The 288,358-nt window shown below is 36.2% G+C and overlaps 13 protein-coding genes and 3 long non-coding RNA genes across 55 annotated transcripts in view; 6 read left to right on the forward strand and 10 right to left on the reverse strand.

Moving 5' to 3' along the window:
• Positions 1 to 53,117, reverse strand: part of usp54b (ubiquitin specific peptidase 54b) — a 189,845-nt gene extending 136,728 nt beyond the window's left edge. For all 19 annotated transcript variants that reach the window (XR_015504186.1, XR_015504185.1, XR_015504181.1 and 16 more), the window contains exon 1: positions 53,025 to 53,117. The gene's annotated coding sequence lies outside the window, so the exon portion shown is untranslated. The remainder of the gene's footprint in view (positions 1 to 53,024) is intronic.
• LOC147834485 (uncharacterized) lies at positions 19,063 to 24,934 on the forward strand. The gene is made up of 2 exons (XR_015504193.1): positions 19,063 to 19,877; positions 21,562 to 24,934. It is a non-coding gene; the product is annotated as an uncharacterized LOC147834485 (long non-coding RNA).
• Positions 53,118 to 55,138: 2,021 nt separating the features above from the next.
• On the reverse strand, positions 55,139 to 79,279 carry myoz1b (myozenin 1b). 5 transcript variants are annotated; one of them, XM_087274896.1, is made up of 7 exons: positions 79,037 to 79,279; positions 78,684 to 78,741; positions 73,373 to 73,469; positions 59,524 to 59,696; positions 57,588 to 57,672; positions 57,309 to 57,483; positions 55,139 to 55,731 (listed from the first exon to the last, which is right to left on the reverse strand). In XM_087274896.1, exons 3-7 carry the CDS (start codon positions 73,458 to 73,460, stop codon positions 55,497 to 55,499), a joined length of 756 nt encoding a protein of 251 aa, XP_087131022.1. In that variant the 5' UTR covers positions 73,461 to 73,469; positions 78,684 to 78,741; positions 79,037 to 79,279; the 3' UTR covers positions 55,139 to 55,496.
• Positions 79,280 to 79,312: 33 nt separating this feature from the next.
• Positions 79,313 to 100,328, reverse strand: synpo2lb (synaptopodin 2-like b). 3 transcript variants are annotated; one of them, XM_087276411.1, is made up of 4 exons: positions 100,112 to 100,328; positions 93,180 to 93,331; positions 92,393 to 93,108; positions 79,313 to 83,617 (listed from the first exon to the last, which is right to left on the reverse strand). In XM_087276411.1, the coding sequence occupies exons 1-4, from the start codon at positions 100,211 to 100,213 to the stop codon at positions 81,033 to 81,035; spliced, it is 3,555 nt and encodes a 1,184-aa protein (XP_087132537.1). In that variant the 5' UTR covers positions 100,214 to 100,328; the 3' UTR covers positions 79,313 to 81,032. The 3 variants fall into 3 exon arrangements, with proteins under 3 accessions (XP_087132537.1, XP_087132538.1, XP_087132539.1); XM_087276412.1 differs by lacking the exons at positions 92,393 to 93,108; positions 93,180 to 93,331; positions 100,112 to 100,328 and adding an exon at positions 84,798 to 84,973; XM_087276413.1 differs by lacking the exons at positions 92,393 to 93,108; positions 93,180 to 93,331; positions 100,112 to 100,328 and adding an exon at positions 84,374 to 84,973 and having other exon boundaries at positions 79,313 to 84,319.
• A 5,715-nt stretch (positions 100,329 to 106,043) lies between these two features.
• itgb3b (integrin beta 3b) lies at positions 106,044 to 131,725 on the forward strand. Its single transcript, NM_001082948.1, is given in 15 exon segments — positions 106,044 to 106,196; positions 107,145 to 107,230; positions 109,361 to 109,565; positions 109,646 to 109,898; positions 112,155 to 112,317; positions 112,409 to 112,570; positions 112,639 to 112,734; positions 112,834 to 112,923; positions 115,042 to 115,176; positions 118,947 to 119,373; positions 127,512 to 127,734; positions 128,798 to 128,898; positions 129,080 to 129,199; positions 130,446 to 130,612; positions 131,336 to 131,725. Coding segments are annotated over 15 exon segments (2,373 nt in total). The 5' UTR covers positions 106,044 to 106,120; the 3' UTR covers positions 131,405 to 131,725.
• Positions 131,726 to 137,820: 6,095 nt separating this feature from the next.
• On the forward strand, positions 137,821 to 157,342 carry ndel1a (nudE neurodevelopment protein 1-like 1a). 7 transcript variants are annotated; one of them, XM_087274837.1, is made up of 10 exons: positions 137,821 to 137,923; positions 141,695 to 141,791; positions 146,032 to 146,185; positions 146,289 to 146,437; positions 147,963 to 148,099; positions 148,329 to 148,502; positions 148,581 to 148,672; positions 150,158 to 150,306; positions 151,709 to 151,746; positions 156,368 to 157,342. In XM_087274837.1, exons 2-10 carry the CDS (start codon positions 141,706 to 141,708, stop codon positions 156,376 to 156,378), a joined length of 990 nt encoding a protein of 329 aa, XP_087130963.1. In that variant the 5' UTR covers positions 137,821 to 137,923; positions 141,695 to 141,705; the 3' UTR covers positions 156,379 to 157,342.
• Positions 157,343 to 159,462: 2,120 nt separating this feature from the next.
• si:dkey-287g12.6 lies at positions 159,463 to 161,383 on the reverse strand. The gene is made up of 2 exons (XR_015504194.1): positions 161,217 to 161,383; positions 159,463 to 159,988 (listed from the first exon to the last, which is right to left on the reverse strand). It is a non-coding gene; the product is annotated as a si:dkey-287g12.6 (long non-coding RNA).
• Positions 161,384 to 161,642: 259 nt separating this feature from the next.
• On the forward strand, positions 161,643 to 164,828 carry armc7 (armadillo repeat containing 7). Of its 3 annotated transcripts, XM_087275395.1 has the most exons (5): positions 161,643 to 161,763; positions 161,970 to 162,091; positions 162,197 to 162,260; positions 162,896 to 163,039; positions 163,665 to 164,087. In XM_087275395.1, the coding sequence occupies exons 4-5, from the start codon at positions 162,952 to 162,954 to the stop codon at positions 164,009 to 164,011; spliced, it is 435 nt and encodes a 144-aa protein (XP_087131521.1). In that variant the 5' UTR covers positions 161,643 to 161,763; positions 161,970 to 162,091; positions 162,197 to 162,260; positions 162,896 to 162,951; the 3' UTR covers positions 164,012 to 164,087.
• A 2,314-nt stretch (positions 164,829 to 167,142) lies between these two features.
• Positions 167,143 to 208,112, reverse strand: acsf2 (acyl-CoA synthetase family member 2). Of its 3 annotated transcripts, NM_001045419.2 has the most exons (17): positions 207,998 to 208,112; positions 206,740 to 206,931; positions 205,333 to 205,528; positions 202,735 to 202,863; positions 202,602 to 202,655; positions 200,409 to 200,527; positions 200,152 to 200,314; positions 199,365 to 199,460; positions 198,439 to 198,590; positions 196,737 to 196,828; positions 196,522 to 196,598; positions 172,591 to 172,698; positions 172,360 to 172,511; positions 172,130 to 172,271; positions 170,794 to 170,904; positions 168,185 to 168,253; positions 167,143 to 167,801 (listed from the first exon to the last, which is right to left on the reverse strand). In NM_001045419.2, the coding sequence occupies exons 2-17, from the start codon at positions 206,847 to 206,849 to the stop codon at positions 167,751 to 167,753; spliced, it is 1,821 nt and encodes a 606-aa protein (NP_001038884.2). In that variant the 5' UTR covers positions 206,850 to 206,931; positions 207,998 to 208,112; the 3' UTR covers positions 167,143 to 167,750. The 3 variants fall into 3 exon arrangements, 2 of the variants coding, with proteins under 2 accessions (NP_001038884.2, NP_001132910.1); NM_001139438.1 differs by lacking the exon at positions 207,998 to 208,112 and having other exon boundaries at positions 206,740 to 207,206; XR_015503586.1 differs by lacking the exons at positions 167,143 to 167,801; positions 168,185 to 168,253; positions 207,998 to 208,112 and adding an exon at positions 170,023 to 170,094 and having other exon boundaries at positions 170,312 to 170,904; positions 206,740 to 207,182.
• Positions 182,608 to 195,738, forward strand: chad (chondroadherin). The gene is given in 4 exon segments (NM_201063.1): positions 182,608 to 183,466; positions 187,282 to 187,445; positions 189,949 to 190,094; positions 194,308 to 195,738. Coding segments are annotated over 3 exon segments (1,092 nt in total). The 5' UTR covers positions 182,608 to 182,680; the 3' UTR covers positions 190,091 to 190,094; positions 194,308 to 195,738.
• Positions 188,764 to 193,791, reverse strand: LOC147834486 (uncharacterized). Its single transcript, XR_015504195.1, has 2 exons — positions 192,286 to 193,791; positions 188,764 to 192,233 (listed from the first exon to the last, which is right to left on the reverse strand). It is a non-coding gene; the product is annotated as an uncharacterized LOC147834486 (long non-coding RNA).
• Positions 208,113 to 208,989: 877 nt separating the features above from the next.
• Positions 208,990 to 217,364, forward strand: faap100 (FA core complex associated protein 100). 2 transcript variants are annotated; one of them, XM_087276415.1, is made up of 9 exons: positions 208,990 to 209,290; positions 209,378 to 209,496; positions 211,730 to 212,379; positions 213,216 to 213,434; positions 213,527 to 213,683; positions 214,694 to 215,552; positions 215,632 to 215,748; positions 216,588 to 216,674; positions 216,974 to 217,364. In XM_087276415.1, exons 1-9 carry the CDS (start codon positions 209,138 to 209,140, stop codon positions 217,103 to 217,105), a joined length of 2,493 nt encoding a protein of 830 aa, XP_087132541.1. In that variant the 5' UTR covers positions 208,990 to 209,137; the 3' UTR covers positions 217,106 to 217,364. The 2 variants fall into 2 exon arrangements, with proteins under 2 accessions (XP_087132541.1, XP_087132540.1); XM_087276414.1 differs by lacking the exon at positions 216,974 to 217,364 and having other exon boundaries at positions 216,588 to 216,935.
• On the reverse strand, positions 212,671 to 229,780 carry tap2t (transporter associated with antigen processing, subunit type t, teleost specific). Of its 4 annotated transcripts, none has more exons than XM_087276417.1 (13): positions 229,583 to 229,780; positions 227,617 to 228,161; positions 225,803 to 225,917; positions 225,568 to 225,698; positions 223,412 to 223,617; positions 223,115 to 223,312; positions 221,301 to 221,429; positions 221,024 to 221,212; positions 219,716 to 219,889; positions 219,467 to 219,626; positions 217,699 to 217,835; positions 217,404 to 217,613; positions 212,671 to 213,702 (listed from the first exon to the last, which is right to left on the reverse strand). In XM_087276417.1, the coding sequence occupies exons 2-12, from the start codon at positions 228,152 to 228,154 to the stop codon at positions 217,404 to 217,406; spliced, it is 2,187 nt and encodes a 728-aa protein (XP_087132543.1). In that variant the 5' UTR covers positions 228,155 to 228,161; positions 229,583 to 229,780; the 3' UTR covers positions 212,671 to 213,702. The 4 variants fall into 4 exon arrangements, with proteins under 4 accessions (XP_087132543.1, XP_087132545.1, XP_087132544.1 ...); XM_087276419.1 differs by having other exon boundaries at positions 213,185 to 213,702; positions 227,617 to 228,198; XM_087276418.1 differs by having other exon boundaries at positions 213,557 to 213,694.
• A 1,446-nt stretch (positions 229,781 to 231,226) lies between these two features.
• Positions 231,227 to 257,465, reverse strand: slc16a5a (solute carrier family 16 member 5a). 2 transcript variants are annotated; one of them, XR_015504199.1, is made up of 6 exons: positions 257,010 to 257,465; positions 252,278 to 252,721; positions 245,614 to 245,757; positions 242,109 to 242,930; positions 235,089 to 236,948; positions 233,200 to 234,762 (listed from the first exon to the last, which is right to left on the reverse strand). XR_015504199.1 is itself a non-coding variant. In XM_087276470.1 (5 exons), exons 2-5 carry the CDS (start codon positions 252,582 to 252,584, stop codon positions 236,701 to 236,703), a joined length of 1,521 nt encoding a protein of 506 aa, XP_087132596.1. In that variant the 5' UTR covers positions 252,585 to 252,721; positions 257,010 to 257,465; the 3' UTR covers positions 231,227 to 236,700. The 2 variants fall into 2 exon arrangements, 1 of the variants encoding a protein (XP_087132596.1); XM_087276470.1 differs by having other exon boundaries at positions 231,227 to 236,948.
• A 6,730-nt stretch (positions 257,466 to 264,195) lies between these two features.
• Positions 264,196 to 286,067, reverse strand: kctd2 (potassium channel tetramerization domain containing 2). The gene is given in 6 exon segments (NM_001045434.1): positions 264,196 to 264,435; positions 266,877 to 267,002; positions 272,945 to 273,040; positions 275,172 to 275,263; positions 278,911 to 279,019; positions 285,464 to 286,067. Coding segments are annotated over 6 exon segments (804 nt in total). The 5' UTR covers positions 285,815 to 286,067; the 3' UTR covers positions 264,196 to 264,405.
• Positions 286,068 to 288,142: 2,075 nt separating this feature from the next.
• Positions 288,143 to 288,358, reverse strand: part of hexd (hexosaminidase d) — a 9,054-nt gene continuing 8,838 nt past the window's right edge. Inside the window, 1 exon segment of the mRNA NM_001077167.2 lies at positions 288,143 to 288,358. This exon segment is cut by the window's right edge and continues 176 nt beyond it. Within this exon segment, the coding sequence (NP_001070635.2) occupies positions 288,357 to 288,358 (2 nt within the window). The 3' untranslated portion in view covers positions 288,143 to 288,356.

Genomic DNA, 288,358 nt, shown 5'->3' on the forward strand with positions numbered 1-288,358 from the left:
AAAAAGGGAAAAAACATTTCTAAATGAATCTGCCATTTTGAACAAATGATTTGAATTCTCTTATTAAGACAGGGACTTGCTGCCACCTACTGGCTGTTTAGGTGTCATATTTATTGACTCGTGACATTTATCCAAACCAGCAAAATATTGTATCATTCTCAATAATTCAAGAAAAATCACCAATAATTCATCAACTTTGGCGTGAGGAGTCATTTCTTTAGCTTGCACTGTTGGTAATTAATGAGCTATATGATGTTTGTCTATAAGGAAAGCTTAATCAGTTGAATTAAAGGGCTAAAGTTTTTTTTCAGAGGAATCACAGCTGGAAGCGGCCCTGATAGCTGGAGCTTATAGAGAGACTGACATCTGTCTGCGTGTATCTGAACGTCACCTTGCACCTCTCTCCACCTCCCACTGACAGAGTTTGCGTGACTGTCGCTCGCCAGCCGCAGCAGGAGAGATCCGTGGTGGAACTGTCAGCCTCAATCCAGCACAATGTAATCCGGTGTTGGTTGTTGCTCAGGGATCAACAATAAAGAGGTTTTTTTTTTTTTTTTTTTTTTTAAAGCAGCTTGCCCAAATATAGCAAGCCAGTACCTGGTTACTCATACTTCTAACATTTGCACTAGGCCCACTACAAAAATTAATTTTCTATACGAGCAATATTTAATATAAATCATATTTTGATCATAAATATTTCCACATTCACTTTGCAATAATCTTGTTACAGTACATGACAAACAGCAGGACAGTGTGGAGTCTGTGTTCCAGTCTGAAAGACTCATTCCTACACACTGGGTTGAAGAGTGAAGGGATGCAAAATCTGTTCCTTGAAACACAATTTTTCATCATCTACCTCATCTGCAAATATTCCTCAGAGTTTTACGCAGTTGCTGCAGATTCAGCTGCACATCTATGATGCAAATCTCCCGTTCCACCACATCTAGAACTGTGTATTGGCAAGGGCCTTACGATATGATACATATCACAATACATGGGTCACGATACAATATATCTTGATAAAGTCAGCAGATGAGTTAAAGTTCCAATTCCAATTTATTTTTATCCATTTCAATTCATTAGAACTGCACAGTGTGATTGATCAGAGAACTCACTGAAATGTATTAAATTCACATTGTTATTAAACACTTAACTAAAATGTACATTTCACTAAAGTCACATACAAATGAAATAAACAATTTATAAAACTAAAGCAAGTAAAAAAAATAAAATGCATCAAGTAAACATAAAACTTGATCACAGTGCTCTAATATGCGGTAAACTATTAGAAACTGACAGTGCGACTGACAAAAAGTGGTTGCACATACAGTAGGTAAATTGATGGCATGCGCAAAACATTTTACATGCAACATGCTGGCCAGCTGTTCTGCCACGGTCTTGTTTGACGCGTTGTCTGTTACAACGACAGGTCCTTCCATTTTATGTCCCATTAATTCCTCCTATGCAGTTTTCAGTAACTTTGCAATGTTAGTTAAGGCAGATAGAAGCTTGTTAATGATGTTATCCAGTGGAGTTTGCCTTGAATCAAGAGGTTTTGTTTGAGGTTGCAGTGCCGCTAATTTATCTGCGTCATGTCTTGTGAAGTGATAACGCAAGTTCGTCGTGTTTTCTGAATGTTTTAAGATAGATTTGCAAGGCTTGCAAATGGCATTTTTTGTCTAATTCAGTACTCTGGTATAGTGTTAAAACCAAAGTACAGCCACACGTCAGCTCTAAAATTCGGATGCACCTTTATATTTTCCTCCATGCTCACTCTTGATTACTTCTGATACTATACGACTTAGCATTTTGTTGATAGCGAGTTAGCGACATCTACTGGAGCAGAGGAGGAGGTTGTTTGGCACAACTTGAATCAATGCTTCAGGTTGGACGACTATCGATACACAATCGTGAAAGAAATTATCGCGATAGTTAGATATACCAATATTTTTCCACAGCCCTAATCACATCCCAATGCTGCTCTATTGGATTGAGTCTGGTGACTGTGGAGGGCAGGTTCAAAAAACCAATCTGACATGATCCGTGCTTTATGACATGGCGCGTTATCCTGCTGGAAGTAGCCATCAGAAGATGTGTACACTGTGCTCAAAAAGGGATGGACATGGTCAGCAACAATACTCAGGTAGGCTGTGACGTTGACACGATGGTCAATTGGTATTAATAGGCCCAAAGTGTGCCAAAAATGATCCCCTACACTATTACACCACCACCCCCAGCCTAAACCATTGACACAAGGCAGGATGGATCTTTGCTTTTATGTTGTTGATGACCAAATCTGACTCTACCAACGTAATGTTGCAGCAGAAATCCATCAGGTAACATTTTTCCAATCTTCTATTGTCCAATTTTGGTGAGCTTGTGCAAATTGTGAAAACAGGTAGAAAAAACTTTATTCAAATTTTTGAATAAATATATATCAATACAACAGCTATATTGTGATATATTAAAATATTAAGCAACTATTTTCTATTTCAATATTGAAAAATGTACTTTATTTGTAACATAGGCTCATTCTAAAACCAAAACTAAAATTCTATCCCCCTCTATACATTTCTAAAGATCGCGAATTATGACAATCGATGCGTTTGAAAACAATATTGGTTGGATTTAGGGAAGTGGGTGGGCAGGTCATTCTGTGCTTTTGAAAAAACACTATCGGTTAGATTTAGGGAAGGAGGAGAGTGGGCCTGTCGATCGGTCAGTCAGTCAGTCAGTCAGTCAGTCATTCAGTCAGTCTAGTTTTTAGTGCGTCGACACATGCACTCCGGTGCTCAAGGCGACCCAATTTTGATTCCCGCATCGCGGTCTTATGCTCATCCTTCCCCTCTCTCTTCTCCCCATACTTTCCCGTCAATATTCTATACTGTCCTGTCCATTAAAGTTAAAGGTGAAAACCCCTAAAAAATATTTAAAATAAAATAAATAAAAAAAACATACACAGCGCCTTCTGGTGGATTTGTGAAAACAAACTTCATGGGATGTATTTGGCATGTTCCAGAAATATATATACGGGTACGTTTTCAGAATGAGTCTAGGTTTTTTAATTCAGTGTCACAAAAATTATAATAATATGCTGGTTTGTTGATCTGCAAAAATTGGAGTAACTATTAAAAACTGGTGAAAAATGTGACAATTTCTGAATCCTGTGACATTTAAATAAAGTGAATAATTTGCTGAGGATTAAATAATTTCTTATTTAAAACAAAAAAGTAACCCTTTAATTTTTCATTAGTAGTTCAAAATTCAAACTTCAGTATGAAGCTTTGTAAACACAACTTAAAGGGGTAGTTCACACACACACAAACACACACACACACACACACACACAAATCCTGACCATTTACGTGGTTCTAAACTGCTATTAATTGATTAAAATGTTTTTGACATCCATAGCAGAAACAAAAACTATACTATATACTATAGAAGTCAGTAGCTGCTTTTTTTCTAACATTCTTCAGCACATCTTTCTTTGTGTTCAACAGAAGAAACTCAAACAGCTTTGAAACAAGTAAAGGATGAGTAATAAATGACAGAATATTAATTTTATCACTAACTGTAACTATCCCTTTAACCGCAGTGACACATAAACTATCAAAAATCACACATGAAGCATTGGCAGTGGAATCACTGGAACGCATTGATCCTTAAAGCCGGTTCACACAGCTCTCATGCTGACCCCAGACCAGTGCTCCATCATTTACAGCTGCACGAGTCTTCCTCAGGAAACACAGTCATGCTGCTGGAAGAAACTGTTGGGTAACTGCAGCACTTTTCTTCTATTATGTCTGTTATGGAGCCAGGAGGATTGATGATCCGCAGAGGAGTAGTGGGCGAGAGAGAGCGGCCGGCGGGCAAACCCAGGCCAGCATGAGCACCGTGAGCATCGATGAGTTTAGATGCCAGCAGAGCAGCTTATTTCAAGGGACCTTTTAAAGGCTTTGTTGTCATTCAGCTCAATTTTGCTGCGGTAAAAGCGCACTTCAGGGGAAACACACGCATGCCAGGAGCAAACACGAGCTCTTTCAGTTTCACTGGTTTTTTTTTTTTCTGTCATATCATAAAATATTCGTCTTTTTCGCTCATTATGCCAGGAAACCAAATCCAAAAATAGCGCAAACATCTGCTGGTGGGGTTTTAAAGCCCGGCTGTTTAATTGTATTAGCGTGGCGTTAATATTTTTATATAATCAGCGCCTCCCGTTGCGAATCCCATTTCTGCTACTGTCCCCCATTTGAAAATGGTGGGGTGGTGGTAAACTTTCGGTCACCTCTTACCATTCAAGCCTGACTGTGCTGCCCGCTTCTCCAGGGAAAAGAGAAAATTAGCACGGACTTTCTTTCTCTTTCCTTCAGTAGCACCATGTGAAAGCAGACACATTAAATAACGGAGTGCCTGCGTGTCGCCTCGGGACCAGCCACATCAAAGAGGACACAAAAAAAAAAAACAAGAGATGATGGAGGAAAGCTAGCGAGGACTTTCGGCTAAGTCAATTTAGTGGAACAGACAGAGAGGGTCACAAAAAAAGTGCATTTTGGCACTGCTCACATAATAATCACTTGCTAAGTAGGATGGAAAAATGTGCAAATGTACATTAGATGCACATCATGCTCCAACACAGAGGAGCTCCAGGACATAAGCAGTGCCTGGAGTGTGTCGGGATCTTCTCAGAGTCACGTTCACAAGCACATACTAACAAACTGAATAAATAACCTCAGGAGAACAGATGGTTCTAAACCAGCTTTCCAACATCCCAAGTGGATACTGTCCTCTGAAGACAAACATAATCATCCAGAGTGATGACATCATTCCTCTTCATTTTCAGCTAGATTAAGCCAGGCGTTTATTATGTTGGCCACCGGGAAAAATTGGGCAGCTGATGCAAACAGCAAACAAATATCACTGGGAGTGTATAATAGATGGGGGTCTGGATAATTATGGAATATTTGCTTAATTTATATTTAATATTTCGTTATGGAAATTTTTTTTGACACTGATAACTGATAACTATTATGTTTGGAGTCCGATAAACAATAGATAAATACTTTAATAAAAAAATTTATATTATTTTTTTATTCGGCATTACAAACACAAAATGCAAACAAATACAGTGGACATGGGAGTTGATTTGAAACTTTAAAAATAAAAAAAAAACAGCAAAGGAACATCTAGATCTTTCTTTCTCAAAATCATTTATAATCATAATTTGGTTTTGTAGCTGTGAAAAACTTCCTGACTGCCATTTAAAATGAGCTGTGTGTAGCAACAGAGGTAAGGAACCAAGTGCAGCATATATTAAAATCCTCATACAGGCAAGGTTTAAACAGGGAAAGACAGTAGCACGTTCATAATTCACAAGGTGAATGGACGAGACAGGCGGCAATACAAAAATACACAAAATAAACAAACAAGAGACACGACTAGGTTAAAAAGGAAAATACTTCGAAGCATGTTTTAAAAAAATTATACATCTCGCAGTAAAGCAGTATACCAGAGCTTAATTCGTTTTGCCATAATCACGTGATAAGTAATGTCCGAAGCTTCATTTTCGCTTATACCTGTGAGACTGCTTTTGAATTTTGATTCAAAGGTTTAAACACCCTTTGTGATTAGTCAACTTTATAGCGAAAGATTAGACGTCAATTACATATATTTCAAAGCACTACACTGGTCCCACACACAAGTAATTCAACTAAATTACAATATTAATTTATAGTAAGAAGCTTTTGAACCATACTAAATTATTAGTAGTAGTAGTAGTAGTAGTAGTAGTAGTAATTTTACTTGGTAAATTTCAGGACATTTACATTTTACCTAAAGTAAAATAAACATACTAAAAAGGGCCTTGCAGAAAATATAAAGATATTAGTCAAGATTTGAGGTTGTTAGAACATAGATCTCACTAAAAATAATCTACGAATCAGGTGGAAACAATATGGTGAAGAAAAAAAAATGCAGTTTTGGCAAGTGAAAACATCTGGACTTTGAAGATGAGAGAAGCTGATGGCAAGACAATATTTTATGAAGACACTGCGGCATCATTAATATAAATGATGATCTTCACTCTCCGCTTAAACAGTTTTGCTATTTAGTTAACTATTTATTAAACTAAAGGTCTTTATCTAGATATCATACTCCATGAGGAGTGTCAGATGCATGAAACTCAAAAAACAGCCTTCACATACAGCACAAGCTACTAGACCAGAGTAGACTAGACTAGATGTTCCAATAACTCTCAAGTAATCAATATCGAAAACATGTCACTTCACACGTCCCAAGTGAATGTTGATGCATTCAGAACTGAAATTGAATAGGTCTCCTAGCACGTTGGTTTGGCCCTGCTGTGTTCACACAAAGCAGCAGAGAGTGTGATTGCACTTCATTTACTGTCTCACTCCTTCGTCCAAGTCCAACTAACAGTGACAAAAACCAAGGGTGACATTGGCAAACAGCAGGTGTGTGTGTGTGTGTGTGTGTGTGTGTGTGTGTGTGTGTGTGTGTGTGTGTGTGTGTGTGTGTGTGTTGGTTTTAGTGGTTTAGAGGGATAGAAATTTGTATAATGACATGGGACTGAAGGTATTGTTGCAAACATTGAGGTGGTTTATGAGGACATGCCTTATTTCCTAGTAATTCAAAACACTTAAAAATCATACTCAACTGTGTCTTTTGACATTTACGTTTTCGCTGTGAGGGCTGGGTTTAGGGGTAAGGCCATAAAAAAGTTTTTTTTTTTTTCTGTATAAAATGCATTACGCCTATGGAGAATCCTCATAAACCACAAATACCAACCAAGCAGCAACCTCCCACTCTCCCTCGTGAAGCAAAGATGAAAGTTTCTAAAACTGCAATTCATCGAAAGCACTTAACTGTGTTAACAAACCATTCACGGTGCGATGACGGGCAAACAAAATGGCGATGGTTAGCCACACCTACTTGTGGCTTCTTTTGCGTTCTTCATAAACCTATGGGTGACATCACAGATACTACGTCCATATCTTTTACAGTCTATGATACCAACTTGTGAGTGTGTTTTTGTATAATTGCACTGGTTAATTCCAACCCAGGCTCATTCTGAAAACTTACCGCAATATACATATTTCTGGAGAGCACCAAAATAAGTCCCAGGAGCTATGTTATTTTGCAGTTTTTGTTTTCATGAATCCACGAGAGGCTGCTATGTAGGCTTTTTCAGATCTCAAATTTCTCTCAAGAGTGCCATTCACACCTGCTATTCTCAAAGAAATCCACCAGAGGCTGCTGTTGACTGTCAATTGACTGATTGACTGACCAATCGACTGACCCACCCTCCTCCTCTAAACCCAACCAATAGTGTTGGGTTCTTCATCAGACTTGAACCCCATTGTTGTTGTCAACTCCTCTCTGCATCTCAAGTCTGCCGAGATACATGGTGAGCTAACTAAACAAACTAGTAACAGCGGGAATGCCGTCCATACGAAGGTAAGCGTTCAGCTGGCAATCGCGAAGCGAAAAGAAACATCGGCATACTGCCCCATAGTGTTCATTTTAAAGATGATATGAAGCCATAGGTACTTCTGGCTACATATTTCATGATCTTCAGAAATGTATATAGGGCTATGTTTTCAGAATGAGCCTATGTTGGTTTATTCAATTGTTCTATGAGAGAATTTTATAAAACATTATACTTTTTTCAATAAAAACTGTTTCTTTAGATGTGTCTGCCTAAAATACATGTAAAAACATTCTTCTTTCTCTCCTTACAAAACAACAATATCATTAGTGTGCAATACATTTGGATAATACTATACTATGAGTAAATGTTAGTTGATGTATTTACTAAACAATGAGTGATACATTTATTACTGTATTTATTCATCTTTATTGTTAGTAAATAAAAAAGTTAGAACTTATTAGAACTTATTAACTCACAGTGTGTAAACTAAAGATTCCAAGCACAACATTGGATTTTAATAATGTATTAGTAAATGCTAAACTGTGATTTATAAATGCTGTAAAAAGCACTGTTCATGCATAGTTTATTTGAGTCAATTAATTAATCATTTAAATAGTAAGGTGAGACGTAAATATGAAACATGCCTTGCTTCTATTATTATGACGATAATGACAAATATTACTATTACTATTTTTGCTTTGTTGTTAATAATAATAATAATAATAATAATAACAACAAGAACAACAACTAACACATAAATGCTTAAAACTGAATAAAGTCAGACTTTTCTATAATCACTTTCTTATACCAAATTTGTTGGTCTGCTTCACAAATATTGTTTGTTTGGTAAACGTAAGTTTGACTAAGATCTAACAGATAATAAATTGTATTTAATTAACATATTTCCACCAAACATCTGTGAAAACATGAGATCCCAAAACAATTTTAATTAACAACATAAAAAAACTACTTCTTTGCCAATTCATAACAAATAAACCCCAAAAGGAAAGTCTAATAATAAGAGTTTGGGTATTAGCAAAGTTGGGAAATTAACTGCAAGGTCTCTGTGACTGGCAGAAACTGTGCATAACCAGAATATCACTGAATAGGCAAAAAGCGGTATAAATTTATCACACTCAGGAAGGATTACTTTTCTGATGAACCATCTCTCTGTGCAGGTCTATCCCCTACAGGTCGACTGGAGAACCCACTGCGTATGCTTTAAAGCTGTATTAGGCAAGAGAAGGAGGACGAAACACCCGACTATGAGTAACTGCAAGAGGCTGCAGTGCTCTGATGAAGTGCCAATCGGCTGGTATGATAAAGACTTCCACATGCATCTCTCTGCTCTGCGCAACCTCCCGATACTCCAGCATCCATCACTGAAGCTCAGCACCATCTGTGTTACAGGGAGTGACCTGAATCTGAGCCAGAGAGATAGAGAACGCCGTGTTTAAGTTGAAGCACGACACGCGCATAAGCATTGAAGCAGTCACGAAACTCAAAGTGATGACGCCTTATGCTGTCGATTGCACTGAGGCTCCGGACAGAGATTTCTGACATCACACTGGTGCAGCATGAGTGCAGAAATGTCTTTTGTTAAAAGAGGACATTTTTCGTCCCTTTTTATAAGATGTGTGATGCATTTTTTGGGGTCTGTGAAGTTTCAACTCAAATACTCATTGTGATTACTAATCAGAGCTTGTCAAATGTGGGTGTGAGCAAGCACACGCCATTTGTGTGTGTGTTCCTTTAAACGCAAATGAGTTGCTGCTTACAGAAGAGGGTGGAGCAAGCGAATCTAGTGCTGACCAAATGTCAGAAACAAGCAGAAGCAGTTTAAAGCCATTGGGCCACTTCGAAATTAAAAAAACAAAGTTCTTTTTCATTCTTTTGTTCAAACAAAAGTTCAAAAAGAATGAGCAACTGTATACTGTTTTCAAACACTATTTCGAGATCCCTGCGCTGCAAGAGGCATGGTTGAAAACATGGCACAGAAATCGATCTAGAGCAACAACATACAATATCTGACAAAAGTTTTGTCGTCAATCCCAGTTGTAAGAGCAACAAATATTAACTTGACTTCTAGTTAATCATTTGAAAAATTGACAGAAGGTAGATGTTTTCCCATGAATCATCTGTGAAACCTCATCCCAATCATCACAAATACTGCAGAAGACCTATTGGAACCTGCATGGACCCAAGATTCTCATAGAAATCAGTCAAGTTTGTTAAAGGAAAAATCATGGTTTCGGGGTCACATTCAGTGTTGGGGCATGCAAGGGATCTGCAGAGTGGATGGCAACATCAACAGCCTGAGTTGTCAAGACATTTGTGCTGCCCATTACAATACAAACCACGGGAGAGGGCAAATTCTCCAGCAGGATATCGCTCTCTCTCATACGTCAGCCTCCACATCATCAAGTTCCTAAAAGCAAAGAAGGTCTAGGTGCTTCAGGATTGGCAAGCCCAGTCACTAGACATGCACATTATTGAGCATGTCCGGGCTAAGATGAAGGAGGAGGCATTGAAGATGAATCCAAAGAATCTTGATAAACTCTGGGAGTCCTGCAAGATCACTTTCTTTGACATTCCAGATGAGTTTATTAATAAGTTATTTGAGTCATTGCAGAAATGTATGGATGCAGTCGTCCAAGCTCATGGGAGTTAGTCACAATATTAATTCTTTTTGCACTGCACCATGCTTTTATATTATATACTGTACATTATTTCTGTTAAGAGACAAGGCTTTTGTCAAAACAAAGTCAGACCTTACTGTCCAAATTAAATAATTAAAAATCAAGGGACAAACATACAGTATTTACATAAATGTAATCTAGAGGCCTTTGTCTTTCATATAAGCCACATCTGATACCAAATGATCAACTAGAAGTCAAGTTATTATTTGTTTTTCCTAAAACTAGGATAGACAACAAGACTTGTCAAGTTAAGTCAAAAATCTAAATCAAAAGACATTATCAGCATAATGAAGCATAATCTAGAGGCCTTTGCCTTTTATATAAGCCAGTTCTGATGCCAAATGATCAACTAGAAGGTAAGTTTCTGTCACAACAAATGTTTGTTTATAAATTGCACTGACAGTATTTTTTGGATTAACAGCAGGTCTGCTTTAATAATTCAAATGGTAACTTCAGCCACAAGGCAAGGAAGTCTGGAAACACAATATTAAATGACATATGCATTTCAGATATAAGAGTTAGAGCATGAAGCACTGTGAAAAGTGAATAGTTGCTTTGCGTTAAAAGTGAGTAAACTGTTTGCAATATGGAACTGACAACATATGTTTTTAATTAATGTTATAAATTAGTTATGTAATTGTAAAATAGTTAATTTACTTGATAATTTTTTTAACTAATTCATTTAAAAGCAACAAGTTTCCTCATTTCCTCACTATGTAAATAGTGACAACTAATCAATTTACAGTATATAAGATCATCTTCTGGATCACTAGGGGAGTAAAATCTGAATTTTTTTTTTACATGCTTGTAGAAAAAGCCCTTCCAAAACAAAGGAGTAATTGTCCTATTTCATATGTTTTCTGGGCTTGTACTAAATGCACTGGAGATCAGATTATTGCACTTAGAAAAAGTCAGATTTTCATAATAGGTCCCCTTTAGGTAGAACAGATGGAGTAAAAAGTAAGGCATTAGTATATATGTACATGCCCATGAATATTATCCAGACAAAGCCTGAGCTGATATAATTTATTATCTGCTTTGGTGACGATCAACTTTGTAACAAAAAAGAGAAAAAGAGAGAATGGCTCTCAAACTCTTCAATGGATGCATTTGCAGGAAAGTTCTGAAATCTATAAGAGCTTTTCAGAAAAGAAAAGGTTATATTACACACAAGAAGGTAATGCACAGAACTACAAGAAATGCCACTGATATGAACTACAAATCCCATCACGCACCACACACACCAGTTCCAGTTCACTCTTCTTGATTGCAAACACACAGCTGAAGCTAGTGAAGACTCATTACCAGGACTGTAAATACACCTGACTCTCACACACGTTGCTGAGTCTTGTTTTCTGTAAGCATTCAAAGCATTATTTCTTGTCTAGCCTTCCTGTGTTTTTGACTCGTGTTTTATCTATCGTTTATCCTGTTTGACACCTGCACTGATCTCTTGCCTGCTTTTGACCATGTTCTTTGGATTGTCTATATGCTCCAGTTTGTACCTTTTTTCACCGTTGCCTGTCTGACTATTCTCTTAAATAAACTGCATGTGGATCCACAACTCTGGTGTACCTTGTTATGTTACAAGTAGACTTATAAAATAGACAATTATGAATCTGATTTATTATATTCATAAGGGAAAAAATCTAATACCAAAAAGCAGGTAAAGCTAATTTTATTATTGCTAACAAGAAAATCTAAATATTTAGAAATTTGCCAAAAATAGTAATTCTCCTTTCCATTAGCTTTTAAAACCTTAAAAAATTAAAACTGAAAAAAAATTAAATACCCTAACCCGTCCTATATAGACTTCAAACAAAAATAATTCAAATGAGAATTATTACTAACTAAAACTAACTTAAATAAAAATTTAAAGGAAAAAAGAAATGATAAAAACAAAAACATTGGTTATTGTTATTGCATTAATAAATTTAAAAAAACTACGGTACAACCTGTCCCAATTTCTAAAATAATCCAGTTCTGAATTATATCCCTGAATAACTACAAAAAAATGTAATCAAAACAACCCTGATTTTTCGTTTGATAGTCTAAATGTTATAATCGTGACAACCCAATCTTACATTTGCTTTTCTTCCGATGTAACCTCCTCAGGGTTTTAAGAAGTGCTTCACATGGCAGTGCCACCATCACACTGTGCCCATCTGTGAATGTACTTGGAAGAGAGCAAGAGCAATTCAAAGGAGGATAAAGGAAGCTGTAGTCGAGCATTTGAGCTTTAGACAGCACGGCTCTGTTCATCCTACATGATTTATTTAAAGTATTTCTTGAGGACTGTCTGTCTATCTGTACCACCGTGAAGATCTAACAGCGCAGTCAAAGTCTTGTACAAGTCTCTCGTACTGGTAATAAAGTAACTACACCACGTTTGGTAAGATGCACAGATGAGGATGTCACTGTGGAAGATGGAAAAGATGGATTCACTCGGGAGTTTTTGCTGTTCAGAATGATAAATAAAAAATAAATGATTTTTGCTTGAACAGGTTTCCTGATGCTTTTGTGCTTAAACTACATGAAGCAACCTCTTCCTTAGTCAAGTCAAGCTCTGAAAAGCATGTAATGTCATGAAGAGTGTTGTCATGCAGAAAGTCCATTGCAAGTTGAGTATTTGTTAGTAAACAGACATCTGAGCTTTTTGCTAAAATGGGTCCACAGATTTTTACAAACAAACAGATCCTTAATTTCCACAAAACTCCAAGTCTCATTTATGGTGATCCTACTGAATTGCCAGTAAATTTGTAAGTAAAGATAAAAATAAAAATAATTTACAATAATGCATAAGTAATTAATAAATAACAGCACAATATGGGTTCTATTCCCAGGGAACTTTTAAAATATATACCTGAAAAAATGGTTTTGTTTAAAAAAAAACATTTTTATTATAATTTTTTGTTGTTGTTGTTTGTTTGTTTACTTTCATTTTTCTCAATTCTGGTAATTATGTAACTGCAAACTAACGTTAAAGAAAAGTTATATTTGAAACCATATGAATTTGGTAATATATATTCTTTCTTAATTGCTTTATTTTTCCAAATTCTGTTTGCTTTTATTTGTTGTTGTTATTTTCGGGTCTTTTTAAAGATTAAATGAAAAACAACTACTCTATCAATAGACTCAACTTATTGAATATTTATTTAGTTAAATGTATTGTTAAAAGTCATTGATCCATTAACTTTAAAAGCTTCAATGAGATCTATGAAGAAGGTATGTACAGTATAAAGGTGTACTTAAAGTTGTATATTATGGGTTTAATTTATTTGAAAACACAGGCAGGAATTAACATCAATCAAATTTTTTATATTTTTTATTCCCAGGTTCTGCTGGATGACGCATTTGCCGAATTTCATTTCCAATCTCAAGCCAATTGTTTGTAATTTCATCAACCATTGCAAAGCCCAAGGGATCAGAGTGAGTTCTCCAGCTTTCCCCCATTCTGATCCAACATCAGTCAATTTAATAAAAAGTTTTATGACGTTTATTTTGGCCTTTTTACTACACAAAAATCCTAAACTGTGCATAATTGTGCATTAAATTTAATTCAGCAGTGTACTCGTGTCTTTTATCTTATTACAAACACATGCCTGTTGCCTCATTACAAAGGTACAATATACATGTTAAACTAACAAACAATTAAACAGACCTTACTGCTCTTTGGGGTGGTGCTGAATAATCTTATATTTCACAAATATTGCTTGCTGGTGAGCTGTAAACAAATTACATAAGGCACTACGTGGCCATGTACAGTATGGCTGCCTGCTTTGAACTGTTCTTGAAGACTGTATGTTTCAAAATAAGAGTCCCACATACATAGAGAATTTAATATGTTACACTTACAAAATAAGGGGGAAATCTACATTTGTTGTAATCTCACCTGGAAACTTTTGTAAATTGTAAACAATCAAACACAGTCTGCATATTAACCAGATGGTTTGTTTTTCACTGAGATTTTACAGGATTTCTCACAGGAATTATCTAAAAACAAGGAATCAATAGTGTTAAAGGTTCATGGTATGTCATCTTCATATACTGAACTCTTATAATTCAGCTATGCCAAGATACATCATGATTTTCATTCTATGAAACCTTTAAATTGTTTTCTTTTAGACAAACACTGCTTGCATCCATGTTTGTTTTGTTTGTTTGTTCAAATGTAATTTTTCTGAATATGTTTCATGTTTCTGTCTTCCTTTTCCACATGTCAAAATCATGGGGTCCTATAAGAGCATGAAATGTCAAAGCACACAAATTAAAAACAATTAAACACTTGACATTCAGTAAAAAAGTTTAGTATTTGATAATAATTAAAAAATACATAGTCTAAATGTTCAATCTGAGATAAAGCTACTTTCTAAATACATCAACTGGAGTTTACTCAATGTAAAAAGCACTCCATTGATGGCTAACTTTCTTGTCCAACACAGATACCTTGCAGAAGTTGCTGGTTTTACCAGACTTACGGTATAATACTTCAAGATCATGTTTTATCCATCCACAAATGGAATCCGGGCTGCTTATATAATAAAAAAAGCATGAACCATAAGGTTGATCTCCTCTAAAGGGCCCTGCTGTCCAGTCTGGCCAGCGAGGGCTAAATCCGCAGATTCAGCGCTGAAGAGAGAGCACATCGCCAAGGTGCTGCTGATGCATATTGATGACCGTAGATCCCTGAGGAGCAAAGTGACTCAGCCCATGACTCACAAAAGAGGGCGGCAACTTAAATCAAACTGACACCTCTGATCAACGAATAGCATTGCATCACAAAGAAGCCCTCTTCTCATTCATTACTCTAACTGGTATGATCAGTCTTTTAAATCTAAAGTTGCTGCATCATTTTTGATGCACGATTGACCCTATATGATCAAATTAATCAAAGCAATGTTGAAAAATCGCTTCTACATTTGATAAATTGTTAATATAAGAAAAATTTGGCTAAAACTTATCAATTTAAGCATTTAAATATATGTATTTGAAGGGATAGTTCACCCATAAGGTCACAAATAAAAAAAAAGGTTTAGAACGAGTGAAGATTGAGCAAATGGTAATAGAATTTTTTATTTTTAAGTTAAATGTCATCTTATAATGACAGATTATCACTGCTGTACTATTGTGAACATATATGATTTACATGTATGGCCATACATAATTTCTGCTCAGTTTGAGTTGCTATAAAGTAAAACTATGCTTCTTAGTATTCTCACTGTATATAATAAAGGCCAATAAAAGCCTGATAATGTCATGTGACACATCTAAGGCTAACTAAAATATGTGGCAAATCTGCAACGGCTTAAAAAAAACCTTCTTGCAAGCCCCTCTGGACAGTGTGACATTTGCGTGCAAAATCCTGAAGTGACTGATGACAAAAGGCAGATTATGATCATGTTTTATTATTGCTTAAGACTTTTTTTTTTTTTTTTGGCATTGCAGTCACAGGCACAAATAATATGGTCTGATATGGATTATTATAGATAATACACTTTAATTCATTACTTCCATAGATACTGTCTTTTTTTTTTCAGAATGACTCACAAGGAGGACAAAAACACAGTAACAGTCTGCAATTCGTTTTCATCAAATTACAAACCCACTCATAATTCAAATATGTTCCCTATTAGTTGTGGAGTCGGTAATGGTATAAAAGCGGTGGCGAAACATAAGAAGAATGCTCTTTATGAGGAAGCAGCTAATGCATTTTCAGCGCAAGAGGAGGAGAAGTAATCTTTTATTGATTGGGAGAGTGTGGCGGAGCCGGGAAAAAGAAGATTTACTGCTGGGCAGGTTCATGAAAACCTTGGAGAGATCCAACAGAGAGCTCTGGCTAGATAAGTTGGCCAATGAATGACCACCTGTATGGCAAATAAATAAATAAATACAAAAATAAAGCTTTGTAAATGGAACAACCTTCAACCTAATATATATCCAAAGCTTTTATATGCTATTGTATTACAATATTTAAATTTATTTTTTTAGAGATCGTGTTATATAGTTGCATACATTTAACATAATTAGCTATATAGAACACACGCTTACTGGCCACTTTGTTAGGCACACCTGTCCAACTGCTTGTTAACGCAGATTTCTAATCAGCCAATCACATGGCAGCAACTCAATGCATTTAGGCTTGTAGACATGGAGAATATGATCTGCTGCTGTTCAATCCAAGCATCAGTATGAGGAAGAACGGTGATTTAAGTGACTTTGAACGTGGCATGGCTGTTGGTGCCAGACGGGCTGGTTTGAGTATTTCAGAAACTGCTGATCTACTGGGATTTTCACACAAAACCATAACTAGGGTTTACAGAGAATGTAAGAAAAACAGAAAATGTCCAGTGAGCTGTATATCTGTGGGGGAAAAGCCTTATTGATGCCAGAGGTCAGAGGAGAATGGCCAGACTGGTTCGAGCTTATATAATAGCAACAATCAAATAACCACTCTTCACAGCCGAGGTATGCAGAAGAGCATCTCTGAACGTACAACACAACAAACTTTGAGGCGGATGGGCTACAGCAGCAGAAGACCACACTGGGTGCCGCTCCTGTCAGCTAAGAACAGGAAATTGAGGCTTCAATTCAAACAGGCTCACCAAAATTGGACAATAGAAGATTGGAAAAACGTTGCCTGGTCTTATGAGTCTTGATTTCTGCTGCAACATTCTGATGGTAGGGTCAGAATTTGGCATGAACAACATGAAAGCATGGATCCATGCTGCCTTGTATCAATGGTGGGGGATATTTTCTTGGCCCATTAATACCAATTGAGCATCATGTCAAGGCCATAGCCTAGTATTGCTGCTGACCAATGCCAATCCCTTGATAACCACAGTTTATCCATCTTCTGATGGCTACTTTCAGCAGGATAACACACCATGTCTTAGCGCGAATCCTCTCAGACTGGTTTCTGGAACATGACAATAAGTTCACTGTACTCAAATGGCCTTCACAGTCACCAGATCTCAATCCAATAGAGCAACTATGTGGTGGAATGGGAGATTCGCATCATGGATGAGCAACTAACAAATCTGCAGCAACTGTATGATGCTATCATGACAACATAAACCAATATCTCTGAGGAATATTTCCAGTACCTTGCTGAATCTAAGCCACAAAAACAATTACGGCCGTCATGGAGGCAAAAGCGGGTCAAACCCGTTACTAGTAAGGTGTACCTAATAAAATGGCCAGTAACTGTATATTTGAAAAGAAAAAAAATGCAATATAAATTAACTAAATAACACTAAACACAAATATTAATATATCAATATTTACTATACACATAAAAAGCTTGCATTATATTTCAATTTAGCAATTGAGGGTAGTGTTACGCATTTTTGTATATTTTTTTGTGTGTGTGTGTGTGTGTGTGTGTGTGTGTGTGTGTGTGTGTGTGTGTGTGTGTGTGTGTGTGTGTGTGTATGATGGAATAATCAGTATTTAAGTGCCTTAAAAAACACAATATATTATGTTTGAATTAGTCTTGATTTTTTATTAATGGAGTATTTCCCAGTTTAACATTTCCATTCTTGACTATTGAAATTATAGCGTCTCATATAAAAAAGTTTTAAAATGTTCACCAAAATACATTTTTGCTATATAACAGACACCCCAAGCCATTTCCCCATAGACTTTTAGTATGAATGCTCTAGGGCCCAAGCACATCACCGGGCTTTTATGAAAATCCTTCCTAATAAAGTAATATCACAAGTGGAGAAGTATAGAGCCTATCACCATTTAACAACACAGCATAAATTTCCGCATATCACACTAAGCTGGCTGTGGGAGATACGGAAAAGCGGAGCGAGAGATCTCATACAATCAGAGAATAAACCCCTCAGCCCTGGGATTCCTCTTACTAAATGACACATAACATTTGACGCATAACATGCTTTGATAATGGTCCATCCTTCCCACTTATCATCTACTCAAAAAGACCTGATGTGAACTCTTCGAACCGCACACATCTTAGATCACAATTTCCACATCATATAAGTGCCTTCATTATCAAACTAGCTCAAAGGCACAAATGTGCGGGGAGACTTGTAATGCTAGCAGGGCCCCTTTTGATCGCATTTTTTTTCATGCCGTGATCAGTAGCGTCAGCTTCTCAGATCCAAACATTTATCTATAAAGTCAGCACTAATTAAACTAAACACTCCTCAGGAGGCGTTGGCACATACTGTCAAGTCATCAGAGAGAGAGAAAGAAAGAGAAAAAGTGGTACATAGAGGCTGGCCCTCAAAATGGAGAAACGACTACAAAAAAACGGAAGAAGAGGCTCAAACCAAGGTCATCAGCCTTTGTATTCTGGGGTTATAACAAAAGCTGAAACCTCTGAACTTTCTTAGTGCCAAATGATTTAGGTGGAGAAAATATACATGCACGCTGTAAAACCCAACAGTCAACTTTATCAAATTCACTAAAAGTTAATTCTGCTCACTTGAAAAGAGTTTTGAACTCAGTTTTGAAGGTAATGAGTTAATTAAATACCTCTTTACTTCAACTTAAATGGAGTTAGTTCACAGTACTCATATAGATTAGTTTACCTCAAATGGTTTATAGCGATCGGTTTCCTCAAAATGTTTGAGTTGACTTATTAGGTTTTACAGTACTTAGTTGGTTTGAGTTCTCTTCATTTATTGGGCTTTATATATAGATATATATTAGATATATAGTTATATCAATGCCTAATATCCGATAAATTGTTCAAATATTGATGTCTGTGATGCACCAAGTCCAGAGACCATACACCATGATTATATAAAAAATTCACTTTAATGTGTGATATGACTAAAAAGTGGTCATTCATTCATTCATTCATTCATTTTCTTGTCAGCTTAGTCCCTTTATTAATCCGGAGTGAATCGCCAACTTATCCAGCAAGTTTTTTTTTTTTTTTTTACGCAGTGGATGCCCTTCCAGCCACAACCCATCCACAACCACATTCACACACTACGGACAATTTAGCCAACCTAATTCACCTGTACCGCATGTCTTTTGACTGTGGGGGAAACCGGAGCACCCGGAGGAAACCCACGCGAACGCAGGGAGAACATGCAAACTCCACACAGAAACGCCAACTGAGCCAAGGCTTGAACCAGCGACCCAGCGACTTTCTTTCTGTGAGGCGGCAGCACTACCTACTGCGCCACTGCTTCGCCCTAAAGTGGTCATAAACAAATATTTTCTCAATTCAAATGAGAAAACAGTTCCAAAACGCAAGAATATCCCTTGGACCCAGAAACAGTATTCCATACATCTTGACTTAACAAGCGGATAATAACCAGAGAAATAACCAGATAATAACCAGAAAAACACCAGGGTTATTGGCCTGGTATATGATAAAGAAGTTTTTTTCACTGTGAAACAAAGAGGGCTTTATAATAGCTATTGGTGAGTGATTTTGGATAAAAAAAGAGATGTTTCTGTACATTCTACACTTGTTTTCCGTTGTTAAGGTTTTAAAAAAAATATTGGTAGTTACAAAGAAAAGGGTCATTTTACTTTAGACAACAAAGAACACTTTAAAATCTAAAAAAAAAAGCTTTAAAAGTTCCTTTTATCATAGTAGAAAAAACTGGACTTTAGAGTTGTAATAGTAAATGATATTGGGTAAGGAAACTCTATAAAAGTCTAAATCTCTGAAGTTTCTTTAGGTAGGGTCCAATGAAATCTGTTTTATGTTATTCTCCAAGTCCATAAAATTCAGTTATACAGTTGAAGTCAGAATTATTAGCCCCCCTAAATTATTAGCCCCCCTTTATTTTTCCCCAATTTCCATTTAAAGGAGAGAAGATTTTTTCAATACATTTCTAAACATAATAGTTTTAATAACTCATCTCTAATAACTGATTTATTTTGTCTTTGCCATGATGACAGTAAATAATATTTGACTAGATATTTTTCTATACAGCTTAAAGTGGCATTTAAAGGCTTAACTAGGTTAATTAGGTTAACTTGGCAGGTTAGGGTAATTAGGCAAGTTATTGTATAATGCTGGTTTGTTCTGTAGACTATCTGGAAAAAATATAGCTTAAAGGGGCTAATAATTTTGACCTTAAAATGGTGTTTAAAAAATTAAAAAACTCCTTTTACTCTAGCCAAAATAAAACAAATAAGACTTTCTCCAAAAGACAAAATATTATCAGACATACTGTGAAAATTTCCTTGCTCTGTTACACATCATTTGGGATATATTTAAAAAAATAAATAAAAAACTCAATGAAGGGCTAATAATTCTGACTTCAACTGTATATATTGAATTAATGAATAAATTATATAGCATTATATACCATATATACATTTATTAGCATTTCGATCACTTGACACTGAATCATGTCATGGCTTATTACCAAAAAGTTGATTTGATTTCAACCCACACCAATGAAGATGCGCCGCACTGCTCATCGCTTATCGTGGCTTAACGTGGCTGGCTCCCATTGAAAATGACTGACTTCCAGCTACTTGATGCTCTTGCTGCTTTCGGTGTGATCACACAGTAATTCAATTGAACAATTTATGAAGAATTAACAAAATTAAAATCTTTAGGAACCTTGCAGTATAAAGTCCTTAATACTTTTGTAAATTTAAACAGAAAAAAAATACTTTTCATTTTGAGGCATTGTGCTAAAAATGCTGTGAGTTCCTGTTTAAATGATGTTGAAGTGGCTCTCAGATCAGCTCTAGAAGTAAAACTTCATGTTCAAGTCCTCATGAGGCAGAGGTTGAAAAGAGTATGTCGAACTGCATGTAGGAAATCAAACTGCATCATTCATACAGTCTCTTTCACACCATTTTTGATTTATCCATCCAAAATCTGCCAAATTCTCAGGCATTCTGCTTCATACATCTAATTCTGTTTTTATAACTGGACTCTCTGCTTTTCACATTGCAAAGTCCTTCCTATTTATGGCTCTTTAAAATCAACTGTCCATCATGCACTGTCATTCCCTCAATCCAATTACTTGGTTTACTGATGGAAGACAGACAAATTGAAACAATGGCTGATGTTAAATCGGTTCGGTATGAGTTGGTGACACTGTTGAGAGCGACACAATGCGTTATTCATGGTGTGAAACAACAAGCGAGTGATAAGAAACAAAGATCTCCCTGATGGCCACATTGGCTCTTGCTCACATTAGAATGACCGCTTCATGCCAGACCACATGAGAACTGAGAGCGCGTAATTATAGAACAAATTTAGTCCGTCTCCTGGTACCTTGCAGCTAACGGCCCTAGGCTGAATGTCTGTGCCAGTCAGTCTAATGGATAAAGCTTTGGCAGGTCAGAAGGGGCAAATTACCATTGATATGCAGTGGACATATCTTTATCAGCCAATACATTTTATAGTTATCAGCTTTTATTGGCATTAAGTTATGAAATCTGCTAGTTTATGTACAGTTGAAGTCAAAATGATTTGCCCTCCTGTGATTTTTTTTCCTTTCTCAAATATTTCCCAAATTATGTTTCACAGAGCAAGGAATTTTTCACAGTATTTCCTATAGTATTTTTTTCTTCTGTAGATAGTCTTATTTGTTTTATTTTGGCTAGAATAAAATCAGTTTTTACTGTTTGTAAAACTATTTTAAAGTCAATCATATTAGCCCCTTTTTTAATTGGCTTACTTAACTACCCTGGCTTGCCTAATTAACCTAATCACGCCTTTAAATTGCACTTTAAGCTGAATACTAGTATCTTGAAAAATATGTAATGTAATAAAATATTATTTACTGTTATCATGACAAAGATAAAAAAAAAATTAGAAACGAGTTATTAAAATTATTATGTTTAGAACTGTGTTGAAAAAAAATCTTCTTTTCATTAAACAGAACTTGGGAAAAAATATGCAGGGGGGCTAAGAATTCAGAAGAGCTAATAACTCTGACTTTACCTGCATGTACATAGATAAAACCTGCTTTAGAAGAGTTTAAGTAAAAAGAGTGGCAAAAATAGAACTTTAGAACTGCCATCTGTAAATGGTTTTGGCAGAAGAGTGATCTGCAGCAGCTGTTTTACCTTACATTTTCTTTGTTTTCTATTATAAAGCAAAATTTGTGTTTTTGTAATCAAGTTTAGAAAAAATCATATCAAGATTTTTAATTTTTTAGTCTATATATCTGTTATAGGCTGTAAACTGTACTCAAATGGCCTCCACAGTCACCACATCTCAATCCAATAGAGCACCTTTGTTGAATCTATGCCACGAAGGATCAGGCAGTGAAGGCGAAAAGTGGCGAAAGTGGCCGGTGTGTGTATATTTTTATATTGAACAGCTATACTTTAATTACATACTGTCTAAATGCATTTAAATTAAAAAAGCATGTTGCTTTAAAACTTTTCCATTTATTTTAAGATTTAACTTGTTTAATGAAACAGCTTGTCTGCTTTTGCTGTGGTATCAAAATTGTTATAGACGACAATGCAACAGAATGGTACTGTGATAATAATAAAGCACCAACACAAGGGTGCTAATGACTTCACCAAGCCATTTACAGATTAAAGTTGTATTTCCTGTTGATGTGCATTAAAATGCAAGCCACCACAGGCAAAGAGGGCTCTTCTGAGAGCATCTGGATCAGATCCAAATCTTAGGAGGCCATCTATCCCTCCGAACGCAGCTTTCATCCATCACCCAGCACTGCACTGCAGAACGGCCTTCTGGGATCACTCTCCTGATTTCCATCTCAGCGTCTCTGACAAACACCCGTCCCTCCCGACCTGCTCCTCCATCCGGCTGAATCTTGGCGTCCTTCCAGCCATCCAGCTCTTAATGTGCGATACGCATGCACAAATAATTGAATGGCTATATTAGCAGAGACAAGCTGAGTCCAAAACATTTTGGTTGGTTGATCCATCAATGTCCCTCTTTTGCCGTGCACCCGGGGGAACAATTAGCTGTTAAATATGTACAAGCTTTGAGAGAGAGACAAAAAGAAGTGCACTGTGGGGATTCCCAGGGCCAAGACAGCAGATAATGTGTGTCAATACGTGACCTGTGATTAAAACCCAATGAGTGAATCTTTCCAGGGAACACAGTGAAAATGACAAATGCAACGTAGAATAAGCATTTATATCAGTGACATATCATATATCCGCAGGCCAAGTGCCTTAGAATCCCACCAGTGACGATATTCAGCCTTATTGCACTACTATGAGTGTGATATTGCGTTTATACAACAGTTTGATGGCATAATCGTGTAAATAAAAAAAAAATCAAACACGACGAGTCTCAAAAACATGTTTGTATGAGGAACTACTTTCTTCCACCATTCATTCACATCTGCAGCTGAGGTCAAAACATCAGAAAATTTTGCTGATTAACCATCGTCACTTTAGAGTTAGTATTTGAATGATACTCTAGCGTAATGTCTAAAGTGATGACAAAATAGGTAATTTTGCTGACATGTTAATATTATAGGGCTGAACAAAATGAAATGCCATCAGTCTACAGAGATTTCCAACTATTCCTCTGTTGCAATCGGGATATCACAATAATTAACCTCAGAAAAACCCAAAGCCAAGCAAACACTACCAGATTAATACGGTATAAATACAGCACTACAAGATACAAAAGAGAGAGATCAACTTAGAATGCCACTTACCTTTTCTATAATGATTTGATCAGCTGTAGATTGAAATTTCGCCAAATTTTTCAGCTCTAAGCGCTTATTATGCGGTCTCTGACGAAATCTTGTGGCGGAACGTCAACCGTCTTTGTTCTGCTCGGTACGACAGTTGCCAATGCGGTGTCTCTCCGAAATTATACTATTTTAAAATAGGCACTATCCTGATAAATAAACTGCATTGCAATCTAAACAACTACATTCTCACCTAAAAACGCTTGAAAGTACATTATGTTGTCCAACCGCTGGGATATTTTTCAAACTGTAGTGAGTTTATTGATCCGCTGTCACTCTATGTGGGTGAAGTAATACACAATTTTGAATTATTAAATTGACCAGAATACAGGTAGTCAACAAATAAGCAGTAAAAAATACTATTTATTTTTGTAGCTACTAAATATTTGAAGAAAACATAGTTATATTTATGTAGTTAGGAATCTTATGTTTGAGACTATAAGGGGTAACTTTATCAAATTTATCAAAACAGTTTGTTTTTTTACTTTTTACTTAATTTTAGAGTAAATATGTCCTATTGTGTGACAGCAAAATAATTTTATAAAAACATCGATTAATAACCTACAAATATAGTGAGGGGGGTTTACCTTCATTGCTGGAAACTTATCGTCATTCAGTGCTATTTACGTTATATGAAATTTTCGAATAATATTTCAGTGTTAAGGACTTGTCAGACTTGACACAATGTTGACACTTTTCAATAAATAGGGGTATAACACCCAAGAACAACACAACTTTACAATTTTATAGTGGTTGCAGAACACAGGCATTAAACAATTAGGCCTGAGCTATGTAATAATAATTATTGTATAATTTTCTTTTTAATTTATAAGAGTTGCAGTTTACTAAACTATGCTTAAAACAGTCACACCATAGGATAGTTCTGAGATTTGGTTCAAATATTTAAAAAAAGTAATAACACAGCAGAACACGGTGCTCCAGTTCCCCCCACAGTCCAAAGACATGCGCTATCCTGTAAGTGAATTGGTTAAACAAAATTGGCCATAGTGTATGAGTGTGTGCGAATGTGAATATTTGTTTCCTAGTACTGAGTTGTGGCTGGAAGTCACTGCTGCGTAAAACATATGCTGACATAGTTGGCGGTTCATTCTGCTGTGGCAGCCACTGATAAATAAGGAACTAAGCAAAGGGAAAATGACTGGATGAATAAGTCTGATTATGAAATGTAAGTAAATAATGAATAGCTACAGAATTCATACTCAGTCTGTGCTTGCCATCCTTCTGTGAAACAAAGCACTTGATGCTCAGCATGAACCAAAGACATTTAGACAATTAAATGGCGGCAGCGTTTAGGTGACCAGATGCCAAGAGCTGGCACTGAACGGATGCCAGGACGCCAGGACGCCAGGACGCCAGGGTCAAAACCCCCAACAGAAGCGCAACTTGAGCTTAATAAACTGATGTTTTAATAAGGCCCGCAAAAGCGCCACATTCGGTTCATCAAAGAAATGTAAGCGAGTAGACACCTGTTTTAACAGCACGCTATTCCTGACACAGTCAAGCTCAAACAGCTGGCATTTCATGTCCCACTTTTTTCCTTTTTTGCCTCAATTACACGCAGCCGTGTGCCCAAAATGTCAGACAGGATTAGAGAGGGAAAGGTCAGAGTAGGGACGGGGGTGTGAGAATGAACACTGGTAATTCTTCGTCTCTCAGACTGCGTTCTTCCCCCACATTGTGTCTGTAATAACTCTTTATCCAGTCCAATCCTCGCAACCTCACTTTGCTCGCGCTGCCCCTCATCATACAGTAAATGGGCGAGAGTGTCATCATCGCTGACGCATTTGGGCTCAAAGGCGACGCCCCTTGACGTGATTTTAACAGACAGCAGCGGCTCTCATACAGGCACACAGGATCTGTCTGTCGGCCGTCAGCTCTCTGTTTGTGATAAGAGGAGAAAAAGAGCACTGACATACAGAACTGATTGTGCTGCAATGCGTAATGGTTGATTATTAATCAAACTAAAATATTACTGCTTAATTACTGTTACAATATGGAGGTCAGAAGGGACATTAGTGCACTAGACATTTCTAGGACTGTCAAAAATCACTCGCTGTCGGTCATAGATACGATTACTGTATTGTTCACTATATTCTAATAACAAAGAGGTCATTGCTTTGCTAAAGTACAATAGATAGCGCAATTTTCTTGAAGGTAGAGTATGCGAATGAAAATGGAAAATAAGAAAGGAAAACTTTTTGTCATCATTTACTCAGCTTTATGAGTTCTTTTTATTTTGGACACAAAAGATGTTTTAAAAATGTTGGAAACTGGAAGCCATTGACTTAATAGTCTTTGAAATAGCATAATAACAAAATAACAGAAGAAAAAAAAATCTAATAAGTTCGAAACAAGTGGAGGGTAAGTAAATGATGACAGAATTTACATTTCAGGGTGAAATTGTCAGGATTCTGCCATTTTTGTCATGTTAATTCTTAATTTGGTGGCAGAGTCCGGACACCAGTCCCGTCTTATCTAGTATATTGTTCTCAGCTCGGGTTTTCTCAGATCGAGCACTCATGAGTGTGCTCTCCCGTCTATTGTCTAGTCCCACCTTCATTGTTAACCCATAATTAGTTAATCCTGTTCACTTTTCTGTTAACCAATTGTTTCTCCTTTATAGCTCCCTCTTGTCTGCTGTCCTGTGACAGTTCGTTGTCATTCCTCATACTCCAATCTTGCCTCGCCGTGTCTTGTCCTGTCCAGTCTTGATCCCTGACAGCCCTACCCAGTCCAGTTTGTTTGTTTTTTTGTGATTTAGTTATCTTTTCCCCCTCAGGGAGGTTTTTGTTGCTTTCTGTTTTATTTTCTAATTAATGAGCCTATTTTTAGTCTGCATTTGAGTCCTCACTCTTTTCCACACTCACTGAATGTGTCAGAAATATACTTTTATTTGACTGTCAAAAGAGATTAGGATATGTAATTATTTTAAATTGAATTCTGTTGTGGATTCTGCTATACTTTTCAATTAGGAATGATTTTCAAAACCTATTGAGGTATCTGAAATCGCATACTTGACTGCTATATAGTATGGGAGTTCAACTGTGTACAAATTTAGTTAACGAAAAACAGAAGGTGGAAATCATATTATATTATACTATATTATATTATTTTCCCAGAGATGGGTTGCGGCTAGAAGGGCATCCACTGCGTAAAAAACTTGCTGGATAAGTTGGCGGTTCATTCCGCTGTGGCGGCCCCAGAGTAATAAAGGGACTAAGCCGACAAGAAAATGAATGAATGATATATTATATTATCATTCATTCATTCATTCATTTTCTTTTCGGCTTAGTCCCTTTATTAATCCAGGGTCGCCACAGCGGAATGAACCGTCAACTTATCCAGGATATTTCTTACACAGCGGATGCCTTTCCAGCTGCAACCCATCTCTGGGAAACCCATCCATACACTCTCATTCACACTCATACACTATGGACAATTTAGTCTACCCAATCAACATGTCTTTAAACTGTGGGGGAAACCGGAGGAAACCCATGCGAACGCAGGGAGAACATGCAAACTCCACACAGAAACGCCAAGTGACCCAGCTGTAAAAGTATTCGGATGACCTACTACTTCACTGAGATTCATAAGTATACATCCAATGGACACTTTACTATTACATAAAGCCAAAAGAATGTATAAATAGGAGTGAAGGGATGATACTGACATGGATAGGTCATGTCATAATGATATATGATGTATGTAGTAGTCACATTCATTTACAATCATTCAATTATATTCATAATACTCATATTATTACTCCATAGTACTAGACCTGTCATAATAATCAATATATCAAATTATTGTGCAATACATGGACGTGACCTCAATCATTTTTGGTGAAGCAATATATATTGTTCCAGAAAAGGTGAATTTTTACATGTTCTTGAAAACTTAAGATGGTTGAAAGAAGGTGTCCAAATAAGCTCTGCTTAAAATCTGCAAGAAAAGTGGCAATTCACGAAAATGTCAAAGCCATTTTACAAGGGCATTTGTACGTCATCAAGATGGCTCCAAGCATGGTCCAAGTGTTGCGAGCTCCCAGCAATCTTTGTTGTGTTTTGCGTGTGTTTACTTGTATTTTTGTCGTTTATCGAGCTGGATGTACACACTCTTATTACCTACGACAGACACACACTTCGGGAAATTGGCTCCCTCGTTGCACATCGAAGACCGGACTTTGAGAATTAAGCTTTTCACTCATCATAGCACACATCCTGCTGATGATGTGACAATAAAAGTGATTTGATTTGATGTGGTTTTGTCCCATAAAAGTCTTTGTAAATCCACACCAATAGTCTAGCGGTTAAAGTGTCAACATATAACACTGAAATGTTCACAGTGACCCGAGTTTAATTCGAGTGTCTTTTGCCAATCCTGCCCCTCTCTCTACTCCTCACACTTTCCTGTCTGAAATCTCAACTTTTTTAAATATATACAGTATATATATTTTAAAAAGTCTTTATAATTATTACATATTGTAAACACAGGTATAAATTGATAATAATCAATTATTCCGCATATAGTTATTTCCGCAAAAAACTTCTATGCCAATATATCGCTCAACAAAAATTATGGAGATATTATGCTATTTGATTTTATTAGACCAATAAATTTTTTGCTTAATGTAAAAAAAATGCTGACACAAGACCTTCAAGTTGTTTAATGCGTGACTGTGACCTTGTAATCATGTCGCAGCTAACTGACTCATCAATGTACTGATATTTAGCGGACCAAGGCCCTTACTAGTGTCCAAAATCATGTTCATGATACTAATACACCTCAAAAGAAAACTAGGTGTTGTAAAAAATATAGATATAAGCAAAAGAACCAGAGACTGAAAAAGGGAGGGATGGAGAGACAGAAAGAGAGCATAAATAATATTATGCTGACAGCACCAGAAATGAGAATATCACGTCCAGTCTTATTTAGAAAGCCGTGCCCTGAGGAAAATGTTTTCACAGTAGACACTGGGATGAAAAGCATCACCTCTAAAAAACTCAAAAAAAAAAAAAACCTTAAATCTAAAACAGTGCTGTAAATGTAAACTCAACACACTACAGGGATTCGTACACAAATAGAGATAAAACACGAGCTATGTTCCTTCACATTGTGTGCTTTTTATTTCCCAGCCGGGACGCGCACGTTTTAGTATCACCCTGGTCCAAAGTTGGGCCGAAATGAAACAACCGGCTTTTAATTCCTTCTCCCTTATGTAACAATAGCACTAAATCAGCCATGAGTTCATATCTAGGCCATGAGAGTCTGCCTGGCATTACAGAGCCGGGAGCATCAGAGAGACGCGGTGAGCTGTGGTACATGTTTAGCAGATGAGGCCGATCACACAGCCATGAGATGGAGATATGTCTGATGCCTTTAAAGACATGCAGCTTCATTCACACCAAAAATTCAGGAAAATAAATATATCAGTAAAGTACATATTTGAACCATTAAAACAGAGCCAGTGTTCTTGATTCTAAAAAAAATACTGATAATAATTTTACTATATCATTAATATGTACATACACCAGTCAAAAAGGGTTAAAAAGACTTTTTGTTTTTGTTTTGTTTTCACAAAAATGCATTGCATTACTTTATATTATATCCTGTGGAAATATTTTCAATATGATGATATATTATATTATTATAAACTATAACTTGATTATATTATATTATATTATATTATATTATCATTCATTAATTTTATTTTTGGCTTAGTCCCTTCATTAATCTGTGGTCACCACAGCAGAATTAACCACCAACTTATCCAGAATATGTTCTACGCAGTGGATGCCCTTCCAGCTGCAACCCACCTCTGGGAAACCCATCCATACTCATTCACACACATACACTACGGCCAATTTAGCATACCCAATTCACCTGTACCACATGTCTTTGGACTGTGGGGGAAACCAGAGCACTCGGAGGAAACCCACACTGGGAGACACTGGGAGAACATGCAAACTCCACACAGAAATGCCAACTGACCCACCCTGCTGTGAGGCAAATGTGCAGCCCCAACTTTTTATTATTTTTATTATTATAATTATTATTATTTTAATAACTATATGGTGTAAAATGCAAATCAAAGAAATCACAAAATTTTGTATTACAGTGCTCAGCATATACAAGTACACGCATCACAATTCTATCTTTTAAATTTCATTTTTTAATAGGAAGCTATACAATATTATATTTGTGCATATACATTAGATTAGTCAGTAATGAAGCCAAATCTGGAGCTTATCTAACAAAATAACTTAAAATAACGCTCCACAGATTAGTACACCAAAATGTATATGTTGTAGAAAAACACCTAATACAAATTTAAAAATCAAGAGAAGCAAAAAATGAAACAATTTAGTTGAAATTTTGAAGGATTTTTTTTTTCTAAGTATGTTTGGTGACTAAAATATTATTTTAATATAAATATATCTGTTTATTAAATCTATTTTGTTTAAATGGACCAAAACACATTGCCTATATTCACTGAGAAATGGATACAAATATTCATTTTCAAAATGGGGTGTACTCAACTATGCTAAGCACTGTAAATAGTATGTACTCCATATAAATTTACTTGATGACCTTTAAAAAGTGTTCTTTATACTGTAGTGTATATATAAGTATGAAGGAAAAATTACATACACTATTTCCACTATGGGAATACTTTCATCTGACCTGCCAACAAAAATGTAATTCCCTGCTATTCACAAACCCTCTTCCATGGCCTCATGGGATAATAATGTATCTACCAAATGCACATACTGTAGTAGTAAAGTATACTATAACTTTGGCCAAACTGCTATTGCCCTGTACTGATTTTCACCTATAGTGCTGTGCAGTAGGGCTACACAATATATAGTTTCAGCATCGATATCGCAATGTGTGTGCCCACAATAGTTACATCTCAGGATATGCAATGTTGAGTTTGGATTAAAGTTGATCAGCACCATTGTTCAGAATACAAGATTGTTGTAAAGTCACTGTAAGTTTAACCAAAACAAAGTGGAAGTTTATCATTTGCATGTGTTTTAAAGGCATTTCAAAAGAGTTTAAAGCATTCAGGCACAAAAAATTACAACATTTGTAGATTTAATAATGCTTCATCCATGACTCACTTCCCTACAAAATCACCACAATCAGTTTAAATTCAAGATTTCTTTACAAAATAGCACTATTAAACCATCTTGTGAAATTGTATTCATATAGATATACATTTTTTCCTATATCGTGCAGCCTTACTGTACAGTACAGAATCAGCCATGTTCACTCAAAACATATTATCCATTTCGCATCACCTGATCTATAAATTTTGTAGGATCCTGCTTAACTAGCAGCTCTCATCCCTCTGCACAACTCCATTTCTCTCCAGTAACTCCTCTGCTCTGCCAAGTTCATCTCCTCTTCCTGTCCGGCCGGCACTGCTATCCCCTCATGAGCACCTTCCACAGCTCTGCGCCAGCCAGCACTTTCTGACTTCTTGCAGTCTACTCCTATTGCTTGCATTGCAGAAAAAGCAGCTCATGTAACACAGCAGATCGTGGTTATTTATTGTCCGCTTCATGCCTCCAATTCACACTGGTCCCACAGAAGGTGGTATTTCTGTACTTTAGATGTTTGGTGAACCACAAGCAGGTGTTTTCTCACATTCATAATCAATGCTCTGCCACAGCATTTCTTATCACCTTTTGTGGAATGCAATTCTTTTTGTTTTTGTCTTTTGAAACTATATGATTTTTTTTAAAGAAACTGATTTATATATTGGATTGCAATTAAAGAGCCCCTATTTTGCATTATAAAAGGTCATATTTTGTTTTTGGGGGTCACCAACAACAGGCTGATATGAATGCAAGGTCAAAAAACACGTTCATTGTCTTATAATATGCATTTATTTTTGCCTCAATTTGCTTAATTGTTTCTTTGCTGAATCTTTTCCAGAGCTAGTACAAATGACCCCTAATATAGTTCAAAGGAAATATATTAATGCAACTCAAATATATAAAATATGAATTGATGTTTACTTTAAATTTAAATTATATTGTTCTATTAAAATAATTTTTTAAAAGATTTTGTCAAATAAAAGATGTTTATAGAGTCATCCACCATCATTTTGTGGCTTAAAAGTATCAGTTCAGGCACCGTTTTGCCACTGGTACTGTTTTAAAAGCAACGATTTAGCACCGGTATCGAAATAACCCCATACGATAACCAACCCTAGCGAACACAGGTAAATGTACTGTAATGCACATAAACAGTAACAAGATTCAGCAATAGGTACGCATGAGAACAAAATTTAAATAGGGAGTATAATAAGAGTAAATTATATTTAGCTTTCAGTCCAGATTGTTTACAGCTGTAGCGGGTGTTGATTAGCGCAAAGCCTTATGGTAGTTGTAGTTCACATGAATAAAGATAGCTGGAGTGCTCTACTATGAGTTAAATGGGCACTCCAGTTGATAATCATAACAATAACAATAACTAAGTGTTTTTACATTTAGGTTTTGATTGTTTTTACATGTTGTTTTTGGCTGTCTTTTAGTGACCTAAAGATCAGTGACCCAAATTCAGAATTTAGCAGCAAAAACTGCAAGTGCAGGTCCTTCCAGCAATTACTGAAACAGAGAATCACCAAAAATATGCATCTGTCACTTTAAATGTGCATTTTGCATGTTTAGTAATGCTCAGAGTTCAGCCAGTCAAATTGAAAGGCGTTTTCTCTCTTGCTGGGCAATGCATCACGTGTTGGCGGGGTGATTTTTGGTCATTTTGACAGACCTTATCTGAGTGTATATATTTGTTCAGCTGCTGTCATAAGCCTCCAATTGTGCTAATCTCTTCCAACAATTCATACCATCACAGTTGTTATGATGCTGATTATAAATGCTATGCATTTGTGTCCAATGGCAACAGCATCCACGTTCATTACAATCAGTGACTTGAACAGCAAGATGTGCTTTCAGAAAGCAATGAAGTTCTCAAGGGCACAGCCTTATCACGTTGTTTCAGGAAATAATTAATCTGAACAAAAAAACAACATGATAGATAGTTTAAGCATTTTACTTCCTTTGAGCTTATTTTTATCAAAAGTCAATGTGAATTACTGTTTGTAGCTTTTATGTGAGGTGTTTTTGAGTGACAAAAGAGATTAATAAGAAAAAAGTAACTAAACAAATCAGTAAATTTGCCAATCAATCAATCAGAAGATGACGGATGTTTACTGTATGATGTCTAAAATGGCCTTAAACACCCAGCAGACACAAGAAGTCAACATGATGTCACATTTTGTTTAGAAATTGATAACGGGTTGACATCAGAATCCCATCGTCCAAACTAAAATCACATTAGAACCCCAATGTCCAACCTCCAAACTAAAATCAACCAAATGTCAACGTCTAATGATGTTACAGCTTGACGTTGTGTGGACGTTACCACTATGACTTCTATCAGACGTTGGATTTTGGTTGCCATACCTGACAAATAAATATTAGTATTGGACGTCAATATGTTTGCTCAACGTTTGATTTTGGTCACTTTCTAACCCAATCTTAATCCTTAGACACTGGCAAGACATTGAATTTTGGTCACTTGACATCACAACCTAAATCTAACCTAATATTAACGTCTTATAATGTTGTGTGCCTGCTGTGCAATAACTAAATACACTACCACAAATTAAACACATATACAAATTACATGTAAATGCATCAGCTTTTTACAACGTAATACTCACTACTTACTACTCTTGAGTATTTTTTAAAGGTCTACTTTTTACTCATACTTTGAGTAATATTTACAACAGATACATGTATGGTTTTTCAGTGTTCTTTCTATATTGCAATAGCGAAATAAAAAAAAAATCAGTCTGCTTAGTCTCTATTTCAAAGATCACCACAGTGTAATGAACCACCAACTATTCCAGCATATGTTTTACACAGCGGATGCCCTTCCAGCCACAACCCAGTACTGGGAAACACCCATACACACTCATTCTCACACACACACACACGCACACACACACAGAGAGAGACTGTCCACTATGGCAAATTTAGTTTATTAAATTCACTTATGCCGCATATCTGTGGTGAAAACCACAACACCCTGAGGACACCCACATGAGCACGGGGAGAACATGCAAACTCAACACAGAAATGCTAACTGACCCAGCCAAAGCTTGAACCAGCGACCTTCTTGCTGTAAGGCAATTGTGCTACCCACTGTGCCACTGCGTCACTCACTTTTTAATGTTGTTTGTCTTATTTTCATACCTGACTCTGATCTGCTCCCAAATCTACCCCTGCTATTTGTCTGTTACTTTCTTTATATGTGATGCATAATTTCCTTTCATTGTCCAAGCATTGATCAACTTCTTCCTTATTAATTAATTTTATAATCTGATCTCAAGCTTTAGCCATTAACTGAGTAAGCACCAACCAAAGGCCACTTTTTTATGATGTCATCATGTAGACTTCAGTTCTTACAAACTATTTTAAAGTATTTTAAAAATACAAAAATACAAGGCACTACAGTATTTTAATTTAAAATATTAACCCATTTCTGTCAACCCTATCAAAAACATATTCCAAAATACTATTTTTTATTTAAAATACGTTTTTATAATGCATGTATCATAATTACTGCCCATCCCTGAATCTAATATTAATCAATGACAATAGCAAGAATTTTTTTTTATTTACTGTACACGTAAAACATTGAGAAAACTATGTATTACTGTTATTGTTGTTGCTGATCAGGAACATGAAATTAGTGGAAAAATAACCTCCATATTATTTTCACACCTACACTAATTACAATACATTTGACAACAACAACAAAAAAATTAAAGGAAATATGTACCAGCGTTCAACAATACCTCTTAACATTTGAAAAAGGCAATCATATTTTGCTTCATTTTCAATCTGCCACTTTGCTCATTTTCTTGTCATATTACACAAATTGATTTTGTCTGAAGTGATCCAATCGATATGTTTGCTTCTGTGAGTTCATACATCCCACCTGTACTGAATCAATACTCTACCCGTGCACAAAATGAGGGGGGAAAAAATTCATTAAAGTGCAAATGTTCCCTCTGTGTAATTTTCCTCTCTACCTGCATTTTGCCCATTAAGAAGCCGTCAACCAACTCAGTTACATGAGCACTAACCCTGACTGGATTTACAGAGAATCATCATCCAGTGTGTATGCAAAGAAGAGGACGGAGAAACAAGACACTCTAAAAAAGTGCAGAAAGTACAGTGAACAGTTAACTGTGCCCAGATTCTGCTTAATAACTGCTTAAGAACAGAAATTAGACAATTAACTTCAGACATAATGCCTTTAGTGACACGCACAGCCGGGAACACATGCGATCCTTTAGTCTCCAGTGACTTCATCTCCTTCTTCTTTATGAATGCCTGATCAAACTGACGAGTCATGCGCTGAGTCTGCTCATTCTGACAAATCGGCTTTCTTAATAAGGCTTTGTCATAAGGGAATTATAGTTTGTTTTAGGCAAAAGGACGTGAGTTCTTTCAATGGTAAGCACACAGTTGAAGACTGCATGTCATGTTATATTCATTAAAACTAAGAGAATAACCAGACAATTAGTTAAGAAAACCTTGGCTGGACCACTTTTTTGCTTTAAGAGCTGCCTTAAAGCATAGTTCACTATTTTTGTATAATACGTTGCTCCAGGTATGTTTTGTTGCATGTTTCAGATGACAAATACACTAGAGAGTTTTTTGCAAATCTAAAACATATAGGGTTATTGACCTTATTCTGCAATGCTGAAGTGGGCTCAGCTTTGCGAACATTTTCTGATTTTAAAACTTCTGATTCACTTGCCTATTGGAGAAATTACTACATATAATAAACATCAGAAAACGGCTGTACCCACTCGTACATGAAGAATAAGAGTATGTTTTGTTATGCTTATTTTTAATACATGTCCTTTTTGGGCAAGTCCACTAAAAGGCAGGGCTTGTTGTACAGATCACCTTGCTAATGACTGACAAAAATTGTGGCCACATAATTTCATCTTGATTTTACATTATATTTATCTCTAGTCAATACCGTTCCACCTCTCATACAAGAGGTGGAACCTCTCGCTTAGGCTCCTTCCCTCCCAGTGAGATGACATTCACATCCCAAGAGCCAGTTTCTGTGCTTGATGATCAGGTTGTCGTGATCCTAACCTTCGACCACCACCCGTTCCACAATGCACTGGCCCCTTATGGCTCCCTCTACAGGTGGTAGGCCTGCTGGAGGATGGTCCCACATCGCTCCTTCAGGCTGAGCCTGACCAAGTTCCATGGGATAAAACCTGGCCACCAGGCGCTCACATACGGGCCCCAAGCCCAAGCCTGGCTCCAGGGTGGGCCCCTGGGTTCCCCATACCGTGTGACATTACGGTCCTTGCGCTCATAAGGGGTTTCTGAAGCGCACTCAGTCTGACCTGTCACTTAAGATTGACAGCATAGCTCTTAGGATCACTCAGGCACTCAAACCCCTTCACCACAATAAGATGATGGTTCATGTAGGATGCCTCCTGGACGTCTACCTGGGGAGGTGTTCCAGTCATAAACACACAGGACACACTGGAGGGACTATGTCTCTCTCAGATAAAACCTGGCCTGGGAACGCCTCGGGATCCCCCCCGAGGAGCTGGAGGAAGTGTCTGGGGAGAGGGAAGTCAGGAGTTCTCTCCTGAGACTGCTGCCTCGGTGACCCAGCCTCATAAAAGCAGATGAAAATAAATGAATGAATGAATTTACATTGTTTTTATCACGTTTGTAGAGCTGTGCATCACCAGATTGGAACCCAAATGCTCTGCATCACAAGTTACCATACAACCATACAAAGAGAGCTACTGAGCAAACTGACCACACCAGAAAAGTTGCCCATGTGGAGACAAAAAGGTTTGTCAAACGAATTAAATTACAAATCATTGACAGTTAATTTGTTTAGCTGTATTTAGTTGGTGTTCTGCAAAGAACTGCTAAAATTATTTATGCGTCAACAATGTGTCCCTGTAAATATCATTAATATAAAAAAGAATTACAGCCTATTATGATTATCAGCTGGAGTGCACACAAGACCCACTGGAAGGTGTTCCAGCCATCCTACACCTCTGCCATTCACCTGGGCTACACCTCCCACAAAGTACTGCACTCCATTATAACTGTTGCACATTTCCTGTACTACTGCCTTGATTGCTTTTGCAAGTGTTCACAATCATCCAAATTATAATCCTTCCTCACTCATTCACTCACTGCAAAGTCTTAATTGCTTGTTAGTGACATTTCTGAGTGTGTTTCTCGTCCTTGCCTGTTTGTTTGTTTGCTCAATCATTTGTCCGTTTATTAGTTCCTTTATTCCTTCCTTCCTATCGATGTATGAAGGATTTCTTTTTGTGTTCAATAAAAAAAGGAAATTGGCGTCACAGTGGCGCAATATAGTGCTGTCGCCTCACAGCAAGAAGGTCGCTGGGTCGCTGGTTCGAGCCTCGGCTCAGTTGGCCTTTCTGTGTGGAGTTTGCATGTTCTTCCTGCGTTCGCGTGGGTTTCCTCCAGGTGCTCCTGTTTCCCCCACAACTCTGGTTTCCCCCACAGTCCAAAGACATGCGGTACAGGTGAATTGGGTAGGCTAAATTGTCCGTAGTGTATGAGTTTGTGTGAATGAGTGTGTGTGGATGTTTCCCAGAGATGGGTTGCGGCTAGAAGGGTATTCGCTGCTTAAAAACGTGCTGATTAAGTTAACGATTCATTCCGCTGTGGTGACCCCGGATTAATAAAGGGACTAAACCAACAAGAAAATGAATGAATGAATGAAAAGAAGGAAATTCATAGAAGTTTACAACCTCTTAGGTAAATCGTGATGATTTCTTATATATTTTTTGGATGAACTATTCCTTTAAATCTTTGTGGCAGGTTTAACAAGCTTCAAGAAAACACTCCTCTGGGATTTTCTGTATTGACATGAAAGAATCACAGTTGCTGCAGATTTGACATTTATGATGCGAGTCTCCTGTTCCACAGTGTCTCAAACGTGATTTATTTGTTTGAGATCTTGTGACTGTGGAGGCCATTTGACTGTCTCATGGTCATGTTCAAGAAAGCATCTGAGATGATTTGAGCTTTGCTACATGTCATGTTATCATGCTGGTAAAGTAGCAACCATCACAAGCCATTACTGTGGTCATAAAGGGATGGACACAGTCAGCAGAATTACTCAGACAGAATGGAGTGTGTCAGGAAAATATCTCCCACATGGAATACTGCCACATCAGCCTTAACTGCTGAAACAAGACAGGATGGATCCATGATTTCATGTTGTTTATGTTGACAAAACCATCTAAATACTGCAGCAGAAATCAAGACTCTTCGATTTCAATTTTCTCTTCTGCTGTTGTAGCTCATCTGTTTTAAGGTTTGACGTGTTTCACTCACAGAACAGCTGCACATTGTATATTTTCTCTTTTTCGGAGAGAGGTTCGAGCATGAAAATCCCACTAGATCAGCATTTCTTGAAATACTCCAACCAACCATTCTTCCACCAACAAACATGCTATGTTCAAAGTCAAATAAATCAACTTTCATTTATATTCCGTCAGCATATCAACTTGACCCATGCCAGTTGCAGCCGTGTGATTGGCTTAGTAGACATCTGTGTTCACAAAACACTTGGTTCTCATTTTGGTTGGGTTTATTACATTATTAGGGAAACAAAAATGTGAAGCACATACAGTGAGTGATACTTCAAATGGACCATTGCTGCAGTGTGTGGCGCCACCGCATCACTAAGGGATTAAAGTGTAACAGCAGTTTGTGACTGTGACGCCAAGGGGCACAAAGGCAAGGGATGCGAACAGACAGAAATATACATTAGATGTATATACCCTGCTACATGTAAATCCAGATGAAATAAAACAAAGCATTAAAATTCCTTCATTAAGCATTATAAAATTGTTAGCAAGCTTTATTATCATGGTAAACTTGTTAAGTGCAATAAGGATTCATTTTGGAATCAAAATTAAAGAAATAAAAGACAACTAAAATGAAAGTACAAACAAGCATACACAAACAAATAAATAAAGCAGGCTGATTCCAGCGTTATGGACGTGACATTTGCAGTGAAAATTCAAAACATAAATTCGCAGAGAAAGTATACGTTAACATTATATTGAAAAATCTGTTTATATTTTCCAAAACAACTAACCACAGAGTTATGGGATCAAAAAAATTCAATCTGTGAACATTTTTATACTTTAAATGAGGAAAATAAACAAGCGTTATGGATGTGACAAAAAAAGCCTGCAAGTTTACAGTATACAACATATTTCGTAGAAATTCTGTGAATTAAACTGCACAACCCAAAATAAATAATGCTCAACAAAAGGATAAGAGTTGGCTCTTTATAGAACAAAACTGATTGATTTTATTTTATTTTGACATTTTTGCATTTTTGAGGGAGAAGCTTTGTTATGGATGTGACACTTTTTCGTTATGGATGTGACGGATGTGAAATTGCCATTTGTTTGACTTTGGTAAATCAAATATAATAGTTTGAAAACATTGACAGAGACATTTTTAAGTATTTTTAAAGTACTGTAAAACACTTGCCTGCGCAAAAAATGTAGAAACGGTTTCGCTATTTTGGTGAAAACATTTTTCTTTTCATGGCAAGGTTGACATTTTCATGGAATTGCTCAGCAGCGTTTTACCCATAATATAGAGAGATGTACAGTGTTTGTTATTTTACAGTGATTAAGACACTCAACAAATAAGCTTTTTCATTTATGAATCCATTTACAGTTTTCGTTTACATTTTCTTTGTTGATTATATTTTACTTCCTCGTTTTATGTCTTAATTACAGTAAAAAATAAATTAATAATTAAATAGGTCTAAATAATAATTTATTTAAAGACATTACAAGCAAAACACAGAGAAAGGGTCTGGCGCATGGTCTAAAGGGCTCTTAAGTGAGTGCTACTTCATCAGAGGAGTAAATTAATCTATTACAAGCAGATCAAAAAAATAATTGTATGTAGTGTACGAGTGTGGATGAGTGTGTGTGGATGTTTCCCAGTGATGAGTTGCAGCTGGGAGGGCATCCGCTGCATAAAACATATGCTGAATAAGTTGGCAGTTCATTCCGCTGTTGCAACGCCAGAATAATAAAGCGACTAAGCCGAAAAGAAATTGAATGAATGAATGAACTATTAATGGCCCAGCATCTTTTGCATCTCCAGCTTTCTTTACCATTCTTCCTGCTCAGTTTCGGTTTAAACCCAACATGCCGCATATTTAAGAAATAAATATTGATGAGTGTGATTTTGACCGTTATACTGATACATTTGCATGTATCAATATTATCTTATAGCCTTAATCTGTACACCGTTTCAACTGGTGCATAACTTCATTCTCTTAACAAAATTTATTTTTCAATGACTGCCAAAAGGAATGACATGCAGTTTTTGATTTCAACCAAGAACCCAAACTTGAGATTATCTGAAAAAAACATTATCACCCTTTTACTCTCTCGAACCTAAATAAAACATTTAAGAATAATCTTTTAAGAATAATTTAAGAATAATCTTAAGAAAGCCCTTAATGAATGCTCATTTACAAGAGTTCTTTCAAAATATGTTTTATTTTTTAATTCCACAAGAAGTGAAGAAATTACATCACTTTTAAGACAGCCAGTGGAACTGAACAGAATGTTCTTTCACTGCCACAGCTTCTTTTTCAGTGCCTTCAGATCACAAATTATTACTAACGTCTTTTCCTGCAATAATCAGACTTGTTCTGACTGAACTTTCTTAAAACATCAAACATCTGATGTTCACCCGCAGTGAACATGAGTGTCGTGAATCTGGCAGCTTCTGCTCTTGGGAAGAAGAATATGGATTGAGTAGGGAGGTCGCACCCCCTGAAGTGGCACAGGTTACCATGTCAACGCAGTGATAGTGAGCGAGTCATTAGAAAGGCAGTCTCAGCGGGTGGCATCTACACCTCCAGCAGAATGACACATTCAACATCAGCCCTCATTGAGTTCAATGCATCCCGTTCAAATCACTCCAGGTGCACTGAGAGGCCTCAGATCAAGACTCTGTACTGGACACCAGGATGGCTATTTCTGTCATTTTGCCTGCTCTGCACTTTCGAGTAATTGCTGCTATGTGTACATTAATGTCAAAAGGGTGTTGTGTCAAGCCTTTTTTCAACATCTTGCATCATGAGCATTGCCTTTAGACAGCATGTCAGGTTAAAAATACTTACATGTCAGGCATTTTTTAATGCTCAATATCTAGAATACACTTTATATATATAACTGTAATAAATATTACACTTTTAAAACAAAATTGTACTTTTAAGATCAAAACAAAATCAAGTGCAGGTTGACAGATTGAGGAACAACAGGAGCGAGTCTGATGATTGAGCCTAAAGGCTAATTCTAACAGTGTTCTATGAAGGCAACAGCACACTGCAGAAGGAATATTCTCAATATTAAAGGGAGATTCTTTTCCTAACCAACACCTCGAAATGATATGTTAGAAACGGCTTCTATTTCTTGCAGCTGAACAACAGAAAACTGACAATGCTCACCTCAGGGGCACCTCGTGTGCTTTATTCAGTGCTAAATGCTATAACAAAGTGAGTCTGAATGCCATTTTACATGACATTTATTGGCATACTATTGAAAGCAGCAGCAGGTAGTTCACTTCAGATCTTGAAAATAAAATAAACCATTTAAAATTGAATTTTAAAACTAAACATGTGAGTGATTCAGCATGTACATTTAATAATTTTAAAGAGGTTTAAAATATATTAAACAGACTATAAACCTAACCATTTCGTGAGTGAGTGCATATTCTGTGCTTCTGAATGGCTGTATTTAAATTTCTGTCATGTTTCGTCTACTGCAAACATCCAAATTGCTAATCACTGAAAATCTTGTCAAGTAGCATGTTGTTGGGATACGGGGTTAATAATATTATATGTAATATTATAATATAATACTGTAATATTTATATTATTTGCTAATTAACACCCTCATGTGGAACTCTGAATCTGCATCTCATTTCGGAGTCTGCTACTGTCCACCAGAGGTCGCATTTCAGTCACGGACGTATGATTTGAGTACCTTCCTGAATGAATGAATGAAACACGCTATTTTCCAACAAGGCAACCCGGGGTGCTGAAATATAATTGGCTAAACTGGCATTAGGCGGGTTAAAAAAAAAAAAAAAAAAGACCGCATTCCAGCCCAAAACATACATTTTCAAAGCAGAATAACTGACTTCAGCATTGTTTTTCAGATAAACAAGAATGTTCGCTTAGCATGTTTCTTGAATATCTGCAAACATATTATGGTATTTTTTTATGTTTTAGAAAACTTACATACAGCACCTTTAACACAACTGTGTTCTTAAAAGTGCAAAAATGTACAAAAAAACTTTCCTTATATTTTTTCACGCCAGTGTTTTTTTAAAGATGGCAGCCACTGTCAGCCTTTCCTATGATTTAAATCTAAATTTGATAGCATTTAGAATACAATCATATTATAATGAATATATAAAAATAAATAGCTGAAAAACGTAATTATGCTGTTTTATGTAGATAGGTTTCATCAGAGATACAACATTTTTGACATAAAAAAGCTAAGATTTTTTTTTTCTTTTCAATCTGGTGCATTATCAATATTTATTTATCATCCACATAATTGCTGGTGGATCATTCGGCTGTGACGGTCCCTAAAAAAAAGGGGAATAAGCTAAAGGAAAAACACTGAGATCTACTCAACTAAAGAAAAAACCTTGAGATCCACTGATTATTGGTCTACCCACAACAAAACTAGAATTTTATCAACACTTTCTCTGATCGTCTTTGTATTTCACACCTGGGAAGACAGAAAAGTCATGTAATTTATTATAGTATGCATGGCTTTCCATACTGTAATACACCAAAAGCCCAAATTCCTATAAAACTCCTATTTGGTTGAAAAGCAACCTCTCCTATTTGATAAGATATATAATTAATGGCGGGAAAATGTTAAATAGACATAGCATTCACATAAAAAAATAAAATCAACAAATTGATTACCACCCACTGACAAAGCTGTTGATAAAATGTGTTGAGATAAACAGCAATCAGCTAAGTGTACACGCACATCGCCTCGCTAGCAGATACAACAGTCTAAATCTCCAGGGGTTTATGGTCAACATCCAAACCAGACTGAGTTGAGTCACACCACCATCTCTGGTGTCCTGTAGTGAACCACAAACCAAAAGCCCAAACCAGAATGTTGTGGTAAAAACATGATCCACCCCAGGCACAACAGGAGAGAGATGAAGAGCGCTATGAGGACAGATCTTACACAACACAGCCCTGTGTGAGAGGACTGATCGTGTCCCTTTCTCTCTCTCTCTGACTTTCTCTCACATTCTCCATCGTTCTCTCCTTCAAAACTTAATATAGGAGGCAAAATGTGGTTTCCCAGTAAGTGGGTTATGTGTAGCTTCAAATAGACATTGCCGACAATGGGGAAGACCCAAGTTCATTCTCCCTGCTGTCTCAATGCTCTCAAACTTCTGTAAAGCACGCATGTCAAGACAAACTATGAGAACACCATTATTACTTTGCATGAATATAACCAAACCAATTTAGCTCTCGCCGACCCCGGTTCAATTACAAGTCTTGTGAGAAGGTGGCTCCTATTGTTTCTGAAACAGCTCTTTCTGATGATGTATTAAAGCTCAGCCCTGGACAAAAGGGAAAGCTGATTCATGCTCACATTTGACCATACAGTAAATGATTCAGTCTGATTGACAAATGTGCACACAGAACACATGATAGTGAACTATGCATACTCTGTGATGTTATACAATTTATTTGTGGCTTAAAATGCACAGTACTTAAACGTATGATACTTCGGCTTGCCTACAACATTTGTGTAATATTTAATGTAGTAACATAATGATTATTCATAAGAAACTTACATAATTTCACAGTGACTGATAGCTTTCCCCCCTTTTAAAGGGTCACGAGTTTTTGCACTTGATCTTTTGTAATGTCAGATTAGTTTTAGTCGGAGAGTTAAACGAACTGGTTTTGTTAGGACTTATTAGTCTAAAAACCGCTGAAGACAGGTTGTGGAATGTATATTTTAATACATAATTATGGGGTTAAACCACACTTCTGCAAAAGAAGGACATTAATTACTTCTACTGTAAATCACTGGCTGTTTAGTTCACTACCCACCAGTTCACACTGCAGTAGTAAAGAATTAAAAATAATGAAATGCTAAGCAGAAAACAAGAGTTAAAGACAACATATGCACATTATGAAAACGTAGCCCTATATGCGGTTCTGGAGATCACAAATTATGTAGCCAGAGGCACGTACTCTATGGCTGCAATTAGTCTTTAAAATAAACACTACGGGGCGGTATGATGCCATTTCTCTTCGCGCTCACCAGCTGACCATGTACATCGGTGGACTTGAGACGCAGAGAGGTGCTGACCATGATGAGAGGGTAACAGGGGGAGAGGCAATGGCGCAGTAGGTAGTGCTGTCGCCTCACAGCAAGAAGGTCGCTGGTTCGAACCTCAGCTCAGTTGGCATTTCTGTGTGGAGTTTGCATGTTCTCCCTGCCTTCGCGTGAGTTTCCTCCGGGTGCTCCAGTTTCCCCCACAGTCCATAGACATGCGGTACAGGTGAATTGAGTAGGCTAAATTGTCCTTAGTGTGTGTGTGTGGGTGAATGTGTGTGTGGATGTTTCCCAGAGATGGGTTGCAGCTGGAAGGGCATCCGCTGCGTACAAAACTTGCTGGATAAGTTGGCGGTTCATTCCGCTGTGGCGACCCCGGATTAATAAAGGGACTAAGCTGACAAGAAAATGAATGAATGAAGTAAATAACAGGGTGAGAATGTAATCAAATCTGAAAAATTGGCAAAAATCAGAAAAGGGTTTTTCTTTTTCTGGATTGTTTTATTTTTTATTATTTGTCGTTTGGGTTTAAGGAAGGAGCAGGGTGGGTCAGTAGATTGGTCAGTCGATGTGTCATTCATTTACTCAGTCAACATCAACCTCTGTTGGACTTACGAGAGAACAGCAGGCATGGCTGGCACTCGTGGGAGAAATTTGAAATCTTAAAAAAAGTGTACACAGTGGCCTGATGTATTCGCGAAAACAAAAACTGCAAAGAAATGTGTGTTTGTGTGTGTGTGTGTGCATGTGTGTGTATGTGTATATATTCTCATTAATGTTTATCACATCTATAGTTATGCGGTGCCACAGATTTAGACCTCTTTCTTGACTTCACACAGAGACAGTAACGTGCGGCAAGACGTCACTTTGTTGCAGAGATGCTATTGGTTAAATGCCGGCAAACACGGAAGCAGCTTGAAGCAGCTTCAATATTGCCGTAGTACTGTGATAGAACTGTGAGATATGCAAACTTGGAATTGCCTGCCAGGTATTTTAAGTTGAGGTGATGTTTGTTTTCATATTAGATTTTTTATATATATTTACTGTTTCACTAAAGTCCAAAAGTGAAAAATGTGTTATTTATTACCAGATTGTTGACACTACCTCACAGAAGTGCTCTGTTTGTGAACAAAATTGTTGAATGTTAAAATAAGGTGAATTAAATAAAAAATAAGGGACATCCTGGATCTGTTTCTTCGCTCTTCTTTATTCTATTTTTATGTATTATAGAAGTATCGGATCAGGTTTTGGTATGGGTAGATACTCAAAATCAGTTCACTCAAACTCAAGACCAAAAAACCTGATCGGGACATCCCTAGTAAGTAAATAGCCTATAACCTTCTTTAGGTTCTTTAATATAAAAACATAAAAAAAGTTATTAAAAGTAATTAAAATTAACCTCGAATGGATATAATCAGGCAATCAAGTACTCTATACTGTATTTTTAAGTGCAAACATATTTTTAAAATATTCGAAATACTTTTATGAAATACTTTTATGCCTCTAGATGTGTCAGATTCCTAGCCCATTTACAAACCATGGAGTTAAGTTTAAGTTACTCCTAAAGTATGTCAAAACATACAGTAGATATGTACAGTAGATTATCAAAATCAACTCATGCACATAAACATAATAAACAATTTAAATATTCTGTTATTAAGTAATTATTTGCAATTATGTAATGAACAACTTGGCTGTGCCATTGGCTACAGCGAAAAGCATTGCTGCCTCATGAAAAAAATCTCGTCCATAATGTAATTTGCTTAAGGCAGTGATAGTGCCCAGCACCACTTTGCATTTAAGTGCATTAACATCCCAACATTTCAAAGAACAATGTGTCTTTAGTAGACAAGGGTAGAGAGGATGTGAGGTGTCAAGGGCAAGCAAAGAAAAAATAAAAAAGAAAGATAGAGCACTCAAACCGATGTGTCACCGCCTCACATTCACTATCTCATCTCCAGCCCTGTCTAGATTTAGTGCTGTTTTTCTTGCTTTGACACTTTCGTATATGCCATACGAAAAAGAGTATGAAAATCGCATGCATGTAAATTGTGTTTTGCTACAACCGCCTGGAGCAACCCAGAAGATGACGCATTCAAGATGAGCATCTCCTCTAATTAATTGCATCCACTACAGACTCATTTATAGCCTCAAAACTTTAAACTAATATGTCAACCTTCGTGATATGAAGTTCCATTTTAAATCTGTCACGTTAATAACTTACATTATGTCTATAGGGAGAATAAAATCAGACTAAACCTCATCAAAGATGTGCTCACAAAATATACAACCACTTTATGAATGTAAAAAATAAATGCATTTATGTAATATGTATTTTTTTATTAGTGCAAGCTGGTAATAAAATGTTTTATTATTATCCTTATTAGTGATAATTATATTGCTGTTGTTTTAACATCTATAATTTAATGCAGAACAACATCGTCTGTGAATAACAGAGATGAAATCCTTTGGTCCCCGAACTGGACCTCCTCCACCCCAAGGCAGCATTTTGAAATTCTTTCCATACAAAATATTGGCTTCATCGAATATAGACCTTCAGCATGCATTGGGTTGGTTTGCTGCCGAGTTTGATGCGACTGGGATGAGAATCAGCACCTCCAAATCCCGATGCCATGGAGCTTCATCGGAAAAAGGTGGTTTGCCATCTCTAGGTTGGAGGAAACTCCTTACCCCAGGTGGAGGATTTTCAAGCATCTTAGGATTTTGTTCATTAGTGAGGGAAGGATGAAACGTGAAATTGACAGGCGGATTGGTGCAGCAGCAGCAGTAATGCGGTCAATGTACCGGTCCATTGTGGTAAAGAAGGAGCTGAGATGAAAGTTAAGCCTTTGATTTACCGGTCAATTTACATTCCTTCTCTCACCTATGGTCATGAGCTTTGGGTCATGAGCGAAAGGAGAAAACCTCGGTTACAAGCGGCCAAAATGAGTTTCCTTCGCAGTGTGGCAGGGCGCACCCTTACAGAAAAAAAAGCTCAGAGTAGAGCCGCTGCACCTTCACATCGAGAGAAGTCAGCTGAGGTGAGTCGGGCATCTGTTTTAGATGCTTCCTGGACGCCTACCTAGGGAAGTGTTCCAGGCATGTCCCAGTAGGAGGAAGCTTCGGGGAAGACCCAGGACAAGCTGGAGAAACTGTCTCTCGGCTGGCCTGGGAACGGAGGGGGAAGAAGGAGTGGGAAGAAGTGTCTGGGAGAGAGAAGTCTTGGGTTCTCTGCTAAGATTGCTGCCCCATGACTCGGCCCCGGAAAAGCCGAAAAAAATGAATGAATTGATAAATGATTAGATGCAAATTTTCATTACCATTTAAAATGTTTCCTCTAAAATTTACATAAACAACATACAGTAATAGGGCAACGTGATGGCGCAGTGGGTAGCGCTCTCGCCTCGCAGCAGGAAGGTCGCTGGTTCGAGCCTTGGCTGGGTCTGTTGGTATTTCAGTTTGAAGTTTGCATGTTCTCCCTGTGTTGGCATAGGTTTCCTCCGGGCGCTCTGGTTTCCCCCACAAGTTCAAAGACATGCGCTATAGGTGAATAGGGTAAGCTAAAATTGTCTGTAGTGTGTGTGTGAATGATGTTTCCCAGTGATGGGTTGCGGCTGGAAGGGCATTCACTGCGTAAAACGTGCTGGATGAGCTGGAGGTTAATTCCACTGTGACGACCCCAGATTAATAAAGGGACTAAGCCAAAAAGAAAATTAATAAATGAACATACAATAATAATAAAAATAATTGTTGTTTTAATAAAGGACAACAAAGACATGTAACAATAAGCAAATACACTGAAGAGTATTTTGAACAAAATAAAAACACTAGTGCAGTCTAACATGCAGAAAATACAGATCTACAACAATGTGCTGACCAGAACTAGTATCCACGCCAAGCTGGGAGTAGGGGGTTGGTAGTGGGGACTCAATCGGAAAGAACAGGGTCAAGCTGAAGAGTTTGGACATGTATGCGAAGGGGTTCCAAACGTTAAATGAAAATAGAGTTTAGTCGGTAAAGAGAGTACCTAACTGTCTTTAATTTCATAAAACAGACAACATTTCTTATCCAACAAGTTTGAGAAGGAGGGTAAGGTCTCTTCCAGTTCAGAACAATTAACCGCCTAGCCAGAAGGGTTAAGAAGGCTAACAGGTCTGCAATATGAGAGGGTAAAGTGTGGCAAGGTGGGAGAAACCCAAATAAACCAATAACTGGACAAAGTGAAATGTAATATGATAATTGTTGTTATTATTTTTGTTGTTGTTTTGTTGTTTGCAGTATTCCATATTTTGTGATTATTCTGTTTATTTTTTATTATTTATGCATTACATTAATGGACCTTGCTCTTTCTCCAAAGTATTTTTAACCCTGAAAAGTTGGAAAAATTGACTTTTGACTCTTTTAACAGTTTAAAGTAATATATTGCCTGGGTTGTTGTTGTATCTTACGGTATACATGTACGTTTTCTGTTATTTTAAATACTTATTTTTTTATATTTTATTTCTTATACATTATATTATTTCAAACTACCAAAACATTAATAATGGTCAATTTGTTAAACTGTAGAGTTGAATTTTCAACATCAAAAGTCAGCAGAGCAGAGATCAACATCCCATAAATCATTTCACAACCGTAAATAAACAGAAAACGCTTGTTTTACTTCCAAAAATTATCTTTTTATACAAAAAAAAAAACAACTACAACAACTAATTTCTACAAAAATATGTAGTTTGATTCAGATCTCCTTCGAACAGAGGCCCCACACATTTTGCAGTATCTAAACAGCACCTTCACATCTCCCATTAACAACTAAGCCAAACACCACAAAAGCATTTCCACTCAGCCTCAGAGGAAAAATATAATCGCACAAGCTGATAAAAATCCAATCTTTTCCAAACCCCCCGCCCCCAGCTGTAAACTCTCTGAGTGACGTTTGCAGAGAGCGAGGGTTTAAAACAGCTTTACAATCACGTTGTGTAAGAACTACAACCTGAGCTGCATGATGAAATCAGTCAGAAAGGTTACACCATCACGGAGAGCCTTACATTTCATTTTCCACGGCTTTTACCAATGCGCCGCACACGCACTTCTCTCTGTGGAGTGCGGAGAGCCTGTTGACTGATGACCCCCATGAGGGCCACTTATGTAGAGCATAAAAGCACACGGACCCCATAATGGGTCTGAGCAGCTCTTATCAGGAGCGGCAGTCATTGACAAATTTTTAAATGTTCAAATTTGGAAAAAAAAAGAAACTAAACCCATTCAACTGTACTCTAACACAATTTCACTGGTAAATGTCACTATTTAAGGTTCTGATGAATCACTGGTTAATTTATATACATTTGTATGATCAAATTTGCATAATAATTTATAATTTTAAAACAGAAAGCGTATCGTATGTAGTGTTGCTTAACATAGCCTACCGTACAAAAAAAAATCACTAGTCCGCAAGGGCATTTAGCTGTAATTGATTTTTTTGCATTACAATACACAGTGGAATCATCTATTTTGCAAAGTACAGTGCTACTTAAGAATTAATCGTGAATCACCGATAAAGGTTTGTATTAACATCTACTGTGTATATTTATTGTGTATATATGAATGGCACACACATGCATGTACACTTTAAAAATACATACATATATGCTAATATTTATGGAAATTGTTATATTTTATGTATAAATATTTTACAGAACGTCACACAGAAAATGCATTTCTAGTTTTAAACAATACTGATGCTTTGTAACCTTTACGTGGCAACTATTACAAAAAAGTAAAAAAAAGAAAGAAAGACAGAAAGAAAGAAAGAAAGAAAGAAAGAAAGAAAGAAAGAAAGAAAGAAAGAAAGAAAAATAATTTTTGCTATAAAAATAACTGATAAGCATTCCATTCAAATGTCAACCTTAATGTGAAAAAAATGACATTTTCACCAAAATAGCAAAACCCTTTCTAAGTTTTAAAGTACTTAAAAAATACTCAAATGTCTCTGTCAGTGTTTTCAAACAATTATATTTGATTTACCAAAGTCACACAAGTGCCAATTTCACATCTGTTACATCCATAATGGAGAGGTGTCACATCCATAACAAAGCTTTTCCCTCAAAAATGCAAAAATGTAAAATAAAAAAAAAAACAATCACTTTTTCTACAGAGAGCCAACTCTCCTTTTGATAGCATTATCTATTTTGGGTTGAGCAGTTTAATTCACAAAATTTCTACAACGTATGTTGTATTCTGTAAACTGGCAGACTTTTTGGGTCACATCCATAACGTATGTTTATTTCCCTCATTTAAAAATTAAAAAATGTATACAGATAGATATTTTTCTGATCCCATAACTTTGTGGTTAGTAGTTTTTGGAAAATATAAACAGATGTTTTAATATATTGATAACATATACTCTCTATGTGAATTTATGTTTTGAGTTTTTACTGCAAATGTCACATCCATAACGCTGGAATTGGTCTGATACTATAACTAAACAAATGTTTTCACTGAAATATTACAGCCTAGCCAATATGTATCCTACCCATACACAAAAAAAAGCTTTTTTTTACAGTAATTTGTCTAAATCACAGCAAACTGACCCTACGCTGAACCCAAAAGTGCTCTGATAATAGCTATGTAATAATGAGAAAAGGTTTAAACCACTAAATTACACAAAATGATCATTTACAGAATAACAACTACTAGATTTTTTAAATCTCACAAGATTTATGAAGTTAGCAGCATTCAAAGAAACACACACACACGCACACAATAACCTAATGTTGCAACTGAATGAATAACATAGTGTGTTTGTCCTTGTGCATGATTTGGAAAGTGCAGGCGATCCTGGTGTCTGACCCCTCATACTGTAGGCACATGCAGGATTTATGGACATCATAGATGTGTTTTTCTTTTCTTAACTGGTCCTACTGAACAGAGATTTTCCATCTTTTAGATGCCATAGACTCCCAAATATGAGCATACTCATGACGCACTGCACACCTGTCCTAAAACGTAAAAGATATCTACACAGTTTGTTAAATGAACAATTCATATTATTAAAATGTATCTAAAATAAATATTAATTAGAAAATAAATACAGCTTCTTATAACTTACATTATTAAAAATGAAAAAAATAATAATTTAATGTGTATGTATTTGTTTGTTTTAATGAAATGTTTATGTCATTTATCTGACTCTTATTTAATTATTAATTTTAATTATTTTTAAAATTGTTAAAAGATTTAAGATCATTTCAAGTATTTAAGTTTTTTTGTTAAGTATACTAAAATGTTTATCGTAATAAATGTTTCATTGTTTTAATCTAACACAGCGGAATGAACCGCCAACTTATCCAGCATGTTTTACACAGCGGATGCCCTTCCAGCTGCAACCCGGTACTTGGAAACATCCATACACACTCATTCACACACATACACTATGGCCAATTTAGTTTACCCAATTCCCCTATATCGCAAGTCATTGAACTGTGGGGGGAAACCGAAGCACCCGGAGGAAACTTACATAAATACGGGGAGAACATGAAAACTTCACACAGTAATGCCAACTGACCCAGCCAGGACTTGAACCAGCAACCTTCTTGCTGTGAGGTGAGAGTGCTAACCACTGAGCCACCATGTCACAACCAAAACGTATTTATTCATTTATTTATTTATTTATTATTACTTAAAGTAGCCTATTTGTCTTATTATTTTATGTTTTTGTTTAAACATTCCAAAGGACCTCTTATCACTCACCTGTGGCCGCCTAGGGGTCTCCAGAACCTATTGGAAAACCCTGTTCTCTAATACTGCACGTGCACACATGTCATGATGCTCAGAAATGCTGTCTAATGGACTCACTGCATTATGTAGTGATCAGGGGAATTTCAAGAGATGGTTCACCCAAGAATTAAAATGACATCATTATTTTTCTCATGTTATTCCAACCCCATATGATTTTTTTCTGCAGAAATAAAAAGAGATTTGGTATTTTAAAAAGTCACAAATCACTCTCCATGAATCTTTTTCTGTGGGCAATGATTATGCCTCAAGTCTTCCTTTGTGTTCATTCAACAGAAGAAAGTCAGGAGTTTGAAGCAACATGAGGGTGGGTCACACATGAGAGAATCTCAATTTTGAGCATAACTGCGACTTTAATCACTTAAATGCAGCCACAAAGTTAAATCAATATCGACTAAGTTATTCGCTGTCCACTTCACTCGATGAAAATTTTTGCAAGCGAAAATAATTCGAGATCTATCAACACATGATGTATAAAGCCATAATCAATCTAAAGACCAAATAAAACCTTAAAATGACATCCAAAACCTAAAACCATAACTTCAGCATCACTTGAAAGGAAAGAACTGTCGTAATAAAGTATTACATGAGCAGCGCCGGAATGAAATAATGATTCTGCATATTGAAGATGCTGAGTGTGACCACGCCAAACGCAAGGTTAGCTATAAATAAACCTGTAAAAAAAGGCACACAATGTTTCGGATGGTCCCAGCTCAGAGCATCCTTGACTGAAGACAGGCAGACGCATCCGCTCGCGCGGATGTTAAACAATGTTCCCATCACACATTACACATCTGGAAAACCCGCTTGCTGGAATTCATCAAGTTACACTTGCACAGGACGGATGTTTGCATTTTCGGATTTCAACTATATACCCAATGTCGAGCATCGTTAATTAAGTTTAAAGAGTGCTTACTCACCTCAATGCTCGCACTCAGATGCAGTCAGTCTCGCGTCCTGTCCGAGCTCAGCTCAACCCGACACAAATCTTGACCACACATTCCCAAATTTCCACCAGCGCCATCCAGCGCCGCAGCCAGAGCATGAAACTCTCGCGATAACGTCGTTGTCTGTGTCTGAAGATCTCGCGATAAAGATTGCTCCTTCTGCTTGAAGACCGATTTGCTACCATCTGCTGTAGGCAGTTGGTACTGTACGCCAGAAAGCCATTACGTAACCGGTTTTGGTTTTGTGTTGACTGGAGAGAGGCGTGAAATCTGAATAAATCATCTTAACCAAGCTTAACATTCTGTAATAATCACACAAAAAGCAAACAGCAGCTGATTGTGTATATCTTGCACTTTCCACGAACTAAGTAAGTACGACTTAAAAATCGTAAGCACATTTTGGACATTTTCAACAAAGTATCAGTCGGAGTTGCTTGACCTTCAGAAATGTTGTTTGTAAGGACAAATTAAGCATACATTCTTGTTCATTATATTAAACGCAATGAATGTCGTCATTCAAAAGATAAAAAAAAACTGATAACAGTTTCACATTTAGCTATATGAGACACTATTTTAAAAAGACCGGGAAAAAAAGCTGTTAAATTCCTAACCTTCAAGACATCCAAAATATAGATTACATTTTCATTCAATAGAGCACAAAATAAGATTGTTAGCTATAATTGTGGTCCTTGGTGATTTATAAACTGGTAGTATGTGCTGCAATCTAAGAAAAAAAATGCAATTACATAAAACTCCAGCAAATTAAGAAAAGATCTTCATCCGTTTGACAGCACATGTGCTGCAAATCCTCACAACGCAAACACAGCATGAATGTTTCAAGGGCACCGTACAATGTGACAGACCCGGCTATTTAGATTGGTTATTTAGGCTAATAAAATATGTCAAGGTAATCAGGATGTTGAAATAAACAAACAAAAAACTCACCTTTTAAAGATCACCTATAACTTTACTGAGCAATAGTAACGGCACTGCAGCGTCCAACATGTTTTTGGGTCCACTTGAAACATTTCTGTTGTGTTCCAATGTTTTTGCAAGTGTTGTGAGAAAATTTAGTGCATTTTATTTAATTGTTTGTGTTGTGAGAATATGCAGCACATTTTTTTAATTTGTATGCATTGTGAGGATTTACAGCACATTTGCTGTCAAATAAATGAATATATTTTCTTAATTTGCTGGCATTTTTTGTAATTCATGTGTCTTCTTAAATTGCAGTACAATATGCTGTCTTGGCCATTGCAGAGTAGGCTACTTTGTGTGTAAAACAACATACAGACAAAACTAAATTAATATCCAAGACTCCCAAAGATATATTGCATGTGAAAGAATTTAAAATAATTTAAAACATTATTACCTTTAATTCACAGTTATGGCAGTTCAATTCAGAGCTTCTTGTAAGCTTCCTGGCACATAATGAATAAATACAATTATACAAGTTGCAACATCCAGGATAAACTCAAGTATCATTTTGATTAACAAAAAAATTTACAGAATAAAAACTACTGAAGAAAATCACCATAAATGGCCTGAGGGTGAGTGAATTAACCGCACATTTTCATATTTTTTTATACAGATGGTTATGTAATTCAAATAAAATTATGGAATTAAATAAAATGAAATGGTATTATTTAAATTTTAGTGGTTTTATTTGATTATAAATGTTGAATACCATGCAAAAGAAGAAAGACCAATAGGTTGCATGCCATTGTAAGATTTTGTTACTTTCCTAACTACTGATTTATTTGGTTTATATAATATTATATAATTGTTTTTAATTGTTACCCTTTTTTATAAACTATTAATGAGTAATAGTTCCAAATTATTTATTAATATTAATGTTTACATTAATCTCATTTATTTATTCATCACATAAGCATTTTAATTAATTACATTTGTTAATGTTAACAAAGGTTAATAAATGCAGAGACTAATGATAAGATACGCCATTGTCAAAAACCATTTTACAAATGACTTTGTTTCAATAATGCTAAACAACTGAACTGATATCAAAAACCTTATTAATGCAGTACACAGACAGACGCAATCATTTTATAAGAAACCAGACCATATTTAGTTGATTGACAAATGTTTATTTCAGCGCTAGATCACTGTAGGCTGTTATTTAGTGCATGTATATAATTACCATAAAGATTACTGTAGTTAATTAAGCATCTGGCAAAATAAGAACCAGATCACAGCATGCAGTGATGTGTTTCCATTGTAAAACCCACACAGAACAGTGGAAGAAAGGCAAAGATCTTTCCATTTTCATGCAGAAATATGAATCAGTTTTTGGGTGTGAGAGCATAAGGTCCCTGTTTGCTGGCCTGTATATGTGTGTATACATGTGTACTTGGCATTTATGGCTTAGCATGCATGTTGTTTTGTATTTAAATGTCTGTTTTTCACATCAGGTGGGCTAGTTTCTTAGAGGTCGTCAGTCTCTCCATCAAAGGGGATGTTTTCCATCTCCATGTGGATGTGGCCGTGCTCTTCATTGCACGTCCAGCCGATTGGAGTACGGTTGAAAGAAGGCCTACAGCAAATATTATACTGTGATAGAGACACTGGCTGCGGCTCCTCGTTGGTTTTCTTGATCTCAGGAGGCTCAAAAGTCACAAGACGAGAGGCCTTCTCAAATCCTCCAAAAGGAAGAGCCATTCTTTTGGAGAAAAAAAAGGCGAAGAACAGCGATCAAAAGATATGGCCTCTACACAGGGCTGTTAATTATGACAATACATAACATATTAACAAAATAAAAAGTCTACTGCTATATAACATGGTCTAGCGTCTATTTTACAGTGTAACTAAATACACTGTTTACAGTAAGATTATTTAATAATTTATAAGAGCAATGAGTAGCAATCAAAAGTACAATGTTTACATTTTGCATCTTATTTAGCGATGTATTTTATTTTATGTTGGACCTGTAATCATTAGTTGCGGGGAAAAAAATGTAAAGTTTATTTCCTATTTCTACATTTTAATCAAACATTTGCCTTAAAGTTCTTAATACTGTAAAGTGAGAAACATGAAATATGATCTGTTTGTCTAGATTGATCTAGATTATGCTTATTTTACAAAAATTAAATATGATCATGCCTTGATTTTAATTATTTAATTAGGACAGTAAGGTCTGACTTTGCTAAGACAAAGTCTTGTCACTTTACAGAAATAATGCACAGTATAGAATATAAAAGAATGGTGCAGTGGAAAAATAATTAATATTGTGTATGACTCCCATGAGCTTGGACGACTACATCCAGACATCTCTGCAATGACTCAAATAACTTGAATGGCAAAGAAAGCATTCTTGCAGGACTCCCAGAGTTCATCAAGATTCTTTGGATTCATCTTTAATGCCTCCTCCTTCATCTTACCCCAGACATACTTAATAATGTTCATGTCTGGTGACTGGGCTGGCCAATCCTGGAGCACCTTGACCTTCTTTGCTTTCAGGAACTTTGATGTGGAGGCTGAAGTATCAGAAGAAGCGCTATCCTGCTGAAGAATTTGCCCTCTCCTGTGGTTTGTAATTTAATGGGCAGCACAAATGACTTGATACCTCAGGCTGTGGATGTTGCCATACACTCTGCAGATCTCTCACACACCCCATACTGAATGTAACATCAAATCATGACTCTCCTTCACCAAACTTGACTGATTTCTGTGAGAATCTTGGGTCCATGCGGGTTCCAATAGGTCTTCTGCACTATTTGATATGATTGAGATGCAATTTAACAGATGATTAATCTACCATTGCCACTTTTGCTATCCTGCTGAAGAATCTGCCCTCTTCTGTGGTTTGTAATGTAATGAGCAGCATAAATGTCTTGATATCTCAGGCTGTTGCCATCCACTCTGCAGATCGCTCGCACAACCCCATATTGAATGTATCCCCAAACCATGATTTTCCTTTACCAAACTTGCCAGATTTCTAAGAGAATCTTGTATCCATGCGGGTTCCAATAGGTCTGCTGCAGTATTTGTGATGATTGGGATGCAGTTCAACAGATAATTCATCTGAAATAATTTGCCTTCTGTAACTTTTCCAAATGATCAACTAGAAGTAAAGTTATTATTTGTTGCTCTTACAACTGGGATTGATGACAAGACTTTTGTCAGGTAGTGTATATGAAAACTTACAGTGTGTAATAATGTGATATTTTTGTCATATCGCGTAGTCATAGGTCTGCATAAAATTATTGGTAAAACTAGAACAATTTTTATATACTGTACCTATTGAAGCTCTTGTACTTGGGAAGATCCTTGTAAATTTGAGGCCCTGGCATCTTCAGTTGCATGGTTTCTTTAAGTTCCTGGTCATCTTTCATAGCTCGTTCCCAAGGCGATACATATGTTTTAACATACTCACGTCGTCTCTTTTCCTTCTCTGCAGCAACATCTACTTCCTCTGCCACAAAAAGAACAGAGAAACTAAATTTTGGTTAAGAAATGTAATCCTACTAATGTTAATAATAATAAATGAGAGATGTTACAAACTGAGCTTTACAGTACCACGTGGTGGCTCTGGGTTGGGAGATTGTTCATGTGGAGCAGTCATTTCACATCCCAGAGAGGGAACCAGGTTCTTGAGGTTCAACTTTGAAGACATAAAAAAGATCATTCTGTCATCATTTACTAACCCTTCATTTTTTTCAACCCAGGATCATTCTGAAAATGTACCCCTATATACATTTCTGCCAAGTGCCAAATATGTCCAAGGAGGTATGTTTTTTTTTTTTGGAGTTTTTATTTTCATGAGTCCACCAGAGGCTGATGTGTACACGTTTTGAGATCTCAAATTTCTATTGCAAGTGCCATTTGCGCCTGCTCTTCTTGCATGAATCCACCAGAGGCTGCTGTTGACTGACTGACTGACTGACCAATCGACCAATCCACTTTCTTCCTTTCCTAAACCAACCAATAGTGTTTTCAAAAGCACCGATTGACTGTTCTTCTCCCTGCGTCTCAAGTCTGCCGACGTGCATGGTGAACTACTGGACATGTGAAAGTGGGAAAGCTGTCCATAAAGAAGTAAGCGGAAGCGAAGTACAAGAGCTTCATTTGGTCAGCTGGTAAGCACGAAAAAGAACGTCACACCACCTCGTAGCGTTCATCCTCGCTGCTATACATACTTCTGGCTCCATAACTCTCAACCTCCAAAAACATATATAGGGCTAAATTTTCAGAATTAGCCTATGTTGATTTTTTTTTCTGTTAAACACAAAATAAGTTATTTTGACGAAAGCTGGAAAGTAAGTAGTGAGCAGATTTTCATCTGTGGGTAATCTATCCCTTTAAGATTTTGTAGTGAGAGGATTAGTAAGAATATGGATGCAAATTGTAACTGTTAAAAAGATATGAGAGGCCAAAACTTTGAGCCAAAAGATAGGTTGAAAATAAAATAAACTAAAAATACAAATTTGACTTAACTTGAAAATGTGATTGATGAAGCGTTATATTAGATGTGCAAAACAAATCACAATTATCAAAATAAAAAAACTAGTGGAAACACAAAACCACAAAACACAACAAAAATGACCAAGTCAGAAAACAACTCTTGCATTTACCATTTATACACAGCTGGAAGATCCAACACAGGCTCATTGGAAATGTGTTTCTCACGACTACATTTTTGAGAACCGACAAATATGACTGAAAATACCGTGAACTACATTATCTCGCAGTTTTTGTTTTCAAAAATCCACTTGAAGGGGGTGGCGTGTGCAGTTTTGACAATTTCAAATACGTTACTGGGGGTTACTGGTTTTCTCAAACTAGTGGAAATCCACCAGAGGTCGCTGAATACATGTCTACAAATATCATGTCATCATGCATAACATATAAGCCTGATATCAAATGACCCATTCACTCCTTTCCTAAACCCAACCAATAGTGTTTTCTAAAGCAAACTAGAAAAAAAAAAAGCCATCACAGCTGCATGCTTCTACCACAGCATCACTGTCTTTTTTTGGGTTTTGTTTCTTTGCTAGCCTTTAACCCCAGTCTGATGCCAAGTCTGGTGCTATTCGTGGTGAGCTACCAAGGAAACCAGTCAAAAATCTGTACATATGGAGGTAAGGAGTCAGAGGTACCACCCTGTAGCATTTGTTCTACACATATAATGCAGCAATATGTACCAGTGAGCACATTTCTTAGTTCTCAAAAATGTACACCAGGGCACATTTTCCCAATGATCCTGTGTTGGCAAGAACCCACCAGGTTCCTGTTTGTACTTATTATCTTTATATGATACACCATGCAGGATTTTTCACTTTACAGTATGATAAGCAACCATGCACATTCATTATCCCAAGTTCCATCACAATTATAAAAGCCATCTTTAAAGGTTTTTATCAAGTGTTATATTGTAACTCCCATATGAAGGAATCCACAATAAACCTCAATGTCCTATGAAAGCTACTGCTTTTCTCATGCCTCATTTGCTGACCAGGTTCTCGTCACTGACGATGAATTTCTCCACTCTTTGCTGTCTCATCTTGAACATTTTGGAGCCTTTGTTCTTCATGAGAGACAGCTCCTCCAGCATCACATCTTTAGGAGTCTTGATTTTGGTTCCCAAATCCAGTTCAGAGGCTTCAGCATTCTCATCTTCCTGGTCTGCTGAAGATTAGATAAAAGGGAAATTTTCTTCAGAATGATCACCTAGTTTGAGCCATTACAAAATGTCGTGTGTAGAAATATTTCTCTAAAGGAAGCATGAAAACAAATATGTTTACTTTCAAAATACGGGTCCTATCCATTATAAAGGGCAATAGCGCTGCACTTTTTTAGTTTAATTATACTCCTTAACTTTAATATCAGCCATTAAACCTGGAATCAAGCCATATCCGACACCAACAAGAAGGATGCTGTGCTGAGCAATACTTGCATTACCCTGTAAATCAGATCCCTGGCCAAAGCTTCAGCTGTGTGTGTGTGTGTGTGTGTGTGTGTGTGTGTGTGTGTGTGTGTGTGTGTGTGTGTGTGTGTGTGTGTGTGTGTGTGTGTGTGTGTGTGTGTGTGTGTGTGTGTGTGTGTGAGTGTGTTTTATAAATTATGGAAAATAAAGAACAAGGCAGAGTGCATGTTTGCAGATATTATATCTTGAAAGATACATATACAAAGCAAAAGCAGGGCTATGCTTAAGCTGACAGTGCTTTCAATCAAACAATTAAAAAAAGCAATATTCAGTAGCTTACATTTTAGACACATTACTAGGAATATTTTCGTTGTGTGTGTGTGTGTGTGTGTGTGTGTGTTTTCACTTAGCTAATTAAAAAAGTTTCAAATAATTAAAACAAAACATTTAAAAAATTAATCAACATGCCTTGGAGGGAACGTTCGAGGTTACAGAAGTAACCCTTCGTTCCCCGAGGAGGGGAACGGAAGTGCCATGAATGGGAGGATTCGGATCAGAAGCCGCTTATCTGGAGAGTATTGAACGGGCCAATGAATGAAATTAATTGGCAGCGTAAGCTTGCGCAGGTGTGCGACATCTGCAATCATCTCAGCATATAAGCACACCTGAAGCCAGCAGACGCCATCCTTTTAAGCTGAAGAGACTTTCAAACAGCTAAGGGACAGTCATTATGGCGACGGAATATGGCACTTCCGTTCCCCTCCTCGGGGAACGAAGGGTTACTTCTGTAACCTCGAACGTTCCCCTTCGGTTGGGGAACTTCAGTGCCATGAATGGGAGAATATGGAAAGCGCCACAATGACTGCACCTTACCAACACCCCCGATGAGGAGATAGTCAAGCAAGCGTGACGCACCCACATCATGGGGGGCGCGGTCCTCCAACGTGTCCCTGGCCCTAATTTATCCTACTTCAACAGAAGTTTTACGGATTTAGATATATTTTTTGGGAAGTCGTGAGCATCTAGATAATTCTAGGAAATACGACAGTACGTTGGGAAGCGTGCAATCCCGATAGGGAGGACGCTGCGGAGGCCATCCGTTACCCAAGGGGGGGATAGATGGCAGAATTTACCTATGGACTAGCCCTAAAAAGGGGGAGTACGCATAGCAAAGAGTGGTTAGCGGAGAGGGAAGACACGGGTCCGCCCAGGGGGGGGACTTAACCGTGGCGGAATAAGCATATGGGATCGCCTAGTGGGGATCACGCATAGCAGGCACCTATACCCAAAACGCGGGCTGACCAGCGGGCAGACCTACAACGTAGTGGGCCAGCAAGTGACTCCTCCGCTGAGTCAGTGCTGGGGGCCACGGAGGAATCTGCAGGGCTCACCTGACGGGGAACTTTACTGACAGATAAAAAAAAAGGCGCACGTACCTCCGTGTTAGGGAGAATGGCGCAGCAAGCGTGTTTCAACACCCTACCGAGTTGTCTCCTCAATCACCAAAGGGTTACCTAATACCCTTGAGGAAACCGGCTCAACACGCAGATTGTAAAACCTTGCAAATGTGTTGGGTGTCGCCCAGCCCGCAGCTCTACAGATGTCTGTTAGAGAGGCGCCGCGTGCACGCGCCCAAGAGGATGCAACGCTCCGAGTGGAGTGTGCACATACTCCCGGGGGACACGGCTGACCTCGACTCAAATAAGCGATTGAAATGGCATCCACAATCCAGTGGGATAATCTTTGTTTCGATACGGCACTTCCCTGCTGCCGACCGCCATAACAGACAAAGAGCTGCTCAGATGATCTAAAATTCTGAGTACGGTCCACATAAATGCGCAGAGCGCGAACTGGACAAAGTAAAGAAAGGGCTGGGTCTGCCTCCTCCGGGGGCAGCGCTTGCAGGTTCACTACCTGATCTCTAAAGGGGGTGGTAGGAACCTTGGGCACATAACCGGGGCGGGGTCTCAGGATAACGTGAGAGTAATCCGGCCCGAATTCCAGGCACGAGTCACTGACCGAAAATGCCTCCAGGTCCCCGACCCTCTTGATGGAGGCCAACGCAACCAGCAGAGCTGTCTTCAGGGACAGAAATCTTAGAGATACTGATTCGAGTGGCTCAAAGGGATCGGATCGCAGACTCGTGAGAACGAGGGCGAGATCCCAAGAGGGCATGAGAGGGGGGCGAGATGGATTAATTCGCCTAGCACCCCTAAGGAACTGGATGACCAGGTTATGCTTTCCCACGGTGCCGCCAGCTACCGTGCTATGATAAGCGGAGATGGCGGCCACGTAAACCTTGAGAGTGGAGGGCGACAGCCTGCTGTCCAACTTCTCTTGAAGGAAAGAGAGCACAACACTAATCTGGCAATTTCGGGGGTCTTCTCTGCGAGAGACGCACCATTCAGTGAATAGACTCCACTTCAGGGCGTAGGCGCGCCTCGTGGAGGGGGCTCTAGCCTGAGTGATGGTATTAACCACCGCAGTCGGTAGGTTACCTAAGTCTTCCTCGCGTCTAGGGACCACACGTGGAGGTTCCAAAGATCGGGGCGAGGGTGCCAGATGGTGCCCTGTCCCTGAGAGAGTAGGTCCTCTCTCAAAGGGATCCGCCAGGGGAGGGCCGTCGCGAGGAGTGAGAGCTCTGATATCCAGGTCCGGTTGGGCCAAAGGGGCGCAACTAGCAGAACCTGTTCCTCGTCCTCCCTGACCTTGCACAGAAACTGCGCGAGCAGGCTCACTTGGGAAAACGCATACTTGCGCATGCCCCGAGGCCAGCTGTGGGCCAGTGCATCCGTGCCGAGAGAGCCCTCGGTCAGGGAAAAAAACAACTGGCAGTGAGCGTTCTCGGGGGAAGCAAACAGATCGATCTGGGCCTCCCCGAATCGCGCCCATATCAGCTGAACAGACTCGGGGTGGAGTCTCCATTCTCCAGGGCGTAACAGCTGTCGTGAGAGCGCATCGGCTGCACGATTGAGCGTGCCTGGGACGTGAATGGCGCGCAGCGATTTCAGCCGCGGGTGACTCCAGAGGAGCAGACGGCGGGCGAGCTGAGACATGCGGCGAGAGCGCATACCCCCCATGCGGTTGATATACGCCGCCGCCGCCGTACTGTCCGTCCTGACCAGCACGTGTTGCCGCTCCAGCACCGGTAAAAAGCGGTGGAGAGCGAGGAACACTGCCAACAGCTCTAGGCGATTGATATGCCAATGCAGCTGGGCACCCTTCCAGAGGCCCGCAGCCGCATGCCCGCGACACACGGCCCCCCAACCCGTGTTGGAAGCGTCTGTTGAAACAACAACATGGCTGGACGCCTGTCCTAGAGGCACACCGGCCTGTAGGAACGAGGGGTCGTTCCAAGGGCTGAGGGCGCGGCGACACAGCGCAGTAACCGAGACCCGGTGTGTGCCCGCGTGCCATGCGCGTCTGGGGACCCGATCGTGAAGCCAGTGCTGAAGTGGTCTCATATGGAGCAACCCGAGCGGCGTGACGGCGGCTGCGGATGCCATATGCCCCAGGAGCCTCTGAAAGAACTTCAGTGGGACCACTAGTTTGCTGTCGAGCTCCCTCAGACAGTTCAGCAACAGGCGAGCGCGTTCCTCGGAGAGGTGCGCTACCATGGTGATCGAGTCCAGCTCCATCCCGAGAAAAGAAATCCTCTGCACGGGGGCGAGTTTGCTCTTTTCTTGGTTGACCTGAAGCCCCAGTAGGCGGAGATGCCGAAGCACCTCGTCCCTGTGCACAATCAATTGCTCCCGCGAGTGGGCTAAAATCAGCCAGTCGTCGAGATAACCGAGTATGCGAATGCCCGCGAGCCGAAGGGGCGCTAGGGCACCCTCCGCGAGTTTGGTGAAGACCCGCGGAGACAGAGAGAGCCCGAAGGGGAGGACCTTGTACTGCCACGCTCGACCCTCGAACGCAAACCGCAGAAATTGGCGGTGACGTGGAAGAATGGAGACATGGAAATACGCGTCCTTCAGGTCTATGGCTGCAAACCAATCCCGAGGACGAACGCATTGGAGAATGCGCCTCTGCGTGAGCATTCTGAACGGCAGCTTGTGCAGACAGCGGTTCAAAACGCGCAGATCTAGGATTGGCCGTGACCCACCGCTCTTTTTGGGTACGATGAAGTATGGGCTGTAAAACCCACTCTCCATCTCGGCTGGAGGAACCGGCTCGATTGCACCCTTCGCCAGGAGGGCAGCAATCTCCTCTCGCAAGACAGGGGCGGACAGGGGGTTGACCCTGGAGAAATACACGCCCGTAAACTTGGGGGGCCGTTTCGCGAACTGAATCGCGTAACCGAGTCTGATTGTGCGTATGAGCCACCGCGAGGGGCTGGCCCGCGCTAACCAGGCAGGCAGAGCCCTCGCTAATGGAGTCATCGCTACAATCGCTGACGTACCAGCGGTGGGGCAGCGCGGAGTGGGTGTGCTGATCCGGGAAGCACGAGGGTCCCGCGGAAAAGCTGGAGGAGAGCGATTCGCTCTGGCTCCGCACCCTGACTCCGGAGAGGGGGCTGGAGGGCTGAGGGAAGGGAGACCGTCCCCCCAGCGCTCGTGAGCCACTGGCGAAGCACGTAGAGTCTGCGAGCCGGAAGGCAGCGCGTCCCGGACTGGCAGAACTCGTGCAGTCACATCCGGGGAAGGGAAAAAGTGCTCTTTTACTGATGTTTTGGTGGCACTGAAAAGTACCGTTGTTATCGGGGCCCCGCCCTCCAGCGGGGAAAGAGCAAGTTTCCTCTTCTCCGGACGGCCTGTCTCAGGGACGCTTCGCGGTCCGTTTACCGGACTTAACGGCGCCCTGGGCAGGAGGGGCTGCCTGCTTTCGAGGTGAACGCCGCGCCCGCTTGGCCGGAGGCGCAGGCGGGGGCGGGGCAGCACTCGTTGGCGGGCGCCCTCGGCGAGGAACAGCGGAGGTGGATGGCTCGGCGGGCGGAGCGGGCTTACGGCCACGCCGATAGATGACATTGCCCATCGCATCCGACTGCTCTTTCACCGCCTTGAATTCCTGGGTGAATTCACCGACGGTGTCGCCAAACAGGCCAGCCTGGGATATGGGCGAGTCAAGAAAGCGAACTTTGTCAACGTCGCGCATATCGGCCAGGTTTAGCCAGAGGTGGCGTTCCTGAACCACAAGTGTGGACATCGTCCTCCCCAGCGCACACGCGGCGGACTTAGTAGTCCGAAGAGCATAGTCGGTCGCGGTGCGCAGCTCATGTAATAAGCTTGGGTTGGACCCGCCCTCGTGCAGCTCGGCCAGCGCCTGCGCTTGGTAGCGCTGGTAGGTGGCCATCGCGTGCAAAGCAGAAGCAGCCTGGCCCGCAGCCTTATAAGCTCTGGCTCCGAGGGAGGCAGACAACCTACAGGCTTTGGACGGGAGGCGGGGCAAACCCCGCCACGTAGAGGCGCCGCGCGGACAAAGATTGACCGCGATAGCGCGCTCCACTGACGGGATCGCCTCATACCCCCTGGCAGCTCCGCCGTCAAGGGCGGTGAGGGCGGAGGCACTCGCAGCACGGGCAGAGAAAGGTGCCCTCCAGGACTGCGTGAGCCTACTGTGCACTTCCGGGAAGAAGGGGACGAGAGGCTTCGAAGGCTTCGCCTTCTGGTCCTCTACGTAGCACCCATCTAGTCGGTCCGGCCGCGGAGCTGGGGGATAAACCATCTCCAACCCCACGGCCGAAGCAGCCCGGGAAAGCACGGCTAACATGTCCGCTTCAGGATCCGATTTGACAGCGCTCACCTGCCCGGAGGGGGCGAGCGGGTCCGGATCTTCGTCGGACAGTGAAAGCCCACCCTCCGATGCCGCGGAGGACATCTGATCTCCGGTGTCAGCGAGTGTGAGAGCTACCATCTGGTTAGACGGATCACTCTCACCACCCGAAGCTTGGATGGAGCGCCGTGAGGAGCGAGAGGTCCGCGAGCCCGTGGGCGGCGGATTAGCTCCCGCTGAAACCCTCAGATCTGCCTGAGCGCCCGCTGCTTTTTTAGAACAGGAGGCAACTGGGGTGGCTCGCTCTCTTGCGAAAGTTAGCCGCGATCTTAGCTGTGCAACGGTCATGGCATCGCAATGACGACATGAACCGCCCGCGAGCACCGCATTAACATGCTGGACCCCCAAACATGCAATGCAGTGATCGTGTCCATCATCCGGAGCCAGGAAACCCCCGCATCCAGAAACGCACAGTCGGAGCGCCATCCTGAAAAGGACGTGCTGCACGACTGTGTTGCTCTTTTAGGAAAGTTGCAACTATACGCACCGCTCTGGAGGACCGGACCCAAAGAACCGCAGGCAAGGGAGTAACCCAGCTCGACCGTCTGCCACCGCGAAGACCCACTCTGGACCGGGAGACACACTCGTTCGCTCTGAAGTGCTGATCAGCAAGAGGAACCCTCATCGACTCACTCAGAAAGGATCTGAAGCGAAAAGGATGGCGTCTGCTGGCTTCAGGTGTGCTTATATGCTGAGATGATTGCAGATGTCGCACACCTGCGCAAGCTTACGCTGCCAATTAATTTCATTCATTGGCCCGTTCAATACTCTCCAGATAAGCGGCTTCTGATCCGAATCCTCCCATTCATGGCACTGAAGTTCCCCAACCGAAGGGGAACTCCCAATAGTGGCTGTTTGTTCCCAAATAATTCAGTGTTTTAGAACAATTTGTTAAATGAATACTAATAACCTACTCTTAAGAGCCAGTGGCTTTGACTAAAATTGCATAATGAATACAAAAGTACTTTTGAATAAGTAACTTTGAAAAGTATGTTTTATGAAAGAGTGTGGTATATGAATATGTTATTATGGTATGTTGTTATTCAAAAATATTTTCTGTTTGAATTGCATGATGGGATCTATCAAATGACAAAAAATGCATGTGAATCACAGCTATGGATAATTGTTAATCAACAGATATTTTCATACAGTGTACTGTACAACCACTATATTTTAATGTGACCTGCAGCATTAATTCTGTATTAGTTGCCTGCTGCTTTATGAATACTGTGCAATAATCAATTCAAAATATTCTTGCTACTGTTTTCACCACAGTATGAATGTAGGCATATGCAGATGCAAGACTTTCTTATGAATTAATGTTTTTCAAAGAATCAGTTGAATGGATGCTTTAATGACTCAGTCGTGCATGCATCTGAAATCACTCACATACACTGCTTTTAACTCAAACCTTAACAATTTTTATTCATTTATATGTATTGTTCGTTAGGAATAAGAGATGAAGATAGACTTTAATATATGTTAAATTATTTTTCAGTTACAATAATTCTCCTCTGTGAAAGTCTTGCTTCTTTAGAGAAAAGTATTTTTTACTTTTTCTACCTAAAAGGTTTTGTGTTTGTTGACACACACACACACACACACACACACACACACACACACACACACACACTATTATAATGTTAGTTTCATTATAGCCATTAAGTTCTTATATCTATCTTTTTTGTGTAAGAATAAAGTGCATTTATAATGCAATGCCAATTGTCTATGCTTTTACCACTGAATATAATACTATAAAGTAGGATTAATTCCTTTTCATTCTGTGATGTCAAACAGTGCCTGGTCACATTTTTTTTAATACATTTGAATGATGTTATGAAGTGAATATGGAATGAAAGAATGTCAGTAAATCTCTGTTTGTATTTAAGCTATGTGGCGTTAGATAAATTATTTCTGAAATATAAAAAATGCATTGCTATTCACTCCTGAATTATTCTGAGCAGATGTTGCTACAAACTGCCATACTCTTCTTGCAGCCAATTTCTTAAAGATAACACTTGTACTTAAAATAAATATTATTAAAGTTATGAAACGCTAAAGCAAATTATAAGAGCGTTCAGCCAGATCTCACATTTAGTCCGATTTGTTTCTAATTTGTACAAGTTCAGTTATGCAAAAATGTTTTTAAAAGAAGGCGTGGCACCCGACCCCACCTCTAAACCCAACTGTCATTGGCAACCCAGGCTCATTCTGAAAATGTACCCCTAAATACATTTCTGGAGAGTGCCAAATATGTCCTAGGAGCTACATTTTTTTTTTTTTTTTTTTTTTTAGTTTTTGTTTTCATGAATCCACCAGAAGCTGCTGTGTATGTTTTTTGAGATTTCTTTCTCAAGTGCCATTTGTGCCTCCTGTTTCATGTAAAATCAACTGGGGCCACTGTCGACTGACTGACTGAATGACTGACTGACTGATCGACTGACCCACTCTCCTCCTTCCCTAAACCCAACCAATAGTGTATTCAAAAGTACGATTGACCAGCACCCATCCTCTTCTCTTAACCCAACCTCAATGTTTTTAAAAGCAATCCAGAAAAAGAAAAGCCCTTGGGGCAGCCTGATTTTTACCAAGTTTTCAGATTTTACCATTTTCTCACCCTGTTATTTAATTGTTTGTTTCATTTTTTGGCTTCTATTTTTGTTTTATTTGCTTTCTAGAACAGTTCTTTGCCAGACTCGAACCCTGTCGTCATAGTCAACTTCTATCTGCGTCTTAAGTCCACCTACGTACTTGGCGAGCTGACTACACAACTTTGTAACAGCGGGAAAGCCGTCCACACAGAGGTAAACGGTCAGCTGGTAAGTACGAAAAGGAACAAAAAAGGAAATAACATTCATTTTAAAGATGAAATGTAGCCAATAGCACTTCTGGCTACATAACTCACGATCTCCAGAAATGTATATAGGGCTACATTTTCAGAATGAGCCTATGTTGAAAAAACTTGCATGAGTCGCCAAACACATAAGCGCTTTTCCTGGTGAACGTTTGTGTGTACAGCTAAAATCTACCCTAGACCACTATTTGTTGTTGAAACCCAAGTTCTGAATCAATTCAAAAGAGAATGGTGATGCATTTTTAAAATATCAGAATCAAGAGATGAGATATTGCCCATCCCCACTCTTTACAACATGCAAAAAACCCAACAAGTGAACAAATGGTAAAAAATGTATGCACAAACTGGAACTAAGTGTTTGTAATCAGTTTTAATAAAGCTTAAATTGCCCAGTATATTTGTCCCAATGTGTGCATGCGTGACAATCTGCTGAAACAGACTGAAGTTAAATAATTTGAAGCAGCTAGTAATCTCTGCTGAGCAGTCCTTCTTATTGGCAATAATTCTGCTGTTAATTTATTTGGCGCTGAAACGCGAGCTGCAAGAATGTTGTCCTGTAAACAAACTGCCCATGATGAGCACACTGCCAAGCGGATGAAGAGGGAGAATCTAGTACACTAAACAACCTTCACACACACACACAGCACCTAATAACTGAACTGCTCATTAGAGGAAAGCTGTGAAGTCACACAGTTTGACAATGTCTTTGAGATTTAGCTCTGTTTAGCGGAATAATTGGCCAGCTACAAACAGCACTGGCTAACCACTCATTAGACAGGCATTTTTAGTGTGTTTTTATATCAAAGCTAAGATGAGTAATTGCACTGGGGGAATTGATAACCCATGTCTTCAGCACAAGAAAGAACATTCTAGTGTGCTGATTTAGTTCAAACGTGACATTTTCACTGAACCTAATGATAGTGCATTAAAGCCAATTCAAACTGTTTCTATTCTTAGAAACTGAGACACAGCTACTTGTTGTTTGCTATACAGTAGTTGTTATGGGCTTATTACAAATGTGTGTTATACTTTTTGTGGCTCTGCTTTAACACCTTTTAACACTGATTTTTAACAATGATGTGTTCATCTTTAAAGACAGACCTGTTGTGTGAGTGTGTATAAATTGTATATCATAATTCTGGATATCGATAAGTTAACGGTTTGCATCAATTCAACTTATTTACTTATTTAATTCAATCATGTTTAATAGAGAGTCGCATCAAGCAAATATAGCCATCAGCTCTATGAAGCATCGCAAATAATGTAATTCAGTTGATCTTTCTTTACACTTTAAAAATACAGGTATAAAAAATATACATATAAAATAAAACTTAACACAATAATTCATTAGGAACAATCACACTACCTGACAAAACTCTTGTTGTAAGAAAAACAAATAATAACTTGACTTCAATTAATCATTTGGAAAAGTGGCAAAGGTAGATTAATCATCTGTTAAATTAATCATCTCAATCATATCAAATAGTGCAGAAGACCTATTGGAACTCGCATGGACCCAAGATTCTCAGAGAAATCAGTCAAGTTTGGTGAAGAAGAGTCATGATTTGATGTTACATTCAGTATGGGTGTGCGAGAGATCTGCAGAGTGAATATCAACATCAACAGCCTGAGCTATCAAGACATTTGTGCTGCCCATTACATTACAAACCACAGGAGAGGGCAGATTCTCCAGCAGGATATCGCTCCTTCTTATACTTCAGCCTCCACATCAAAATTCCTGAAAGCAAAGAAGGTCAAGGTGCTCCAAGATTGGCCAGCCCAGTCACCAGGTATGAACATTATTGAGCATATCTGGGGTAAGATGAAGGAGGAATTGAAGATGAATCCAAGAATCTTGATGAACTCTGGGAGTCCTGCAAAAATGCTTTCTTTGCCATTCCAGATGACTCAATTAGTAAGTTATTTGAGTCATTGCAGAGATGTGTGGATGCAGTAGTCCAAGCTCATGGGAGTCATACACAATATTAACTCTTTTTCCACTGCATCATGACTTTATGTTCTATACTGTACATTATTTCTATTAAGTGACGCAACTTTTGTCAAAACAAAGTCCGACCTTACTGTCTAAATTAAATAATTAAATATCAAGGCATGAACATATTGTCACGTTCGGTGAGGGGAAAAAGGAGCGAGGACTCAGATGCAGCAATAATGGGTTTTTTATTAATAATAAAATGAAAACAAAAAGGCAAAACAAACAACCCCGAGGGGGTAAAACTCTAATGAAACAAATAAAAGAACAAACAAACTTGACTGACTGGACAAGACAGGGCTGGACACAACAGGACAGGAAACTTTCGACGACGAACTGACAAAGGACTGAAAACATGAGGGAGATTATAAAGCAAAAAGTAAATTGACACACAGGTGAACACAATTAACTAATAATGGGTTGACAAGGAGGGTGGGACTAGACAATAGACGGGAGAGCGCATGACACAGAAAGACAATACAAGCCATGCGCTCACATAACACAACACTGAAGCACACGACAAAAGCACGTGACCACAATGTAAACACCGAGCCACGTGCTTTGACAAAAGACGCAAGACACGAGCACCCGATGAATGAAAGCAATCACCGTGAGCTCACACACGCAGCGTGCATGCTTCATCCCAGCGCCGACCAAAACCGAAACCAAAAAGACTGAGACGCTGGGAATGAAACACCACGCTGCTGACAGACGAAAACACAAACACGAGTACAAGAGCGCACGCGTCTGAGGGACGCAGAGCGCGCGCGGCCACATCATGTGGCAGCGCGCACACTCTGCGTACACCCACGACGGCGCGCGCGCACACAGAGACAGAAACAGGACCAGACATTGAGTAGTGTCAGAGCTCTGCCACCAAAACAAGAATTTACAAGACCAAAGTGGCAGAACCCTGACACATATTTTATTTTGCTAAAATAAACATAATCTAGAGGCCTTTGCCTTTCATATTAGCCACTTCTGATATCAAATGATCAACTAGAAGTCAAGTTATTATTAGTTTTTTCTAAAACTAGGATAGACAACAAGATTTGTCAGGTTGTGTACATTGTAGAAAACAATTAGTTGACTTCTTTACCTAAAAAAAAAAAGAGTAAAACCGTCGCCTTATTAATTATTAAGTAAATTAATCATGTGCATAATGATAAAAATTAAATCAGCTTAAAAGTTACAACACATTTACTCACTTTTAGTCTTTTTTTTCAAGTAACTAATTGCTTTTTACACTGCAGTTTGAATCAATTGGTAAAATTTGTTTTATTCTAAAAGGTCTTATAAGATTTCTACAAGATTTCAAATGAAGCATTTGTCTTTTCCAGCATTTTTTGGGATTTAAAATCAAGGTTATTTCACCAAATATGGATTTATACCTAAATATTTCGTAACTAAAGTGTTTTTTGTTCTTTGTTTGTTGTTATTTTATTTTTTAAATATTAAAATGACAGCATAAGGGTGGCACGATGGCTCAGTGGTTAGCTCTGTCATCTCAAAGCAAGAAAGTTGCTGGTTCGAGTCCCAGCTGGGCCAGATATTATTTCTGTATGGAGTTTGCATCTTCTCCCCGTGTTCGCGTGGGTTTCCTCTGGTTTTCCCCACAGTCCAAAGACATGCACAGTTGAATAGGGTACACAAAATAGGCTGTAGTGTACGAGTGTACAGTTGAAGTCAGAATTATTAGCCCCCCTGAATTATTGGGCCCCCTGTTAATTTTTTTCCCCAATTTCTGTTTAACAGAGGGAAGATTGTTTCAGCACATTTCTAAGAATAATAACTCATTTCTAATAACTGATTTATTTTATCTTTGCCATGATGACAGTAAATAATATTTTACTAGATATTTTTCAAGACACTTCTATACAGCTTAAAGTGACATTCAAAGGCTTAACTGGGTTAATAAGGTGAACTAGGCAGGTTAGGGTAATAAGGCCTTATTGTATAACAGTGATTTGTTCTGTAGATTATCGAAAAAAAATTAGCTTAAAGGGGCTAATAATTTTGTCCCAAAAATGTTTATAAAAAAATTAATAACTGCCTTCATCGTAGCCGAAATAAAACAAATAAGACTTTCTCTAGAAGAAAAAATATTATCAGACATACTGTGAAAAATTCCTTGCTCTGTTAAAAATCATTTGGGAAATATTTAAAAGAGGGAAAAAAAATCAAAAAGGGGCTAATAATTCTGACTTCAACTGTAAATGTGAGAGTGTATGAGTGTTTCACAGTTCTGGGTTGTGGCTGGAAAGGAGCTGTGTAAAACATAGTTGGCAGTTCATTCCGATGAAGCGACCCTTGATAAATAAGGAACTAAGCTGGAGGAAAATTAATGAATGAAAATTACAAAATTTTGAAGAAATATCATAAGAAAATGTTTTTTATTTAGAATTTTTTTCTAACAAATACATTTATACATACATTTTCCTAAACATCTTAGCTTGTTGTGATGTTCACCTCACAACTGTGTTTGGTTTGATTTATGGCTTGAAACACTTCAATAAAATACAGATGCCCAGAAAAAATAATTAGAATTCGTACAGGGCTGCAGAAAAAGTGGCACTAATGCGCTCTATAAATTAACTGTTCTTCAGTGGGGATTTGAACCTCGAGATATTTACCAAGAGCCTGGGGGTTGTTTGGTATTTCTGGCTCTGGCTCTTAATGTTGACACTGGACACCAAGAAGGACTTTAGTAATTAAGTGTGACATTTACAACACTCATTTGCTCTTCACAGCATATCACAAGTGAGTAGCAATGTTGTTATCATGTTGTGAGTATTTGTGTGTGTGTGGATGCCACTGACCATGTTGTGAGATGTTTGAGAAGTCTGTGATGATTTTCGAAGGATTCTTCCTCTTGTTGGTTGGATCAGGTGTTCCAGTGACAGGCATCACTGCAGTCTGAGCAAACAAATTAAATATGAAAACATTTGAAGTGGAAGATGATGGGCAAACATTATTTATTGGCATGCATTATCTGAAAGAATATTATAGGAATTAAACCGGAGATTGAAAGGTAAAACTATCTTTTTTTTAATAAATATAACTCGAGTTATAATTTATTCTAAAAATGCTGGGTTCCAAACAGTTCCTTCTTGTCATCCCAAAGCAAATCCATTAGGTTAACTTAATTGTTTTAACAAATTTAAGTAGATTTAACATAAAACAATTAAGTTGTTCCAAAATAAAACTCAGAATTGCACTGTAAAAATGCAGGGTTTCACACAATTCATTCATGTTGTCCCAACATAAATTGATTGAGTTAACCTAACACTTTTAACAAATTTTTGGATTGAACATTACAAATTAGGTTGTCCTAATAAAATCTCAAGAATTGTGCTGTTTCAGCTTATTTTAAATAAGTAGTTTAAACAAGCAGCAAAAATATTTTTTTGAGCTTAAGTATTTTACTAAATTACTTTAAATTTACTGAAATGCTTAACATATCAACAAAATGATTAATGTTTATCATAAACATACATGCTTTTTATTCTGAAATAAAATGAATTCTGTGGCCAGGAGGAATTTTAAAGTTTGAAAAGATACAAATTACCACAACTCCTCCATTTTCACAGATTAAATGTTTATATTACATGTTGCATTTATTTATTTAAATTTTTATTGTACAATTTAATTTTGCATAATTATATGCTATTATCCCTAAATCTATACATTTTGATAAATAATATTACTGTACTTGAAGTGCTTTAAACCTGTAATTTTACACATATTATTGTCTGTTGTTCAAACATTAATTTGATATTATAAAATTGGTTGATGTCCTGTGATTTTTACTTGCTCCAAAAGTGTGTCAAATACAGTAAACAGAATCAAACAATAAAAATGTAAATAAATAAATGCATTTATTGGTTATGTTCTATTCTTGATGATTTATTTTATTTCATTTATATTTTTGAATTTTTATGTACAGTTGCAATCAGAATTATTAGCCCCCCCTTTTTTCTTTGAAATATTTCCCAAATTATGTTTAACAGAGCAAGGAAATTTTCACCGTATGTCTGATAATATTTTTTTCTTCTGGTGAAAGTCTTAATTGTTTTATTTCAACTAGAATAAAAGCAGTTAAAAAATTTAAAAAAAACATTTTAAGGTCAAAATTATTATCCTCTTTAGGCTATTTTTTTTTTGGATAGTCTACAGAACAAACCATCGTTAAACAATAACTTGCCTAATTACCCTAACCTGCCTAGTTAACCTAATTAACCTAGTTAAGCCTTTAAATGTCACTTTAATCTGTATAGAAGTGTCCTGAAAAATATCTAGTCAAATATTATTTTCTGTCATCTTGGCAAAGATAAAATAAATCAGTTATTAGAAATGAGTTATTAAAACTATTATGTTTAGAAATATGTTGGAAAAAATAAATCTTCTCTCCGTTAAACAAAAATTGGGAAAAAATAAAAGGGGGGCAAATAATTCAGGGGGGCTAATACTTCTGATTGCAACTGTAAATAGATACATAATCATTTTTAAATGATTTATTTTATTTCATTTATTTATTTACATTTTTATTGTACACTTTCATTTCTGTTTTTTGTATTTGACACACTTTTAGAGCAAGTAAAAATCATAGGACATCAACAACAGCAGTCATTTTTCTAGTTGTGTTCTATTCTTGAGGATTTTATAATGTCATACAATGTTTAAACAACATACAATAATAGGTGTCCTAATTACAGGATTTAAAGCACTTCAAGTACAGCAATATTATTTATCAAAATTTACTTACCAAAAGTTTTGCACATAATTATGCAAAATTTACTGTCATTACTATATATTGAGCAAATTTAAGGTGTAACAAGGATAAAAAGTGTAACCACATAAATATAATGTACAGTAATTTAAAATATGGTCAATTAGTAAGACTTTAAGCTGATCAGCAACACCGGTCTCTTGTTGCGAAGAGGGATATTTTTGTTTTAGCACACTAAATAAATACACCATGGGTATCTAGTCAGCAAATTCCTTAAATGTCCTCCTGAACCCTTGCAATGGCAAGCTGGAGGATCCCGAACACCATATTCAAGACATATTTTAGGAGCTGATAAAAAAAACATTTCTGCATTTCAACTTGCCAAAAAACTAAAGTAAATAAATAATAATTCAAACAGTTCAGCATAAACTTCACCATTAAATTATTAACCAAGTATTTATTTAAATACAAGAGCCCTGGAGTGCTATGTATTTGTATTTGTGTGTTTATGCATAATTAATTTAAGATGTGAAGGAGATCCAGTGTGCTCCACGTTTATTAGATCTGTATATGATTTATGATATGCAGAAGGAGGCAGCTCTCTCCAAGAACCACATATATTTTTACCATTTGCAAACAATAATAAATCATCTTGACATACTCCTAACATCTCGGCACCAGCGTGTCCAGATTAAGTGCTCATTATAACATTTGATCACCTGCATTTCTCCCTGTGCAATATGAACATAATGACTCCTCTTACCTGAAAACTAAGACCAGTGTTTCACAAAGCAAATCAAATCACAGTTTGAGCTCCCCAAGAGGACTGTTTTTTAGGTTAATCCAGTTGTTTCAAGTTGGCCAGGGTTACTGCACTCTTCTACATCCCAAGAAGAGTGAAATCTCAGGAGCGTTTAGAATGGGAGGTCTTGAGGAGCGGGGTGGGGGTTTGGTTCAGTGCTTTACAGACACACCGAGCTGATGGATACTTTTCTTGCAGATACTTTTAGGTCTAAATTTAGAGCAACGAAGAGCAAAAGGTTTTCAGGGAGGACCTGAAAAAGGTTAACTGTGTCCCACTTCTGATTTCAGTCTCTTACCTTCACTTACCCTCTGTGTTTCTTAAACATTTAAACTTTTCTGCATGTTGGTAGTATTTTAATTGAATATTTAATTAGGATGCCAACTTCTATATGGTCTATATTTTTAAAACAGTCACAATTTCAAGCAAATAGACTGAAATAGATTCATTGGATTTACTAAATTTGTTTAAGGTAGGTGGTTGCAAGTTATTTATATGCGCTGAATTTAAACAAACAAATTAAGTTGAACAAAACCACATTTATTTTGTTTGTTTAAATTCAGCTCATGTAAATTGTTTGCAACCACTTACAATGTAAAGAATGCAGGGCTCCACGTAATTCAATCATGTTGACCCAACACAAATCAATTAGGTTAACTTAACACTTTTAACAAATTCATGTTGATTGAACATAAAAAAATTAAGTTGTCCCAATGAAATTCTGTTGAAGAATTGTGTTGTTTCAGATCATTTTAATTAAGTAGTTTAAACATGCAAAAATATGTGTTTTTTTTCACTGTACCTTAAAAAAAGTAAATCCAATTAATATTTTTTCAGTTTCCTTTAAAAAGACTGTTTTTACAGTCTGAAATATTGTAATTGTTGTTTATCCTTTTTATCTCTCTTTTTTAAGCTGCTTCTGTAAAGACAAATAAAGATGACATGACTTGACATTTTGGGAGAATTATTGGCTAATTTGTATGATGTATTTCATTTATTTTCATTCTGTTTTGGGTATGTGTTTTATTAAAATTTAGCACAAAAACAATTTAATTATGTTTTCCTGTGTTTTTATTATATTATGTTATAAATTCAGTTTATTAGTAATTAAATTCATTAAGGTTCATTAAATTAGTAGTGAATTCATTAAAGTTTTTTTGTAAGTTTAATGGTTGTGTTAGGGCTGGGCAAAAGTGCTAACAAAAATTATCATTATATCATGTTTCATTTCACTCGATATTGATAATTATTGAATATTTTTTAGCAATACATTTAGGAATATTAGGCTTTTTTATTTTATTTTTTAACCACTTTATTTTATTTTAACAACATTACTATGGCAAATAGTTTTAATAGACAAAAGCAGAAAAATGTATATAAAATATCTGATCTCTTTATAATAAAACAAACAGAAGAGTTAAAGAGAATCTTAAACGTGATAAATAAAACGTTACAAAGTGTGTGCAATGGTAAAGGTAGATCAACATCTGTAAGGTGTCAGTAATAGAGATGCAGTAAACCTTAAACTCTGTAAACAACACTAATTATGATAATAATAATAATATGATAATTAACTCTGAGCTTACAAGTAAAGTAACCAGTCATCATTATTCAAATACATGTAGAACGTTACAAACTGTGAAGTTGAATGACTACATTACCCACTGTGCTAAAAATCTTTCAGATAAGGAGCTAGTGGCTGGGATGTACAAGAAAAGAAACCAAAAAGCCACCTTAAGCTTATTGGCATTGCTTCCAAGGCGCGTGCTCAGAAGCCACATTTTAATAAAACTATATAGCTTCATATCGAAACCACATACCAAACGTTTTTTATCATCGATATTGACAACGGTGTTTGTTCAATAAATACCTATTTTATTACCCAACCCTAGGTTGTTTGCACTTTTTTTTTCCATTCCACTGTAGCAAATTATTTATTATTACTGAAATTATTGTAATGTTAAAAGTGAAGAGCTGTAAAAAAAAAAAAAAAGTTGTGTAAATAAATAAATAAATATGTGTGTGTATATATATATATATATATATATATATATATATATATATATATATATATATATATATATATATATATTTATTTATTTACACAACTTTTTTATATGTATAGTTTTTGGTAATGGAACAAATTCGCAAATGACCCAAACAGTTAAAAACAAAACAATTAAACAATTAAAAAGATACACAAATCAGTCACACCCCCCCTAAAATATTGTATGTTCATTTATCCATCTATGAATCCAGTCTCCTAATCAGTAAGTATAGTATATCAGCTACACTGGTTGTTTATTATTAACAGGAAATTGATAATATTGATAATAGTTTTGCTTATGAATATTTATTTATTTATTTATTTAGTGATCATGGTTGTAACTCTGAGAAACAATGGCAGACCTCCACAAAAAATACTGGCCCTGAAGAGGAGTCGAGTGTTTACAGCTGCACTTCAGCAGTCTCGACAGTAATTATGAGTTGTAGTCTTTCATATACAGTCTGTTCACCGTCAAATTTGTCTTTCAAATAAAAGCATGTCAAGAAAACCTGCTGGGTACAAATTAAGTGCAATAATGAAGCTTGTTTTTACCTGGCCTCAAACAGGAGAGATGAGCGCCTGTAGTACCAACCATCACGAGCAGGGGCGTCTGACAGAAACAGAATGTGGCTCGTCATGACGGATACACACAGTTTGGCTAAAGTTAGCGCCTGATATTTTGTGAAATATGATCATGCGGTATGGTAGAGCAGAGGGGTCCGAAGGCAGTTTTACTGAGCGAGGGTAAGATTACAGATCTGCTAAGCCGTGCACAGTTGTTTACAGAACTACAACAAAAGTGTGCATTTATCTATGTTTTGAACACGACCATTACTTGACAAATATTCTTAACGTTTGGATTTTTTTTCTATTTATTACATTATAAACCTAAGAATATTACTTACTATGAGCTGAGCTGGGTATCCGAGGTAAAACTTTAAAAGAGCTGTCTGTCATTGTGTAAACACAAAATACTTGTTCAATTTCGCACAACAGCGCCACTCAGGGGTCTGTTATGATTACTGAATATTGTACCCTCAACATTTCAGATAAATTTGTGGGATTATAAATTATATTATTTACTATGTGCTTCAATGTGGGCATAGCACTTACACGCAATTATTTACAGTACATCCTTGTAAGACGATATCGCCTCAACAACTAAATGAACATACAGACAATCACAATTGGCATTTTTCATTTATTTTCGTTGCCCTTTATTAACTCAGTACAAATTCATTCTCATATTACCCTTTCCACAAGCTTAGAGTTATGAAATCCATTAAACTTTCCATTCTCTTACTATTTGCATTGTACATAATTCCACTATAAAGCACTGTAATTCATTTTATATCATTACAATTTTCTCATATTTAACACAAGTATAACACATTTACTAAAGAATCAAAGCTTTTAAAATGCTATGTAAAAGCATGAAATACATTCTGGCGAGCCTTTTAATACACACTCGTGAAAATGTTGAACATTATTTAATGACCAAAAGGCACTTTCCTCTCTATCCTTGCTTTAAAGTTACATATCTTGCTTCATACCTTTCATTCACATCCTTCCCATGTTTTATCACCTGAATAACAACACTGTACATTACAGTTTTACTTCCAATCAACCTTCTTAACCTTAGTAGAGAAATGGTACCCACCATTCCAGATTGTTTTCATTTCCACCAAGGCCATTGGGTTATTTTCTGATAAAAGCAAAGCAAGCAATGTTCAACTAGGCCTATACAAGTTCACAAATGCTGTTGAACAGCTCACACAAGTGATTGAAATGGATGTCATGCCTTTTTGGCAAAAGCATCATTCACAATGAGAGCAAGCACCAAGGAAAGTGGTCAGATGTCACATTCGCATAATATGTCATAAAGATAAACCAGCGCTTTCAGAATTTGTCATCTAGTGTATATTTTCAGCTGTCATATGAAAAAGCCCTAGCACAATACCCCGCAGTGGGGTTTTCACATGCTTCTCTAAATGCTCAGTCAAAACCTTGGCATTCGCAGCATTATGAGGATAAAATGAGCACATGCATCAAGCATCCATACTGATCCTCGTCAAACAAGAAGCAAAGGCTTTGTGCGATGCTCTAGACAAACACAGGCCTGCAATCCAACCTCAAGAGATGTTTAGAGAAATAAAGCATAAAATCAGATGAAAAGGGCATGGCAGGGGCCAGATGAGAAAGCAATTCAAGAGCAGGAGGGTGCGGGGGTGGGGCGTTGTACCATCTCTCCACTTGAGGATTCTTCATCTTTTTTTCATTTCAAGCCACATTCTTCGTACACTTTTTTTATCTCTCTGTCACTGAGACTCTAACACAACTCTTGTCTTAAAACATTCTATAAAACAACTTGTACACAAATCTTCAATGACTCTGCCTTTCATTATCTTCTGACCTGATAGGACTCTGCCATGTATACTTACCGTTCATTAATACATCTTTGTGGCCCCAAGTGAAAAAAAATAACAAGACAATTAATTATTACCATTTTCTTCCTTGTGGCCCCTTGTACATAATGTCAAAACTGATCATTGCTTATATTTTATTTAGTTGTTCTCACAAGATGTGGCTGTGCATTTCTGATGGATATTCATATAGTGTAACAGAAATTAGCAAACTAAGAAACAAGAATGTTGTCTGCACAGTACATAAATATCTCAACATTCTGAATAACACATATACAGATGTTTACATCCACTATAATATAGCTGCATACTCTATTTTTAATGTTAGGCGTGTGTGCTACAGTTGTGAACATGCACAAATAAATCTCTGACTGATGATTTTATCATATTACTGTAGTTGAAAGATTCATTACGCAGAACAGAGCTCAAGCACTGAACTGCTCTTGCCCAGGGTGGCAATTAGTGTCATGGTAGATTCTCAGTAATGTATGGAGCCAGGCCTCCACACATTTGGTTGCAGACCCATGCTTGATGTACAGAAGCGGGGTCTGGGTACCCTTAGGTTCAGACCACTTGCGGACCCTGAAGACCGAACACCAGCAGACAGGGGACTCAGCTCAGGGGCACTCTTGAACTGCTTGGCTGTCTGGAATGGGGTATAGGCTTGCCCTTGATTTGGTTGTGTGATAGGCCCAGAATTTGCTGCAGACGATATTTTGGGGAGAGCAGGCAGGGCTGCTGTTGGAGCAGGAGGAGGTGGGGAGAATGGTGCAGCAGGTCTTGGAGCTACGGGAGGTGGGGAAGTGACATCACTGCGCCACATTGGCTCACCTAGGGTTGTGGCAGAGCGAGGAGCAATTACAGTAGGGGTCAGGGAAGTAGGTGCAGACATGGGAGTAGGTGTGGAGAAACGTTTGATTTCATACACACGGCCTGCTTTAATGGGGACCTGCTTTGGTGGGTTAAGGAATTGACCTGTTATGCCAACACCATTCTGCTGCTGTTGTTGACAAGTGGTATTGTTTTGAGGATTTGCTCCATAACTAAACAAAGAGGGGTTAAGCTGGTATGGTTGCTTGCTCACAAAGTCTAGAGCCTTTATCCCCTGTTTGTTGTGTCCATGCATTGTTTTAACTCCAACTTTAGTAGCATCATTAGCCTTGGTGCTACGCTGAGCCACTAGAGGGCAAGAAGGTGACAGCAGTGGATTATAATTAATGGGTGGTGGGGCTCGGATGTTGGGTGAGTATTTCCAGTTACCTGGGAGAGAGGGCGTAGGTGAAGGGTCACGAGGCTGTGCTGGAGATTTGGGCTGTTTATCTACCACATAGCGATCCATGCGACTCTGTCTACGTGCAAACAGCTCTGCACCTTTACCTCGCATCTGTGGCATCTCAGGAGCTGGATGACCTGGTTTAGGAGCCACTGGTGGTGGCAGCCTGTTTTTCTGTGCTTGCATGAAGTTGCAAGCCTCTGCACCAAGATTGAGGAAATCTTCCTCAGGGCCAGACTCAAACCCAGCCTCTACACCCGAACGGGACCTGTCATCAAAGTTTTGCACTAGAGACAGTAGTTCAGGGTTGAAAGATGGAGCCTTCTTCTCCTCTTGAGCACTGAACATTGGTTTCTTAGTGGATCGACGACAAGCCTCTTGCAGAATGCCAGTGCGTCCGGCAGGGACTGAGAGCCGTTGCTCTCGAGAAGAGATCCCATCAGTGGAGTTGGAGAGAGGATACTGTTGGGCAATTGGTGCATTTGGTGTTTCTGGTGTAGTGGATGCAACAGAGATATATGGGTTGAAGGATACTTTGTGGGATGGGGAAGGTTGCATATTTAGTGATGTAGGAGGATGAACAGGAACATTTGGAAAACCTGGGGCATTCATAAATGATGAAGAAAAAGGCTGTGCTGGGACATTGACTGGTGGAGGTGGCTGAAATTGAGAAGAGACTGTGGGGTGTGGAGGACTGAATGGCATTGCCTGGGGCTGAGAGTAAGTTTGAGCCATGCCAGAAGGCAAACTCAACGATGTTACATGAGAAGTTGTTGGGGAAAAAGGAGCTGAGGTGCTGGAGTAGGTTGGGGAGTAGAGTGGAGCATTTGAAGGGGGAGGAGAAAATGGACTTGAGATGACTGAGGAAGGAGAGAGGAGAGAAGAAGGACCATTGTATGTGGCTGGTCTGGCAGGGATATACAGTGATGATGTAGAGATGGCTTTCTTCCCCTCTGAGACAACAGGAGAGAAGGCAGCTGGGAGAGTTGCCACAGACACAGCCTGAGACTGTGATCCAGCCTTTTTGGCAGGGCTGGGCCTGAAGACAACTGGAGCAGTTGCTGCTCGGTTGCTCACACATCCAGGGGCAAAAGGCCTGGCAGTTCTGTTGTGCACGGAGCTTGCAGCTGATGAGTCTATTTGCTCTGGTAATGCTCCAGTCAGTGATGGCATAGGTGTTTGGCCTGGAGAAGATAACACTACACTTGTCCTGCTCACTACCAAAGGTTCCCCATTCACCATACTTGTACTAAGAGAACTGGTACTTTGGGGTGTGTATGGAGCAACTGGGGTATATGTCAGAGTTGAGTCTCCCTGATGCTGTGGCATTGAAAATGTATTCAGATTTGACACATGTTCTTCAGCTCTTTTTCGCTGTTGTTCAAAAAGCTGGGCTCCTTTTCCTGAAGTGGCATTTAAGCCTGGGCTGATCTCTGCTTCTCTATCAGGCACAATACACGCTGAAGTCCTCTTGTCTAAAACATCCAGGTATCCGCTATCCCAGGTAGGGTCTGGGGCAGCAGAAAAACCATCCTCATCAAGCTCAGATTCACTCCCAGGAAACAGGCTTTCGTCTTCGGTTTCTCCTTCTGTGTTACTGTTGCTTTCTCCGTCTACACTTCCAAAGCAGGTGAGAGTGTACTTCTTGGCCCGTTGCCGTCGCTTCTTGAACATAAGCACACCTTTAGAGTGGGGGTTAGGAGCATCTGTCAAGAGAGAAGCAATGGTTCGACACTTGGATCGGGCCTCCTTCACCTGCTTGTCTTGTAAACTCTCACCTCTGTGAAGCTCTGGGGAGAAAGAATATAAAAATAAATAAATAATGTAGACCAACAAGTAAGAAATACAGTGTAATTATAATTAATGACTCTAATTTTATAGTTTTATAATTAAATTTCTCTAATTTAGGCACCACATTACATATATTCCATTCTCCATTCTGTTTTGAAGTATGGCTTTATAGGCCTTTTAGCAGGCCTTGTCTGGATGAGTCTATACGTTTATATAACAGTGCCTCCGATGAATTGGCAACATCAAACAAAGTCACACATACAAAGACATCACACATAAAGTCACAATTTTATTCAACTAAGTTGGCATTGCAGTAAATTAAAACACATTTTCCAGGTGAATCAGATTAGCTCTGATATTAGACACTAGGTTGGTTAAATGCTGAAATGTTTGGCTTCAAAATCCTCATGGTAAACTACTGAGCTCATCCTTCTCTACAAATAGCCAATCACATTCTAACAGGTTGAGCAAGTAACCCCTGGGGATCCAAGATCTTTTTTAAAACACAGGGTAAAAAATGTCTATAACCATAAAGCAGAAAAGCTCTAAAGAGGACAGTATTTTTGCAATGAAATTCTCTTTCTAATATGGAGGGTTTTAACAATGGAACACAGCATTAAAGTCAAGAAATTCTCATTGAAAAAGTCCATATGAAGACATAAACATGAGTTTATTTTCAAAGCACATTTATACAACCACGGCTGCCCAAAGTGCTTTACAAACAAATACATAGAAAGATGAAAAGAAGAAAACACACTCATTACAATTAAATACTAAATTTAAACACCCCCAATCAATTATTTTAAAAACTCTGGCTCATTAAAAGCAAGCAATAATAAATTATCTTAAAAATATATACTTTCAATTATAAAAGAATACTCCTGTCCAGTACTCCTACATTAGAAATGACCAAACACAGGTTAATCATTACACATTTCTTGGCATCAATACATGTGACATAAAATTAGGCTTCATAAGAAATAATTGAGCTGATAAGTAAAACAAGCTTAGCAAGAACCACAAAAGTCAAAACTAACCTTATGAACTATGTAAATAACATCTCTCTATACATCAACTTGGCCACCTTTCACATTAAAAATTATCTACAATTTTAAATAACTTCAACATAAAACAATCCCCCTATCATTCTAAAGTTAAACAAAAGCCCTTGTAGATTACCTGCATAGATGTGTCCTTCATGCTCAACCTCTCCAGGCAATGTGAAGCTTCTCATGTTGTTCAAAGTAAAAACTGTGATCCCAAGCCAGCCTTACTGGCAGGACACATGCAAACACAAGAGTGGAGAACAGCCAGCAATAATTGGGTGCTCTGCCCACATTGGTACGAAATCAACCAGTCCGTAGCCTGAGGTCAGGCCTTTTAAAGGACCTTTTGTCTAACCACAAGACCCTGTCACAAGCTCAAAGAAACCCCATTATGTCATTCAAGCTATTTTAGTCAGTGAACAGAGCTAACGGTCATTTCCCACCTGTTTGGGCACACCTCAACCTCTTTCTGGATAGGCTGGCTTAAGCTGAGCGTCATGTGGGATCACGCTAACATGTTTAACAATACCGCAATCACTTTAAACCGACTATGAAACAAGTACTGCCAATCAAATGTTTTTGAGACTCTGAAGTGCCAATTAAGGCAATTTGACTGTAATCACCAAATAAAATTAAATATTTTATCACTTTATCACTCACTTGTTACACACATTTTGACAATTACAAGCCAATTACTACAGTACTAAAATTAATTTCTCCACAAAAGCTATTTAATCTTTGCTCACTATTTTGAGAGAAATGTAATATCGGCTGGTAATCACACATCCACAATATTTCATACCATGCTCTTTCGACCTCCCACAATGCTGTCACGATAACAGGTGCGCACACTTCATCTTCTCCTCTTACCAAGGCTGTCTGAATAGCCTGGCTTATTCTGTATTTTCACCACTAACAGTGTGACAGAAAAGAGCAGCTGACATGAACTCCTCTACTCACTAATGTCCCAAGACAAAACCCACATAAAAGAATTCACAAACAAAAAGTTCTGAATATTCAGAGTACTCTCAGTGGAGATACATAATTAAACTCTAAAACATGTTTATTATATAATTTTTAAAGGGTCTTGGAAAGGAAAGTGACCTTTAGACTGTCGGCAGGGTGATATTAGCTGAAGAGAAACCCTTCCCTAAGGCCTTGGAGTGGGGAATTAGCACCCCATCAGTTACAGACACAAGATATATTGTTTGACTCCAGTGAAGTTTCCAAAATGTGTTTATCTTGCTATAAGAAGAAATGTGAAAAACAGACTCCTAATCCTCATCACATCAATAACTACATCACACTGACACCTGTGTATCCATCTCATATTTAAGGTCAGATTTTTAACCTTTGAGAAGGATAAGATGTCAGATCACTGAATAGCGACTAGAGGCACATGATATTGGCTTCATTAGAAATAGATATTATAAACCAAAAGTATTTGTTTATTCTACAAATAAAAGCTTCTAAACCAATTTACATGTTCTCAACCAAGGCTGGAACACACTGACATCAGATGTCTCAAAATGTTTTTTATTTATTTAAATGTAGTTACTTTAATATTGAAATGAATTTAAAAAATCAAAAGCAAAAAAAAAAACACAAAAAAAACAAGCAGCATTCGTTGTAAATTATTGTTTGAATAATGATTTTAAATTCATTGTTTCAAAAACTAAAAAAATATTATTATTATTATATTTAAATTTATTTATTTATTTATTTATTTATTTATTTACTTACTTATTTTTTATTTATTTAATAACTTTAATAGGTTACAAAATTATTGTTGTTATTGTTTTGTAGTGTATAGGCCTATTTTGGAATATCTAACTAATTCCATGTGTGTTCAATACAAAAATGGTCAGGAGAAGGTTTTCTTTAATGTCAAAAATATTAGTAATTTTTTAGGTACGAATGAATGATTCGATAAACAGAACTCTGGGTATCCCCGATGCAATGCAAGAATTATATTCCGGAGGTGCACAACAACTCCTGAATCTTGATTTCCTGAATCAAGTAATTTATACACAGCTGTTATTAACAGGTGGAGTTTAGAAGCATTCGTCATTTGTAGGGATGTAACAGTATCAGAATTTCACGGTACGGTAATACCTCGGTATGAATGGCACGGTACGGTATTTATTATATCATTTACAAGAAAAACAAAACTAATGAAAATACCCCCAAAAAAGTGCCAAAAGTGTCAATGACATACAAATTAGCCATCTATCTGTAAGCTTTGAAACAGGAACTTTAATTTTTCAATTTTAATAACAAAAAATTATTAAACCATGTAAAAAAATAAAGTTTCAATTTAGTATTGTTGAAAACTCATCACATTCAACGTTTAATCACTCACTCACTCACTTAGATAGAGATGGGTTTTAAGGAAAATTATCATATAACTATAATCTGGAAAAAGCTGGTATCTCTGGGCATTTACAATGTCCCCTGCAACAGAAAAAAACCCTCTCATTTGATGAGGTTTCTGGGACAGAGATATGACTCGGCCCAGATTGACAGCAGTGGGTAACGTTGTGGATTGTCTTTCCCCCACTTGAGAGGACAATCCATGAGTGAGATAGAGGTCTCTTTGCGGTACAAGTCAATGTCTGCATCAATCTGAACAGTGTGATGTGTTTCTGCAGTCCCCATGACTGTTATTAGTCGTATTCCCCAACTTGCAGGTTAGTTCACACATAGGGCTCAACCTGTGCAGTGCACATGCCCTTTTTAGTCTTGGATAGAAAGTTCCCTTCTAAAATGATCAAAAGTGCCCCAGCGACGCGACACACCCTCCGTCCCACCCATCAGTAGGCGCGTGACAACACCGCTATTCAGTACGCGCGCGGCGACAAAAATCCAAACCATAACAACGCCTTATCTGATAATAATGTCAGCTAGTGTGCACAGAGAATTTGTAGAAAAAGATGAAGTATGTTTGGGTGCAGTAGCCGAAGGTCTGCAAAATGATAGACAAGTGACTAGGAATGTAACGGTATTGTAAATACCGTCATACCGCAATAGCAATTTTTTTCAATATTACCGTAGTCGCATGACTCGATAAAACTATAGGTCTTCTCAGAAAGACCCCCCCTCCTCTTTTTAGAGAGAAACCGAAATGCTTCCACACATCCGATTTAAAACCTGCTTTAGGTTCGATCATTTCCAGCTCTTTTTCATCCCCGCTACTAGCAGCACACTCCATTTCCGCATTACTGGATCTGTAGCGACAACAGACCGCAAAGGATGATGGCCACGCCTGGGCTGATGGGAATTGTAGTTTCCACTACCTCCCGTTCGCTTCATTCGCCTGAGCAAATTTTCTCAGAAGACCTATAGTTTTATCGAGTCATGCGACTATGGTAATATTGAAAAAAATTGCTATTGCGGTATGACACTATTTACAATACCGTTACATCCCTAGTCATTTTTCTATCATTTTTCAGACCTTCGGCTACTGTACCCAAACATACTTCCTCTTTTTCTACAAATTCTCTGTGCACACTAGCTGACATTATTATCAGATAAGGCGTTGTTATGGTTTGGATTTTTGTAACTCCTTAGTAGGGCATTTCCTCATGGACCAATCAGGCTTTGTTCAGCAGACTTGCAATTTGACCAGCACACCTTGTTTGTTCAGTGCTGTGTGTGTGGGTTTGTGCTGTGTACGCTCATTTCAGAATTAGTAAATTAATGATGCATTTACAGGTGAACGCCATGTGGTGGCAGTATTTCACACGGTACAGTTAGCGCAACCAGTAAAATTAGAACACACTCTTGGATATTAAAATGCACTTGACTGTTAATGACTGAATATAAGTCAGGCTGATCCCACTGAACACGCTTTATGCATTAAGAGGCGCCTCTTTTGAATGGTTTACTAACGGCCACGAGGGTTTTGTGCGCTGCTTATGTCTCTTTCACGCCTCGCGTTTTTGCTGTAGCAGGCTCCAGACTTTGACACCCTTGCGAAGAGAGGGCACCAGGCTTATTATTCACATTAACACACTCATAATAACATGACTTGAAATAACAAAGACTAAGATTCTTCTTCCATTTTATCTCATAGTTTTATGATTGATATGAGCTTATTAATAAAAGCTCAAATGAGATTGTTGTACATTTGACTCAAATTATATACAAAATTGCTGGTTAAATGTGTTACTTTTTGTCATAAAATATATTTTTCATCCGCTTAAAGTTATTTTATCAAAGATTTGTGGTTTCATCAAGTTTTATGATGATAAATCTGTAAATTCTAAAAGCTTTGCTAATTACAATATTGTAAATTTGACTGAATAGTAACTATGTTAATATGAATTTTTTTCTATCAGACAATATCTTTTCTATTCTCCACTGTAAAAATTATTACATTATTATTATTATTATTATTATTATTATTATTATTATTATTATTATTATTATTATATTTTATAAGAGACTATTTTATTGTTTTATTATGATTAAGTAAATATAAATAGCATTGCAAATTAATTTGACTTGTAAACTTGACTTGATAATATTTTTTTTAAAAATCAGTTTTGTGTTAATGTGACATGTTTCTGTCCAATATTTTATAATCCATGCATACTGCTACTATAAATAAAAGTTATTTTTGAAGAATTTGACATGTGGCTCTTCACTTGGTTTGCAATACTTGATGTGGCCCTTGGGTCTAAAAAGTTTGCCCCCCACTGGTTTAGAGGGATCTTGTGTTCTAGTTTATTTGGCTGTTGGTTTTGTTTAGTTCTGTGCTTTGGCGCCACTTTAGTTCCTTTTCCCCCCTGTAACTTTTGGTTTGATTATATTTCTGTAATTGATTCTTCTTATTTTCAAATGCACTGTACAAAGCTCATACTTGCCTCTCTTTTGATGGCTTTATCATTTTTCCTTATAGAGGAATGAACTAATTAAATGCTAAGATTGTCTGTATTTGTTTATTTCCATTCATTTCCTTCAGTAATAAGATAATATTCTAAATGTTACATTTTCTCTCTCTATACAGCTTATTAAATTATAACAGGCATGCTCTGCAACCTTCTGTCTTCACACCTTTAAGCACATCTCATTTATTTACACATCTCGTTATTTTAAGATATCAATGTCGCTCTATCTTTCCAGGAAGCTGCATCTAGTATTTAAAGCGTATCACACTCAAAAAAATTGGTTAATATAAAACCTTAAGCAATGCAAAATACAATTACTTAATGAAAGTAAAAGTGAACAGTAATATTAAAAAAACAGTACTACTGTCCTGGCATGCATAAAACTGTCTGAAAAAACAAACAGTTTTACCAATCTTTTTCTATTTTTAAAAGTAACACACTGCACAGATTGGATAGTATCTGTACAAACCAATTGATTGATGATTTTATGAGTCCGTAATACTGTAAGAATATAGTATGCAAAAAAACAAAAAAACACGTCATATATTTTAATTAAGATCATTCTTGGCTCTGAAAATCACATTATTAGCACAGACTGAACAGTTTACATGGAGAGAATGCAATATCACTGACACTTTAAAGCAACTGGACATGCCTTTCCCAGCATGCAACAGAGGACTGTATTATAGGCCTGAGTCAACGGACCAATATAGACTCTTGCTCATTTTTGTCCAGCCCTCCTCCAGTGCCCTGTAAATCCCTCAGCAGCGGGACATGAGGAACCCCCATCACAAACATATGAATGAGCTCAATTACAAATCCCACACTATGATTATTTCCATTGAGCCATACCCTGATCTTAGGCTGTATAACCAATGAAGCAAATGTGTATCTTTAATTGTACAACGTAAAACCCAACAGTTAACTTTACCAAATGAAATGAGTGAAGTACTGTAACTCAAAATTTACTGGAAGTTAAATCTACTCATATGAAAAAGAGTTTTGAACTCAGTGTTGAATGTAATGAGTTAATTAAATACCTCATTATTTTTACTTACAAAGGAGTAAGTTCACAGTACTCATATAAATTTTTTAACTCAAATGATTTGTAGAAATTGGTTTCCTCAAACGGTTTGAGTTGTTTATTAGGTTTTATACAGTTCTCAGTTGGTTTGAGTTTTCTCCATTTATTGGGTTTTACTGTGCTCAAATTGCTTCGTTCAAAGTTCACAGTACTCATTAGGGTTAGTTTTTAAAATTAAATGGTTTGTTGCAATCGGTTTCCTCAAATGGTTTGAGTTACCTTGACTTTTTGGGTTTTACAGTGTGGATTAACATCTATGTTGATCCTGGAACATCAATTTTGTTTGAAAATAATTCATATTCCCTACCTCTAAATCCAACCATAACTGTAAATTATTCCAAAAATCAGGGAATAATAGCTGGATAACACTCATGTTGAAGTGCATATACCTAACCGTAAGCCTAAACTTAATATAAACAGTAAACAAATCCCTTAATTCTGATTGAACAACTGTAATGTTGTTCCAGGATCAACATACAGTGTTAATTCAAGAACATATCCTACTAGTCAAATCAGCTTGGCGTAGCAGGTCAGATGTTATATCAACACTGACTCTGTAAGTTCATTCAACATCATTCACAAAAAAGAACTTGTCTTAATAAACTAATTGTTTACTTTATTTTTTTTTCATTAATTCAGACTGTAAACCCATAGTTCTCAAGACTTGCAAACTAAACTCTTTTGGAAATCACTACTTTCTGACAAGAAAATTTCTTTGTGTCGTTTCAAAAACAAAAAACAAAAAAAGTTAGATCTCTGTTTCAAGAGTCATGTTGCACCTCACAGCTTACGTTGTGCAGAATGGAGTATCAATAGACTAGATTTCTGACTTCATTTGATCAAATATCACTGTACCACTCCAGGCCCAGATTCACACTCCTCCTTGACATTAGATATTGAATTCTCTCTAGAGGATTTCCAGAAGTTAAATTTAACACAGTCCACAAATAATATATGAGGTAATGGCAGAAAGAGATATAGGCTGAGAAAAGCTGAGCAAATGTTATACTCATTTAATAAAGAACACAATTGTATTATGCATTACTCAAAATTCATATTTAATTAAATTATTTAATAATGGTTTGCTTTAAATTTATCATTTAGCAGACACTTTTATTCAATGCACCATTTAGTGAAGGTCAATTGTTTAATTTAATTGTGTGTTTTTGCTTTAATTAGTTGTTATTAAACTAATGACTTTGGCATTGGTTTAATGGATTTGTTCAATTCCTTTATGATATCTTTAAAAATGTGTCAAATTAGCTATTTTTCTTTTCGAGTAATGACAATTTATGGTTTATTTACCATCCAAATATTATGAAGTTGTTTTCTCCAAGTCAACATAGTGATTTCCATATGGTCACATGACTATAATGTCATAAAATAACATTTGATATTGTATATTCTTATACTCATTTAGAAACGTTATTTTTAGATTATAATATTACTATGCATAAAGCATTTTTGCTCAAATAATTGCAACCTTGATGACTGAAAGAGACTTTTAAAAACAACTGACCACACACTCCTAAAAATAAAGGTTCTTCATTGGCATCAATGGTTCTTTGTTTTGGAAAAGGGTTCTTTAGATTCTTAAAATGTTATGCACAGTAAAAGAAAGGTAGTTACAGGTCTTTGAGGAACCAAAACAGTTTTTTCTGTGGCATCAGTGTAAACATCACAGTTTAGAACCTTTGTTTTTAAGAATGTACTGTACATATGGGCTATTTTAAAAGGATGACTGGTACTCACTGGCTTGCCGGGCCTTGTCCATGTATGTAACAGTGAGTTCTTCGTCCACTGGGTTGTCCACAGGGCCTACCATGGGCACCATCTGTCTGTGGGATGCCAGCATGAGAGCTTCTTTAGCCCGCTCAGGAGACACAAGTGGAGGTGGGACAGTGGGGGGCTCCTGGAAGCCACTGTCCACTTCCGCAGCTCCAGATGGACTTTGGTCAGAATTCTCGGAAGAATTTTCCCCCTGTTGTGACCATTCGTTCTGCTGGGGCTGGAAGACCACCTCTCTGCGGGCCACCCCATGCATAACCTGCTTCTGCAGAGTACCCATTCCCTCTACATCAGGTACAGGCCAGCTCTGAGTTTGAGGGTACATGACGTCCTGTGTGCTCTCATAGCCACTCAATCCCGAAGTCTCCTCCTCCTGGGGTGAGGTTTGGCCAGGGATCTTGGCAGGAGAAGTACTGGGGCTTCGGCGCTTCTGCCTGCGCTGCCTCTCTTGAGCTGCCACATCTGCGTCGCTGTCTGTCTCTCCATAGTAAGCTTCGCTGTCTGGAGGAGATGTGAGCCACTCCAGGCCAGTGGGGGACATGAGCGATGCTCTGTTGACACCGGATGGTTTCGAGGAAAGTGGAGGCGACAGGGCTCTCAAGGCTGCCCGGTACTCCTTATCAATTCGAGGGGAGGGAGCACGACCCACAAGTACCACTGACTGATATGGAGCCGGGGCCCTGAAAGGAAAGCACAGTGATTATCTGGAGTATGACTTTTATAGCAGCTTCTCATGGTAATGATATCTGACCTTTTGATTCGCAGATGGAGGGTTCCTCTGCCGCTATCGATCAGATTCATGGCCTCAGCGTGAGACAGACTTCCACAAGACACATCATTGATGGACAGCAGCTCATCTGTCTCTCTGAGTCCAGCCCTGCAGGCCTTACTGCGCTTCCTCACCTTTAACAGCAGGGGGAGACAGAGTCAGCACAAACTTTCTCTTGGAGAGTTTCAGTGAGAGAAGGGTAAAGCACAAACATTTATAATCATTTATTTACTTGACTAGTAAACATTAAGTGAGTGTAGGACTGGATCTGTTTAGTATAACAGGCCCGTCACCAGCCTGATGAAAGGTGTGGCTCTTTTTTTTAAAATATGGACCTTTTTGCAGTTATTCACCTCATTTTCAATTTTAAATGCTTTTTAATCACAATTTTTTTGCTAGATTAGCTTGTCAGATGGTCATCAACCACATTTTTTGATGTACTAAAAACATTTCCTAAGGATTTAGACGAAAAATATATGAGAATAAGAACTTATTTTTCAAATACAAATTTATTGCATCATATATATTATTAGAAAAATGGGATGCTGTTTAAGTTTTAGATTAAAAACTAGCCTATTGTCATTTATTAGGCAAACACAAAGTGGCCAGCACATTCAACTTTCCTCATTCACACTGAAGCAACAGCCAAAAGAGGATTCTGGTCTTGAAGTCAATTTCGATGGTTATTTTCACAATTTATTATGGCATACCAGTTAAAATAGGGCAAATGAGCTTGTGTATGGGAAAATTCTGCAACTTTGTCAGTGAGGGGTGGGTATTTCAAACCACCCAAACCCCCCCTGGCTACGGGCCTGCATAATTTAGGCTGCATTTCATACTGTTACCTTAAAGGCAATAGGTTATCTATGTTTCTGAGTGGCAAGTGATGGACTCACATCACAGTTTTGTATTTTTCCAGTGCTGGACACTCACTAACCATGATAACGCCTCAACAGTTTATCAAGTGTCTACAAAATAGTGCTACACTTAATTCAAAGCATTTGTTCTCTGCATAAATTTGAATGAACCTTCATTTTACAACTCTTCTACACTTAATCTGTTGAGTTTTCCCTTTTTTAAATCAATTTAGCGGATTTCCAGGTCTAGCAGGAGCACTTTTACACTATATGCAATGTTATTCCACCTGCTGCAGCCATGCAGTTCCTTGATCATCATCATTACTAGAATTTCAATTTACTTGAACTTCTATGTTAAGCTGCTTTGACACAATCTTCATTGTAAAAGCACTATAGCTATAAATATGAACTGAATTGAATTAAGCCAGATTGACAGTTCCTAGCCATATCATCCAACAAAATACCAACTTTTCATTTTTATTATTTTATGTTTATTGTTAACACTCAGTTGTGTACAACCATACAATATTTCAAAGTACATTTGAGTCTCATGTGACCTTAAGCGACATACAATTTACATACATTATTGTCAGGAGTACTAACCATACATAGTACTCAAATATTGTTAAACTATAAAATAGAAAAAATAGCAAAAAAATAAATAAAATAAAAATAAATAAAAAATTAAAAGATTTAAATCATAATATAATTCCTTTCAGAATAATCTCAAATGATCACCTTCATTATACACATGGGGATAACACAGAATACAATGTGAATACAGTATATATAACCATACACGTACACTGTACACACAGATTAACAAATATTTATCAGTTGAGCATCTTTTATTTGTTTATAGCAACAAAATCACGTCTTCTAACTTGTATGTATATATACATACCATTTCCTTCATTTTCCCAAGAATATATCCTTTTTTAAATTAACTACAGAAGTGATTTTTTTTTTCCATTGTATAGATCTCAATAGTTGCATCTATCCAATTATTTATGGTTGTTCACTCTTGTTGTAGCTGAAAATAGTACACACTTTAACTACGGAAGAGTCAAGCAATAATTAAGAAAATTAAACTCTTTTTTGACGTTTTTGAGTAAGTTGCTAATGATATAATCTAATTCAATGATTTATGCTAAGCTTAAAGTACTCCTATCAGACATGAAGATCAGCTAAATGGATTCAAGAATAGTAAGACTCAACTGTTTGACTCTAGGGAAGGGGTCTCAAACTGAAATTGACGGGGAGCCATTTCAGTGACTGACAATTCATAGGAGGGCCGCTTTAACATTCAAGTATAAGAAAAAAAAAAGTGACGCTATTGGTGCATCTTAGGACAACAGACATGATGTTTATAATTCAAGCATTACCTGTCACAAATCAACAAATAAGCACATGTTTTGCTTCACACAACTGCTGAAATATATCTATAGCTGTTTAAATTAGCATTTTGACATTGAAATAGTTATAATAATGATAATAATAATTATCATCATTCTGTCCCAACCAACTGTTGCTTTACCAAAACTTTAACAGATAAGAACAGCAGGAGCAGTTTTGGTAATACTGACTTTACTGGCAATTGGTCTTCTTTGTGTCTTTCTTTTTTGTAAACTACAACAAAAAAAGGTAAAAGTAAGTATATATTCACATTTACTTTACTATGTCCAGTTCAACCAGCAGTAAAATGTGCATAGTTTCATAGAAATCTCAATACGCATATGAGAGAAATCTATTAAATGAGACCATTTGAATGGAATATTAGCAAAATTAGCATATTTGTTACACCACCAGCATAACGTGCAAGCCATGAAAAAGTGTTTTTTTAACAAAATACAAGTGGTATAAAACTGATAATAATCAAACGACTTGTTATTTTTAGAGCTTTAGTAAAAATAAAGCACCGTTTAAATCAGCCACAGAAATAATCGGCATGTGATTTACTCTCAACCGCACGCTGAGAAAAAAACAAAACTAAAATACAGTATAATATAGTGCAGTACTTTTAACATCCAAGGTGGGGGGTCAAAACATCAATTGTCTATATCCACAACAATGATAGCGATTTAAAAACATTTGTTTTGGGGGGTCAAATCTTGTTATATTTTTGACGTTATAATTGTGGGCCAGAAGGAGGGGGAGGGTGTAAATGGCCCGTGGGCTGGGAGTTTGAGACCCCTGGACTTGAGCTTGTTTACAAAAAAAAATTTATTTAAAGCTGAAACAAAGTTTTTTGGAGTTTATTTTGGAGTTTGAAACAGCTGTCCCATGCCAGGTTTCCAGAAAGGGAATTTTTCTGCTTTTAAAAACCTCTAAATTACAGTTGATGGTGCAATACACATTATCTGGTTTATTTTCTTCTTCTTACAAATAAAAATAAACTATATAAAAATGTAAGTGTAATTATAAATAAAAAGTGAGTGGTCTAGTATGTGCCAGTGTCAGCTGCATTTCCACACCATCACTTTAGGCACTTATTACCTCATTGGGTAAAAAGGATCGTTTTAACTGTAAATAACTTTACTGTTATTGAATCAAATAATTTCACTACACATTATTTAGACCTTATCCTTTGTTTGCTTTTTCTATCAGATTACAAGGATTAAGCTACAGTGTGTTAAAAGAGAAAGTTCGTTTTTTGGCCGTTTGCCCACCTTCAAATAACATCTCAAGTGCAGGTCCTGAGGTCATCTGTCAAATGTGAGACACTCACTTCATCAGCACGCACGAAGCGAAAAATCTGGCCACATTCCTATCTTAACCTCTTGCTTTCAAAGGCTCTTTACACACACATCAAATCTACTTTGATGAATTAAGCAGCAATGTTTGTAAGGATGCATTTTCATCTACAAATGCTTAAAGGGATTAATGGTTTAGAACAGCTCAGGGTATTTGGTCTTATATAACATCTAATTTTAAGAACTGCTTTTTGTGTCTTGGACAAAAATAAATGCGCAATACCATAAATCTTTACAAAAACTCCAAACACTATTCTAATTTGCTTTTCCGTGAACACTGGGAACACAAATTAGGAACAACGTAGATGAAAGCTTGGCCCATTTACCTTTTTATTGCCGATCAAATGGTCTGAGAATGCAAGTAGGGGGAACAACATGTGCAGCTGGTGCCAAGGCAGCTGTTGCCTATTGGCAGACCTGAACCAGCGCATGCCATGCATTCACCATGTGTTCTTCACATAGCCTAAATAAAGTGCTCAACCATTGTAAAGAGTCAGTTGTCACTCAGTCGCTAAGCATTCCGAATGAGTGTGTGTTTTTGAGAAGTCGATGATCTAATTTAGTACTAAAGAAGTGGATCTGTATCATTTTAGAAAGCCAAGGATTTTGGAGCACGAATGCATTTACATTATAAGTTAATATGAGGACGCACTTGATGTCATTTTCAAAACATTGCCAGGACATTTTGCTAACGGAGCAAGAGTCACCGAGGTCGTTCTAGATGCCAGGATTAAAAGAAGCAATCAGAGATCCGGCTGGATCAGAATAGCTCAATTAAAAGTAGATGGTCATGGAAAAAAGGCCCTGCTGTAAATAACAGATGAGAGTGGGCAGAGGTGACCTTGAAATGAAGATGGAAACTCCCTACAGCTGGACGAACGTTTTTTTTTACCTAAATAAAAATATATTTCTCTGAATAAACATATATGACTGATGTCTTTTTCCTCCGAACATGGAAAGAGTTGACTAGAACGTCTCTGGCATCGCTCACCCATCCAAAATAGCCTTTAGATCAGGGAAAATGCATTGCACACAGTTGTCACTTAACAAATGGGGCATAGTGCGCTTATAAGTAGACACTGTGGCTGTAATTCTACTCAGTCCTGAAATAACATCCTCATTTATACCAAACTGTGTGTGAATGCTTCCTTGAAAGATCTGGATTCCAGAGGCAGCCGAACAAAAGCTGGTAATTAGATAAGAGTGAAGAGATGCACCATGAAGCCTAGCAGATTTATCTGTGGAGCAGGAATGTTCGCAGCGCATGGCCAAAATGCTCTTGAGCTGCATTTATCAGCAGATAACATAAGTGCTTGCTATAGTTCAAACAGGACATGATGGTATTTTGTTTGCCTATATTAAAATGTAAAATTGGTACAGTATGAACTGCATTTTAGGCATTGAAACATGATAATGCAATGAACATTTAAAGGACACCAAATATGACTGTACTTCATGAGTAACCAAATAAATTCTGGACTTCCTCACACATTGCATGGGCCATGTGTCTCACAACACTAACACTTATTCTTATCAGGTGTTATAGATGTTTTTCTCTGACACATGCGGAACAAACATTCCAGCAAACACTTCAGTCTGATTAGGTTTACATCATACGTTTTATTTTCTGTGTCTGACTTCTAAATACCATAATTTTGTTTTAAAGTCTTAAAGAGATAATTTCCCCCAAAATTATTATATTTGCTCACCATTTACTCACATTCAAGTGGTTTCACACCTTTATTAGTTTCCCTTTTCCATTGAACATAAAAGAATATATTTAGGAGAATGTTAGAAACCTGTAATTATTGACATCCAGGGAAGGTAAAAACAAATGTCAATAATTACAAGTTTTTAGCATTTTCATAATTATATTATTTTCTGTTCAACAAAAGAAACTCCTAACAAGTTTGTGGCAAGTGAAGGGTGAGTAAATGTAAAGCCCAGTTTTGGTTGAACTTCATTGAGATTTCTACTGTACATCATCTGAAAGTCTAATGAATAAGGTTTGATTGGATATGAGAGTTTTTAGCTGAGATTTAACTATTTAGGTAAAATAAAAAGTAAATATATTAAATTTGTCCAAATTAAGCTCTAATAAGTCTTATCATTACTAATAAAAAATACGTTATGATATATTTACAGTAGGAAATTGACTAAATATATTTATGGAACATGATCTTTACTGATTATTCTAATGGTTTTTGGATAAAAATAAATAATAATGGACCCATGCGCTAAGATAACCACACAGCATAAGACCAATGTTGCGTATATGGTGTTTTATTTAATAAAAAATATGTATATGTAAATATTTAAATTTCAATAAAATCCATGTACAGTGCTTGTAAATTAATCTTTTTTAATAAGCAGCTATACAATTTTATATTTGGTCATATACATTAGATTAGTCAGTACTGAAGCCAAATCTGAAGCTTAAATAACTTACAATATAACAAAATAACTTACAATATTGGTCCAAAAACTAGTAGACCCAAATTTATATGATATAGAAAAATATTAAATACAAATTTTAAAAAGAGGAAAATGAAGAGAAGCAAAAAAAAAATTGAAAAATTTAATTGAACTTTGTAGGTATACACACACACATATATATATATATATATATATATATATATATATATATATATATATATATATATATATATATATATATATATATATATATATATATATATATATATATATATATACACATACATTTTTTTAGCTTGATTTTAATTATGTTATCTTTCAATTTCTAAATATGTTTGGTGATTCAATTATTTTTTATTTAATATATCTGTTGAATAAAACTGGTTTGTTTAAATGCACCAAAATACATTCACTATATTCACTGAGAAATGGATAAAAAAATATTTCTTTTTAAAATGGGGTGTACTCAATTACGCTGAGAACTGTATATATATATTATATGTATTGTATATGCATATAAAATTCTTATATACACACATAATTTAAATTTTTGTGTTGTGAAGGTCATTCAGTCTTACAGATATATAAAAATTGATTCTTACATTTAATTAGTTATTGTAAATTTCTGACAAATTAACTAAAATGACATTATTTAGTATTGTGGGGCTGCTAAAGAATTTTAAAATGTCATCAAAGCATTCATGTTGTAAATGTATAAGAAGATAAGAAGATTTTTGGTACATAAACAGCCCCATAGTGCTCACAAACAAAAGCCAAACTGATTACTAATTTCACTTTCAACGTTTTCAGTGAGGTTTAAGCATCCATTCATTAAAACGATTGAGGTATCCATCCAGCGTCCTCTTACCTTTGCCACTTGCAGAGGTTTCTGGTGCTCGGCTCCTCCTTGTAATCGGAAACCCCACGGCGCACCTCCTGACAGGGTCACCACCACCTCCTCTGCTACCATTTTCCTTATATTTCAATAAATCTCTTTTAATATTTATTTTATTCTTTTAATAGTCTCGTCCCATGCCTGGATGTCCAGTCTTCCTTCTGTGGCTCAACCCGCCTGCAGAGCGTCTGTCAGTCCTGAGAGATCAGTGGGGATTCACACCCCGTGGGCCTCAACCACGTTTGGGGAGAGCAAAAAGTAGGCGGGAGGAAGCCAAAACGCCTCTGTCTCTCTCTTAGAGGAATGCCGGCTCAGAGGGTGGGGGTGTGTGGTCTAGATCCAGACCTCTTTCCTTCATCCTGCTGGCCACACTTGTCCTGTCAATCCACAGCCACATCCAAATGATGCTGATAGACCCTCTAAAAATAAACAGCCCAGCAGTCCCACTGAGCTTTATCTGTAAATGCCCTCAAAATGTGACGGGAGCTGTTAAAGGAGTTATTTTGGGGGGAGTCAGGTGCCACAAGAGCATATTGCAAAATTAAATGATTAATTGTGCTCTTATGGTGTATAAATAAATGTTTAGCAAGCCGCTTATTCCTGGGGGATCTGTCAGATGGATAATTATGGAGACTTGTTTATTTGATTTAGGTATGAAGTTGGTGGATCATGAAAAGCATATACTTTAATGAGCTTTCATTTTAAAACAGTTTCAGCATTATTTGGTCATTAATCATTTAAATAGGAGTTAGACTTATTAATCGTTTTATTTATTAGGATACATTTTTATGTTGTATTTAATTTGTTGCCTGATTTCCTGATTTTTGACAAATCCTAGCGGGCACAGGATGTCTACATGACATCAGATAGATGTTGTATACCAACAACGTGGGGACATTGCATTTTGTTTGGAAATAAAAATCAGGTTGACGTCAGAACCCAATGTCAGGCCAATATCCAGCCTAAAATCAACCAAATATCTATGTCTGATTATGTTACAGCTTGATGTTGTGTAGACGTTACCATTATGACGTCTATCAGAAGTTGGATTTTGTTTGCCATACCTGACAAATAAATATCAGTATTTGACGTCAATATGACGCTAAATGTTGGCTTGATGTTGGATTTTGGTCACTTTCTAACAACCTAAAATCAACCAAATATCAACATCATTTTACGTCATTATTGGACGTCAAAAATAACATTGTCTTTAGATGCTGGCTAGACAATGAATTTTGGTCAGCTGATGTCAAGACCTATATCTAATCTAATATTTACATCTTATAATGTGGTGTGTCTGCTGGGATTTAATCTCATTAAGTTCATTTTCGGATTAGTCCTTTTATTAATGTAGGGTTGACACCGTGGAATTAACTGCCAACTTATGCAGCATGTTTTACACAGTGGATACCCTTCCAGCTTTAACCCATTACTGGGAAACACACAGCAGATACCCTTCCAGTTGCAACACACTCTCATTCACACACATACTCAATGGACAATTTAGATTACCCAATTCATCTATAGTGCACGCTGCACCCGGAGGAAACCCGTGCCAACATGGGGAGAACATGCAAACTCCACACAGAAATGCCAACTGACCCAGCCGAGGCTCGAACCAGCGACCTTCTTGCTGTGAGGCGACCTCTATTTGCTACCCACTGTGCCACTGCACCACCGGATTTCATCTCAGTTTAAATTTAATTATTCCGTTTTTAAATGAACTAACCATCAACCATAATGCTTTGCCTCTTTGTTTTAAAAAGCAGCACTATTTCTTTAGTCTATTTTGTATACAACGGGCATAAAAACTTTTCAACTCATTACCCATATACTAAAGAGTTGAAGGCAAAGATATTAGCCCTCCCCCGCCTGTGAAATTTGCGTTCTTTTTCTATATTTACCCAACTGCTATTTAAGATATTTCAACATATAAACATAATAATTTTAATAACTCATTTCTAATAAGTATTTATTTTGTCTTTGCCATGATGGCAGTATATAATATTTACTAGTATTCAGCTTAACCCTCGACTGCACGGCGTAAATATGGCAACATGATACTTATGTTCATTTCCTTGCCACTGTTTCTTTAAGACCAATATTTTTTTTTTTTAATTGGAATTAAAAGACCTTTGAGTAGCCAATGATATGCTTTGGTTAAGTCACATGACATCCAGTGTTTTTCTGTAGCGCGATTTCTGACAGATTGGCGTTTATTGCGTTGCTGAATGCAAATGTAAACGTCAATAAAAAGTTAAAACAAAGGATCAAATTATGTCAGATCCACAAAAAAATCGGAAACATAACCTCCAGTAAGTTATGATGACATTCACAACTCAATTTTTTTTTTTTTTTAAATCAAATTAGCTTTTTGTAAATGGATCAAATGTGTGTGTTATACCAAATGGCAACACTGTGCAATAGTGGAACATGCAATAATGCAATGGGTTAGCTAGCTAGCAAGGTCAGCTATGAACTTTTAAGTTGTAACAATAACAACATGAAAGCTAATAATATAATGTTGATTAGTCATGAGTTAATGGCATTTGCATTCTGAATAAAATCTAGTTTTATTGGCAATACTACTTTTGAATAGATATGAAAACAGAGAACATTAGCGAGCACCACCATGTTCTACGGTAAGTGAAACAAGAAAAGGACGTATTGACTCTTCCTGCAGATGAAAATGAGGATGAGATGGGTTAGTGACCATAAGAATGATGCAGACTGGACATTTGATTGAGACAGTTCAGGTAAGTTAGCTCAGCGGCAGATAAGACAGGCGTAGTATAGTATATAGTATAATATATAAATATTGTTAGCTAGTAGCTGCAGTATTATTCTGATGCATCTGTATATACTAGAATTGTTATTTATGTTTTATAATATTTACTGGAGAAAATATTTATATTTACTGTATGTTGTATACATGATAATACAATACTATGATTGTTTTCAGTAATATTCAGCAAAAAACAATGGAATAAATGAAAGCTGTTGGAAAATGAGTTGTTGGAAAGTATGTATAAAATGTAATTTATAAGTTCTGTGTTGAAGCTCATAATGCTGCAGCACCAATTAAATAATTTCAAACTAAAAAAAAAAAAAAAATTATAAGGAAAGTTTTAAATTTGAAATATCTAAGTTAGATCCACTGTTTGACGTTGTTGCCATATGGCAACATATCATAAAGTAGCTTTCACAAACATCAATTTTTTTTTTTTTTTACAGCACTTCAAGTTAAGCCATTTTAAGAAAATAAAAACAGTCAAAATTTGTTTTTGTTTTTTTACAGATTTATCATCATGCGTGCGGTAGAGGGTTAAGATGACAATTAAAGGCTTAACTAGCTTATAGGCAAGTTATTGGACAACAGTAATTTGTTCTGTAGCCAATCAACAATAATCATTCCTAAAAGAGGAAAATAACATTGACCTTAAAATAAAAAAAATTAAACTGCCTTTATTCCAGCCAAAATAAAAGGCATGATACTTTCAGAAGTGTTTATGAAAAAGGACGGCTGAGGGCTGATCATTTTGACTTTAACTGTATATAAAGACCCACTTCATACAAATGCCCATCCACAAACATCATCAATAATAATATTTTATTTGTCATTGTATTGATGTGTTAGGGTGACACGTTCTTCCATATGTGTTCATGTGGGTTTCCTCCAGGTGTTCCAGTTTCCCCCACAGTTCAAATACCTGCGCTATAAGTAAATTGAATAAACTAAATTAGCAGTAGTGTATGTGTGTGAATGAGTGTGTATGGATGTTTCCCTGTACTGGATTGCAGCTGGAAGGGCATCTGCTGTGTAAAACATATGCTGAATAAGTTGGCGGTTCATCCGCCGTGGCGACCCCAGATTAATAAAGGGACTAAGCTGATAGAAAAAGAATGAATAATGTGTTAATTGCTTACTTTCCTTTAGCAGTCGCTGATTAGAAATATGAATACATATTTAAGGCAGCAGGTGCCCTTACAGCCACAATCCATCACGGAGAAAACTCATCAACCCCCAGTGCTGGAAAGCACCTACTCTCTCTCTCATTCACACACACTCATGCACTATGGCCAATTTAGTTTATTAAATTAACCTACTGTATGTTAAGGAAACCAGAGCACCTTGAGGAAACCCATAGGACGACAGGGAGAACATGCCAACTCCAAACAGAAATGCCACATGGCCCAGTCATGACTTGAAGCGGTGACCTTCTTGCTGTGAGCCAACAGTGCTAACCACTTAAAATGACCGTGTAATCTTTTGTTGCTTCTACAGAGGTTCCTGTAAATGCTTCAGGCTCCATCACAGTCCAATCTCTCAATAATCTCCATCCTGGCCCACAATTTTCTACAGTATCAAGGCCATCTGGTTGCAGGTATGTTAGCCAATAGCTCAGCTGCATCTCAGCCAAGCCGGTTCCATAAATGTCATGTCCACATTAAAAAAGTTTCTGCTGCTAGAGAGCATTCTGTCATAGGCTACAGTCTTGTACTGTTAGATACAGTACTGCTCCTCGATCTCTCTGCTGTGTATGCTCATTCCCAGTGGATCTTGTCATGAAAATTTAACAAAACTAAGTTACAAAATGTGATTTTTTTTCATTTATATAAAAAGTAGGGATACAATAAAGTTATATATATATATATAGTTATTATGAGTCAGCAACAGGGTATGAAGAACCACAACATGGCAAAATAAAAATCATGGCATCTTTGAAATGAGAAAGGGCTTACCTTTTTGCCTTTTTTAGTATATGACCATGAATATGTGTTGTATCCTCAAGAAATGCTTTCATGCAGTTATAGAACATTCGTTTGCTGAATGTGTATAAAATAAAATAAAAATTATGAACTTTGCAGCAGCATTTGTAAATCATTTTTAGGTTGTGGTTTGTCTGTTTGCTTGTTTTGCAATAAAATGCGTAATATAACATACACAAAAAATAATAAGAGAGAAAATCTCCACTAAAACATTATACAATAAAAAAGATATAATAAAGAAATAAGTGTTCACATTTAGCCACTAGAGGGAGACGAGTGTCCACGTTATCTAGAGAGAGGAGTTCATGCCAAACGGGTTCATTCACACTGATGGGCGGTTACGCGGTAGATGAAATAGTAAACTAGACTACATTTTCTTTGAACGATGCTCAGCTAGACAAAATTGACGTGCCGATTTCTCTATAGCAAAATGAAAAGAAATACCGGATTCTTTCTATAGTTGGCATGTAATATTTAATCAGAGGTTGGTTCGAAAGTAATATTGTCACGAAAATAGTCAAATAATGTAATCTGTGTTAGCCTATAGACTCTTTACAATGTAGTCAAGTCTGTGTTATAGTAGACTTAAGTCTTGATAATAACCATACATTGCCAGTATATTTCTTCTAGAAACAATAGTTCTACAACCTACAAACGTGTAATTAGCCTACACAATGTAATTTGACTAACACTAAACCTAAATGTGCTGACCAACTACTCAGCTGCATGATTATGTTGGTTCATGATTATAAGCTTATCCATGATGGGATTGTTTTAAAAGTTGCTGGCTACACTATCACTTTACTTGAGTTTCACTGTACGTTTTTCACAATTTACCACAATCAAACTGGAGTTGGTAAACTCAATGGATTTTTTCGTTTACAGCCGATTTACAATGATGTCAGTTTCTCATAGTTCATCGGTGAGATCATTTACTTTATCTGGTCATGTTAACATAATCTTCCTCTATTAATAACAAGCGGTTTTGATCACGGTGATCTTTCGCAGGTATAGGCAACAGTTCCAGAACCCGCGGCAAATGTTCGTGAGTCGATCCCTCATATGCCCCCTCCCTCGAAAACAAGCTTTTACCACAATTTACTCTATATTTGGTGTTGGTCTGATGTCTGTGCTGGACCGTAAAGGAAAGGAAGAGGAGGGCGCAGACTGCACAAACCACCGGTGAAGTAGAGGAGAACAGCGATAACAACGATGGAGGAAACTTCAGCCAAACTCTTCAGCTTATGGATTTACTGTGTAATTATTTTCCTATCTGATGTTGGACTAGGTACGTTCGTCTTTTTACTTTTCTGTGAACCTACTTAATAGGCTAGTTCTGTGCTGATTCTTCTTTTCTTGTAAGATAGCAATTGTATTTAATATAGGCTATATAAATTATCATGCATGAACTGATGATGTTTTTAAAGATAGAGCATGTTTGATTTTTTGACATAATAGTTCTCCCCTTTTTGTCTAAGGACACTTTGATATCTTTTTTTTAAGGACCTCCTTTTTTGCTTCCTAAACCTTTTTGTGAAAACTTCTTAAAAGAACCATGTTCATATTGTGAAGAACATTTAATTTTTAATAAATTACCTGTGTCCACTGTAACGTATGGATAGATGTTAAAGGTTTAACATTGCCAATGAAGACCATTTATTTTTAAAGACCCTTTATTCTAAGATTGTAGGTGAACTGAAATGAATGTCTAAAATGTTTTGTCAGATGTATTCATCCCTTTACTGTGTAATGCTGATCCACACAGACTTTTACAACATTCCCTAAAACGGAAAGCAGTGAATTTGATGTTTATGATTAGACACGTAAGTCCCACTTAATATTAGGTGGCCTTAACTAAAACAATATGTACTTACACTGAAATCATTTGTTGTTTTACATTGTACTTATGACTGATTAAATACTTGCATGTGGTTACATCTGTAATTAATTTCTGTAATTCACCTTAACCCACCCCTACACCTAAACATACAACCACCAAAAATGTCCCTAAATCTACCCGTATCCCACCTCAAGAGCAGCAAATCTGCAGTTCATTATGAACACAGTAAGTACACCGTAAGTAGACCGTATTCACATTTTTGATGCAAATACATACAGTTATAGTTAAGGCCTACTAATAAAAAATGGGATTGACACATTTGTGTTTATATAAAGCTGCAGGCTACAAGTTAATGCAACTGGAGATCCAAAATGAACATTTCCCTGTCTTTTCTAGGTTCTAACGTCTGTACTTCTCGAGGAGCCAGTACATGTCAGCAGTGCCTGGCTGTGCATCCAACCTGTGCCTGGTGCTTTCAAGAGGTGTGGCGTTCTGCAGTGTTTAATAGCTGAGTTGAAACATGTTTACATTAGATTTTATCACACTATCAAATTGCTACATAAAGGAGAGAGCAGTAGAATTAATAGTAAAATCTGAGTTTTAGTGTCAAATTTGTTTTGTGTTTTCCTTTCCCCTAAAATGTGTTAGTATTTTTCATCAGTAGTACATTGATCTGTTGAGATCATAATTAAATGAAGATTAAATAGGCTCAAATTAACTGAAATAGGCTGACTCTCTGAGTCAGTGGATTGTTTTGTTATTTGACAAAACATCAGTTGCAACAATTAATTGTTGTTGAAGACAATGTTCATTTTTGTTCATATTCTCTTTATAGTTTCCAAAATAATCAATTGTATATCTGAGTCTGTTTTTTAGTTTAATTTAAAGACAAATGAAGTTCAGTTGTAAATAACTGAGTCCATATAAAGCAAAAGTCAAATAGAGGGAGGTTTGCCAATGATTTTGTAGGAGGAACGAGTTACAACATGCAGTGAATTCCAACAACAAAAATTGTTCAGTATGTTCAATAGCAGCTTTTATTAAAATAACTTATTGGCAACATAATGTGGATATGTTATGTAAACATACCCAGCAGGCACAGGACATCAACGGGATGTCAGATAGACATTGTACACCAATGCTGTGGGGACGTTGAATTTTGTTTGGAAAACCGGGTTGACATCAGAACCCACATCAGGCTGACATCAATGTCCAACGTTCAACTTAAAAACATCCAAAAATCAAGGTCTAATGATCTTACAGCTTGTCTTTGTGTAGACGTTAACACTATGATGTCTATCAGATGTATTTGGTTGCCATACCTGACAATAAATGTCAGTATTTGACGTTGGTTTAAGCTGTTGGCTCGATGTTGGATTTTGGTTACTTCTCAACACAACCTAAAATCAATCAAATATCATCGTCACTTGACGTTGTTTTTAGATGTCAAAATAATGTTGTCATTAAACACTGGCTGGACATTAAATTTTGGTCACCTGTCGTCATGACCTAAATTTAACCTAATATTAACGTCTTTTGACATTGTGTGCCTGCTGGAATGGTTCATAGTTCTGATTGTCTGATTTACCAAAATTGTACATCTGAATAGTTAGAAAACTTGTGCAACAAATACAGAATAAAAACAGCCTGACCTTATAATGAAATACAGTTAAAGTCAGAATTATTAGCGCCCCTGTTTATTTTTTTCCCCAATTTCTGTTTATTGGAGGGAAGATTGTTTCAGCACATTTCTAAGCATAATAGTTTAAAAAAAATATTTCTAATAACTGATTTATTTTATCTTTGCCATGATGACAGTAAATAATATTTTACTTGATAATTTTCAAGACACTTCTACACAGCTTAAAGTGACATTTAAAGGCTTAACTAGGTTAATAAGGTGAACTAGGCAGGGGTAATTAGGCAAGTTATTCTATAACGATGGTTTGTTCTGTAGACTATCGAGAGAAAAAAAATTAGCTTAAAGGGGCAAATAATATTGACCCAAAAATTGTTTTTAAACAATTAAAAACTGTTTTTATTCTAGCCAAAATAAAACAAATAAGACTTTTTTCAGAAGAAAAAATATTATCAGACATACTGTGAAAATTTCCTTGCTCTGTTAAAGATCATTTGGGAAATATTTTAAATAGAAAAAAAAAATCAAAAGGGGGCTAATCATTCTGACTTTAACTGTATATGCTTTTAGAAATGTTGTCTTAGAAAAAGCTTAAATAACTGGTCAGTATGTTATCATTCTTAGGCCAAAAGGTATCACCTCAGAGACAGCTCACATACCTTTATTTCTGCGAGTGTACAGAGATCTACTGTATGTAAACTTTTCTCTGTACACTTTCTGAAATAAAGGTACAAAAGCTGGGGTTGTATCTTTTCAAGTGTAAAGGTATTTCGTACTTTACAGCTGCACATTAGTACCTTTGGGTTACACTTTTATACCTTCAAGGTTCACTTTTGTACCTAATGTGCTATGAGATGCCTTTTTTGTTAGGAACAAAAAAAGTACCTTTTGAAAAGGTACCACCCCAGTGACAGAGCTTATACCTTTATTTCTAAGTATGTACACATATGACTGAATGTGAAATGTTTGTTAGGATTTTGGACAAGATGTTCCTGGCTCTTCCCGATGTGACCTGAAAAGGAACCTTGTAGAAGCAGGATGCAACAAGGGAGCTCTGGAGTATCCAACCAGCAAAATGCACGTAAAAGAGAATGAAGATCTCAGTGACAAGGCCTCAGGATCCACCACTGACGTCACCCAGATCCAACCTCAAAGCATACACATCTCTCTGAGACCCGGTGAGTTCATCAGCTCATCAGTAAGCAACCGCAAATGACATGTCCCTCCATGACTCAATTGTTACTCTGTCATCCCACAGATGATTCGCAGGTTTTCAAGCTGAAAGTCCGACAGGTAGAGGACTACCCTGTGGATTTGTACTATCTGATGGACCTGTCCTACTCCATGAATGACGACTTGTCTCAGTTGAGACGGCTGGGGCGAGGCCTGGCTGAAGAGATGAGCAAAACCACTAGTAATCTGCGCATGGGCTTTGGGGCTTTTGTGGATAAACCTGTGTCCCCGTACATGTACATCTCCCCTGAGGAAGCCGTGTTAAATCCCTGCTACTCGTGAGTGATGACATATATTTACATGCTGAAGATAAACATTACAGATGATGGGTGTTTTTTACTATCTTGTAATTGAGAGTTGTGCTTTTTGGCTGACAGAATCTGATATTACATCTTTAGACACTGCTATTATGGGTGAGGTGTATTGTAATGAGCTGAAATGTTGTGTTTTATTTATGGCAGCAAAGTTGAAGGAAAAGTTGTATTTTGTTACTGGCTCTGTTACACAGTTAACAGTAAAAGTAGTACCTGGTTATATGGCTGCTTCCTGAGCCTTTTCATTGTGTTGTCCTGCTGTTCTTTCATTGAAACTTGTTATTGTTCTTTCTGAATCATGTTAATTTTGTGCTTAATCGGGCTAGAATTGAGCTAACAATAAGATAAAACATTCAAGCGGTAATCATGCTAGAATCATGCTAGCTTTTTTATGCTAAAACTAGAACTAGCCGTGTGATAAAAAGGCTGACTGTGTGCTAGATCTTGGTATAAAGCTGTTGGCAACATTTTAATACATGCTAGCATTGTGTTATACAAAAAAACATGCTAGCAGTTTTAGCTGCTCGAAACATGTTCCCTCCATGGTATTACACACAGTGTGAAAAGCAGCATGCTACAGTAAATCAGGCTTGAAAATAGAAATGTGCTAGTAACATATTATGCTAACCTGATTTCACCAAGTAGGACATGTTCCTTGATTAACATCTAAGTTGATCCTGGAACAACATTCCATTTAGCCAAAACTTGGCAAACATGCTAACATGTTAACAGTGAGCTAAATTATAGAAACATGGTAACTATATACTAAAACAGTAGCAGTCTGTCATGACAGAAACATGTAGTCAATATGATAAAATCAAAGCTATCACAAGGCAGTACATAGCTTTTTGATTTTGTGACAAATATGTATGAGTTCATACTCATTCATACAATTTAGTACAACTTGCTTATCCCCCAATGACAGTTGGATTTAGGATGGGGTTTGGTTACATGCCTTCTTTTAAAAATGTTACCTTTTCGTAAGATTTAGCCACAAAACTTATAATAGTTACGTTCATCGTGAGATCAGTCTGGTTAAAATATGTTGATAGTAAGTCACAGTCACGCTTGAAACATCCTAGCAATATTAATACTAACAATGGTTACCTCGTCATCAAACTTATTTAAAGAACTGTTTTTAGTTAAAGCCAAGTCTTCTCAATCCCACATCAACATTTGTTTTCAGACAAATGTTTTCAGATTATTACGGGGCACCCATGATGATAAATTATCTTTTATAAGTTATCTGGACAGAGCTGTGTGTAGGTATAGTGTGTCCACAGTCATTTTTGAGTGAAATAAAGAAAATAAGTCTTTTTTTTTTTAATTTCCTGATGTTAAAATAGGATCCCCGCCCACCAAATTGATTGATAGCCGCATATTACCATGTCTTTGTAGTAACGCATATAATCATATCAACAAGACAGGATGTACGTAAAGCAACTGGGATTAAAAGATCTCTTGCACTCGGAATGATCATCAATCATCATCAAATGTGATCAAGAATGAGTTTTACAAGTTGAAAATGTTTTTAAAACAGTGCATGTTTGCAATTAATTACAGCTATTTTACCATCTTTATCACCACAGCCGCATGTCAGTACAATTATAAAAGAAGACACTTCTTTAATCCCGCATTGTGGACGTTAAATCAGGTTTATTTTGTACATTAACATAATAGATATCCATACAGCAGTGGATATTAACATGTATCCTGTCACATTTGCCGTGCAAAAACAATGCAAAGTTAAACATGTTTGCTGTGCGTGTGCATGAACTTTGTAACAACATTGTGTGTGACTCATTGCAGAAAGGCTTGAATTAACTCAACAACAAATAATCGAGAAAGTTTTTCTATCAAACGTTAAGTGAGAATCGCCTCCTTCATGTCTATCACTGTGCTGTTTATCTGACACAGACGAGGTGGAGATTGAGGCACACTCTGACAGGCACATGGGAATGGTGGGTGGGGAGAACTAGCATTTAAAGACAAAGGCCAAAAAAACAGCTACATAGTGTTTAGAACAGAAAATTCTAACATTCTAAAAAATATAATAAATAATGTGATGGGTGTTTTGAGCTGAAACTTTACAGACACATTCTAGAGACACAAAAGACTTCTCTTAAATCTTGAAAAAGGGGTAAAATAGGTGCCCTTTAAAATGTCCTTTTTTAGTCTTTCTGCATCTAAGCAGTTTCTTCATTATCTCATATGTGCTAGAATCCCGTACAAATGCCAGCCTCAGTTTGGCTACAGACACGTTCTGTCTCTGACGGAGGAGGTGAACCGCTTTACAGAAGAAGTGAAGAAACAGAAGGTGTCCCGAAACAGGGACGCGCCAGAGGGAGGCTTTGACGCCATCATACAAGCAGCCGTGTGCAAGGTTGAGCTCTCTAAACAAAATGATTTAATGTTTATATTTGACTTGCTGCCATTTTTACGTCTCTTATTTAATGATTTTGTCTTTATTCCAGGACAAAATTGGTTGGAGGCCAGGTGCATCCCACTTGCTGGTTTTCACTACAGATGCCAAAACACATGTGGCACTGGATGGGCGTATGGCAGGAATTGTGCGACCCAATGATGGCCAATGCTATGTGGGCAGGGACAACATCTACAATATGTCCACAACTATGGTACTGAAAAAATACTGCAGGTGTTTTTTATTATGTAGTGCATATACTAATGGATAAAATATTTTCAGGACTACCCATCCCTGGCACTAATCACAGAGAAAATGTCTGAGAACAATATAAATCTGATCTTTGCTGTAACTAGCCATGTGGAATCACTCTATAAGGTAAGAAGAGCAATAACTCAGCAGTAAATCAATACTGTATGTCAGATATAATATTCTAGAACACTCTGAAAGATTTCTCCTCCTCTTTTTGCTTTGTAGAACTACAGTGAGTTGATCCCTGGCACTGCAGTGGGTACGCTGTCCGAGGACTCTCATAACGTCATCCAGCTGATCCAGGATGCGTATGCTGTAATGTCTCTTTTTTATTGTACCAAAGGGAATTTCTGGGTTTAGTGCAACTTTAAAGAGTAATAATTCATTTCTGTCAAGATGAACTTTTAATAAAATGCCAGTGCAGTAGAAATATTAAAAATGGTTTAAATCCAGTAGGACATGATTAGAGAAAACTCCCCAGTCATGGGTGTTAGCAAAAATAGAAGAAAACTAATTAATAAATAAGTTAAAAACAACATTTTGCTTGACATATAGTTAACAAGCCATTTTAATGACATCTTTCTGCAGTTAAGACACTGACTGAGTGATTATGTAACCACGTAGGAGAGACGAGGCACAACGGAGTGAGGATCCTTATGCAGGTTTTATTCAGAATCATGGTCAGACAGGCAATGATCAACAACAGGCGCAAATGGGTACAAACTAAATCTGGAGGCGTCGTCAGGTAACAGGCAGATGGTCAGACAGTTAGCAGACGTAAATGATAAAACAAACCAAGAGTCGGAACATGTAGAAAGCTGCTGTGGGAGTGTAATCAATAGAGACTTGGAGCACTTGTGTGTGTGTGTGTGTGTGTGTGTGTGTGTGTGCGCGCGTGTGTGTGTGTGTGTGTGTGTGTGTGTGTGTGTGAGTGCATGTTGCATGACAGGACTTATAGTTCATATTGAGGCAGGATTTAGTTCGTGTGAATGTGAATGTTCTTTGGCAATCTATAAAGGTTAGATTGCTGGTGGTTGTGACAGATTTCAATGGACACGCTTCTGAAAAACAGAATGCGCTGTAATTGGTTAGCTGTTCCAGTGCTTTAGCCACCCTTTGTTCAAGCATTAAATCATTACCTCACGTGGGAGAGTCGTGGGAAAGCAGCGAGTGTTTACTAGTGTGAAGTCAAAATTTGTTTACTTCATGTTTAAAGTTGTTGCACATCCTCTGGTTCTCACCTCAGAATGAGCAAGTTTGAGCTACTTATACATTCAATAAAAACAAAACACCCACAAAGAAACTCGACACACAGAGGAACTTAAACCCCCCCTGTCAGCTAGTGTGTGAGAAGTGTTATTGGAGAGGAACACAAACAGCACACTGGAGTACAAATTCACAACTACGCGCATAGCTTGCAGAAGTATAAACCAATTAAGGCTGATTTTTACTTTTGTGGCCACTTTGCAGCCACATCTGATCTCAAGTCAAGTAGGACGATGGATGATAAATGATAAAATAATAGTTCTTAAATCGTAATCGAGTTAAAATGTTTTTACGCAGCGGATGCGCTTCTAGCTGCAACCCATCACTGTGAAACATTCATACACTCTCATTCACACACATACACTACGGACAATTTAGCCTTTCCAATTCAACTACCACACGTCTTTGGACTTGTGGGGAAAACCTGAGAACCCGGAGGAAACCCACCCGAACATGGGGAGAACATGCAAACTCCACACAGAAACACCAACTGACCCAGCCAAGGCTCGAACCAGCGACCTTGAAGCGAAAGTGCCTGTCATCGGAAACACGTGCAGTCATGAATATTTAAGAAGCCGGGTCTTCTCAGGATAAGAAAACTCTGCTATGAATAATAATGAGAAACCGAAATGTCTTCACTGGACAGGTAGATCGGAGCTATGTCATTGAATTTGGTCCCGCCCCCAAAATGTTTTTAAATCCAGAAGATAAAATTTGCAAAAAAAAGCTTAAAATTATCCAGTTTTTTCCACAATTAAAGCAACAAGTGCTAACGTTCTAACAGGTGTTAACTTTGTCTTAACCGATGCTCATCACACACAGTTCTGTTAAATGCTCAAAGAAGTACTCAAGAGTTTTTTGAACCTTTAACTATGTAATTAGCACGTTTTCGAAATGCCCAAGACTGCTGAAGAATAAATTTTAATTTAATTAAAGCCATAATCTCTTTACTAAAATCATTGAACAAAAAAAAAAAGGTTTAATTATCCACACTGTTTCACGTTTTTACTATTTTGAACCTTTTCTGTTGCTCCTGCTTTGAGTTTTCTGTGGTGATCCACATTATGCCACATGTGTTACTGATAGAGTTGTACTTGGGTTGATCATGGAACTTTCCTTCTCCATCTATTGTCTAAACTATTGTTTTCTATTTTGTTTCTACAACAGAAACTGCGCTCTAAGGTAGAGCTGGAGCTCTTGAACGTCCCGGAAGAGCTCAGTCTAACATTTAATGCCACATGTCTCAACGGAGAGGTCATTCCTGGGCTGAGATCCTGCTCAGGCCTCAAAAGAGGAGATACCGTTAGTATCTTATTCCTTCTTTATCTCTATCTGTCAGTTTCTCTAATTTCCTCCATCCATCTCCTTCCATTCTCATGTTGTTCCTTTATTCTCATATAATAAAAATCCTGGTGTTGCTTCACCAAACCGCTGCATCCAAAATTCCCCCCCAGTTCAATTCAGTCATTTCCTTTTCAAAGTGTTTTACCAACTCTGATCTTTTGACATGTTCCACTTGAGGAGGAAATGCCCTTTCTAATGTGCAATCATCTGCTTTCCTTGATAAATGAGTTGCATAAAATAATGTGGTTTCACTCCCTTCCTTGGACGTGGTTAACTGCAAAATCTTACACACATGCAGGACAAGTGGGTGTTAATGTGTCATTACTCATTTTGCTGAGTCTGTCTGGGGATCAGACGTGCCCATTTCCTGTTCTCTGCTCTGCTATGACTCAAACTACCCAGCCTTCTTCTGAGACCGTCAGTCACATGTTAGTCAATACTGTCAACAAGATAAAGACTCGGAAAACTGAGCAAACTCTCTGAAATATTATATTATATTATATTATATTATATTATATTATATTATATTATATTATATTATATTATATTATATTATATTTTTTAACATAGCGTTTGTTTTTCCTGTATTTTTGGCTAACATTACACTTTAGAGGGCCATCAACTTCATGTCTAGACATGCTCTGAGAGTCACTAAACAAGTATTTAGCAGTTTTATGTGAGAGAATCATATTATCGTGTACACAGAAACCCGAGTGTCTTCATGACAACCCGTCAAAATAAAAGTTTATTTGATTACTATGAGTATTATTTCAATAAACTGTGACAGCAATGTACTTCTGTTGTCTTGTAGAATATACTTCTGAAAGTAATAATATTGATAATAAACACTGCAATTTAAGGTTTAATTATACAGTCGTTCTTTTATGTTTTCATTTTATCAGGAATAAAAGAGAAAGGCTATAATTACTCATTTTATCCCATGAAATCTGAATAAATAAACAAAATACAAAAATTAACTATTGATTAATGAAAAAAATTTAATGATTTGTTTTTTTTTTTTACAATTTTCAGCACTAATTATATTATATTATATTATATTATATTTAATATTAAGTAAAATGACTGCATAATCATGTATTTAAAAAAGAAAATCAAACACAGAGTCTCAAAAAACATTTTGTAAGAGGAACTACTTTCTTCCACCATCCATTCAAATCTGCAGCTAACGTCAGAACAGCAAAATCGTTACTAATTCACCAACGTCACTTATAGTATTTGAATGATTATACAGTAGTGATGACAAAACAGGGGATTTTGCTCACATTTCAAGATTATAAGGCTGATTGGCATGAAATGCCATCAGTCCACAGAGTTTTCCCAATATTTCTCTGTTGCAATTGGGTGATCACAATAATTAACCCCAAAAAAGCCAAAGCAACGCAATCACTACTAGATAACTGTTGTGTTTGCAATAAGGAAAAACGCTAAACACATGCGCCAATACAGTGCATCAATACACTGCAATTACTATGGTATATATACATTACTACAACATACAAAAGAGAGACATTGACTTAGAATGTCACTTATCAGTTCAATAATGATTCGATCAAATGTAGTTATAAATTACGCTGTCAACTGCCTTTGCTCTGCTCAATGGCAGGCTGATAGAGATTTATATAAATATTTAAAAATAGGCACTATCCTTATAAATAAACTACATTGTTGCAATCTAAACAACTACATTCTTGACTAAAAAGCCTCAAAAGTACATCATGTTGTCTAACAGCAACAATATTTGTCCAACTATAGTGTCCTCTTCTTGTTGCTGTATGTAGGTGGAGTAATACTGCAGGGTAAATAGGCTGGACGAGTGCTATTTGCAGAATATTGCTTGGCTATCAGCCAATCAGGTTCAAGAACAAGACAGAATTGTTGTATAAATGCATTACATATCAAATTAGGGATGCTCATTTCGGTTAATTTTGCTAACCGACAACCGCCGCTCATTAATCGGTTATTAACGGTTAACTGGTCAGATTACTATTAATTTTATATTAAACAAATTGACGTGTCTATTTTGTGTCTGACACATTAAATATTGCATTTTAAAATACTGATTTATTTTTATATGCTAGCATATTAATAACAGAACACAACAACAGAGCATTTTCACGCACCTGCAGTGTTTAGCACAGAAGAACAGAATAAACTAAATAAAATGAATAGGACTGCCCTAAATTATTTTCACTTAAATAATTAATTTATATTACAAAACGAAAATACTGACTGATTCTTTTTAAATACCGGCATAGGCTGTTTTTTTTTCCAATCATATGTTTTTTTTCTTCCGTCAAATAAAAATAGCTGACTTCCTCAAATTGCCCGCTCCACGAAAAATATGCATTTATTTAATGCCCCGCTGTTATTATTATAATCACAAAACCTTTTTACATTTTTAAAAGAAATCATTATTTTAAAGATTATGTCCTGATGTATGGTTTCCTTTCTCTCCCTCGCGGTTCAAGTGTGCGCACTGCGTGATGAAAAGACAAAAACAACGCGCACATATGTTGAAATTTTGTAAAAAGTTATGTTGTTTAAATATGATATTGCATTAATGTGCATACATGCTTTATAAGCTTTAAAATAAAAGGTAAAGTCTATTTGTTGCGTTTATGACGCAGATCCAGGTCAACATCAGCGCTGGTTATAGCATCAACACGTCTGTTTCAAACAGCAATTTGCTTCTTCCATTTTGCTTCTTTGGCAAATGTGTCTGTAGCCACGGGTTATACGTTATCGTCCTGCAAAGTTAAGTATGTCTTGCAGTTAAACAAGTGGCAGACCACAGCTAACGTGCTTTTTTTCCATTCCAAAAACGCGAGGCGCACCTCACTGCTTTTATGTTGACAAGGAAAAAAGAAGAGAAGAAGCGCGGTCCTCTTATGAAACGACTGAATCAGCTGGGTATCGATTGTGCAAAAGTGTTGCTGTCTATGTTGTTACAATTGTAATATTTATTAATATTGTCACATTCAGGATTTGTACATTCATCCAGCTCTGGATAACTTAAAACAGCGATTAGACCTTCAGAGCGGCATTAATGCGTCCTGAAGTAAAGCGAAACGGCTATAAACTCCAGCAAGATAGAGTGATTACAGAGATATACAGAATAATACTTTATCTTTAAATAAAGTATAACTATAGAAACTGTGTTCATCTTAACTGAAAGCTTCTGCGTGTTTGCTGACCTCACGCATCGCGCACCTGTAAGTCAGTCAGTCAGCACGTAACCCCAAAGGATTAAACAGACAGCGCACAGCACTATACGGTTACAGAAAAGTTTGCGCTGTTATAATCCACTTACCTTTTAATACGTTTTGGTGCGATTATAATATATTAAAACATATTAAAAACAACAACAACAATAACTGAAAAGATTTTGTTCCCCGCCATGGAAGAATGAATGTAGCGGAAACCAAGCTCTTTAAAAGTTCTCTGTAGTTGTCTTGACAACACAAACTACTGCTCTGGGATGAGCCGCGTGCAAAAGATGCCCCTCTTTACGCAAAGGCGCATTCAATCGGCCCCTTATGCAGTCAAACTAAAAATATATAAAATAATAATTTTAATCGTTTAACTGATAGCATTAATCGGTCACAAACGCACCCTTTCGGTTAACGGTTAATCGATTATTTTGAGCATCCCCATATGAAATAAATAATGTCTGCTTTCTAACACATTCATCAAAATCATCTTTCCAGGTGTCCTTCAGTGTTGAAGCCCGAGCCAGAGGCTGTCCGAAGGAGAAGCGCAAAACCTTCACTATAAAACCAGTGGGCTTCAAAGACACCTTGCAGATCACAGTCAACTTTGAATGTGAGTGTAAATGCCAAGCAAAGGCTGAGCTTGAGAGTCCCGTCTGCCACCACGGCAATGGCACCTATGAGTGTGGCATCTGCCTGTGTCACCCGGGGCGGCTGGGTCCCCGCTGCGAATGTGCAGAGGGCGACTACAGCCCAACAGAACAGGACGCCTGCAGTGGGCCAGACAAGGTGATCTGCAGCGGCCGGGGAGACTGTGTGTGCGGACAGTGCGTCTGTCACAATAATGACTTCGGCAAAGTATGGGGGAAGAGATGCGAGTGTGATGATTTCAGCTGCCTGCGCTATAAAGGAGAGCTCTGCTCAGGTAAGACATATTTACTTTGTTTAGTGTGATGAGTTTTTTTTTCTATGCCATTTATACTAGAGCAGGGGTTCTTAAACTTGGTCCTAAAGGGCTGTAACGTGCCTCTACACACGCAAGGATGTTTCTCAATAACCTTGTAAGAGCTTGATTAGCTAGCCCAGGTGTGTCTGATTGGGGTTGTAGGACACCCCAAACTTTGTAGGACAGCAACTCTCCAGGACTGAGTTAGAGAGCCCCTGCACTAATAGCCTAAAATGCCTGATACAAGACTATTCACTCTCATTGAGCATGTGCATATTTTGCTGCCATCTGTATTTATGTCTACCACTCATTTAATGGTGATGTAAGAGAGAATTTACGAATGAGGGAATGATAAACACTTACGCAGTAGTCCAAGGATAGGCAAACTTCATCCTGGAGAGCCAGTGTCCTGCATAGTTTTGCTCCCACCCTTATCAAACACACCTGCCTATAGCTTTCTAGTCATCTTGAAGACACTGATTAGTGTGTTCTGGTGTGTTTGATTACTGTGCGAGCAAAAGACTTCAGGGACATCAGCCCTGAAGAATCAAGCTGCGGTCACACTGCACTTTTCTCCCCATAGACTTCTATTCGTATTCACGTGAATGCGTCAAACCGGAAACGCAAGCTCAAGCGACAAGTTTTGCAGTTTACTGCATTGGAAAGTTCAAGCTCACATGATTGCGTGAGTCCAACCAAAAATCAAAACATGACCTCTCTGGACAAAAATTGAAAACATGTTTTGTAACGTAATGTGTATTTTTATATAGCGCATTTACTCTGTGTATGGCCATTCACCCAAAGCGCTTCACAATTATGCTACACCACCCCTAGTGTGCAGCATTCCCTTGAATGATGTGGCGGCAGCCACAGGACAACGGCGCCAGATTGCTTACCACACACCAGCTATTGGTGGAGTGGAGAGACAGTGATAGAGCCAATTCGGTGGATGGGGATGATTGGGAGGCCAAGATCATAGTGGCCGATTGAGGGACTTTGGCCAGGACACCGGGGTAACACCCCTACTCTTTATGAGAAGTGCCATGGGATTTTTAATGACCACAGTGAGTCAGGACCTCAGTTTAACGTCTCATCCGAAAGCCGGCAACATGGACCAATCAACCTTTTTTTAATGGCTAATCATCTTGTTTAATCCCGCCCCTTTTCGCAGTGCCGTACTACAGAATTGCGCTAGCACAAACTTTAGTGTGAATGCAGCATCACATTTGCCCATCTCTGCAGTAGCCCAAAAGACCAATCGTAGAGCCATTGTGGGTTGCCAAGCCTCTTTTTTCAGTCTATACTGAAATAGAGACCAGCATTTTCAAACTAAAACAACAGGTCTCATTTGCTAATAATGCATTTTTTTATTTAAATGCACATTAGAACTTCTCACCATAACTTTCCCCCTAATTCACAACACATGCGTACACACATGAATTTGTTCTTAAATTCATTCTTCTGTTAGGGAACTTTTTTTACTGATTTGCATGATACACACCTACACCAGCTCTATATAAGGGCTTTCCGCAAAGCGGCACTTGTCCAGAGAATTAAAAGAAGTTAAATGATGAATTAAGAAGAGACAATTACGGCAATAAAACAAACAAAAAAAACTTTGACACTAATGAATGTTTTGATGTTGGATGTGGAACACGCTTTCAGTTCTGAAAAAGCAAAGTAAAACGCACTGCATTTTTAAAATTTTCTCTTTTGAAAGACTTTTCAAAACACATTTTATGATGTTCAGGCAACTACGCTGTATAAACGGTCTTGATGCTGCTCAGGTGCTTTTTCTGCAGAGTTGACTTTTTCAGCTGCAGGCGCACAGAGCACACAGTCAAAAATCACGCTGTGTAGCAGGCAAGCATGAGCCATACATGCAAAACACATAATAACAATAGAACACTTTTTTAAAAACAAAAAAGGTGCCTCATGCTGCAAAAAATTAATTCTCTAAAGACGCAAACACAGTTGTGACTAGCTTATAAAACTTTCAAAACACTTATTATAACACTTACAAATTTATATAGACACCAGACAAATCTATAGTAAAACTAGGTTGTTGGCTGATAAATGCATGCAATGTAAGCAGTGAGTCCTAATCGTCTCTTGTATTGATTGTTGTCAATGGTTTTGGGTGTTTTTATGGGAATTGGTGAGAGGGGTCTGGATGCAGACCTGGTGCAGTTGCAATCTGAGCTGCATGCAATGCTTTTTAATGCCTGCCCCTAACTCTACCCCTCATGGTGACGTCACTAACTCCACTGAATATATTGTGTCTGACATTGCATCTGTGAGATATGCAATCTCAGTTTGCATTATCATGGCTGCAGCCAGATACTATTGGAATTGGTTATTTTAGTCTAAATTCACAGATGAATTCTTTTTAGCAACCTACAAACATGAAGCACTGCCAATGTAGTTCAATTTAAAAAAAAAAACAAATTATTATAATGAGTCTTTTTAGTCTATTTAGTGGAACATACAACCCAACCAGTGTGACCTGAACAAATGACTGTTTTATTTGTTTTTAGTAATTAAGAACATCAAATAGTGCAACCACTCAAGTCTAGTTCTTAAACAAATGATTCTAATGAATTGTTCATTTGTTGAGTCAGAAACATAAAGCAGAACCGATCTGGATTCCAAATGAATGATTCTTTATGAGTCCACGGTTTCTAGTGAAACAAATACGAACAGTACTTCCAATGTGGTCCAGTTTCAGGGAAAAGAAATTGCTATGAGTAGGATTTAGTACATCTAATTCATACAGTGTAAATTTGATTCCCAGACAAATGATTCTTATGACTCTTTTAGTGAATCAGAAACATACATCACAACCAATGTAGTCGGATTCCGGAACCAAATTATTCTTTTGAAGCGTTTTAGTTTTTTTAATGGACCAAAACCAGAACCAGTTTAGACGGATTTAATAACAAATGATTGTAATGAGTAATGAGTTAAGTAAAACATTCAGCAAAACTACTGTGATCTCATCATTTCTAAGCAACTAATTCAATGATGAGTCAGTTCTTTTTAAAGAAATAAACGCATACAGCTTGCGGTTACTTAAAGTTGTATGTTGTACTTAAAGTTGCTGTTTATTTGTTCATTTATTAATGTAGTTACAGATAGATGAGTTTTATAAATGTGTTTTCCTTTTTGTCAAATACATTTTAGTCGTTTTAAAATCTTACAAATACTTACATACAGTAGTGTGCTTAAAACAATGCCACCGGTTTAATTATTGACTTTTAAGTGTGACTTCAGCATCCAAATATTTTTGGGCCGACTGTCTGTACCACCGCTGACCAGCCATGAACAGTCTGTGTTCTTCAGAGCTTATTATTTTGTACAAACGTCTTTCTTCACGAGTAAGATTCCCTGTTCCCTGCCTCACATCACCTCAAAGGAATTACCTACAATAATAACACTAAAACATCTCCTGCATTAGCCGAAGAACGAGCTCCTCTTATAAATAAACACGCTCTGTGGGACTTGGCCGACTAAACCCTGTGTTGACCTATTTGAGACGTGCATGTTTGTTCTTCAGACGAGGTGTTGATGTTCCACTGAGGCGCATTTGAGCTGGAACGCTTCATATAAAATGACTAAATGCCGTTGTGCTCCTCCTGAAGTTGTGTACCTCTTGGAAAGGGGGTTGGTTTCTTGCTTAAGCAAAACCAGATCTCTGTGTACATGATTCCAGATTTCGACTTCAGCAAGTTTGTAGGAGAAAATATCTTTTGGATCTACAAGAGGTCTCTTAAAGCCTCAATAGCATATTCCCAGAGGTTCAAACTTATCCAGAAAATGCCTTTCTGCGTTGTCACACACTGATGATGTCATTGAACCAAAAATAGCTTAGGGAGGGAGTAAAGTGGTGTTAGGGATGATGAGAGTGTTTGCATTGTTTTTCTGTGGGAATAGTAATTACATTCAATGTTATTTTTTGCTTTTGGTTAGCCATTGTTTAGCCATTCGGTTTAGTTTTTGAATTTAGCCACATCATTGTTGGGGGGGTTTTTCCAGTCTAAATCCCCAGTCACTCATAAGTCACTGTTTTGCTAAGGAATAAAGCGTTGTAATCTTTAACAAAAACACGCACATTGCCGCAGACGTGTTTATAATTATATCTGTAAATCAGGCATGTAATGGGGCCCAGCATTCCATCTTCGAAAGTCAAATGAAATATATAACGCTCATCACATTAATTCTCTAACATTCCTCACATTTACCAGCACCAGATGTCCATTTTTAGAAATCCTTGGATTAAAAAAAAAGAAAGATGGAGCTTTTTGACAACAGTTGAGCATGATCGCCAGAGGGGAATTTCATTTTTGTACCATGGAAAGGCTCGACATAATATTTGGGAACAAGTCTCTTTTTTCAGCGCATGAGTGGAATGTTCAACTTCTATGGGCTCGAGTTCAAACTAACCTCATGATGACATTATGGGATTGGAAACTGTCTCGGAAGGGTGACACAAGCAAATATAAAACATATTTATTATATTTTAATAATAATAAAAAAACATTTACCATCTAAGCCTTTTTCAAAGAGTTCATGGTGCACTCAGATTACCTATGAACAGGAGAATGTGGAACATGCATTATGATGGTATAGCTCCTGGCTTCTAAATGCAAGAGCCAGCTACCAATGGACCATAGATATTTACATTAGATGTTGCCTACGTTATTGTTGTCTATTGGAAGGAATGCGTCAAAGTTCCGATCATGACCGTATGCGGAAAATTCGCATCCGAACTGAGCTGCGGATTCGTTCAAATATTTAAACTCCTGCAACTAAACCGTATGCGACCGGCCGACCGGATGTGATGTATTCCAGTGTTGTCCAAGCAGGTCTGTGTGCGCGAGATGAGAAATAGCAGTTTTAAGGTTATTTTTTGAATTAGAAAAAAAGTCTATATTAACAGAAAACACTTCTGTTTATAAATGTAAGTAACAAAGTAATAAAAATATAATTTTTTAATGTTGCCTCCACATTCCCTCCAATATTTTAGTGGTCTGTGAGTTTCTAGTATTCATTCATTCATTCAACCACTGTGATTGCACAGAGAATAATGGCTCTTGCTTTTGCACTCCTCTATTTTGGACACTTCAAGAACAGCTTCTCTGCCATAGTGCAAGTCAGAACTGAAAATATTGTGCGACTGCCACAAAGGGGCGTAATATGACAGTCGTAGTCGTAATGTAGTGTGCAGTGGAAAGTCTGCTTCATTCTAACGTAGGGAGCGATTTGTTTGTGAATGAATCTCCGTTATGAACGACTTGTTCATTTAGCCGACAATAATACAAGTTTCTAGCCCCGCAGCATCTTGTTGTCATATTTTATTTACATGGTTTGCTTATTTTATTCAACAAAACTAGCATAAGCCTAGTATTTAGTGTGGGTTGTTGCTACTTTGCCTTATTGTCAGTTCAGTAAAAGACTGTATTATCATCAATACTTGTTTAGTAACATACAAAAATGTAAAAATAAGATCTTATCTATGAAATGTTCTGCCTTTGTGCTTTGTTTTCTTCGTTTGCTCATTACTAAACCTATTCGCAGCGCAAAAGTCCAGCATCTTCAGATTGGCTTTAGTCTTGACTAGTGTGGTTGAATGACTTTTGTCCTGGGAGCACTGTACAAATATGGCAGCACTATTGACTCAAACTCAGGGTCCGTATGCAACATCTAGTGTATATACCTATGCCATTGGAGGCTGTGGTAAAGTATAGTAACAAGTCTGAAGTGTACAGTGCATAGGACTGCATGTGTATGTGCATATTGTGCATCAATAAGCTAGGACAGTGCAGTCAGTTAACAACGTCAGCTGTCACAACAAATCTGTCTGTCATGTGCAGAGATGGATCTCAGACAACAAAAGTATGGATCCAAGTGCAATTTAGTAAGAGTATTCGTGTAAGCAGGCAATGGTTAAAACAGGGGCAAAACAGGTACATACATGATATGCAAAGCATAGTCCAAAACAGGCATAAGGTCAAAAACTAGGTCAATAACAAACTAAGATCAGAACCATGGCAGGCAAAAACAAATAGCAAACAAAGTCCAGTCCAGATGATCAGTGATGAGAGATTCACCTGTGTGTGAGTCATCAGTGGTGAACGGCAACCGGTGTGTGTGAAACAGCATGATGGGAATTGTAGTGTGTTGGTGTGATGTGTAGTTTATCAGTAATCTGCCAGGAGTGGATTGCTGTGATCATGACACTGTCAGTTATTTTTTAAAAATCTGTTTTCCTATTTCACTAGAGCTTTGTTTTGTTTTTGTTTTGTTTTTTCTGGTCTGTTGCACTCTTTCCTATCTTTTATCTGATTTTTCAGTGGTGTACACTTAAGGTGGAAAACCAAATATCTGGATAAATTACTTCTGACAGTCAGAGAAGTATTTAATAGTACTTAGGTTTTTTGAAAATCATCTTAATTGCAGTTTATAAACGTACAAATGTAAACAGTCTGCAACATTTTAAATCAAAAGTGTGAATGATAAATAAAGATACTGTCTCTCAAATGAATGCTTGGCTCTAAATCTTCTAAAAGAGTAATTCTAGTTATAATTTTTCACAAAGTAGAAAAATCTGCAAAATCCACACATGCATGTGAAATGTGAACACTCTGTAAGTGAAGTTTCAGTTCAGACATGAAAAGACTAATAAAAACAGACTTAGCCAGCTGACTAATCAGCGGTGTGTTTCCGAAAACCATTGTTAGCCAACTGATCGCAAGTTCCGTCGTAACAAACAAAGTTCATTGATTTGGCATTTCCCAAATCTATCGTTCCAACGAACATTTACAAACTACGTTGGAAACTTGTATGCTTGCAACTACACCTCTGGAGCTGTAGTTAGAAACATAGTTCCTGGCTGTGTTCTATTGGCAGTTATCCCCCCTGTACCCTATTTGTTAAGAACATTCTGACATTTAAACTTGAGATTATTTATTTATTAAAAAAAAACAAATTTAAGTATTTGTACAGTTCAGGTTTAGCGATCTTCATGTTTACAATTGTGCTCCCTTCGCAGAGTACTTTGAATACATTGATGTCATTTTAAACATAGCCATGGCTCATGACGAAAGCTGCAGGTGACCTATTATTTAAAAGCAGAATTTATAAGCTGGTGAAAACAAAAAAAACATAGCAAACGTTAATGCTTTTAATTTATGGTAGGTTATTTATTAAGTATCTAAACTGTATAGGACATGAGCCTGTTGGTTAGAATATTTTTGCAGTGGTTTGCATGTGTAAAATTAGACTTTTCGAAAAAATTATAAAATAAATAAACAATATCCTACATAATAGTAGTAATCATCATCTTTATCATCAATGTTATTATTAAAGTGTTTTTTTTTTCATTTTGTAATAAATAATTAAAAAATACATTTAATTTCTTAATAAATATCCTCATTGTTTATTTTTGTATGATATTAAAATATGTGTTAGCTTTTGTAAGAGGTTTTATGTTTTAGAATAGAATATGTAATGTTCTCAATAATATTTGTAAAGGAAACATTGGTCATATATGTGCCATTTACACTCCAAAATTATATTAGAGTGCTTCATATGACCTGCTCTTTAAAGCAATAGTTCACTTAAAAAAAAAAAATGGACTCATCCTTTTAAACCTTAATACTTTTTGTTTTCTGTTGGACACAAAAAAAGATAGTTTGAAGAATGATGAAAACTGGTAGGAAAAGCAAATACTATAGAAGTCAATGCTTACCGTTTTCCAACATTTTTTCAAAACATCTTGTCAAAATTTATATCAGAAGAAACTCAAACAGTTTTGTGACAAATGATGGAGGAGTAAATAATGAGAAATTGTATTTCTTAAGCTTTTATTTTAATGATTAGTATGATTTCTGACATTCTACTTAGCTTGCAAACTGTTATAATATATAGTAAGGAGGTGGGATTATTCAGACACAAACTTGGTCTTAGATGCCTAAAATAGCCACCCTCATGCATTGCAAATATGCCGTCTGAGCTAACATACTTTCCTTGAAATGGACTTTATCCAGTACAGTCATGTGAAGTCTGCTCACTCATTTCCATCCTCATATTATTTTCCCCTTAATGGCTCACTCCAGGTCATGGCACTTGTTACTGTGGGTTTTGTCAGTGTGATCCGGACTGGAAAGGGGAAAACTGCAACTGTTCCACTCGAACAGACACCTGTATGTCCAGCTTGGGTCTGCTGTGCAGCGGTCGGGGTCAGTGTGTGTGTGGCAGCTGTGAATGTACTCAACCAGGTGCTTATGGATCTACCTGCGACAAATGTCCCACCTGCCCTGACGCCTGCACACTGAAGAAGTGAGTGTCATACTGATATTAAGAAGCATAAAAAATGTTTGAAACAGCATTCCAACATGGTTTTTTTTTTTAAACATTTTTAATAATGAATGTTTTTAAGAAAGCCATTAAAAGCAGTAATAATGTGAAAAAAACGTTAATTTTTTATTAAAATTAATATTTGAATGGGAAGTTCCTGAGACTTTTATTTTAGTATGTTGATGTACTTTCCACTAAAACTGAATATTGAGTAGGGATGAGACTTTCTTTTTGAGCATCATTCTCTTGTAGCAAACTAACGGTAGAGGGACGTGGCTAAGAATGTTGTGTCTGAAGCTGTCAAACTGACATCAACATAGAAATACTGCCACCACAAAAAAAACACAGAAGCAAATGGTCAAACTTTGATTTAAGATTACCAAAACAACTTATGTATATATATATATATATATATATATATATATATATATATATATATATATATATATATATATATATATATATATGTATGTATGTATGTGTGTGTGAGTGTGTATACACATATACATACATACATATACATACATACATACATACATATATATACATATATATATATATATATATATATATATATATATATATATATATATATACACACACACATACATACATACAAACATACAAACATACATACATACATACATACATACATATATATATATATATATATATATATATATATATATATATATATATATATATATATATATATATATATATATAATTTTTTTTGATTAATGAATTTTTTTAAATAAATTGTTTACCCAAAGAACAATAATATGCAACAACAAAATAAATATTAGAAAATCTGATTTTTACACAGACTTTAATATTTTGTATTAATAATGTTTCTGACACAGCAGATCAAATTGAAAACAATAGAAACGGTTTGTTTGTTTATTTTGTAATATTTTTCGAACTATTATTGATGCCATGTTTTTGATCACAGCTTTGGTGAGTGGAAGAGACTTGTTTACTAACATTTAAAAACCATTATTATGTTTATACTTAAGATTATTTGTTTGAAATGCTATTTTTCTAGGGAGTGTGTAGAGTGTAAGCACTTCAAGAGAGGGAAACTCTTCGATGATGATTCCTGCACTCGCATCTGCAGAGATGAAATCAGACTAGTGGATGATCTTGGTATTGCATTATTACATTGACTAGATATCCAAAACATTTCATCCTTTTATTTTTTTTAAATTGTATTTTTGTCGTTTTGTTTTTATATTAGTTTAATATTTTTATTTTATTTTTTATTTTAGTTTTTTTGTTTTATATAAATTGTCTACATTTAATTGTAACAGCTTGTTTCTAACCCTAGTGTTCCATGATAAGAATGCAGTGAATTGCACCTATAAGGATGAGGACGACTGTGTGCAAAGGTTTCAGTACTACGAGGACAACAGTGGCAAATCCATCTTGTCTCTGGTCAAAGAGCCAGGTAACATACTACAAATGCTCTCAATTCTATAGAAAAAATGACCTGCACCAGTGATTATTACATATTAAATTCTGGTCTCCATCTTTGTACAAGAAGAGTTTGAGAAGACAAAGGTAAGTTTCATTTGATATCTATTTTGAGTATTTCTTAGTATTAGAGACTGAAGAATATTGGAGTTTGCAGTGTTTGTGGTAGTGTATGGAGGTGTGTGTGTTCAATGTGTGACGGCTGTAAATCCAGGAGCCTGCAGTGAGAGTCTGCCACTTTAATGGACACACATGTGGAACACGGGCTCTATTAGTGGCGCACACAGCCTCAAAACCCACCTTGTAAAAACACACGGCAATAAACAACATGCAAGCTACTGAGGAAGCCGCTGACACAGTGTAATTCCCACTGGGACAGGAAAGCTTCAGACAGGAAGCAAAGAGCCAACGCAGGACAACATAAAAAGGAGAGATTACAGAGATTTTAAATAAATAAATAAATAAACAGTAAAAGAAAAGAAATCAAGATGCATATATATACACTGCTACTCAAATGTTTGTGGTCTGTAATAATTTATTGTGTTTTTTTTTTAAATAAAGAACTTTAGTTATGCCAGGATACATTACATTTTGTTAAACCTTGTAGGGTAGGCAACTATAATTTATAACTTACTATTCATGAAACAATTATAGTTTCCACATTTATAATAATTATAAATGGTAGTTAAGTGGTAAATCTGCATAAATTATTTCAGAAATTACTCAGCATTAGAGATTATACCAATGTGCTCATTTATAACAAAAATTTGTTTTTTTTTAGGACCATTTAACCCATTTAACATAGGACACTGGCAATTTTTCAAAAGACTTATAAGTCATACAAAATTAGCTTGTAAGTAAAATGCAGGTTCCTGTAGAGTTGGGTTAGGGTGATAGAATATACAGTTTGTACAGTATAAAAACAATGGAAACTTATAAAATGTCCTCACAATTGACTAAAACAAATGTCTTTTTTGTGTATGTGTGTGTATTTATTATTACCAGGTTTTATACAATTCTGACTTTAAAAATTTCTTTAAAAACGGGTCCAAAATAACTAAAAAGCACTAAATAATTACCATATTTTTATAAAATATATACAGCGTTAATAGACTACATTCAAAAACACATTATGATATCTTTCCAACAGTAAATTTGTGTATTGTAGCATATTATTGTATCCTTTTTAACACCCTCGTTTTCTCTTTCATGTCCACTAGATTGCCCTAAAGGCCCCGATATCTTGGTGGTGCTGCTGTCAGTAGCTGGTGCCATCTTATTCTTGGGTCTTGCCGCCTTGCTTATCTGGAAACTATTAATAACCATTCATGATCGGCGTGAATTTGCGAAGTTTGAGGAGGAGCGGGCACGAGCTAAGTGGGAAACGGTCAGTGAAGTGCAAAAAATACACACTGTTGAGCATGTGATCACAATGGCAATGCAGCATGTTTATAAAGATACCCGTGCACATGTGGACAATGACAGAATAACACCAATGTTTTAAGTCTTGTAGTGTAAGCTAGGCTTTAAACATACAGCGCTCAGAACCTAAGCTCAGAAACTAAGCTCAGAACCCATTCAAGAGTCAACGGTGATGCATTTAAAAAATCTCAATGCAGAATTAATTTCTCAAATGATTTTTCACCACAGCTCTTTTTTAAACCTGATTTTTTTGATATTCAGATTTACAAATGAATACACATTTAAACAATGGTCCACTTGTATATTTAGATTTTAAAAAACTTGTAATATGAAAATGAATCAACTGCGAATCTGTTGGACAATTGACTGTGCAGCTCGCAGAACTATAGATGTTGGCAGGATGGTTTTACTGTTTCGGTGGCATGCTGTTTTCCCTTTCAGAACAAAGAAAATGTCTCCGTACCCTTGAGCAAGTTTTGTTTTCAATTATCCAGTGCTAATTAGGTTTTCCCCGTGAGGTCTCAAACCACATGTGAACCCTCTGATCCTTTCTGTTCACTCCCCGCTTCACCTTTTATCTTAAAATGTGTGTAATACGACTCTTGTTTAGGGAGGATTGAGGCTAGAAAAGCATATGTTGACTATTCTTAATAGATACTGAATGATAACATTGTGTTTCCTGTTGTAGGGTCACAATCCCCTTTATAAAGGCGCCACGTCGACATTCACAAACATCACATATCGAGGCAAAGACTGACCGCAGAGAAAGGACTGGACAGCGCTAAAAAGACAGTGTTCTTTTTAAAAGTTTAAACGTTAAAACTTTCTTAAAGAATTATGCAAACATGAAAGAGTTGTAGATATTTTGTTGCTGTACATATGTAAAGTCAAATATGGCATCTTCATGTGGCAAGCCGTTTTAACATTTAATCTATAAACTGTTCTAATATTTATTTTCATGCAATACCCAGTTTTTGATATTAGTATTTTTTATCTTATTCATTATGTATTATATTCTAGTTCTTATTTATTAGATACTACTACTTATTAAATGGACACTATTAATAGCTATTAAAAAGTTTCTAGTATTTATTCATTAAAAACTAGTATTTAAAATTGCCTTGAATCGGAAGACGTGCATACATTTGAAAAGGAGCATGATTTGTTCCTTTGGGAACCGATTGGATTGTTGAAAGCCAGGTGTCTCATATGCCTGCCCTAAACGAATTCCAGGTGACCAGAAAGTGAAGTTATTTGATTAAAGTTTATGAAGACAAATTAGTTTAATACAAAATATTAGTGGTTCATTTCACAGATGTTTTGTTTATAATAAGTACTGCTGTATATACATAAAAAAATAAGAAAAGGACATTTTGATTTCATGGTGACTTCAATTAGTGACTGGTAACAATTATATTAGTCGTTTTTCCTGTAGTATACCTAAATTAGGTTCTAAGAACAGTGAGGTGTGGTTCCATCTGCAGTTTTTGGCAGCCTGGTATGACACAGCATGATTGAAAACTTTCTCATCACAAACTTTTAGGGATGATTAGACAATCATTCTGGAACAGAATGTGTGTGTGTGTGTGTGTGTGTGTGTGTGTGTGTGTGTGTGTGTGTGTGTGTGTGTGTGTGTGTGAGGCATTGCAATTCTTTGGCCTGGCTGCATTTTTCTTTATTGCTAGCTAAGTGGAAGCTTGATATTTATTAATTGGTACACATTTTTTTTAAAGGAGTCCCAAAAACTGAAACGTCTAATCATTATCCATATCACTGTTTAAATTACACTTGCACAAGGCAACAACTGTATTACATTCCAAAGAGCTCCCTTATCAGCACCACCATGGAAAATGAAACAGTATTTGGCCCAGATGGGCATGTTTTGACTCCCATTCCAATTGTGACTAGTAAATAAATGTAAAGTACTAATAGTTATTCATTAAGTTCTCGTACTTACGAATAAATAAGTACTATCTTTAAAAATATATATAATAGTATCTAAACAATAAGTTTAGACGCAGTAGCGCAGTAGGTAGTGCTGTCGCCTCACAGCAAGAAGGTCGCTGGTTCGCTATGTTCACCCTGCATTCGCGTGGGTTTCCTCAGGGTGCTCCGGTTTCCCCCACAGTCCAAAGACATGCGGTAAAGGTGAATTGGGTTAATTAAATTGTTTGTAGTGTATGAGTGTGAGTGAGTGTGTTTGGATGTTTCCCAGAGATGGGTTGCGGCTTGAAGGGCATCCACTGCGTAAAACATGTGCTAGATAGGTTTGCGGTACATTACACTTTGGTGACCCTGGTTTAATAAAGAGACTAGGCCGAAAACAAAATGAATGAATGAATGAATGAATGAATGAAACAATAAGCACTAGTAGATAAAAAGAAAAACATGCTACTACTTAATGGGAAAGATATTATAATTTCAAAAATAAGAATTAGTAAAAAGATACAGTACTAGCATGATTTTTGGATTAGATGTTAAAACAGCTTGCCATAATCTTTAGCCTATGCAAGTCTTTCTAGTGGGCTTTTCACAAAAAAAGTTAACTCTGGATCATTCAGAACAGAATCAAATCACACTGATTGACAGATAAATCTGTGTATGAGTACACTGGCATTTTACACTGTAGCCTACATTCTTAAATCATGGGTGAATGAATTGCGAATCCTAATCATTTATTTATGTTGCATAGTGCTTTCTAATCTTTTCCTCAATGCACTTTTGTGCAAATGATAAGAATTGATTTTACTCTCGTCTACAGTTTTCAGCAGTATTTACATTTTTGACTGTGTGGCATTTCCATCACTGCACAGAGCACATCAATGTTGTAGCAGAACGCATTTGTCAAAACCCACGAGAATCATTTGTTGAGATTTTCCTTTTGTGTTTTAAAAGAGTATTTTTCAAAGAATCAGTCAAATAAGGTCTGTGGTAAACGTAACGTGATGATACTCCAATGTAGGGGTCCCTAAACTTGTTCCTGGAGGGCCGGTGTCCTGCAGATTTTAGCTCCAATCCTAATCAAACACACCTGAACAAGCTAATCAAGGTCCTACTAGGTATACTTGAAACACCCAGGCAGGTGTGTTGAGGCAAGTTGGAGCTAAACCCTGCAGGGACACCGGCCCTCCAGCACTGAGATTGATGACCCCTGCCCCAATGTTTTCTTCCCAATTGAAGAGTATAAACTGCAGACCCAAACCCTAACTGTTATTTTGTTGTTACCTATTAGAAACTTGTTTTATAACATGAAACATCTTTTTATTTCACACTGCTAACAATTTACTCAATGTCAACAATTATTATTCTGTATTTCACACTGTACAATCTTAAACACTGCTGATATCCTTAACTGGATGTATGTGGAATCAGTCATTCATTTGATTAACTGCAGCGCAAGAACCTTATATTAAGGCTCTGTACACCCTGGCACTGCTAACTGCTATCAGTTTTTTTTTCTATAAACAAACTTTTTGGACCATCCACTTTATTCTAAAGGTACAGTTTGCCCTAAACATGTCATTTATGTCATCATTTATTCACCCCTTCTCTCTCCGAAAACAAAAGAAGATATTTTGAAGAATGTTGAAAACCAGTATCCACTTCGATATGATCTTTATTTCTTACTAAGGATGTCAATGGCCACCAGTTTTCAATATTTTTCAAATATATTTTCTTTTGTGTTTAAGAGAAAATAAAGAAACTCTAAAAGTTGAGGAAGAGTTGAGTGAACTACGTAACATGAAAGTGTTTTTAGTTGTATGAAACAACAGCTTCTTGACTTTAAAAACGGGTATATCTTATCCTATTATTTTAACTTCTTGGTATCATAAACAGACAAACAACAAAAGGTTTAATAATAATACAAATGAATAATAATAATTGTATTATTATTATTAAAATATGTATTATTTACTATTCATATATTGAACTTTACCAAAAAAAAAAAAATAGAACCTTAGGTGCACCTGCAAAAAAGGTGAATCTGTTCTTCACTCCATCAACTAAAATGTTGTTCATCAATATTTGTGACCCTGGAATAAGTTGTATGGGTATATTCTGGGCAATTACAATTGCAATTGTCAAAATTTATGCCAAAACTCATAATGATATTAAGTAAAGATAATGTTCTATGAAGATATGTGATCAACTTCCTATTGTAAATATATCAAAATGTAATTTATTATTAGTAATATTGTTTTTAAAGTTTTATTGCAGTTAAATATTGTCCAATATCCCCCAATCAAACCATATATTAACTAAAGGCTTATTCATTCAGTTTTCCAATTATGTATAAATCTTAACTCTTGTGTGTAAAAATCTTGACACTCATAGGTTTGTAATCCAGTGTCACAATTCTACACTTCAAACACTGATTGCGCTACAATCTGGAGCATGCAAATACAAGGCAACTGGCTCTTCAGTTACTAATCATAACATTCTAACACCTTATGTTTTTCATGCTGCATATTTGGCACCATAATGTGGAATCAACAGTGTAAATACAGTGCTAATTCTGTTTTAAACCATCTTGGTCAACAAACCAGATCTTTACCTCTAAATTTCCAGTGTGAAATGTTAACTTAGCCAATATTAAGAGCCTTGTTCCACAATATCCTGGGTTAAACAATGTGAAAAGTCCTTCTGTTCATCACTGGATCTGTTTATCTTACAGTACTTGACTATATTTGTCAGCACAGATATCTTCACACTGTACTGACACATATACATTTCCTCCCGTTTCCTGCAGATCGTCTGTCATTATGTACTGGCAGATATGAATTATTACATGTCTGAATGAACTTTCCAACTACTGATGGCCTGCTGTAACACTGAATTCCTCAGCATATACATGCTCTTAAAATAAGATGTTGTTTCCTTTGTGGTAGTAGTAGCCTTTTTCACACTGGGTAGGATAAAAAAAATGTAAGAAACGTGTCTCAAATGTCACGGTTTTATTTATTTGACTAAAAATGTACCCTCACAGATAAAGTGAAAAAGTAGCATTACCCTCCAATGGGAAATATATGAACTTTCTGAATTTGTGTTGGGTCATTTTATACCCTGTTGACAGACTTTTTGTAAATAAAAACTTGGAAGGAAATGCCATACATTTTTGTGAAGAAAACAAAAAGTAATATTTAATTGTAAAATGATTATCTGCCTATAAACATATGTAATGCATTCTGTATAAATGTTTTATGCTGTCTAACCCAAATAAAAAATTATTATTCTGACCTGTGATTAAGCCCGTTTCTTTGTGTTTTGGGGGTTAATAGTGATCATTTAGTACCAAATCACATACATTTATGGGATTTAAATTTTGCAGTAGCATACGAGTGTTTTAATGGGACAGTTCACCCAAAAGAAATTATATTTGCTAATTATTTTGGAAGATTTTAAGCTAAAACTGTGGTCTAAAACATTCGCTCTGTGCAATAAACGGAGCATTTGGCAAATGTATTTGATAAACGTACTTTTTGTTCGACTCAGAAATGTCTTGGATAGTCACTCTGAGGGTTTTAAGTTAATTTCAATACATTTTTTAAGACTGAGCTGTCCAAATAGTTCCAATCACACTAATCAAACTTGGTTTTCAGATTCATATTAGATCAATCTAACTTTTGAAAGTTTATGACCAGTTTTTAAAATGTGATGACTATTATTTAAGACTAGTCTAACAGAGTTTGTCGGCCACTACAGTAGTTACAGTTCATGTCCTGCTGTTTAATGTAATTGTTTAGGGGATGTTAGTTTGGAGATGTTTTGAACATTTAGTCTATGAACTACAGCACCACCTGATGGACTGATCTTTTTTTTAACCACATATCTTTATTGGAGAAACACTGGTAGCCTAATAATTACGATAAAAGTTTAGGTATAGAGTTGAAAATTAAGAAAACATATTATTTGCAAATACTAATAACAATTAGGGGGTCTACTTGTTTGAGTCTTAAACACTAACAAAAGAAAAAGACATTGAAGTTTGCCTATTTCAGTATTATTCTATTAATGCCGGTCTATCTAATTTTTTTTTTTTCTTTTTTTAAGAAAAGCTTTGTTTTTATATTGTGAACAGAACGGTGTAGATTATTAGTTTGTACAGGAAACAAAATCAGATAACAGATAAAACATTTTGGAGGAGTCGATGGATAGACGACATTTGATGGCAGCAATTGAGCAGCAGGGGTCGCAATACTCAAGGCAAAATGTAAGGGTCATGTTCATTTGAGTGAGATGATTCTGTATGATGGGTACTATCAGAGGTCATGGAAGTAAGCATTGATGAGTCCTATTACTGATGAATTCATAAGCCAGCAACAACAAAATAATATATTTTATGGAAATGTTGAACTAAAATGTATGCAATTTAAGAAATAAATACCTGATAGGCTACTATATGGGGAACTAATGTGAGGAAGGGACTTTAATTACATAGCAGGTAGACAAATGGCCACCGAAAATGATGGCACTTCCGAAAAAAAAAAAAAAAAAAGTATGCCTTCGTTTAGGTTGTTGCTGTTTCAGACCCAGAAAGCACCTTCTGTCTTAACAGATCATAAAGGATTATCAATTGATATAAATATGACACATTAAGTTAAACAAAGGATACTGGAAACTCAAAAGGACATTATTGATGAATGAAACATTAAAAATTAAAGTAATAGAAATTTTGACAGCCTGGTGTTGGATTCAGGCAAAATAATGAATAAATGAAGGAAGGCTTTGAAAAATATTGGGAGCTTATTAAAGTTAGGACTTTAGCTATTTAAATGTGAATTCTTTTACTAAACAACATAAAGAATGCAGAACCACAAAATAAATGGTGTAACTGCCTTGTAGAGTAAATTCAACTTTTTAAGAATTTAATCTGTCATTATCACAAATATAAATGGACGATATTTACAAAAAGAAAGCAAAAGACGCTTATAAAAGATCCTGACAAATTTGGAACGAGGGAAAATAATACCCATCGGGCCTGAATCTGAAACAAGTTATTAATAGGAGTTATTAATAGGTTAATAACGTACCGATAAGTAAAACAAACAAATAGCTAAAAACAAATAAACTAGTTAAGTTATTAAAACGTCGCAGTAATAAATAAATAAATAACCAGTTACGTGTTTACGTGTTACTGTAAGAGGCGTCGCCAAGATCAGTTTACACCACACCACACAAACGTCACTGAAGCGAGAGAGAGGATGCTGAAACACTGAGGCTGTGCCAGGACCACAGTCAGTCTACTATCAGCGTTCAAGATCCTGGAAATGTGCAGGTGAGTTCTTTAAATCAAACGGTGGATATCTTTATACATAATAAGATCCTATCTGACACTGAATTACTGCCGTGGCTTATCTTAAATAAGACAACACCCTGTCGTTACCTTCGCTTCATCTGCTACGTTAACGTTACATTTAATCAATTAACGTTAACGCAAACGGAAAATAACATTTCATCTTAACTACAGACATTTGTATTAGATTCGGAAAATTTTTAATATAAGAGTCATCTATTCGTGGCAATTCAAAGCGCATCTTCACTGTTGTTAACGTTAGCTGGCTAACGTCAGTTAGCTCAGCTGTTGGCTAGCTAATGTATCGCTAGAGTGGAATTTGAAGGGTCACCGTTATATCGATGGTATTATAAAATAAATATGCCAGAATTGACCTTTCTTGTATTCGATACATGTGTTGGCAGTATTTATGATGACATTTAGAAGATATATTCATCGTTTAGTTGTTAATGCGCCTGTCACCCAGTACAGTTCGGCAGCCCTCTCCAGCTCATTAAGAGTTTATAAAGACCATTAAGATTGATGAAAATCGATATGTCATTTCTATCAGAACTGTATATTTTAAATATTATATAGGGTGTCCTATTTTCTAAACTGACTAAATTGGTTAAGGTTTCTAATTTGAACATAGAACTAATATTACATTTTAAATTTTTGCCTTTAACATGTCATGTATGAGAGACTTTTTCTGCTCTGAACTCCTTGGCAAAAGCAGTCAAGATGTTCTATCAATTTCTCCACATCAAATTCATTTGGAAAAAACTTATAGAAATGTTAAATAAAAGGATAGTGTAACTGATGATGATGATGATGTGGTGCTATTAATATTTGATCATTTTAACATTCAGTGGTTTTACTAGTGCACAGGTAAATGCCAAAAACATTTATTATTATTATGATTATTACAGTTTCTTTTTTTTACTAGCCACACATTTTACACCCAGCTCTTGTTGTATAATGAAAAAAAAAAGGATAAATTGCATGAATATTGTATGTAATCTATCTTTAAAGGATGCCAGATTAACTTTAAAACACAATTTTAATTCAAGAAGAATGAAAAAAGAACAGACAAAACAAGTAAACTGAGAGAAAAACAGAAAGGTGTGGGTGTGTTGGGAGTTTTAGCAGTCTTTGTGCAAGTAGATCTAAGGCTGCACTGAATCTAGTTCATCTGACTAAATATTGCTCATCAATGAAGACTAATCGACTACACACTTTCTCAGTAAAGAGTCATGCTGTGTCAGGCTGTGGCCTATAACCAGAGGGTGATTGTGTCCTGGCGTGTTTGAACAGGGTACTGAGCTGGTACAGGCTGGGTCAAACTGCACGCACTCTTATTGATTATTTGGGACAACAGCAGTCAGCTTAGAGGTAAACTGAGGTACATGCTACAACTAGATTACACATGGAAGATGCAATTCAGTTTATGAGGTTCTCAACTGCTGGGTCATGATTGAAAAATGGGTCACAGTTCAATGCTAAATGTAAATAATCATGCATAGATTTATAGTATTACATACAGTTTAAATCAGAATTATTAAACCCCACTTTGAAATTCTTTTTCTTTTTAAAATAATTCCCAAATTATGTTTATCAGAGCAAGAAAATTTTCACAATATGTCTGATAATATTTTTTCATCTGGAAAAAGTCTTATTTGTTTTGTTTCGCTTAGATTAAAAGCAGCTTTAAATCTTTTCTCCGTTAAACAGAAATTGGGGGAAAATAAACGGGGGCTAATAATTCAGGGGCTAAAAATTCTGACTTCAACTGTATGGTAAAAATGTCTTCAAAACTAAGAGTAGAAGACATTACTCATTTCATGAGACTTGTTGTTATTTTTAATAAAAGTTCATCAAAGACTCCTACAAAAACAACATTTGCACAAATGTTTTAACTGTTTTTAAGATTCTTGAGTACCAAATCAGCAGCGATGAATGATTTCTAAAGGTATAAAGTAATGGTTGCTGAAAATTAATATTATCCTCCAGGGCTCGAAATGAACTTTTTTACTTGGTAGCACCGGTGCTCCCAACTTCAAATATTTAGGAGCACCAGAAAAAATTTAGGAGCACAAGAAAAAAAATTAGGAGCACCCACCAAAAATGTATGAGCACCGCTGCAAATAGTTTAAGGGATTTATTGTATTTTAAAAACAACATCAATAGGACTAACAAAAACCAGAAACAACTATCTAACTAATGCTGTGATGACTTGATATTTGTGTGCAATAATTCCAAAATGAATGTCTAATAATTATAGAATATTAATGATAATTAAAATGACAATAATAGTAACAATGAATTACATTTCTCATTATGATGCTGCCTTGAACGTGCATGAATATCTGCAATAAAAAGTCTGTTACTTTATGAAAAATAAATGTATAGTTTGCATCAAACAAAAATGAAGCATTGCAGTAAGAAATATTTATTTTGTACTGCTGTTTTATATGAATGTCAATTTAATAAATAATATTTCTGCTACAAAACAAACAAAAGATTATAATAAATACTTAAATTCAATGCTGAAAGCTGCAAAGCAGTCATCAGTAAATAAATAAAAAAATAATATACACCTCAAAAAAGAATAGATAAAAGAAAGTAAGCAAAGTCTCACTTCTATCACTCTAAAAGTTTTGGTTTCAGTTTGTGTCAATTTAAATGTTCAGTCTGAGCTGATCTTCACTTTTCTGTGTTAGTGGAAAGCAGGCGAGTCAGCCGACCCAATATATGAGCAGGCAGAGCAGGATTCTTGCGCTGACCATCGGCGCAATACCTGTCTTTGTTATGAGCCGCAGTTTCAGTGTAAACTTAGTAAAGGCGAGCTTCTTTGGCGATGATATGTACAGTATTAGATTTGACTTTTAGCGGACATTTGCGCTGAACACGCAGTGAATGCAACGCATCGAGATTCGGGCACCTTCTCCGAAAAGCACGTACTCGATTGATCTCAGCTGGCGGATCAATATCCATTACGTGTCATGATCGCTCTCATCTGCGCCTCAACTTTAGGTGGGGTTTGCAAACCTGTGTGCTTTAAGTTTTCACTCTTCAGCCGTTTGTATTTCCCGTGGTCATAAAAGCTCCTTCCCTGTCATCTGACAGCGGAATACCTTGAGTGATTGACAGCTAATATGAACCAATGTAGCGGCAGGGAAGAGCGATTCAGCACGTTTTTACAAAATATCAAAACAGGTCTCACTACAACCATTATCTGCAGTCGCACTAATGCGCCCAAATATATTATGAGGTCGCATAGATTCATTTTCGGGCGCATATGCGACCAAAATGGTCGCAATTTCGAGCCCTGTCCTCATCTCAGGAATATGTTTCTTTTTGATATATATTAGAATAGAAAATAGATTTTTAAATGGTAAAACTATCATAATCTTTACTGCATTTTAATCAAATAAATGTAGTCATGGAGAGCTTAAGAAATTTTCTGTCACCTTAACCAGTCTCACCAACACGAAACATCTTAACAGTAGAGAAGACCACTTTTGAAGGGAAAAAAACAGTTCCCATACCATTTTGTGGCAGAAGAACAGGCGTACATCCAATAAAACTCAGTGTTTTGGCAGACATTCATCTGTGACTTGCTAGACAGCCAACTTTGGTGAACGCCAACTTGGACTTCATCCTCAAAATCCATAATATTTTGCATAAGACTGCTCGTATTCTGTTTATGGGAATATTAATACATTTTAATAGATCTGATTTTGATGGCATTTGATTTTGGTGCTATTTTACCAGGTTTATCTGTCATGGATGCAAATATGATACCAAAATTCACCACTAAAGAGGAGGAAATTGACTTCTGGAAGGCTCTTTCACTCAAGTACAAAAAAAGGTAAGCACATTGAACGTTACTCACACACAGCTCATTTCTCTGTTTTGTACTCTTGACATCTGAGAGCTTTCCTTCATGTTGTTCTCAACCTTCAGTATTGTCTCTAAAAGAACAACATTAGCTTGCCCTGAAGTAATGTCTGTGAATGCTGGGAATAAAGCAAACGAGACCTTTTCCCTTACATCATTACCACCATGTTGAGGAAGTATCTGCATGTTTGAGGACTTCCTCTCAGTCTCATTAGTCTGTTTACCATATGCAATCCACCACCACAGTGAGAATTTCCTTTAACGAGTTTAGCTTTTGTGATTTGATATAGACTCCTGCCGCTAAAATTCAAAAAAATATTACACAACAAGCTTGTTGCTTGGTAAAGTTTGTATTCCAAAGCAGCATTTCTCAATTCCAGAGGTTTTTAGACTACTTGGAATTAAGCATGGGACGATAGCTGTTTTCAAGGTATAATGTGGTTTGGAAAAGTCAAGGTTTTAAAATAGATTTAAGATCTTAGTCTTAAGAAGACTACGATTTTTTTTTATTTACTTTTTTAGGACAACAGTATCTCCAGCAGAAAAGATATCCAAAGATGCTGTTTTAAATTGTTAAGAAATTTGTGTTTTTGAAACTAATGAAGAAAGCAGATGTCAATGACTTTTTTTTAATTATTTAGCCTGACATGTTTACTGTTCCAAAATATTTAAAAATGTCTTTTAAAATAAAATATATTGTGTTCAAAGGAGAAAAAAAGTTTTAGTTTTTTACCCAGACATTTTAAAAGAATATATTTTAGAGCAGTAATCACAATATCATGAAAATGTGACATTTCTATCCAAGGTTACCATACCGTCAGAATCTTATACTGGCCCGTGCCTAAGAGTCCCATGGCAAACTTGGCAAAGGTTTGTGCATGTTACGTCTGGTTACGTAAAAAAAAACTAATTATTATGATGGGGTTTTGTAGCTCCAATAAATCAGTTCATTTATTATGAATCAGAGATTTGGTCTACAAATCTGCTTTGTTCTTTTGTGTGTGTGTGTGTGTGTGTGTGTGTGAACTATTTTTAGCATCATGGCATCTGCATGTCAAATAAGTCTGAAATATATGATTGGGCAGCTTTTTAAGTAGAGTTGTGATATTAATAGTCAAGCAGTGGGTCTAGTTTGCCTCATAGATGGGGTTTAAATCCCATAGGACTACTTTGAACAAAGAAATTGGCCTATAGAGATATATAGGTGGTGTGTTGTTTATTTGATTTTTTTTACTTGAGCTGGTTACAACCACATAGAACATCTTAGCAAGGCTTTAACTCAGCTTACCAGTGTTAACTCAACTTTCCTTACTATGCTTTGAGATTTAACCATAGTTGTATCTTTTTGTGCATCTACCAAAGGCAAAACAATATGCACTTTATTTATTTATTTTTTTATTAAATATATATTATTTATGTTGGTTTAGTTTTTTTTAGTATTTTTTAACTAACCCTGGTTAAAAAATAATGAGAACTAAATAATTGTCATTCTATAATAATAATAATAATTCTGGATTATCTGTTAATCACATTTCATGACTTGCTGATCTGGCCGATCTCATGAACCAATCGCAAGTTCTTTGTTTTTGACAACATTGCAAGTTTACTAAAATCTGGCTGGAAATATTAAGGAAATAAAAAAAAAATTATTTAAACCTCAATATTTAATATAATGTCTTGTAATATACTTATTTTAACAAATAGTAGTGTATAGGGCTACTTCCTTTTAGTTAAGAAGTAATGGATTTATTTATTTATCAATTTTTTTGTCTGTTTAATCTATTATTTTCTGTAAAGCTGCTTCGGACCATGACATGTCCTCACTAAATGGTTATAAGAGACATGTTTAAGGGATTATATGCAACATCCTTTATTTATTCTCTTCGGTAAGGAGAGTTCTCTCTTTAGGTTTAATGCTTAGAGTGAAAATGTGCTTTATGCATTATAAAGTTTCAGCCAATCAGCGTGACAAGCAATCAGTACTAGGCATGGACCGGTATATGATTCTGATGGTATGATAACCTTGGATAAAAATATCACGGTATCACGGGATTGTGCGCACTGCTCTAAAACATATTCTTTTTAAATTTCTGGGTAAAATGTCTTTTTTTCCCCTTTGAAAGCCCTATATATATATATTATTTTTTAAAGATTTATAATATTTTGTTACAGTAAACATGTCAAGCTAAATAATTCAAATGAATCATTGACTTCTGCTCTCTTCATTAGTTTCAAAAACACTGATTACTTCACAATTTAAAATGGCATCTTTATGGCCTACTTATACCTGGTATTAAGATGCACTTTTATGTGAACGCTTATTTTTAAGTGGACAGGACTAAATACAGATCCAAACAGGTTCTGAGATGTATTAAGCAAGCCCATTTTTGAACACTTCCAGTAGTCATGTATTTGTATGGATGACTGGACAGACTCCTTTGTGTCTGACATGATAACTCCATCTGCCCAGTTCTGACCTGCTAGTAAAACACACTAATCGGCACTTCAGAGACCAGAAACTATCCAAAAATGAGTCCCAGATGTTCTCATGCTCTCCTGCGCTGCCTGGGCATTATGCACTTTGTGCAGTTCTAGTGGTCTCCTTGTGCCTGGACAAACAGGTCGTCATGCTCAATCTCTTGGCTCACGTGGTGTAACATGACTAGGTACAAAAATATTGCTCTGGTGCCATTTTTAGATCCTTCCACACCATAATGCTGGCTGGTGATTACATAAAGAGGCCCAGGGCAGCGTTCTCCCGGTCACTGGTGCACTGTAAACAAAACTGCTTATTTACAGCAGATCTGCCCCATGAAGCCAGACTCATTCAACTTAAATCACCCTATTTAAATAATGAGGCAAATACCAGTAAGATGACCAGTGCTTTCCACAGATTTTAAATATACTTGCGGTGGTAGCCGGATTGAAACACCCCTTTTACTCATGGCACATGGTTACCTACATGCGACAAAAGTGATTTTTATCACGTTCATTATAACACCTATAAGTCTGTTTCTTTTCAATTGGTTAAAGTATTAAAAAAAGACTTTTAAAATAAAAAAGAAATTCACTATTTGTTTAACTTTAATTCTATTCAGGAGCCATGTGCACCCACTGTCAAGTAAAATCTGCTGCTGACATTTTATACAGTATTGCTAAAGCATGTCAAATATGTATAAAATATGTAGTATTTCAGCATCATCAAAGGAATAAAAAAGTATAATAATTACAAGAATAAAAAATGTTGATTAATTAAATCAGGCAAATGAGTTAATTAAGCATTTCTAACGGTGTACGAATATTTTGCAGCCAGTTTAGATGTAATTTCGTCCTCTCTGAGTATATAGAAAAGTTTATCTGGGTCGTTTATATCAAAGAATTATTTATTTAATGCTTCTCTCTGTCTTTTGGCTGTGCACGCGCTGTCAGCTACGAAGCCATTTCAAAGTAAATCAGGCTTAAAATAAAAATGTAATGTAAAAACGCATACAGTTAACCAAAAGCCGAATCTTGGACATTTTAGGAGATTTAAAACACCGGTCAGATGCATTTCTAAGTCCCACATCTCTGTGGGTCTCTGCAGAGCATGTGAGATTGTCTGTGAGACAATGACCATTCTCACACAACCAGAAGTAGGAAATGTGTAGGACGAGATAAGATTTTCCATTGGTTAATCGATTGCAGATGTTTGGCTATTGGGCGGACACAAAAAAGTGTAAAAGGTGACTACTACAAACATTAGTAAATCACTTTACAAGATTAATTAATTTGCATGAATTAAATTATAAATGTATTACACATAGTGTGATATAGCAATCGTGTTGTAAGAAAATAAGACTCCTTTGAGTGCACAAAGCACCTGTTCACACGTGATATCTTTACAGCAGTTTACCTGTAATTTTACAGTTAAGTGTGTATGTATAAAAGGGCTTCATGAAGAGTGTCAACCAATGATCACTGGGGACAATCACAGTCACATCTGTTGAGTGACTGAGTCACCAGTTCAAGGATCCACTCAACTCCATTCAAACATTAGCTGCAAATGGTTAGTTACTGATTGGTGGCTAATGATAGGTACTGAAGTCATTACTTTTGACATGAATAGTCAAGGCATAGTACAAGGCAAACTCAAATTAATAGTGTATTTGCTTTGTGCCTGATTTATTAGTTCAAGGGTGTTCAACTATATCCTGATATGTATGTGTGTTCAGTTATAAGGAGGCACAGGAGGAGTTGCTGGAGTTTCAAGAGGGCAGCAGAGAGCTGGAAACCGAGCTGGAGACACAACTGGGCCAAGCGGAGCATCGAATCAGAGACTTGCAGGCAGACAATCAGAGACTGCAGCATGAGCTCGACTCGCTCAAGGTGACAGTGTGTGAGCTAAACACAGGCGTTAAGTGTGTGTGTGAAGAACATTAAAGTGAGGACAGGACTAATGCAAGTGTGTTTTACGTATTCTGTCCTGTAGGAGAAGCTGGAATATCAGTATGCTCAGAGCTATAAACAGATCTCTGTGCTGGAGGACGACCTCAGCCAGACTCGAGGCATCAAGGAACAGCTGCATAAATATGTCCGAGAGTTAGAACAGGCCAATGACGACCTGGAGAGAGCTAAGAGGTCAGAGGACATCATCTTATCCTTCACCATTACAATTAGCTGTATCACAGCCAGAAATACTTACTAAGAGGACACCATGAAATTAATATTTGGAGGGAAGTTACACTGCTGTTCAAACGTTTTGGAGTTGGTCTGATATTTAATGTCTCTTATGCTCATTAAGGTTGCATGTATTTGTAAATAAAAGCAACACTATGCAAATATGTCTAGCGAATTCCCCTTGTGGAAGCGCAATTGGCTATTAGAGCCATTAATATCAGTCATTAATATCAGAATGTTTTGATAGGCCCAGCGTAGACATTTTACATCAGCACGTTTTGAAATTGTACATGCTCATACAGGCAATTTTACTACTGCGTTCAAACACTGCAGAATTTACTGGTATTGTTACAACCTCTCGTTTCTAAAATTTGGCAGAAAAAAATTTCTGGTTCCAAATTTTCTGTCCATGTAAAAAATCTGTAAATAAAAGCCACACCATGAAAATTCTTTCACGACTTCCCCTTGTGGGAGTGCAATTGGCTACCAGTGTGGTAAAACTATTGTTGAGCTTCCCAATGGACAGCGCAACTCACATGCATTTGTTGACTAACCTAACCGGACCAGCGTAAGCTGACACCTCATTTGGAAACTATGTCCAGAAACCAGGTAAAATAGCCTGTGATTCACTACACTGTCCAACAAATATCATTACATTCTTCTACTTCAGCTCGTGCCATTAAGTGTAAGCTCGTTCAATACAAATCAATGTTTGGGTTTGTGTCTATCAGTCTCAGAATTGTTTTTATTTATTTATTTATTTTTTGCTTCCTCTGACAAAACCCTCATAGGTTTCTTTAGTGGGTCTATATTAGCATGTTTTGTACCACAAACAAGCTTTTGGCTAACTCCCCCTAAGCTATGAAAGCAGATTGTAGGGTTCTGCAATTATATATATGTTTTATATATGTCCATGGTTCCACTGGCAGGAGAATATTAATAAAAAGTATTATGTTGGCAAACAATATGCTAACCATGCTGGAAATGTGTTAGCAGCATGCTAATTTATGCTAACATATTAGCAATGATGCCAGTAGTGTACTAAAATATCCTAATACTGTGCTACTGCAGTGTGTTAATCAAGTCAATGGACAGCAAGCCTGCAACCATTAGCCAAAAAAGTGTCATCTCTACAGATGCTAATAACATTGAAACAAAAACATTCAAAAACATGATAAAGTCAGGTGTTCATGAATTCTCTTAAATGAAAATTCTCTCAATAAATAGAAAAATAAACAGAACAACACTTATTTTTTATCAATTAATATCAATTTATTGTGTCCGTGCTAATTTAAAGATTCTACTTATTTATTATTTGTTGTCATCCTTGAGATTACTAAACAAAACAAAATAATAGATTTTGGGTAACAGGTTTTCTTAAAAAAAAAAACGCTAGTAGTTTGTAGTGGTTTGCATTGTTTCCTACGGTTCTACTATAACTGACAGTTTATTCTGCTACTGTATATTATTCTGTCTGTAACCACAGAGCCACCATAACATCTCTGGAGGACTTTGAGCAGAGGCTGAACCAGGCCATCGAGAGGAACGCTTTTCTGGAGAGTGAACTGGATGAGAAAGAATCTCTCCTTGTGTCTGTGCAGAGACTAAAAGATGAAGCCAGAGGTATTTACTGACTCTGCTCTCAGTAATCTGGTCATGTGTAATTACAGACAGTTCCTCATTCCAAGCTTTGTTTACTGATCCTGTTCTGTCAGTAAAAAGCTTTTCCTGCCTGCTAGTGGAATGAAGTTATGATGTTACGTAGTCTGATCAGCATTATTGTCTGTGAGTGAAACTTAAAGATCAATACTGTACGCATTATCTTAACATGCGCATATATATGCATTTGTAGACTTGCGGCAAGAGCTTGCAGTGCGAGACACCAGGTCAGAGGTGACGAGAATGTCAGCTCCCAGCTCTCCGACTCCGGATAACGACAAAACAGACTCTGCGGTCCAGGCATCCCTTTCTCTGCCTGCTACACCTCTTAGCAAGAATCTGGACAATGCTTTCACCAGTCAGACAGGTTGATTTCTGTCTCTGAGATGTACACAATGTCACACTTGTTCAACATCAACTGATTTATTTCTTCTCTCTTTTTCAGTTCTGGCCAACGGCTCCACTAACGCAGCCCTCACACCATCTGCTAGAATATCAGCGCTCAATATTGTGGGCGATTTACTGCGCAAAGTTGGGGTGAGGAAATGCTGTATGAATGAGAGACAAATAATTGTTGAAGGTTTGGTTTCCTGATCATTAGGGGTGCAATGGTTCTGGATAGACCTAAAAATCAAATTGTTCCATTGTCCTCCCACAGTTTAGTGCACCCTGTGATCCACGGTTCAGATTATGCATTATTGTTATTAGATTGATGAGGAAAAACAACTGCAGAAAGTTTCACCTTCGTACACTTCCAATTGCCTTTCACATGTGTGAGTCCATTTCCCAGTACTGGGTTGTGGCTTGTTGGGCGTCCGCTCCGTAAAACATATGTTGGAATAATTGGTGGGTTATTCCACTGTGGCAACCTCTGATAAATCAGAGATGAAGCATCTAATTGCCTCATAGTATGTAAATCTGTTGTTGACGTTTCATTACTTGTCGGTGTGTTGAGAGTTCAGCATGGCAGGTGAAAGAGATACAGTTAACCCCAAAAGCGCAGGTGAGCCCAAAACACAGTTCATTGCAGTCAGTGTTTTTCAGACAAACAAAAAAAAATATGGAATTCAGATTTTCTTGCAAAAAACATGAAGATATCCCAGATCAGGGATTCCCAAACTTTTTAGCCCACGATTCCCAAAATAACAATGCCAGTGACTCGCGATCCCCAATATCCTCTGAGGTGGTTATAAATTTACAAACCTTGCAAAGACAAAATGGCCCATACACACACACACACACCAACAGGCTTAAGTCTGTTTTTCATTTAAATTCGGAGGTCATCCTCCATGTTCAATTGTGGCCTGTATTTAATTTTAAAGTACTTGAGGGCCGTAAAGGTTTCATAAAGTTTACTCTGGTGCCATGAAATCAATCTGCTGCATCTGACCCTATTGCTGTGTCTTTAAACTAATGTAATGAGACCTCAGGGGTCGCAATCCAATGGACAAAAAAAGTGTTTTGTTTTATAAGTGTAAACTACAATTTTTATCTTCTGTAGCATATGGAAAAAATTTACTTATTCTAACAGTTTAATAAAAAGAATTATATTTTTGTGATCACCAAGCCACCCTCTCTCATTATCCCGTGACCCCTAGAGCTGTCTCGATTTCCTTTTTGGGAACCACTGGCATAGATCAGTGTTTCTCAACCAGATTCCTGGAGGACCACCAACACTGCATGTTTTTTTGATGTCTCCTTTGTCTGTTACATCCATCACAGGTCTTTAAATCTTTGCTAATGAGCTGATGATCTGAATTAGATGTGTTTGGTTAAGGAGACAAGGAAAATGTGCAGAGCTGGTGGTCCTCCAGGAATGTGGTTGAGAAACACTGGCCTAGATGGTTTTGAATGTTGAAAATTACCCAGTATAAGCTATTTTATGATGCACAAGTAGCACTAAAAATAAAAAGTTTTTAGTTTGTTCCACATAGTGGACACACATATATTTATTGATATATTTATAATTACTATGCTTGTCGGGAACTGGCTGTAATTTTAAGTGTTGCTTTTGTTTCCTAGGCTTTGGAGTCTAAGCTCGCAGCTTGTCGAAATTTTGCAAAGGACCAGGCAGCCAGAAAGAACTATGTTACCAACGTCAACGGCAATCTGATTAATGGCGACATTTCAAATTACTCTCATTCGCTCCACACATCCTACTTCGACAAAGCGTGAGTTGCCCATTTAGTTCAGAAAGACCAATCAATACATCATTAGATGTTGATGAGCAGTTACTTGAATTGATCTGTTGCCCATAATTGCACTTTCTTCCTCATTCTGATGTTTTGCAAAAAACAGATAAATAAGAATAAACTATTAAGTTCAGGTTCAGTCACCTAGAAACGGACATCCTGTAATCTTTTTTTCTCATGTTGTACTAAAAACCCATAAGACATTTGCTTATCTCCTAAAAATTGGGAACTTTTTGACTCTATTAACTCAAGCTTTAAAAATATTCAGAAAAACAGTGCATTAATCTATTGTGTTAATCCCAGGTTTATGAAATGCTATGAATTCTTTGTTTGAGCTTTATTTATAGACTAAATATCTTCACTTCCACATGAAAACCAGACAAGTTTACCAGTAATCATTAGTAATGCATTCTTAAGCTGCTCGCACTCCAAATCAGAAGTGTATAGCATTATTTAAAATGACATTATTTAGATGGCTCAGTGAAGCAGAAATTTTTGAACAGCATCCTGAGTAGTAGCTGGGCACCAAGGACTGATGCCCCATTTAGGAACAATTATTTTAAATTATTTTAAATTATTTTAAATTATTTATTTAAAATAAATAATTGAAGACCCAAAGCAGAATCGTTTTAAGATCGTATTAGATCTTATTGTAATGCAAACAACATGGAAGTGATGTTGTTTATGGCAGAGCTTCATTCATTATATTATAATAGAAGATTTTGGTATATTTTGTTTGGGACTTGTTTTAGTTTCTTTGGAATTATGCACAACATTTTATTTTATTTATTGGCAAAGAAAAAAAATTGCATTGTTTCGTGAAACTGGGATTAAATGCTTACTTTTTATAAACGATTCAAAGCTCAAAATGTTCTAGCAGAAAACTGATTGTGAACATGATGGAAAGTTTTTTGGGGACTGGAACAACATGAGGGAGATTAATCAAAGACTTTTGGATGAATTTCTAGTGTGGTTTTAATGGGATTGTTCACCCAAAAATTAGAAATGTACAGATCCTGCTCCACTTGTCCCAAACCTGTTTGAATTTCTTGCTTCTTTTAAACACAAAATGAAGATGTACTGGTGGTGATCATTGGTTAAAAACAGAAACTGACTTCCATGGTATGTTTTGTTCCTACTCTGCATATCAATGGCTGCTTTTTTCCTCCAAACCTCTTCAGTATATCTTTCTTTGTGTTTAACAGAAGAAATGAATTCATAAAAGTTTAGAACTACTTGAAATGTAAATGGTTTGGCAATGTTTGTTTTTGGGTGTACTATCCCTTTAATATGAGGACTGATGGAAAGTGTGATTATAAGAATAAAGAATCTTACACCAGAGATGAAATTCTCTCAGACTTTTATGTGTTTCTCTCCTCAGCAGAAGAGAGAGGGTCATTTTCCCTGCGTTACTCTTGGGTAAATGATCCGACTGGTAGTTTTATGATGGGGTCCATGCATGCTGGTTAACAACCCCTGCATATAACTTATAGTATGATAATCCACTAGGTTAAGATCACATCATCTCCACTAACATCTTGGTGGTGGCTAAATCTGGGATGGTGCACTCCATAGGTTTGCTCAAATGTGTTTTAAGTAAATGTGAAAGGATTGGACTCTTAGCTGAAGATTTAAAAGCTGAAAGGCCATCAGAAAAAAAGTGCAAAATTTATGGAGTTCACTCTGAATGTTGAATTCGATAGAGTTTTTCTCCTGTCTGTCGGTATCAATTACATTACAAGATTAGACCGTTCTAGTCATTAGTTAGATCATGTTCATTTTCTTGGTAAGGTCAACATGAAATGACATTCGCAAACTCGCTTTATTTTCATAATCTGACATTTCTGAGTGAAACAATATATTCAAAAATATAGCATGGTGCTTCTTTTTATCCAAGAGGTTAGGAAGGTAGAGATTATTTACACTACTACAATTCAAAATAACTTTTTTTTGTTTTGTTTTTTTTGCTTGATTGTAATTTCAAATGTAATTTACTTCTGTGATGGTAAAAAAATATATTCTTTGAAGCACTCATGCTGCATTCCAGACAACTCAGTCAGACCTCGGTGCAGTCAATCATACGTCACAGTTGCATTTTCATTATTTCATAACATTTCATGTTAATGTGCCAATGATGGCTCAAACAAAATGCTATCTAAGAGTGACTTCTTGCAAAGCTTCAGGGTCCAAGCGCTATATCAAACTTAATGGGGAGACTCAACAAATGGTAATAATAAACGTTTACAAAGCAAAGTGTTATTAAAAGAGGTCATAAATATTTTCTCAATTTAAATAAGTAGTGGCTCGAACCTGGAAACAGTATTAATTTGTGACTTGACTTAAGCTGATTTAGCTGCCAGAAAAAAATATTATATATTGCACTATTATGCTAATAATATTAGAAACTATGAGAAACCACTCATTTTGTTCTGTAAGCATACTTGAAAGTTTATGTTATGTTTCACATAACATAGCTCTTTGCTAATCTCACTTTAGCAGAACAAGTTGCTGTCTGTGAAGTGTCAAATGAGTTTTGTGGTTGTTCGATCTGCCCTGTTATGTTCAAGTTGGAAAACGCCCAATACAAAGTTGTCTGGAATGCTGGATTATCTCCATTTAGGAAATATTTCATATATGCTAATTAACCCTTGTGTACTGTTAAAATCTACCACACTTTTGTTATGTTGGTGGCTGTTTTTAGCCTATTGACTTTCAATATAACCACATTCTTTGATTGCAAAGCCATGACACCAAATAAACTTACTATGTTCTGAGAGCTGAGGTGCTTATTTTTTATTTTCTCAAACACATCAAGATAAGTGTGCAAAAGTTTGTCTTTCTCTCTTACATACACACTATACTCCATATACAAGCCAGAAACAAATCTTTTTGTGCACTGTAAATGATTATCAACAGAAAAAAGGGAAAAACAAACAATCAAGAATGCATTATTATACGGTGTTATGGCTTTGCAATCAAAAAAAAGTAATCATAATGGAAGTCAATGGGGAAAAAACTGCCACAAACATAACGAAAGGGTAGTCAATTAGCCCAAAGTGTATTGTTGAGTTTTTTTTTTTTTAATTCCAAAGCATTTTCCCAAAATATGTGTCAAAACAAGATTTGTCACCAAACACCATGCCATTTGCTGAAAGTTGTGGCCAAATTAAGCATCAAAATCACCTCAGAGTGAATGAAAACATCCCCAACAGCACAAAAGGGTTAAGGAAAAATTACTATAATTTCTGTGTGGAAATCATGATCTTTTTCCATCTCAGGATACGTTGATGAATAGAAAGCTTTTTTTTAAATACCTTTACAAGTCTTTGTGGCATTATTACTGCTTAACACTGACTTTTGTTCAATTTAACACATTCCTTTCTCTAATAAAACGCACTAATTATTCCTTCAACAAAAACAACCTACAATAAGCTACAATGAGTTATTTCAGAGGCAAATTTTGAAAGAAAGTGTGCAAAAAGACGATTTTTTTATCATACATCCACCATTAAGACCAGGAAATTAATGGCATCCCACAAACAAATGCTTTTCATTTTAAATTTCATGTTGACTTTAAGCTTGTTTAACGATTAAGTTGGGCTGGACAATAATAATATCAATATAAATTGTGATACATTTTTTTTCAATAATGGTGATATGATTTTTAAACTCATTCCCGGTATTTCGATATAGGCTACATTTGCATACGTATATATATATATATATATATATATATATATATATATATATATATATATATATATATATATATATATATATATATATATATATATATGTTTGTAAAGGCTAAATACAAATAAAAAGAGAACATACATTTTTGTTTTACTTTTTTATTTAAAGAAAAGCTATAAGACCCTCAAGGTATTAAAGACTTTGCAAATTCAGTTTGCAGACATTTGTAGGAACAGACATCTATTGTGTGCGTTCCTAGCAGTTTTTTCATGTCTTTTTAATATTGTCCATATTGATGTCGGAATTATATTGTATCGACCAAAATTAAGAAGTATATCGTGATATAAATTTTGCCATATTGTCCAGCCCTACGATTAAGAAGCTTTATTAGATTTAAACCGTTTAACAAGACAAATGGAGTCCTCCAAAGATTCAGTGTGTCTATTACAGTGCCGTTTTCCGCAGTGCTGAATCAGTCTCTGCTGTGGCTCGAGTAGATCAATAGATGATAAAGGTTACGGTGAGGACGTTTTTCTGTGGAGCTTGTGTTTCTGCTTCGAAAGACTTATCGTGTCTATACATGAGCCGTCACGAAGTGTACATCAGGATTACAAGCTTTAATCTGGTAACTTTATAATATAACTTTACAAATAATTTCAAGAATGTCAAGGTAACGAAAACAGAGACAGTGATGCGTAGCTGAAGGCCATCATCGAATTACCGAAGAAAATCGAAGAAAATCTACAGTTTCAGAGCTTCAGAGTTTTGTTTTGCTTGCTTCTACACCAATTCACTCACGCGTGGGCATTGCTATGCATATTAACTGGCCCTTTTGGTTTTGAAAAAGCTTTTAAAGGCCTGTTTCTGTCTCAGTTTCATCAAGCCAGGTTCTGTCTATTGTCTCTTGTTGGTGTTTACTGAAAGAAGTACTAGCAACTAGAGCTGGGTGATATGGCAGAATACAGAAATAATGTTACAACACAATACCAGTCAATTATAATCTTTGCTTCACTGAAATATTTAATTATAAAATACCAAAAACTTTCTCATTCAGACTGCTTAGGTTACTTCAAATTGTTATCGATGGTTTATATAGTTGTTTAAAATAAATATAAGTGCAATAAAATAAAAATATCAAAATATATTATTAAATGTAACGCTTAAATATGTTTGCTTTATTAATAACAAATATATCATTATTATTATTTTTTAAAAATTACGTCTCCAACTCTGTTTCAAAGGTCCCATGAAATTAAAATAACGTTTTTTTAGATATTAGTATCAGTATTATTAATTTTCAGGATATCAATAAGCTAGTATGCTCCAAAACAGTGGCAAAATTTGCATTTAGAAATTACAAAACTGATATCAACATGAAAAACTTGTAGTTTGTCACTTCCACCCAAATTGATCAACGTTTTATTCACGTCAGCTCACAGTACAGTTTCTCATCACATCATTACTAATCAAATGCTCTCTAGTATCTGACACACCCCGCCCCTTCAAGACGCTTCTCATTTGCTTTTCATCTGATGCTCAACCACTCTCACTGGTAGAGCTGTGATAAAACAAAACACAATTGGATTTTTTTTAAAAAGGGGAGGAGCTACTCTATTTCCCACCCTCTCATCGTGCTTCGGTTGAGATTACGTTAAACATTACGAAACATATATTATGTTTTTAAATATGTCTCCAAATCTGTCTTAAATGTGTTTCCTTTTTAAATAACATATAATATTATTTTTATTCTAAATTCATCTTAAATATGTTTGCTTTTTTAATAACAAATTTTTTAATTTTTTTAAATAATATGTCTCCAACTCTGTCTTAAATATAATATTTGCTTTTTTTAATAATTTATAATATATGAATACATTTATTTTTCAAATCTAAATATCTCTTTAATATAATGTTTGCTTTTTAAGAACAGATATATGCAATATTAAAAAAAAATAAATAAATCACCCAGCCCTAACTGCAACAATTCTAAAGGCTCATTCACACCATGTACGATAACTACAACAACAATGATACAGTATGTAAGCAAATAAACATCACAACCACAGAGGAACAATATCATTAGACTCATTCTTCAGATTGGTTTTAATCTAACCAATCAACACCAAAACCAAGCCAATCAGAATCCACCAGACCTTAAAAGACCTCAAATATTTAAAGCAACCAACAACAAAGTCATAGCGCACTCCTAAAATAAACAACGTTATCATGTGTTGATGTGGACACTCATACAGTTATCGCTCTTGATGTGAAAGAGCCTCATTTGAATGGTCTGATGGCCTGTATTATACAGGCTCAATCTGAAATCCTATGTTTTCTCTGAGCACAGCAGGACGGTGAACGGTTTGGACCCCGGTGACGCGACACACATCACAGCCCCACCGCGATCCAACTCTCCATCTGGCCTGGTCCTCAGCGTATAAAACACACTCAGACTCCATTTATATCCACTATACAGCAATATAATACACTACTGAAGCTGAGTCCACCCTACAGTGGGGTTTACAACAAGGTTGGTAATGGGAGCCCTTCTGTAGCAGCACCTCATAACTCGGTTATAGTCTCGGTTCGCAATATACTACATGAAGTACTTGTTAATAGTTGTTAAAGATGTACAGTATATACCCTGACCTAATATATTTATGGTTACCGTTCATTTAGCATTCATGTACATATTTACGTTGTTTTCTGTTTGTTATGGATGTGATGTCTTCTAACACAATCCAAAAAATGTATTTATTGCTATAGTGTTGGATCGCAACGTATGTGAAACCTGAAAACAAAGGGAATTTATAATATTAATGTATGTTGTGCGATAACTGCACCTGTTTGTGTAAGAAAGTAGACCTGATATATAATGATATACTGTATAATTGATGGAAAAAGGATGGCTATCTAGACTTACATGTGCACTTATATGTCATTTTTATCCCCAGTTATACATTTTTTTTATTATTAAGTGCTAATGTGTGCCTCAGATGGTTGAACTTACTGTATTTCTGTGGCCTGGTGTGAAGCGTCTTTGGAGTTGCACATGAAGGATTGGTTTTGGCTTCAGCAGGTTTGTATTGGAACACTGGTTTTAGTCATTCTGACAATCGACTGCTGTAGTAATACTGTATAATACATTTGCTATCGAGTCTCAGGTTGGTTTCCCAGCCTCATAGTGTTTGTATTGATTTTCATACCTTATTTGTCTCCTTGAATGAGATATCTTACTCGTTTTGCTTTGTATAGTGCAATGTGTTCCCAAAAGCACCTTTTGTTACTTTATTTGTTGCTCAAATAAACTGTTGAGTTCTGATTGGTCTGTGTTATTGTACCAAATGTTAAACTGTTTAGTGTTACCACTGCAAAATATTACTTTAGCTATTTTAGTACTGTACAATAAGGTTATATTGGTTAAAGCTGGTTAATGTGTTAACTAACAATGAGAAACAATGCTATACTTAATATATATATATATATATATATATATATATATATATATATATATATATATATATAAATAACATATTAGCCTGTGTGAGCTCAGATCCATTTAAATAAAGGTAACCCATTGTGCCCCATTTTACAAGATGTAAGATCTAATGTCTCTAATAAGTGTGTGTATGTGAAGTTTCAGCTCAGAATGCCCATTATATTTTGGTGACTGTTGCTTTAAATTCAAAATTCTTTTCAAAAAAGGGCGGAGCTACAAATGTGTCAGCATAGTGGCAGATTCAAAAACAAGACTAGTGTCCTATGCCAATGAGGGAGAGAGCTTCACTAATGAGTGGCCCTTTCCCGCTGATATGTACAAAGGGAGAATGTCAATCAAAGTGTTCTGCATACTGTTTTTATCGAGTGTGATTAAAAAAATAAAATTAATACATTTTTACAATTAGAAGCTGGTTATATTCATAAACTGTTGTGTTTAAACCCCTTTAAGAAAGTGTTAATAAGTATGCATAATAGGTCCCATTTAATATAAATGATTTTATTAATGTTGAAGTAAATGTTTCTACTAATCTTGGTATTTATACTAATGTAGCTAACTAATGTTGATAAAAAGAAACCTTGTTGTGAAAAAAGTACTATTATTTATTACCAGGATATTAGATCAACCCCCACACTACCACCACCACATTTTGTTTATTGTTTGTTTTCATTTTTATTTTACTGATTTCATGCTTGCTACTAATCTTGAATTTGCTTGAATTTCTTTATATTCTTTTAAGATTTTCACATTTTTATGTAACATTTTCATATGTAAAATACAAATATAGGTTTTGTTTAATATGCATATGTTAAAGGTGCAGTAGGTGATCTGCCTAAATGCTATCTGTTAGCATAATACCCTTGAAACACAGTCTCCTGCAGTCCAAAGCCACGCCTCCTGAAATCACGAACAAGCACCTTAAAGATCACGTCATTCACCAGTTAGAAAACTTTATAGTACTTTATAATACTACAATTCTGAATGATAAACTGTCTTTTATCTAGAGCGCTTTCAGTTGTGTAGCAAGCAAAACTTGTCATAATGTGCAATATTTCATGCATGCAAGAATCGCTGGTCTCACTCTCTCACTAAAGTGACGACTGTATGCTTAATGGTTGGCCGGCAGGTGCAGGAATTACACTTATTATTAAGCCATACTGACATGCTATTTCAGACCGAATGTTCAGAGTAGGATGGTAAACAATAAAGGGAGTGCTTTACATGTCATCATTGTTCAAAAATGAACCAATGTGAATATAAAACCAACTTTAGCTCAGTAAAGCAGGCTAGGCGGAATAGCGCTACTTACTGATGTTTTGATGTAAAACTATATAAAAGTCTACATTATTGATGCTGTAAAAGGGAGCTTATGAACTCTTTCAGCAGGATATTTCAGTGGCTGAACAACACTTCTGTGCATATAACCCATTCATAACACAACATAATCTACATCAGCTTTGCAAGACTAAAATAGTTTTAAAACAAAACATTACCCATCTTAAAGAAATACTTCAGCTATGGTGTTTTTACTGCTCTCATGGCCTCGTGTGCACTTAAACGAGGTGCGCGTACATGCGCGTACATGCGCAAACAGCGGATCTACATGAACAGGGGTGCACAGATGTACAAATCTACATTTGTTGACAGACAGTTTGGGCTACTTATCAGAATTATGGGAATTGTCGGCTGACAAATTTTAATTGGATAAACATTATTTAGTCTTATACTTTACCCAGAAAATAAAAACACATATAAATACATTTAGAACATTTACTGTAATCATTACTATTGAAATGTGAAGAGACTTTCCACCAGCATAACAAAACATGTTAAACAGGTTTATTTCAATGATTTAAAATGTTTGCACTGTATATGTTTAGACAACATTATAAAGTACCGTCTAACGATTTTTAATTAATCAAAAAAAACAGAAATGTGTAGGCTTTTTATTTAAAGAAATGAATATTTTAATCAATATGTTTCCCCTCTAATTCAATCCACATAGTTTTTGTCAGTGCCGTACATTTTAGGAACACATATTTGGCCTACGATTTACACCAATTGCATCTTATCAATGCCTTAACCACATCTTACAAAATATAATCAAGGCAACCAGTTAAAACCATAATTGTCAGCAAAACATGTATATATATACACTGTACAATACTACGTTGGCTATACTTGACTTTCTTTCTACATCACTCAAAGCATCATCAGTCCGATATTAGCAACAACCGAGGACTCAAAGAACACTTCCCGAAATGATATTGGCAAAAAAGGTCCTGTGTTTGTTTTCTTCAGTGGTGGTTTCCTGCAGGTGTGTGTCAGTCGTCTCACCTGCCGCCTGCACTCTTACTTGCAAGTTCCTCCATTTGTTTCTGCCTTCTTTCCAGCACCTCCAGACGTTTGGCCTCATGACGGGATCTTTCCTGCTCTCTGAGATCTGACACATCCTCCATGAACAAATGCCTTCATGTACAAACCACAATCAAAGATCAGCAGTAAGCACACTGATTTTGTTTCAGTGCTTATAGGCATCACTCAAAGTTCTACATTAAGCCTATACTTTTGTCAGTGCTTGCAATTATTCTCAAATTGTAGTTTCAGATTCTGGTACACTATTAAAATAAAAGGGTTGGTTAAATACTGTCCCATAAAGAACCTTTAACACTAATGAAACATTTGTTGCATAAAAGGTATAATGAAAAAAGTGCATATTGTAAAAATTATTTTAAAAAGCAGCAGCAATGTGGTCGGTGTACCATAATCAAGTATCATAATCATTTTGGGTTCCTCAGTGATTCTTTCATTCAAAACTGTGCGTGTGTGTGTAGAGCATTATAATAATCTTTCATTCATTCATTTTCCTTCAGCTTAGTTCCTTTATCCATCAACTGTCGCCACAGCAGAATGAACCAACCAACTGTTCCAGCATTTGTTTTGCACAGCGGATGCCCTTCCAGCTGCAACCCTGTACTGGGAAGCACCCATACACACCTTCTCACAGACTAAGGCCAATTTAGCTTATTCAATTCACCTATAACACATGTTTTTGGACTGTGAGGGGAAACCGGAGCACCCGGAGGAAACCCACACCAACACAGGGAGAGAAGATGCAAACTCCACACAGAAATGGCAACAGACCAACCTGGAACTCGAACCAGCGACCTTCTCCCTGACAGTTCTAACCACTGAGCCACCGTGTCGCTTATTTTAATAATCTGACTAACCTAACTCCATTAAAATAATAACATTTGTGGAATAAAATGTTCATAGATGTTAAACCAGGGGTGTCCAAATTCCTGGAGGGCCGCGGCTCTGCACAGTTTAGCTCTAACTGTTAACCACCTTTAACTCACACCTGCTTAGTTTAAACACCTTGATTATTTGGAGCTGTGTTTGATCAGGGTTGGAGCAAAACTGCAGAGTTGAGGCCTTGCAGGAATCGAGTTTGAGACCCATGTGTTAAAGAGTCTTCAGTGATGCAAATAAAGAAACTACCTTAAGAGAGTATCGTTACACAAATGTTATGTTTGGTAAACAATGAAATCGTGCACTGCCGTTCGTTAAGGGCTCATGTTTGCACGTAATTAGATTTTATATACTGCACAATATTTTGTATATGTAAACACTGTGACACGTTGAGGGTGTGAATGTCAAGGGGGGTGTGTGTGTGTGTGTGAGTGTGTTTTCTCACCTGTTCATAAATGCCGTGGCCAAACCTACGAGCAACGTCCCGAAAAGTATCGGCTTTGTCAAACGCTTTCCTGTTGATAGTTTGTGCTGTTTCATTGTGGAGATTTTTACCTTCAGTGTAACTAGCGTTAACTATCAACTGAATGGCAAAAGTCTGAGTGAAACTGTATTTCTGACCTCCACACGGATGAATATATACTGCGCATATTAACCCTAAGTTAAGCATTACTTCCGGTGTGTGGGTTAACGTTATACAATAGTTTACTAAATGTATTTGCGACGTTGTTTTAAGAAGTAGGAGGGGGTTTCTTTACTATTTTATCCATTATAAGTATGCGCTATATTATTCTGCGGACAAGCAGATTCATGAGAAGGGAACGTTAAATCGAAGGAACTACAGATTACGGTAAAAGCGGGGAAGTTCTTTGGTGACGGACCAGATGTGTTGCTGCATCGGCTTCAAATAAGTTTTCTTGATTAAATTTATCTGTAACGTTAAATAAAATAGAAACAGAAGCCTGTCGCAACTTACAGCCGACTTTGCACTAGTAAGTCAATTTTTCTGTTTTAATGTAATGTCTTGACTTTATTAACGGTTTTGTTATCGTGTTTTATATATTACAAAGGTATTACGAACAGTTTATATTGCTATTATGGGTTTCATAGTGTAATGAAGCTCGCTCTATCTATCCATCTATCCATCCATCACAAACAGTTAGTAACAGATATTTACATACCTCTTTTCTGTGTGCAGGTGTTGAGCCCATGTTACCCATGATTTATCAGTGATGGCAGGAAAGAACCGCTTCTCTGTATCTGACAGGTTTGAGTATCTGCAGGGTCTCGTCACAGAGTTTCAGGACACTGACAGTGATGGTATGATAAAGCCTTACACATGTGTGTGCTTGCAGCAGTTTGCACCTATTACAATCACTTAACCAACATCAGTGTTCTGAGTAACACCCTGCCATCCTCTGCCAGAAAACCCTCAAATAACTGCGCTACAGTCAACCACTATATTTGGATGGTTTCTGGTGTGCTTCAGGTCATATTCCATTAAGATTTATTAGTTTTAAAATGTTGATTATAAACAGCAATAGCATGCAACAATCACAGTGACCATTACATTTCATTTTAAACCAATACAATTCAATACAGTACCAAAACAGTTTGGAATTTGATGATAGTTTCTATTGATTTTTCACCTTTAGTTATTAAACTCTGCTCCATTAAAATAAGTTAACACTGCTTTTGTGATGTAAACCTTTGCAGTGACAAACAGTGGGAAACAATGCTGTTTAATAATTGTCACAGCCACTCCACATAAGATATACTGCAAACAGTTGATAAAATTATCAGCCCTTCTGTGAAATTTTATGTGTCAAAAATTTCCCTAATGCTGTTTAATGGAGAGACAATTTTCTCAACAGTTTTTAATAATTTTAATAACCTTTTTTTAATGACTAAATGTGTATTTTAAAAATGCACTGCCATTAAATTGATTAATATAAAATAACATTAAAATGGAGTTCATATATTCAATAAGAAATGTAATCATATATATTATTCCTTATATTACTCATATATATTACTAATATATTAATATTATTCCTTTTTAGAATTAGAATAGGTAAAAATGTATTGTTGTTATTAATATTAATAATAATTCATGTTTAACAGAGGCTAAAGAGCAAGTGCTGGCTAATCTGGCCAATTTTGCTTACGATCCATCCAACATGGAGGCTCTGCGAACACTGCAGGTCACTGAGCTCTTCCTGGACATGCTGACAGAAGAGAACGAAAACTTTGTGGAGTTTGGAATTGGTTAGTATAGCTGTAATATCACTGTTTTAACATTTTGATCTTTTTGCTCAAAGTATTAGCTAAAACAAAAACCTGCACTCAATGAGCGAAAACTATGCAAACAGTTTTATAAAAATACAGTGCCCATAGAAAATCATTGTACCTTGTTAAGATTTATACCTTTACTCGCATTACACCCAGGATTAAGTTGTAGAAAAGCACAGGTTAGAAGGCTACAAAAACATTTCAAAGGCTGGAAAAGTTATTTAAAATGTGGTTTGATTTCAAGCTGTATGACAGTAATTATTTCAAAGGAGTATGATGATTTTCTATAGGCACTTAATATAATAATATTAATAATATATTTTTAAAATATATGTGCCATGATTACGAGCAAGATTTGAGGGGCTAAAAAATCTCTAAGAATCACAAGCGAAGATTTGCAGAAATATTTCTGAAAGTCTCTAAAACTACAATCCGACATCACCACCGCAAGGCGATTTCAAGAAGAAGAAAAAAGCCTCTACTCTCATCTAAAAACAACTCAAGAATAATTTGAGCACAAGATCAAACAATAAAATGATCTGTATATGCACTGTATATCATAATCCATTTATGTAAAACAAGAGTGTTTGAAACCCTGCAGGTGGTTTATGTAACCTCAGTATGGAGCTGGAGTCTCGAGATCAGATTCTGCAGAGCGGTGGTGTGCCGTTGGTGATCTCTTGCCTGTCCAGCAGCAGAGACGAGACGGTTCTGTCCGCCATCACAACACTGATGAACCTCATCACAGCGTCCTCTCGCTCTGAGATCACAGACAGTGCTGTGGTGCAGTGTATGCTGCGCTTCTCCCACACACAGAACCCACGCCTCCGGAACCTGGCCTGTGTTTTCTTACAGGAGCACTGCACACAAAAACAGGTGGACACAGCCAGACACGCACTGCAGGGACAGAGCCAATCAGCAGTCGGAATTCCACTGCCAAAAGACTGAAGACACAGCCTGTAAATGTTTACATTATGCCATTTAAGGTTATTCAAAATAAACAAATGCCTATTTTCTTAATTAATATTATTGTGTTTATTTTTAATTTAAAGAAAATGTATAGGGATCTGATTTTAGTGGCTGCAATAAATTACATTTATAAAACACAAAACATTTTGTATGGATAAAAAGCATATTAAATCTAAGAAAAGTGTAAACTTTTGTGGGGTAATAACTCAAAATATATATGAAGTAATGTTATATTGTCTTTCAGGATATTTATGTACAAATCAAATAACTTAAAAGGGCATACATTTTTCCCCCTTTTCAAGATTTAAAAGAAGTCTTTTGTTTCTCCAGAATGCATCTGTAAAGTGTCAGCTTAAAATACCCATCAGATTATTTATTATAGCTTTCAGAATACTGATATTGACTGCTTGAACACATTTTAGCTGTTTTTTTTTTTGGCCTGCGCCTTTAATGCTAGTTCTCCCCACCCACCGTTTCCATGTACCTGCCAGAGTGTGCCTTAATCTCCACCTCTGCTGCGTGAGATAAACAGCACAGTGACAGACATGAAGGAAGCAGATCTCACATAACATTTGTGAGAAATACTACATTAAGAACTTTACCAGTGGTTATTTGATGTATTTGTTGTGAAGTTGCAACGATGAGTCACACACAATGTTCACGCACACACACAGCAGACACCGACAGTGCATGTTTAACTTTGCAAGCAAATGTGACAGGATACACGTTAATATCCACTGCTGTATGGATATCCGTGATGTTAATGTACAAAATAAACCTGATTTAACATCCACAAGCCGGGATTGAATCGTCTTCTTTTATAATTGTACTGGCAAGCGGCTGTGGAGATGAAGACGGTAAAATCTCTGTAAATAATTACAAACATGCACTGTTTTAAAAACGTTTTGAACTTGTAAAACTCATTCTTGATCACATTTGATGATGATCACAGAAAGCTCAACAGATCTTTTAATCCCAGTTGCTTTGCAAACGTGCTATCTTGTTAATATGATTATACACGTCACTACAGAGACATGTTAATACTCAACTGTCAATCGATTTAATGGGTGTGGAAATCAAACTCCAACATCACGTTAAGGTGGGCCTTAAAATGGGAAGGATTTGGATCCTATTTTAACGTCAGGAAATTTAAAGAGACTTGTTGTGTTTATATGACCCCAATACCTACCACAGTTCTGTCCAAATAGCGTCCAAAAGATGATTTTCATCAATTGTTCATTCAAAAGCAAAAATCTGTGATTATTTACTGACCGTCATTTCAACCCCCTGAGACCTTTGTTCATCTTCATAACACAAATGAACATATTTTAGATAAAATTTGAGAGCTCCCTCATCCTCCATTAACACCAATGGTCCAAACATTGAAAAAACATCCTCAAGACAGACCATATGTCTTCAAATAAAATATTATCAAGCTACCAGAATACTTCTGTATTCACATAAATCAAAAATAACAACATTCAACAGTTTCTTCTCAGTGTTAGTATAGGATGCACATTCGAATTACTGTATAACTCAGATGCTTGTTTGCAACTTTGTTTGAAAAAAACTAATTTAAAAAAAACATTCAAGGTTATTTCAGCAGCCCGACCTACTGTAACATGCAATAGCGATAATATTATTTTTATTTTTGGCTGAACTCTAATCCTACTTGTATAATAATATAAAATAATAAAGAAATCATATTGAATTATTATTTATAAAGCAATTAAAATTATTTTATAAAGCATGGCTGGACCCTCGAATCTTGAAGCACCTTGACCTTTTTTTCTTTCAGGAACTTAGATGTGGAGGCTGAAGAATTTGCCCTCCCCTGTGCTTTATAATGTAATGAGCAACACAAATGTCTTGATACCTCAGGCTGTTGATGTTGCCATCCACTCTGCAGATCTCTCACACGCTCCCATACTGAATGTCACCCCAAACCATGATTTTTCCTTCACCAAACTTGACAGATTTCTTTGAGAATCTTGGGTCTGTGTGGGTTCCAGTAGGTCTTCTGCAGTGTTTGTAATGATTGGGATACAGTTCAACAGATAATTTATCTGAAAAAAATCTACCTTCTGCCACTTTTCCGAATGATCAACTAGAAGTCAAGTTATTATTTGTTGCTCGTACAACTGGGATTGACAACAAGACTTTTGTCAGGTAGTTTACTTATGTTTAATAGTTGGTTTAATTACTCTCATTTTCAAGCCACTGAAATATAAAATTCATTCTAAAAATAAACTGCTCTAAAATTATGTTTTTTTTTTAGGTCAAATACAGGATGTGCTGTAAAGTCATTAGTATTGTAAAACATGTAATTATTAATAATTATGTATTTTAGTCAAATAAAATTGTGTTTATTTGACGAAATTACATAAATAACCTGACTATTGTTTTGTATTTTAGCAAAAAATTTTGCATCACACTCAATTTCTAAATCCCAAAGATGTAGAAAAAGCAGCTTAAAGACATCCTGTTATTGCTATTCTACCAAAGGACACACGGGGGAGACATCACTGTTCACATACTGTACTTCATCTCCTTTTCAGATTTTCACTCATGCTAGACTCCAAATTCGATGATCCTTTCACCGAATAATGAATCACCGTTAATTTGATGAAATGCGTCACACAGCCCACTGAATGCATCCCATAATGACCTCAAGAAACACACGGAGAATGACTGATTCCATTATGAGCTGCGCAGAAATTCGCAAAGAATGTCTGGGGTTTTGTCCAGTGCCTTGCTTTGTAAAGTCTCAACCTAAATAAATGATCCTCACAAAACTATGCGCTAGTCCAAACCAGAGTGGCCATTAGTTTCCAGCAGACCCATTAGAAAGCTGAGAGGCGACCTGCTTCTCCATATGGTCTCAAAACCAGCGTCCAAATGTTCACATCTCAAGCCAAGCAGGAAAGCAGCGAAGCCTAAATGAACACCGACACGCTGCACCTGAGATCACAATGAGCCCAAACCACACCACAGCCAACAAAAAGACCACATTAATGCCTTAAATACACTACTTTAGGGTGTTTCGGGAATTTCAAAGGTTTTTTGTGGAGCAGATGTCCATTCAAGACAACTGACAACACATTGTTTTTGTCTTTTTGTTTCATGAGAATTATAATTGGTAGGTTCATTTTATTAGACATGTATTAATACATTTACTTAATATAAGCATGCATAGAGTAACTAATTTCTATGACTATTTTTGTATCCCACTACCCATGATTGTGAATCAATCGTATGCAATTCATAACAAAATAAAAACAATTAAAAGTACATGATTTGTAAAGAGAGAGAGGTAAAAGTTGCTGTTAATTTACTCGGTAGCTGTTTTTCCATCATAAACAGATACCAAACACTGATAAAAGCCATATACAGACTAAACAAAACCAATATCTGTGGCTTCTGAGAATTTGCGGATACAATCCCACATGTGAGCTGATACTGAAGAAACAAGTTGACTTCAATCTTGGAAGGCCTGAGTTTAAGTAAATTAACAGCAAGTCTTTGGGGTGAATTGTTCCATTAAGATAGTGAAATGCCACTGGTTTTTCTAAAATTGTGGTAACTTAGTGTAATATCGTGCACATATAAAACATGATGGGTCTAATTATAAATGTGGAAATCACAAAAGTGACCTAGTAAAGTCCTTAGCATAATTTCCTGCTTGTAACGGTTTAAAAAAATCCCACAGATGCCATCATCACAGTCCGAGCTGTTTTTCGGTCCGCTCGCGCAGTTTGTGCTTCTGGATCTGAGAGAGAGATGAAGAAAAGAACAGCTGTAGTGCTATTAAAGGGTTCAATCTGTCGACAGCAAACCACAAGCCTTTAAAAGCAAAAGGTGTCACAGTAGCCCTCGAATGCCTGAAACCACTTCTCTGGGTTTGATTCAGACAGGGAAATTGCTTCAATTTCTTCTGTCTAGAGACAAATGTGAAGCAGCCCAACAAAACAGTTCCTACACTTTATTTTTAACATGATGTATCTACAGAGATACAGAAAGGAGTGGTGACTAAAAAGAGGTTGATTCTGTAAAGGCGATGGTGAATTGACTTTCTCTAAACTAAAGGAATTTTCTGAAATGTTCATTTGTAAGCAATAATATGAATCTTTAATATAATAGCGTATCACTTACCTTGCCTGTAATTGTCAGAGGATAATCCTGAACAAACAATATATAGCGCGGCACCTTGTAATGGGCAATCTGCAAAAATAACAGCAGAATTTGAACAGTTGTGTAGTATTGTTGTTAAATCATATTCATAATTATTATTGTTTGCATTTTCAATTCATCTTTATTTCAATAGCGCGTTTACAGTGTAGGTTGTGTCAAAGCAGCTTAACATAGAAGCTCTAGTAAATTGAAACTCTCCGTCTAGTTGAGTTCAGTGTGGTTTAAATTTCACTGCTGAAAGTCCAAACACTGAAGAGCAAATCCATCAATGCACAGCTCCACAAGTCCTAAACCAAGCAAGCCAGAGGCGACAGTGGCGAGAAACAAACTTCACCAATTTGTTAAATGTTTGTTTTTAAAAATGGAGTGTAATTGAATTGATTAATATATTATAGATACAAATAAACAAAATACATTTATTCATGCAAAAAACTATACAGAGATCACGGAGAGCATCTTTTAACTCTACTTTTGACAAGATCTGTATAAATTGTCACACAGGTGAAGCAGACTTATCTCACATGTTTTGAATGTGCCCTAAGCTTACTCCTTATGCGCCTATGGCAAGCTGTGTTGACATTTAATCTATAACCCATACTGGTGTTTGTTTTCATGTTTCTAGAGCTTATTTTTTAGATACTATTACTTTATCCATTAAGTACTAGTACTTAGATACTTCAATATGTATTAGATACTAGTGCCTATTCATTAGATACTAGTGCTTATTATTTAGATTCTAGTGCTTTTACAAAATATACTAGTGCTTACTCATTAGACACTAGTGCTTTTTATTAGATACTAGTGCTCATTCATTAGTTACTAGTACTTATTCATTGCATAGTAGCATCTATTTTAATAGTGACTAGTAACTATTCTTTTGTTAATAGTAACACATTAATTTTTTTCCCAATGATTTCTATGGGATCTTTCATTGAGATATCATCTATTCAGTTTTGACTAGTATGTATTCCAGCTGGACATATTTTTACATACTAGTCGTTAATCAGAAAGTAATTAATAGATACCGGTATTTATTTAATGGATACCAATTCATTAGATACTAGTAACTGTTCATCAGTACTAGTATTTATTTACTAGACACTAGTATCTTTTATAACTATTAAAATAGTTATAAATAGTAATAGTAAAATACTTTTGTATATTTTAAAACTGATTAGTTGATATTTCAATGACAGATCCGATAGAAATAAATAGAATTTCTTTAAATGTATTACTAGTAACAACATAATAGTTACTAGTCACTACTAAAACAAGTACTAATATCTAATACATAAGTACTATTATCTATTTAATAGGTACTAGTATCTAATGAATGAGCACTCGTATCTAATAAAAAGAACTAGTGTCTAATGAGTAAGAACTAGTATATTTTTAAAAAGCACTAGTATCTAAATAATAGGCACTAGAATCAAATGAATATGCACAAATAAGTAATAGTACTTAATGGAAAGATACTAGAATCTGAAAACTATGCACTATTAACATATAAATAAATACTAGTATGGGTTATAGATTAAATGTCAAAAGACTTGCCATACTCGTCAACCATATTCGATATATAGTCTTAAGTGCAGCTTAAGTCATGTGCGGAATTTGCATTGTTTGGCATTCTACGTGGTGAATTGAGTCTGACTTTGTATCTTTACTCGCTCACAGACTAATTCTATTGCATTGGGAGTCTTTAAATCCATCTAAAGCATCACACTGGATTGAAGATCTGAAGAGCAAACGTTTGGCAGTGCTCCGCTATAAATGTACTTCCTGGGGAACAATGTGACTTATCTTGTATGTAACTGTAATTTCCTTTTCTTTTCTTTGTCTGTCCAGACCAGGGGTGCCCAAACTTGCTCCTGGAGGGTATGGTGTCCTGCATAGTTTAGATCCAACCACAATCAGACCCACCTGGGCTAGCTAATCAAGCTCTTAGTAGGCTCGCTAGAAGTGTCCTGGCAGGTGTGTTGAGGCAAGTTGGAGCTAAACTCTACTGGACACTGGCCCTCCAGGACCAAGTTTGGGCAAGTATGGTTGTCTATTTATTTATTACTATCTTATTTTATACAATTTTGCTGTTTATTTCTATTATTTTCATGTGTGTCTTCACTTTTTATTATCATTACAGTCAATTTATTTGGCAATGTTTTAAGAAGTGGGTTTATTTTAAAAAACATCTATCTCTGTATAAACAATGACATCTGTTCTTAGCATAAAAATAAAGGAAAAAAGTATATTGAAGTGCTTAACTCTGAAAGTAACTTTGTTTATTTTAAAAATGGATTATTGAGTATAATGGAAGAAATGTAATTAAAGGAAATGTATTTATTTTTATATAAGAATTAGATTTCCTAAATGACTCAAGTAACATGATTTCAGATATTCTTTATATTTGTTTAATAATAATTGTTTGTGTATTTCTATGTTTAAATTACATATTAAATTTACTCCAGTGAATATTCACAATCTAATAAATTGTATATAAACATTTTAATGGTGAACAAGTGTGTACATGTGCAGGGAGACACACACAAGCTTGAGAATCCAAATTTCCTGACCTTTCCTTTGCAGTAAGCCTTAATCTCTTCTACAGTGCATTCCTGACCCTCCTTAAGTCGAATACAAGCACATACTTCCTCTCCCATCCTCTCATCCTTCACACCAACCACCTGTGTGAAAAAAACAGACATTAAAAATGCTCAAACAACCTTGCTAACTATAAAATGGTGGCTAACAGTTAATGAAAACCAGATAGCACAGTTAAAAAAGCCTGGACTAAAAGTTAAACCATGTTTACATGTTGATATCATGACATAATTCATTCAACTGTAACATAGCAGATTTTGAAATATTTCTAGAATATTTCAACACGTGTATTACATGATTTTATAGGTTGCAACCATGCAGTTAGCACTGCTAGAAAGAATTGGCATGTTGTTAGCATGATTAAACACATTTCTAACATGTTTTAACACAAGGCTAAAGTTTTAATTTGTTGACAGAATTAATTAGCATCTTACTAGCATGTCTATTTTATTTGTTTCTAACATTAGCCATTGCTTGCATGTTTCTAATCCTTGATGAAAAAACAGAATGCACTGGCAAGGTTTGTTTGGATGCTGGTTTATGGTTCTTTCTGGTTCTTTATTCATTCATTCCTGGTCATGTGCTGTAGGGAAGCAGCAGGAACCAGTATAAACCAGGATTAAAACATAACTTACCAACATACACAGGCTTTTTCAGCAATTAATAGCCATTTCTTTCACTTTTCTACCCTGTTAAACATTTGTTGATAGTATTTTTAACACATGGGCAATACGCTTGAACTGTTCAGTGAGTTAATTGCTAGCATGACATAACAAGTTGCTTCCAAACAGATAAGACTTAAATTTTTGCTAGCATGTTTTATTATCCTATATCCTGTGGCTAAAATGAATTTACTACAAGACACATTGACACCATCAATTGACATGTTGTTAGAATGGTTAGTATTTTACTAGCAGGTCGCCAGGTTGCTAACTTGAATTAGCATGCTATTTTTAACACATTTGACATGTTAATAGAATGAGTTGGCATATTGTTAGCATAGTTTACCACAAATTACATTTTGTCAGCACCGATTATTAGGCAGATTTTGCAAGTTGCTATGATGGTTCTAACACTTTAGTACCAAGTTTTAACACCATGCAAGCATTAATTATAATTACACTAGCATTATACCATATTTACACTCTTTGCTAGCATGTTTTAGTTAGTTAGTTGTTAGTCTTTGCTAGTATATCAGTAGCCTATATTGACTTTCTCCAGCTAACATTATTGAAGCTAATAATTTGTTTCTGAGAATTATGAAGTGCTAAAGGTAAATATAAACATTTTTTTATAGACGCTGCTGACCTGTGCTTCTAGAATTTTGGGATGTGTGTGCAGAAACTGCTCAATTTCAGCAGGATAGATGTTTTCTCCTCCTCGGATGATCAAATCTTTGATGCGCCCCTCTATTTTGCAGTATGCAAACTGGTCCAAACTGGCAATATCACTGTATGAACCACACAGCAGAGACACTCAGTCAAGACAGCTGGGATATAATTTATAACAATGTAATGAGGAGTATCAAGCACACTTACCCAGTTTTGTACCAGCGGTCTTTCGTGATGCACTCACGGGTCTTCTCCTCATCCTGCCAGTACTCCAGCATCACACAATACCCTCTGATCATCAGCTCCCCCTGAGCCCCCAGAGGCACGATCTCTCCTGTTGTAGGGTCCACGACTTTAGCCTAATGGAGAAACAATAATTCAGTGTGCTAGAACTGATGCCTAAAGAGCACCTTAATAAAGTGGTGTTTGAAAGTGCACCTCGGTGTGTGGGGAAATACATCCAACAGTCTCTATCTTTCTCTCTGCACTGTCCACAGGAAAGCCACAGAATGTCACAGGGCTGTTTTCAGTTGTGCCATAGCCAATCTGTTCAAAAGCACAAGGATGACACAGTGAGAGTAAAGCACATAAAAATATAATTTTTTAATAATGAACATATTCAAGTGACAATATTCAAGCAGAAATTTCAGGAAGCTGCACAGCGATTTAAAAAAAAACTAATCGAAGAGCCTTAATATAGCATAAAATTTTATTATATATAATATTAAATGATATTGTACAAACAATTACAATTGTAAACAGTATACAGTGCTCATCATAATTGAGTACACCCCATTCTGTAAATGAATATTTGTATTCATTTTTCTCAGTGAATATAGCAATGTATTTTGGTGCATTTAAACAAAACAGATTTATTAAACAGATATATCTATTAAAATAATATTTTAGTCGTCACCAAACATATTTAGAAACTGAAAGATAATACAAATAAATTCAAGCTAAAATTGCAAAAAAAAAAAAAAAAAAAAAAAAAAAATCACAACCTACACATTTTCAACTAAATCTTTACATTTTTCTCTTCTCTAGATTTTTCCTTTTTTTAATTTGTATTTAATATTTTTCTATAATATAAATTTGGGTGTACTAGTTTTTGGACCGTTATCGTAAATTATTTTGTTAGATAAGTTCCAGATTTGGCTTCAGTACTGAGTAAACTAATGTGAATGCACAAATATAATATTGCATAACTTCCTATTAAAAATATGAATTTTAAAGAGATTTGTGAGGTGTGTACTTATATATGCTGAGCACTGTATGTATGTATATTATGCAGTATATAATATCATTATTAATAATAAATAATGATTAACAATAACAATGATTTCAAAATTTCAGATTTTTCTTGAATTAAAAAAATTAGAAAATATTATTATAAAACATTACATTACTATATAATGTGTATGTAATAAAATGTTAAAGTTTAGAAAAGCTATTAAATTAATAAAAGAAAATTATATATATATATATATATATATATATATATATATATATATATATATATATATATATATATATATATATATATATATATATATAAATGGTCCTGAATTGACAATTACATATAAAATAAATTATATAGGGGTGTGTGCGCACATGTATGCAATTATAATGTGTTTTACAAAATCTAGTGTTATATAAGCAATTATTAATTTATAATAGATTTGGGATCTTGTTAAATTGATAAAATAGGTCATAAAATAGACAAATGTATGTATGTATGTATGTATGCATGTATGTATGTATATGCACATACTTCTCATACCTTCTTTTATCATTTAATGTTAATAATAGTAATACATAGTACTGAAATGTGAGACTGTGTACTGTATATGTAAGGGTTTGTGACAATAACCTCCTGACATTTATGCTATGAAACACTAGTAAACTTCAGCCTGTGTGCTTGCATTACTATTTCTGCACAGCATATTGTGGTAAAGACCTAAATCTGATATTCTATTCCTCAAATTTGCCAAAAGGCAAGCAGAAGGCTAAATGAATGATCTGAATGGGACAGGGCTGAGAGGCAGGTGAGGTATGTGGTGCCCATCTGACAAACTGGCACAGCAGCCTTTTCACTTTACAGTCTAAAACAAATCTCCCAAACACTCAGGCTTTCGAGATAATGTGCCCTGGAAACAACTCCTCACACTGTTACTGAGAGACATAACCTCATCATTTCAATTTGTGTTTACAAAACTCAATAACACAAGCTGCCGGCTGCTGAGAGACTCACTGATGTGCCAGACATTCATGATGTTTGTGTGGAATATTTTAAGTGAGTCACAAGCTTCTGGACTCAATAAGTATATATACTGTATATTTAAATGCACACATCATCATTAATGGCCTTTTCCAGTGCTGCGTTATTGGTATTTCAGTGACAAACCCTACTGCATCATTACTCACTTGATATTTCTACATATAAATGTTACATTTAAAAATTATTCAGACATCTTCAACATTACTCCTATTATAAAAGTTTATTCGCTCTTCAGCAGAACAAAATTTTCTTGAGATTTCCAGTTCACTTCATTCAGTTCAATTTGTTTTTAACTATAAGAAAACAGCTTATTATGCTGCCTTAATGATGTTTTAAATGTGTATTTTCTTATTATATTTTTATGTATTGCAATACAGTTGTTTGTAGAGCAAGTAGTTTTACTGTTTACTGGCATTTACTATTCTTGGTCATTTCCTGATATGCAATTTCCTAATCATAATTATTTACATGTCATTTGTTATTATTGGTTATTTTATAACAGATATTGGTCACTCTCTACAATAAGGTTTCCCCAACAGTCCAAAGGCATGTGGTAAAAGTCAACTGGATGAACTAAATTGGCCATAGTGTATGAGTGCGTATGTGAATGAGAGTGTATGGGTGTTTCCCAGTACTAGGTTGCAGCTGTAAGGGTATCCGCTGTAAAAAACATGTCGGAATAGTTGGCGGTTCATTCTGCTGTTCATTCAAGGTTAGGTATTTACTAACATGAACTAATTATAAACAATACTTGTACAGTATTGAGTAACATTTATATATTATTAACATCAAAATGTACGCTCGTTAGCATTTGTTAATGTACCATTAGTTAACTACCATGAACAAATACTAGAATAAATGTAATGTTTATTGTTTGTTCATAATACTAAATCCATTAACTAACATTAACTAATGATACCTAATTGCAAAGTGTTACCCACATAACAATAACTAGTCAATGCAACCATTAGCCAAACTAGCTACACTAGCTTCTTTGAGTTGCATTTGTAAAGTGTAAGGTGTGAAAGTGGAGTTTCCCGATAAAATGTTAAATTTGTTAAGCAAACACTAGATTCCGCCGATCCTGAAGGTGAGACGCTCATAAACAAATCTTACAGCTTTGAGCCAAAGGAGTACAAGGATAAAAGTGTGACTGACTTATGTAAATGTTAGTTTAAATAACAATAGTTTGTGATTCCACAATATACTTTTTCTCTTTTTTATACTGAATACTGTACATAGTTGAAACGAAAGGGGCCATTTATATAGAGGAATGTGTCTCTCTAAATGAAACGCTCCTCTGCAGACAAAAGAAGAAGAAAAAACTCCATTTCCATTGTTGTTATGCGTTACCAGCCAAACATCTGGCGGTGATTATATGTTATAAAACACCCGCCGCATGGGAGTGTCTCCTTTTCCTCCTTCTGCTGACTAAAAACAATGGAAATGTCTGGCACGACATGCAGTCTCACCTTAACCTCACCAGATTTGGCTGCACACAGACAAGCCTGTGAATTGAGAGACTAAGACAGAAAACACTCACATTTCAGACCTCTGAACTCACTTATAACTAACATGCTCGTATATTTTCAGGTAGGAAAAAACTAAATTCAAGCTAATAAATGAAATTTCCAAATTTCTATGTGAATATGATGAAGAAGATTCAAATTTGAGTTGCTTCACAAACTCAACAGAGCTGAAAATTGAAATATAATGAAAGTATAATGAAAGATTCACACAAAACGAACATTTAAAGGTCCTGTGAAGTGCTTTGAAATGTGGTCCATGTACGTTTTGCTCATTTGTTTGCCAATTTTAAACTCAGCATCAGGTGCACAGCAGCAAGAAGTTTGGCAGCGAATTATAAGCATATTATTATTATTGTTATTATTATTATAAAGGCCTTACTCAGAATCAATTATGCAAACCAGGTTCTGCTCGGAAATGTCTTTGCAAATCTTTGCTAAGCATCAGGTGCATATCAGCAAAAAGTTTGGCGGTGAACAATAGCCTTATTTTAATGACAATTGTCTAATAATACTACTAATTTATGCATATACAATGAATGTAAGCCTGCTAACTGTGTGTGGTTCAATTGATAGAATATGTAAACTTAGTTAATTTAATTAAATAATAATAATTAAAAGCCTGGGTGCTGATCCGCAGAGGAATATTATTTTGAGGGTGACGTTATGAGTGCAGATTTGGTTGGCCAATCAGAGGAAAAAGGGCATTTCAGCACCACCTACATGTGTATAATGAATTTTAAAGTCATTTATCCGTTTTCCCACCCTAAACCAAAAATCGAGCCAAGAATCAGGTTTTTTTTTTTTTTTTTTTGTGAGCAAACGAAAAACGACAATTTTCTTCATTTCCTAGATTCTGTTTACAATTGGAAAACAAATGAGCAAAACATACACTGTCTAAAAGTGTATTTTTTATTCAATATCAGCCAATAGCGTTTTGTTTTATCACTGCTCTGCAAGTGAGAGTGATTGAGCTCAAGCGCTTCAGATGAAAAGCAAATGAGAAGGGGGCGAGACCTGTCAAATACTAGAGAGCATTTGATTAGTCCAGATTTGATGACAAACTGAAGTATGAGATGACGTGAAATAAATCGTTGATCTGTTTTGAATTGATGATAGTGACAAACTGCAAGCTTTGGATGTTTATATCATCTTAACATGCACTGTCTAATGTTTTGTAGCACACTTACCTATACATATGCTTAAAACAAACACACTACTAACATCTAAAATACCTTATTTTAGATTTACAGGACATTTAAATTTGAAAGAGAATATTATTATCCAATAATGACTTCTTCTTCAGTGCACACTTTAGCATATACTGTAGCTCCAGAAAACTGGAATTGAGTCAGACAGGCCTATTTTTTCAATACTTGTATTTATTGTTTGTTCAAAACAACTGAATAGTTGCAATAATTTCTTATTATTGTGTTTAAGGTTCTCTGGGGAAGAAACTCAAATGTGCAGAGCATGGTTGGAAACCGAAGAATGTAAAAATCCTGGATGGCACGGCACAGTTTTACGGTCAAGAACCAAATATACTGAATAACTGAAAACGTAGCCCTTTATACATTTCTGGAGATCGCAAATTACGTAGCCAGAAGTACGTATGGCTGCATTTCATCTTTAAAATGAATGCTACGGGAGGGTGAGATGCTGATTCTTTTCGGGCTTACCAGCTGACCGATTACCTCCATGTGGACAGCTGTCCCACTGTTACCAGTTTGTCTGGTAGCTCGAAATGTACGTCTGCGGACTTGAGACTCAAAGAGGAGCTGACCACAAGGATGGGGTTCGAGTCCAGTGAAGGACAGTTTCAGAAAGCGAGCAAGACAAAAACAGAATCCAAAAAATAAAATAAACAAGTAAATAACAGGGTGAGAACGTGGTAAAATCTGAAAACATGGTAAAAATTAGATGAGGGCTTTTCTTTTACTGCATTGCTTTTTAAAATTGTTTGTTGGGTTTAGGGAAATGGGTGGACGGGTCAATCTGTGCTTTTGAAAACTCTATTGTTGGGTTTAGGAAAGGAGGAGGGTGGGTCAGTTGATCGGTCAGTCAGTCAGTCATTCAGTCAATCAAACAGTCAGCCGACAGCAGCCTCTGGTGGATTTATGCAAGAAGAGCAGGTGCACAAGAGAAATTTCAGATCTGAAAAAGCGCACACAGCGGCCTCTGCTGGATTCGCAAAAACAAAAAACATAGCTGTATGTATTTGCCATTCTTCAAAAACTTATATAGTGGTACGTTTTCAGAATTAGCCTGGGTTGCAAAAAAGTAGATGCTTGTTAGTAGATTAAATGTACCTTATCATCATCATCATCATCATCATCATCATCAGCCCATTGCATTGATGACACTTAAGCTATAAATATGTGTTCTACTTTTGATGTCATTTCTAGCAGGAATTTAGTATTGTATTAAGCAAAAGTTACCTTAGTTATCACCAAAGCTCTGTCAATTCTATTGTACAGATTGAATCATTATGCTGTCTCAGAAGTCTGTTTAAAATCAATTTTGTGTGGTGTCTGATAGGCTGCCAATCCCAATCATCTTGGTTAATTAGTTGAGGTTTGTTTACTAATGGTTGGAGCTGAACTCTGCGGATTTTAAGAGGAGATTACACTATGCCATCCGTACCGTGCCCAGGCCCGTTTCCCGGATCGTTTGAGAAGTGTGAGTGCGCTGAATCGGGCTCAAGCACGGTTCACTTGGCCGGCCCTGGCCCGGTTGGAAGAGGTGTGCCTGAGCGCGGATTACTTGGGCTTTGGTGCGGTACGCTTGTGTGTGAGTGCAAAACGCCTCAAAGCCCGAAACTTAAAGCGAGACGTGACTTTTAAGGGACTGTTTCATATGGATTTATTAATCATTCTTACTGTTCAGTGATCGCAAATCGCTGAACGCAAAGTGATCTGCCGTAGTTTATTAAAGACGCAAACCCCTCACTGCACGTCAGCTGCGCGCCTTCAGCAGACCTCCTCATTCCTGCAGCACGAGGGCTTTATGATTGTTTATGAGCGCCAAAAGTGGCGGATCTGTCCGGAGAAATATCTGACTGCATGTCACCGCATCCCTAAGGACTGTTTGGCGAAATATTTGACTGCATGTCAATGCATAACAAACGACTGAAAGGATATAACTAGAGAAATCTCCACTGTGCTACTGGGTGAGAGCGTATGGCAAGCCGTTTTAGCATTTAAACCTTGTTCTGACTATCCATAAATATATTTAGACATCTCTAATTATATTTTGACTAGTCAGATTGGAGATATCTGCAAATATATTATGACTGACTAGTCATATTCCTTCATTGACTTCCATTGAAAAATATTTGCAGATATCTCTAAATGAGTTGACTAGTCACAATTGTAATTAGAGATATCTCCAAATGAATTTTGACTAGTCAAAAATACAATTCAAGATATCTACAACTGTAATTCGACTATTAGTAAATTAATTAGAGATATCTTCAAATATATTTGTAAATATCTCTAAATATGACGAATTAAAGATATCTCTAAATGTATTATGACTAGTAAAAACTCAGTTAGAGATATCTCTATTTACAATTGTGACTAATCAAAACTCATTTAGAGATATCTGCAAATATTTTTCAATGGAAGTCAATGGAGGAATATGACTAGTCATAATATATTTGCAGATATCTCCAATCTGATTTCGTACTAGTACAATTGTAATTGCAGATATCTCTAATTGTCATTCTGAGTAGTGGAATTATAATTATGACTAGTCAAAATATAATTAGAGATATCTCTAAATATATTTATGGAGTCAGAACAAAGATTTAAATGCTAAAAAGGCTTGCCATAGTGAGCGCTTCTCACTGAACAGAGCAGCAGCGATGACGTAAGCGTGCTGAGGCCCGATAAGGTGTGAGCGCGGGCCGTCGGGGGAGACGGGAGGGGGGACAAGCGTGCTTTGGCCCGGTTCGAGGCAACTGTACCTAGTGTGAGTGCGGCCTTAGGAGACAGTTGAGTATTTTAAAGAGCCCATATTATACATGAAATAGGGTCATATCTTGGTTGTAAGGGTCTCCAACAACAGTCTAATATGCATGCAAAGTCAAAAAACACTTTCATGGTCTTATAATCTGCATTTATTTTTACCTAATTATCCCAGCGACTCCTGTATGAATCGTCCAGTGATTCATTTGTTCCCAAACCCCTCCTTAGCGCGAAGCTAATCTGCGCTGATTGGACCGATGACAGCCTGTCACGATTGGTCGACTGCCTTCAGTCAGAGAATCAAATGCCCAATAGCTAATCAGCAATATAAAAGTAATCACAGTTCATACGCACTCCATAGTGTAGGCGTGGATTTTAGCTGCCACACACACACACACACCTCTGGACGACAACGCTCCCGCTTCCGCCCGCACCCGCCAGGTTTTAGCCTGAACCCGACCGCTCCCGCTTATATTTAGAATTTCTTGTCCCGGTGCCCGAACCGCCCCGTTTTCTGCCCGCCGCGCCCGATCCCGCTAAAGAGCGGGGTAGAACATAACCGAAAATCACCCAGCAAAACAGTCCAGAGACAGCCAGACAGAGCTCTCTCTCTCTCTCTCTCTCTCTCATACGCGCGCACTAACACATACACACAAGCGCCAAACAGACACACAGGCAGGCAAAGCTCTGTCTCATTCGCATAGCAATATCCACGATATTGCTAGACAGCCCGCTCCCGTCCCAAATTAAACCTGTTACCGACCGCTCCCGCGATTGATTCGGAAATTTATTCCCGCGCCGCAGAAATATGGCGCGGGGAAAGCCGCGGTAATGCAGACCTCTACCACGGAGCTCCGTAAACAAACAGCACCCGTCGCGTTTTTAACGTGACTTTGCACGCGATAAGAGAATATAGCCAGTTAACCTGATACAGTACACTCGGTTACAAGTAACAAATCACAACTAAATACATTTGCAAGCTAGAGTCAACGAGGCAACTTTAATCGCACGTACTTACACTTGAGAAATGGAGGAAGAAACTCATCCTGACGTCCATTAGTAAGTAACTCTTTACTGATCCTTACTTTAACAAACGCAGATGAAGTATTCTTTGTAGCATGTAGTTTCCAGAAGTTTCCAACTGCTTGGTTATAATGCTGAGGTTTCATCTCTGGGTAGAGAATCGATAATGTCCATCTGCAGTGTGACTTCAATCGACCGGCATGTTTGTGTGCGTGTGTTTGTGGGTGTGTGTGTGTGTGTGTGTGTGTGTGTGTGTGTGTGTGTGTGGGTTTCTGCGTCAGAGGGCGGGGCCTCAGGTTTGAAATCTCCCGGGTTTGCGCGTGCACGTGAATAACTTGGTTTCGTTCGTACGTCATGGCGAAACACCTAATGAATCGGTATCAAGGCGACTCGTTTGAAGCACTATGAGTCGACTCTTTTATAGATGAATCAACAATTTTAAACACTGTATTCTTACAGATTTAAGCCTTAGCTGGATACTTCACTTCACTTAGAGCTGTGTTACACACTACATAGAGGGGAATTTTCAAAAACCCATAATATGGGCTCTTTAAGCAAAATTGTATTCTGTTTGTCCAATAGGTGGTGCTGTTCTCAATCCGATATGGTGCGTTCAAGTGTGTGGTGGCATTTTAGAGAGAAAGAAATGCTAGTTGTATGTCAAGGATGACCAAAAAACTTAAATTGTCAGACTGTCAAAAAATGTATAACACTGGAATATGTAGGAGCCAAAGAATAGAGACATTGATATTAATTTCTATCAATTTAAATACTCCCTGAATTTACAGCATATTTGTCAAAGATATTTGTAAGCATATTTGACTGGTGCTGAAAGCACATTTATTGTACTAAGAATACATCAAAGTATTGATAAAATATAGTATATAAAGTAATAGTTCACCCCACAATGGGAATTTATTTACCATTAACCCACCCTCAAGTGGTTTCAAACCTTTATGGGCTTCTTTACTTCGTTGAACACGAGAATATATTTTCAAGAAAGTTGGAAAGTTGTAACTATTGACTTCCATTGTATGTCAATGGTTAAAGATTTTCTTCAAATATCCTCTTTTGTGATCCACAGAAGAAAGAAACTCAAAGGTTTGAAACAAAAGTGAGTGAATGAGGAAAGAGTTTTCATTTTCGAGTGGACTATGCCTTTAAATAAAATAAAAAAATGGCATTTTTTGACATTGTACAATGACATTGTACAAAAGAACTGACAGGAAAAATTGGGTACAAATTTTAAAGACATAATTAAAATGAATAAATCAATAAATAAATAAGAATAAAAAACAGTAGATGTAAATAACCAGTAGATGATGATGTGCCGAAACAACCAATGTAATCTCAGACCATGCTTAGATTCATGCGTTTCAAGTTTGGCGGAGAAGAACTAGTTTAAGTTTGAAGAGGTGGATTATTGACAAAACTGAAAATGGAGAAAACTTTAACATCAAGTCAAGAGCAGAACAGTAATATAAACACTACTGCATTCAGCTTCCTTCCCTCCTTTTCTCTGACACACATACCTCTCTCTCTCTCTCTCTCTCTCTCTCTCTCTCTATGTTGCTCACCTCCAGCCCTCTCGCTCTGCTCTCCCACACACTCCCTCTCTTTACTCTGAGGCTGTGTGGACCACTTCAGCTGTCTGTATATGTTCCTGCCGCCACAGTTTCTCGGAGTAAAGCAGAAACCAGACCAAACATCCAGACAGCAATAAGCTCAACATGTACACTTTTCATGTCTTACTGGTGCTAGTGTGTCTACAGTTTTGTGCTCACACTGCTTTTGCAGCTCCAACTCAGTGCCCAAGCCAGTGCCACTGCCATGGGGACCTGCAGCATGTTATTTGTGACAATGTTGGGCTAAAGAAGATCCCTCGCATATCTGAAGCCACGCGTCTCCTCAACCTGCAACGCAACAACTTGGGGAATCTACCAACTGGGGGCTTCAGTGAGATGAAAGGGCTCATTTCTCTGCACCTGCAGCATTGCCAGATCCGAGAGCTCTCCGGCCAGGCTTTCAAAGGGCTCAACAAGCTCATCTACCTCTACCTGTCTGATAATGAGATCAGCACCATTAAACCCGGTGCTTTTGAGGATCTAACAGAACTCACCTATCTCTACTTGGACGGCAACCAAATCACAAGCCTTCCGAAGGGCATCTTTTCCCCCATGATCAACCTGTTCATCCTGCAGCTCAACAACAACAAGCTTCGAGAGCTGCAGCCTGGTACTTTCAAAGGTGCTAAGGATCTCCGCTGGCTTTATATGAGCGGCAACGAGCTGAGCTCCATACAGCCTGGTTCTCTTGATGAAGTGGAGAACTTGGCCATTCTAACCCTGGACCAGAACAACCTGTCCACATACCCTCTCCCGGCTATGAGCAAGCTGCGTGTTGTGGAGGAACTCAACCTCTCCAAAAACCCTCTCAGCCTCATCCCTGACCATGCATTCCGAAGCTTCGGACGCTACATGGAGAAGCTCCATCTAAATGACATGAGCCTGGAGAAGGTAAGTCAGTCACCAATTATTTTGCATTGTTAAAAATGTCAAATAAAACATGAGAAATCAAGATGCTGCCGGTAACTTGAATAAAATGTTGGACTATAAAGTTTCGGCTAAATAATTGCTTGCTAGTGTTGGATTTTTTGGAAGCTTGGCATTGGCAAACGAGCTTTGCATCTCAACAAAGCAGACCTTGGCAATATACTGCAATTGGTAACACTTTACAATAAGGTTCATTAGTTAATAAAATGAACAACACATATACAGCATTTATTAATCATAATTGAACATTTACTAATGCATTATTAACATCCAAGTCCATGCTTGTTAACATTAGTTAATGCACCATGAGTTAACATGAACTAACAATGAACAACTGTATTTTCATTAACTAACATGAACAAATACAGTAGTAAATGTATTGTTCATTGTTTTTTCATCTTAGTAAATGCATTAATCAACATTAACTAATGAACCTTATTGTAAAGTGTGACCCTGCAATTCGTTCAGACTAAATCAACTATGTAGTCTGAAAAACTGATGGAGATTTACACAATTTATTTCAATAAGACTTTTTTTTATTACAACAACAATAATAATAATAATAATAATAATAATAATAATAATAATAATAATAATAATAATAATAATAATAATAATGTCACATAACATTATGTAAAATGTAAGAATACAAAGTATTGGGATTTTTGTTTTAAATTAGCAAAAGAAAAAAAAAAAATAATAAATGCAAATACAATCCACCCCGCCATCCCCCATCCATACAAGGTATAATTGTCACAAATTCTGCCAAAACATTTCTCATTTTGACGTTCCGTAAAGATAGTTAAAATGGTTGATGGTAATAATAAATAAAAACAATCATTTCTAGAAATGATGCACAAATAAATTATTTACAAATATGATAAAACATTAAATTAAAACAATTAGCATAAAATAAGAGAAAGAAAGAACAACATAAAAAAAGACTAACAAAACTAACAATAATTATACGAAATAATCAATTATTAAAGTCTAACAGAGTTAATCCCAGCAGGCACACAACATCATAACACATTAATATTAGGATAGATTTAGGTTGTGGCATCAGGTGACCAAAATTCAATGTCTAGACAGCGTCTATGGACAACGTTACTTTGAAGACCAATAACGATGTCAAGTTACATTGATATTTGGTTGATTTTAGGTTGTGTTGGGAAGTGACCAAAATACAACGTCTGATAGATGTCAGTGATAACGTCCACATAACGTCATGGTGTAACATTAGACGTTGATATACTTGCACATTGGACATTGATGTCCACCTGACGTTGAGTTCTGACGTCCACCTGATTTTCATTTCCAAACAAAATCCAACGTCCCCACGACGGGGTACAACGTCATTATGACGTCGCGTTGATGTCCTGTGCCTGCAGGAATGTGTCAAGAAAAGGGCCCTAAATTTTGTCTGACAGAATACAATATTTTCTCAGGAGTACAAAAGCTAATTGATCCAGTGTTTTTTAAGGGGGGTTATCAGATTTACATTTTTAAAGGATACATTTTTTAGCTGCAGTGCTTGCAAGCAAAATAAAATAGCTTTTGTGGTAGATCAATTGAAGTGAACTGATATCACCTAGAATCTAAATTTTAGGATCTGGATCAATTTGATTATTTAATATTTTAGAAGATGTTGCAATGACAAACTTCCAGAATGCCTCGATAAGACTTATGATATTCTGCTCATTCCCTTCATACTTTCAGGCCTTAAAAAAAGTCACATGTCCTTTATGTAAGGATGCACATGTGCTATATCAGCAGGATATTTCCCTGTGGACTACTAAATGGCTAATGAAAGCATTTAAGAGATACATTTATCTTTTCCTTGTCTTTGATCTGACTTCCAAATACACTGCACATGGACTGATGCTAGACTGATTTATACACTGCATTGATGCATCATTTCATACACTCATCCCATCATACACTACATTTATAGATAAATAAAAGTTATTCAACTAAAAAATAACATTGTAAATTGCATTGAAATTATAATTATTTAAAAAAAATCTATATTATGTAGGGATGTAACAATATTGTAAATACTGTCATACCGCAATAGTAATTTTCAATATTACCGTAGGCGCATGACTCAATAAAACTATATTTCTGAAAAGTTTGCTTAGGCAAATGAAGCGAACAGAAGGTAGCGGGAACTACAATTCCCATCAGCCTAGGCGTGACCATCATCCTTTGCGGTCTGTTGTCACTACAGATCCAGTAATGCGGAAATGGAGGGTGCTGCTAGTAGCGGGGAAGAAAAAGAGCTGGAAATGATCGAACCTAAAGCGGGTTTTAAATCGGATGTGTGTAAGCATTTCGGTTTCTTTCTAAAAAGATATGAAAAAGGAGAAAAGGTGACAGACAAAGAAAAAAACAGTATGCAGGCACTGCCAGACTGTGGTGAAATATAAGTCGGAATATACGACTAAAAACAGTCATGGGGACTGCAGAACACAGCACACTTGTTAGATTGATGCAGACAGAGAAAGAGACCTCTATTTCACTCATGGCTTGTCCTTTCAAGTGGTGGAAAGACAATGCACAGCGTTACCCACTGCTGTCAACCTTGGCTAAATCATATCTCTCTGTCACAGAAACCTCAGTCCCAAATGAGAGGGTTTTTTTTTCTGTTGCAGGGGTGAGTGATTTCTACAATACTAAATTGAAACTTTATTTTTTTTATATGGTTTAATAGTTTTTTGTTATTAAAATGGAAAAATTGGAAGTTCCTGTTTCGAAACTTACAGATAGATGGCTAATTTGTATGTCATTGATATGTTCAGTGCTAAGATAAATAAACACTTTTGGCAAAGACTTCGAGTCTTTTCATTAGTTTTGTTTTTCCTGTAAATTATTCAATAAATACCGTACCGTGCCATTCATACCGAGGTATTACCGCACCGTGAAATTCTGATACCGTTACATCCCTAATATTATGTAATGCATAGCACATTGCCTCGCCTCAGCCACATGGAGTTGGTCAATGCTGTTTCTGTGATAGAAAAAGGAAAAAATAACCCCTCACCCCTCACGTGTGGATATTTTAGGGCCTATTTGCTTGAAAAATGTTATTTTGAGTCCCGTGTTTTTTCCTCTTGCTCCGAGCACCATGTAAACAGGTCAGTAAGGGGTAGCAGACGGGTAAACAGTCACAGGGTGTTCCGTGGCCCATGAAGAGAAGTATTTTTAGGCTGTCGTTGCTTTACTTGAATGGACAAATAAGCCCTTTGCGAGCATTTCTGGCAGAGGAGCAAGGTTGATGGAGAAGTGGACAGACAGAAAACGTGAAATCAACCCTTCTAAGCTGGAAGTTATCCATCGCCTCAAATTACCAAACTCTCCACGTCTCCAAGTGGAAATTTCCAAAACGTCCCTTTAATAAGTCCATCTTTTCTATGCTTGCATAACACACCCACACACACTGTCTCTACAATGTCTCAAGCCCTTCAACCGTCGTCATCCTCCTATAAAGCAGACACCGAGCAGATCTAACACCTTGGTGAAGTTTCTAGCAGTCTTACAAATCCTTATGAAGTTTGATGGAGGGCTGCAAGGAGAGCGCAGACAGGTTTACATAACCCTGGAAGTCATGAGAAAGGCCTTTCATGAGGGGAAAAAAAGCCCTCAGTTCAGCCTTCACGTGTCTCCTTCAGATATTAAAAGTGACTTTGAATGTTAATTCTGAATATATTCTACAGTACATGCATATGTTGTGATGTTCATAATATTCACACATCTATCTGTCCTTTCCCCCTATCTAGTTTTCCAATGCTGCCTTTGAGGGAGTGACGGCTCTCAAATCTCTGCATCTGGAGAACAACAAGCTGAGGTCACTACCAAACAGCCTTGAGTTCAGCACCATCCAAAACATCACTCTGTTTAACAATCCCTGGAGCTGCACCTGCCCATTAACAAACCTCAGAAAGTAAGAAACAACAATGTGTAACACTTAATATAACAATATAATAGTTTTTTGATGACAATGAGAAGTTGTGCACTAGTCTACATATGAAAATTCCACCAATACGAAAACAGCATTAAGCATAGTGTGCCAAAAGATCTTTACTTCCATCCACTCCCATGAAACATTATGTATAACGTTATCAAGTCAATCTTCCTATGCTCTAAAAATACTTAAAGGAACACTCTGCTTTTGCTTGTTAATCCAATGTTAAGTGTGACGTCACATGAAACGGCTTCCTAGTCCAAGCGCTCCATCAAACAGAATGGGGAGATAAACATTTACAAAGCGATGTAGTATTTTCGAAAAATCACCATCACAGTATCCATCCATGCCTACTATCCGATGCCCAGAAAGTGGTTAATATTTTAGAAATTGTTAAAATATTCATGTCCAGAGACTTTGTGAAATATTTGAGACATTGTGTACACCATGATTGTATATAAAATTCACTTTAATGTGTGATATGACTAACAAATGGTCATAAATAAATTTTTTCTTAACTCAAATAAATAGCGGCTTGGACATAGAAACAGTTATTCATGCATCATGACTTAACAAACGGATAGGTCCAGTTTACAAGTCACGTAGATTTAAACAGTTGAGTTTTACCATTTTTAAATCTATTCCGCCAATCTCTGGGTCGTGCACTTTTAGCTTAGCTTAGCACAAATCACTGAATTGGATTAGACCATTAGCATCTCACTTAAAAAAAAATGAAAAAATAAAAATACAGTTTGCACAATTTTCCAATTTAATGATTGACTCTTTTACAGTTACATCATAAACTAAGTTGCATTTTTTAGGCTTTTTTGACTAGGAACTATAGTCTAAATCTGGGGTAATAATAGGGATGCATTTTTTGGAACCGATTCAATCCAGATACCAAAATTCCAAGTACTGACCGACACGGATCCGATCCGAATACTGCACAGTTTTTTTTTGTTGTTTTTTTTTTTAAGCATAATACAGTTTCAATAGTTCTGGTGATAAACTCAAATCTTCTTTAGTAAAAATAACAGACCTATAGGCCTATTGTATATGACAGATGTTATGACATTGATCTGTTGTGGTCCAGCTTATGTTTCCTTTTTTAATATTAATATTTTTCTTTGAAATCTGTAATAGGCTACCACTACTGAACCTAAACATTGGTATAAATAACCAGCCTTTTAGCAAAGCCTGATGTTTTCCTGCATGTTTGACGCAGACTAAACTAAACTTTCTGAGGCCAGTTTTACTTAATAAACATTCCCTTTTCTGTTAATGACAATCCATATTGTGCCCAGCAGTTTCACTTTTATTGATTTAAATCAACTACTTTGACCACAATGATGGTTTACAAACTATTCACAGCAGTAAAAGTATTCCCCTCAGAAGAATAAACTCAGAAGGATGAGAGCACAGAAACTCATTGTAAGAATAATTTTCACAGAGCGGCGCAGGTCACATCAGCCGGTGCGTGAATAAAGCTCTTGATGCATTACTGAGACAGCGTGCAGCACTCAGGTATCTGTGGACACTTAAAAAACTTTGGCCTACTTTGTGTGTAAAGAGCAAGTAATAACCTTTTCTACCCCAGTGTTGTGAATCAGTCTGCTGATCTAACAGAAACAGCGCAACATGATTTAGAAACAGTAATGAACTCCTTGCTGCAGGTCAAAATGAACCAGTGTAATGCAAAACTAAATGCATTTCTCCACTGATTACTTATATCAACAGGACTAAATAGTTCTAAAGAAAGATTTTTGTGTTGTCATGAGCGCGACACGCAATTTGAATTGTGAATAAATTAAAAATGATTGACAGGCGCAGCGATGGGAAGCACGGAACTGAACACGAATTTAACCACTTGAATATTCATCTGTGTTTCACATTAAACTACAGAATGGCTTTAGAACACTTGTTATATGGTAGGCCTACATGACAATTCCTAGTGCCTTATAATAGACCACCTTCATGGCTTTTGTTGGCTTATAAATTACACAGAATATAGCGCACGTGCAAGATCGAATTTGGATTGGTACCAGCTGGCCGATACCCGATCCAGCAAAAATATGAAGCATCGAACCGATAGCTGATCCAAGTATCGAGATCGGTGCATCCGTAGGTAATAGTCAGTAGGCATTATGATATTATGTAACAATTTTGCCTAATTTTGACTGTTTTCAAGCACTGTTTGTTTTATTTTTTTTTGGCTTAAAACATTTCAACAAAGCCTTTTTTTATATACAAACTATGGAAAAATGAATATAAAAACATATTTCTGATACCAGCACTTTCAAAAAAAAGTGTGTAGGCACTAATGCACTCTATAAATAACTTTAACAAATATCCATATGGTTATTTAGTCATTGCTGTACAATATCTGCATTCACTCTACTAACCTATTAATTCTTTTAAAGACCCCATATATTTTATCTATACAGCAGCTGATAAGACTTGGTTTAAATGCTTGGAATTGCAGATGGATGGACACTACTCGTAATCGCCCAGATGCAGTTTGCGCTTCACCTGCCAACCAGAAAGGAAAGCAAATAAGAGACAGCACTGCTTTCACCCGCTGCAAGGGAAAAACAAAGAGGGCCAGGAAGGGGACACGACTTTGAGATGGTGAGCTACTTCCACTCTCACATACTAAAGATTGACAGCTGTAAAAATGTAGATTCCAAATATGCTGTTCAAAAAAAAGTTTTCTTAATGTCCTCTAGAGCGTAAATATACAGTACATACAGTGGACGTATTATTAAAGGCTGTTTCTAGGTGCTTCTATAAGTATGTTGACTGTGTGTCTGTAACCAGAGTTGTAAGTATGTATAAATATTTACATGTGTATAAATAAAATAGACCCCATAGATGATTTAGCTAAACTAACAAAAAAAAAAAAATATGAAGATAGTAGCTAAAACAACATTTTGCCAGCGTATAATTTAAATCATTACGCATGAAAACACAAGCCAACACAATCACACCTGAGAAAGGTTATTTGTTTTACTCTAGAATTTAAAGGGATCATGAACTGATTTGTGAAATGAAAATATGACAAAATCATGGGTTACTGTTCTCGACATTTCATTGCCTAAAACAGCTCATACTGAAGCAAGGTTGAGAAGAGCCACTTTTTACATAATAAATCCAAACATTAGATAAGACTAATACTAAACTTAAGAAACTAATTTTACATTTAATAAAGTTCCAGACTAAAGTTCCAGACTACATATAAGAACTATCACATGGATTCATAGTGGGTAGGATTTTCAGTTAGACCAATACTAAAAGGCAATGCTTTGCAGATTACATTGGGCACAAAAGCAATGTCACATCAGAACAATTACAGTTGTTTTTATAGTTTTAAAATAGATTTGATATGTCAGTTTTTTCATATTTATATTTTATGACTTTTAACATAGATCACAGCAGTGTCCATCAAGGAAAGATGTAGGTTGTCAAACCACATGCAGATGTTTACGTGTCCACACAGCTGTCCTTAGCCAGCATGCACTTTTAGAGATTTACACCTACAAGTACCCAAATTTAAATAGTAACAGTTCTTGACCCCAGTGAGTTACAAGCATAAATTAGGTATCATTAGAAAGAAGACACTTTGAGCTTTACTATGGTCCATCTGGAGTTTCATTCCCAAAAATATTAAAAGCTATACAATATGAAGTAATGACAAAAAAATGTATTGTGTTAAAGGTTTGTTTTTCCATATACAAACACAGGAAAACATTCATGTAATGACCAAGAAAAATATGCCTTGAAAGCCAAATGCCTCAGGAATATTTCAAATTTCATGAAGATATCATTCAAAATAAGATTTCTGCAAAAAAGAGACTATATCTGTGTCCTTCTCTACTTTACTGTCAGAAGCATTTTCTCAAAAATGACCTTCCCAAACTGAAACAGTAACAGTTGCTGATTAATTTGGTCAATATTCACATTGGCATCTAATTGTAGAAGCAAAGAATTTACAATTTGCAAATATACTAAACTGTTTGCCAATCATACCAGAGGATATTCACATCCAGGTCTATAACCCGCTAAACTGCTCTTTAAAAAAAACAATAAAAAAAAGAGTGCAGGGACTAAAATCACTGTTTAGGACAGAAACCAGAAGTCAAACTATAAAATGATGATCTATTAACTGTTTACTGAACGCAATGTCCCAGACCGGTTTATTCAAAACTATAAAACCATAATCCAGACCCGAACAAAGTCCTGCAGGTTTTAGACCCACACCCAAACCTGAGGGCTAATATCCAAACCCAAACATGGTTTATGTGGTCAACAGAAGTCTTATAAATGAGACCACAGGATTGAGGCTGCAGCTAAAATCAAAAAACCGAGACATTAATCACAGGCCTCAATATGACAACTAGTTTCTTTCCACATGATTTGCAAAAATAAATAAATTAAGAAGAAAAAAACGGTAAATAAGTAGTCTCAAGGGCTCTCTGTGGTGAATGGAGCAAGACATCATGCACTGCTCTTCCGTGATCCTTATGAAAGACTCTTTCATCCCGAGACACTCTTGAGATTCCCTACTCAAGTGCTACCAAAAACCCTGAGAGACCACTGAGGATGGGATCAGCAACAGTACTTAGAGGTACATTCGACATCTTAATAAACCTTACTTTATATTTAATAAAACTTAGTACTTTAACTTAAATAAAGCAGCTTTGAATCATAATGCAAATTCTATTAATGACCAAAAAATCATGCTTGTATGTGTATTAGTAGACATTTTGTCTTGAAAACATTAACTTAAAGCCTTCTGAATCATACATTCAGCTTCAATTACCATGATATAATTACGCCAAATTTTTATCTCTTTAGTTTATTTACTAAGATAATTGCATAAAATGTCTATATTTTGTATATTATTTGTATTTATTACTATCAGTATTAATAAATTTTTTGTGTCTGTCCTTGCATTCTGGTCAACACTGCTTCATACATTATAGAGGCATAACATTCTTCAAAGCACTGATAGAGAAAAGTCTGTAACTCACTTTAAAAGATTTCAGCTGTGTGCAAACTATTTAGGATACAATAGTAGATTCATTATTTGTAATTTTAATTAATTTGTCATTATATATATATGTAAACTCAGTTCTTGTAATATTTAACTGAATCTCTCATTTCATGCTTTAAAAGCAATAATAAGATGAAAATACATTCAATTCTGTTTTATATATGCCATGTGGTACCTCATCTGAGGTTAGCATCTTTGCTAAAGCTAAAGCTCAAAATGGTGGAAAGTAGCTGTGTCTCACTTCAGAGGCTGAGTCCTTGGAAGTCCACACAGGCTAAACTGAGCATTTTGAAACAAGACGATGTAGCCTACTGAGGACAGATCTTGTCACTAGGCCACCGTAACAGCTGCTGTTAATAAGCGCTGATAAAATTTGTAATGACTTTTTTTCAAAGTGATTTTAAAACTTATTTAAGGTGATCTGAAGGCAAAACAAGATATACAGAAGCTGGAAATGTATTTCCTTTGATCCATACATGTCCATAGAAAAACGCAAACTGACTATAAAATCACTCTTTAGTAAGACATGTCATGCTCTTTTTTTATGTGTTTAGATATCTAAGAAAATAAACCCAATTTATACATTTAAACCGGAGTTTTCTTTTAAAAACGTCCTGGCATTATCAGCACGCAATGAATGTTGGGACGTTTGAGGCCGCGGAGGATCCATCGTTTGTGTCCTTCATTACCTGGGAAACGAAGGATGCAGAGGCTGCGTTTAAAAGAGCCTTAGATTTAGACCTCTGAAATAAGACACAGTTGGTGTTATTGTCAACTCTTTTGTTTAAAAAGTTTATTTTACACCAATTTCTGTTTACACTTTTTTTACTTATATCTTTAAATTGTATTGTATTGTATAAATTGTTCTGCGTCTATTATACTCTATTATTCATCAGTTATACTTTAGGATCAAATTAAAACATACCATTATAATCAGTGTTTGGAAAAAAACAAAACAAAACTACAAGTTCTGAAAGAGGTCAAGCTTCAACCAGGTAAGAAAAAGTAGCACAAAAGTACCATAATGGATTACTTAGCATAAAAAGTAACTAAGTAATGCAACTAGCTACTTTTTTGGAGAGTAACTCAATATTGTGATGGATTTCTTTCAATAGTAACTTTCCTCAACTCTGATTATAATTTTAATCAGATGATCAGATTTTAGTATAGGATGCTTCCTTAACTGTTGTTTTCTTTCTGCTGTCATTTCTAGTGTGTGTTTATTTTGTTAGAGAAAAGCATGCAACACATTCTCCCATCTAAACGTCACTCTCAGCAGAGTGAATGATGATTGTTACTGGCATATTTCTGCAAAGGCATTTCCAACTTGTAGCTTTTAAACATCTCATTTGTGTTATATGAGGGGAAGTACAAGAAATAAGTTAGTTTGCAGTTCACTAAATGGCCATTAGGGTCACTAATAACAAGTATTTCTAAATTCTACATGATAATGCAATTTAATAAACAATTCATCCGAAAAATGCTCACTTCCCGTAACTTCTGCATATTTGCACAGAGAATTGAGAGGCTAATGCAAACCGTAAGTGTTTCTACCTCTTCCAACATGAAAGCGCGAATGGTAATACTATAATCATGGTCAGGATATGGGTTTGGCCAACTGCCTTGTGGTAAAATACTGTCTCTTGTGCTTTTTCCAACCTATCCTTCATGTTTCTGCTGATCTCTTTGTCCTTTAGTTTGTTTGTACTTTTCCATTTTTGGCTTCATGTCCAGAACATCAGAAGTCCAAAACTGAACTTGGCACTCTATATTTGTGTGTTCCCTCAGGAGGACAGGGAGAAGAATAAGAAGCCTGTCCAGGTGTCAAGACTTCAATGTGTAGAAAAGGGAAAGAAATGCTGCCTTCAACATTGGGACTGTCTATTTCCTCTTTCACTCTTTTTTTTGTGTGACATATAGATGCGCTGACTCAGTTTATAGTATATAACGTGAATAGCATACATATGTTTTCGCAGGCATTAATGAAACACCCAGAAGGAGCAACTGTGTACACCGCAAAGAAAATATGCCTCAAACTCTAAATATGCAATGATATGTATAAATATCCTGGTGACAAATCTAACATTAGGACAGGACTAGTTCCTACAAAGCAGAAAAAGTTGACTTACGAGAAATGATGGAATTAATTTGTATTGTTTTATTTAGCAACAGATTTGTTTAATTGACCCTGACCAAATGTTTGAAGTCGATTTTGAAACAATGTTTAACTCCATGACAAAGCATTTCAATTTAATTATATACACTTCTACTTTTAAATTCACATGAAATCAGAATTGTATTTTTCAGCATATACTGTAAATGTAATATGATGCACAAAACATCTAAATATGTTTTAGCAGACTGTTATTAGATTGAACAGACTGGACATTCAGACTGAACTTGATATATTCGACTGATTTCATTTTAAACTCCGATTATTAAAACACTTAAAATGAGACAACCATATATAAGCACAACAGAGCATTTCATCCTTGGCTTTACATGTCTCATCATGACTTCTTGCAAGGAATTTTTCTGCCTTTGTAAACATAAACCTAACCTGACCGTGACTAAAACTGACACATATTCAAGATGTGACCCGACCTGACCTCTTTCCTTACATCTCTGACCTAAGTCATATGCAACATAGGCCAGGAAAAAAAGCATGGACTCCATATGTCCATGTATAATGCAATGTAAACACTCTACAGAGGTACAATATGCAGCCAGTCATTATCAAAAGCACATTATGTTTATAGGAATTGCTGTATTTAAAATAGATGTGAAGGATGATGCAATTGCCACAGAAGAAGAGGATTTACAAAGAGCAGGTAAAATTACAAAGACAAATGGATGTTCTCCAGTCTACTGTTATTAATTTGTGATTACAATGATTTTATGCTTAATAAAACACATATAAAACACCAGTAGTAATGCTTTTTTAAGAGAATGAGAACACTGCATCCACTAACAAGTTGGAACAAAACATCAGTACAACTGGATATTTGTTCAGATTTTGTTACTTTCCCCATACCCTGTTTTTAAAGGTATAGTTTGTGCAAAAAATGATAATATTTAGCTTCTTAGTGTGAAGTTTGAATAATCTAGAGAACCTGTTTCAACTATAAAGAACCTTTTATGCAATTTAAAAGGTTTTGTGAATGTCGAAGTTTCAATATGCAACTATCAATCACAATAAAGCACATTTATTTTTAAAAAGGTAGTGTTTGGTTCTTTCTATAGCTTGACAGCCTGATTGTATGTAAGAAAGATGTATATTCCAAAAACACCTAAACACCTACAGTTAAATTTTTTGCTGAACTATTCCTTTAACAATACTTTTGAAAACAAACAATGGTTGTACATAAACTAACGTTCAGAAGTTTGGAGATTTTGAAAATAGGTTAATTCATTTATTCATCAAAGATGCATTTAATTGATCAAAAGATATTTAAAAATATGCGTTTCTAATAAATGTTTGTTTTTATGAATCATACAATATATATATATATATATATATATATATATATATATATATATATATATATATATATATATTAGTTCGAACAACTTTATTAAACAGCATTTTAACTGATAATCATTAGAAATGTCTCATGAGCACAAACTTAATTTCTGAATAAAATCAACGTTAAAACTACTTAAACTAGAAAACTGCTATTATAAACATTCAATATTACTGTTTAAAGTGTATTTTAATCAAATTTGTCTTTTAAATCACTTAATTTTGATGTATGGAATGTAAGATGCATGGCAAGTCAACTAAACACACTGATTTTATCAGAAGAGAATGAATGCGTTTATGAAAGCTAGAATAAAAGTTCCATAAACTGAGTGGATCTGAGCTCGTTCAATTCATAACAGAAAATATTGCCAAAACTGCTGCTAAACCAGTAATGTGGAAACCTCTGTCTCCCTCTAGTGATTTGGACAATCATTATCAGAGAATTTGAAATCATTTTTTTATTATAAATAACTACTTACCACCATTTCCTTAATACCCATGACATTTAGGATTTTACGCATGACCTCAGGAGGACAAGGAGATCCAGCCGCAATACCTGACAGTACACAAAATTACATCTTAGCAAAATACTGATGGAAGTGCACAATGTACTCCTTGACAAATGTGTATAAGTTAATTGATAACTTTCATTTAGCAACACTTTAGATTTTATAAAAACATTTTATTGACTCACCACCCCGAACTGATGACAAATCAAACTTGGCCAGGTCTGGCTGTCCGAGCATGTCGATATACATAGTGGGGGTACCGTAGACAAATGTACACCTGGTTAAACAGTTTGTGTCAATGGTATTAAATGAATTGTATTCAATTGTATACACTTCGTTTATGCATGTCATATATGACATTTAAACATTACCTAAATTATACACTGCTGTCTTCTTTATGTTCCTTGTAATTTAGTTATGACAATATATATTCAGTACAGTACAGTATGTCCGATAGACGTGGAACAAAGTACCAAGATTTATCATTATTGTCTAAACATAGCAAGAATCAGATGCTTTGTTTCTAGTGAAGATTTAGAGAAACTTGTTCATGCTTTTATCAGTAGCAGGGTGGATTACTGTAATGGACTCCTCACTGGCCTTCCCAAAAAGACAGTCAGACACTTGCAGCTCATCCAGAATGCTGCAGCCAGAATTCTGACCAGGACCAGGAAATCAGAGCACATCACACCTGTCCTCAGGTCTCTACACTGGCTGCCAGTTACATTCAGAATAGATTTTAAAGTATTTTTACTGGTCTATAAATCACTAAATGGCCAAGGACCTCAATACATTACAGATATGCTCACTGAATACAAACCTAACAGATCACTCAGATCTTTAGGATCATATAAACTAGAAGTTCCAAGAGTTCAGTCTAAGCAGGGTGAATCTGCCTTCAGCCACTATGCCCCTTGCTGCTGGAATCAGCTTCCAGAAATGATCAGATGTGCTCCAACATTAGGCACATTCAAATCAAGACTGAAAACACATCTGTTTAGCTGTGCCTTTACTGAATGAGCACTGTGCTGCGTCCGACAGATCGCACTATTATGTTTTTCGTTTTCTTTTTCATTCTTTTATAACCTATTTTAACTCATTTTAATTTGTTTTTATCTGTTTTTAATAATTTTTATTGTCTGCATTTTATTTTCCTAAACTTGTCTTTTTTATTCCTGTTTATGTAAAGCACTTTGAATTGCCACTGTGTATGAAATGTGCTATATAAATAAACTTGCCTTGCCTTGCCTTGCCTATGGCAAAGGACAAATGTGTGACAGTTGTAAACTCACAAATTCATTAAATATAAAAAAAGAAAAAGTAAATAAATAAAAAAAAAAATATATATATATATATATATATATATATATATATATATATATATATATATATATATATATATATATATATATATATATATATATATATATATATATATATATATATATATATATACACACACAGACACATACACACACACACACAAGCACACGCGAACACGCGCACAGTGAATCACCCCATGATTTTTCCTGGTAAATATATTTATAGAGCTGTTAACATTAAATTGACCCAGATTTTGGTAAAAACACAAACAGGTTTAATCTTAATTATCCTGGTAATGTAGGTGTAGTATTAATTTACACTGGTATCTGACAAGGGTTGCTTTCTAACTAGTGAGAGATTTCAGCTGCTGTCTGGACTTTCCTTGCCTTTTTACACCACCCTTTCTTCACGTGTTCCATACTTTTCCCCGTATCATTTTTATTACACAACTTAATTTCTAAACTAATTAGTTTTGTGTGTGTGTGTGTGTGTGTGTGTGTGTGTGTGTGTGTGTGTGTGTGTGTGTGTATATTTTTATATACACATACTTTCATAATAGCTTACTTCTCTTTCTCTATTGCCCGAAGGTTGGCACGTCCATCATAACCGGTTGATGGAAAAATCACTGTGGTGCCATACAAAGCCATGATTACACCACCACCCACTGAGCCAAAACAGTGATACAGGGGCACCGGCAAGCATATCCTCACATTTTTCTGTAAAGACAGTGAAGTTGCAAACGTATTATAGTTACATACATATTAAACATACTAAAAATAAAGATTTAATAAGACTTAATAAGAAACATTTTAATTTCCTCATAATAGTCTCAGCTGTTTTCTTGAAATGTCTAAACAATTATTTATTAAAGAATCCAGTTCTCTAAGAGCTTTTTTTGGCCTGCTTGATTAGTCAAATGAACAAGTCGGTTGTGATTGTCTGACTGAATTGGCAGAGTCAGAGTAAAAATAAATAAATAAAATATCCTTAAATACATGAAATGTTCATGAGATCATCACTGAAAGCATCTTCTTGATATGCCAACAACACAACATAACTATCTGGTCTGTGTCAGTTCTAGATTAGCCTTAGATACAAGTATATTGTTTGAAAGCAGGTCAAGTAGATGTTCATGGAAAGGCTGGAATTAAGCAAATTTGTTACGAAACTAAACAGATTTGTGCAGAAAGTATGACTGAAATTACAGATGACTTGTTTCAGGCAATTCCCAAATCAAAGCTGTACTTTCTTTTAGTGAACAATAATTACATTTAATTTTGGTGAACAATTACATTTACTGTTCTGATTCACAAACAGCTATATTACACCCTCTGTGGACAGTAATATCCTGCATTTTGTCTTCTTAGACTAGAGATAATGGCATCATGTAAAAATCAGCTTTCTCAGACTCCCCTAGATAAAAGACCATTTTATAGAAACAAGCACTGCTTTCACTGTATTATCATTGTTTGTTGGTCACAAGCACCCACCCTCCAGTTGTAGCCAATGCGCATGCCAGTGAAATAAGCATTGTTCACGATGTTGTGATGAGATAGAGTGGCTCCTTTGGGCTTTCCAGTAGTTCCCTAAGAATCATAAAAATACAACACAGTTACAATACCTTTAGAGTGTTCCACTTGTGGTATTTTAAAGGGACAGTTCACTAAAAATCAAATCTGTCAAATATTTTACATTTACATCATACAAGCCCACCTCACCATTAAATATGTCTCTTTTTTCAGTTGAACACAAAAGGAGATATTTTGAGGAATGTTTGAAACTGGAAATCACTGGATTGCATAATATTTTCAGTTTTACTACTATGGACGCCAATGGTTCTGGTTGCAGCACTCTTCATAATATCTTCTTGTGTTCAACTGAATAAAGAGACAAGTCTGGCAACACTTGAAAGTGAGCAAATTTTCATTTTTGCGTGAACTGTCCTTTTTTTAATAGACTGTACAACCAGATATAAAGCTGAAATGTGTTGTTTATTTAAAACTTTGTCTTCAGAGCTAACATTTTTAAGTAATATCTCTAAAAAAACTTTCAATGTTATCACTCAAAACTTTGGACAAAAATGTTCTGTTTGTCCACTCAAAAGCAACAACATTACCTCAACCAATGGAGTGAATTTTCACTCAACTGCCATTCAAAAAGGATGTCTGAATGTTAAACTGCTAAAACTAAACATTGTAATATAATAATGGTGAAAGTGGAACAGTAATGACACACTTAGCTTTGTACAAATAAAACAAATAAGCCCGGAATAAGTACCGAAGTAAACTGAATGTTTATGGGATCATCGCAAACAAGTTTCTTCTGTAGGTCTTGAAGTTGTTGATAGTGTTGGCTGCTTCCTGCCTGCATCAGATCTTTCAAAAGGAAAGATCCTGGCTGCTGACTGTCAGTCACGATCACAGTATGCAAGTCTGGAAGTCTGATAAGAAAACAAAAACAACAAAATGGCAGCTCAATCATCCTCTAGTCCTTAATATTGATTATGTATATCTGTCTTATTATATCACTGGTACCTTGAACTCTTAATTCCTCCAGGTGAAGCAGTCTCCATCTCTGGACAAAGCTGCTTTAACATGTCACAGTAATGCTGGGATTTGAATTTAGTTGGGCAGACAACTGCATTGCACTGCACCTAAAAGAAGCATTCAGCCATTAATAGTGCACAAAGGTTGTCTATTTGAAAAAATGTGACTATTTGAGTATAAATGAAGCCAACTACACTCTTATTTCTCATAATTATGACTTAAAATCTCACAGTATGATTGTACATATCTAAATAGTGACTTCATTTAAATAAATTTGGGACTTTATGTGACTTTACATCTGTATATATTGTGACTGTCTTACAAACATAACTTGAAAAAAATAGCTCAATTAAAAAAAATGAAACATGAAGCTAGTTGTTTCTTCAATAGAATATTAAAGAATTTTTTTTTTTTTAGCTGAGAATGTTGTCTTTGGTGATTTATAAAATGCAAGTCAATGACATCCAGCACTTAAGGTTTTTTTTTTTAAAGTACACTCAAAACTTGTGTTTCAGACTGTAATGAATGCACTTTGAACTGTCTGGCAATGGAATGGATAAAAGGTAATGTTCAGCCTATTGTAAAGACGTTCAGGTTGGTCGATTAGGTACAGGGCTCTTAGATGTTATAAAAAGGTATTATTTAGCCAAACAAACAGTTACAAAAAAGCTGAACATGAATACGTTTTATCTACTATTTTCATTTTGTTTTGTATGTTTAACTCCCACTGACTTGCATTTTATAAAGTCTTAAAGACAAAAATGACCAAGTTTTCAGCTAAAAATATTCTTTGGATGGTATGGATGGTATGAAGCTTTGTGTGCTAGGGATTATTTTATCCACTCTGGGGTGATTTTGAGTCTCAATTTGGCCAAAACGTTCACTGTGTTTTAGCCAATAGAATGATTTTTGATGACAACCCTTATTTTGAAAACTCTCAATTTTTAAAAATGTAACAATACTCTGGGCAAATTTACTACCCTTTCATTATGTTCGTGGCTGTTTTTACCCCATTGTCTTCCATTAAAATGACATCTTTAATAGCGAAGCCATGATGACACCATATAATCATGCATTCTTAATTGTTTCTGGTTTTCCTTGTTGGGAAGAGGTAACATGTTTGATTTTTACGGTTGATTATCTGTTGCAATGCAAAAAAAGTGCAGTTTCTGCTTTATATATGGAAAATAGTGTGTGTGTGTGTGTGTGTGCATGTGAAAGAGCGAGACATTTACGCACTTATCTTAATATGTATGAGAAAATCAAAATAAGTAGCTCAGCTCTCAGGACTTAGTAAACATAGTAAGTGTATTTATGCACACACATACACACACACACACACTATAATCTGCTGTTTTTGTCAATAGAGTTCCATATAAAAGACAGAAACTTTTTTGCACAGGCCTATCTGGATGGTTAATGCTGCCAACTGATGATAAATAATAAAATAACACATTTGACCTCTTCTCAACAAGGAAAACCTTCAACAATCAAAAATGCACAATTATATGCTGTCATGACTTTGCAATCTAAAATGTCATTATAATAGAAGTCAATGGGGTAAAAACAGCCACAAACATAACGAAAGTGTTGTAAAGTAGAACAGTACACAAGAGTTAAATTAGGACAAAATATTCATTACTGGATGAACTATCCCTTTCATTTTTCACAGTGGACACTTTATTTCCCACAGTCCAACCATGTATTTCAATGATGCAATCTTAAAGGGATAGTTCACCCAAAAATGAAACTTTACTTACCTTTTGTGAGTTTCTTTTTTCTGCTGAACACAAAAGAAGATTTTCTGAAAAATGTTAGAAACTTGTAACCGTTTCCTTCCATAGAAGAACAAAACAAACACTATGGAGGTCATTGATTACAGGTTACCAGCATTTTTCCAACATTTGTTTTTGTGCTCAACAGGTTTGTGAAAAATTTGGGTTAATAATGAGAGCATTTTCAATTTTGGGTGAACTATTACTTTAATTCTCATAAGTTTACCTCAATTTCTTAATTTTTAATTCACAGTCACTTCATTTCAGACCTTAAAACTCAAACGCAGGCTTCTATATAAATCTGACCTAGTTTTTAATCTACTGCAAATAAAGCCAAAAAAGTCAAAAACAGTCCAGAACATTGATAGTTTGTTGTTCTTATGTGCATGTATAAACATTAACTTACCTTTCTGAGAGCAAATTCTACCTCTTGCAATTGATAAGCCGGGTTCACCGCAACCTGTTCAATCACAATCCACTTTAGCAGGCTAATTCAATATTATTGATAAACCAAAGTCAAAACGGTGAAAAACGCTCACCAAAATGATCCCTGCTTTAGCTGTGGCAAACTGCATCAGTACCCATTCATAGATATTTGGTCCCCACATCCCTAATCGATCTCCCCGCTTCAGCCCAGCCGCCAGCAGACCCGCAGCAGCCTTTTCCACCTGAAATCAAAATATATACCACATTTTTTACACTGAAAGACATTACAATTGCTTAACATTAGCACATCATATTTTCCAAGTTTATGGTTAATCTAAGACACCCACTCTTGCAGATTTGCATTTGATAAAATCACCACTTTTTGTACAAACACTGCAAAAAGTCATTAGCTACTTTACCTTAAGAGTGAAAATCTGACAACTTAAAAAAAAAAGTGAGCAAACCCGTTGTAACTTGAAACTGTTTAAATGGGCAGGTTTCAAGATGGCAGCTTAAAAAAAGGCTCTGTGTAGTGTCACATTGTCAGATTTCATTGCAAAGCTCTCAGCAGGTTACATTTTTACATGCTCAGAGTTAGAGTTCTACATTGTGAGCATAGATGACTACTTTCTGAGGCAATCAGAAAATATGCCACGTAAAAAACACAGTTTACCAGCCATGAAGAGGCTTACACATGACCCGATGGTGCTAAGCCAAGCTCAACCACAAACCCACTGTCGGACGCGGTTGCAGAGATTACAGTTAATATCTCTAAACTCGTAGATGAAAGTGATCAGATGATTTACTTTATTTTTTTAGAATGATACGCATAGTTCATTTACTTATGTATTATAAGAGAATAGTTTTTCTTCACTTTTCCCATGTAAACTAATCCAATTACAAATATTAAATACATCGTTGTTGCTCATTTGGGTAAAAGTATCTGTTAATCTGTTTCACAACCCCACAACAATTTTTTCCCCTTGGAAAGTAGCATGATGTACATATTTTCCAACACTTAAACATTGGGAGTTTTGATGGGAACTGTTATATTTCTGTCAAGAACAGAAATAATCTTTCTGGTTTAAAATATGCACATTTGTGCTGAGGTAAAACGCTAATGTGTTCTTGTAGACTCCAAAAAAATAAAATGAAACACACTGCACTATAAAAAACTGGAGTATCCGCACTGAAAACTTGTATTGAGACTAATGACACTGGTTTGTTTTAACCTTTTTTATGCTATGCAATGCATTATTGCTCCTCTGTAAATATTTAACTTCTTGCAACATTGATACACTTTAACCCAAAGAGCAACCACACGTGAAACACCTATCTGTGCCAGGTTGTTCATTTCAGGCAATTACAACAAAATCTTGCCTTCAGTGTTATCCTGACAATGATTTAATGAGTAAGAAAGGTCAAAATTATTGCAGGATAATCCCAGAAAAGGTTTTATATCCACTCAGTGACTGACACTCTTGGTTGCGGTTCACGAAACTACAGTATATACTGTAGGTCAAAGATGAGAAGTAGTTTATAAATATGCATTACAACTTAATTTCCCCCCTCCCTGTACATTAGAATGTGTTTTCTGCACACAAAAAACATAATCCTACACTATTATCATAACTTGGACATCCACTAAAATGCCAACCAGCCATTTAAAGATCAGGGTGCATCCCCAAAATGTTAATTAAATGTCATTTTAAATCTTTCCACTTTGCTATTAACTTTCAAACCAGGTTTTACCCATTTTGTAATCATTTAAAATTAATAGATTTAGTATGAGTATATAGATTTAAGATTTAAAAGAAGTACATATTTATTTATTTATTTATTTATTTTTAAGAAGTACAAAGGCCTCTCGCATAGCGCCAATATGAGTTTTTTGCAGGTATATTTGTGTTTAGTTTGAGCAAACTCAGAGTTGTCAGGGTCCATAACTTGTGTTGCTTTTGATCGTTTGATTTGGTTAAAGATCACAAAACAAACTGGATCGATCAGAACAGCATATAGCACCTCCCAGCATCCACATTAAACCATTTTACACTTAGTGTTAAATCTAGACTTATGTTTATTTTGAGTGTTGTGAAACCACCCAAACTTAACCAGGTAGGAGTTGTTTGGTTATGTCAACCTGCAACCCAGAGTTTGTTCAAATCATTTTGTGCAACAGCCCTCAGATCAGAATAACTACACTGTTATATTTACATTACATGTTACAGTGATATTTAAATAGATCTCTAAAGCTGAATAGTGAGAGAAAGTTATCTTACCCACATTAGAATTTTCTTCAAAAGCATTGTATAAAACATGATACACTTTACTATAACTTTCTATATAAATTCACTTTGGACATTTTATTTGATGCACACACCAAAATGGGTCTTCTAATCTTTGACCTGTATAAAGAACACTCTATCCTACACAAACAAATAGGCCTGTTGAACACAAATGGCAACATAGTTTATCTATTTTAACTCCATGTTTCACATGGAATCTGTGGTAAAGGCATTTTTAGCTCTGATTAATAAAAAAACTGCTTAGGAATGTGTACTTTTTTTAATGATATTATTTTAGGATTTGGTCAAGATACCTTATTCCACACACTGCCCTTTTGACAATGTGGTTTTCCTCTTTCCCATGACTGAGGAGCGTCAGTTCTCCAACCAGTATACTCTAGAAAAGCCAGAAGCAGAAATACTCACGTCTTGGTAAAACTCAGCAAAGGTCTTGCGTATTCCATCCTGCACAAAAACCATGGCTTCACGGTCTGGGTAACGCTCAACTGTAGCTTGAAGACACTGGTCCACAGTACTGGACTGCAGTGGATGGGAAGAGAGGCCATGGACATAGCTTGTAGTCAGGGTTGGGATGCTGGGTGGATTATCCACATGAATGGCACTGGAAGGGGGGCAAGAAGGAGAGTGTGTGTCTATACGAGATGCAGATATACATTTAATGGAAAATAAAATACAAAAAACACAACTAAACTAATTTAACTATTTTTTGAAAACTGTGACTCTGCTATTAGACTCATAAAGGAGTTATTGTTTGTAATCAGCAGAGAAGGTATTACAGGTTTGGAACAATGTACGTTTTATGAATTAATAACTTAAGACATAATCAGCTCCCTGATGGCAGTTTTAGTTTCATATTTAAATATGTATGTTGACTTAGTATATACAGTATATTTCTGACTTAGTATATTTATTAGTACTTGTACCACAGGACAAAATCAGTCACAAGCCTGAAACCTCAATAAACAATGTTTTAATTGATAAATATATATATATATATATATATATATATATATATATATATATATATGTTAGTACTCTTTTAATATCTAGAGGGTTTATAAATATTATTATATTTATTTAGATTATTTATATTGATATAAAAAACTAAATATATGAAAAAAATGCCTTTAAAGTTTTCCAAATTAAGTGCTTGGCAAGCATATTACTAATAAAAAAATTAGTTTTGACATATTTGCAGTTGACAATTTACTAAATATTTTCATGGAGCATTATCTTTACTTGATATTCTAATGATATTAGCAACAGAAGAAAAACGTAGTAACGTTACACAAATAGTACATCCAAATATTGAAATGAAGGCATTATACCTGTATGATCATTATATAATCAAAGAAAAATCATTCAGTCATGTTCAGTCCATCAATATATATAGATGTGTGTCTGTTTTTGAAAAAAAATGGACAAGTGAGTGTTGGATAAGGGAGGCATTCAAAACAGGCGGTGCTGGGCGACAAACTCAACCACTAACCATAATAGTTGCCACAAGTCTGGGAGACCATCTGACAACATTTAACCAGTTTTGTTTTGTTTTTTTAGCGGATGAAACTGTTAATCTTCTCACTACAGAAACCCATTCATCTGCTTTGCAATGTCAGTTAAATGGTTAAAATCATTACATAATCACTAGTCAGCAACTGATTTTATGCAGTCCATCGGAAGTCTGAGTTATTTTCGAGATTCTAGGAATATGGAGACACAATGCCAAAAGCAGATCTAAATAAAGCAGTCTGCCTCGTGTCTGACAGCTTCCGTCAGACAAATCATAAAATATGCATGTTTTATAGTTCTTACCAGCTCTGTTGGGAAGCAATGAAAGGAGTCCAGGGTCTCTGCGGAAACTTCAGGGTTTTGCAGAAGCTCGCAGATGTTCGTAGATTAGTCAGAAGAATCTTAGAAGACATCTTTCTTTCAGCTTCGCCTTTCTGATTGAAGTAAACTTTGAAGAATCTGAGCGCAGCTTTTTAATTCAGAAACTCGATGCGACTGCAATCAAACAAACAAAAACACGTTTCCAAACACATGCAGGCGCATTATACGCTAAAAATGCAGAAGCACTAAAAACAAAGCAGCCCCGAATTAACTGCAATCAACTAAATTACGAGTTCACGACTTTTAAGCGGAGCCGAGTGCAACTGTGGTCCCAAAGTTCCCAAAAGTTAATCGTTGATCCACAACAACAACACTTGAAGTTGTAAGACGAGCAGCTGCACCGGAATATGAACTGTAGAGGACGCAAACCCGATCACATCAGGAAGCTTAAAGTTCAGCCATACATTAGCTTTACATTTATTTAGCCTACACGTTTAATCTTTACAGCGTTGAAATTGAATTTTTAAAGCAAATGATTACACTACATTTTTTCTTTCTTTTTTTTCTTTCTTTTTTTTTGGAGAAATGCAAGATTCACAATCTAACATATACATCATATCACACTCTTGAAATTTGATGGTGCTCTGATATACTGCATGGTCTTTTATTTGAATTATATGGTGAGTGGAAAATATATAGGCTCACATATTTTACTATATTATACTACATTTTGTAGTTCTCAAAAACATTATGATTATGGTCAAAGCATTGAAAAGGAGGGGCGTGAGTTGTAAAGGAATGCAAGACGTCGTTGAACAAGACCCAGTACGCACCCCCACGCACAGTCTGGCTGATTCAATCAATTATATATATATATATATATATATATATATATATATATATATATATATATATATATATATATATATATATATATATATATGTATTTATGTGTGTGTATATATATATATATATATATATATATATATATATATATATATATATATATATATATATATATATATATATGTGTGTGTGTGTGTGTGTGTGTGGTTGAGCTTGACATCTGCTAACATTTAATTTCTTTTTACTTTCTGTACTAGTTTCGCTTTTACCTACTATTCAACTACGCTAAATTTTGTTTTGAGAAAGTCGCTATGGCCACACTATTGAGCACCTTCGTCGTCGCATACGTTAAAAATGTATTTGAAGGTTTAGTTGAAATTAATAAAAATGTTACCCTGGAGCATTCTCCTTGTTTTCCGTATAATAATGTGCTCCGTATTTCAGTTATGAGTGAAAGGAAAGCTGTTCCAAACAATTCAGGATGTGAAAGAACTGTTTGTGAATCATTCACTGAATTGAATCTGAGCCAACTGGCTGGTGACTACAAGTTGATTAGCGTCAATATCCCACCAGTCTGTTAAAGGGTCATTTGAAAACCTTGTTTGGAATATTTTTGCTGCAAATATAAGGTATGTAAACCAGAATACCATGAAGACTATACATTTCATAAATTAATAATTTGATTCCCCAGAAAGAGAGTGCTAATTAGACGCCACACTCAGAGGGCTTAAGCACTGTGAAACTGAGCTGCTTGGGTAGACGTTCCCTGCTACCAAGCAGCCCCTGGTAGGACACCTGACCCACTAGCCAGTTGTTAATGTCTTCCAACCTGGCTCTGGCTGCCAGTTGTCAACTGCCGGGTAAAATGCGGCTGCCACTGGCAGGTCATGCTACCCGACAGTTGGACACTGGCGGCTGCCACCAGCCAGTGGCAGGTCACGTGACCCGCCACTGGCGGTTCCTGCCAGCCAGTTGAAGATTGAACCCCTACTGCGTTTCTATTCTGTTCAAAAAGTCACGATGCTTTCCATTAAAAATATGAAACAAAAATATTACGTTAATAATTACATCAACAATAACACCACAAATAAATAAAAAATGCCATTATAAATTAGTTAACTAATTTAGAGCGGTTCAATCGCGTGTTTAATATCATACAGTCTCGATTTGAAAACTGTCAAGAGTACATTGTTACTTTTGATAACAATTTTTATAAAAAATACAACACAAACGTACAGCGGCACTGATATTTCAGTGATGTTTTGATTACCTTTACTTTGGACATCGCTTACTTTTACTTTGGTTTTGAAATCGCTTCTCCGCAGTTCACCGAAAGATGGCAGTGCACTAAAACTGACAGGCAGAAGAGGAAGAGCCTTGACCCTCATTGGTCACTGTAGAGTCTATGGCGGGTACACGAAACAGTTAGTTACAGTCACAAACATGCGGCTAAATCTGATAGCTATTAGTCTACGAGCAGAAGCGTCTTTTAAGTTTCAATAAACTCTGAAAAGAATGTACAACAGGCACAATAATGGCCGCGGCTCGGTGCAGTGTTGAGTTTTTATCAGAGTTCAGTGACTGTCAGTCAGACTCAGTTCGCTTCATTCGGGAGGACACGAATCTTTTCTTGACCAGCGGACACCGAGATGTGCTTATATTCAGTGTGCAGGACAGAAAAGTCAAGGCAAGTGAATGTCTGCTGTTGTCAATTTTGTGTTATACTTCTGTGATATACTTTGCCGCAGGCTCACACCATGTATGTTGTTTTTAGACCGTGATTCAATTTGAAGACTCGGTGACTTTTCTGGATTTAAGTGATGATAAACATCGACTTTATGCACTCTGCAAGAACGGTGGGCTTTACTGTATCCCTCTACCACAACAGCTCAGGTAATATCTTCCATTATTCCTTATGCTTTAATAACAAAATATTTGACAACATTTATTGGAAAACAACCCTGACGGCACAGATTTTGTCCAGTCAGGTAAAAAGATATTGATTAACAATTAAAGTATATATATATATATATATATACTTGCTCAAGTTCTGTGGAAGCATTTTACAGTCAGTGCTGCAGATAAAACCAAAGTGGTCCTGTATGTAATTTGTGCAAAAGTCAAATCAGCAGAGATATCAAACATCTGTCATCATCTGCTATGCATAATCATTCATTTATTCATTCATTGACACACATATACTACAGACAATGTAGCTTACCCAATTTACCTATAAGAAATGTCTTTGAACTTGTGGGGGAAACCGGAGCACCAGGAGGAAATCCATAAGAACACGGGGAGAACATGCAAACTCCACACAGAAATGCCAACTGACCCAGCCGAGGCTTGAACCAGCGACCTTCTTGCTGGACCGTGCAACCCCTATATACAGTTAAAGTCAGAATTATTAGCCCCCCTGAATAGTTAGAGCACTTGTTTATTTTTTCCCCAATTTCTGTTTAATGGAGAGAAGATTTCTTCAACACATTTCTAATTATAATAGTTTTAATAACTCATTCAAAACTGATTTATTATTTATTTTATCTTTGCCATGATGACAGTAAATAATGTTTGACTAGATATTTTTCAAGACACTTTTATACAGCTTAAAGTGACATTTAAAGGCTTAACTAGGTTAATTAGGTTAGCTAGGTAGGTTAGGGTAATTAGGCAAGTTATTGTATAACAATGGTTTGTTCTGTAGACTATCCAGAAAAAGTATAGCTTGAAGGGGCTAGTAATTTTGACCTTAAAATGGTGTTTAAAAAATTACAAACTGCTTTTATTCTAGCTAAAATAAAACAAATAAAACTTTCTCCAGAAGAAAAAAATATTATCAGACATACTGTGAAAATTCCCTTACTCTGTTAAACATCATTTGGAAAATATTTTAAAAAGAAGAAAACAATTCAAAGGGGGCTAATAATTCTGACTTCAACTGTAGATCATAATTTAAGTTATACATGAAGTTCTGTGTTTAGCATTACATGATTTCAGATGTACCCCCTAAAATATAAAATATTGTTACATGTTATCATACATTTAATGTGACATTCAAAGCATATAATATATTTATATGCTTTGTCACTTTCAATTAAAGAGATAATTCACCCCAAAAAGTTAATTTGTTGTAAATTTTTCAATTGAATATGTTGATGAATTTTCATTTTTTTAGCTGCAACAGTGTGTTGTGTTCAGTTTCTTTCACAGGTAAATTATTTTGCTTCATAAAACCTAAATATACCATCCAAAGCCATGCATAATAATGTATTTTGTTTTGTATGTTTGTTTTCTCTCAAAGTCCTGGTAGTCACACGATTCACCAAAGAGCAGAGTTTCAGCCAAACATTTTCTTCAGTGATCATTGGAAGTAAAAAAGCCACTTGCATCTTAATTTGTCTGAGGGTGAATAAACTAAATACATTATTGAACACACAAAAATAAGGCAAGGCAAGGCAAGTTTATTTATATAGCACATTTCATACACAATGGCAATTCAAAGTGCTTTACATAAACAATAATAAAAGAAACAAATAAGGTACAATAAACTTTGCATACCAGGCCCATGACATAATTTACTTCTGCATGCTTTAAATTTTAAAGGTCCGTACTGGCCCAATACCCCCATAAGTGGTTTCGTTTTCTCATCAGTTGGAATAGAATATCTTTTGCATAAATTACGACAGATAAATTTAGTTTTTTCCTATGATTACTGACATGTGCAGGAACCAACTAAATTAATTACAGCAACTTAGACCACACAGAACCTAAAAGGTACACTTTCAAATTTGAAAAAAAGCCTTCTTTTTTTTTGGAGGAATTTATTTTAACACAAACAGCATGTACAACTATTTTAATCACTTTCAACAGTGTTTTACGAAAATGTAATTTTTTTCTTTAAAATTATACCAAACTTTTACATTTACACCTCTGCATGTGTATTTAGGAAGCTTTTGAATTTGGGTCGGCAAAATCCAGGTAGAAAGGCCAAAAGAGCACTTGACTTTGAGACTAAAGTTATCAAGTGATTTTATTGGGTCTTTTGATTATTATATATCCAACTGTAAAGTCACTAAAATGTAGAATCTTTGATTTTGACCTTTTATTTCTTCTTTTCTTCTCATAGTTCTTCCCCTGTGAACAAAAGTCCTGAGCCTATGCTACATGTTGTATCAGATGATTCACTTGTCCTCAAAAATGCAGGTCTGCAGGCATTCACCATAGTCAAAAAGATCCTTGTGACTCTTAGTCTTGACAAGTCTGTCTGGAGTTTTAATCTCTATGAAGAGCCTGGATCCAAACCCTTTTGTAAACTTGCACATATCCAGATCACAACTGTAACGACTTGTTGTTTAAACGTAGCAGACAAAGAAACAAGTGTGAGCTCACCTCCAGTGCTGACCTGCATCCATCCTGAGGGCTCTACGTCAGTCAAAACTCATCAATCTGACTTGCATCCTCATCTTGAGCCCCATCTCTTCAGGCTTTTATTTGGAGTGGACGCCGCTTTAGTCAGTTCCCCGGTTATTCTGTGTGGTTTACCTGATGGACGTATTTGCTGCTTTCCTTTGCTTGTCCCGACTCTGACTGGTCCAAGAGGAGAGCAGAGATCTCCAATCAGAGTGCTTCAGAGCTTAGAGCAGCCAATCGTATTCATCGGAACTTGCATCTCTGGAGAACATGGACCTCAGAGTCTCATTGTAGTTGGTCAGAGAGGCAAACTACTAATGGTCAGAAGCAAACCAAGAAGCTCCGAAGGAAAAGAGGCAGATTATAGTAAGTATGAAATTAAATTGGGTTTTTATTTATATATATATAAATAAAATATATATAATATATATATATATATATATATATATATATATATATATATATATATATATATATATATATATATATATATATATATATATATATGTTTTTTATATATATATATATATATATTTATTTTTTTGGTAATGACATAGTTGACAAGTTGAAAATTTAAAATACCTTTTTTTTCTTTGAGCATTTCTACTAGTTTTTACATGGTTTTGATTTAGCATTATAAAGAAACACCATTATCAGTTTACTGATGCAAAATTAATAACTTTTAATGGTATTAATATTACATGTTATGTTACATTAATATTTAATGTTATTAAAGTAAAAAACAATAATAATGAGAAAAAAGCTTTTTAATATTTTATATAAATATACAAATATTCCATAAATATAATTCCAGTTCTGGAGAGATACACTACATTATATTTTATAACTGGATGTTACCTTGCCTCTATTTGGCAGACAAAACATTAGGTCCAATTACTTGGTTTTAGGTTTAAAACATTTTTTTTACCAGGTTTTTAATTTTCTTCATTGTAACATTTTTTGATTGTATACTTGCTATATTAAATTAATATTGAATGCAGAAATTAAAAACAGACATATAATAGATCAATTTGTATTAATATATCACTAACTTTCAGAAGCAATTCATAAGTGTATTTTTAAACATATCTCCCTTTCTCTCTCTCTTTTATATATATATATATATATATATATATATATATATATATATATATATACATATACATATTAGTTTTGTTAATCTGTTATATCTACTTTTACAGGCTTCAATGAGCATAGTGTTCGAGGGCCAGTGCTTTGTGCCTGTGTTGATGATAAACGGCTGTTCTACAGTTCACTTAATGACTTTCACGCTCTTCAGCTCACCACATCATCTTCATCAGAAGCCATGGGAACTGAGCCCCAACTGCAAGCGCTGATATCAAACAGTCTTGGTGTATGCAGGGTTATAGCACTTGCTGGACCATATACAAACCCAACAGGTATGACACAAATCCCTATGCTGTTTACCTGCCATTTGTAGTGTCAGAAAAATGAAGTTACTTACACAAGGTTTTCTGTTTTAAATTTTGAGGGTCCGTTCAACTTTTGGCTTTATCTTCAAGTGGAAGACTGATGCGAGTCAACCTTCCTCAAGGGTCTGAAAAAGGAATCTTGTCCAGGTTGTCCTCATCACTGGCAGGCCAGAGAGTGAAAGACCTACTTGCCTCCATTGGAAACGTCTGGGAGAGGTTTGTTCAGGCTTCATCACTAAAAAAGAAAAAGAAAGAAAGCATTCCAATGAAAAAATTATCCAAGGATGAAAGCTGAATGTATTTTTTTGAGTAAATAGCTGTTGTCATACATGCATTTCCAAGTTCAATTGTGTTTCCAATAGTGCTGTCAATCGATTAAAAAAAATTAACTAAATCACACATTTTTTTGAAAATTAATCGCGATTAATCACATTTAAAAGACTGAAACTTGTAATTTTGGCTATTCAAATGTAAAATTTATGTAAACGCAATACAACTATTTAATTAGAAAATATAATTGTTTATTAGAATTTTTGTTTAACTTGTAACAGATTTCTTCATGTAAACAACATAGCCACAATAAACCATCAAGATCCTGGCTTGACAGCCATATTTATTAAAGAAATAAAAACACAGGCATGTTAATGCCATTTGAATTTTAAAACAATCAATGCCAATAAAGAAAAAAATTATTTCCAAGTTGGATTCTAATTGGATACTCTTATTAAGAGTCGACCATGTAAGCAGCGATTTATTTTTATTTTTTATTATCTTAAAGGACTACCGAGTCACAAAATGCAGAGGTTTTACTTTCCATTCGACATGCGGTATCAAATTAAAACAGAAGTCAAAAGTTAAAAATGACATATCTGAAATTGCATTAAACTCTGGAGAGCCTGGTGATGCGACATGTCAAACACACGTCGACCACAACAGGAAGTAAAAAAAATAATAATAATGTTAGTTGCTGGGACACATTGACTTCCATAATGATTTTTTCCCCACTGTGGAAGCCAATGGGTACCATCATCAACCAGCATTTTTCAAAATATATTTAGTGTTCAACAGAATAAATAATCTCAAAATCAATTGAGAGAGAATAAATTGTGAGGTAATTTTCATTTTTGGCTGAACGGTCACATTAATTCATGATTATTTTTAAAATATGTATTAAAGCAGCTGTAAATGAATATTATGTCATTGACCTTTATTAATGTTTTCTGCAGGGCAGAATCCTTGAAACAGAAGCTTCAGGAGAAAAATGAGTCTCTCAAACAACTTAATCAAGTCCTAAACATTTGCAGCCTTCTGTTGGAAAGCAATGGGAAAGAAAAGCAATCTAACATGGACACCAAACCTCTGATCAGCTGTCATGGTGCAGCTAGATGGAGCTCACTGCTTCAAAAAACCTCTTTGACTCTTACATGTGTGCTTGAAAACTCAAGCGGTTGTACGCTTGAACACGGCTGGACTTTGTGCTTTCAGGTCCATTCATTTTACCAACATCCAAATACGGAGAGCGCATCTAGCTCGTACTCATTCCCACTGAGGAAACTAGATTCAGGTCAGAAACTAGATGTGACTATTCCTCTTGAAAGCAACGGTGGCCTGTTTCTGCCAGTGAAGGTCTGCTGTTCCCTCTCCTTCTCTCTCTGTGCTCTGTTTGGCCCTGAAGCATCTTCCCCTGGTGTTTTCCAGCTCCTAAAAGAGGCAGGCTCCATCAGCGCAACTTTGAATACTTTAACAGTAGACTGGCTTGATGCTTTAAGACTCGAGGGATCATTTTCTCCCAATGACATCAGATGCAACACTGTCTCCGAAGGCATCCAAGCCTTTCTGCGATCCAGAGGAGTGTCTACAAAACATCTCGATAACATTTCCAACCCAGGACCTGTTGCAGTGGTGGTGAGCGTATCGATCGAGCTTCTTAAAAGCAAACTGCACCTCTCAACAACCAGCAGTCTGGAGTCGAGCATGTCTGTGCTAAACTGGTTGGTATCACCTGAGAAGATAGGATCTGTGAAAAGTCCAGTGGTTAATGCCTACAGTCCAGATGGATGCTCTGTGAAGATCATGGCCAAAGAGGTGCTCATTACACCACAGATTACTCATGTGTGATCATGAAGTCTGTATTTAGTATGAATTATTCATATCTTTCTGCTAGGTAACACTGGGAGATTTCTATTCTGAAGGACCTCTTGAAGCCCTGGAGATTCGCGTGGAAAGTTCATCAGTGGCAGCAGTGTGTGGACTCCATCACGCCATTTTGAGGCGCCTATTGGTACTTTAATAATTAAGTACACTACTGGTCAAAAGTTTGGGGTCAGTAAGATTTTTAAATGTTTTAAGAAGCTTTTCCTGCTCACCAAGGCTGGATTTATTTAATCAAAAATACAGAACAAATTGTAAAATTGTGAAATGTTTTTGCACTATAAAACAACGTAGTAAAATAAAGTAGTTTATCATTTAATTTAATCATTTATTTCAGTGATTGTAATGATGAATTTTCAGCTTCACTACTCCAGTCTTCAGACTCTTATGATCCTTCATAAATCACTCTAATATGAATTATTATTATTATTATTATAAATGGTAATATAAATATTATTATTATAATAATATTATTATTATAATATTATTATAAATAGTAATGAAAGCAATAATGACTGAAGTAATAAATTAATTTGAAACTACATACAATAAGTAATCTATTAGTCCCACACGGAATCTGCACGTGCAGATTTCTGCAGATTTTTAGCCCATCATTGAGTCTATGTATTTACTTGTGTAAATGTGTGTATATTTATATTTATTCAGTTTTTAAATTCAGAACTTGGAATTTTTACTTTACAACTCACAATTCAGACTTTATAACTCGGAATTCTGGCCTTATAATTTAGATTAGCAACTTTATAACTGAGAATTTTGACTTTATTTATTAATTTTTAAATGTATTTATTTTTTATACAGCAGCGGGAACGGGCTTCCATAATGATCAGAATAATTGAAACAAAAAAAGGAAAAAAACAACTGACCCCAAATTCTTACCCGGTAGTGTAATTCTGTTTTTCAAACATGCTCTGCTAATTGAAGCTGGTTTACAGATCTTGACTATTTCAGGATTTGCTTAGAGACTCGTCTGCACAATATAGCCATACAAGGAATTTAAAAGCACAAAGCTTGTGTGAAGCTGTACGGCATGTTGAGGTAATTTATTTGTTTACTCTTCAATTATTTAATTGCATGAATAAAGTTTTAAGGTGCCATCACATGAACCACTACTCAGTAAAAGTTTCCGAACATTTCAATAGCAGTCCAGAGTTTAACATGAGGCAGGCTATGGTCACACATAAACAGTGTTGACGAGTAAACAGTAACTTTTTTTGGCCTGCAAATTTACATTCATGTGACAACGCCTTCACTCTTCAACTAGTATGCATTTTCATGTACTAAAGTTTTGCACAAAAACCCCATACACCACTAATATACATTTTTGTGTGTGTCAGTCTCTTTATAAAGATCTTCAGGATGCTCAAAATAAAGCGGCTCTTGGTGGGGAAATGAAGACAAGTCAGAGATCTGATGTCCTGTTCCACATTTTTCAGGAGCTGAGAACAAACCCACTGGTCATTCTCTAAACTACAAACACTCATGATGTATCAAATAAAAAGTTAATACAGTAGATGTCCGTAATTTATATGGTTATACTTTTAAGACAAAGGGCCTGACTGTCTCATTGATTGTTCTATAAAAACAGACATACCAAGATGTAAACACACACTCTCACATAAAAGCCCTCTTCACTGGACTTCGCCCTACCTCAAGTGTATAATTCATCAAAACATGAATTTGTAATATTTGTTTAATCCACATTAAAGTCTGTGAGTGTGTTCTAAAGCTTTTGTAGAGAGTGAAACATATCTAAACATCTCGTACTTAAGTCGCCTGTTGCGTTTCCAAGTTAAAGAGCTTTTCCCTGAGCCGATGGTATCTTCCTTGCTTGTCCATGAGCTGCTGGTGTGTTCCCTGCTCCTTGACTTCACCTCCTTCCATGAAGATAATGTGGTCTGCTTTCTCTATAGTCTCCAAACGATGAGCTATCACCAGAACCGTCTGATCCGTTATGCTATTGAGCACATCTTGAATCTGGAAAATGAGGTCATGAATCGACACTATAAATGGGGAAAGCCTCAGAATTGATCAGAATATTAAGATCTATCAGGATTCTCACTGCTTGTTGGGTGCTGGAGTCCATGTGACTGGTGGCCTCGTCCAAGATCAGAATCTGAGGGTTTCTTATCAGAGCTCTGGCTATGGCAATGCACTGCTTCTGGCCAGCAGATAGCTGGCCACCACACTCGCCAACATCTGTGGAGAAAGCATCCACATTCAACCTACTGTTTAAAAACCCTTTAATTGCCTGCTTTACCAAATGGTTGCCCATATTTAGACTGTTTTAAATAATGGTTCACACTATACACAGCATTGTTGGTTTACAAAAAAAATCTAACAAATATAATCCTGTTGCACTACTACACTTGATCTTGGATTTATTGTAAAAAAAGAAAAAAGGAAACATTAAATAAGAATCTGAAATATAATTTTTGGCATACTTCAAAAATAACGATGATTTAGTATTTAAAAAATGTTTTATTTAGATTGTTTTTTTTTTTTGTTGTAGTTTTTTTAAATGGTCTTACACTTCTTTTTTTTCATAGTATATGTATAAATTCTGATACTTTTCCACAACCTGACAAATCAACCATTTGCTAGAGGTTGATGTTTTAGAAATTATGGGATGTGTTAAAAAATGCATTAAGTGAGTTAACTAGAGACATTAGGAGTTAAGAAATGCAGTCTAAATGTTTTTTTTCCTTGGTGGGGCAGTTAAGTTTTTGGTTGCACTTTAATTTTTAGTGTAAGTATTACAATGTAATTAAAGTATAATAATGAAAATGCATTTACAGTAGTAATTGTTTAGGTTGTAATTACAAATAATTTACTGTTACTTCTTTATACCAAGTGTTAGTGTTCCCAAGTTTATATATTATTTTAAGGCGTTCTCTGTATATTGGTACAAGATTGGATATCTTTTTTTTGGTATCAATATTGGCTCATTTTAATTGTTAATGCTTTCCCTATTTTTACAGAACATTTAGGTGGCATTCACAAATATTGAATGCATTTTGGCCAATCAGTTACTTAAAAAAACAACTTATTGGGGATCTGAAAATTCCATATTCTGAAAACAGAGTACTTTAAAACTATAAAAATAGGATTTTGTGAAAATAGTGCACTGGGCTACAGGCTTGTACGGTACCTGACAAGCAAAACATCAATGCTGGATTACAGGATTGTATCTGCACAGACATCAACAACTACTGCCATAACATAAACATGCATAATACTCCTAATAAAGGAAAGAAATGACATCTGCTTTAGTTATATCATTAAGATATATATATATAAAACAAGATATTTTAAACAATAATTTAATTTATGAAGTCATTCATTTTCCTTCGGCTTTAAATTAAATAAGCTAAATTGGCTGTAGTGTGGGTGTGAATGCCAGCGTATGGGTGTTTTCCAGTGCTGGGTTGAGGCTGGAAAACATTCTGAATAAGTTTCCGTTTCATTCCGCTGTGGCGACCACTGATTAGTAAAGGGACTAAGCTGAAAACAAATTGTATGAATGGCTTTCCAGCTGCAAACCAGCACTGGGAAACACCCATACACTCATTCACACACACACTAATACACTAAGGCCAATTTAGTTTAATCACTTCAACAACTATATGTCTTTGGACTGTGTGATGAACATGCAAACTCTACACAGAAATGCCAACAGGCCCAGTCGAGACTCCTTTTTGCTGAAAAGTGACAGTGTTAATCACTGAGCTACCATGCCACCTGATTTATTAAATGGTTTTGCTTATTTTTCATCAAGATAATTTAGAATGTTATCATTGTTGCCACTTTACTAGTTAAATCTACTGTACCTGTATCATATCCCTGTTCCAGATTGCATATGAAGTTGTGTGCATTGGCTTTTCGAGCAGCTTCTTCTATTCTTTCGAGTGTGCAGTCCTGCAAGCCGTATTCAATATTATATCTCACAGAGCCAGAGAAAAGCACAGGATCCTGAGATACCACGGCCACCTAAGCCAAGTAAATAGAAGAACAATGTGTCATGTTTTGCACATATCTCCCAAAGTTAGATAACTAAACACCTGTGTACGGTTTCTTGCCTTTTTATGCAAATACTGGTGTTGATAGTGGTAAAGAGGTTCTCCATCCAGGAACATTTCACCCTCCTTAGGCTCATAAAACCTCTGCAGCAAGCTGACGCAAGAGCTCTTCCCTCCTCCTGAGGGTCCGACCAATGCCGTCAACTTCCCTGGACTCAGTTCCAGTGTTACAGACTGCATGAATTCAACAATCAAAACATTATTATTATTTCATTGATTGGTTTTAAAGGTTATAGTGGATATCTAAATTAGAGAACAATTTATGGACACTCAAATGTTTTAATTAATGTAGTCATTGATCAAAAGTTAAACATTTTAGTTGTGGCTTTACCATGGTAGTTAAACTGTTTTACAAAATATCAAAAGCAAGTGAACAAAAACTCTATGTTCAAAATCAAAAATCGGTTACTAGCTAGCTAATCAAAATAGGGAACAAGACACTGCTAGTCTCTCGCCGGACTAGTCTTTCACATTGCTCAGTCGTGATCTTGATCCAAGCTTCTTCCAGTTCTCATTATATTGCAAGTCTTAAGATTCTCATATAGGTTTAGGTCAGGACTTTGGGCTGCCAGCACCTGCCCCACCTTTCACTGACTTCTTTAAACACTGTGGCTTCAGTCTTTCCCCAACTTGGCAATGAACAATGTTTCCCATAAGATCCAATTAAACTAGACTTAATCACTAAAGTGTATTCAGCGCTGAACTGGTGAGCAATGGGGTAAATGCACAGACTTTTAATTTCAGTCAGCCAGCCCAAGCGCTTCCTGACATTCCATAACAAAATTGCCACATTTAAGATCTGATTTGTTTAAAAATTTTGATTTTCCCTGGCTGATAGATATGTATGATATAAAGTGGGTCTCAGACCGGACAAGATGCACCGCATTAAATTCTAATTTTCCTCACCATGACTTGAAAATATGAACATTTATTTTACCCCAGTATTTTCAGTAGTTTCTGTGCTAGCCTGCTGCTACTGACGACCCTAGCATTAACACATCTCTTTTATGCTTGAACAACTAAATAAATGCTTAAGTTTATTTAATTGATCACTAGGTGCCAAATTAACAACTGTGAGGAATCTGGAGAATATGAAAGTGTTCACTAATTTTGACCAGTGCTCTTTTTTCAAATGGTTAATTTAAGTTTTTTTTTAAATGTACAGAATATATGTAACTCGTGAGAAATGCTCAAAAAGTGTTCTTTTATTCTCATTAGAATAACTTCAAAGATGACTATGCACAAGCAGTGACCTAAAAAATGTAAAAAAAAATTTAGGTTTTCTCCACTGTATAAACCCAACCATACCTTTAGTGCTGTGTCATCAGGGCGGGAAAGGTAGGAAAAGGTGACCTTTTCAAAAGTTATTCTTCCTTTAAGCTTTTCTGGTGCCAGATCGCCAGCTTCTCTCATTTGTGGCTTCCTGTCGAGCAGCTGGAACACTTTCACTGATGAACCCACTGTACTCAGCATGTCTCCATAGATATATACAAGGTGCTGTGAATGTTACAATGAGCAAACTTTTATCGCATCTGAATAGAGCTACTTGTAACTACTGTATATATGTATAACCTGCCAGTTTTACCTTCATACTGGTCACCATGTCCTTCTGGTAAAACACAAAGGCCAGTAGGCTGCCGCTGCTAAGCTGCCCAGAGGAGATGAGATTTCGGCCTTGGCACAGCATTGCTACCTTCAAGCCCACTGTAATAAACTGCAGAACAATTACAATATCAGATGAGGGCAGTCATATGATATTACATCTATGCATGTAGTTAATTAAAGTGTTATAGACAAGTGCAATAAAAAGTTGATAAATAAATTCACAGAGAATGTTTATGTTAACAGTACATCATCATAAACATGTTTATTTTCTCACAGAGTTAAGGGATCAGAAAAATCTTCACTTGCAAAGGTGTTTTATATTTTGTGTGAGGAAAATAAACAAAAATGCGACCAAAAAAGTATGTGAGTTTACAGTTCCTAGCATAGTTTGTAGAAAAGTCTCAGAATTGAACAGCACAACCAGAAATACCAATCAAACGGATAAAGTTTGGCTCTCTATAGAAGGAAATGTATTCATTTTAATTTACATGTATATTCACCAGCCACTTTATTAGGTATACCTGTTCATCTGCTCGTTAATGCAAATTTCTAATCAGCCAATCACTTGGCAGACACTCAATGCATTTAGGCATGTTGACATGGTCAAGACGATCTGCTGCAGTTTAAACCAAGCATAAAAATGGAGAGGAAAGGTGATTTAAGTGACTTTGAACGTGGCATGGTTGTTGGTACCAGACGGGCTGGTCTGAATATTTCAAAACACTGCTGATCTACTAGGATTTTCACACACAACCATCTCTAGGGTTTACCGAGAATGGTCAGAAAAAGAGAAATTATCCAGTTCAGCGGCAGTTCTGTGGGCGTAAGTGATTTGTTGATGCCAGGTTAGAGGAGAATAGCCAGACTAGTTCTAGCTGATAGAAAGGCAGCTAGTAACACAAATAAGCACTTGTTACAACCGAGGTATGCAGAAGAACATCTGTGAATGCACAACACATCCAACCTTGAGGCGGATGGGCTACAGCAGCAGAAGACCACACCGGTTGCCACTCCTGTCAGCTAAGACCAGGAAACTGAGGATACAATTTGCAGAGGGTTGCCAAAATTGGACAATAGAAGATTGGTAAAACGTTGACTGCTCTGATGAGTCTCAATTTCTGCTGTGACTTTCGGATGGTTAGGGTCAGATTTTGGCATCATCAACATAAAAACATGAATCCTTCCTGCATTGTATCAACTGACGGCTGAAGGTGGAGGTGCACTGGTGTGGGGGATATTGCCTTGGCACATTTTGGACCCATTTTTGGGCATCTTGTCAACGAAACAATCTACCCGAGTTTTGTTGCTGACCATGTCCATTCCTTCATCTGATGGCTACTTCCAGTGGGATAATGCACCATGTCATAGAGCGTGAATCATCTCAGACTGGTTTCCTGAACATGACAATGAGTTCACTGTACTCAAATGGCCTCCACATTCACCAGATCTCAATCCAATAAAGCACCTTTGGGATGTGGTGGAATGGGAGATCATAGATGTGCAGCCAATAAATCTGCAGCAACTGTGTGATGCTATCATGGCAACATGGACCAAAATCTTTGAGGAATATTTCCAGTACCTTACTGAATCTATGCCACGAAGGATTAAGGCAGTTCTGAAGGCAAAAGGGGTCCAACCTAGTACTAGTAAGGTGTACCTAATAAAGTGGCCGGTGAGTGTATGAGGGAAAAGAGCTTCGTTATGGATGTGACAGATGTAAAATTGACACTAGTGTGACTTTGGTAAATCAAATAAAATCATTTGAAAATGTATATGATACTGTGTGTGAATTACCCTGCGTATTAAGAGATAAACGGCACTGTAAAAGCCTTTACGCCTCAAAACCTGGAGCTTCCTGTTGATAGTCTGTTCATATCGCTGCTGTTCTTGACACTCTGCTTTAAAACTGCGAACAGTCTTTATCGAGCCAATGACAGAAGACGCCAACTCTCCAGTCTCTGCATTACAGTCTTGAAGCTCTTTGGAGGTTTTCTGATCAGGAAGAGGAGAGACATTATGAATTTGTTATGTTCTACCCCATTAGTTTGTGGAAAAAAAAAGATGTGGAAAGAGTTAAGGATGATAATCTACCTGGGAGAGGCTGTTGTATGAATTCTGAAGGAAAGCAAGAAGTGGCATTTCGATGCAGGTGAGGAGAGTTAATTGCCAAGAGACACCCAGCATGAAGTATAGCATGCCGCAAGTCTTCACCATGCTCCGCAGTAACACATTCACATTCATGGCCACAGCACGTCCCATTTTATCAGTGTCGGAGATCAAACGGGATGCCAGATTACCTGTAAGAGAGAATGAAATTATTCCTAAATTAGCTTTGGCTACATTTAAAGGGAAAGTTCACCCAAAACTGAAAATTCTGTTATCATTTACTCACCTTTTACTTGCTCTAAACCTATGTGAATTTCTTTTTTCTGTTCGACACAAAATACGTTATTTTGAAGAAAGCTGGAAACCTATAACCATGGACTTCATAGTATTTGTTTTTCCTACTTTGGAAGGCAATGGTTTGTAGCTTTCTTCAAAATATCTTCTTTAATTATTAACAAAAAAAAAAGAAACTCGTAAATGTTTGAAACCACTTTATAGTGAAATAGTAAATTTATATTTTTGGGTGAACTATGCCTGTAAAATATTTCTCAAACCCACCGACAAATTCAATGTGTCAAGTTTTAGGGTGCTTTCACACCTTGGAATCGATTCAGTTGTTCCGAAACAGGGATTAAAATTGTTACATTGTTGCTCTTTGTTCTTGGTACGGTTCGCTTTCACAGGGCAAAGTTTCTAAACGAACCAAAAAAGCTAAAACAAGTCACGTGTGAGTAAACTTTCCACACATTGTGAGTGCACATCAGAGTTTCATGGTTTATTTTGCAGAGTCCCGCTCAGCTGTCAGGAGAGGTGGTGTTTGGTGGTGTTTGACAGGGTGCGCGCGACGTATCTGAAGAGCGAGGAGGGATGCGGTGGGGAGGGGTGAGAAAGGTGCGCGACTTATTTGAGGGGAAACGCGTGATTATAAAAAGAGATTATCACTTGTTTGCGGGCATCCGGGAGTCTCTGTGCATTTGCGGGAGAATCGGGATGTCTGTTGAATGACCTCCTGCCCTACTCATAATTCTCTCTTCATATAGCCGTATGCCTATTACATATCCATAAAACACTGTAATATAACATGCTCAGATCGTATCGCTTCCACACTACAATCGATCCACTCCAGAGTTTGTTTCAAGCGATCTCTGAGCGATTGTTTTGGCTGTTTCACATATGCCAAACGAACCGCGCTAACTGGGCAAACGAGACAGGTTCCGAAACAAAAATCTAGGTGTGAAAGCACCATTAACCTTCATTTTCAAAGGATTTAATATTTAGAAAATTTCTACATTATTTATTTCTTTATTTTTGTTTTTTATTTATCTATCTGTATTTTTGTACAAATGTACAAAGGTAATTTAGCTCATGCTTATTGTTTATGTGTAAGATTTTAGGTCAGTCTGATGGTGTATATTCAGATTTTTGATATCAGAAGTTTCTAAAGTGGTGCCCGCCAGTCCCACACCACTCAACCTACTCCAAGCTGGAATTGAACCAGTGACTCTAAAAAGGAGGCTAAAGACCATGGCCTCTAGCATCTGTCGCTAGAGCACCTTTTCGGCTTCAGAGGGGTGAGGTTTACCTGCACAGCACTTCACTAGCTGGCCTCTGTTACACTAACCCATCCGGGTCATTGCAGCAATGTAACCCTGCCGGTTTTACACCACCCAACCCGCTCCAAGCTGATATCATACCAGAAACTCTCCCCATGGGGGTCAGTTGGCTAGTCAAGGAGGATAAAGACCATGGTTTACCTGCACAGCTCTTTACTAGCTGGCCTCTGTTATACTTGAACCCTTAATCTCACTCCTATAGGTCACGGCACCAAGTTAACCCTGCCAGTCCAACACCACCCAACCCGCTCCGAGCTGATATCGAACCGGCAACTCTCCGCATGGGAGTCAGTTGACTAGTCAAGGAGACTAAATACCATGGTTTACCTGCACAGCACTTTGCTAGCTGGCCTCTGTTAAATCAGAACTGATGCTGACATTGATTTTCTAGTGTACAAAATAAAAATTGTTATAAAAATAAGTACATATTATCATTAATGTAATTTATGTCAATATTTAGAATAGTTTGTTTTGACTGTCAAGAATCCTCCAAAAAAGACGTCACACAATTAGGCCTCTTTGGTTTACCTGGTTTGATTTCATCAAAGAAGTCTATCTCCTGCTTCATGACATTCTGGAACAGCAAATTCCGTATTCTCTTGTTCAGTCTGTTGAGGCTAAACATGAACATCCCTCCGCGAAGACCGCTGAACATAGAGCTAAAAAACACAACACATCAGCATTTTATTCCAGAAGACAACCAATCAGTGCAAGAAGACATTACTTTTAAATATCTGAATACATTTACATAAGAATCTCTAACCTTCCAAGTGAGCACAGTGCCAAGAGTAAAATGGCCCAAGTGAAGTTGCTGTGCTGGTATTTTCCACTCAATATGTCAATAACCTTTCCAGTACAGTATGGGATGAACGTCTCAACTATAAAATAAAACCATCACATTCCATTAGGTCACCTTTTTTTTGTATTATTCTGGTATTATCATCTACTGCAAATGATTAAAGCAATAAGCATGACCTTTTATAACAGCTAAGAGGCCTTCTTTTTTAAAATTTTTAGTTCTCTTTATACTATGGGGACTGTTGAATGCTTGATTCTGATTGGCTGATGATCTAGGTTACGCACTTGTATTCAGAAAAAGGCACAGCTAAAATAATTTCAGGCAGGTCTTAACTGCATTACAATTCCCTATACACTAAAAAAATAATGTTTGCTGTTAGTTTGAACTACATATATAAAATAAGCTGAAACAACACAGTTCTTAAGTTTACTGGGGGACAACTTAATTGTTTAAAGTTCAATACACTTACATTTGTATAAATTACTAAACTAACTTAATTCCTTCATGTAGTCCCAACACAAATTGGTTTTGTTGAACGCAGCATTATTTTACAGTGTATACTACACCAAATGATTTCAGTTATTTTACACTCTACAACTGTCAATCAATCAACCAATAAAGGCTTAACATAAAATGTGTAAGAAACTAGTCCCACAAAGAAGAGGTTTAAGAAGAAAAAAACTGACAAATGACTTGACAAACTTAATCTGAAAGTCTTTTATGCGTGGTAAACATAGTATATGCAGAATAATTAACTCTGGTCTATTGAATTATTTAAAAATAATGCACTCCACATGCACAATGCAGACTGCAATATTTTAATAAACCAATGGCCTGTAGTCCAATATTACTCTTATTAACTAATCCACAGCTTCACAAAATCTACTGATTTTATAAAACAGTTATTTACACTGCACTTACAGTTGTACGTTTAGAGAAAGTTTTTGCATCATTAAACTCGAATCAACCAAATAGAATCAAGGTCCGGTGTCCTTACATTTTATCCTACCCATCAGATTATGCTACTAACACTGTATTCGAATGGTTTTGAGGTTGGGCTTAGGGATTAGGTAGGTTAGGGCGATATTTAGGCATGGGATGATAACCGTTTTCGAGGTATACCGCGGTGTGGAAAAATTAAGGGTTTAAAATCTCTAAAATTTTCTGTAATACCATCCCTAAGGTATGTATAAGATTTTATATTTACATTTTTTGTTTTGTTTGTTAAGACAACAGTATTTTTAGCAGAAAAAAATATCCAAATATGCCGTTTTAAATTGAAAAGAAATCTGATTTCAATGATTCATTTAAATTATTTAGCCTGACATGTTTACTGCTCCAAAATATTATAAATCTTTTAAAAAATAAAATATATTGTTTTCAAAAACTAAAAAAAGTTTTAGTTTTTACCCCGACATTTAAAAAAAGTGTATTTTAGAGCAGTAATCACAACACTGTGGTACCGTGATATTTTTATTCAAGGTCATCTTACTGTCAGAATCTTATACCAGCCCATGCCTTGCGATATTGCAGCTTCATATCACACTACTGCACATTAAAATTTACACTGGTAGCAAAATCTGATGGGTAGCATATTGTGTTATCTACCTACTTTTTGAATGGGAGGTAGGAAATTCTGACAAGGTAGGACAAAATGAAAGAACACTGGAACTATCTGTTTTATAAGATAATATAGTTTCTTCTATCTAGTTAAAAGAAAAACCTTGTGCATTAAAAAAATCAAGGATTAGTTCAGATAAATTAGGATAAAGACTCACACAGTGCCGCCAAGCTGAGGAAGATAAAAGCAGCTCCTAGATAAAGATAATCAAGCCTGGAGTAGCGAATGACCCTCATTAAAAGTGCTCTGGCCTCTTCATCTTTCTTCTGGTTTCTGCCACCCTTAGATGATCCACCATGTGGGAAGGCCATTTCCCACACCATATAAATGAGGATCGACGTAGCAGAGCTGAGAATCACCATACCAGGATCAGGAACAGGATTGAAGCCCCTCAGGGTGCCATCCAGCAATATCTGCATACTGTCGAACACTGGAGGTAAGAAGCTCAACAGTGCGACCCAGCGCTTCAGGAGAGGTTTAAGGTTGCTTTCTGGGACAAGTGTGCTCAATAAATAAAGCCCGGCGAAGGTGATGGTCCTGAGAGCCCACAGGCACCATAGATCTAGACTGCCCTCTCCATCCAGCCACAGCAGTATCGCCCATACACAAGCCCAGAAGAGAAGATCACAGAACAGCAGACAGAAGTGGACCAGGACAACCCTGGAGACGCTGACATGAGCCTGATCTGAATCCATCTTAAACCTGATGCAAAAGATAAACCATGATCCAATCTAGTTTACTGCGAACATTGTTAAGAATTTGGGTTAAATACGACCTGTGGATTGTTGTGGCAAAACAAAAATCTATGTCAAAAATCTATTTTGACTATAAAGGTTTAAGGCAAAGGTCTCAAACTCAATTCCTGGAGGGCTGCAGCTCTGCATAGTTTAGCTCATAGGTCTCAAACTCAAACGGTTTTGCTCCAACCCTCATCAAACACACCTGATACAACTAATCAAGGTGGTCGAGTCTACTCTTGAACACCTTAATTAGTTGGATTAGGTGTGTTTAAATAGGACTGGAGCAAAACTGTGCAGAGCTCCGGCCCTCCAGGAATTGAGTTTAAGACCTTTGGTTTAGCTCCAACAACCTTCAACTCACACCTGCTTAATAGTCTCTAGTAGTCTTGAACATCTTGACTAGTTGGATTGGCTGTGTTTGATTAGGATTGAAGCAAAACTGTGCAGAACTGCAGCCCTCCAGCAATTGAGTTTGAGACCTATGGTTTAAGGTAAAGATTAAAGTGAAAATAGACATGTTGCACACTAATCAGGCAGAGCACAATAAATGTGCCAAATGTAGAATGTTAAACCTGCAAGTAATGTATTTCATTGTTGTATTTGTAATGTAAGTAATGTATTAAAAAGTAATGTATTGTATTATATTGTTGTTTGTAATTGTATTGTTTTGGTAGCAGTATTTGTAAAGTGACGATTGCGGTGGGTAATCAAAATAGTTTGAGTTAACCATTAAAGTGTTGTTTTTATTTTTAGATCGTCATGATACAATGTTAAAATGTCATGTGGTTCTAACTTTTTAAACATAATGAATAGCATAGCCTGCGTGGTTATAATCACAATTTTTGCATGTATAAGGTCTAAAAATAAATATTGTTTCACTGAAGTACATTGACCAGATTGCCTTCCATATACAAAAATGTAAACAATACAAAAACACATATATCATAAATCACTATTCAGCTAAAAAAAATCGGTCAGTCCTATTCCAGCATATCAAAAGAGAAACATGTCACCAATTAATGGAAACTGGACAAATGTATCTGCTTTCAGTTTCTCCTTGCCTCACTGTTAACTTTGTGCTGTTATGGCCTTACCTATTTAGGTTTTTGACATATGACACAAGAAAGGTTTAAGTTAGTAATATTGCGATTACAAAGGTTTAAAACTCCTGATGTAAATCAGTTCATGGTTGACATTAGGCAGTCTGGTATCTGAGACCACCTGAAATAAAATAAAAAAACGGAACCAAGCAACTTTAACCAAACTAAAGGCTGTTGACCAGCTTAGGCTGCTTATAGATGTTTTCAGCAGCATGAATCTTTCGAACTGTAAATAAATCTGAAGATAAAAGCAATAAACAGAGTATAGATTTAGTCTGCTTACCATCTGTTGTCCTCGTTGCATTTTGTCTCAGGATCACTTTTGGTTTCACTTTCGCAGCTGTGGGCGACGTCAGATCCGTTTTCAGCTTCAGTATGAGTTAAATAGCAAGATACTTCTTAAAAACGACTTACAGTAGGTTCATAGTTTGCTTAAGACGAGGCAGTTTGCACACAACACGTTCATTTCTGTATATACTGCGTATGACGTTTCATGACGATGTTTTTCGTCGTCGACCAAATGGCTGCTGTTCCTCAAGTCACCGGCAGAGCGCGCTGTTTAACAAACAACACGAGTCTTGAGTGTCATTTCAGCTTTAAAGGGACAGAAGCGGCGAGAACAAAACATCTCACCAGATTAAGACCCTGTCACGGCCATAAAAACATCTGCAATGTGAACAAAACGAAGATGGATGGCCAACAGCATCAAAACTAAACTGCTTTGTTTTTTTTTGTTTTTTTTTTTGCACTAGGAGTGGCGTAAATTCAGGTATTTTGCAATATAAAACACATGGTTATATTAATATCAATAATATCCTTTTTACTACATAAATATCAGTTTTACAGTCTTTAGAAAAATATTCAACACTATTTAATTATATAAATCAAACATATAAACCATAAAATAATGAAAATATATAATAATAAAATAAAAAACACATAAATTAAATACAATAATCACATTATTAAAAAAATATTAGAAAAAAAAGTCAGGACAAAGCCCAAGATCACAACAGGGCTACACAGTACATCAAATATTGATTAGAAAGATTAAAAAAATATAATATAATATAATAAATATAATATAATATAATATAGTATAATATAATATAATATAATATAATATAATATAATATAATATAATATAATATAATATAATATAATATAATATAATATAATATAATATTACTGTAAAAAATTCTGGTAGGCCTAAATTTTTAAGTTGAATCAAATTAATTATATGAGTCCATTGGACTTATATTATGTTAAAATGACTTAAAACCGTGTGTGTAACTTATAAAGTTCAGTTAGAACATGATTAACTTTGTTAACAGTGAGTTAAATTAATTTTAGTTACAATGAACTAAAAACATATGCTGTCAGGACTGATCATATAATTTTTAACAGTGTATCATAAACTTTGCATCTTTTTATTTTGGAAAAAAATGGTCAAGTTTACCTCCCCATAATCAGAAATTGTGCTCTGCATTTAACACATCCAATTGCGCGCACACACACACACACACACACACACACACAAACACATACACACAAGCAAACAAACACACACACACACACACACACACACACACACACACACACACACACACAGTAGTTAACACACACACATCATGAACACAAACACCTAAAAACAGGTGTTTTGGAATAAGTTGTTAATTTTTTTTATTAAAAGGCTGATAAGTTACGGTTTATTTTATTTATTTATTTATTTGTTTGTTTATTTATTTATTTAATATAAAAAAATGCACAAAATGACAGTCAAAAAAAATCTAACGTTTTCCTTTTTAAGGGACTGAAAAGTATTATGTTTACAAATGGGTTGAAAAAAATCTTCTCTCCAAAACAGAAAACACATAAGCTGAAACATAATTCTTCTTGAAATTAATTAAAAAAAAAAAAAAAAGACTTTTCTTCAGTCGATAATTTCTTTATTCATCTTTAGTAATAAATTTAAACTAAGTACAGAAATAAACTTTTATGTTGTTGTTGTTTTTTGCTGCAAATATATTGTATTACACTTTGTGATAAAAATGATAGTCTGTCAGTGTCCTTTCTGCTTTCAGATATGCTTTGGCAAAGTAACAAAACAACAATGAAACTATGGCAAGACCACTATCAGTTTACATGAGGAGTTTACAAAAATCAGCAAATGAAATGTGACACTCTGTATTCAGCAGTAAAGTTACAATTCATGACACTCGATTTCAATGTGCTTCAGTTCAAACCCCTGTACAAATCCAAAACACACAATCAAACACCCCAAATGGTACATGTTGAAAACTTCTCATACAAAAAGCACATTGTTTTAAAATCATCTTGGTTAAAGAATATTGGTATTGGTGTAGCCCATGTGCAACAATAGCAAAGCAGTTTGTTATCCAGTACCTTTCCTACCCTTTAGAAACAACTGGACCAAAGACATCAAATCATCCTTTTAAGGGTCAGGTCTTTTAGTGCACTATAAAACAACACAGTGTGATATACTGTAGGTATGGAAAAAAATAAGAGACCATATGAAATATTTACTAGGTTTATTATGTTTGGATAAAACATATGATATTAAGGTTATTCTATTATTATGTATTTAAACATTTAATATTAATATAGTAGATATAAACATATCTGGAAAAAAGGCACTTTTTATGTACAAAAAGGCTCTAAATGACAGCATTTGTATTTAAAAGTTGGTATAAATGTTGTCAGGCCTTCATTTTTAAATTTCCTGACGTTAAAATAGGACCCAGTGATTTTAAGACCTACCGCAACGTGATGTAAAATGTGTGTGTACTGCAAAAGGCATTTGTGTGAGACTCATCATTTCAGAAAGGCTTGAATTAACTCAACCACAAATACATAAAATAAACTTGCTTCATATTTTTGACTAATGAGCTGGATTTCAGCTTCATTCGAGTCTGTCTCTGTGCTGTTTATCTGATGCATGATGAGAAGCAGACGTGTGAACAGAGGGCGGGGAGAATCAGCTCGTTTGCATTTATATCACAGGCTACAAAAACAGCTACACTGTATTCAGCCAAAATAAATAAGCACCAAAATGGGCCAATTCTGAAGGCTATAATAAATAATCTAATAGGTATTTTGAGCTGAAACTTTATAGACACATTCTGGAGACACCAAAGGCTCTTAAATCGTGTAAAAGGGATAAAATAGGCACCCTTTAAATGGTCTCTTATTTTTTTTCCATTTATTGTTGTACATCTTTCAAAAGTTTGGGGTCAGTAAGCTATTAGTTATAAGTTATTAGCACTTTTTTCAGCAAGATACATTAATTAATGCTGTGTTTTAACTTTTAAACCTTGTAACGTTTTAATGAAAAAAATTAAATCACACTTACTACCAAAATATTAAGCAGTAGGACCTGATAATAAAAAAAGAAATTAGATGTAAGATCATGAGATTCTGGAGCTGAAGACTCACTGGACATAATACCTTTTATCTTTGCCATGATGACAGTAACTAATATTTTACTAGATCTTTTTCAAGACACTTCTATGCAGCTTAAAGTGACATATAAAGGCTTAATTTGGTTCATTACGTTAATTAGGCAGGTTAGGGTAATTAGGTAAATCATAGTATAATGATGGTTTGTTCTGTAGACTATCGAAAAAAAAGTTGCTTAAAGGGGCTAATAATTTTGACCTTAAAATGGTGATTAAAAAATTAAAAACTGCTTTTATTCTAGCTGGAATAAAACAAATAAGACTTTCACCAGAAGAAATATATATGTACTATATATAGTAATCACTATAAACAAATATTTCACAATATTACAATACAACTGTTTGGATTAATCATTTGCAACAAAATAAAACAATCTTACAGACCCCAAACTGTTCAAAAGTAATATAACTGGCAAATATTGAGGAAACTGGATTTTATAGGCATGAGGTGAAACATTTCCTGCCTTCAAATAGCTTAATTTCCTGGCAAAGTAACTTTCTTAGGACAGAAATAATGAAGACAGCATTAACGGATGAGAATTGTTGTGCCGTGGCACTATTATACTGTTTAAGGCAAACCAGTAACATGAGACTGGGAAATGTATAAAAGAGACTGTAAACTCCATTCGTTTTCTCCTTCATTTCAAACCTCTAAAGACAGACCCTCTGCAAAATGTTATTAGTTTAGTTAGTTCCACCCAAAAATCACTATTCTGTCATCATTACTTCATCCTCCTTGTTGCAAATCTGTTTGAGTTTCTTTCTTCTGCTGAACAAAAAAAGAAGATACATAAAAGACTGTTGGAAAATGCCATTGACTTTTATGGCACGTTTATGACTTTTCACACGTTGTGTGAACTCTCCTTTTTAAAAAACTTGCTGGAAGGAATCGCCTTAAATTGATCAACTAAACTAGCTCATCGTATTTGAGTTGATTAAACTAGGTGAATAGCTGAGTTACTAATAAACTTGAATATTAGTAACTCGTTTTTAAAAATTGAGTGGTAGTCAAGCTGAGTAAGAAGTTTTACAAGTTGAGGGATAACTCATGTTTAAAAGTCAAGGCACAAGAGCCCAAGTAAAGCAATGCTGACTACAGACTTCATTACTTTCAAAAAATCATCATCTAAACATCTGTTAATTCTTAATAAGAGCCTTCTGTACACTGTAAAACCCAACAGTCAGCTTTATCGAATGGAATTAGTGTTGTTAACTCAAAATTTACTCATTTGAGAGTTTTGAACTCAGTATTGAAGGTAATGAGTTTATTAAATACCTCATTACTTCAATTTAAATGGAGTAAATTCACAGTACTAATATTGATTGGTTTAACTCAAATGGTTTGTAGCGATCAGTTTCCTTCTTTCGGTTTGAGTTGCCCTAACTTATTGGGTTTTACAGTACTCAGTTGGCTTGAGTTCTCTTCATTCATCTGGTTTTACTGTGCTCAAATTGCTTCGTTTACTAAAATATATTAAGTTCACAGTACTCATTAAGATTAGTTTTTGAACTTAAATGGTTTGCTGCAATTGGTTTCCTCATATGGTTTGAGTTACCTTAACTTCTTTAGGGTTTTACAGTGTAGATGTACAGTGTGAAAAAATTATATGAACATAACATATGATTTGATGCTTACTATTACTTATTAAACCAAGTAATTATGTTTTGAACTTTAATTTTGTATGTTATACAAGCTAGCTGTTAGCTAAACTGTTGGCCACTCACTTGACTTATATAGTAGGAAAAATACTATGGATTTCAAGAGCTACTAGTTTCCAAAATTCTTCAAAATATCTTCATAAGCGTTAAAATGAAGAAAGAAACTTAAACAGATTTGAAATGTGGAGGGTTAGTGAAAGATGACAGAATATTAATTATGGGTAAATTACATTGTAAAAAAATGTAAATTTGCAGTTTTCTGTTTTTTGCGATTCCTTTTTTAATTTTCCCTGTTTATTTATGCATTTGAAATGCATTATGGGACCTTGATCTTTCATCCACCAACTTTTAACCTTAAAAATAAAAAAGTGACTTTTATAAACATTTCTTATAGTTTGAAGTGATATATTGTCTGTGTTGGTGTTGTATAATACAGTAAAAAAAAACTTGTAATAAACTGCCAGAACATTTTTTGTTATTTTACAGACAATTCTCTGTATATTATCTCTTATTCATTATATTATTTCAAACTACTAAAATGTCAAAAAAAGACAAATTTGTTAAACTGTGGAGTTGAATTTTCAATATCAAAAGTGGATAAAGCAGAGATAAAGGTCCCATAATGCAATTTGCAACCATAAATAAATGGACAACACTTGTGAAGCCCGAAATTTGAAAACTTTTCACAGTGTATACGTCAATAATACCGCTTTTAAATTCATCATTGGAACAGTTTGTTTTATAAAATTTACAATTTAAAAATCTATTTCCACATGTTTACCAAGGAAGGTAAACATAATGATTTGGGATTTTATGTGAGTTCGGAGCATTAATATCATTACGTTCATGGAACTAAGGAAGTTTAAGTTTCCTTCAGTTTCTGCTCAATTTAAGGCAATCGTATTCTTTCTAATGACATTTTAGAGTGTTTCGAGGTTATTAATTGCTTATTTTAGACAGTAATAGTGAAACTCATGCTAAAAATCTACATTACCTATAATGCTGCACAGAAAATTCAACCAATCAGCCACAGTAAGCACACCATCTTTGGCTTCGCCCACTTCATAGAATCTCCCTGATTAACCTAGTCGAGCAGGTCTCTGACTTTACGCTCTCAAAATGCTTGAAATGTATATGTTTATATGCAATTATTGCAATAAACTTAAAATATAATATGTTTGTAAGATTAATACAACAAAACGTAGCCCTACATACATTTCTGGAGATCGCGAACTATGTAGCCAAAGCTACATATGGCTGCAGTTCATCTTTAAAACGAATGCTACAGGGCAGTATGACATCGTTCCTTTTCTAGCTTAACAGCTGACCGATTGCCTCCATTTGGACGACTTTTCCGCTGTTACCAGTTTGTCCAGTAGCAGACACAGTGTGGAGTTGACTGCGACAACGGTGTTCGAGTCCGATGAAGAACGGTTACAGAGAGCAGGTAAGACTAAAACAAAAAGCTAAAAAATAAAATAAACAATTAAATAACAGGGTGAGAATGTGGTAAAATCTGAAAATGTGGTAAAAATCAGATGAGGGCTTTTTTTTTTCTGGATTGCTTTTGAAAACACTGTCGGTTGGGTTTAGGGAAGAGGGTGGGCGCTGGTCAATTGATACTTTAAAAACACTATCAGTTGGGTTTAGGGAAGAGGGTGGTGGGATTAGTCGTTTGGTCAGTCAGTCAGTCGACGGCGACCTCTGGTAGATTTACGTAAGAACAGCAGGCGCGAATGGCACTCATGAGAGAAGTTTGAGATGTGAAAACGCGTACACAGCAGCCTCAGTAGAATTCGCAAAAACAAAACGTAGCTTCTAGAATGTATTTTGCTCTCTCCAGAAATGTATATAGGGGTACGGAACCAGAATGAGTCTGGGTTGAATAAATAGTTTGTACTCCATTGTTTGATACAATTGTGTTTGCAGTTATTTTTCTCATTAATGCCGTCAAGTACTAATTCTTGTACTTTTTGTCTGATTTTCATATATTTCTTTGCTTTAGATTTGTAATGTTGTGATTCACCTAATAGCTGATTGGTTTGGTTTATGGCTTATAACCTTTTAACAAATATATATATCTTTTTTTTTTTATCACTATAGGAAAATAAATGGAAAAAATACATCTGCACTCTATAAAACAACCAGGGTTTGACACTCAAAAAATGAATGTGAAATTATACAATTCTAAACAGCACATTTTATATACCTGATCTGGATCACAATTACAAAGAAATAATGTAAATAAACCAAGATCCAGGTCTCATACGCAGGTGGTGTTTTCTGTTTCTGATGATGGTTTATTGGTCTTGTCTCCATCTATAGGCACACTGCTGTATTGACAGTCTGTGGAGATATTGATTGCAGGTTTGGCTGGAGAATCCTTTTTAGCTGCATCACGGGAGTCCAGCCAGTAAAAGGTGAACATGAGGAACAGAGCTGATAAGACCACTATGATGGTGCAGGCCATGAACACATATGTGTACAGCTGGGTACGGTCCACAAGGAATCCTGTAACACAACCCATATGGTTACATTTAAAAGTTTATTTGCATCTAGGTCAAAGGCTAGACATGTCTCAATTCTCTAAAGTGATTTTATATAAATAGAAAAAAAAATAAAATGCAACCGTGTGTCTTCTTGACCAGTGGTGGAAAGAGTACTGAAAAATCATACTCAAGTAAAAGTACCATTGCTTGCCTAAAATCTATTTCAGTGGAGTAAAGGTATCTGTTGTAAATATGACTCAAAGTATGAGTAAAAAGTAGCCCTAAAAGTATTTAAGAGTAGTGAGTAATGAGCATTACGCTGTGAAAAGCTGGTTTACATGTAACTTGTGGATGTCTGTAAACGTAACATTCTGTAGTGCATTTAGTTATTGCCTAGCAGGCACACAACGTCATAAGACGTTAATATGTGATACATAAGACGAAATGTGTTGATATTAGAAATGCGCTGAATTTTCGGAAAATTTTCATTCATTCATTCATTTTCTTTTCGGCTTAGTCCCTTTATTAATCTAGGGTCACCACAACGGAATGAACTTATCCAGCATATGCTTTACACAGCAGATGCCCTTCCAGCCACAACCCGGATACATCCATATACACTCATACACTACGGACATTTTTAGCTTACCCAATTCACCTGTACCACATGTCTTTGGACTGTGGGGGAAACCGGAGCACCTGGAGGAAACCCACGCGAACAAGGGGAGAACATGCAAACTCCACACAGAAATGCCAACTGACCAAGCCGAGGCTCAAACCAGTTACCTTCTTGCTGTGAGGCGAACGTGCTACCTGAATATTTATTGACTGAAAATATGTTATGCCAATTAATCGACACTCTTATTTTGGTGGCTTCAGTCATTGTTGGGGCACTCTTTTAAAAAGCATCAACAACTTCTATCGAAATATATATCGCTATCATTCAATATGGAAATAAATTATAAAGATTTCATTTTTGCCATATCGCCCAGCCCTATTGTAAATTCATTGTTTTAAACTCATTGGTTTCGATTACTGATTTAATACTTTGTAAAATGTTATTTATTAGTGTGACTCAAATATGAATTTTCAATAACCATTAGGGTTCTGTGTCGCATGATCCTTCGGAAATTATTTGAATATCCTGATCTTGTTCACATTTATTATGGCTGTTTAGTTCCTCATAATGCCTCTTATTATTGACAATGTTGAAATGGAGTTCCTCCTAATTATTTGTGGAAAACATTTTATTACATTTTTTAAATTCAAAATTCCTTGAAGAGTAGAGAATTTAATTAAACAAAAACATTGTAGTTTTATAACAGCAAAAATATCTTTACATTTTCATTAATTTAGTGTATCGATGCTGAATTAATTTCTTTTAACCATTATTTTTAAGGTTTACACACAAATAATACGTTTATAACACTAATGATAAATATAAATATTTTTTGAGCAAAACATCAGCATATTAAAATAATTCCTGAAGAATAGTGTGACACTCAAAGTATTCTTTACTATTATTGTATTTGCAGCCAGCAGTTTACTATAACATAGGATATAACTATATTTAGAATGTAAAGTTAAAGAAAGTGCTCTGTCATCATTATTTTGAAAATAACCACCAAAATCATGTTTTCAGTAAGTCATGCACCATGACTGTGCAGGGGTTTTCTAGTATAAGAATGTGTGCCAAGTCAAAAACGAGTATACTAATCTGTACTTGGCTCAACAATGTACATCTGAGTGTGAGAAAGAGCCGGTCAGTTTGACCAGACTGAGAACCGCCTTCGCTCCCACTAGCAACACGTAAATCCAGATTAATGCCTTTACAATGGAGGAGACATTCCTTTGCTTCAGCACAAACACAAGCACACACCTCCTTCACAATCTACACAATCACGGTTATAATATTTCACTCTGTACATGTCATTTCTTTTCTCTTTGACTTGAATGTTTGGGAATTCTTTTGAATGAATTTGTTAACGACTAATGAATTGTACAGCGACGTGACAGGAAAGAACATTCATTTCCTGATATAAATGAGACAGATTTGAAGATGCGATAAGAAGAGTTTTTAGGAAGTTAATATGTCATGTGTATTAGAATTTCAGGGTAAAGTTTATAACTTGTCAGCTCTGTTTTATGTTCCTTTGTTTTGTTTCCCACAACTATTAACCACAAAACTGCTTCACCTCTATTACATTTAGCTTATTCTTATTCTCCTTCGTATTTAAAAGGATAGTTCATGCCAAAATGTAAATTCCGTTATCATTTACTTACCCTCAGCTTTTTATAAATCTGTTTGAGTTTCTTTCTTTTGTTAAACACAAGGGAAGATATACTGAAGAATGTAGGGGTGGGGACAGCCATTGACTTCCATAGAATATTTTTGATGCTATGGATTTCAAGGATTTTTTCCCAACATTCTTCAGAATAGCTTCTCTGGTGTTTAACAGAAGACAGAAATTCATAAACGATTAGAACCACTCAACTATGGACAATGTGAAATATATTGTTCTTTTATGAGTCCACGTTTACTGTCTTTCCCACATACAGGACAGTTATAGTGTGGAGAAGCCCCAAAGAAGCGTACCACCTAGTCAGTTGCATGCCCAAAGTGAAGTATGGGGGTGGATCAGTGATTGTTTGGACTGAAATATTTTGAGATTCACTTAGCCCAATGCTTGTGCTAGCTGTGCGCGTCACTGCCAAGGACTTCCGAACCATTCTGGAGGACCATATATGCATCCAATGGTTTAAACATTGTATCCTGAAGGCGGTGTCACATATTAAGATGATTAACTACCAGTACACAGCAAGACTGGTGACAGAGTGGTTTAATGAACATGAAAGTAAAGTTAAACATCTTCCATGGCCTGCACAGTTACCAGATCTAAATATTATTGAGCCACTTTGGGGTTTTTTTTGGAGCGAGTCAGGAAATGTTTTCCTCCACCAGCATCACGTAGTGACCTGGCCACTATTCTACAAGAAGAATGCCTCAAAATCCCCCTGGCCACTGTGCAGGACTTGTGTCTGTCATTCCAAAGATGAACTGTTGCTGTGTTGGCCACAAAATGAGCCCCTGTACTGTTTCATTGTCCAACACTTGTGTACATAAGAAGACAACAGTACTTATATGGGGAGCATTAAACACTAAATATTGGAGAGGGGTCTGGCTGCAGACTCGGTGCAAATTCAAGCTGAGCTGCATGTAATGCTTTTTAATGCACTCACCTAACCCCACCCCTAACCCTACCCGTCACAGTAATGTCACTAGCACCACCAAGTGCATTGTGTCTGACACTGCATTTCTGGGCAATGCAATCTCAGCTTGCATCACAAAGACTGCATCCACATACTATTGGAATGTTGTAAATTTGAGCTAGAATCAGAAGTGGTTAGATAATATTGTGCTTTTTTCCCCACATTTTTCACCTTCAAACCAGCTTCCGATTTCAGCTGGTAAAGTTTAAATCCCTTCTGGCGAGTGTATTTAAAAAACAACTCATAAAGTGTTGTAATCTTTTGTCGCTCTTTGAATCCACTGCAAATGAAATCCAAGTAAATGAAAGACATGCTCTTACTCTCTATTGATAATACTTGACTCTAGTATAGGGCAGGAACAAATGTTGAAATACCAGCAAGACAGCTTTTAGACACGTAAAGATCTGTCAGAGCTGTCTTCTGGGCCATACAGTGGAGATCTGCATTAGAGAACAACATACATTTTTCCACGTTTCAAGGTCACTCCTTGGTCCTTTTGAAGTTATAGCGAAAGGAGTAAAAGAGCAGTTTTAAGTTTAAATTTCATGGGTTACATATTTTTAAGTACAGTGTAAAAGTTTTAATGAGAAATTTTAAAAAGAATTTTGATAAAAATGAGAGAACAGTTACCTCTCTGTAACTAGTGTTAGTCTACACCTGGTGGTAAATTCCTCAGTTATCTGACAAACCCTGTTAAACTGGCAGCCTAATTTTCCAGTTTTCAGTGACTTTGAAACACAGAGAGCATTCAAAAGTGAATGAAACACTCAACAGATTGTCCAAAATGGCCAAAGGTATGACCCTTTTGCCCATAGCAAGAGAAGTGATTTCAAATTTATATAATTTCAAATTGATTACAAGAATATTGCATTTTTACAATCTCACTCAATTCGAATTGATCCTCACTTTAGTAATGAAAGTAAGTTTCATTTATTTTGGTCTGACTGGAAATTATGTTCATTCTCGAAAAGGGAGAAGATTGAAACCACAGCACATAAAAAAAGTAAAAGGTGAAGGTAAAATGTCATAGTTGGGGATTTTTCTGGACCAGAAATATGAGTTCAAAAAGCAGTTCCTTCCTTGCTTTTATCGTCCAATCAATAAGCAGTTTTCATGTAGAAAAATTAAATCTGTCACACAGCTTTATAGATAAAACAGTTCCTTGAAAATTGAAATAATGAAATGGCCAAACCAGAGTCCCGAACTAAACCTGTAATAGCTATAAAATCCTTGGTCACAAAGTTATGACTAAGAAACCCACTACAGTTAGTTAACTGTGGACAAGACAAGTGATGTCCTGTAGCATCAAATGTGCTGAAGTCATTGAAATCCACAGACTACACACTATATCCACACTATAGCTCCTACTCAATTTTCCTACTAATTTTTGACTGCTGTAACCATCCAAAATTTTAGATGTAGTTTTCTTTTTGAGCTGCAATCATAGCTGTTCTCTTCCCAAATCATTCTGTTTTCCACAGAAATTCCACAGCTGTTTTGTAAAACAAAGGCATAGCATAGTGAAATCTTAAACTCTTTCAAATTTTGAACAATTAAGATTACTTATTGATTATTATTATTAGTAGTAGTATTAAAATCAAGTGTTCTCTCACATTTGATTTCCACTACATTTAATGGCAGAGTCGGTGCAATAGCCTAGTGGTTAGCGTGTCGACATATGGTGCAGTAGTATGTCAGGGTGTCCCGTGTTCGAATCCAGGCTTAAGGACATTTCCCTACTCTACCCTCTCTCTCTCCAACTTCGCTTCTTGTCTAAATACTGTCCTATCTAATATAGGCAAAAAGGCCAAAAAAAATAAAAAAATAAATAAAATACATTTAATGGCATTGTGACATTGTGCATTGTGCCTTCCTAACATACAATTCAAAACACACAAGGTTTTCAAGTTACCTGCGAGTGGAGGTCCAATCAGCAATGTGACGCTCTCCATGATAGACAGCAGGCCGAGAGCAGAAGGAAATCGACTCATTTCCACTGTGTCCATCAAAACGGTGAACATCAGCGAGCCAACCACACTCATGGACAGTCCGTAGGTCAACACGTAAACTAACAGCACAGGAAAACTTGCAGAAATGCAGCAAATGCTATTACTGAGTCCGTTTATTAGGAGCGCGGCTGAAAAAACGTAAATGTGGCGACCTTTGAACCAGGGAAGGCTAAAGAGGACTCCGACAGGAGGCCGAACAAAGATGTTAACAAATCCCAGAATGGAGAGGAGCAAGGCAGCCCGGCTTGGATCCATATCATCAGCCGATGCATACGGGACGAGGTAAATCAGTGGCACCACAAAACCCAGCATCATCCAAGTGATGCCCAATGAAAACACCCGAAATCTTGTGTTGCTACAGAAGAGGTCAAAGGCCATTTGTTGTCTGAGGGATGACGCTAAACTTTGACAGATCCCCAGCATGCAACCCTTTTTGTCTGAGGTTTTGGGGCTGTTGTTGATCTCATTGGTCTTTCTGGGCTTGCGAGGTCTGATTGGTCTCATGACGGCTCCGCAAACACAGCAGTTTAGCAGCACAGCGCCCAGGACCAAAAAGCTTCCTCTCCAGCCAAGCTCAATCTTCAGAAAATCACATAAAAAAGGCAAAGTGGAGAGACCCAGAGCAGTGCCGGTGGAGGACATCGCGTTGGCAAAAGGGCGACGACGCACAAAGTAGTGGCCAAGAATGGTGACAGCAGGCTGAAAACTGAAACAGAAACCCAGACCTGTGAAGCAAATAAAGGGGGATTTAGATGGATTCAAAACTGTAAAAACACAGACTAAAATTCATTGTATTTGTTAGCTTACAGTAAACATACCAACTATCAAATCCATATTTTCTATGTGTGTCTATAACTGTATTTATATTAAGGGATAGTTCATTCAAAAATAAAATGCTATTATGATTTATTTACCATTCACTTGTTTCAAACCTTTATGAGTTTTGGGGGATAGTTCACACAAACATGGCAAAAAAATGAACTCACTATTTACTCTCCGTTTAAAGGGCACCTATTTAACCCCTTTTACAAGATATAAAATACAACTTTGGTGTCTCTAGAATGTGCCTATAAAGTTTCAGCTCCAAATACCCATCAGATTATTTATTATGGCCTCTAGAATATGCAAATTTTAGTGTCTGAATACAGTGTACCTGTTGTAGAGTGTGGCTTTAAATGCAAATGAGCTGCCTCTCCCCGCCCACCGTTCTAACGTGCCTGTCTGCTTCTCATGTTGCATTATGTCAGATAAACAGCAGTCAGTGACAGAGACAGACACGGAGGAAGCTGAAATACAGCTCATTCATTAGTCAAAAATACCCAATTTTATTTAACATATTTGTTGTGGAGTTTATTCAAGCCTTTCTGAAATGATGAGTCTCACACACACACATTATTAGCGTTTACTGACACCATGCGACTGTGGTGATTATAGTGGTTAAGAATTAGATAGCGATTTTACAGTCTTTATTACAAACATGCTCTGTTTTAAAACCGTTTTAAACTTTTACAACTTATAAAAAATCACAGAGAGTTGGAACAAATATTTTATTCCAAGTTTATTTGTAATAATGTTTTATGGACATGTGTTTACATGTTATTATAGAAAAATGGAGCCTGTCAATCAATTCAGTGGGCGGGGAAAACTGCACTCCTACACCACGTTGCGGTGGGCCTCAAAATCACTGGGACTTGGATCCTATTTTAAAGTCAGGAAATTGAAGAAAAGACACTAGTTGTGTTTATATCACTCTATTCTCTCCAAATAGGCTTACAAGTTCTCTCCAAATAGGCTTAAAAATGTTGATTTGCATCATAGGTGCCCTTTAAGTGGTTCCAAACCTTTATGAGTTTCTTTATTTTGTAGAACATTCATTCATTTTCTTTTTGACTTAGTCCCTTTATTAATCTGGAGTCACCACAGCGGAATGAACCAACAACATATCCAGCATATGTTTTACGCAGCGGATGCCCTTCCAGCTGCAACCTATGTCTGGGAAACATCCATACACCTCATTCACACTCATACACTACGGACAATTTTAGCTTACCCAATTCACCTGTACCGCAAGTCTTTGGACTGTTGGGGAAACAGGATCACCCGGAGAAAACCCACACGAACGCAGGGAAAACATGCAAACTCCACACAGAAACACCAACTGACCCAGCCGAGGCTTAAACCAGTGACCTTCTTGCTTACAGCACTACCTACTGCACCACTGTGTCACCTTTTGTTGAACACAAAAGAATATATTTTGAAAAGGTTGTAAACCAGTAACCATTGGCTTTCATAGTATTTGTGTTTCTTACTACTGAAGTCAATGGTTACAGGTTTCCAGCATATTTCAAAATATCTTCTTTTCTGTTCAACAGAATGAAGAAACGCATAAAGGATTGAAACCACTTGAAAGAATGTAACAAATAGTGAGTACGTTTTTATTTTCGGGTGAGCTATCCTTTAATAACAATGAAGTAATAATTCTTAGTTTAATAAATAATAATAATTGACCAGTGAATGATAAATACATCAAAGCTGTAACATTCAATAATACATATTTTTAGATAACATTAGATGATATGAACACTTTTTTGTTAATAATATTTAATAATTAGTTTTTATTTAATACTCTATTGAAAGCTCTATTATAATAAATGCTAATGTATTTCTTACCTGCGCCCCATGACTATCTTAGCTCTAACATTCTTTAATACATTTATTATTATTATTGTTATTATTATAAAATATAAAAATGTAAAGAATATTTAAATAATATTTATTGACAGTAGTAGTAAATCATTTATAAATTGATGTGATAATTAATTATTAGACAATACATTCATTTATTCATTTATATTCTTTTCGGCTTAGTCCCTTTATTAATCGGGGGTCACCACAGCAGAATGAATCGCCAACTTATGCAGTATATTTTTTATGCAGCGGATGCCCTTCCAGCTGCAACCCATAACTGGGAAATATCCATACACTCATTTCCATCCATACTCATTTACACACATACAGTACGGCCAATTTAGTTTGTTTAATTTTTACTCAATCAATCAATGAAACAAATATAATAATACCATGTATTATTTAGTAACATACTGACAGCCTATGCCATAATTATATGTTTATTGCGCTACTGATATTATACACATCAGGATTTATTGTGCTACTGATATCACACACATCAAGATTTATTGCGCTACTGATATTACACACATCAGGATTTATGTGCTGTTGCTCAAGATATTTGTATTCATATTCTGTTATTCAAGTCATGTCAGCTGGTAAAATACTTAGTGATAACCCCTTGCATAATCACCACAATGTTTATGCAATCTCTGCTGTTCTGCTCTTCTGTCTACAAATAGCGGATGCAATAACCACTTCCTCTAGGGACGTACTGACCTGTGATGACCCCGGCGGTGATGTATAAGTCAACTATGGAATGAGAGAAAGAGCTGACCGCCATCCCAAAGCCACTCAGCACTCCTCCAAACATCACTGTCGCCCGACAGCCGAAACGGTCCACCAGCACACTGCACAGAGGACCTGAAGGAGACATGCAAAGAATAAAAAAGGTTTAAAGTGGATAAACAATGGCCCTTTCATACGATGTGCAGTAAGTAATTTGTTATAGCTTGTCATATTTGTCCCAATTTGGTTCTAAGCAGAAACACGCCATGTGTGTGTGTGTGTGTGTGTGTGTGTGTGTGTGTGTGTGTGTGTGTGTGTGTGTGTGTGTGTGTGTGTGTGTGTGTTTGCAAATGCAAATTAGCTGCTAATTTTTAGAAGAAGCCACAGTCTTTAAATCTTATTCTGACACTCCAGAAACATTAAATCACAGTCAAATAATGATGGAGAAAAACACTTATTTACAAGTTGAATGTTTTTAAAAGGTTAGTGTATAAATTATTGCAGTTGCTGTGGAGTAGATTAATCTAGAACAGGGATGTCAAACTCAATTCTTGGAGGGCCACAGCCCTGAACAGTTCAGTCCAAACTTTGCTCCAATACACTTACCTGTAAGTTTCAAACAAGCCTGAAGGACTCAATCAGTTTGATCAGATGTGTTAGATTAGGATTGGAACTAAACTGTGCAGAGCTGTGGCCCTCCAGAAATTGAGTTTGACATCCCTGATCTAAAATCTTCTCTGATGTGTTTGCCAAAAATAATACTGTAATGTTGACTTGCATTGCAGTTCATTGTTTATTACACCAGAATGAGATTATAGTTCCTACCCACGTCGACCTAAACAATAAGTAAATAATTTAACCACAGAAGAGTTACAGGATATTTATCAAGGCTCTTTGGTCATTTTTTGAGTGAATTGCTAATGGTCTAATAATATTCAATGATCTATGCTAAGATACGCTAAAATGCTCCTGCCAGACTTGGAGATCGGCTTAATGGATTCAAAAATGATCAAACTCTAATGTATAACTGTAATGGACTTGTAAAATAAGCCAGTTTTTGGTAACACTTTATTTTGATGGTACATTTGAGCATTAGTAGATTGTCTGCTTAATATCTGTTGATACTGCTCCTTCAACAGACATTTAACTGACTATAAGAAACTTTTAAAGTATTTACACTAACCCTAACCCCAACCCCAACCCTATCCCCAACCTAACAGTCTACTTATAATCTTATGAGAATTAGTTGGCATGTAGATGCAATGTAACTTAAATTCAACAAACGTAACATCAAAATAAAGTTTGACCAAGTTTTCACCAAAAAAAACAAAAAAACAGCAGTGTTCTTTTAAACATGGAAAAAGTCAGATTTTCTATTCCTACAACGAACGGCCAACAACCAGCCACCATATAACAATTAGAGATCTTGTTCAAATATGCTCAACACAAATATCTCAAGTAGCTGGCATATAGCAGTTTAAGAGGGTGTAATAAATATTGGATCAAGCTGTTCCTGTTTTTTCTATTCTGATTATTATAATTATGGCTGCTATTATGACTACACCAAACTTACAGTGTAAATACAACAGTGAAAAAACAAAACACTTTTGATTACCATCTCTGTTGGAGATATATTGGTGAGGGGCCTAAACCAGATATAAAGTCAACAGTTGAGATAAAGCAAGCACATAAAGTACAGTCATCTTTACACAATAAGCAAAGATTAAACTTTTTAAATGTACTTGTCCATTCAGTGCACAAGAACTGATTATGATGATGACTTTTTAATGTGATTTAAGCGAAAACATTGAATGCATTTGTGTTGTCTGTTTTTCTGTTATATGTGTAATGTGAACGCTGATGTGGTTGTGTGGTGAAGGCAAAGATAAATTTCCATTTGTGTACAATAGTAAAGTACAATAATAATAAATGACTAAAATTACTGTATTTATAATCATTAAACAAATAAAAAATGATAAAAAATGTTAAGTGTTAAAGTTAAAATGATTATTAAGTTTTCTTTTGCTGTGTGTGTTTTTGTGTTGGTGACTTCTTGGCTAGTTCAGACATGTCATGAATTAATAAAAATGATGCCAATAGGTGGAAAGAAATACCTGTCTTCGTTGGTCATTCTTTGAAATATTTATTCAAATTATTTGTTATAAATAATTTATTGAGATAGAAAATTGTCACAATCACCAGCGATCTAAACACCATAGATCACTGGAAAACATTCACATTCACACAAACCATAAAGCGGCCGGTTTATGGACTACAGATCCCAGTCATGCAACACACTCACCTGCTCTAAGTCTGATTAGACACTTACAGCTGAAGCTGCTTTTGGACTGATTACACAGACTATTTATACACCTCTCAAACACAGACGTTGCTGAGTCTTGTTTACTGTTTAGTGACATTACAATGCGTTTCCTTTGTCTTGCTTTGCCGTGTTTTAATCCTCGCCTTGTTTTCTGTTTATCTCTGTCCGCTGCCTGCCTTCTAACCATCTGCCTGTGCATCTGACTATGACTGTGGATTGCCTGCATACGTCTGTTTTCCCCTGTGTTGACCATTGCTTACCTAACCTCTCTAATAAACCTGCATTTGGATCTGCACTGTTGTCAGCGTCACTTCACCGTCACAAAAATAAGAAACTGTGAATTAATAATTAAATAATTTGAACAAATTTAGTAATCAACAAAACACTTTGTGTTCTCATGAGCCATTTAAATGTGTTCTGCTCCAGATTTTTTTAGAGCTGATTACACTTTTAAAAAAAATTTAAAATAAGAAAAAAAGACAACGTTGCATCTAAAATGTAATTTACATGTAATTTCCATTGTACAAAATTACTTTTGCCTTTACATACATGCTTATATGATGGACTTTTGTTTTCATGCTATTTCTTAACTATATCACATCTTACAAATATAAAACCAAAAATGCATTTAGGGAGTTTTATTGCTTTCATAAGTAATTATAGTCACATTTTGACTGCAATCAAATTTGCATTTTTATTTTGGATTTTTTTTGTGGAAAGTCAATGGTATACTTGATTTCCGGCTATACATCAACACTTCAGACTTTTAAAAAGTTACACATCTGTGAATTGGATTTTCCACAGGTTAAATTTCAATCAAGTGTGACCCAATTTAACTCCAGACACAATAGTCATTCACTCATGTATGTCTGCAGCTTCAGAACCGTGCTCTGTGCTTTAATGACTCACGCAGGGATTTGAAAACATCTTGTGAGCCAAACCCCTTAGACATAAAATATTTAAGTTGATGCCCATTAGCATTTCATTTATTTAATGCCACATTCTGTGATGCTGATCAATAGCCGGATGACATGAGGTGAGCAATTAAAAATATATTGTTTTAAAATATCATTAATCTGTTGTTAATGGAATGATGCCATATACCATATTTTTTTTTGTATTTGATATAACATATTATTTCATTAATGTTAGTCCTGCTGCAGCACCCAGATACAATGAAATAATTATTATGTTTAACAATTTTTACATCTTAAATAACATCAATTGTCATTCTGGAAGAAAGTTGGACTCATGCTGTAAACTTCTGTTCACAAAAAACATTGGAAATTATGCAAATGTTAATGTAAACAAAGTGAACAGCGTGTTGTGTTTGAAATGATATTTCATGTATGCAAAGATAGAGTTAGTAAGAGGTATAGCAAGACTTTGAAACTTTACTTTGAAACAGACAGAGCAAACTGACTATATGCTACAATAACTTGATTATTTATTTATTCATTCATTAATTTTATTTTTGGCTGAGTGTCTTTATTAATCTGGGGTTGCCACAGCAGAATAAACCGCCAACTTATCCAGTTTATGTTTTACACAGCGGATGCCATTTCAGCTGCAACCCATCACTGGGAAACACCCATACACTCCCATTCTAACACATACACTACGGACAATTTAGCTTACCCAGTTCATCTATAGCGTATGTCTTTGGACTGTGGGGGATACCGGAGCACCCGGAGGAAACCCACGGGGAGAACATGCGAACTCAACATAGAAACGCCAACTGACCCAGCCGAGGCTCTAACCAGTGACCTTCTTGCTGTGAGGCGACAGCGCTATCCACTGCGCTGCCCTTGTTTATATTATGTTTAACAATTTTTACATCTTAAAAAACATCTTCAGTTGTCATTCTGGAGGAATGCTGGTAAAATGCTGTAAACTTCTGTACACAAAAAACGTTGGAAATTATGCAAATGTTATTGTAAACAAAGTGAACGGTGTGTTGTGTTTGAAATGATATTTTATGTATGCAAAGATAGAGTTAATAAGAAGTAGGAGACTCTGAACCTTTAACCTGAAACAGACAGAGCAAACTGACTATATGCTACAATAACTTTATCATTTATTTAGTGCAATTTTTATATTCTGAAGTGAGACTTGTTTGTCTAGGCAATAAAAAATTGAGTGTTTGGGAAACCTGTTTGGAAATCATCATTTTTGCAGTTTAATTTGTGCTAGTGATGAAGTTCTGAATGCTGAAATACAATGAAAAAATGCAACCCAGGCTCATTCTGAAAATGTACCGCTATATACATTTCTGGAGAGCGCCAAATATATCCCAGGAGCTATGTTTTTTTTTTTTTGCCGTTTTTTGTTTTCACAAATGCACAAGAGGTCGCTGTGTGCGCTTTTTCAGATCTGAAATTTAATTTGTGAGTGCCATTCGCACAGTTCTCGCGTAAAGGCTGCTGTGGACTGACTGACTGACTGACTGAATGACTGATTGGATGACTGACCAACCCTCCTCCTTCCCTAAACCCAACCAACAGTGTTTTAAAAAGCGCAGATTGACCCGCCCACCGACTTCCCTAAACCCAACGACAGTTTTAAAACTGCACCCCTTCCACATTTAATGATATAATCGCTCATATGAGTTTGCAGTAATGATGACAATTTTTTTTTTTCAAACAAACAGTATGTGTATTATTTAGGTATAGATTATTATTTTTTAATCTAGATTAATCTAGATTAAAATGGCTCATTTGAATTCTGCCGAAGGCATTCAGAATATGTGTGCTACCAAAATAATAGGTCTTTGAGAAAGGGTTTCTCAAGCCAGGTGGTGCATTAGACCAGGGGCTCATCTTCAGTTTCCAAATTGCATCACAAACTGCTTGAGAAACTGTTCGACTATGATAATTAGTGATGAAAATAAATGATGTTCAATAAGATTAATTAATTCATTTTCTTTTCGGCTTGGTCCATTTATAAAAAAGCGGTTGCCACAGCGGAATGAACCACCAACTTATCCAGCGCGTTTTTACCTTTCCAGGCCTACATAAGCTCAAACAGGGATTTTTGATGACCTTAATCCAACTAAAGTCATAACTGAACTAAACAGAAATGAAATTAAGACATGTGGAGTATGCAGATATTAGTGGCATTGTTAAAGTAAATACCGCGGTCTTTAGGACCTTTCGCCATATTTTTTGACAAGATCCACACGCGGCTGTCAGTAAAGGACCGCACACACACACAAACATCGCGAAATGTGGAAGTTTTTTTTCTTTCTATTTGGCGTACGCTATTATAGTCCATAACACTCTCACCAGTCCTAACTCCTCATTTGCATCTAATACTCCAGCTTGTCACAGGATAATGAATAAAATGTTCATGAGTTAAAGTGAAACTGCCAAACTGCAGTTAAAGTTAGGCATCCTACTATTTGATTCAGAAGAGCACTCTTTTGTCAGGCGGCTCACCAGTCAAGTATACATCTGGCTAATATATCAAGGTGAAAGTCATCATAGCTTGCGTAAAATAGACCCAGCTCCCAACCCAACTTTGAGAATAGATTAACGGCAATTTTTTTTTTATCACACCTAAGAATCTTGCATTAACGGCCCACCACTAGTGTAAATATATATTTATTCAGTTTGTATATTCATGTCAGTAATACTATTGTCCACTGCTAAGATTTTTTTTTAAATATGATGCGGTCCCCCACAAAGCTCGCTTGTGGGCCGCGACCCCCCGGTTGGGAACCGCTGCTGTATATGACGAGCTAACTGAGCAACTTGTAACAGCAGGGATGCTGTCCATATGGAGGGAAGCGGTCAGCTTGTTAGCACAAAAAAGAAACCAAGTCACAGCGCCCTGTAGGATTTCTTTTAAAGACGAAATGCAGCCATACGTACTTCTAGCTACATAATTCGCGATCTCCAGAAATGTATATAGGGCTTCGTTTTCAGAATGAGCCTATGTTTCGAAAATGGCTTTGAAGTTACTATAACTCAGTTACAAACACTTACAAAGAAATGGAAATAATGTTCAATTAAACCTGAAAAAAAAGAGTGAAACTGCATAAAGGATAGTTGATCTGTGATTTTGTTTGAATGACACCTCATGGTTTGGAATGTGGTCTATGGATTGCTTGCAAAACTGAACCATCATCTGCATTTAATGTTAAAAGCTGAAACATTCAATTGACACTGAAACCGTTCATGCAAAATAAGATTAAAAAAGGCCTCTATTCTCCCCAAAACAGCTAGGCAAATTAGATCTTTTTCACTTCTTCTTGGGCACACAAATGATCTCTAAGTTCTTGTCTCTGTTTGTTATTACAAACTTTTGTACATTTATTTACAATTTCCTCACCTCCAGCGTGCAGAACAGCTGTCATTATTGACGGCACCCAAGATGTCTGACTGTTAGTAGCCTCAAATTCTTTCTGCAGGTCCAAGTAGAAGATGATTATGCAGGAGGGAAAGGCCAGAGTCAGAGCTAAAACAATGATGGTGGCCAGCAGAACCACCCATCCCCAGCCTCCATCTGGAGCATCATAGCTATCGGGTGCATTTGCATTAGAAGGGGGTCCTGGTCCTTGTTTCTCTAGCTCCTCAGATTCAGGTTCACACAGCTCACCGGACTGCTCCTCCATGCTGGAAGGTTGCTGAGGTGCCATATATTCCTGTCTGATGGTAACCAAATCACTGTCCTCCGTGTTGTTGTACTCGATCCAGGGGGCTATGAGCTCTCAAAGGCAGATGAGAGAGGAAAAACATTCCGGCATATTCTGAATCATCTATATATCATATACTCCTATACAAAAAGAAAAAAGAGTAATGTTATTATAAACAAGACATTTAAAATGTTTATAAGTAAAAAAGGTATGTAAAACATTGGATGAAAATGTAAGGTTTTTTTGTGAATAAATATGCACTTTTGGGTTTCTTTTGTGAATTAATATGTGTTTTTGGGTTTCTTTTGTGAATGAATATTTGTCTTTGGGTTTCTTTTGTGAATGAATATTTGTCTTTGGGTTTCTTTTGTGAATGAATATTTGTTTTTGAGGTTTTTTGTGAATAAAGATGTGCTTTTGCGTTTCTTTTGTAAATTAATGTGTTTTTGAGGGGTTTTTTCGTGAAAGAATATGGGTTTTTGGGTTTCTTTTGTGAATTAATGTGTTTTTAAAGGTTTTTTGTAAATGAATATGTGTTTTTGAGGGTTTTTTTGTGAATTAATATTTGTTTTTGGGTTTCTTTTGTGAATGAACATTTGTCTTTGGGTTTCTTTTGTAAATGAATTTTTGTTTTTGAGGGTTTTTTGTGAATAAATATGTGCTTTTGGGTTTCTTATGTGAATGGATGTGTTTTTGAGGTTTTTTTGTGAATAAAGATGTGCTTTTGCGTTTCTTTTGTAAATTAATGTGTTTTTGAGGGGTTTTTTCGTGAAAGAATATGGGTTTTTGGGTTTCTTTTGTGAATTAATGTGTTTTTAAAGGTTTTTTGTAAATGAATATGTGTTTTTGAGGGTTTTTTTGTGAATTAATATCTGTTTTTGGGTTTCTTTTGTGAATGAACATTTGTCTTTGGGTTTCTTTTGTAAATGAATTTTTGTTTTTGAGGGTTTTTTGTGAATAAATATGTGCTTTTGGGTTTCTTATGTGAATGGATGTGTTTTTGAGGTTTTTTTGTGAATAAAGATGTGCTTTTGCGTTTCTTTTGTAAATGAATGTGTTTTTGAGGGTTTCTTTGTGGATGAATATGCGTTTTTGGGTTTCTTTTGTGAATTAATGTGTTTTTAAAGGTTTTTTGTAAATGAATATGTGTTTTTGAGGGTTTTTTTGTGAATTAATATCTGTTTTTGGGTTTCTTTTGTGAATGAACATTTGTCTTTGGGTTTCTTTTGTAAATGAATTTTTGTTTTTGAGGGTTTTTTGTGAATAAATATGTGCTTTTGGGTTTCTTATGTGAATGGATGTGTTTTTGAGGTTTTTTTGTGAATAAAGATGTGCTTTTGCGTTTCTTTTGTAAATGAATGTGTTTTTGAGGGTTTCTTTGTGGATGAATATGCGTTTTTGGGTTTCTTTTGTGAATTAATGTGTTTTTAAAGGTTTTTTGTAAATGAATATGTGTTTTGGGTTTTTTTGTGAATGAATGTGTGTTTTTGGGTTTCTTTTGTGAATTAATGTGTTTTTAAAGGTTTTTTGTAAATGAATATGTGTTTTGGGTTTTTTTGTGAATGAATGTGTGTTTTTGGGTTTCTTTTGTGAATGGATTTGTTTTTGGGTTTTTTGTGAATGAAGATGTGCTTTTGGGGTTCTCTTGTGAAAGAATATGTGTTTTTAAAGGTTTTTTGTAAATGAATATGTGTTTTGGGGTTCTTTTATGAATGAATGTGTTTTTGGGGGGGTTTGGCAATGAATGTGTTTTTAAAGTTTTTTTGTGAATGAATATTTGTTTTTGAGGGTTTTTTTGTGAATAAATATGTGCTTTTGGGTTTCTTATGTGAATGGATGTGTTTTTGAGGTTTTTTTGTGAATAAAGATGTGCTTTTGCATTTCTTTTGTGAATGAATGTGTTTTTGAGGGTTTTTTGTGAATGAATATGTGTTTTCGGGTTTCTTTTGTGAATTAATGTGTTTTTAAAGGTTTTTTGTAAATGATTGTGTGTTTTTAGTTTTCTTTTGTAAATGAATGTGTTTTTGGGTTTTTTATGAATGAATATGTATTTTTGAGTTTTTTGTGAATGAATTTGTGTTTGTAAGGGTATTTTTGTGAACAAATATGCGTTTTTGAATACAATAGTTCATGCTTTTTGCATCCTCAGGCCATCCAAGAGGTAGTTGACCTTTTTTATATACATAGTTGAAACTGTGGTGATTCATAAAGTTTAAGTCGACAGCTATCGGGACTGAAAAACAACTCTGTCTGTGCGATTAAAACCTTCTGTATATTGAATCATGACATTAGATTATTTGTATATAACCACGGCATCTGCAAATGGTCCTGTGCATGTTTACGGCACTGTGGAGCTCAAGTTTCCTGTCGCACAATGACACGTGCAAGAGCATGTGTGCAGATCTGTTTATTTACAACTTAGGGAGGATGTGTGTGTGTTGTAGTGTGTGTTGTAGTGTCTGTTGTATTGTTCATCAATGTACTTCTACTCATACTGGATGCTGCAACCTGTGTAGTAAGATTCTATTCATGTGTGCAATATCAAATGAGAAGACTGACTATATATAAATATGTGTGTGTGAATATATGACAACTGAACATGCTCAGCACCCATTCTTTTTCGAGGCTATGGTACTAGTGCTTGAAAATCTTTTTGCTTCATAAGATTTCATTCATCATCTGAGGTTACGAGTGTTCATTTATTTAGCTTGTATACGTTTCTTTGTAAAAATTATTTGACTTCCATTTTAGGAATGACCAAGGATCACTGCCTTAGTGTGTGAATGGAACCTTAAACATACAGTAGATGATTGTCTTCAGAAACATGTTTTGTTGAGCTGGTTGACAGTGTCTTCACATTCCAATAGTAATGATTTAAATGTATTTTTATATTCTGGGTTAACACATAAGACTAAATAATGTTCATCCAAATAAAATTTGTCAGGCTGATAATTACCATAATTCTGATATGTGAACGCGGCACACACAAGAGAGTGACAGCTGTAAAAACAAATGCTGAATCAAAACTTTTTAAAATCCAGAATCAATATTGGAGTTTCTTTTTGCACGCTGGAGGAAGGAGGACACCGTGGCTAAAGTATTTCTTTTAGACAGGTAATGTTCTGTTTTAAAACTATTTTAGTCATGCAAAGCTGATGTAGATTGTGTTGTTTTGAATGGGTTATATGCACGGAAGTGTTGTTCAGCCACTAAAAACTTCTGGCGAAAGATTTATGTGACTATTTTGAACTTCAAAAGCTCTCATTTACAGCATCGATAATGTAGATTTTGATTAATTTAACAACAAGACATCAGTAAATAGCAATATTCCACCTAGCCTGCTTTACTCAGGTGAAGTAGGTTTTATATTCGCATTGGTTCATTCTTTAACAATCGCAACCTGTGACCTATATTGTCTACCATGCTACTCTGAATATTTGGTCTGAAATAGCATGTAAGTGTAGCTTAGTAATAAGTGTAATTCCTGCATCCCGACGGCCAACCACTAAGCATACAGTAGTCTTGCTACACAACTGAAAATGTGCTAAATATAATAGTTTTTCATTCAGAATTTAATTATTATGAAGTACTATAAAGTTTTCAAACTAGCGACTGACATGATCTAGTAAATTGTCTACTGTCATCTTTAAGGTGTGCATTCATTATTTCAGGAGACATGACAGCATAAGAAGGACTATGTTTCAATTATATTATGCTAACGGATAGCATTCTGGCAGGTCACCTAGTGCACCTTTAATGAATGAGTAAACACCTGTACTTTAGGGAATATATAAACCAAAGACTTATTTTAGTCACCCAAGTCTGAGTAACGAATCACCCAGTGAATGAATCCAGAAGGTTAATGACCTCTAAAAAAACTGACTTACTACAAATAAACCAACTACATTTTTGGGTTGTTATTTGTAGTATTGCTGCACTAACCATTGTTAAACCATGGTAATTGTAGTAAACTGGTGTCCAGTACAAAAAATAAACATTGTAAGAGTACTACAATTTTTTACTACACCAATATAAAGGTTTAATTTTTGTAAGGGACTCATTATGCATTGTATGTCGCCACCTACTGGCCTAACCAATCATGAAACTCTATGAAACTATAAGAACTGTATGACAATATTTATAAATAATCATAATAATGAAAATATTCTGCTTTAACGACATGCTTACACGCTTCTCCTCTTTTGTCTGGCGTGCAGTGACAGCAAAAAAATGATGACATCACAACATTCGTACAGTTCAGGAAGGACTCAACAACAAAGAAACTACGAGGAAAACCGACGCGTACATGTGATGCTTCTCTCCCCAACATGTGTTACGACCACCTTTTTAAAAACAACAACGAAGAAATTTAAAACATGCTTGACGCACTAGCTTTTTCCCATAAGAAAACAGTATAATTGAAAGTACCTGAAACTGGCCACATCACCGGGATCTCGGGAGCCAATGTCAACACATCATCCTGTCCGAGCACCGTGTAAGTATTTCCATGTTGAGACAAGATGAAGTCAAAAGCTTGAACAGACCTCATGGAAGAAGCAGCGCAGGCATCTTTTCAGCGCATATCAGGCATCCACGCTAGATCCGCGTCTCTGTGTTTCGGAGGCTGTGAAGACTGTCATATCAGCGGCAGGAGGAGGAGACACTACGGGTGGGAGCAGTTTTGGGCTCCAACCGGTGAAGGAAAGGCTAATGCATAAGCCCGTTCTTTCACGTGTCGTCCTATGACCGCCTAATACAAATGGATGGCTACATGGAAGTGGAAACGGCTCCTTTAACAGCAGTAAATACGTAGGGAAATTTGAGCACGGAGGCAATGGCATTTCCTCTTCGCCTTTACCCCACAGAGTCTCGATCTCATCCGCCTAGTGGCGCACTGAAGGGCGGGTTTCTGAATGCTGGCACGCTTAAGCGAAAACAATATAATGGCACACTGACTCTTACAGTTTATTAAAATCAAACTTACATCCGATAACACTCTATTAGAATTAAGTAGTACTGAACACATGACGCAGATGTTGTGTGTGTTTCTGTGCAAGAAAGAGAAACGCTTAATACTAGGCCTAGGTTAAAAACACCGTACATGAAAAAAAAACTGTTGTAGCTTCATTCATTCATTTTCTTGTCGGCTTAGTCCCTCTATTAATCCGGGGTCGCCACAGCAGAATGAACCGCCAACTTATCCAGCAAGTTTTTACGCAGCGGATGCCTTCCAGCTGCAACCCATTTCTGGGAAAACACACATACACTATGGACAATTTAGCCTACCCAATTCCCCTGTACCGCATGTCTTTGGACTCTGGGGAAACCGGAGCACCCGGAGGAAACCCACGCGAAGGCAGGGAGAACATGCAAACTCCACACAGAACCAGCGACCTTCTTGCTGTTAGGCGACAGCACTACCTACTGTGCCACTGCCTCGCCCTACTGTTGTAGCTTATTAGCGTTTATGAACCATGCTAAAGTACGTGAATTAATTTGTTGTGTAATAAAACAATACTCTATTACCTGACCAAAGTCTTGTCGTTATTCCCAGTTGTAAGAGCAACAGACTTAATTGATCATTTGTAAAAGTGGCAGAAAGTAGATTTTTCTTATGAATCATCTATTGAACTGCAATTATCACTAATACTGCTGAAGACCTATTGGAACTCGATTAGACCCAACATTCAAATCAGTCAAGTTTGGTGAAGGCAAAATCATGGTTTGGGGTTACATTCAGTATGGGAGCATGTAAAAGAGTTATGGCAACATCAACAGCCTGAGGTATCAAGACATTTGTGCTGCTCATTACATTACAAACCACAGGAGAGGGCAAATTCTTCAGAAGGATAGCACTCCTTATACTTCAGCCTCCACATCAAATAAAAAAAACTGTCACCTATTGTCATTTAATGAGCAAATAACAAACTGGCCAGCACATTTTCCTCAGTCAGAATTTGGCCATCTGAATAATAAAAAAGTAAAACATCAATATTAATAATGTAGAGCTTCTTGATTTTTTATTTTTTTTTTGTAAAAAAAAGTACATTTTAAAAGTTCATTGTAAAATAGCATATTTATAGAAAAAATTGCCTTAATATGAGCTGCTTTTGATGCTTTAAACCTTTTTATAGTTCTCTTCTTTCAAGAAATAAGCTCCAAGATTCAAAATAAAAGTTACTTGAAGTAAAGATGACTTCACAGACGTCAGATTCTATGTTTGTTTGTTTTTTTTTTAGGATGTTTTCTGGATGTGGAATATAATTATTTGCATTTATTGGAAGCATTCTTTGATGCCTCCACAATTTATGATAGCATAGCAGTCAAAATAAGACAAATGAGCTCATGTATGGGACAAATTCTGGACCTTTATCAGTGGGGGTGTGCCTTTTGAACCACTCGAACCCTCCCTGGCTACGGACTTGTAGTATGTTATGGCATTCATCAACAAAGTGTTGTAAATATAATACACTTTACTGTATTGTTGAAAAACACTGTAGTATTTACTATACATTACTATGTGGGACGAGTATGTGTATATTAGTATGTGGGACCAGATGTTTTTTATTCCTAACCAAAAACACAACCTATTTTAATTTCATTACCAATTAATAAACACATTGTGAAATGCTCAACAATTATATTCCCAATACTAAATATAAAACACACTGTGATCATTTAAATTCTTTCTTAACAAGCACAATCATATTTACAGTAAATATTTACAGTATAAGTAAAGAAAATCTACATCATTTTAGATCACTTTGAATGAAGAGGGTTTTTTACCCAGATAACATGTGGTTATCTGGCTACATAACAACTTGCATAACAATAACATCACTTTCTTCATGGAAATCTGCATGTGGGATGCCAATGTATGATGACATTCTGCCAAACTTCTCTTTTGTGGTCCATGAAATTACACCACAAAAGTACAATTTAATTTCAATGCTATGAATGTGATTACAGGATTCCCATAATGAAATATCAGGGATTTTTAAAAGTTTCCTGGTATGGCTAATTACCCAACACTGTAAGTAATTTAGGAATAATACAAAAATATATATAAATAAATTTGTAATCCTGTTTGTGAGTGCAAAAAGAAAATGAACAGATTTTTAAAAACATAATACATATAAACATTTAAAAAAATGAGCACACAAGTCTGAAACACAAACACATTTTATGATAAAATTCATACATTATCATTTTGCAATCTGTACATTGCAAGAAACTGCATCAAACTTCAAAAATGAAATAAAAAAGAAATGAAAAGGACAGTCTGATCAAGACTATTCATTTCCAGAACACTTAGCTTAACAATCTCCATAGCCTAGTGACATATTTGACACTTTACATCAATACTGTTGACAATACACCCAAAACATCTGATGAAAGAGCAGGTTTCAGCACGTTAAAATGTATGTGTACTGTATATTAAAGCATGCAGGTGTTGTAGACTAACTATTATGGCAGAAAATAAACAACAACTGTTAAAAATGGACCTTGTTTTTAGCTTTAATCTGAAGACGTTACGACAGAGGTCTGCACTTTTGGCCAGCTTGAAAGCTATATTTTTATCGAATACATGGGGTGTTGTGTAAGCATATTTTCCCTCAGCAAACAAGTTTTTCCAGTAATACTGAATTTGATTTTATTGATTTCTTCCAAACAGTTAAAACAGGGCCAGATTTTATGATATCGATATACCATCTGTCAACTGTCCATGCACCGGATCACCTTTATAATATGACAACATCCCAGCATATAACATTATATATACTTAACACATTTCGCATGCTTCCGAGTTGGCATTCCAAACCACCAACTTCATCGTTTTTCTGAACACCATATATATATATATATAGATCTTTTCACGAAGAAAATATCTTTTTTTTTTTTTAAATCCATATATCATTTTCATTAGATCCTAAACCACACGAAACCTAAAGAAGAATGGCGTATTTCTAAAAGTATAAGGAGACAAACTAAATTCCCACAGTCTCACGTGCTGGAAAGCATCAGCAGTCAATGTGACGTCCGTATCAGTTTCCTAAACCGTCTTATATAAAACTTGAGACTGCGCATGGCTTTTTCGTTTGCCTCACATGGGGTTTGACTCTAAAAATAGAACAAACACAGTGTGAATTACAATGCAGGTAGGCGCAAACTTAAAAGTGCTTAGGGGCAGGAGTGGAAAAGCGAAATAGGGATGAACCACTGAAAACAAGAACAATAACAATCTCAGGGGGAAACGGGCACATTCAGTATCTGTGTCAAGGAACAGAACTGATTTAGTCAAAACAAGTATTTCTCAACCGTCTGTATTCATAAAAGAGTAATCTAGGAGCGAAGACACGTACAGTAGGGCACGACGGGTCAAAGGCACAACACCAGACAAACAAATTGGGACGGAGAGAGAGACTTTAACGCTGCCACCTGGAACTAATTCCAATATTCTGCGTTGGAAGTGGACCTGAAAGCTATCTGAACAAAGGGAAAGTACAAACAGGATCCTGTGAGAGGGCCAAGGTCCCATTACAGGAGCTTCGGTGACTAATAAGTGGGCTTGAACAAATAAACTCTCTCCAGGAGGGGGAAAACATTAACACAAACAAAGAAACAGAAAAGCCAACGACCATTTAAACAGATTATACTGTAGCTCACAAACTCAAGTACATCGTCTTCTTGATATGATCAACTAAAGGACGTGAGTTTAATGCGATAAAGAGAGGAACAGACAACACTTTGAAACACTGCGGACCATAAAAACGTCCATTTACATGATGCCATCTTAGACTGACCCCTAGATTCAACAACAGTTTATAAACAGATATGAATAATCAAAATAGAGCCTGGATTACCGTTCAAATACTGACAATTCGCAATGTAGTCACAGTAGATTCAGAGAAACCACAACGAATTTATCAAAAATAAACACAAATTAAAGGGAAAGTTCACCTCTAAAATGAAACTCACGTCGCAAAAAACAAAACGTCTGAATACAAGAAAATTGACCATCGAAACACAAATGAAGATTTTTTTTCTAACCTGAGAAATTTTTGTCTCTCGATTGAAAATCCTCTCACAAAACTTCAAAAGGTTTATAGATATTTCAAAAAAATCAATCAATGCTTGATTCACTTTATTCTGAAGAGATATAATGACTTTATTTGATGAAGATTGAATTTTATTTACATATTACTATTGATCGTTAATGAATGCTTCCAGAAATCACCTTTTTGGAATGCTTGCTTGATGCATGAGAACCAATAAGGGTTCATTCTTGTGTCGTGGCATATTCAAACTCCTAAAAACTATTATATATGGTTTAGCTTCTGTTTATGTTTGCTGTTCAATATAACAATGTCAATTAAAGCCTATTTCTTCTATGATCATCAAATAAATGATTGTGTGCATCTATTCAAATCAACTAGTTGATTTAAATTCAATTTTTTGTTTTGATTTCTTTAGATTACATTTTGAAATTTTCAAATTTTGGACAAATGTCAATAAATGGAGAGAAATGTCTCATATTAAAACAAAATCATTAATTGTGTTGTTGAGATGAAGGAAGTCTAAAGGTAAAATGTTGAATTACATATTAACATTGATTATTTAGGAATGTTTAAAAATTCAAATTTCAGGATGCTTGTGATTTAGCTTCTGTTTATGTTTGCGGTTCAATAAAAAAATGTACATAATAAATAATGTAAATGAACAAAATGTAAATAATAAGCCTATTTAACATTTGATTATCAAACAAGTGACTGTGTGCATCTATGTAAATCAACCGGTTGATTTCTATTACTTTTTATGTTTTGATCTCTTTAAAATACATTTTGAAATCTTCAAGTTTTGGCTGAATGTCAATATTTGTCTCATATTGAAAAAAAATCTTCATTTGTATTGAGATGAATAAAGCCTTAAGGAAAAATCTTAATTTACATATTAACATTGATTATTAATGAATGTTTCCAGAATTCACCTTTTAGGAAGCTTGCCTGATGCTTGAGAACCAATCAGGTTCAATCTTCAGTCGTGGTTTATTCAAGGATCTTAAAAAAAGATGAGATTTACATCAAGCGGGTACAGTTTAGCTTCTGTTTATGTTTGCTGTTCAATATAAAAACGTAAATGAAAGCCTATTTAATATTTGATTATCAAATAAGTGACTGTGTGCATCTATTCAAATCAACTGGTTGATTTAATACCTAGTTTTATGTTTTAATCAACAAATAAACTTTCATTTGCATTTGATAAAAATTTCTCTTATTGAAAAATACTTCATTTGTGTTTTTAAGATGAAGTCTTATGGAATATTTTCATTTTGAGGCGAACCAACTCTTTAAACAACGAGGGCAACCAAAGCCTTCAAAGATGAGGCTTCAATGTTAAACATATCAGATAAAAAAAAAGTCAAGAACGTTCCACAACAAATGCAGCCCTTTACATTCATAAACATTCTGCTGATGTTATCAGACTTTGTTTAAACCAAAAACAGAAAATTTAAACATTTCAATAGCCAAACTGTTATGGGGAGAGCTATATCTGAATTTAAACTTGTCAGACAAGTGCAAAAAAAAAAAAAAAAAAAGATGCAACAAAGAGCCACTAATGCAGTTTTGCCCTGACTCAAAACTTGAGGCCACTTTGTCCATCAACAGTCTCCCGAAGCACCTGGACTATGATACCGCTAACACTAGAAGCCTCCTGCTTATTTCCAGTCATCGACAAAGAGTTCAAAGGTAAAACAAACCATTTCACATGTTGGCAACCAGGCTTTAAAGAAAGAAAAAAAAGATCTTCAAGGTTCGATTTAGAACCTCCCCCCAAATCAAATCTCGATAAACAAGCTCACACACACACACTCAAAAAAAAAACGACCACTATGGTACAGATATCAACAATTACAAGATTTGCATTCGGCCTCTTCGTAATACATATGTTTGTAATATACATAATCCTCACATGCCCTAAAACCACATATTTCTTCTTTTTTATATCCTGTGTGTTGATGCTTTTGTAATATCCACAGAGACGAGGCAAAACAAAACCAAAATCCAGGATGACAAAAAGTCAACCGTAGCAAATGGGAAATGTGAGACAAATCTTCACAGCGATAGACACGCAGACTATTGGCAGTATGAGTTCTCCCTTCTCCCCTGGTCCTTTCCAGATGGGTAAATGGGTAGTTAACGAAACAAACATGCCACTTCGAAGACAAAAACAAAAAATCAGCACGTTCCGAAAGCCGTCGTCTCAGGTTTTTATCCGTATCGCCATCTTCCAATGGGAAATGAATGCAGAAATGACGGCTGATAATGATTTACAGTGTAAGTTAATGAGAAGCTGAAGATGCGAGTCTATTTTGGAAGTCCTGAGGAGTTGATGGACGCAGCCGAGCCAATGGGGCAACGTGTAAAGCCAGCAGCTGTATGATGATAATGATCGGGATATGAGGATGATGATAATGATGATGATAAAATCTGCATAAATAAGCATTAGGATGAATGATGGATCCTTCCCTGTAATCCTCTCTCTGAGCAGTCTTGCATCAAATGTGATGGTCTGAGGCTTAACCCTGGACACATTGTTGTTGTTTTCTCTTTTGTTTTGATTAGTCAGCAATAGCAGTGATAGTTAGTGGTGGTGCTGATTGGTTAATGCTGCAGCACTGCAGGGAGGAGGGGGACCGACGCCCCACAGTGGAAAGGCACGAGGGAGGAGGGCAGGGTGAGGTGAGGGGTGGAGGGCTGATGGAGGATCTGAAGGAAAGGAGGTGAGGGATGGGAGATCTGTGTGGGCTCAGGCGACAGGCTCCTCACATCCTGGACCCTCTCTCTTGAAGGATCTGAGAAGGAAACATGAGGACACTGATGAGCTCTACCATTTAAACAAATGAACTCTCCTCCATCTGTTATGGCAGTTAGGACATATTAAGTTTTTTTAGAGTATGTACTGCAGATCCTTAAAAAGTCTTGAATTCAGTAATACAAGTATGAGCCATTCATTAGTCTTAAATCTGCGTTTCAAAAGTCTTAAAATGCAATAGAAATGACCCCATAAAGATTTCTCTGTTTTCTGTCTATTTTTCACCCAGAACTAAATAGGCGGAACCCAATAAAATAAACACTCGCAGAGATTTTGCTTACCCATACATTAGCAAATAAAGAACTAGAAATGCATTGATCAACTGACCAGGGACCGGAATCGGACTGTTTTTTCACATGACTGGCCTGACTGGTGATTCTGCTGCATCCCATTTTCTTTTTTTTTTCTCTTTCTATACATAATAGAGTGTTCGAATATCAATTATTTAGTTGTGTTGGGTGCTTTTTTGCAAAGTTGGTACTGTAAATTAATAATACTATACAATTGGTCTTAAACTTAATTCTTTGTGGAATTAAAAAGGTCTTTAAAACTCTTAAATATAACACTTAAATACCTGTAGATACCATGATTTAAAAGAAATAGATGTTGTCGATTTTTTGTATGTTAAAACGACAATAAAAAGAAAATGTTTTATTTATCAGGGTTTAGGTTTATTTTAGGTTTAGGTTTATTTTTATGGATGCATAATTTGGTCAAAATGTACAAATTATTCTTATTTTTTTACTGTTATTATTTGTAAACTTATTCTTTTTTGCAAAAAAATGTTATAAAACACAAAACGGAGGTGCACATCCGCATGTTATTTGAAATGAAAATTTTCAGATGGTGCTCTGTGGCATGGCAGAAATATGAACAGTGTCCTGAGTCGTAACTGGGCACCGCAGACAGCGGTGTGCGTACCCTGATATAAACCTATTTTAACAATTCTAAAATGCATGTATCACCCAATTTACGATGGTCTTGCTGCAGACAGGTACAAACCTTTTTGTACTCCTGTTGAAAATCACACTGCTCGTGATTGAAGATCTATGTTAATTTGGCAAGCTGAAAGCATTCTGAGCTGTACAGGAGACAGGGAGGAGATTGATTGACAATGGTCTACAGCCTACAGTCTATGACAGTCTATGCCAAATTGCCCACAAAAAAAATCTGTGAAACTGCGAGGCCACGAAAAGTCAACTGTGTAATAGCGAGGGACTGCTGTAATAAAAGTAATTAGGGATGCACTGATAGGGAATTTCTGATATGACAACTCTTTAGATTTGGAAGCTAATAGCAGATTTATTAGTCAATAAATATAAATACTTCAACATTTTCTCCATGATTGCAAAATCAAAGGGGCAAGCACAACGTCAACAACTGATTTTATTTTAAAACCCTGAACCTCAGAAAAGTCCATTCTGAACTTTATAAATCAACCACCTATTTGTTTAACCAACTTTCTTTTCCATAAATAGAACCTACTGCCTAACAAAAAAGAATGCAGAAATTAAGCAACCAAGTCACTAAACATTAACCAAAATAAAAAATCAGTAAAAAGTGGCAGACAGCAAGCACTTGAAGTGGTTCAACCACTGTAAAAATACATAATTTTTTTGGCTTAAAAATATAGCCCAAATTATTTTTACAGATAAACATAACATTAAAAAAAGCATTTACTGGAGATATCAATATACAGTGCTCAGCATATATTAGTACACCCCAAACAAATCTACCTTATAAATTCAGATAATTTAATCTATACAGAAGCTATACAGTATTATATTTGTGCATATACATTAGATTAGTCAGTACTGAAGCCAAATCTGGAGCTTATCTAACAAAATAACTCATGATAACGGTCCAAAAACTAGCACACCTAAATTTATATCATAGAAAAATATTAAATACAAATTACTTAAAAAAAAATTTAAAAAAAGAGTAAAAATCAAGGAGAAGCAACAAATTGAAAAATGTAGTTGAAATTTTGTAGGTGGTTATTGTTTTTTGCAATATTTTGCTTGAATTTAATTGTATTATATTTCAATTTCTAAATATGTTTGGTGGCTAAAATATTATTTCAATAAATATATCTGTTTAATAAATCTGTTAAATGCACCAAAATACACTGCCTACATTCACTGAGAAATGGATAAAACATATTTATTTTTAAGATGGGGTGTACTCAATTATGCAATTAGATTGGAATTGACTACAATTATAAAATTATGTTAGTATGAATGTAAAAAACATTATAATAATAACAATTATCATATTTATTATTATTTGCATCATGTTGACCTATTTAATAACTTGTATACCTTTTTACTTTCTGTAGTAATACTTTATTAGGCATTATCTTTGTACTGTAATGGTATTAAACTAAAGAATTTTTTTATTTTTTAAAAAGACGTTTAATACCTTAGCCTTCTCAGTAGGCTCAATAACAATTCCATTGGTGGAGTTGTTGAGCTCCCGGGAAACAACGCACAGGAATTCAGCCTGGTCCTCGTTGCCATAGTTATAGGAGGAGCCGATGCTTATGAGCTGAAGACAGACAAGTCGAGTCAGGTTTGTTCCACAGCAAAGAGATAAGTAACAAGAACAGTGGATGATGCAAGTCTCAAACATATTCGGTTTCTCCAAAACATCACGTACAGAAACCTTTTTATCAGTAAACCAAATAATGTAATGTATTTTTATTTAGTGCCATGTCAGCAACCAAGGCTATCTTCATGGCAGGAATCTTTCAACAATAAATATACAATTTAAAAATCAACAAACAAAATAAAACATAAATTAAATAAGATTTTTTGTGTTAATACATGATAAAAATTCTAAAATCTTTTCTGGTTCCACTTTGTCAAAAATGTCCTTAAAAGAGTTCATTTCATAAAAAGTCCTTCTGGAATCAGTAAAAGCAGGACAGTCCAGTAAAATATGTTTTACAGTGATAGGAGTTTTGCAGCACAAACATTGAGTGGGGTTTTCACCTTGGAGCAAAAATCCATGTGTAATTCTCGTATGTCCAATACGGCATCTGGTAAAAACTACTTGATCAAATCGATTCTTAAAATGTCTTAAAATTCTGTGTGAAATTTCAGGTTGGATTTCATGTAGTTTATTGTTTTCTAATGCATCCCATTCCTTTTGCCACTTGTTTAAAATGTAAGCGTTGATAAAAGGTTTCATCTCTGACGGAGGAATTTGGCATTTGTTTATTACTTGCTTCAAAGCATCTTTAGCAGCTGCATCAGCTCGCTCATTGCCTAAAAGCCCGACATGTCCAGGAACCCAGCAAAAAATGATGTGATAAAACTGATTTTGTAGTTGGTGAACTTTAGTTAAAATATTGTCAATCAAAGGATGATCATTTGTTGAAGATTCCATAACTTGGAGGCATGATTTAGAGTCTGTGAAAATGATGGATTTCTTTTGTTGTGCATTTTCTATGTACTCCAATGCTAAAAGTAAAGCGCGGGCTTCAGCTGTGAATATGGAGCATTCTTTAGGTAGACTGATTCCATGACTTTGTTCCCCTGTCACCATTGCTGCTGCTACATTACTTTCCATCTTTGAACCATCTGTGAAGATTGGTATGTGCTGAGAGTATTGAGTTCTGATATCCAGGTATTGTTGTTTGTACATATTGGGATGAGTAACTCCTTTCTTCTGGTGTCCTAGCTCCATATTGATTATAGGCATCTTTAAATTCCAGGGAGGCAATGAGTTGAAGTGTATTTGTTTTAAAATGTCCAGGTTTAAATTTAGATTTTGTAAGTGTGAATTGATACGTAAACCAAATGGTCTGATGGTTTTTGGCTTACTTTCGTATAATTGTACAAACTGAGGTTCGAAAACTGCAGTATAAGCTGGGTTATTCTTATTTGCCTTTAGTTTGATAGCATATTGTAATGAAAGTTTCAGCCGTCTATTTTGAAGTGAGGGTTCGTTAGCTTCAATGTACAGACTCTGAACGGGTGATGTTCTGAATGCTCCTAAAGCAAGCCGTAATCCTTGATGGTGGACTGTATTGAGGATTTGTTTATAAGATTTCCTGGCAGAGTCATAAATTATGCTTCCATAATCCAAACGAGATCGAATGAGTACTCTGTACAATCGTAAAAGTACAGTTAAGTCAGCACCCCAATTTGTTTTTGCCAACACTTTGATTATGTTCATAGCTTTGAGGCACTTGCTTTTCAAAAATTTTAAATGAGGGATAAAAGTCATTTTGTTATCAAAAAGGAGACCTAAAAACTTGATTTCTTTAACAACTTTGATCATATTTCCATTGATAAAAAGTTCTGGATCATGATGAAGTGATCGCTGGATACAAAAATGTGTACAAACAGTTTTTGTTTTAGAGAACTTAAAACCATTTTCGACAGCCCACTGGTTAATTTTGTGAATATTTAACTGCAATTGCCTTTCAATTGTATTCATGTTCTTCCCTCTGTAACAGATACATAAATCATCCACGTAGATGCTGCAGAACATATTTGGAGCAATGATTTCCACAATGCTATTTATTTTAATATTGAAGAGTGTGACCGAGAGTATACTTCCTTGAGGAACTCCGAGTTCTTGTTGGTGGGTATTTGAAAGGGAATTTCCCACTTGGACTCTGAAGTTTCTTCTAGTGAGAAAGTTTGAAATGAAGGTAGGAAGTTTTCCTCTAAATCCCATTTGGTGAAGATCTTTTAAAATTCCATATCTCCATGTTGTGTCATAAGCTTTTTCTAAATCAAAGAAAACAGCAACAACATGTTCTTTTCTGATGAATCCATCTCTGATATAAGTTTCTAGTCGGATTAACTGATCCAATGTACTCTTTCCACGTCTAAATCCACACTGGTAGTCAGTTAGTTGTTTGTTTTTTTCTAGTGTCCAGACAAGACGGTTGTTAATCATTCTTTCCATCGTTTTACATAAACAACTGGTCAGAGCAATTGGTCTGTAGTTATTTGGATCAGTGTGGTCTTTTCCTGGTTTAGGTATAGCTATTACTGTTGCTTCTTTCCACGAAGCTGGAATTTTTCCCGAAGACCAGATGTTGTTGAACTCGTCCAGTAGGAGGCATAGTGAACTATATGGTAAGTGTTTTAAAAACTGGTAATGGATTTTATCTGGTCCAATGGCTGTATCATGTGAGCATTTTAAAGAATTTATTAATTCTTTAATTTTAAAAGGTTGATTATATACTTCTTTGTTGTCAGAATAAAAATTTAGTTCTTTGCATTCCTGCTGTGCTCGTATGATTTGAAATGCTGGGAGGCAGTTCTCTATTGATGAATTCTTTTCGAAGGCTTCAGCTAATGTATTTGCTATGTCCATTTCCTTTGTTTGAAGTATTCCTTGTTTTATAATATGTTGTATGCGAGTTCCATTTTCCTTTCCCTTCATTTTACGGATCATGTTCCAAATCTTCTTCATGGGAGTATAGTAAGTTAAGCTGGATACAAATTGTTTCCAGCTTTGTTTCTTTGCTTCATTTAGGGTTCTGCGAGCTTGGGCTCTACAAATTTTAAAATGGATAAAATTTGTAGTTGTTGGATGTTTATTAAAAGCACGTTCTGCTTTTTTCCGAGTTTCAATAGCTTTTTTACATTGTTCATTAAACCAGGGATTTGTCTTTCGTTGTGGTTTTGTTGATGTCTTTGGGATGGTTTCATCTGCTATAGCGATTAACTGCTGAGTGAAGTCTTCTATTGAGTTCTGATTATCTTGGGTAGCTGACATAAATTTTTCACAACACAAGGTTTGAAAGGTGGTCCAGTCTGCTTTCTTGAGTTGCCATCTTGAAGGTCTACTTGTTACATCCAGTTGTGGGAATGTGAGGATAATTGGGAAGTGGTCACTCCCGCATAGATCATTCCATACTCTCCATGAACAGTCAAGTAAAAGATCAGCACTACATATTGTCAGATCGATTGCTGTATAAGTACCATGTCCTGGATGAAGATATGTTTTGGTTCCATCATTTAAAAGACATAAATCATTATTTTCTATAAAAGTTTCCATTCTTCTTCCTTTGGCATCACAGTGATCATCACCCCATAAGATGTTGTGGCTGTTAAAATCACCCATCAGTAAAAATGAAGTTGGTAATTGTGAAATAAGTTTGTCCAGTTCTTGAGGTATTACAGCTTCATGAGGTGGGATATAGATAGAGCATATTGTAATTGTTTTATGTAGAGTAAGTTGAACTGCTGTTGCTTGTAATTGAGTGTCCAATACAACTTGACTGTGGATAATGTCGTTTCTCACTAGGATAGCTGATCCTCCAGAGGGTCGTTGTATGTTTGGTCCACATATACTAATCATATTAAAACCTTTAAAAGTTAAGGCATCATTTGGAGATAAGTGGGTTTCCTGAATACAATAGGCAAGTGGGTTAAAAACAGAATTTAAATGCTGTAATTCTGCAAAGTTGGTTTTTAGTCCCCGACAATTCCACTGTATTATGTGATTGTTTATTCTCAAGTGGGAAATATAGGTACAGGTCCTTTATTTTTACATTTAGGTGAGAGACTACGACTACGACTGGTCGTTGTCTCCGTCATTTCAATATCTTTAGGATTGTCATCTTTGTGAGTTCGACATTTATCTTGATTTGGTTGTTGATTTGTTGTACTTGGAGTTTTCTTTTTCACTTTTGATTCTTTCTGTTCTAGGTATGAGTCTTGAATTGGTCCAGTTTGAATGAGTTCATTTTTTGTTTTTTGGGAAGTTGAGTTTTTGGTGTTGCTTATGGTTTGAGGTTTGTCCTTGAATAGCCAAGTTAGATCCGTCTGACAACTTATTGATTGAGTTTTTGGTGTGACTGCAACAGAATAGGGCTTTTTCAGACAGAAGGCAGGAAGAGCTTCAACTATTTTACGAGCTTCAGGATAACTCATCTTCCTTGTGTGTTTTATTTTTTGTATTTCTTTCTCTTTATGCCAAATGGGACAATTCTTTGATGAGGCTGCATGATCTCCAAGGCAGTTTTTACATTTAGGAGGTTTTGTGCAGTTCATTCCATGATCATCCTCACCACAGTTTTGACATGTTGTCTTATTTTTGCATCCTGCAGATCCATGACCAAATTTCTGGCATTTAAAACATCTCAGTGGATTTGGTATGAATATATCTACAGCAACACTTAAATATCCAAGTTTGATTTTCTCTGGTGGTTGTGGTCTGTTGAAGGTCAGGATGTATGTTCCCGTTTTAATCATCTGCCCATCCTTTTTGATGATTATTCTTTTTACGTCGATTACACCTACTGGTTTTAATTCTAAAGCGATTTCAGATTCGTCCATATCTTGTAATTCTCTGGTGCGGATTACACCTTTGCTGTTGTTCAGGGTAGAATGAGGGAATGCTTTCATAGTAATTCCAGCCAAAGTTGTTGCTTGTAGTAAATTTTCTGAGTTAGCTTTCCTAGCACACTCCACCAAAATTTGTCCAGATCGCAGCTTTTTAATGTCTTTTACTGTTCCTGCAATTCCTGTGATTCCTTTGTGGATCGCAAAAGGGGACAGTTTGGTCAGGGGCATGTCATCAGTCAGTGATTCCAGTACAATAAATCTTTGCCAGTTTTCATTTTCAGATGGGAAATTAAAACCAGTTCTTAGTTCAGTCTCCAAGTCTTGTTCCAATATCCGTTTTTTAGTGTTTTGATTTTTTGCCATAATGTTTAGATATTTGTTCTTCATCTCTGCTCCTCACCCACCTCGGAGTCCTACAAGGGGATGTACAGAGCCACGGACATCCACTGGATGTACATCAAGGATACAGTGATGATATACTTGAGCATATAAACACAGGGTCTATAATACTCAATTGACCCTATGCCAGCGCCTTCCGGGAGAAAGGCAAGTCCTGACAAGCCGATTGATTGGAATGGGCCTTTCCAATCTCTCGTCTAGTTGAAGTATGAGCCAAAGTGATGTGTTGGATAATTGATAGCCGCAGCAAATCAAAATCCTCAATCACCAGGATCTCTTCCTCCACCAACACGAGTCGCAACTCACGGCCAACAAGTTGCCCCATTTGTCGCCTCTTACGAACAGCAAGGGGGTGCTAGGGACCTATTCTACCCCGGGTCCCCACGGGGAATCAGTAAACCATCCTTTATTTAAAAGAAATATAAGAACAGCCTGTTTAGACTTAAAATAACAAATTTCAGCAATGATTTAACAGGGTAGGAAATTCCCTGTATTTAATGTATCAATGTGCAACACTTTATTTTAATATATCTCTGCAAATATTACCATTTTTAAATGATTACTTCTATATTAGATGGAGCTTACTGGTAAGTGGCGCTATGGTGAGCTATTTTTAGAACAGGCCTGCGGGCAACCACCATGTTGGTGACCCCTGATCTACATACTGTCCGAGTTAAAAAGATGCTAAAATAAAATATGGCATGTCCAGAATAAGGATCTGTACTGAAAACAGCCATCAGATCCACATTTTATGAGGATATTAAGAAAAGCTACCTGTTCAAACTTCCATCCGTCTGACATGGTGGAAACCATCTGCGTGAGCTCCTCTTCTTGACATTGTAAAACACGATACACATGCTTCACTGGGCCCTGCAAAAAACAACAACAACAATAATACTTTCAAACCAAGACTGAAGATGAATAACTTAGATATCAGAGTCCACATTAAAGTGTACAGGCAAACAATAAGAGTGACCTACTAAAGCCCTTTTTACAAGAGGTCTTTGATATCCCTAGAGTGTGTATGTGAAGTTTCAGCTCAAAATAACCGCACAGACAATTTTTTAAACTCTTTGAAACTACCCCTTGTAGTCTTTGATTCAAATTGTGCTGTTTTGGTGCTTTAAATTCAGATAAGATTGTGCTACTAGCCAGAGGGCAGATCTACAAACACCTGTGCTTCAGCGAGATTGTCACTAATGGGCAGGACTTTCCTCCTCTGATCATATGTACAACAGGAGAATGTCAATTAAAGTGTTTCTGCAGGCTGTTTTTTTAAGTGTTATTATAACAAATACATAAAAAAAATTTTTTTTTTACTTTTTTCTACTTTTTACTTTTACTTTAGTTATTTTTCAAAACTGCTTGTTAAAACAAATTTCTTATCAGCCAATCACATGGCAGCAGCTCAATGCATTTAGGCAAGTAGACATGGTCAAGATGATCCGCTGCAGTTCAATCAAAGCATTAGAATGGGGAAGAAAGGGGATTTAAGTGACTTTGAACGTGGCATGATTGTTGGTGCCAGATTGGCTGGTCTGAGTATTTCAGAAACTGCTGATCTACTGAGATTTTCATGTACAACAATCTCTAGGGTTTACAGAGAATGGTCTGAAAAAGAGAAAAAATCCAGTGAGCGGCAGTTCTGTGGGCGCAAAAACCTTGTTGATGCCAGAGGTCGGAGGAGAATGGCCAGACTGGTTCCAGCTAATAGACAGGCAACAGTAACTTAAACAACCACTCGATACAACGGAGGGTTACAAGCGAGATATGCAGAAGAGCATTTCTGAACAACATGTTGAACCTTGAAGCGGATGGGCTACAGCAGCAGAAGACCACATAGGTTGCCACTCCTATCAGCTAGGAAATGAAACTGAGGTTACAATTCGCAAAGGCTCACCAAAATTGTACAATAGCAGATTGGAAAAAACATTGCGTGGTCTGATGAGTCTCGATTTCTGCTGCGACATTTGGATGGTAGGGTCAGAATTTGGCATCAACAACATGAAAGCATCCTGCTTTGCATCAACAGTTCAGGCTGGTGGTGGTGGTGGTTGTGTAATGGTGTGGGGGATATTTTCTTGGCACACTTTGGGCCCATTAGTACCAATTGAGCATCGTGTCAATGCCACAGCATACCTAAATATTATTGCTGACCATGTCCATCCCATTATGACTACAGTGTACCCATCTTCTGATAGCTACTTCCAGCAGAATAACATACAATGTCGTGTAGCGTGAATTATCTCAGACTAGTTTCTTGAGCATGACACCGAGTTCAATCTACTCGAATGGCCTTCACAGTCACCTGATATCAATCCAATAGAACACATTTGGGATGTGGTGAAACGGGAGATTCATTTCATGGATGTGCAGCCGATAAATCTGCAGCAACTGCATGATGCTATCATGTCAATATGGATCAAAACCTCTGAGGAATATTTACAGTACCTTTGTTGAATCTTTGCCACAAATGATTAAGGCTGTTCTAAAGGGTCCAACCCTGTTCTGGTAAGGTGTACCTAATAAAGTGGCCGGTGAGTGTATATAAGAAGATATTTAAAAATACTTAAGCCAATGGGGACATATAGTATTAATACTCAAAAGTGAGCAGCACTAACATTATCCCAACCATCTTCCTTTTCGTTTCACAGAAGTCGTGCTATTGTAAAACAACATGAACGTAAATATATTCAGACAGAGCTCTTATTTTGAGCAAATTATTGCTTAAAGCAAATTCTCAAATGATGTCTATAAGTCAGTGCTTGTTTTATAAGTTTGGGCGGCTGCGCATTTTAATGCTGATTCACATGAGGTTTCCTTTTGTTCCCAAATAGCTTCAGCCAGGGAACCCAGGCAGTACCCTTCCCTTTTGGCACAGTCGCAGAATGAACTACTCCCTTTGAGTGAGTAATCCAAAAAAAATGAGCTATTTGTGATTGATTGCTTTAAAACAGCCACAAGCCATCTTGTTCCTCCATGTGTTGTTTTTCCCACATACCTGAGACGTTCTGTTTTCATTGTCTCGTATTCTCTCCTTCACAAGCCTCACGAGTGATGCAATGTTGTAAAACTCGGCTTCCTCTAAAACACCTGCAAGGGGAAAAAAAATCTAAGAACATCCATCTTGCACCAACTGCTTTGTAATCAAAAATAAGCATCTGGAAATAACACAGTAGAATTGACAAAGGTAAGTGTGGGGAGCAGAAAAAAGGGGAACAGGATTGGCAAAGGGGCTCGAACCAGAAATCAAACTCAGGTCACCGTGAGAACCTCAGTGCTATATGTTGGCACACATAACCACTAGACTATTGGCAGGAAATTAGTCTAAAATAATAATAATAATAATAATAATAATTTTTTATTTATATAGCGCCTCTCCAGAGCTCAGGGACACTTTACAAAAAATGTGACAAAAAGATGGTACAGGCAGATAAAAGATACACAAACATACAGGAAGTTAAATACAGCAAACTGGAATTACAAAAACAAGACCTAAGAGACTAATGAGCGGAGTGCAGGTGGATCAGATAAAGTGGTCAGCCTGGCAGATCAGAAGTGTAATATTCTGAAAATAAGTGAGTTTTAAGTAAGGATTTAACTTCAGAGATATTATTAGCAGAACGGATTGAGCGTGGTAGAGAGTTCCAGAGTTTGGGTGCAATAACACTAAATGATCTGCCCACCATTTAATAGAGGCGGTACCGAGGGACAGCGAGAAGGCCAGAGTCAGTGGAACGTAATGAACGAGTTGGGGTGTAGGGGACAAGCATGTTGCAGAGATAGGAGGGAGCTAGGCTATTTAAGGATCTAAATGCAAGGAAGAGAATTTTGAATTTAATGTGGTGTGCAATTGGGAGCCAATGGAGGTCATACAAAAGGGATAGTTAACAGCATGTCTGACAAAATTTTAACTGAAAAATAAAGAGAGGATGGGACCATGTAGCACCTCCCCTTTTAAAAAACATGCCACTGAGAGTGGATGATAAAGCACATTAAATGAGAAGCATCTTGAAGGGGGCGGGGTATGTCAGATACTAGAGAGCATTTGATTGGTCAAGATTTGATGAGAAATTGAAGTATGAGGTGACATGAAAAAAAACTTGATTTATATAGGCAGAAGTGACAAACTGCAAGCTTTAGATGCTTAAATCAGTTTTATACATTATTTATACTAATCAGGAATTGTCCTTAACACCAACCAACTGAAACTAACATCTACAACATTGTATTTTAATTTCTTAGTTGCAAAAAGGACTGAAACATTTTTATTTTTCAAAACATCCATAGTTGGTCAGTGATTGGTCAAAAGGCCTCTTGAGCAGTCCTTCACCACGGAAAATATACAGTCAGGCCATAAATATTAGGACATCAACACAATTCTAACATTGTGGCTCTATACACCAACAAAAGGAATTTGAAATTAAACAAACAATTTGTGCTTTAACTGCAAAACTGTCAGTTTTAATTTGAGGGTTTTTACTTTCAAATCAGATGAACGGTGTAGGAATTACAACAGTTTGCATATGTGCCTCCCACTTGTTAAGGGACAAAAAGTAAAGGGTTAGCATAATAATCATAAATCAAACGTTCACTTTTTTAATACTTGGTTGCAAATTCTTTGCAGTAATTTCCATCATGAAGTCTGGAAGGCATAAACATCACCGGACACTGGGTTTTATCCCTGGTGATGCTCTGCCAGGCCTCTTCTGCAACTATCTTCAGTTCCTACTTGTTCTTGGGGTATTTTTCCTTCTGTTTTGTCTTCAGCAAGTGAAATGCATGCTCAATCAGATTCAGGTTATGTTAGGTTAAGTTAAGCTCCAACCTGCTTCAACACACCAGTCCGGATTTTTCTAGTATGCCTAGAAAGACCTAGATTGGCAGGTTTAAGTGAGCTTAATTAGGGTAGAAGCTAAAGTATACAAGGTAGTGGCCACTCCTATCTTAGTGTAAAAAAAAAACAAAAAAAAAACACAGAAACATTACTCTTTTTAAAAAATGAATTAAAACAAGTTTGCAGTGATGACATTGGGGCACCAATTAGGATTCCACAGAGAAACTTTCAGTGAAAAGTTTTTTTTTTTTCCTAAAGCAAAGAACAATTTAAAGGTTATTGCACCATGAATCCGAAATTTCCGTCCATATTTTTTCCACATAAAAAAATAGATTCTACCTCATTTTGTGTCAATCATATTTACACGCTGCCTCTGAAACTTACGTCTATAATAAAAAAATTGAACCAGGTCAGATTTTTTTCTGTTTTTAAAAGATAAATACAGAATACTGTTGAGCTACAGATAACTTTATGAAAAACACAGTGCATAATATAAAACCGAATGCAGCGGACAGTTGAGACCCTTATATGCTGGATTCAGTGACTGGCGCACCTCTCCCCTGCTGCTGCTTGGTGTGTATGTGTCCATACATTTGATGTACTGCCCATAAACATTATAACAAAAAGTATGGTCTGCTTTCAGTCTGTTGATTTGACACATCAACCATCTATTATTATGTCTATAGCAGGGGTGTCCATACTCGGTCCTGGAGGGCCAGTGTCCTGCATAGTTTAGCTCCAACTTCCTTTAACACACCTCCCTGGAAGTTTCTTGTATACCTAGAACAAACTTGATTAGCTACTTCAGGTTTGTTTAATTGGAGTTGGAACTAAAATATGCAGGACACTGGCCCTCCAGAACCGAGTTTGGACACCCCTGGTCTATAGGTACAGCCAGTCTCTGTTCAGGATTTGTTTACATCCGTGAAAGTGTGAAGTATCACAAGCAATGTATCAGATTTCACTGATTTCCTAAAATAAACATTGCATTTTAGGATAATCATAGCTTAGCTCTTTGATAACGAGCTGAATTCTCCTTCCTCTGTAGGTTGTACTGGATGAACACAATATCTAGCATATTCCTCTTTCTTCTTCTACTTTGGAGAAGAGACAACAAAGTATCACTGCTTGAATTGACTCCGAAATGTTTTGCGTTTTTTCGTAATGGATTAATTAATATGCATTGAACTCAGTGTGCAAGGTTTGTTTGCGTGACTATTTTTTAGCATTTGAATATGAAAAAAAACGCATACAAAAATTTCAGACTTCAGTGTGCAAAAACCTTTAAAAAAAAATCTAAAGAATTTTTAGAAATTGAAAGATTCTTTGAAATTTACAGGTCCTAAAAAAAGTTGACAAAAAAAATCTTTATTTACTCGCCCTCAAGTGGTTATAAACCTTTATGAGGCTAACAGAAAATATTTTAAAGAAAGCTGTAATCATTGACTTCCTTTGTAGAAAAAACATTACAGAAGTCAATGGTTTCAAAATATTTTCTTTTTGTTTAACAGAAGAAAGAAACTCATAAAGGTTTCAATCAAGTAAAGGGATGAGTAAATGATGACAGCATTTTTATTTTTGGGTGAACTATCCCTTTAATAGTATACTCCTGTGACAATATATTGCACATGTAAAAATTATTTTTGAGACAGGCCAATATCCCTTAGTCCTGTAAGAAATTATCTCTTACACGAGTACACACTGGTCCCTTTACACACACACGCACGCACGCAGGCACGCACGCACGCACGCACGCACACACACACACACACACACACACACGCACGCGCACACGCGCACACACACACACACACACACACACAAAAAGATGTTTCTAAATGAAAGTAGGTCGTTACTCTTCCATTATAAAGTTTTTGAGGGCAGCATGCCCACATCATCTCACCCTCCTCGGCGAGGTTCTTGTTGATGATCAACTTTCCATGCCTCAAGTAGTTCAGGATGGGCCCGAAATATGTGGGATCTCTGTCAATCAAATATGCTCCTGTCTCATCCTGGAAGAAAAGACAATCAATCAATCTGTGAAGCAATTTTGGATTCAACTGAAATGCACAGAAATTTCTCAACTCAAGCAGCAGGTAAAATAGCATCTAATTATTGCAAAGTGAGTGAGACTTTCTAGAACCCAATTTGTGAGCTTTAGCATTCTCCAGAATTGAATGCAGAATGATTTAGGAGCAAATTAGAGGAGTTTTTCCTTCCTAATTAGATGCTCTCATGATTTCAACCTCTAAACTGTTGTTGCTAAATTTACATTAGACCGTGGAGAGGAAATCCTCTGTTGAACTGTGACTAACACTTTATGCCATGCAAAAAAGCAACCTAAATTTGCCTGAACCAATACTAGACATAAGTAACAGTCACAAAATGACAGCTGATGACATTCTGAAATGGCTTTTTTATTTCAAACAGATCTGTACATAATATAATCAAACACAATACAATATAAAAACATGCTAATTACACAATATATAAAGCTTTCAGTGGAAGTAAATTAAAAATCTTGTTAGATAAGAGTTGAATTCGCTAATAACATCAACAGAAATGTAGTCTGTATTTCCAGGAAGCTACAAATCAGCTTCAAATTTGGGCTGGGTTAATAAACTAAATTATATCAAATCGCGATAAAATTTGTCTATAACTTTTATAAGCTTTGGACTTTTTACTCTATTTTAGCCAATCTTAGCAGAAACGTGCTGGGATTAGAGGTGTACAGTCATTGGGAATTTGAGTTCAGTCATTGTTGGGGTACTCTTTTAAATCTGGAAATATTAACAACTAATATTGAAGTATATATTGTTAGCGTTCAATATAGAAAATAATTATTGAGATTGCATATCGCCAAGCCCTACTTCAAATACTCAGCAATTATTTTGAATTCTCTGGCACAATTTGTCAAGTTAAATGGTCTTCCATAATTGTACAAATTGTTGGATTATCTTGGATATTTATCAAATGCCACCAGGTTAAGACAGCCAAGCTGGTTCTTAAACATATTAATATGCTTCTAGATGGTCCAAAACGATCATTAGTTGATGCTTGCTGGTTAAAGAGCAAAAGCCAGTTACCAGATCACCATCCTTTGGCAGTCAAGGTGGTTTTGGATCATGAACTAACATACTTCATCTGACCTGTACTTATAAATTAAAATAGTTTGATACAAAAATCACAAAGTTTTGCTGTATTAAACATGTCTTTCTGACAAAATAAATAAATCAGAAAATGTTCACTAGAACAGAGTTTTATTGTGCTGATGATATACATTGTCACAAATGTTTAGAAGATTGTTCAAATTCAGAGAAGTAAGAAATTTTAACTAGTGACTGAGACTGTGTCCTGTGTGTATCGATGCTAATGACATCATACACAGGGCTCACAAAATTTCTAAATCCCTGCTAGCCTTTAGGGCAGTCACTATTCAGTTTCTGGTAGCGCGAAATAAATTCAAGTAGCCAGAACAGAAAATATATTATTTACTAAATAAAAAAAGATTCACATACATTGAAAATAACCTAATTACATTCGTTTTCCCTTGGCCTAGTCCTTTATTGATCAAGGGTCACCACAGCGGAATGAACCACCAGCTATTCCGGCATAAGTTTTATGCAGCGGATGCCCTTTTAGCAGCAACCCAGTACTGGAAAACACCTATACACACTCACATTCACACACGCACTTATACACTATGGGCAATTTAGTTCATCCAATTCACTTATACCACATTTCTTTGGATAATGGTGAGCAATTCAAAGGCTACACACAGAACTCCACACAGAAATGCCAACTGCTCCAGCCAGGACTCGAACCAGCAGCCTTTTTTCTGTGGCGACATTGCTAACCAAAAATCATGTGAAAATCTGGCAGGCCTAACATTGTTTTGTTTTTTTATCAACTAAGGACCAGTTCTTTTGACACCATGCAAGTTCAAACACGTATTGACAGTGGCTCCTCGATGAATGAAAATTACATACAACATAATACAGGGTTCAACAATAAGGACTGCCCGCCGGCCCGGGGCCAGCATGCAAGAAGCTCGGGACAGTATACAGAATGTTTACTGGCCCGATCGGGGCTAGTGCTGCCTTGTCACCAAAGTTTAATTAGGCTGCGACTGTTTGTAAATTGCGTGCTTTTCATGCCCAGACGTTTGTTTGGGTCTCGTTTGTCCAGTAAGCGCGGTTCGTGTGGCATATGTGAATCCCACAATCGTGCTCGAGTCTGCGCCAAATCAATCGTTCTGAGGTCGCCAACATCAACTCAAAGGCCATAATTTATTAAAACGTTGGCTAATATGATTATTATGTATTTTAAATCTAGGTTTACAAAAAAAATAATAATAAAAATATTGACAGTATTATAGACTGATTTAATGAGCAGGTTTATTTTTTTTTTTGAACTTTATTTTTATACATTAAAACGTTTTACAGAACAGAACATTCAGTGACAGCAGCGGTCATTAACAAAAAATAATAATAATAATAAATAAATAAAAAAATAAAAATAAAAAAAGACAGTAGCCGCAGATGTAAATAAAAAATTACAAAAAAAAAAAAAAAAAACATACAATATTTTCAGTTTCAAAGGAGCTAGAAATACTATGTCCTATTCAGGTACAACGTAACAGGTGCCCATCTTTGTTTAAAAATATCCAGTTTTAGTTGAAGTTGAGCAGTCATATACTCCATTCTATATATACAATCAAGTTTTTCTATCCACTGTGCTATTGTTGGAGGGTGTGGCTTCATCCAATTTATTGTTATGGTCTTTCTTGCACTTAGTAAAAGTATATGTAGTAAATATCTCTGGTTTTTATTATATATATCCTGGGGTATCCCTTCAAGCAAGAAAAACAGTGGAGTAAAAGGTAGCTCTACCTGCATAATTTTCATTATCTCAATCTTTACCCCTTGCCAAAATGCAAGTATCTTCGGACATTCCCAAAATATATGTGCATGATTACCCACATTTCCGCAACCCCTCCAGCATTCCTCTGACTGTGGACGATTAGTATATTTGGAGACCATCAATGGTGTTCTAAAAAACCTAATTTTTGTTTTCCAGTCAAACTCTTTCCAGTTATGGCTGTTGATCCCCTTATGAGCTTCTGAATATATGTTTTCCCAAATATCATCCTCAATTTTTTCATTAAGTTCAGATTCCCATTTTTCTTTAATTTGAAGGGTGTTATCTGTTGAATCCAGAATTAGGCTATTATATATCTGTGATATGTGTCTTTTATGCAATCCTTTTTGTTTTTTTATATCAATAAAATACTGTTCCACATTAGTTGGGACTTTTTTAAATATTTCCTTTTCTTTATGATTTGTAATATAGCTTCTTAATTGTAAGTATCGAAAGAAATCACTTGACGACAACATAAATTTGTCTTTAAGATAAGAGAATGAGTGCATAGTGTTTTCATTAAATAACTGATCAATTATCATAAGTCCCTTATCGCACCATGTTTTAAAAGTGGCATCCCATTTGGATGGTAAGAAATCAGGGTTATCTGCTATAGACATAACTCTTGATACAGTTGCCATTCCTCTTAGTTTTTTCTTAACTGTTGTCCAAATTCTCAGAGTCTGTTTAACACACTCATTTTTTATTTGAATCTTTTTTTGAGATTGTTGTGTCATAAAGGCTAATGCTGAAAGAGGTACATTTGGTACAGAACCCTGTTCCATGCTCACCCATCCTCTTTCAGCCTCATTGTTTATCCAGTCCACTATAGCTGTGAGCTGAGCAGCCCAATAATAATATCTTAAATTTGGGAGACGTAGCCCTCCCTTATCTTTTCCTAAAATTAATGTTTTTAATCTTATTCTGGGTCGTCTGTTCTGCCAGATGAATCTAGATATAAGTTTATCTAACATGTTAAATGTGGATACAGGAATCCATATGGGTAGGGACTGAAATAAAAAAAGAAATCTAGGTAAAATATTCATTCTTATTGTTTCAATCCTACCAAACAATGATAGTGGTAGCACCTCCCACCTCTGCAAATCCTTTTTAACTGTGTTAATTATTTTATCATAATTTGCCTGATATAGCTGTGAAATTCTGGGTGTAATGGCAACTCCTAAATATGTAAATCCCTGTTTTGACCACCTGAATGATGCTCTGTTATTTAGTTCTACCGGCCAGACTCCAGTAATCATAAGTGCTTCTGATTTAGAGGAGTTAATTTTATATCCAGAAATGGATTCATAAATTTCTAGACAATCTAAAACAGCTGGTATTGAAGAAATTGGATTCTCAATAAATAATAATATGAGCAGGTTTATAAACTTAGGCATTTTGGTGGGTTTTAAACAAATAAAAAACATAAAATTGTTATAGCTGTTACTAAACCACACATTAAACAATTCACTTTATTTGATCTGATCACTATTGTATTTAAATTAAATCATTTTTAAATTGTCAGTTGTATTTAAAGAAAAGTTATGCTGAAAAAGTAAATGGCTGACTTCTTTTTTTGGTGGGACCACAGAAAATTTTGGCAGGGCAAGTAAAAATCTAAACCACTTGCCGGATTGGGCCAGTAGAAAAAATCCCTGGCGTTGAACCCTGTAATAACACTTTATTTAGACAATGCAAAAGCATTGAAATAAGCTACATTTTTCCTCCTATTAAGATAGTTTGACGGGCAGGTTGGATTCATTTTTGGTAGCCTGACTGGAAAACATAATAATAACCCCAGGAGGACAGGCTAGCAATCTTGCAAGGCCTGATACACCCTCGATTTTTGGTTTGGAAACACCAAAGACGCTTTAATATGTTGTGGGTTTTATAGAACTGCACAAAGCAGCATTAGAACAGAATCTTCTATAACAGTATTTAGCATAGTAAAACAGCACTACTTCTTCCCCACATGTTCATAACTGGAAAAAACGGTAACAATTAAATCTAGCATAATAAAAGCTCTGCTGTTTTTGAGCCGTGTCACACTCATCTCTCATCAGCAATTGCTTCAGTGGTCTTGTTTCACTTCCACGGCTTTCAGACTTACTCTGTGTCATACTACCATGAATCATGATAATAAGCATTGAATAATTTAGCTCATCTATAAACATGATTTCTGCAAGATTTCCTGATGTCTCCCATGATTCCATACTCATGGCGTCAACAAAATACACCTTTGTTTGTTGTGAACACGCACCCTCTAGTGCGCAAAATTACATACTGTGGCTTAAAAGAAGGTCTTTTATGATGCAATTAGACATGGAACGATAATCTTTTTCAAGGTATACCATAGTTTGGAAAAGTCAAGGTTTTAAAACCACCAACATTTTCTGTTATACAGTTCCTATGGTATATGTAGGATTTTTTTTTTTTACGTTTTTTTTTTTTTTTTTTTAGGACAATATTATCTCCAGCAGAAAAGCTATCCAAAGATGCTGTTTTAAGTCGTGAAGTAATCTGTGTTTTCAAAATTAATGAAGACAGCAGAAGTCAGTAATTGATTTGAATGATTTAGTTTGACATGTTTACTGCTCCAAAACATTATAAATGTTTCTCAAAATAAAACATTATGTTCAAGGGGGAAAATGTTTTGTTTTCTACCCAGACATTTATAAAGAATATATTTTAGAGCACTAATTAACCGTGATGTTTTTATACAAGGTTTTCATACCGTCAGAATCTTAAACTGGCTCATGCCTAAATGCAATCAAATGATTCTTGCTACAAATAAGTTATTTTGGTATAACAATTGTTCTGCTCTAATGGTGTCTTCTGCCACCAAATCAAGTTTAAAATGTATGATAGTCATTATGTTTGAAGAACAATAAGAAAAGTCAAATTAAACAGGGCATATTGTAAAAAAAATGAAGAAATGGTTCAACCAAAAACGTAAATTATCTTGTAGTTGTATGGAATGGATTACTTATATGGTGGGTGGTGGATACGCTTTTTGGAGCTTTTAAAACCCAGGCACCGATCAATGCCATTATAATACCTCAATGAGCATAACACAACTTTTATTACGTGTCCAGAAGTAAAACATATCACATTACCACTAGAAGATGAGTATGTTTATTTTTTTTATTCCTTTTTGAGTAAACTGCACCTTTAAAGCGGTTACATCTTCATTGTTTGAATGCTTGAAAGCCCTTTTCATCTTTGATCCCCAAAATAGATTTGTTACCAATGTTCTCTTCAAAATATCTTGTGTTTCACAGAAATATCCTTATATCTTTGCCATTGCAGACCTTGTCAATAAATAACAGAATTTAACACTTTGGGTGAACTAGCATTATTTCTTGTAACTGCATTCTTCCAGTCCAGATGAGCTTTAAGTATAGTCTTAGGCTGTAAAACGATCAATATCTGTCGAGTTCATTTTCTTATTAATATTTTATGCACAATGTAAATGGACTGATTTATTTTAAGGTGTAATGCAAGCTTTGGTGATGTAAACCGAGCCTTAACGTTACCTTGTCCGAATCCAGATCTGGATCTTCCTGACACAATCGATACAGAAATGATTTGGGATCCCTGCAAAGGGTCTGTTTGGTTGTAACAAAGTAGGTTCCGCCAACGTTCAAGCGAACCCACCGGGACCCGGGCTTCTCTGTGGCTTCGGGTGAAGGGGAAGTAGGGTTACTCTTCATAGGGAACCCGAAGACTGCTCTGGAGCCCGAGACCCCAGGACTGGACAAGCCGCTCCGGGGCGGAATCACCAGGGTGGGCGAGGGCAGTCTCACGCTCACCGAGCCGCGGATCTCACAATGCTCCGGCTGCTCGAGGATGCCAGTCGCGTTGGGCTCAACGTGCAACTCTGCCATATTTTCGCAGCACAAACAGTAAGTTCCGTTTCGATCAGACACCAAATGCCTTTATTTAGCGCTCCGGACGGCGCCCTTACGCTGAACGGCACGATTTACACGCACTGATAACGGCGACAAAAGCGTTGCGGGGTGTTATTAACGCTCACGCGCGGCGGCATAGCTTTACAATTCCACAAAACGCTACGCTGGTCCGTTTTGTTTATACAAACGACCCATGTAAGCTACAAATATTATGGGTGAGACTCAACATATCACTTCCAGGTCAAGTAAATCCATATGTGACAAAATAAAAGTCTATGTAATTGTGCTTTGGCACGGTGGATCAAGTTCAATTGAGTCTAATGAATGTTTCTTTTTTAGGTCTAAGTTTAAAATTAGAGAAGTATAGTAAAGAAAAATCGAACAAAACTAAAGGTTTACTAACGTTACGTTAAGCCAGAATACAAATGATGCTCTAAATGTTATTTCTGAGCGAATTCTAATTTTGGTGGATAATTATTAAGTATACATTAATTACATTTTAAAAATAAAACACAACAATACATTTATATAAAACTGTATTTAAATAAAATATACATATTAAAAATCCTAAACTTACCATAATTAAACGAACATTAAAATAAAAAGATAAAAATTATGAATTCATCGACTTTAAAAATATTTATAGTTTTATATGGTTTATGTCATTGAAACAAAACAGGAATTACCTTTATTTATACCATAAACATTTGAAAAGAAATAGAAACATTTGACGTTTAAACCATAAAGAAATAAAAACCTCTCAACATTTATAAAAGTTAAAAATTAAATTAAAACTAAAAAGCATAAAGGCGTTTTTAAGAGAATGGGTTCTTCTCAGAAGTTCATAAATTTAAACATTCAAGCAAGTACATTTGTGATTTGCAACTGGTGGTACCAAACAATAAAACACAGAGAGGTGTCATCATGGCATGCTGAGGTGTACAGAGTGCTGTAGTCACCAACTCACATTTCTGTAGGGTATAGCTATCAGAGCTCCAAACATCATGTGGCCTCCAGAATAGTTAAAGAATAGTGGCACAGTGGCTCAGTGGGTAGCACTGTTACCTCCCAGTTGGACCAGAAAGTTTGCATGCTGGGTTTCCTCCAGGTGCTCTGGTTCCTCCACAGTCCAAAGACACAAGTTAATTAGATAAACAAAAAATGACCATAGTTAATGAATGTTTGGAAAGTGTACAGAGTTTATATATGGATGTTTTCCAGGACAGGGGGTTGTACTCTTGAAGTATTCGGTGTTCTCTCGGAGGGACCATCCCCTAAATTTGTCCAATATGCCTTGGTTCAATTCCCCTCACAACTGCTAAACCCAGACTCATCTGTCTGGAAATACAAGAGTTTGGGTTTAGCAATTGCCAAGACATTTTGGTCAAATTTGGGGGACGGTTCCTTCCTGCTTCATGACTACATGCCAGCGAACAAATCAAGGTCCATTAAGACATGGATGAGCGAGTTTGGTGTGGAATTGATTGGCTAGCCCAGAGTCCTGACCACAACCCAATTAAACACCTTTGAAATAAATTAGATTGGAAACTGCAAGTTAGTCCTTCTAGTCCAACATTAGTGCATGAACTCCTCAAGAGCTGAATGTGTTAAAGCTGCAGAAGGTGGGCCAACTCTATATTAAGATTGGGATGATTGGGAATTATTTTCTTTGCTTTCTATTTCCACCTGGGGATGCCCATCCCAAGGCCTCTAGAGACTGTGCATTGCCACTTGATATCCAAGACCTGTAAAGAGATGCCAAAAATCGAAGACTTCAAGGACAACACATACACTTAATACACAAATGCACTTCATTAAACTTGTACGTGTTACATATAATACCTTTAACTGCTAAAAACCATTAGTTACTAGCTCATTAGTTTAAGTTATTAGTAATAATACAGTTATCAATAACTAATAAAGTTATGATAAGCAATAACCTGAACTTTTCTGATTTTGATTGTAATACAATAATTTGTGCATCTTTTGTAAAGCTGCTTTGAAACATTAATTATTGTGAAAAGTGCTAAACAAATAAACTTGAATTGAATTGAATCATTACAAGTTCGTGTGGCTTTAAAGGCAGCTGTCCCAAAACTTTTGCCAATATAATGTATACAAAAATATTCAAAGCAATATTACTAAAATGAATACATACTATAGTAGTATTTGAATAACACTAAACTAAAGTATAAGGAGGATTAATTAATTTAACAATTAGTTAAAAAATGGAAACTAAAGTTTAAAATGGTTTATACTGCACAGAACTTAATTTAATTCATGCACATATTGATTGATAATCATTTAAAATGATACAATAAGTGACAACTTTAATGTTACAGTACATTTATATTACAGACAAGCATTTTTGTTTTTGTTTTGAAACAATACAATATTAAAAATTCACAAAAACAAGCCATCTCAGTTGTTTAAATCTGCTTTAAATGATCATTTAAGCAAACATCTAACCAGGATGGAAAGTTTTTAAACAAAACTTGTCCAGCTTCTATTATATTGATT

This window comes from Danio rerio, chromosome 12, assembly GCF_052040795.2.
Source record: "Danio rerio strain M-AB ecotype USA chromosome 12, GRCz13ab, whole genome shotgun sequence".
NCBI classification, from domain to species: Eukaryota; Metazoa; Chordata; class Actinopteri; order Cypriniformes; family Danionidae; genus Danio; species Danio rerio.

What these genes read in the sequence shown, in the direction of transcription:
- acsf2 (NM_001045419.2), bottom strand. Translation starts at nt 206,849, where the DNA reads ATGTCTTCTAAGATTCTTCTGACTAATCTACGAACATCTGCGAGCTTC. An exon ending in TAGAATTTGCTCTCAGAAAG is followed by an intron (nt 200,528 to 202,601) that starts GTAAGTTAATGT and finishes TGCTTCTTTTAG; the next exon opens with GTGCAGTGCAATGCAGTTGT. An exon ending in CCAAAATTCTAGAAGCACAG is followed by an intron (nt 170,905 to 172,129) that starts GTCAGCAGCGTC and finishes TTTTTCACACAG; the next exon opens with GTGGTTGGTGTGAAGGATGA.
- myoz1b (XM_087274896.1), bottom strand. Translation starts at nt 73,460, where the DNA reads ATGCCTGTCACTGGAACACCTGATCCAACCAACAAGAGGAAGAATCCT. An exon ending in TCGTCAGTGACGAGAACCTG is followed by an intron (nt 57,673 to 59,523) that starts GTCAGCAAATGA and finishes ATGTCTTCAAAG; the next exon opens with TTGAACCTCAAGAACCTGGT. An exon ending in CAACCCAGAGCCACCACGTG is followed by an intron (nt 57,484 to 57,587) that starts GTACTGTAAAGC and finishes TTTTTGTGGCAG; the next exon opens with AGGAAGTAGATGTTGCTGCA.
- slc16a5a (XM_087276470.1), bottom strand. Translation starts at nt 252,584, where the DNA reads ATGGCACCTCAGCAACCTTCCAGCATGGAGGAGCAGTCCGGTGAGCTG. An exon ending in AGCTGTTCTGCACGCTGGAG is followed by an intron (nt 245,758 to 252,277) that starts GTGAGGAAATTG and finishes TGTCTCCTTCAG; the next exon opens with GTCCTCTGTGCAGTGTGCTG. An exon ending in CACCGCCGGGGTCATCACAG is followed by an intron (nt 242,931 to 245,613) that starts GTCAGTACGTCC and finishes TTTGCTTCACAG; the next exon opens with GTCTGGGTTTCTGTTTCAGT.
- faap100 (XM_087276414.1), top strand. Translation starts at nt 209,138, where the DNA reads ATGGCCGCGGCTCGGTGCAGTGTTGAGTTTTTATCAGAGTTCAGTGAC. An exon ending in AGGAAAAGAGGCAGATTATA is followed by an intron (nt 212,380 to 213,215) that starts GTAAGTATGAAA and finishes CTACTTTTACAG; the next exon opens with GCTTCAATGAGCATAGTGTT. An exon ending in CCATTTTGAGGCGCCTATTG is followed by an intron (nt 215,749 to 216,587) that starts GTACTTTAATAA and finishes TGACTATTTCAG; the next exon opens with GATTTGCTTAGAGACTCGTC.
- ndel1a (XM_087274836.1), top strand. Translation starts at nt 141,706, where the DNA reads ATGGATGCAAATATGATACCAAAATTCACCACTAAAGAGGAGGAAATT. An exon ending in GACCTGGAGAGAGCTAAGAG is followed by an intron (nt 146,438 to 147,962) that starts GTCAGAGGACAT and finishes CTGTAACCACAG; the next exon opens with AGCCACCATAACATCTCTGG. An exon ending in ATTTACTGCGCAAAGTTGGG is followed by an intron (nt 148,673 to 150,157) that starts GTGAGGAAATGC and finishes TTTGTTTCCTAG; the next exon opens with GCTTTGGAGTCTAAGCTCGC.
- armc7 (XM_087275395.1), top strand. Translation starts at nt 162,952, where the DNA reads ATGGAGGCTCTGCGAACACTGCAGGTCACTGAGCTCTTCCTGGACATG. An exon ending in CTTTGTGGAGTTTGGAATTG is followed by an intron (nt 163,040 to 163,664) that starts GTTAGTATAGCT and finishes GAAACCCTGCAG; the next exon opens with GTGGTTTATGTAACCTCAGT.
- tap2t (XM_087276417.1), bottom strand. Translation starts at nt 228,154, where the DNA reads ATGGATTCAGATCAGGCTCATGTCAGCGTCTCCAGGGTTGTCCTGGTC. An exon ending in CTTTGATGAAATCAAACCAG is followed by an intron (nt 223,618 to 225,567) that starts GTAAACCAAAGA and finishes TCTCTCTTACAG; the next exon opens with GTAATCTGGCATCCCGTTTG. An exon ending in GGAACAGGGATATGATACAG is followed by an intron (nt 217,836 to 219,466) that starts GTACAGTAGATT and finishes CTTTCTCCACAG; the next exon opens with ATGTTGGCGAGTGTGGTGGC.
- synpo2lb (XM_087276411.1), bottom strand. Translation starts at nt 100,213, where the DNA reads ATGGTAGCAGAGGAGGTGGTGGTGACCCTGTCAGGAGGTGCGCCGTGG. An exon ending in CTCCATCTGCGAATCAAAAG is followed by an intron (nt 93,109 to 93,179) that starts GTCAGATATCAT and finishes CTTTCCTTTCAG; the next exon opens with GGCCCCGGCTCCATATCAGT. An exon ending in GGACAAGGCCCGGCAAGCCA is followed by an intron (nt 83,618 to 92,392) that starts GTGAGTACCAGT and finishes CTTTCTCCCCAG; the next exon opens with AGCTTCACAGAGGTGAGAGT.